This window comes from Pagrus major, chromosome 7, assembly GCF_040436345.1.
Source record: "Pagrus major chromosome 7, Pma_NU_1.0".
Taxonomy (NCBI): domain Eukaryota; kingdom Metazoa; phylum Chordata; class Actinopteri; order Spariformes; family Sparidae; genus Pagrus; species Pagrus major.
The window spans coordinates 25,274,872-25,515,407 of record NC_133221.1 but is presented as its reverse complement, the minus strand read 5'-3'; the positions used below and the strand labels follow the sequence as shown (position 1 = coordinate 25,515,407).

The 240,536-nt window shown below is 40.7% G+C and overlaps 15 protein-coding genes across 26 annotated transcripts; 8 read left to right on the top strand and 7 right to left on the bottom strand.

Annotated features, from left to right (window-relative positions):
- The first annotated feature begins 38,800 nt into the window (after positions 1-38,800).
- LOC140999444 (mitogen-activated protein kinase 13-like) lies at positions 38,801-50,762 on the top strand. The gene is made up of 12 exons (XM_073469821.1): positions 38,801-38,964; positions 41,310-41,439; positions 41,542-41,600; positions 43,324-43,429; positions 43,982-44,011; positions 45,184-45,231; positions 45,519-45,633; positions 46,261-46,332; positions 46,852-46,931; positions 48,218-48,296; positions 48,833-49,006; positions 49,521-50,762. Exons 1-12 carry the CDS (start codon positions 38,852-38,854, stop codon positions 49,604-49,606), a joined length of 1,092 nt encoding a protein of 363 aa, XP_073325922.1. The 5' UTR covers positions 38,801-38,851; the 3' UTR covers positions 49,607-50,762.
- Positions 50,763-51,861: 1,099 nt separating this feature from the next.
- LOC140999441 (bromodomain and PHD finger-containing protein 3-like) lies at positions 51,862-65,294 on the top strand. Of its 3 annotated transcripts, none has more exons than XM_073469814.1 (13): positions 51,862-52,170; positions 53,369-54,912; positions 55,233-55,389; positions 55,521-55,652; positions 56,329-56,457; positions 58,238-58,550; positions 60,081-60,377; positions 61,059-61,655; positions 62,641-62,722; positions 62,810-62,898; positions 63,141-63,235; positions 63,439-63,593; positions 63,944-65,294. In XM_073469814.1, exons 2-13 carry the CDS (start codon positions 53,393-53,395, stop codon positions 64,125-64,127), a joined length of 3,750 nt encoding a protein of 1,249 aa, XP_073325915.1. In that variant the 5' UTR covers positions 51,862-52,170; positions 53,369-53,392; the 3' UTR covers positions 64,128-65,294. The 3 variants fall into 3 exon arrangements, with proteins under 3 accessions (XP_073325915.1, XP_073325916.1, XP_073325914.1); XM_073469815.1 differs by having other exon boundaries at positions 61,056-61,655; positions 62,813-62,898; XM_073469813.1 differs by having other exon boundaries at positions 61,056-61,655.
- Positions 65,295-65,381: 87 nt separating this feature from the next.
- Positions 65,382-79,766, bottom strand: LOC140999442 (bile acid receptor-like). Of its 5 annotated transcripts, none has more exons than XM_073469816.1 (11): positions 79,649-79,766; positions 74,733-74,870; positions 68,983-69,384; positions 68,746-68,886; positions 68,513-68,637; positions 67,419-67,517; positions 67,226-67,322; positions 66,699-66,815; positions 66,521-66,610; positions 66,292-66,405; positions 65,382-65,994 (listed from the first exon to the last, which is right to left on the bottom strand). In XM_073469816.1, exons 1-11 carry the CDS (start codon positions 79,749-79,751, stop codon positions 65,798-65,800), a joined length of 1,623 nt encoding a protein of 540 aa, XP_073325917.1. In that variant the 5' UTR covers positions 79,752-79,766; the 3' UTR covers positions 65,382-65,797. The 5 variants fall into 5 exon arrangements, with proteins under 5 accessions (XP_073325917.1, XP_073325918.1, XP_073325921.1 ...); XM_073469817.1 differs by having other exon boundaries at positions 68,543-68,637; XM_073469820.1 differs by having other exon boundaries at positions 68,543-68,637; positions 74,733-74,874; positions 79,649-79,716.
- A 1,358-nt stretch (positions 79,767-81,124) lies between these two features.
- LOC141000403 (lysosomal amino acid transporter 1 homolog) lies at positions 81,125-87,475 on the bottom strand. The gene is made up of 8 exons (XM_073471131.1): positions 87,286-87,475; positions 86,534-86,727; positions 86,311-86,440; positions 85,815-85,902; positions 85,168-85,322; positions 84,976-85,068; positions 83,939-84,124; positions 81,125-82,110 (listed from the first exon to the last, which is right to left on the bottom strand). The coding sequence occupies exons 1-8, from the start codon at positions 87,301-87,303 to the stop codon at positions 82,024-82,026; spliced, it is 951 nt and encodes a 316-aa protein (XP_073327232.1). The 5' UTR covers positions 87,304-87,475; the 3' UTR covers positions 81,125-82,023.
- Positions 87,476-90,561: 3,086 nt separating this feature from the next.
- On the bottom strand, positions 90,562-114,903 carry trim33 (tripartite motif containing 33). 2 transcript variants are annotated; one of them, XM_073470169.1, is made up of 20 exons: positions 114,301-114,903; positions 107,797-107,915; positions 106,804-106,963; positions 106,329-106,461; positions 104,869-104,985; positions 104,605-104,719; positions 104,003-104,149; positions 103,300-103,417; positions 102,700-102,998; positions 101,222-101,416; positions 99,605-99,805; positions 99,252-99,384; positions 98,535-98,598; positions 97,657-97,807; positions 96,433-96,845; positions 96,181-96,292; positions 96,025-96,099; positions 94,518-94,670; positions 92,452-92,502; positions 90,562-91,343 (listed from the first exon to the last, which is right to left on the bottom strand). In XM_073470169.1, the coding sequence occupies exons 1-20, from the start codon at positions 114,878-114,880 to the stop codon at positions 91,119-91,121; spliced, it is 3,561 nt and encodes a 1,186-aa protein (XP_073326270.1). In that variant the 5' UTR covers positions 114,881-114,903; the 3' UTR covers positions 90,562-91,118. The 2 variants fall into 2 exon arrangements, with proteins under 2 accessions (XP_073326270.1, XP_073326271.1); XM_073470170.1 differs by lacking the exon at positions 92,452-92,502.
- A 1,898-nt stretch (positions 114,904-116,801) lies between these two features.
- bcas2 (BCAS2 pre-mRNA processing factor) lies at positions 116,802-127,204 on the top strand. The gene is made up of 7 exons (XM_073470302.1): positions 116,802-116,974; positions 120,529-120,621; positions 120,715-120,785; positions 125,584-125,745; positions 125,837-125,887; positions 125,972-126,052; positions 126,153-127,204. The coding sequence occupies exons 1-7, from the start codon at positions 116,882-116,884 to the stop codon at positions 126,277-126,279; spliced, it is 678 nt and encodes a 225-aa protein (XP_073326403.1). The 5' UTR covers positions 116,802-116,881; the 3' UTR covers positions 126,280-127,204.
- A 703-nt stretch (positions 127,205-127,907) lies between these two features.
- otud3 (OTU deubiquitinase 3) lies at positions 127,908-133,533 on the bottom strand. Its single transcript, XM_073471016.1, has 8 exons — positions 133,429-133,533; positions 132,136-132,439; positions 131,330-131,478; positions 129,895-130,007; positions 129,655-129,777; positions 129,229-129,361; positions 128,799-128,986; positions 127,908-128,605 (listed from the first exon to the last, which is right to left on the bottom strand). Exons 2-8 carry the CDS (start codon positions 132,339-132,341, stop codon positions 128,441-128,443), a joined length of 1,077 nt encoding a protein of 358 aa, XP_073327117.1. The 5' UTR covers positions 132,342-132,439; positions 133,429-133,533; the 3' UTR covers positions 127,908-128,440.
- A 4,406-nt stretch (positions 133,534-137,939) lies between these two features.
- On the top strand, positions 137,940-156,483 carry tmem240a (transmembrane protein 240a). Its single transcript, XM_073470663.1, has 4 exons — positions 137,940-137,996; positions 138,377-138,483; positions 143,862-144,070; positions 156,329-156,483. Exons 1-4 carry the CDS (start codon positions 137,940-137,942, stop codon positions 156,481-156,483), a joined length of 528 nt encoding a protein of 175 aa, XP_073326764.1.
- Positions 156,484-158,697: 2,214 nt separating this feature from the next.
- On the bottom strand, positions 158,698-169,584 carry LOC141000039 (uncharacterized). The gene is made up of 16 exons (XM_073470661.1): positions 169,384-169,584; positions 168,132-168,208; positions 167,911-168,012; positions 167,747-167,806; positions 167,596-167,665; positions 164,515-164,680; positions 164,271-164,340; positions 163,974-164,129; positions 163,625-163,681; positions 163,397-163,522; positions 162,620-162,744; positions 162,334-162,385; positions 162,178-162,248; positions 161,903-162,070; positions 161,456-161,564; positions 158,698-161,366 (listed from the first exon to the last, which is right to left on the bottom strand). The coding sequence occupies exons 1-16, from the start codon at positions 169,577-169,579 to the stop codon at positions 159,390-159,392; spliced, it is 3,582 nt and encodes a 1,193-aa protein (XP_073326762.1). The 5' UTR covers positions 169,580-169,584; the 3' UTR covers positions 158,698-159,389.
- Positions 169,585-169,607: 23 nt separating this feature from the next.
- On the top strand, positions 169,608-175,565 carry LOC141000040 (succinate dehydrogenase [ubiquinone] iron-sulfur subunit, mitochondrial-like). The gene is made up of 9 exons (XM_073470662.1): positions 169,608-169,683; positions 171,074-171,367; positions 172,598-172,731; positions 172,843-172,928; positions 173,045-173,181; positions 173,333-173,449; positions 173,675-173,776; positions 174,913-175,035; positions 175,120-175,565. Exons 2-9 carry the CDS (start codon positions 171,302-171,304, stop codon positions 175,198-175,200), a joined length of 846 nt encoding a protein of 281 aa, XP_073326763.1. The 5' UTR covers positions 169,608-169,683; positions 171,074-171,301; the 3' UTR covers positions 175,201-175,565.
- A 1,600-nt stretch (positions 175,566-177,165) lies between these two features.
- atp13a2 (ATPase cation transporting 13A2) lies at positions 177,166-191,980 on the top strand. 2 transcript variants are annotated; one of them, XM_073469611.1, is made up of 29 exons: positions 177,166-177,312; positions 180,738-180,814; positions 181,272-181,439; positions 182,267-182,325; positions 182,426-182,492; positions 182,585-182,664; positions 182,832-182,909; positions 182,990-183,059; positions 183,194-183,328; positions 183,433-183,499; positions 184,292-184,423; positions 185,106-185,267; positions 185,647-185,757; positions 185,911-185,957; positions 186,068-186,256; positions 186,341-186,547; positions 186,856-186,966; positions 187,242-187,398; positions 187,543-187,654; positions 187,771-187,895; positions 188,021-188,199; positions 188,568-188,660; positions 188,885-188,964; positions 189,208-189,360; positions 189,490-189,586; positions 189,751-189,974; positions 190,079-190,230; positions 190,343-190,515; positions 191,680-191,980. In XM_073469611.1, exons 1-29 carry the CDS (start codon positions 177,300-177,302, stop codon positions 191,845-191,847), a joined length of 3,486 nt encoding a protein of 1,161 aa, XP_073325712.1. In that variant the 5' UTR covers positions 177,166-177,299; the 3' UTR covers positions 191,848-191,980. The 2 variants fall into 2 exon arrangements, with proteins under 2 accessions (XP_073325712.1, XP_073325713.1); XM_073469612.1 differs by lacking the exon at positions 177,166-177,312 and adding an exon at positions 179,549-179,784.
- A 125-nt stretch (positions 191,981-192,105) lies between these two features.
- On the bottom strand, positions 192,106-197,463 carry szrd1 (SUZ RNA binding domain containing 1). The gene is made up of 4 exons (XM_073469614.1): positions 197,332-197,463; positions 195,938-195,987; positions 195,024-195,293; positions 192,106-194,249 (listed from the first exon to the last, which is right to left on the bottom strand). Exons 1-4 carry the CDS (start codon positions 197,377-197,379, stop codon positions 194,147-194,149), a joined length of 471 nt encoding a protein of 156 aa, XP_073325715.1. The 5' UTR covers positions 197,380-197,463; the 3' UTR covers positions 192,106-194,146.
- Positions 197,464-203,528: 6,065 nt separating this feature from the next.
- On the top strand, positions 203,529-218,445 carry cdk11b (cyclin dependent kinase 11B). Of its 4 annotated transcripts, none has more exons than XM_073469963.1 (20): positions 203,529-203,588; positions 205,378-205,508; positions 205,919-206,058; positions 206,160-206,287; positions 206,381-206,522; positions 207,078-207,250; positions 207,604-207,729; positions 207,854-207,952; positions 208,277-208,408; positions 208,506-208,580; positions 209,345-209,562; positions 209,656-209,746; positions 209,834-209,955; positions 210,051-210,156; positions 210,329-210,450; positions 211,328-211,435; positions 211,807-211,923; positions 213,060-213,208; positions 216,511-216,700; positions 217,829-218,445. In XM_073469963.1, the coding sequence occupies exons 2-20, from the start codon at positions 205,398-205,400 to the stop codon at positions 217,919-217,921; spliced, it is 2,442 nt and encodes an 813-aa protein (XP_073326064.1). In that variant the 5' UTR covers positions 203,529-203,588; positions 205,378-205,397; the 3' UTR covers positions 217,922-218,445. The 4 variants fall into 4 exon arrangements, with proteins under 4 accessions (XP_073326064.1, XP_073326063.1, XP_073326067.1 ...); XM_073469962.1 differs by having other exon boundaries at positions 206,378-206,522; XM_073469966.1 differs by having other exon boundaries at positions 207,114-207,250; positions 217,829-218,019.
- A 1,101-nt stretch (positions 218,446-219,546) lies between these two features.
- On the bottom strand, positions 219,547-230,405 carry mmp23ba (matrix metallopeptidase 23ba). Its single transcript, XM_073470630.1, has 8 exons — positions 230,153-230,405; positions 226,241-226,377; positions 224,554-224,693; positions 223,909-224,076; positions 223,608-223,772; positions 221,925-222,035; positions 219,982-220,108; positions 219,547-219,907 (listed from the first exon to the last, which is right to left on the bottom strand). The coding sequence occupies exons 1-8, from the start codon at positions 230,321-230,323 to the stop codon at positions 219,733-219,735; spliced, it is 1,194 nt and encodes a 397-aa protein (XP_073326731.1). The 5' UTR covers positions 230,324-230,405; the 3' UTR covers positions 219,547-219,732.
- A 2,821-nt stretch (positions 230,406-233,226) lies between these two features.
- ubiad1 (UbiA prenyltransferase domain containing 1) lies at positions 233,227-238,468 on the top strand. Its single transcript, XM_073470338.1, has 3 exons — positions 233,227-233,415; positions 234,577-235,195; positions 237,505-238,468. The coding sequence occupies exons 2-3, from the start codon at positions 234,634-234,636 to the stop codon at positions 237,990-237,992; spliced, it is 1,050 nt and encodes a 349-aa protein (XP_073326439.1). The 5' UTR covers positions 233,227-233,415; positions 234,577-234,633; the 3' UTR covers positions 237,993-238,468.
- The last annotated feature ends 2,068 nt before the right edge of the window (positions 238,469-240,536 follow it).

Genomic DNA, 240,536 nt, shown 5'->3' with positions numbered 1-240,536 from the left:
ACATTAGATTGTCCTCCTAAGGCCTTGTGTCCACAGAACATATTTTCTTTCTGAGTGCCAGCGTCTTCGATCAATTGTTCCAAATGAGAAGAGAGTGTAGAGACAAAGCGCTGCATACAGTGTCTTTTTTCAGGGCACTCCACCTATTTTGTGCCTCAGTTCTCTGAAATTATCAGAGAGGCGCTGGTGTTGTTAATGTCGCTCCTTTTCAAGCAACCAATCATATATTAGACGGGGTGGGACCTGTCACGCTTCACCCTGATACCCAAGACAATGGAGGAGAAGCTTGTTCTGATAGTGTCTGTCTATCCTGAGCTTCGTAAGAGTGCTTAGAGTCGTGCTTTTATCACTCTACCTATTGAAAGCTTGTTTTTAGCTGTGTAGTCAACCACACAGGTGCTTCTGCCAAGTGTTCCCAAGCACGCTACCAGCACTTCTCTGCTAGGAAAAAAAAAAAAACGTTATGTGGTCACAGGACCAAAGACTTCTTGAAGAATCTGTAAAACTATCCAAAGTTTGCCAAAACCTTTGCAACGAGATATAGAGGGTAGAATGGAAAGGAATAAGAAATTGAATGAAAGTAGAAAGGAAGGAATAATGTAATGATGGGGGAAAAAAAGTTTCAGCTCAGCAAGTGTTCACAGTGAAATAGGTTCATCATGTCTTCATGCTTCAGCACCTCATCTTGAGGCTCTGTGTTCCTGATAAAGGTTTTTTTTTAGTTCATTTTAGTCCTTACGGCTCCGCACCGGCGATAGCTGTGGCATTATATTTTCGAGTCATCCATCTGTCCATCCCATTCTTGTGGACACAATATCTCAGAAACACATTCAGGAAAATTTCTTCAAATTTGGCACCAACATTTACAAAGATGAACTGATTTGAATTTGGAGGCCAAAGGTCAAAGGTCAAGGTCATATTGATCTGGGGTCTGTCCCATTCTCATGAATGCGATATATCAGGAACACCTGGAGGTAATTTCTTCAACCTTGGCACAAACATCCACTTGGACTTGAAGATGAGCTGATTCGAATTTGGTGGTCAAAGGTCACAGAGAGCTCAGGTCTGTTTCATTCTCGTGACTGCCTGAGGAACACATGGAAGGAATTTCTTCAAATTTGGGACACAACGCTTTGCTGATACTGAGCTTCAGGTGTTTGTCATTGCACTATATCACAAAGCTCTCTATCAGTCCTCTGTACTCTGTACTTTCTCACTGGAAGTTATTCACTGGACTCATACATGTGATACCTTCGATTTCACTACGGACTACATTTACCTTTTATTAAACTCCTTTAAAGTCTTCACCTCATCATATGAGTCTGAACAAAAAGATGTAAACTGCACGTTAACTGTAGGAGGCACTAATTCTAGTCATGCAATGCAGTTGGATATTGTGTTTAATTAAATTCCCACATGCCAAACCAAGGACCAGGTAATATTTAAGCATTGAAAAATTAGAAACATTGTTTCTCATTTTTGCCCAAGGGGCCGACCATGTCCGTGTAGGTCCTTCGTGAATGAGTGATGGAGACTTCTTCGTTATTGTCCTCGCGGTGTGAATACATGGTGAGAACAACAGACAGACCTGGAGACACACATTAAAAATGCATATGGATATGAAGCTCCGGAGAGAAACACATGGAGAGGCAGAGGGAAAGGAATCTGTACATCCATGTGTTGGAGAGAGAGAGAGAGAGAGAGAGAGAGAGAGAGAGAGAGAGAGAGAGAGAGAGAGAGAGGGAGAGAGAGAGAGAGATAATGAGAGTGATTAAGAGAGAGAGACCAAGCGAGAGACTTCAAGGGACAGAAAGAGAGAGAGTGAGGGATTTTCCCATCTCTTTCTGTCTCTGTGGTGTTTTATTGGCCTCATGTGGTTACGATGTCAGATCAGTCACCACAACTACACACTGACTCACTAACTTGTGTGTGCATGTGCGCGTGTGTATTATACTGGAAATGTGTGTAAGTGACCAAAACTTTCTGTTTTATGTCCATGTGCTTTTGAATTTCCACTCTGACTCTAACCACTGCACATGAAATAATGGTGTGTGCGTGTGTGTGTGAGTGCAGGAGTGTGTGCATTCGTGCATGTGTGTGGTTTAAGTGTGTGCGCATGCATTTCTGCCTTTGTGCATGATCTAATGTGTGTCCATTTGTGTGTATGTATGCTTGCTGCCCACATACTATAAGTGTGTGTGCATGCACTTCTCGTCTTGTGTGTGTGGGGGTTTGTGTGTGGTTGGAGGGCTGAGTGCACGAGGGCCAGGATCTCGTCTGTGAATCACATGTCTCCCATCAGTCTGACAGCATTAAGTCGAGCCCAATCAATATCCCGAGGGCCTCCAATCCCTGCAACTGCACGACACAGAGAGAGACAGACACACCAGAGGGTGACTGAGACAGGGTGAAAGGGGGAGACAAAGAGAGTGTGATGGAGGAATAGCTTGTAAAATGATGTATAAGAGCAGTGAGTCTGACGCTGCGTTCGTATTGCAGGTGAAGCGTCTCTGGTCTCATTTCTGTCCTCACATTGAACTCACACAGTCAGATGGTGTCTGAGTCTTAATTGGCAGATCAAAACTTTCGCACACCTGTGAATCGACAGCCGCATAGGAGAAGATCAAGAGTTGACAAAATCAGGACGAAAAACCTTCTACACACTGATCTCCGAACTTGCAATCAGGAGAATCTAAAAATGTTTCATTTCAGACCTTCATCAGTTTATTTTACAAGGCACGAGGGGAAATCATTTTGAATAGGTTGGTTGACCCACGTGGACCAATCAAGTCACACTATAGACACATCACTCATGATCAAACAATATGAATACATATTAACTGTATGTAATCACTTCATGGCATCATAGGCCTACAATAAAAACATTAAACAATCTCTAACATCAAATATAGAAAAAACATTCTATATGTTGGTCAAAATGTTTATAGTCAAAATAAGGCTACAATAACAAGATAAATATGGCGATACAAATTTGGTTGGAGCTTGACAAGATGTCTTCTAGTGCCTCTCCCTAAACAAGGAACCTTGGAAAAAGAAGAAAGGGTCATTACTTCGCTGAATCTTGATTTGGTGCCAGACTGTGGTGTCAGCTGTATTGAAGTGAATGGGAGATGCATGGAGAAACACACTAAAACCCAACATATCTACGCCGTATGACTTCTGAAGTAAATGCCTCCAGAAAATGAAAGAACACACTTCAGAGAGGAGGTTAAAGACTACTTTTTTAATCAGCACGTTATTCATCCCTCAATTCGTTTGGGAAAAGCTTGTGTTCGCAGTTTAATTGCAGTCTGATCAGTGATATTTGGTCGGACCTGCCTCGTTTAGTCAAGATATTATTAGCCGTGTCAATCATTTGGAAAGAAATCAGTGGTTAACCAACTCTCTGAAGTGTGTTCTTTCATTTTCTGGAGGCATTTCTTGGTAAGATTTCACACGACGAAAAAAGATCTGAAAGTTAAACTTGAAAGACTTTATCTGTAAGAAACTCACCACTTCATGCTAGGTTTCGCTCTGAGCGAGTATTAGAGAAACAAAAGGATTCCTAGAGGCTTATGCATTCAAAAAGTTATTTTCCCCCAAGGAAACTCTTCCTTGGAGTGTGACTTCACTTTCAACTGTGATTCAAGTGGTCTCTTCCACACTGGTCTTCTTTTAGACGCACGCAGAAAGAATAAAAGAGGCCGAGCGGTCATCTCAGAACAAGCCAACCTTGGACACACAACTTCACAAAGACATGTTAATTAACATTTCCTCTGTGGAATTATTATATGACCAGATATCACTCTTCTCCAGGGGTCTGTCATTTGTTCCCACCAGTGGTATAAATGCCTTTGGTTTGAGAGTGGGTTTGTTCAGGTGTTTTAAACAGATAAAGGAAGACATTTCTTCTCTTAAATTATGGACACTGTTAACAGAGCTCCCCTTATCCTTTTCAGACCTAAAAGTCCTTTTTTTAAACCATATTGTTGATTTCCATCCTGATTATACAAATGTGTGGTTTACTTATGATCCTAATCTAAGGAATGCAACCCATGTATAAGTTGTGTTTCATTACAAGACTCTTTTTTTTTTTCATTTCAAAAGTCAACTTTTGGTGTCACATGCCCTAAATTTCTTTTCTTTTTTTGTTTAAAATGAAATAATGGTATTCAGGTATGCAGAAATAAACAGTATAGTCATGGGAAAACTTATATAACAGAAAAATGATATAGGCAGAATATCAGAGAAGCAATACAGCTCACATCTTAACAAACAAGCAACACAAACAGGCACAACAGAAAATGCCTCCCCAAAAAGGCATCCCTGCTCATACCAGCCCTGAATGAAACTCTTTTGCTGGTAGTCGTATTTTTGCGGGGGTGTGCTTTATCATGCCCCGGTGCCAGGCCTTCCCTCTGGCTACGCCGCGAACAGTGCTGTCAGGATTGAGAAGCACCACAGTGACTGTGGCATGTCCTGGTCTTCCCTTGCTGTTCTGACGTAAGTCTCTCTCTCGATACCTGAATGCACCTTCTCATTGTCACTAGCTTCTGGTTCCTCGTGACACGGTTGTTTGAAAATGAAACAATGCATTTCAGTCATTTCAGAAGTGGAGTTCTTCAAGAAAGTCAGATTCATGCAAGTGGGTGTGAGTAGTTGCATATCTGTCACAAATTAGAGTGAACACGCTCCTGCTCAGGTTGAAAAATGTTTCACCTGAAAAATGTTGCTCTCAAGTAGAAATGTTTCTAATTTGAGTGAAAACTGATGTTTTCCTGAGGCTTTATGACTCCAGTTCCTGAACAGATGAAGACAATAAGAAGAAAGGAGGGAGGAAAATAACAAAGAACTGGAGTTAACTTGAGCTGTCACACAGACACACACTTTGTAAATATTTGAATTATATATTTGAATTTGCTCATATCTGTACACTAGGCTGTTTGTTTGTTTGACTGCAAAAGCAGTCCAGTTTTCATTAATAAAGAGAGGTGACTCAGCAGGCGGCTTTGTTTTTTAGCCCATAAGCTCTAAAAAAAAAAATCACTGTGTGTGCTACAGCACCAAACGGCAGACAGACACAGTCAGCGACTAGCTGATGAACAGAACGGATCATTCAGTTACTACAGACACATGTATTTCCCTCAGGAGTTGGTGGAGACCAAAACCAGAGCTAAAAGAGATTGAATATTGGACTGATACTACTCAAAATGAATGCTAAAGTTGCTCCGTATTTGCGAAATGTGCAAATAGGCATCACTTAAAAGAGCAGTTTGAAAGATAAGAATTTAAATTTAAAACATTCAAAACGAATGACATTTTCAAAAGAATGTGAAGAAACTGACAAAGAACTAAGACAAGCTCTATTGCCTTGTTAACTCATCATAAAACACACTTCAGTCAAACTCAACTCTTGGTTTGTCTTTCCATAATTACCTCTCAATTCACCGAGTAAGATGTGAAAATATTCCGGCTCTACATGCGTTCTTACCTGCGACTGATGTCACTGACAGTCACTGACTCAGTTACTCTGGTGATATGCTGCCCCTGATGTTTTTCAATTCTGGCCATGTTTTACAAATTACACCTTTAAAATGTGTTCACTTTCAGTAAACATGGTCTATGAAAACAAACAATATGAGGAGAAACAAAAAGCCAGCTTGAATGGTATTTGGGGATTTTCCTTCTAGAACCAAAAAGTGCTGAAATGATGAAAGTTGGATGGATGGATAGATAGATAGATAGATAGATAGATAGATAGATAGATAGATAGATAGATAGATAGATAGATAGATAGATAGATAGATAGATAGATAGATAGATAGATAGATAGATAGATGGGAGTAGGAAGAGGGAAAGAGGCAGACAGATCAAGCATGTTTTGCTCTTTGTCCCCTGGGGGCCCATGTCCAGATGGCTCATTGGAAAGTGTCCTCCCCCTCATCCACAAGAGTCCTGTCTCTCATGCAACACAGAGGGCTTGTTATTCCTTCCTCGGTGTTCCTCAGTACTAAGGTCTGTGGTCTTTCATCGACAGAACCCGTCATGTATTTGATGCACTTTGCACTGAACTCGGTCCCAACCAGGAAAGCAACTAAGGAACTCTGGTGTATTAAAATTATATGTTGGAGCACAAATCAGCCTGAATAAAAAGTTAATGAAACATATCACTCTTTGCTCGTGTTTGCAGGTCTCTGCAAATGATAAGGTGGAATATTCATCGTTTGGTTCACAAATGGCTGAATAATTTTCTACATTTACATTATCAAGGCAGAGCAAGCTTGGGATGAAAATTTCAATTCCCTTCGTTCTTCGTTCTTCGTTCTTCGTTCTTCGATTATAAAAAAAAAAAGTCAGCAGTGCTGCTTTCCTTTGGGGTCTTAATGTGTTCTTCTTTGGCATGCAAATCAATGAGTTAGCAAAGCGGTGATTGGAATTCCACACATGTGGGCATTTGATCAGAATTTGCACCAAGATCCAATGGGCAAGTCGATCAAGGGTAATTCACTATGAAATATCCAGAGTTACGCTTCAGTGGGCGCATCTGGCCCCCGCCATTCATTTTGTTTAGCCATTCCAATGTGGCAATCAAAATGAATTAGCATGACAATTTTATTTCTGAAAAGGCTTAGGGCGGCCCATTTTTATTGATGAATTTCAATAAGGACTTGACAAAAGGTCCTTTGAAATTGACTGCCCCCCTCCTTCCACTTGACCTTCAGGTATCTGTGTCTCTTCTGTGTATGAATGTGGGCTCCATAAATGTCCATATCAGCCGTAATCATTTTATATCACCATCCAGGGCTGTATTAGTCGGACTTGAGAAGGTAAGCACCCGAGGTGATGAAAAGGTCTGAATAGATGGGGATAATAGTCATAAATCTCCCAATGTGTTTTGTAAGAAAGCTGGACTGCTCATTCTAATCTTTTCCTCAGTTTGTCAGGAGGGTTAATACATTGTAATTTAAGTGATTAATGGTCAGTTTCCAACAGTAATACAGGTGATATAGGTATATAAAATATCACTTCTAGTTCTGGTATGGATAAGGTGCAGCATGTAGCAAGAAGAGCCACAGGTGATTATACAACCTGCTAACTCTCATACTGTAGTCCAAAGGTTCAAAAAGGCTTTCATACACTGGATCCTCAAATACATCCTTTGGATCCTTTGATCCTTTTTTAACGCAAAAAAAGAAACATAAAAACATCCACTTCTGAATGTCATAAACTACTTTTTTTCTGTTGTTGTGTTTGCCTTAAGCCCATTGAAACTTGACACCTTGGAATTTGAAGCACTTTATAATGAGAGTCCCAAACAACTAAAGCAAGAAGATTGTTCAATTCAATTGTGCAACGTTCTACACTGATCAACAGAAAATGTGCCATCAACAATTTTAATAATTGATTCAATGTTTCATTTATCAAGCAAACATTTGCAGATTCCAATTCTAATGTGAGGATCAGCTGGTTCTCTGTTCAGGTCAATTTAGAAAAAGGCTATACAGCCGTGATATCAGCTCTGTGAGGCTGTACTTAGGATGTTTAGCCAGTATAATGTTCAACATCTTGGTTTAGCATGTTAGCACTGAACAATATACATTTGAGTAGTGTGGTCACTATATTGGCATTTCTAACTTCGTTACACTACCTTAAAAAAAAAAATTGATATTCAATACCATGTTCAACAAAACACAGGGAAATGTTGACATACCACTGAGGGTGTAAAATGTTGGATTACTATCAAAAGATAAATATAACTAGGCTTTAATAATTTGATTTCTGGAGCAGGTGGAGCTGTCCGGACACTGCAGCGGCGCATGTGTCAACTCGCTGTTGAAGAGGAGAGCGAAAAAACCAAGCCAGTACTGGTGCATTCATACTGCCAAAAAATGAGTAATGAAACTGTTTCAAATATTGTGAATCAATACGCATCAGTATTTTTTTACATTTCTGAGAACACTACATCTGAGGCTGATGGGAATCATTAGTTTGGCAAGCTGTACATATTTTATAGATCAGTGTGTTGAACAAATTAAAATTCTGCCCTGATGAATTATTAAAATGTATCCTGACCGGAGCATGAATATCTGTACAGATTACATGGCAATCCTTCCAACAGTTGTTGAGACATTTCGCCAAGACATCCTACTGTATCTCAATCCGCTGGTGGTACTGAGGAAATATCAGGGGGCCACTGAGTCATTAGGATGTAGCATCTGGGAATCATGAAAGTCTATCATCTAGTAGAGGTTAAGATATTATATGTGAGAATTTTGGCCTGATGTCGCCACTCCATTAAATATCAGGTGATCACCAAAAAGTCATACTGATTTGTCATTCATCATCATCTAGAGCAGGGGTCAGCAACCTTTACTATCAAAAGAGCCATTTTAGCCATGCCTCGCCAAAAAAATCTGTCTGGAGCCGCAAAACATATTTGTGCCTTATGATGAAGGTAACACAGTCTAGAAAGTCTAAATTAGCCTAAGAAGATTATTAATAGGCCTAAGTGAGCATTCATTCATATTTTCACATCATGTGGCAACTCTGCAGTGGGCTAGTTATGCTCACAGTATAAGGTACTTGAACTTTGCATTTCCATTTCAATGATGCCATGTTTTGGTGCATTTATGAAATAAAAGAACTAGCCTACAATAAATAGAAATAGAGTAGCAATACAGAGCTATATATGCAGACCTACTTAAGTCCTCCCTGTGTTTGTGAAAATGTACAAAATAAAAGGTAGCCTCATTTGATAATAAATAAAACACGTAGCGGCAGCCTAGATTTGAAAACACAGGACAGTTTAAATTTATTTTAGTCCATTTCGGTTAATCCTTCTTTTTTTATCCTCAGCCACATACAGCAATCAACCCTCGGGCTTGAGCATAAAACACAATCATATTAACTCAGGATCATTCAATTAATCACAACTTGATAGAACAGATACAATTCTGTGTGTAGGCTACGCATTTTTACTGTCGGAGAATGTAAGGCCTAAAAATGTGATGATGATAAAAAAAAAAAATAATATTATTCATTTCCATGTAAAATGTCAAAGCCACAGGGAGCCACTGCAGAGGGGCAAAAGAGCTGCATGCGGCTCCAGAGCCACAGGTTGCAGACCCCTGATCTAGAGGGATTATCTGTACAAGATTACATGGCAGTCCATTCAACAGTTGTTGAGATAATTCAGTTTAGTGGATTGACCAAGTAATCGACATTGCTGTTCATAAAGCCAGTTGTATTAGTCGTTGAATTTTCATTTAAAGGGATAGTTCGGTTCTTTTGATGTGGGCTTGTATGAGGTACTTATCCCTAGTCAGTGTATTACCTGCAGTAGAAGGTCGTCAGCTCTCCCCCTGTGTGGAGAGGAAGCAGCGCGTAGTCCCAGCAGGAAACAGAGCATTGTACTGCTGTAAACTCGACCAGCAGCAAGACGTATTTTAGCCACCTAAAATAAGTCGCACCTAAAAAACATATATTCGTTTAAGTGAAAATGTTTTGTGCTTTACGTTGCTGTCAAACAGCCTTGGCACCACATTCCCTCAACCACTGCACCACACACACACAGGAAGTATGTGTAGAAATACCGACGTACGTGTTCCTGCTGGTTCGGTTTACAGCAGTACAATGCTCGGCTTCCTGCTGCCGCTACCCGCTGCTTCTCCACACAGGGGGAGAGCTGAAGATCATCTATGGTGGGTAATACACTGACTAGGGATAAGTACTTCATACAACCCAACATCAAAAGACCCCAACCATCACCTTTAAAACCACCTCATGGTGGTGTGAGAGGACAAAAGTCCTGGGGGTCATCAAAGTCGATAGGATTCATCCTTTGAGGAACATGAATGTCTGTAAGAGATTTCATGGCAATGCATCCAATATTTTTTTAGTTATTTCTGTTTGGACCTTGGCTGACCGACCAACCAACCGAAAGATATTGACATCCATAAAGCAGCACCACTAGTTTGGCTAAAAAGAGGAATGCATGAATCGAAAATGAAAATCATCGTTAGTCGCAGCTATACTCTTCAGAATATCAGGCGAGATCATGTGTACAGAAGTCATTGTTACCTCAGAATACATACAGGACTATTCAGACCTGCTGCATTAGCCAGAACTTTACTCTGAGAGCTTCCGTGGCCCAAACCTTCAGCGCTCATTAGAAAATCATAAACTGCATGACTCCACCACCAACAAAGCAGCGTAGCCCAGCAGAGCAGCTCCTCAAACATGCCTGGAAGTGTAACAGCGAGCAAAATGTACATTCCAATCTTGCATCAACACAGCTAGACGGGCATTATTTATGGTGCCTCCCGCCAGGACCTGTCAACAGCATAACTGCAGGCATGCTGCTACAGGTTGTTAGGGTTTTCCAGTGATAAACCGAGGGGGAGCCGACGCCCTGGGATCCTTTGCACTACCACCATCTCCGCTATCATCAAAGAGCAGCTGGCGTTTGATCTGGCCTGGATCAAAAGGTGAAGGACAGAACTGTCCTGCGGTGCTACAAGAGAGCACCGCAGTGTCATGCAAGGATAGATAGAGACTGTAGAGGGGGAACCAAGTGGAGGCTGGTATAATTGAGACCAAGGGGAGTCCATCTTGGGTCCTTGGGGGATTTCCCAAAAGGCCTCATCTGTGTTCCTTCAAAGGCAAAAGCTACATGTCACTCTTCTCACAGATCTTTATCCTCCACAACCCTTGAATCCAAGCAGAATCACATCATTATCATAGGGAAGTAAAGAGGACTGGAGGGGTGGAAGCTCTAACAAGTAGGCGACTGCCCCTCATTGGTTTTCCACAAGAGGGTTCTTAACCGACATCTGAGTAGAACATTTTTTTCTCCTTTTTTCAATCTCAACTCTGTTTGGGTCCGACTGGCTTTGTTCTATTGATGTTCGATGGCTAAGGAAGTAGCTTTTGGCCCTAATCATTTGAAAGCACATCATCGCCCTCCCAAAGGCGCGTTCTCATTAGCTTCAAAAGTGCATCAAAGAAAACAAAGTCAAGACCATGTGAAAGAAAGGAGGGAAAGAGAGAAAGAACAAGACAGAGGGAGAGAGCTCTGGTTTGCCTCACCATTCATCATCATCCATCTGTCTTAAAGGCTTGGCTCAGATCCCTCGTAGTAGAATATGTTGATGAGGAGAAAAGAAAGAACAGCAGCAAGGGAGATAGAGGGAAGGAGTGATTAGCAGAGTGAAAGGAGGAAAAGAGGAGGGGCACTGCATGAAAGAGAGAGAGAGAAAGGAGGGGAACCAAGAGGAATAGAGAACAGATGGATGAAGAAAGAGGGTAAGTAAGAGACAGACAATGTTCTCCATCAGATCAATGCTGCGTGTTGGAGGCCGCAGCAGCAGCCCTGAATGCAGAGACGCTGTCTATAGTCAATTAGAGGAGCTGCTTCACCTCCTCCTGTCAGACGCTGATTAAAGCCCCCAGCAGTCATGGCAGGTCTTCCTCCAGACTCAGACAAGCTTCCTATTGCTCTGTGTTTGTGTCTACATGAGGTTTCATGGTGTGTGTGTGTGTGTGTGTGTGTGTGTGTGTGTGTGTGTGTGTGTGTGTGTGTGTGTGTGTGTGTGTGTGTGTGTGTGTGTGTGTGTGTGTGTGTGATTCAAGGTGTTTGTTTGTCTGTCAGAGTTGGGAAAGTAACTTGAAAAATGTTATCACTTTATAGTCAATACTATATTATAATGCAATCACATTAGGAAAGCAATTACTTAACAGAATAACTTAACTAGTTACTTTTCTGCTTATCTCAGAGAACCACAGCAGAAGTGGCTGAAGTGAAAAAACTTCATCCATGGGGACTAACTGGTTGACTTTGCAAATGCACTCTCCTAACTTCCCACAAAATGTTAGACAACTTTTGATATACCACAACATAGTGTAGTAATGTGTATTTCAAACTGTAATCCCATAGACTTTATTTAATTACAACCAGTATTGTGAAATCCACTTTTTTTCCAGTACCTGAATTTGACTATCTGCTGATACCGATACTGAAACCACAGTTGTTTTTCTGGATTATTATTATCATTATTATTATTGTTCTGTGTGAGGTTACAAGAGGCTGTAGTAAACCGCACGGGACTTCTTATTAAAAGATAAAAAAATATACATAAATTGATAAAGTTTTAATGTATCCCAAATCAATTTATTTCAAATGTAGGTTAAATAGGCTTCACAGACAAAAAGGTATAGGTATAGGCGAGCAAATTGCTATGGCAACTTCAATCAATTCCCCTTTACACTCAGTCGATCCAACTATAGAATCTGGATCGGTACATGGATCGGTGACGTCAGTCCGATATCAGATAAGTGATAAGTATCGACAGCAGATTCCAATATCAGACTGCATCAGTGCCAACTCTGACTGATGTCTTTGCATGTATAAAAAAATCAATCTTGCATTACAAGCCATTTTTTTCAATACTACCATTATATTCTGATTTATTGTGGTTCCTTTCAAGATAAACACTGAACACAGTCGGCGCACGCTTACCTTTTTGGCATGTTTCACTTGTCCAAAATGCATACTGAGTGTATCTCTGCAGTGTGTGGCTTGTAAACACAGCTTGCAAAGTGACCCATCTCTCTCCAGCTCAACAAGACGCGAAGGTCGCAACCCTGTGAATGCAGCTGCCAGAATTCAGAGGAAGCTGTGCCTCGGAAACCTCAGGGAACTGCTCGGGAAAGGACGTACCTGAGCGAGCCTGAGTGATGAGGTGACGGTTAATATGATTTGCAATGTTTCTATGGGGTTGCCTCGTACTAACCGACTTGCAGTGGATCTCACTGCAGGTTCACACACCCACTGCCAGAGGGTTTACGGATATGTTTCAAAAGCAGGTTCAAGTACAGGCAAAGGGTAAGTCCGACCAGTATGGTCATTTTCCAGTAATTCAAAGAAGCTGGAAGGTTGTACAGGTGTCTGGTATGTGTAATGGTAATGTACTGGTAATTTCTTTTTGTATATAGAGAGAATGAACCTGAGAGTTTGCACAGGCCGTGATTGACATAGACATTATGTCAAAGCTGTTATATTTATTTACCACACTCATTTCAAGTGATCTGAAGAGACTTGTAAAATGAAGGTCATCTTGCATATTGGCATTTGAAGAAAATGCAAATGTACGTTTAAATACAAGACTCAATTGCATATTAAGATGATCATTTCCGCAGCATATTTTCTCTCCAGTGTGCACACGGTCCCGTTTTAGCACAAGTGGTCACAGGGCGAGCTGAGCGAAGTGCGTGTGATTGATTGAGAGAATGAGTGAGTCCGACTGAGTTTGAAGGAGTACGTGCGCACCAGTAGCCTCTAATAAAGTATTAGCAGGACAAGCAATTTGCTTCTTTGCCAGGCTCCTTGGCATGAAAAGAAGGACTTTTACAATAATGAGAGAAGTAGAAGAGGCAGTGGAAATGAACTCTTATCTCAACTAAAAGAGGAAAAGAGGGAGACTTAAATAGCATAATATATCAGCATAGCGCAGAGGGGGGAGAGAGATAAATAGAGACAGAGAGAGAGGAAAAGCTGATTATTCACACGTTAGCCCTTTTTAACCTCTGGTTAGAATGAACCAATTACACTGCAGGGGAACCTATGCTAACACGGCCCTGCAAAAACATGGTCTATTATCACACTGACAATTCAAAGGTGTAAGTTGAAGAAGTCAAATGCATTGTCTCACACATTTTAATCATAATATGAGACCAAACTCTACAAGTCAGAGAACCTGGGGATCAATCTGGAAAGTCATCACAATTAAAAATCAAGAGATGCTCCACTGATGATAATGAGGATGATTTTATTCAAGACACAGAGTATCTTTAAAGCCACCGACTGCCGAATCAAAAAATGTACTGGTCTACCTGGAGGACACCCTTGGGTGCTGTCACCTTTCCCAATTGAATTATTAATGCTTCCAATTTTACGTTTAGTCTAAACCCCTTTAGAAAGAACCACTTTCTTTGGAGATAAAAGTAAAACTAAAAGTCCAAAAAGTAAAGTGTAAGGGTACCCACAACTACGGACAAAGTTGCAGCATGCTCACAATGACAATGCCAACATCCAGTGGTTTAGGTAGGTTTGTGGATGACTTAGGTGTATGTATTTGGCGGCAGATTTAGGGGTCCTCACTGAAGTTAGTTTTGATACTCTCTACATTGATTTTACATTCATTCTGCTCAGGTGGCGCCCAAAACGGCTTGGGTACTGTGCCTAAGCCTGGCCTGTCAGCATTCAAGCATTTGCACTAAATACAAAGTACAGCTGAGGCTGATTGGAATTAGTTTGCAATCATGTGGTGACTTACCAAAGAAGCCTACTGAACAAATTAAAGAGGATCAATAAAAGTTATTACAATTCATACTTTGTGGACATGAATGGGTGTGTCATATTGCATGGCAATCCATACAATAGTTGTTGAGACAATAATCTTAAAAGCAGATCACCAAAGTCAGCAGGCTTCATCCTCTGGGGGCCATGATTGACTGTGTGAACTTTCATGGCAACAAACCCAATGGTTGTTAAGATATCTCAGTCTGAATCACTGACTAACAGACCAACATGGCCATCCATAGAGCTATGCCGTTAGCAAGGCTAAAGATAAGAGCCGATAGTAGTTGAATTTTCATGGGTTGGCCTGCCTCTGACCACATAGGCAGAGTAGAGGAATACAGAAATGAACAGCATGGATTTAATATTTTAGTGATGTTCCCTCTAACTCGTTATTAGATGACTACACAGGATTAAGACACATCTAGATCTTAGACATACACCCATGTTTTTCAGAGCAAAGTTATGACCTGCTGTTAGCTGACACCAAAGAGAGGCTCAACTCTCTGAGGCGAAGCCCTGTATTTTCTTTAACCACATTTTATCAGTCTTGTGCTTTAAAATTTGATGCATTGAGGGTCTGTGGTGGGCGGGTTGGGCCAGAACAAACACTGGATGTGACTCAGACGAGCTGGATGCCAGCCTGCATTCAGTAACAGAGGACCACAGGCCTCCTCCAACACCCATCACACCAGGTACTGAAAGACTCACACTGCAGGGAGCCAAGGAGGAGGGATGAGAGCAGGAAGTTTTGTCCTGGGTGTGAAGCCAACATAACTAAATGTACTGCTGCAGCATTCTGCTACTTATGTCGCTTTGAAAAAGTTGCAGCTGATGGGGGGTGTGGGGATCTGTGTTTATTAAAAAATCTGGGGTGGTATTAATAATTGGAATCTTTATTTACACCCACTGGTACAGCAGAGGGTCACCATATGCTGTTTTCCCATCAGTAAACGTAATTGGATTTTACAAAACAATATTTTGCAAAAGCACATTATTGTCAAGCTTAAACTCAGCTCGTTCAGCCTACAATATAATTAATGCAGATTCTGTCTCGTAGGCTGTCACCAATATTTTGGGATTTGGCTTGGAAAATTATGTCTTGTAAATCCAGAAACCCTCATACAAACTAAAACAGTATTCAGTGGCGTTTCTGCAGAATGTGTAAAAGCTCCTGTCGCAGTAGGTTCAGGGCTTCCCAGGGGCAACAAGTGCTTTATTGATTAATCCTACAATGAATATGTAGTCAAACAAACCTTATCGGATCAGATGCGGACTGCAGTGACGGCTGGATATCTGATGTTTCATCTCTAAAGTTCTTCTGGGAGCCTCAATAACAGCTCCACACTACTACTGTACATCCCTTTGGAACTTTTTTTGCATCAAATACATATTTCCTTTGTCATCAGATGAAAAGAAATCTTTGAAAGTCGCAATAAAAAAAGGGGTTGAGCAGCCTGTGAGACTGTGTACACATGCAATATCTCATCGAAGCTAACTTTATTGTTCATTGTCATGGCAAGGATAAATGAGAATAGAAAGAAAGGTCATTTTTCATGTCACTCTTTATCCTTCCACCCTCTTTTCCTTCTTGCTGTCTCTCTCACTCTTCCCCTCTTCCTTTTCCCAACTTTTTCTAAATGCAATGCTTCACCATCTCCCCTTCTCCCTCCATCATTCCTCCTCTCTCGTCTTCCCCCGCCTCCTCTCCTTTTCCTCCTCCTCTCATCTCTCTATCTCTGTCATCATCTCGCCCCTCCTGCTCCATCCCTCCTCCCTCTCCCTGCCCTCCCCTCCCTCCCTTCTTTCCTTTTCTTTCACGGCGTGAAATGTGTAGCTCATTAGTTTGCTCACCACACCGTCTCACGTCAGTCTGTCCTTCACATCTCGCTGCACTGCTAAGAAGTCATTTACGCTGCCGTGTAGCTTCCCCTCCTGTCCCCCCCACCCCATCTCCCTATTTCCCTCCCTGCAAACCCCGCAACCACCAGCCTCCATATGGTTTCATCATCATTTTGCAGTAGCACAAGAAAAAGACATCCCAACCCACCCTCTGCCCTCCTGCCACCCCCGCCCCACTCTGAACACCCTGTAAAACAGAAAAATTTGAAGGGTGAGGCTCAAGACTTGAAGAGGGAGGGAGTGGCGAGGGGATCAGGATTATCCCAGGCGTACGTAATGATACAGCACTTTGACAGAGAAGAAGGGGGGAAAGGAAAGGGAGGAGAGCAGGGAGGCGGAGGAGAGGGAAGGCTGGAGGAATAAAGCTTAAGCTGCTCCTGAAAATCATGTAAATGCAGAGATAATAAAGGAACTGTTTGGCATTCATGGGAGTGGGTGGTGCATCAGTAGGGAGAAATCTCAGTGAGAATGTTGACTAATGCCAGCTCCCTCTCTCTCCCTCTCTCCCCCCCTCTCTCCCTCTCTACTGCTTCAGAGCCAGCAGGGTGTCTGGGTACTTTCTAAGGAGGCAGTGGGAGGGTTGCAGGAGCGAGGCCTCGAAGACACTTTATGTCTTATGACATGAAAGTCAAATCTGCTCTCTGATGAGTTACAGCTGCGTCAGGTAACTTGTAACTATAAAAAAGTTTACAGCCAGTTTGTTGGGATGCACAGTGGTGGGATGTAACTAAGTACATTTACTCACTTACTGTGTACAGTTTTGATGCCTTTATATTTTAAAGGCAAATATTGAATGTTTTCCTGCACTACATTTAAAGGACAATTATAGTTACTTTGCAGATTAAGACTTCACATCTGAAAACTATGATGAGCTCATAAATGCAACACATTCCTAAATACAGGTTATCAACTATTTAAAATTAGCTAAGTTAAAATGCATCTGTAATAATAATAATAATAATACAAAATTGTATTTATATAGCTCTGCTCAGACGGTAACCTCCATCTCTCACCCAGACAAGAACACAGTCTCCCGTCACCAGGGAAGGGAGTCAGATCACCCCTCACATCCCTGCCTGGCGAGCGTCCGACGTGCCCATGCTGAGTTTAAAAGGGTCTCCGTCTCTGTACCACATGTCTGTAACTAAGCTGTGTTCAGCCTCAGAAGCTTGAAACAAAGTTAGCCAGCTCGCTCTACTGAGGAAGCTAAGCTAAGAAAACACAACACAACACAGCACAGCACACAACACAGCGGCTTGCAGAAAAGGAACACCGCTGCCAACGATGTAACCAAGTCTCTCTTGGAAATTCCAATTATACACATTGAAGTGTGTTTACAGGTCTTGGGTAGTACTGCTGCATATGTGAAAAAAGTAGTATAAAGCCTTTTGCGACTCCAGAGGAAGCTGCATGTAATCTAAATCTAAATTGATATCACTCAGTGGTTAGGTTGCATTGTGGGTGATGTAGGCACCAGGATTTAAAAGGCAGTCCACTGGTCTAGCAGTGCACTTCTGCAATTGATCAAATTTGATACAGCAGAATCACAGATACCACCTTTTTTATTCCACGCATTTTTCTTCCTTTTCAAAACCTGGTGCCTACATTACCCACAATGCAACCTGGATAAAGCCTTAACCCCAGTTTTAAAAAATCTGGACATGCTACCTGGAGTACACTGTTAAGAGCCAGGATACTGTGGCATGTCAACACCTTATCCAGGTTTCCTAACCTTATCATAATGGCTGGAATGGCAAGAAATCAAGACTCACGACTCTGCTGAAGTTTTTAGTTTTGTTGATTTCATCAATTTATGTTCATGTACTGTATGTTTGTTGAGAGGACATAAGCTCTCTAGCAAAATCTTTACTGCTGCTCCGATTCTTTTTAGTGCTCCCTCAAAAAGCAGAGATCCAGCAGTATAACCATTTGCTTTAAACGGTCAATTCCTTGACTTTAGTGTCCCTGACCAAACAGAGAGTACTTGAAGAAATGCAGTTAATTACTTTCTGCCTCTGTATGTCGTAAGTGCTTCAGGAAAAGGGTGACAAAGCATGAAACACAAACAGCAAAAAAGGAAAACGAGAGTACAGATAAAAGCTTGAAAGAAGAAGATCAATAGAACTGAATGAATGACTCATGAATGACACAATGAGTCAGACTCAGTGAAAAGCAAATAACCAATGTTGACTAATGCACTCATTCTGATGCCTCTGGTAGACTAAGCTGGACTGCCAGAAGCACCTAATTAAAGGATACAGAGGACCTAATGTAACGATATATTAAAAGTTCTCAACCCTGCCTGCACGCTTCAAACTTATGCTTTATTCATATGCAACTCACTGTCCGGAGCGGGGCGTTACACTAAATGATGATGTGCACCCAATAAAGGGATACTCAGCATATTGCAAAATGTCAAGGGCAAGTTCTCCTTTATGTGCACACATGGGGAAGTTGACATTTTAGTGGCACAAGGCGACCACTCAACCCCAAAAAGACCCCTTCCACTCTTTTAGCAGAACCAGGGTCCATTCAGATTTATTCATGTTTTTCTCTCTCACTCTTCTTTTAATATTCTTTCATGTTCTTGTACATGTTTCTGTTTTTATTGCTTTCAACCACTAACCATGAAATATTCAGTGGATACAAACAATATACAGTCCATAAGACATGCATCTTCCCTGCAGAACCTTGGATTCTCGAGAAAATGAACCTCTGAATTGCTCAATCCATCGCTGTCTTTCAAGGAGCGCTTTCCTCCCTGGCTTTTGACGACAATAAGTTAATGACAGCAGGTTCTGCACAATAAAACGACGAGGTACATATATATACTGTATACGGTGTTATGTAGGACAGCGTGTACGAGACCACGTTACCTTCACTGTGACAGATGACCGTTATTCTGCTGTCTACCTGCTCAACAAAGAGGAATGTTTATGACTATTTGTGTGTATGTGCGCACTCAATCATGCGTGCATTCTTGCCTCTGTATGTGAGTCAATCAGAGCGGCAGTCTGCATTAGAAATAATAGAGGTGGAGAGCGCAGAGAGAAAAGAAAGCGAGAAAAAAAAACACAATAATGGGAAATCCGTCTCATGTGGAGTGTGTGTAAGCAGATAGCTATATTTTATGTAAATCTTAACCTTTCTACCAGTGCTGGCTATCAGGCTTGTTGACAGCATGGTGCGTATCTGTCCTGTTGACAAGACGAACAGGGAGACAGAGAGGGAGAAAAGAGAGAGAGAAAAGACCTGTCACCGCTGACTAATTACACTGCAAGCAAACAGTTGAGTCCTCTGTTTACATTTGGACAGCCAAGGGAGGCTGAGATGAGCATCATTAATCAGATTTTTCTATTGCATACAACCAACACACACACATGCACTCATAAGATTATAAATAGCCATCAGTCATGTTTTTGATTTGACATGAAGGACGGTCTTTCTAATTACCAAAGAGTTTGCAGTGATGAATCCCAATAAAGAGCGGGACCAGATGTGGTTAATCAAAACTCTCTGGGGTTTCTAGAAGCCAACACTGGCCTGCAACGCTGCAGTCAAAGTCAATGGGGACACGGGCCATTTCCCCCAAAATCATTTGCAAACTGTTCCAATAGATTGCATGAGATAACCGAGGATTTGATTCGGAGACAAAATAAATAGATTTCCCATTGACTCACATGGGTATTAACAGGGATATACCAATCTGTGACCGTCTCTCCAGAACTAGATCAGATGGAGAGAGGTTGTTTTTTTTTTTTTTTGCTGGGTTCAAAAGAATTTATGTTTTCAGATCAGTCAAAAAGGCTTGAAGAAATCCTTGGGACTTACAGAGCAGCACATTTAAAAGGATGGGGAGTATCTGAATGTGAACAAAAAGGCCAATTGCAGATATATTTAGTTAATGTAATGCTTAATAATGTATTACAACCCTACAAAAAGGAAAGAAATCTTCCTTATTTTACTCAACGCTTGGCTAAATAAATCTCAAGTATTTGAAGCTGCAAATGGTAATGACACACTCCTCTAACTGTGATTGTCTATAAAGTAAATCATGTTTATTATTATTAGATTAAGGAACCATAGTCAACCCACTGTGGGTCATGAAAGGCTGGTTTGAAATATCCAATAGACATGAGCAAGAAGAGGAAAGGAAGAAACAACAACATCAAAGGTGATGAGAGGAGAATAAAGGAGGTACGGCAAGGAGAGGAGTCCCCTGCCTTATCGCTTTAGCCGTGGACCACTGGTCATGGGTGGCTCCAGGTCATCTGGCACTAACACACTGGGCCTCAGAGAGAGACACAACTACACACTTAGACAAGGGCCACTGGACAGGAGAGAGAGGGTGGAAGTGGAGGAGGAGGAGAAGGAAGAGGGAGCCTTTTAGAGAGAAAGAGTGAGTGTAGCTGGGCTGATGTGCTGCAGGGCGCAAGGCAGAGGTTTGGAGCAGGGCCATCAGAAGGACAGGGGAGAGGAGGGCTCGGATGGAGAAGGAAGGGGCGTGATAAGATCGGATGAAACTTCAGTGATGTCATGATAAGATTAGATGAAGCCCCAGTGATTTCCATGTGGACATGTGGTTGTTACAGGTAGTTGGATATTGTGAGGCTAAATAGCATTAAAATAACAAGAGGGATAAATAGGGGATGTAAACATAAAGCATCTTACAATTTACATCGTAAAGGAGTACAAGCAAGAAATGCATTGTTATTGCAACATTTAGCAAATTGTAACAGTGCCAAAAAAAAAAAGGTTCTCATTTACACATCTAGCAGACACAGAGCCACATTAGCATTCACTTGGAACTGTTTCTTTTATCAACCTGACCAATGCTAATCCAGTATTCATTTTCCAATCAGCTCTGAGGGAACTCCTGAGGGAAATTTCCGGCTCTTTTTAGGTTAATTGCTCCACTAAGGTCTAACTTTTTCTTTTTGCCATGTGGTGCTTGTTCATACCGAAAGAGTGATCAAAAATGGACCATGGAGCTGAGGGGCAGGAAAGTTGAGTTGGCGATTCTGCAGTATAGTACTTATGTAGAGGCTAACGTTAGCGCAAAGCACACAGCCCCTGAGCCAAGCTAACCCAGTTAGCACAAAGCACACACCTATAGTAGTAAGGAGTAAGTGTTGCGCCGGGTAGCCTTTTCGGACTGAGGAACGTTTGTGATGGCTTTTTTGTTTGTGTTTATATGATTGTGGCATTCAATAGACTTGTACGTTTATGCATCTACTGTACTAGACTTAAAAAGCTAAGAGAGCGTGTTGAACTTAGCTGCAAACACATCTGCCTACTAGCCAGCAAGAGCTACGGGACAGCAGTTAGTTTGGAGAGAATTTAGCGTACGCTTGCTGGTTTCTACAATCATACCAACCCCAGCTTTGAATGGATCATGTCTTTGTCATGGCTTTGCCTATTTTCAAGAAAAATAAATTACCTGGGCTGCAATGTTTCGTTCAGGTCAGATAGAAGACCTTCCTGTTATGTCAGACTTAACCATTAGCTTTTGACTGGTCATTTTAAGAGCAGGACACTGTGTTTACATCTGCTGTCATGCCATGAATTTTTGTAACAAGTGCAGCCGGAGGGAGGCAACGGGCAAAACCAAAATAGAGCAGGTCACTCAAAACTGAGTGAAGGCTGAGACACAGTTGAGCTTCATTTACATTATAACACTGTAACATACATCGTGTCAGGTGACAGGAGGCCCCATGCTAACTCTTGAGAATTTTACTAGCTCATGTTGAGATAGTGTGTCCTGCTGTATTGGTCAGGGAAGGAAAAGGGTGTGTGTGTGTGTGTGTATGCGCATGCGTGTGTGCTGACAGGTGACAGGTCTTCTGGGCCAGTGAACTAGACAGACAAGACGCATCACTGTCACCTCACGGCTGGTCTGACAGGCAGCCAGGGCCGCCATGACAGGCGTAAGTAACACGTTTTAGCCTGGACACTAACACACTGTGACATATGCTCCCAAACACACAGGCTGCCCACTCACCACTTACAGTTTCTGCACTAATTATAGGCACAGCGCAGTGTTTGTTGTGGTGGAATGCCAGTGATTTGGATGAAACTCGTGGTGAATGATGCCTCTGTTATATACGTGTTTCAGTCACGTGAAGCCAGTGTTGTGCTGAAAAATGCTTTTTTTCTGTTCGATAAGATGTCTCTAATTTATTTGTAATACCACTTTCTGAGATGACAAATTAAAGTATTTGGCGTCAAAAGACGTTACAAGTCATTGGTTTCTCTTAATCAAGTTCCAATTTGGGGAAGAAAAATCCTACATGCTTTATTGTCAGTAAACTCAATCAACATGTATAATGAGAGCTAATGGGCTATATCGTCATGCAAATGCAGACTAAGGGGGTGGAAAATGCAACAGTTACTATACCGTCATGTGTATCATCCATCTATGGTGTTTAAAATGTGCTGGGAGTCATTGTGTGTCTCACTGTGGTAGTTTCATATACGCTCACCTCCGCCTGCCTCCCTCGACTTCTCCCACATTTCCCAGAATAACTGTTAACAAACTAACTTAACAATGAATGTAGATCACATACAGGCTTCACACAACTATTTAAATTATACATCCATATAATTATTTTATTAATCATTGAATAACCAGAGGAATAATAAAAAAAACATCACCAATAATAAGATGCAGCAAGGAATGTAATGTCTATTGCTAGTGGCAACCACTATATATATATTCTTTCCCTACACTACAGACAATACAGGCATTATAACCACTGCTGCTCAATGGGGCTTGATTTTTTTAAAACTACATTTTAATCAAATGTTGTATTACATTGTCATCATGTTCAAAACATCTTGTTGACAGTATTCATCAGAAATAATCAATTTTTCAATAAAATGTTGTACAGCCAAGCAGTGTATGTCTGTCATATCTAAGATGGCTGTGACTGACCTGCTGATACCTGAATTTCAATAAAGGTTAATATCAGTTAAGTTTGAGACTCATCTTATGTCTATAAAATCCTGCAATGTCTTGCAAAATTGGTGTGGGAGAAGTTTTTGAGAGCTCCACTAATTATGTTTTTGCTTTCCTTGATAGAATTTGGTCGAGACTGCATGTTTTACTATTTTTGGAATATTCATGACATCAGTGAATGTTGTAAAACACGTGATGTGCAGTAACTGTCAAAATCAGTGAAAACACTGACTCATGCATACACAAGGGAATTCCAGTTGTGTGCAATCTAGTCAGTACAATACATTAACATTAATGCCACAAATGGCATCATTACGAGAGCACATGGGAAATGATGCAAAGTTTGGCCATATACATGTGGATTGAACACACACAGTTTTTTGTTGCCGTGATTCCCAGCTGCTTGTCGAAGCTCCCTACGCTGATTTTGAATGCAGATTCTTCTAAATAATGAGGCTTTTGTTTCTGAGGACACTAAATTACTTTACAGCTGTTGCAGTCTATACTGTAGTTTTGGTGTTGATTTGTTTAATTAGATTGTACATTTGCACCGTCTCTTACGTGGCAGGACAAGGCCTGTGAAACACATTTTTGGATGGTCAAACCCTGCAGACTATTTGTACTGTTCTAAATGAATAAACAACAGTCCCTCTGCTTGATTGTATAAAATGTGCTGTGCTTTTTATACATATACATTATTTCTTAATAATTGGGTACTGTCACTGTTTTGCTGACAATAATGAGAAAATAAACCCAGGAAATACAGATGTAGCAATAAGTCAATGTACCCTTTTTCTGTAAAATATTTTTTATAGATGACGATGGATGAATGTGAAGGTATGGTTATTAGGCCCTGTGCTGCTCCAGTTCTGCTGTCTGGTATTTTCTGACTGTCAAACATTGTAGAAAACAAGAGCATAGCATAACAAGGACAAGACTGTTGACAGCAGCAACACACAACATGGCAGATACTGTCCTGTTCTGTCACTGATGGTGTCTCTTGTGATAAATTCAACGTGACTAGGAAATGCCATCATAAAACTAAGACAAAACAAGCAGCAGGGAATCCTGCTTGTTACCAGTATAGCACATGTTGGACAGGACTGGCAACCTCCATCTATTACATGGGTGTTATTTTTGTAGTTTTGCCCAGAATCTATATTGGTGATAGTAAGATTGTACAAACTAAAGTCAATTTCTGAGACTTGGGAACACAGCAGATGTTTGTTAATGAACCCTGAAGTTAGCAAACGTATTTGGAAGATAAATAACCAGAACTGTTAAATTATCATACAGACTATCTCATATGTGGATGAACTTTGACCTACTGTAATTGTCTTAGCTATACACATACAGTTTCCTGTACAAAGAGGGATTATTACACAAGTTTTGAGTGCTTTCACGTTCAGTTGTTCTCTTTAAAAAACAACCATGTTAAGACCATTTTCTAGTTGTGTTTTCTATAACCTTTCAACACTAGAGATTTTCTTTCTTTGACTCGCTGTTAAAACTGCAACCCTTGCTTATCCTTCATTATGCCTCCTTGGAAAGCTGTTGAACACAGCAGATTACGTCCAGATTACAGTTTGTCCAGAATTCTGCTGCTGCTTTCCTGATGGGAGCTAAGTGGAGAAGACAATCTAATACACCATTTTAACTTCACTTCATTGGCTACCAGGGCAGTTTAGGGTTGATTGTAAAATTTTATCGATCAGTACTAGCTGCACTTTTCTCCTTAGAGTACTTTAATAACACCACATTGTTGCACTGTTGCGGCAATAAAAGTGCCATTTAACCTGCATTGAGTATATAGACCGAGACACATTTTGTAGACATGAACAACTGTCTGATTATATCCCCTCACTCATGCCTCTGTAACCTCTGACACTATTTGGGTCATCATCCTCACAAATGAATATACTAGCCTGGTTAATGCTCATTATTGTCTCCTTTTTCCTCAGTCTCACACTCATGAATGAAAAGTCAATGTCCTGAATACTTTATAAGGACCGTGTGGGTCATTATGTTGAGGGTCACCCCAGTAACAGCTTCCTATAGCCCATTATTGCCCACCGCTCAGGAAATGCAGCAATTACATGCCATGTATACTATCAGAATTGGCTGCTTCTGCTGCAGAGACAGCCAGCAGACAAACAGTGGGAGAGCTGAGGTCTGTCATGTGCTGGCCAGCGAGCATCATTAATGAGTGGGTGAGATGAAACATGGCACAATGACATGCATGCCTCTGAGGCCTCGGGAAAGCGGCACCGCAGGGACTTCCTGTACTGTACGAGGAGCTGTCATCGTCTGGGCAGCGCACCAGCCTCATACGAGATGGTAATCGCTGTTTAGATGAGTGCTAGTGTGTTTGCTATTGCTGGCATCGTTTGTGAGCATGTGCGTGTATTACCCATCTGTTACCAAATGTTAATCTGTGACAAAACAAATGCAACATCTGCAAGGCTCTGAGAGTTATTTTAACTAATGTGTTTTCCTCTTCGTCCTCATTAGGAGATGGTCTGATGCTGGGTCAGGCGGAAGGAGAGCCAGGTGGCCGTCTGAATCAAATGGACGCATTTGGGATTGCAAAATGCATCTGAAGAATGTGATGGCCCTCTGGCTGGGCCCTGGGCTGCTGCTTGTGTTTTGTGTCTCTCTTCAGGTCCTGAAGGGCGAGTTTCATATTAATGCAGCTGGGTACACCTGCCCCAGTCCAGCCAGAATGCATCCTCCTTGCTCTCATTCAATTGCTGGCCCTCCTCCTTGTACCACATGTTCTCTTTTGTTCGGTTTACTTGAACTTATTTTACTCACTAGCTCTACTGATCGACTGATTGTCTATTTCATATATTTAGTCGATGTATCCTGTTGCCATTTCTGTAAATAAATAGTTGTTATTCTCGGTACATTTGGGCAATCTGCTCCTTTTGTCATGGCCTAAGACCTGGGTCGTGGCAGTTAAAAAACTTAAAGGATAAGTTACATTTACATTACATTTAGGGCATTTAGCAGACACTTTTGTCCAAAGCAACTTACAATAAGTACACTTGTCACAAGAAAGAAAACACAACATATCACCGTCGATAAAGTAGAAACGAAAAAATAGAAACAATTTTCAAGCCCTCATCTGCAAAGTAGCTGCTATTTATCAAGGATACCTTAAGTACAAATGTGCTATGATGTAAGTGCTAAGGGTACGAACATACAAGTGCATATAAAATCTCTTAAGTCATTATCTAATCTTCTCCATGCCGATGGAAAGTCAGGTGAAGTTTCGAACTAAAACAATAAACAAAATGGCTCCATACATCTCGTCCGGCATGATTTAAGTCTCATAACACAAGTTAGCACTGACCTGGCAGCATCAAGTTTGCAGCTCACTAGCGATAGCAACAAGTTTATGATGATATGGGTGATATGGGTGTACACAGACACAGTCTCCAATGACACTAACCAACAAGAAAGAAGGTCAACAGCAGGATGTTGTACTTGATGCCACCAACTCTTTAAAGGCAGAAAGTTAAGCGCCGCACAGGAAAGTCATTGAAGATATTGCACACATCAGAACGGATTAAGACACAATCATCAGTGACACAGAGCTTGCAACGACACAGCTCACATCCGAGGTCACTGAATTGGAAAGTAAAGTGAAATTGCTCACTGAGAAGAATGAGACCTAGAGTATCGCTCACGTTGCTCCCACCTACGCCTCATCAGCCTCCCAAAAAAACTCAGAGAGGAGAGATTCTGAAGCTTTCCTGGAGAAATGTCTCCCAGATTAGAGCAGCCATGCATTGGTTCTCAGTACAATTCTACAATACTTGGGCCACAATAGAAAATGCCACTACATCTCCATTACCCCTGTAGCCCCGTCTGTATTCTGCAGGATTGAAAAGCCAGCTAAAAGATATGTCTGATCCAAAGTATAAGCACACAAGTGTCATATATCAGGTTTTACATAAATATGGGGAAACTGTAGATTTTCTCCAGGTAGAGGTGATCCAGCCTTTAGACTTTGGGCAGAGAGAGATGTTCAGCTAGTTACAAACACAGTTCGAACTAAAACAGCTGAAACTGAAGGCCATACCAGAGCTAAAACATTGGATTTAACTCATCAGATGGTCAGAAACACAAAATGAATGCTAATGTGTGCTCTGGACTTGAAATAGGCAATTGCTATGTGAGATGTTGTGTTTAAGCTTGTTTCACTGCCTCCAAACGGCGCAAAAGAAATTCTCAAAGTTTTCAAATGTCTCAAAACTTTCACTATATAACTGAACTTGGGGGATACTCACACATACACAGTTTAAAACTCTGTGTTGTAGCTGGAAAATGGGCAGTTTGTTTCTGAGCTGACTCTGTTGCTCTTCAAGTGGCCAAGTAGGATGTGTGACAGTGAGCCAGCGTGAACAATACCAGGACCCTGAAACTGAAGCAAAAAAGAATTCATCCATCATTCATTTTATTATTTACAGCTGTGCTTTTCCTACTGTGACATGTTTGAATGTCTCTGTGAGAAGGTATTATAATGAAATAGCCAAACAATGTGCCTCGTGAACGAGAGGAGGGGTCCATTTTGTTCAGTCGACAAACACGCAGCAGGTTAACAGTCATTGTTTGTATCTACCCGTGCGGTGGCCACATCAGCTCTAGTTTTACTTGGTCACTTTACACAGCTACTCATCCCGTCTATTTCTGTGTGAGGCTCTCTTAAAACTATCATCTTTGTATCTTTGTACGGCTTAAAAAGAATAGAATAGTATATAAAAAAGCATAAAACATCCAGATATTTTCTCCAAAGTAGCTCCTGCAGTATAAATGAAGGGTCTTGCAGCCAAGAAAAAAAATGCAGTGTGGCAGTATACCTCATTATCTCCTATATTTCTCTGCTTTGTGCCAGAACTCAACCAGAGTATTTCACAACATTTACAGCACCTTTGTGTACATAAATAATATGATACATCCTGTCAAAATGCATTAATATAGACAGAGATTAATATTAAAAACAGTTTATTCTGGTCCACAATATAATAATACATTCAAAATATCCAATATGTCCTTATTCACATCTATAAGTAACAACTACAGTTTTTTAACTGTTGTTTTTTCTTTCACAAATAAATGTAACGCCTGCTTTGTGAACCTTTCCATGTGGAAAACACAGTTCTTCCCCCTTGTCTCCAGTGTGAAGAATGAAAATAGCCTACATGCTTGGCTTGTCCTGTTCTAGTGGGAATGGTACCAATATAAAAATGTTAATGCCATGCTCTACCAACTGAGGCCCATGGGACAAAATATGGAAATTTCTTAGGAGAAGTCTTTGGGCACCCATTAATATCATTATCATCACCACTACTCACATTTGCATGCCAGTGGATGGTGTGCGAAAGCTTTGAGCAATAGTATCAGTTCACTAAACTTAGCAACAACGAGGACATTCTTTGGTCATATGTCACAACCAGCTGGAAATGAGAGCAACTGAGTGTAGCAACATTATCGGACATTCATTTCGGAAGTTTTAGCATCTGCACCACTGCTCGGTCCTTATGGTGAAGGTCGTGTGGGTGCATGTGTGTGTTTTGTTGCATTTGGATGCTGAGTGTATGGGTGTTCCAACCAGCCATCACCCCCGGAGGTCACTTTGAAATGGAATAGATTTTTCTAGATCGCAGCCAAGGCTGTAGGGAAGGTCACTTCATTAATCACAGCTAAATGCCACTGTCTGCCCGTCTCCCTTCTTAACCAAGCAACACCCACAGATAACATCATTGATTGATAATAATAATTAATTCTTCTTCGGCACAGAACGACAGAGAGTATCATTCAGTGGGGAACCGTTAATTACTATGTAAAGACTCATTAGGTTAATGCCATCGTGTGCTCCTGTGGCACAGGGGGCAAATAGATGTCTTCCTCGACCCGTGGCCTTTTGTGAAACAAGCCGCTTTCCCCCTTTCTCCCTTACTTCCTCTGTCTCTCCAGCAGTATCCATCAATGTGCTAGCCTACTTTCTCTGCTGATTCAGTGTTGGAAAATGTCAAGTCAGATTTTGCTTGAGAGGATTTTGGCAGATGGGTTGAAGCACAAATGATGGGGGGAAGAGCAGACACGCAGGCTCAGAGTGTACATCCGCACGGCTGCATGACTGTCAGCGTGTGTGCATATGTGTGTGCACGGGTCTGGCTTTATCTTGAGTCACATATACACCACCAGTCACGCCAGTTTATCTGCATCACAAGCAAGAATAGAGGACATGCCATGTTATTTTATTATCTACCAATCCAAGCTGTGAGACGGAAGCTGATGCAACGTAGTGCTCAGAGGCTTTTACTTTTAAAATAATACTCTGTGACATCTTCACATAAATAAATGTGTCATCTACTACTATCTCATTGAGCCTCTTTGTTCCCATTGCCAATTATTAAAGAAGAGTAATGATTCAACTCATGAAAGCTTTTACATCTGCTGTTCTTTATAGTCGATGTCTGGAAGATCTTCCCTGGGAATAGTCCCTCTGCACACAGGAAGTGATGCGTTTTACATTTCAGATTCATCATGTACAAACAAAAACACTTGGTATTTAGCAGGGACAGGCAGAGTTGCTGAAAGAAAAGAGCACCCCCTCCAGAAACTTCAAAATAAAATTCAAGGAAAAATGGATCACCACTATAAGACTCAGACTTTACAAAATTAAAAGCTCAAATGTGAAGTTTTTTCTGTTTTCTAAGCAGTAACAACATAACAGATTTAAACAGTAAAGACAGCCATGCCTAAATAAAGCTGCACTGGTCACTGATCTGATAAAATGGCCTGAATGCACCAATTCAGCTGCACCACTCAGCTCATCCTGTGGCCCTCTGCTAGGCGTTAGCTCCATCTTGTGGGCTGCATTTAACTCTTTTCCAGGAAATATTAAGCTGCAACCATAAGGCTGCAACCTGGGTGTGACGTCTTTTCGCATTTCCACATTCATAGCTTTTAGTCGCACAGCCAAACAAAGCTTGAATCAGACTGAGAAATGTGTGTAGTAGGATCAAGGAGCAGCTGATGCTATCAATCTGCTGTATCTTGTATAGCTCAGAGCGTATGTGGCAGGCTTAGCAGCGTGTGTTTTTGAAAATGGGAACATTATTTAATTGTTTAAGCATAACATAAATCCAAAGGCTGACATGACTAGTTACTTTTTGCAGCCTTTATAATAGAGACTGTGTCTTTCAATCGCTGTGTGGGTGATATTAAATATGCATTAGCATTTAATGATTTTACTGAATCCATTTTGCTTTACTTGACTCTTAGACATGGCATGAATATCACTGAATTTTAGACTGCACTATTAGGTTCTTATGAACGGCAGCTAATTAGTTTAAAACAATTATTCAGCCTATATGGCAAATTCCTCTAGGGAACTTGAAACTAACACATCTGCCATACATGTTCTGCCAGAAGCTGATGTCAATTCACTCGCTAGAAAGTTAATAAATCCTTTGTGTTTGGCATCTCAAAAATTCTGAATGTCTCTGAAATTTGGCATTTTGCTGACATTTACCCAGATGGAGTGACAGAGGCCCTCTGTCAGAAGCAGTTTATAAAAACTATTTTTGGAAATGTCCCAGGAAGATTGACTCGATGCAAATAAATAGTGAAGAGCAAGTGGATTTATGATCAATATTGGCGACAGCAGACAGACAACAGATGTCTGTCAAATTTAATTTTTCAGTTTTAGATATATTAGCCTGCAGGTAGTATGTAAAGTTATTACAAAGAGCAATACAAAGCATCTGCATCTATGGTAGAGTGAATTCATTAAATGAAATGTATATCCCAAACTCCATAGAAGGACAGCGGAACAGTGTGGCTGCTGGAATATACCTAAAACTTTCTAGCCTTTGGTCAAGGTGAATAACAAGTTTTAGCTCATTTGGTTCATTTTACAGTAAGACTATAAATTGAGCCTGTGCCAGGTACTAAATTGTCCTTCGAAGATCATTAGCTCTCACCATTAATTAATCATTTTTTTAAATCTTACATGACGGAGCCTATCATAAACCACATACACGCAGGTTATATAATTTTTAGAAACTGAAATCAGCTAAGGTTTATCTTTTTTATCACTATAGCTGTACTGTATGCGCTGTGGCTCAGTGGTAACAGAAATAAAGTCTTGGGTTTGGACCTTGTTGTCGTGAGACTTTTCAGTGAGTGCTCCAGTCTTCAGCCCATAGTTCAAATTTCCCTTATGTTGAGTGTCAGCCTGCGACTCTGCATAGACAGTTTAGAAACTGGATGAAAGATGGACGGAGCTACTGTTTACAGCTCTGCTACAGGGGGAATTAACTATACTTGCCGAGAAGCATTAATATTTTTTTCTATGTCAGTTTGGTAATAATCAATACAATGTATTCAGCAAATTTAGAATGCTGCCACATTTTGGCAGGTAGAATTATCAGATAGAGAGTAAGTATCCTGAGTTCAGGTAGGTTTTGTTATATTTGTACTGAACATTGGAGCATTAGTTCTTTAAATGCTGTATTCTGTCTGAAAGTATATGCTACAGTGTGAAGGAGCATTCAATGTACGCCGAATATCATAATATCTCCCCATCAATCAATCTTCAACTTTTAGAGAGCTAAGATTAATTAGCTGGCTAGCGAGCACCAGCACCGTACATCAGTGTGTCTTCAGGTGTTCCCACCTCAAGCTTTGTTCCGTTTCCCAAACTATACCATGGTTTCAGTCCCGCTGGCTAGAATTTACTCACTGAGGAAAGTGATTTCTGTGACAGTTCCATATTATGTGCAAGGCACTTAACAGTGGGCACCTTCAGCAATTATATATGTCAAAGAAGGACTTTGTCCCTCTCTCTCCCTGATGGATACAGTTATCCCAGCAGTGTACAGTGCACTTCACACCCACTTTTCAACATTCAAATCCAATCCCTCAACATTATGTCCCACCTGCCTATCCTGTTTCATTTTGAAAATACATCACAATACGGAAGCTACGCACTTTGACAATGCCATTTCATCTGGACCTTAACCTTTAAAATCACACTGCTGTGGCGTGGCCCTTGCCGTTGAAATGAAAAAAAAACTGATAAGTGCTTTTTCCCAGCTATGCAAGCAGTATAGCAATTATGATGATTGACAATACAGCATTCACAGTACAAAGTAATCTACCAGGAACGTGTGTGTGCATGAACTTGATTTGCCAACACAGACGGCTAAGGTGAGGTCATCTGGCACGGCACCCCGACTGCTTTTCCGGACAAGCCTTATTCAAATGAATGAGTGGGCTGCGTTTTTTTCACACAGAGGCTAAAGTCAGTCTGAACATGGACTCAAAACTCACCTCAAATTCAGATAAAGAAAAAAAAAGAATGAAAACCTCAAGGGAGCAAAAGAGGAAGGATGCCACATGACCTCCTCTCTACCATGGAGACCTGGAAGAGGCATGAGAGAACACATAACCACAACAGGCAAAACTCAAGGACATCATTTACATAGAAGGGAAAGGAAACAGGGAAAGCACTGACACGGAGGGAGAGAGAGGGCATTGTTCACACACGAGAGAGAAGAAGTGAGGCTGAATCTCCTGCAGGACCTCGATGCACTGAGAGCCAGGGGAGAGAGAGAAAGGTCCCAGGACAGCTGATGGTCCAGCGTGGAGAAACCTTGGTACTGAAAAGAGAGGACAAGTGGGGATAAAAGGGGGAGAGGAACAGAGAGATTATCACACAGCTTGGACTCTCATGTGCTCATGGCTGTTGGTCTGCCAACAAACAGAGGGTTAGAGAGATGCAGTGGTTTTCAGAAAGTTTACAGTATTATCGTTGGCCTTGTTGACCAAGGTATTTCAAGTCACAATGTAAAAAGTTACACTTTTAATGCCTTACAGAGCCAGATTCTTGTTAACCTTTACAGAAGAGCAATAGAAAGCATCCTGACTGGAAAAATCACAAGCTGGCATGCACGACCCGGGACAGGAAGGCTCTACAGCGGCTGATTAAAACTGCCCAGAACACCACTGGGACCCATCTACAGAGTGTCAGTGATATCAGTGAAGATAGATGTCTGCACAGAGCCCAAAGGATACTAAAGACAACACCCACCCCAGCAACAGTGTGCTCACCCTGCTGATATCTGGCAGATACAGAAGTATCCGCTGCCGAACCACCAGACTACGGAGCAGCTTCATTCCTCAAGCTGTGAGAATCCTCAATTCATCGTCACGATCCATTATCTATAATAGATGTACTGTAGCACAAAGGACTCAAACATAGTTTCACTTTTTTTTTTTTTAAATGACATCACATTTACCTTGTAACCTTAATACAGAGTAAAGCCAAAATCAAAATAAGTCATCCTCTACCGTCTCACTGGCTCTTCAGACAGTGCTTTGGCTCTGGAAGCGAGTTTGGCTCAGAAAGTTGTTCAGTGTGTTCAGCGAGCAGGAGCTTCCTCGCATGAATGGTTGGTTTGACTATGACTCAAAGGAATACCAAGGAATACCACAAGAAGCGTCCTTCCCTGGAATAAACAAATAACATATCTCAAGTGATACTTCTGCCCGTTACAGCACTCTGCACCTCTGTAAAAAGTAAGTACAACATAAAGGGATGAACAATCACTGAATTACTAATAACTTAATAACTGAACTTGCAAGACTCTTGTGTTAATGTTGTCATAAATAATTTCCATGCCTGTGCTCCCATATAGACCTCAGTAAAAAATGTATTTAAAAAAACAACAGAGGTAGCCAGATAATCTATCTTTGAATTATCAAGTAAGTCATGTTAGATGGATGAACAGGTACTGTATGTGTATGCTAGAAGATATTACTTTCTCTCTCTTTACACAAAGGACTGCTTTTGTTCGATTTCTTTTAAAGTCAAAAGCTTGTTCTTACCTTTTTTGCCAAAATTATGTGAGTGGCAGTAGCTCAAGTGGAAGGAGGCTCTACATTCATTTCAGGGTTGTGGATTCTTCTTTTTATGTGAAGACAAATGACACTTGAGCCAGTTGAGAAATTTCAGTCATCTGAAATACCTTGAATGAAAAAAGGAGCAGCGGTAAAGGTGTGATCGAGCCAGGATTAAGCAGGATTCCCCCTAAAACCTAACTAATAAGCTATTATATAATTATTATGTTAATAGATTTAATGATAATAGATAGGGCCTGAAGCATCACCAGCCCAGCCAGACGAAGAGGCCAACCCAAAAGGTTACAAAGAGAAAATCCAGCCTCCAGATACACATAAGCTCTAGTGCGAGTACAAACAGGGCATTGTCGGCTCTGCCAGATACATAAGGCCAGCCCTCAAGGTTAAAAAGCACAATCTACAGACCAGATATTGATAGACCCCAGTGCAAGGTGCTATCTGCCAGACACAGAGGCACCTTGCATAGTTACAAATAAGAACACAACCACCAGATCCTTCTTTTTCCAGCTGGAGTCACTGTCACACAGAAGTTGAGGTAGTTGGCTCAAGCTTTTCTGCTCTCTGCAGGTTTTCTCACACTCTTCCTATGATTAACAAAAGGTTCTGACTGAGAAGATCTCCATCTTGATGTTCCACATACCGCTCAGGAATTTCCCAATGCTATAGAGGTACGTTGATGCTGAAAAACAAGAGAAACCCAGTGGGATCAGGCCACCAATCAGGTACAGGAAAGCGTTGACTGAGAGGAGAGGGAGATCTGATGTTATCATAATCATCATCACTATCACTGACATCATCAATATCGGTCCAGAAAGGCCAATCAGACCAGTCATCATTACAATCAGTCTCCTCATCAGTCCTCATTATTCTCAACCTCTTGATAATCATCTTCCTCAAGCTCATTCTCATCATCAGAGCAGACTGATTGACTGCCCACACCTTTATTATACCAAAGAGCAACCACAACCTACACAGAATATACTCTCTGAGCTAATGCTGCTCTTCCTGACTACAACACCATATGAATCCACCTTTGCAGTGACTTTCTTGCATGTCGTCTTTGAACCACATTGTTTTGAGGATCAGATGCCCCATAAGCATCACTTCTCCAACATTTAAATGTTTAGTTTTTGTCTGTGACACTTTAAGATCCAATTATTGTTCAATGATGCTGTTAAATTTGGATACTGGGATGGTATAGTCTTGCAGTAACACACAGAAAGATGGCCTTCGTCAATCTGTAAATCTGATGCCTTCCTTGGTGACCAGACGACAAAACAGAGAATGACACTGGGAGAGAATTATAGATGGTGTGACTAATGAGCTAGACATCATATCTGCTCATCATTAATATCTTTCTGACCAAAGAGAATTATACACTGTGCTGTATATTAAATACAAGAATGTTTAAATGAATTAAATGGGCAATCAAAAGATAGTATGAACTGGAACGTGAGCATGAATGAAAACTTGGGTGGTGGATCAGTGGGGTGAATTCTGCTTCCAGTACTGGAGCCCTGAAGTAAAAAATGCAAATAAAACACCATCACAGTTATTATCTGTTTACATGCTGGTGTTGTCATAAATATGCCAACTTGATTGGAACTGAAATAGAAATATTATGCCACACTGATTAAAAAACTATTTATTATATATTTACTAATTATTTATTTACATGTCAACATTGAATACAGTCTATTCACCTTTCACTTAACAAATTTAATGTGAATTAAAAATCAAACTAACCGAGTGCTGTGATGTCTCTGTGGTGGATGTTGCTGCTGCAGCTGGAGACACATTGCTGGAACCCTGAACTGCTGCCCCTCCAATGTTGACAGCTAAATTTCTAGACATGTTGGCAGGCAACAGATGGAGGAGAGCATTCAGAGAAGAGAAGTGACCAATGTCACCACAGTCACACTGACCACCTGAGGAAGACCGTCGAAAGCGCTGGATCTCTTTATTGAGCTTCTAATACAGCACTTACACTGAGCAGCAGTGTGAATCTGGATATTAGCTTAATAATGAGTTTCAGCAAACACCTTTAACATTTAGATTTAACATTGACAATACATTTAACTTTCTTTTTTTTTTACAAGAAAAGTAAATATTACAAGGTTATATATTAAATTAGATATTGCTGGTCAAAGTTTTAGCATTCAAAAAAGTACACTCAGCCGTCCACATGGTGTGCTTACAGCCACACGTTCTGACGTTCTGACGTTCTGACGTCCTGACGTTTACTTCCATGGACACAAGAAACATATATTTAAGGCACTTTATAAAAATTGGCCCGGTCACCATCTTTTTACCAAAACTTTGTACGACTAACTGGGCAAAATTGATGCCCTGAAACCAAAATAACTGTGTTTTCAAATCACTACACAATTGTGAATATATTTTTCCTAGGACATTTGATAAATTGCAGTCATCAAATATTAGTTTTACAAAGATTAAACGTTGTGTGTCTCTTATCTGTGTTTGGCCAAAATAAATTCTGCGACTTGCCCACCTTTACTATCAGGCTACCTAGCTCAGTTAGTTTGTGTTTGTACTGAGAAAGCTTTTAAAGTAGTAAAGGCAAATAAATGAATGTCAAATAACTGATGCTACATTTTCAGCATCCTTCATGTTAGGCCACTTTGTTAATCACTTGACCAAACAGAGACCGGTTTAGATCAGGTTTTGAAACTCTAGTAGGAGAGATGTTTTCTCTTCTAAACAGAGTACAGGAAGCAAAGTGAGTTTTGAAAGCCAGAAGGTTCAGCAGCTGGCCAAGTAATGGCTGAGTCATTGATATTGATCCATAACCCTCCAGCCTCCACAGATATATTATGGGCATTTTCTGCCATCAAGCAGTAAAAATCTTACTTATTGCACAGTTAAAAACAGTCACCTCATCACCCCTATATTATTTTAAAAGCTGCCCCAAAATACATAAGAGTAGACGATGACTCACATCCCAAACAGGATACAAATATGGATGAATACTGAATGTTACACATTTGAGGTTGATTACACTGTGATTTTGGTGTAAACCATTGCGTTTTCTTACATTTGCCTATTGAATAGAATAACTATTTATAACACTTTCACAGACGACATGGGACTGACATGAGACTAACATATGACATACAGAAAAATACATATTCACTGTCATTCTAAATTACATAATCAAGCTTACAATTTAACCCCCTGATCCCCATATGTTCTGACAAAATACTTAATGTTTTCATTTGCTGGTTTGCACTTTGTACTGATATCAATGTTCCAAATACCAGAATTCTGAGTAATAATATAAAGCCAAATGTAGCTGATATTTGGAATTTAATAAATCTAATCTAAATTCAGTGGAAAAGGTAATGAAGTACAATCCTGAGAACCGAGATCTTTCATTATCACTATTACAGGATCCCATTCAGATGAAAAAGAAAAGAAAACAAAGTTAAATACACAAGGTCAGCTTTAATAGACTGCCAACGGAGCAGCTCCAGGTTATGTATCTTGATGAGACTGTAGATATCAGTGTTGATTTTCTGGCTTTTCAGGTTTTCAGGGAGAACTGATCTTTTACACAAATGTTAGCTACAGTCAAGGAATAACATTAGTCTTTTTTTTTTTTTAACGTAGGCCAGTGTTTGTTCATGTTGGAACACTATAAACAGCATAATTCTGCAAGAGGTTATGACCGAAACAGGAGATTTCATAGCTGTGGATCATTTATTAATGTGACAGAGGAACCTGCAGTGTATATAGGGTGCAAAATCAAAATTTCAATCTTATCACATGTTTTTGTTCATGCCTGTAAGTGTGAATGTACCGTTGTAGGCTGAAATGATTCATTAACTTCTGGCAATGTACAGTAATTATTCATGACAAGTAACACCTACCATGTGTGGGTGGGAGCCATTCGAGTCATATTGACATGTTTCAGCAAGCCAGGCGTCTGATTTTCACACTGAGGGTTTGTATGGAGTTTACTTCATTTGGTTGCTTTCCACACGCAGGATGAAGCTTTTTATAGTGAAACTGTTTTCTGTAAAGGGAAGACTACATAAGGCTAACATGTTAACAGGTCCTCCGTGGTACTTAACGTGTTATCTACTGTAATACAGTGACTGTAGCGTAGTGACAGCGTAACACTGTGGTGTCGAGTCAAGAAAAAGTCAGGTTGAGACCGGAAGCAGGGTGATTTGCCTTCAGAATAAAGGTTTTCTTCATAAACACTAAAATTGTGTGACAGGGTACACAAATAGCACCAGCCTATGTTGATTAAAAAAATGCAATTGATTGAAAAAATAAAAAATAAAAAAAAAAACACAGCCAAAAAATTTAAAAATTTAAAAGTGGTAATTCTTTTTTTGACTTCTAAATTTTTAACATTCACTAGCCATTTGGCTGGTAGACAAAAACTTCATTCAGCATCCTCTTGGCCTAAACCTTCTTAAAATGAGTCTCAAATAAAAAGAACATTTTATATATATCATTTTATATCATGCTCAGTCCGTTTTGTGCAGCATGTTAGCTAGCTATTTGTTTTCACTCCCACACGGACATTATTTTGAAAAGCCCTAACGGAAGCCAGGTGTAGAGTACACTACCTGGTACTTGAGCAGTGTTTTGCTTCACCTCCTGAACAAGTGACAGGCGTACAGGGGGGAGAAGTTTTTTTCTAGCTTCGCCTTATCCTCTTCATCATGGAGGCTCAGGCGAATTTCTCCCGTGAGGAAATCAACAGCACGGTGTGGGAAGTCCCGGAGAAATACACACGGCTCAAGCAGATAGGCACCGGGGCGTACGGCTCCGTGTGGTGAGTGACTCGTCCTTTACACTGCATGTAGTGTGTGTCGTAGCTGGGACTGGACCGTGTGTGAACAGGGTTTATTCTCTCAGCACTCATTAATGTTAGCTACCCTGGCTCCATGCTGCCTGTGGCGGGCCTGGCTTATGTGCTGTATGTACAGCAACACACTGTCAACACATGATGACACAGCTACTAACTCTCATGTTAACAAGTTATATATAACGCCTGACACCTTAAAGCACATCCCAACAGCTTATGCCATGTGTAGACTGTCTCATAACATGCAGCTTATATGGGTTTAAGTGCACAGTAATAGAGGAGATGGAGTGCCAGTATTAAAGATGGCCACTTTGCACTTTGATTTCTACGTCCAGTGAGAAGATACAATGATTCATAGTGGAAGCCACAGAAACAGCTTATATGGCATTTGCATATACATGTTTAAATGCAATGTATAACATGGTGTATATATTTTTATTTATTTTATGTATATATGTATATTCACGTGTAGAAACATACACAGTACAGAAAGTAAATTAATTTATGGTTAAACATAAATATATGGAGTCAGTGGAAACATGTTTTTGTTGTTGTGACATTCACATGTTTGTTTCAGCAAATATAGGAAATACATTGGAGGCACCCAGCATCATTCAGCATTATTGATTTACACGTACCATGTTGTTTATCTGCTGACGAGATAAATAAAATCAGTATTGAGGTCAACTGAGGCTGCAAGTTTGGTTTCTAAATTTGCATAACATTTTGTTTGTGATATAATATGATTTATTGGTGATATCCCATCATTAAAGGCCTTTTGAAAAAGCTGTTTATGAAATTCCAAAGATGGTCCATTATAAGATCACGATTAACTATTAATACAAGTCAGATGTGGCTAATTGTGTAAACGCTAGTACAAATACAACTGTCATACATACAAGTTTCATACTAACATTATACAACCTACAATCAGGGCCGTTGCCATGGTTTTTAAAAATACTGGTCACGAATGGAGCTGCAACGATGACTTGATTATTCAATCAGTTGTCAACATTTCAACTTACAGCCAACTATTTTTTGAATTGTTTAATTCGTTTGATGAAAGCAACAAAGTGTAACTTCCTGGAAGGTGTCCAACCCGAGCTGCCAAACCAAAGCATCAATATTTGACAACCTGGGGATGAGACTTAATAATCAACTATTATTAGTGTGTGAAAGTGAATGACCTTGTTGCCCTGCCATCGCAGTGCTTCTACTTCAGTACTGTGGTAAACCACTTGCACTTCACAGTCAAACTTCTCTATATTCTTTGCACCACAATGTTTTGACATTTCAGCATTGGTCAGTACATGTTTGTGAATTGTAGGCCAACAATTTTTATTATTATTTTATTTATTCAAGATTATTTGTAATTCCATTGCACAGCTGCTGGTCGACATCCTCTGAACATTCACTAAGTTTCATTCAGAAAACCAGTCACTGCATTATGGTCAGTTTTGATGTCAAGCCAGTCTCATCTTTATTTTTTAACTCATTGATGGTGTTTATAGATCATTTGTCTGTGTGCTAACCAATGACGCTTAGAATGTGAAAATTCAAAGTGGAGATGGTTCAACATCCATTATAGCAGACTGTGGTGCTTCTGCTGTTAGCGCTGCAGACATTGGCCTGCTACCACGGTTTTAAGCATCATATTGTGGGCGTTGTGATCTGTTAAAGGTTAAAATATCTGGCCTTTTAAAGAGGCACCATCTGAGGAACTGGGATCAAGGCCCAACACCATTAAGTATAATTTTGCCTGATTACACATCTCTCATAAACCGACTTGGGGGAAATGGCAAACATCGGAAAAGAGGGAAATAATATTCAGACACATAATCAACATTTTAACTGATGTATGTGTGAAATGTACTGTATTTATTGTTTATGTTTGTCTTTTTAAAATTGATTTTAATATCCCATATTAGTGCATCAGTGTTGTCCACAGCACTATGCACAAGTGGTGTGTGTAATGTGTGTTGGTGGATGTGGCTCCAAATAGCCTAACAAGCCTTTTCCTCCTACGATTTGGTGCCCTGCAGATCACTGCAGACATGCACATCACGAGTTGCCAAACATTTACATGTTGATACTCAATAAACCACAGACCACCCCCACTCATTTAGAGAATGAGTCTCACCAACAGTTTCTCCATCCATGCAGAACTTCTAAGCGAGAGTGAAACCTCAAAATAGACCGTTGTCATTTTCTCACTGCTCTGACTTCAAAAGAGGGATATCGTAGTGAAAGCAGACAGCACAGATAGACTTAGAGTGCAGAGCTAATGACTTGTTCTTCATTATTCACCACAGCTCAGCAATAAATGAGAAGACTAAAGAGAAAGTGGCCATCAAGAAGCTCCACAGGCCTTTCCAGTCTGAGATCTTTGCTAAGAGGGCCTACCGAGAGCTGCGACTGCTCAAACACATGAAGCATGAAAATGTGAGTGGATATAACACATTTCCTTCTTCCTCTAACAGACTGTAGTTTTAACATTTGATTTTGTTCTAGATATTCCTCACCTTGCTCTTTCATTCCAACTAGGTGATCGGACTTCTTGATGTGTTTACACCTGCCTCGTGCCTCGATGACATGCAGGACTTGTGAGTATTTTTCAGCATATTAGCAAAGCCCTCAGGCAGAGACAGGAAACGCCTACGATGACCTGCAAGTTTAGTGTTCATCTGAAAAATGCTTGCTACAGAACGTTTGAGAACAAGGATTGCTTTGTATTTTGGGGAGGTTTAAACAATAGGTCTGTGCATCATGCTCCATTTAACATTCAAAGACTATCAAGAGTCATTTGCTTTTCAGAACAGGTGTCGGTGTGTGTGGTCATTATTGCCACTGTTGCCTCCCTTAAATCCTGGGTCTTCAACAGGGGTCCACAACCCCTATAGGGTCCACAGAGTTACTGAAATGGGCCCCCCAAATTATTGTTTGGTAATATTAAGTAAACTTACTTAATATATATTAAGTAAGTTTTTATTTTTTCAAACATTTAGAAGTGTCTGAAAATAAAGATTAACACGAATCCAACAAGATAAATTCTTTAAAAAAAAACAACATTGAAGATTATACCCATGATTCCATCTGCCCAGTTTGATTTTTATACAAAATATGTAGTAGGGGATCCCTGCTCTATCTCTTATCAGCTGAGGACTTAGACTGAAAAATGTGAAAGACCCCTGCCTCAAATGGAACCAGTATTTCAATTTTGTATCCAGCACAATAAATAACAGCTCCAGGCAGGGGTGTCCACATACTTTTGGCCAAATCGTCTATGTTATAGTGATTGCTGTTAAGAATAATTGGGAGACTAAAACCCGCAAGTCAAGCAAGAACCGTAGGTCTTGATTAAGGAGCACAGATAAGGCTATCATAAAATTAAAAAGTGTTTCCCTGTGGTATTACTGTTGCCACTGCTGTTGCAAACACACCGCTCGCAAAATGGCTACTGTCCAAAGCAACAAAGCCATTGTAACCCCGATCTCAGTGCTATGAAAAGACAAAGTAAAACACCTGGTCGTATTAATAAGTAGGCAGGTCACGGTTTTGAACCATCTCAAGTCCTGTTGGTAAGGGGAAATACATATCAGCAAGGGAACACAACACCAGTGCTGTCCATTGAGCGAATGGCTGCCTGTTCACTCTTTTTTGACCTCGGTTTCTATCACTCTCCCTCTTCACCTTCTTTGCCTCCTCTATCAGTTGGGGTTTCTTTATCTGTTGCAGTGTAGAATTTCCACAGTTACTCATTTTTCACTGCAAAATCATTATTTACTTCAGAGTGACATGTAGAAGCAAAAAAGTGGTCAAATGCCAGTTTAATATAAAAAACATGAAAATACAACATCACTTAGTTTTATTTTGCCATTTATCATTGAATTGTTACAAAACATAACACTGATAATTAGATAATTGAGTTATTTTTTAAATTCATTTAATTATTTTGTTCTGACTAAGTGGTAAGATTAGTACATTGAACTGCACACAAAGACTTTTGCAGCAGCAAATTAGGTGGATACTGCGGAGAGGATTCATACATTGAAGGTTGTATAAACAGGAGTGTTACATAAACACACACAAGAACCCTAAGCTCCTTAATGAAAGTATGAAAAGACCTGGATTACAGCATTAACAGTGGGTGTGCAGATAGTAAAGGACAGCTGTTTCTTGTGCATTAGTTATGATGTTAACTGAATTGTATAGTGGATATAATAAAGTGTAATTGTATGTTTGAATTGTTCAGTAGATGCAATCAGACTATCCATCACTTTCCATTCATTCTCTTGCTCGCTCTGCCTCCCCCCCTCTTTTCCCCAGTTGCCTGGTGATGCCTTACATGTTTACTGACCTGTCGAAGGTGCGGGGTCACCTCTCTGAAGACAAGGTCCAGTTTCTTGTCTACCAGATGCTCTGTGGACTCAGGGTGAGCTGGGGAGGCATACAGTAGCACACTGTATTTATCAGGAAGCATAACATGAAGTATGATTATAACTTATGAAAAACTCAAGGTTCCAAAGTACTTATGTAACAGTCACGCTAGAAAAATACTGTATATTAAAGAGATTTGTGCACTTTGATTGCATGTATATATACATATATTGAAGGGTGCAGTGGAGAGTCGACCTATTGTGCCTTAAATGAGTCATCGTAACAAACTCATGATGGATAGTTATAGAAAAGAAGGATGCTAAAAGTTATTTGAAGAAAGGAAACAAACTTATAATTAACAACTAATAATAATACCTAATAGATGTGCCATTTGTTTGATCCAACTCCTCTCAAGACTTTATTTGAACAAGGTAACTTTATTTGCCATTACAAGAAGAGTTGACAGATGAGTTGATGAAAGCAAACAGACATACTAATAAAACATCATGTAAACAGGCATATTAAATCACACAAAGCACTATCATTAAATGCCATATATTATCCATAAACCTGAAATGTCTGCTGCTCTGTCTCTCCCTCTCTGCAGTACATTCACAAGGCTGGCATCATCCACAGGGTAAGCACAAGTCAAATGTTATTGTAGAAAGCCAAAAACCATATCTTTAATCTGGCTATGTTAAAGAAACTGTAGTGTTTAAGTGGTTTGTACTCAGCAGACATGCACCTCTTCACGTACTACAGAAGGACATGGGAATGTTAGGTTAATTTGTCATTGTTATTGAGTCAGATCAAACCCTGCCCCAACAGGTAGAATGAGTTCACTCCTTGATGTCTGGTGGCATGTCTGGAGATGTTAGGTCACACCCTTCAGCACTAGTGCCAGCGCTTGTGGGTGTGTGTGTGTTTGTATGTGTGTGGAGTAAGGAAAGTAGGGTTAGAGCCAGCTTCAGTGCATGCTGTCGTGAAGGCAAAAGGGGAACATGCCAAATACTAAGACTTTCTGAAAATCATGAAGATTCAAAGATTCAACTTTTTACTCAAATTGTTAAGCTTATATTATCTTTTGTAATGAAAACAACAAGTGCAAAATAGAAGTATTTTGGCTAGTGGTCTCAGACTTTTGGACCCTACTGTAGGTGGCAGGTATCAGTGAGTGAGTACAACATGATGCAGGTAAAGCCTGCCTTGGCAAAGGTATGCGCTCTACTGAGAGCGATTCTAGTTTTATTCTTTTCATCGTTCAAAGACATATAGTTATACATTTGTGTAGGATTTCAACCTGCAAGATCTATTATAAAATCTACTATTTTCTTCCTTTGTTTACAGGAAAACTGTAGATTTACAAATACTGTGCTCACATTTATGAGCAATAAAGATTTTTTTATGTTTTGATCATAATATCTTTATCAGTCATGCTAATTGTTAACTAAGCTATAAGTGTGTGGTGATAAAGCTCTGGATATTTGTCTATCTGTGTTCAGACTGTATTATCAACACTCACTAACAGTGCCACCCTTATCACACATTATGTCACAGTATTTTATGAATGACCCTACAGAAATGCTGCAGCGAGTCTTACGGCCAGATTACAGTTGAGTCACACCACTGAGTCCTTGTTTAAAATCCTCACAGACGCATTGAAGCAAACAGCTGATCCATGTTTGGCCAAAGGGACTTCAAGCACCAAGTCCCAGTTTTGATACAGCACAGTACAAACAGTAGGCTATCATTTGCTGTTAATCACTATGTGCAATGAGTAATCATCACTCAGCTCATTTTCTTTTACAGGATCTTAAGCCTGGAAACTTGGCTGTAAACCAGGATTGTGAATTGAAGGTTTGTACTTTGAAGGATTGCACTAGGAAAACATTACAAAAGTGAAATGACAGGGCAGCTGCAGCAGCATAATAAACTAGAATTAAGCTAGGACGAAGAATGTGATAAAATACAAGATATATGCTATAAAATTAGCAATATACAGGAAATACCATGTGTTAATGATGTATGAAAATATGAATAAATAAATGAATGACCTTATCAAACAATAAATTAACTGTATAGATATCTGTCATATACAGTGTTCATGTTCCAACCTAAGATTGATTTCTTTGTTTCCGATGCAGATCCTGGACTTTGGGCTGGCTCGCAGTACTGATGCTGAGATGACGGGCTACGTGGTGACTCGTTGGTACCGGGCGCCTGAGGTCATTCTGAACTGGATGCACTACACGCAGACTGGCAAGACAATCATAGCTGTTCGATATTCTTACCTCCATCCTTGCTATTGTCTAAAGACTGTCGGCCTGTCTGTGCTGTAACTGTTTGCTGTTTGAAAACTTATATTCTTTTAGCGATGGTTTGCATGGTACTTTATGGGTCAGCAGTTTTTTTTATATAATCCTGTTGTCGGCGCATGACATTTGAAGTAGCATGGGTGTCGTTCTGACAATAAATCTTTTTTCCCCTTAATCTGTCAGCAGTTGACACAGACGCGTCTGACAGCAGCCTGATAGTGCTGAGACTCAATGACAGAGCTGTCACTGCAGTGAAACCCACTTTCCTCAGGATTTATGCTTCTGTTAGAGATAGTGGTTTTTCATTTTGTAAACAGCATCTCCCGAATGGAATGTAGCACAGAAAGCAACTCTGGCAAGTTTAAACCCTCTATAGGATTGTATTACTCACCCAGCAGAAACAGCACAATGGATCCTTCGCTGTCTCTCTGAAAAGGAACTTTGCTCTGGCATATAAATGCCACCTTCCTCATTTCTGCTGCACTGAGCCAAACTTGAAACGCTCTCAGTATTCTATGTGTATTCTGCTCAGGTTCTTACTGATGTGTTTTGTCTTTGGTGTTTATTCTAGTGGACATCTGGTCTGTGGGCTGCATCATGGCAGAAATGATCAACGGAAAAACCCTCTTCAAAGGAAAGGACTGTATCCTTTCATCTGCTTTGTCCCTTCACTGGACCAGTAACTTTTGAAGCATGTGCAGTGTGAAATAATGATATGGATTTCCATTTATAGAATTGAAAATGTGCTGTATGCTTTCCATCAAATTTTAATATCACTGCTAAATCATTGCAATGATAAAGGTGATTGAAAGCAGCTTGATTACACAGTTTTATTTGACGAAGGGCACTGTAAATCAGGTAAGGATTGGAACACAAAAGGTAATTACAGTATATTACATGCAGCAAAAGAAACACGTTTCCTCAGGCAGCATCCAATTCAGCTTCTACTTCACTCTTTTTCTGCATGTTTTATGGTCGCTTTTTATGTCCTTTCTTTGCACATGATGCACTTACTTTAGTGATTTATAGTTTCTTTTATTATCCTGTTATGGACCTGCTTGGAAACCACTCTTTCCACTGCTTCTGAGTGGACGCTTGCTAACTGAAATCACCAGGACATCCCAAATTTAAGAATCCTTGATTGTTACCCCTTTATGATCAGACATGGACCAGCTGACACAGATTATGAAAGTGACTGGAGTACCCGGACCAGAGTTCATACAGAAACTGGACACGCAAGAGGTAGGACATATTACAGTGTGTCATAAATATACATGTATTGCACAAAACTACAGTTTGACTGAGGTGACTTTTTAATCACTGATCCCAATAGATGATCTTCATCAACTTTAAAGCTGATTAAATAAATGAATAAATGCCAAGGGGTCAGTGATTTCCCAGAGAGTTCAGAGTGAAAATACTTAATCGCTCTTAAATCATTTGGAACACAATAACTAAATCCATCACTGAAGCCCATGAAAATAATATCAACAAGGCTAATGTCTCACTAGCAGCCCTCAGAGGTTGCAGTATACATTGCATCCTTGCATCAACAACAACATATTGAAGATACAGTCGTGGTCAAAAGTTTACATACACGAGCAAAGAACATGTACTGTATATCATGGCAGTCGTCAGTTCCAATGAATTCTACAGATCTCATTTTTCTGTGATGGAGTGAGTGGAACACAAACTACTCATAAAAACCTTCATGAAGAAGATGATTTTGTCACATTTTCAAAAGACCTATAATTAATTAATTATTGAACCAAACTTCATGAATGTTTTTTGTGACAAAGTAGCATGTGTAGTATTCTCTCATTCCATCACAGAAAAATGAGAGCTGTAGAAATCATTAGGACTGAAGACTGCCATGATATACAGTACATGTTCTTTATAGTTGAATGTAAACTTTTGACCACAACTCATACCCGTAGTGGTAGTAAAAATATCATATTTTTGTCCTGAGGGTGGCAGTAGAGGAAAAGTCAGGGCCTCAACAAAACACATGTTGAAGGAAGGGAGACATGGAAACTCAAGTTATTTACAGAAGTGGAAATGAATCATACAAATATAAATTATATCCATGGGGCTCCACAAGTAACAGTTTTTGTCTTTGCCAAACAGTCAATCTCAAACAAGTTAAGTCTTTACCTATTCAGTAATTTCAGATTTCAAAGGATCAACAAATATCTTTTTTATTGATGCTTTTGTTCAAAGAATGTGTTTGAACATTCTCCATTATGAGAGGTTGGATATTGCTTTAAGAGCAAAAAATGCTTATTTGGAGGAAGGAAAGTAATTGCATTGTTAATACAATATATTTTAGTGATAGTGATTTGTATTTAAATTTGTATCTGAATTTAAGCATTTTCAGTATAGCATTTTGCAAAACCAAGAAACAAGGACATGATGATAAATGATTTTATTTATTATTGATAAATAAAATAATACCACAGTAATCTTGCAATCTTCTCAAATGTTGTTTTTGATGCCTAACTTAATTTCCTCTTTTATTTTTAAAACAGGCCAAAAATTATGTCAAAGCCCTTCCTCGCTATCCAAGAAAAGACTTCTCAACGTTGTTCCCCAGAGCCAGTGCAAAGGGTGAGTTCAGCCACGGCATTATACTTTGGCTCGAATGGTCCTTAAATTTTTATTTTTACCTGTTGATTAAAGCACATTCAGAAAGAGTGCAGTCTTTTACAGACAGCACAGCAGCTGTGGATCTATCATATGCTCATCATGTGTTTCATTTGCTTATAAGGTTTATTTGACCACTTTCTGTCTCTGAATGATGTAACACCATTATAGCTCTCCTTGTTCCCTGTTCATGAATGCTTTTCCACTTACTGCTCTAAACAAGCGGTGAAGGACAGGAGAAACTGGCAGCAGCAGGGTTTATTCCTTTTTGTATCTTTAGAATCAGCTGAACTTGTTTCATTAGATAGGTACAAAACGAATGGTACAATGTACAACTTTTGGACTTGTTATATAATCACCTTCTATTGAAAAGCTAGCAACAACCTACCATATGGCTAATGTCAGTCAAAGTGTTGTATATATTGACTGACATGCATAGTTTGGTTGTTTTTATGTTTGATCCAATTGCTGAATTATTCTGTACCTCTGGCCATTTGAAGGTATTGACCTGCTGGAGAAGATGTTGGTTCTGGACGGAGACGAGAGGCCCACAGCTGAACTAGCTCTGGAGCACCCGTATTTCGACATCCTGAGGGACCCAGACGACTTTCCCGAGCCTACGCCATACGATGACAGCCATGACAACGCCACAATGACCCTGGTTGAGTGGAAACGTAAGTGAAAAAGATTAAGCAAACATTATTGAAAGAAATTGCCATAATATAATGATCAGATTTGAGTGGTTCATATATACACATTATAAGTACCTGTCATTTACAGATATAGAATGAATGTGCTATAGTGTCAGTAATTGTCTCATTTGTTTACAGTCATTTTACAAATTTCACAGAAAAGAGGCCTTCCACACAATGTATAAAGACTTTATTTGTATGCTGCTATATAAGAACGATATACTGTAAACATTAATAATGCACTTCTCTTAAAGTGCATAAACAGTTGAAGAGCATTATCAAGCTTTTCAAATGGTGTTTAACTTGAAGGCTATGTTGGATGATTTGCTACACAAACATTCTGTTGCAGGGCTTCTCTTAATGTGGTAATAATTAATAGTTAATGTGTAAAATGCCATGTAATATACCTCTAATGGCTTTCTGTTTAAGTTATTATTGAAGTTGTGAACATGCTGCACATGCAGAAAATAAAGGGTTTCCCCCCTTTTGCCCACAGGGTTATGTTTCAGAGAGGTGAAAAGCTTTGTGCCGTTCCCTCGGCGGGACTCCAAGAGGAAAAACACCCTGACTATGTCTCCGTGACCCGATGAATGTCTTGTAACTACTGATGCCCTCACAGCGTACAGCCACTGGTGCCCTTGTATATTCCAACCATGGATTCACTCTATTTCTTTTACACTCTGGATATGTTTAGATATTGAATCAGTGTTCAGAGAGTGAAAACTGAAACACACCTGTTTTTGTTTTTTTGGTATGTTTTTGGTAACGTGCAATTGTTTCCTGTGTGTAGATTGCTCTTCATGTTACACATTCCCTATAAGTGGATTGTCTTGCAAATTTAGTGTGACCAAATGTCACAGGGTTTACTGTAAGATTTACTGTGATAATGTTTTCCAATTAAACAGTATGACAAGATGTGCATGAAGTTTTGTTTTTGCAGCAAAGTGTAAATGATGCTGCCCAAGACAGACTACACCAAAAGATTATAGTCTAACTAAGTCATTTTGGGATCTTGAGGGTTCTGGAGACTTGAATTACCGCGGACGAGCTGTATGGAGCCATGTTATGTCTTGTTTTGTTTTGGGGGTTTTTTTCTTCTTTTTTTTTTACATTTTAAACAAGTCTCCATCTATTACAGTTGTTTAGGAGAATGCTGTAACGCTGAAATGTCTTGTGGACTACGAAACCTCAAACAATTCGGGATGAACTTATCCTTTAAAATTAGTGCAGAGTTTATGTGAAAATGTCATCTCCATATGTTGTTGGTTAAAATGATTAGCAAGGGACAACGTCTTTGTTTTACCCATGAATGGCCTGAAAAGTACTGACCAACAGGGGCTCCAAAATATTAGAAGTTACTGTGTGCATGTGCAATATGCTATCAGCGTCAGGTGTAACATGTGACCCTGACAGTGTGTATGGTGCTTGTATCATACTTCACTACTGTAATGTCTGCCATGCTGTATATATTGTAACTTTACTCTTGCACACAATTTTAAGCCCAACTCTTGGTACATTTAGGCTGTGTGATGTATAATATTGCACAGAGGTCATTCATTAGGGTTAAGGATATTCTGTTAAATCAATTGTGTCATCTTTTTGATTGGGGATTTTGCACTGGACATATTCCTGCCCATAAGACTCATTTTAACCATGTTATATAAATATGACAAGGGTCTGTTCCTGAGCATGTGAGTGTGTGTGTGCATATGCATAGAATAAACAATTCAATCCACAAGCCTGCATGTGTGTGCACATGCTTTATGTACATGTGGTGACAGGACCAGGTATCAGGTTTCTACTCCAAAGAAAACCATCAGGGTTTAGTTCAGGGCACTGTTTTGAAAGGGCTTGTTTGGATTTAAAACTACACATTTAGAAAGAGTAAAGATGCACCAGGATCAGCACAAACTGTGATCTGTCATTGACCCTGTTAAGTGGCTTGCGCGCGAAAATCATGGCCTGGTGACGTTCAGGGGGCCGGCTAAACTTGTATCAATCTGCTGTTATCAAGGTAGCCCACAGGCTACCATGAAAGCGGAAGTGAGACATTTCAACGTCAAAATAAAAGCATACAATTATTCAAATAACTATGAGTTAAGTGTTCTCTCATTTTGTGCAACTATTTGTCCGATCGAGACTGAGGAAAAAGCATCACATCGTTTTAAAATAATTTGTCTAAAGTTTTCCCATAGAAAGTGACAAGTAACCAAATTGAAGTTGACAAATACACGATTTCAAGTTAGAAGATAGATTTTTGAGTTAGATAACTCAAAACACTCAAAACATTACATGCACTATGGAGGGATGCAAGACGATCAAACATCCCAAGAAAATAGCGTTTTCTAGCAGAAAAATAGTAAGATAACACTAAAATACTACTTAAAAGCAATAAATATAATATGTAAAGTAGTAATATATTGAATTCTGGTGCATCAAGTCAATTACAAAATATAAATCTGTAAATAAAAGGTGTGGGAACTAATATCTGCGCTTTGTAGTCCACCAAATTGCTAGGCCTCCCTCCATAGTGCTGCCAGTGTTTACCTACGTTTTTCAGTGTATCTATAACTAATGTTAAAGCACTCTGCCAATGACTGTACCGTACTGCAATTAAATAATGTGAAAGCGACGTGTTAGCAGGGGAGAAAACTTGATGTAATTTAATTCGGTCTCACGTTAAATGTAATCATTTTTAGCTGTTTAAACATTGACTCCAACAAGGACTTTATTTTGAAAAATGTATCCGGAAGTCTTGTGTTTTCACTTTGGCTCACTTCGATTTAGCACATACTCTAGACCCAAATAGCTAGCCAGCTAGCCGAAGGAGGCTACTATTTCTCCTTCTCACAAAATTGGGTCGACAATAAGCTGTTTCTCAGATTATTAATGCAAGTTTACCACTTGTATTCTCAGTAAACCTTTGGGATTGACTTCTTGCCTCCCAAACGCCGCGTTGTGGAGAAACGGAAGCGTTATAAATTGGCGAAATATACCGGCTGTGCCAGCAAACTGTAGCTGGCTAACGGTAGCTATTAGCTCCAGGACTACAGCAAGTAAGGCGGCTGGCTAGGCAACCATTACTGTAGAAGCGGCTTCAGACCGCCGGCTGTCGAGCTACCTGTGTCACTCAGTTGCCATAATAGGTAAGGTGGAAGTTTGCTACCTACTGTTCCTTTATTATAAAGTGGCTCATAACTTTTAACTCCATTTTAGCTAGAAACAGTTTAACTTGTTTAGCGCCTTGTCAACGTTAAAAAATATCAAGCCTGCTAACGTTGGTACTGCCCATTTGTTAAAGTTAGCAGGTTGGCTAGCTGTTAGCTGGTATCTCCAACTGCCTTACTTGTCTCCGCACCTTTATGTCAGAGAGCCTTTCTCATCCCAACTTGAACATATGAAGCACTGCTTCGATATAACAAACCTGCTTCTAACATTAAGCCGTAGGAGAGCATTTAACATAATTTGAAAACTGTAAATATGGCTGACATTTTACTCCTGGAATAAGGACACCGAGCAGTTGAGACCGCGGTACTCTTAGAGCTGATTGGCTCTGGGGTGGATCAGTCAAACCACCCTGAAAGCTGATTGGATGAGCCCTTCTGTTGTGGGCTGCCCTGATAGTAGTTGCCAACATTTTATGAGATAAAGTCGAGAAGAATCTAATTACAGATTATTTTTCTTTACTGGCCGTGTGTATTTTGACAATAAAATCTAACCTTCAGATTGACAGCTGTCAGTACATTTGTCTTTCCCTGTACTGATTGAGTGAGTAAGAGTTACGCGAGTTGATGTGTGTGAAGGAATGTTTTACACCACAGGTGATGCTGACTATAGTCCTGCCTAAACACTGCAGTAAAATACAACTCACGACAGAGATTTTTTGAATGACTCAATATGTCAAGAATGTCAAATTTCGTTAAGCATCTTTAAGTCTTATTTCCATGCCATTGTTACAGCAATGGTATGAGATTTTGTTTTGTCCTGTAAATATTATATTATGATCTCACTGGGAAATTAAGCTGTGAAAGTCAATCTGGCTGGATATGAATAAGTTAATAACTGGACAATTCCTTAAGATAACACAGCAAAACATTTTAGCTTGGGCATTGTATTTTTTTGAATGTAACATAATAGAGTGCTATCCATCAAAGGTGGAAAAATGGCAAAACATTTTCATATTCTACTGTAGCACCATCAAATGCTTATTTTTAATACTATCCACAATGTTTTTGTATAAAGTACAAGAATATATTGTATATACTATATTTATTAAAGTCTGATAGCACAGTTGTATTATTATTATTATTATTATTATTAATATTATGTTTTTTAAACCCACAGGAGGGAACGTGTGATTGGTGGCCTATGAGGAAGCCACGTCGAAAAGGCCAGGTGGCTGCAGGAGGTGGAGCTGATGTCAAGAAGTCCAATGGGACAGTTGGTGGGCGTGGGGGTGCCCGCCAACGATCCCCATCCCCTTACAGCCTCAAAGCCTCTCCAAGCAGAGAAACCCTGACATACGCACAGGCCCAGAAGGTGGTGGAGGTGGAACTGGATGGCAGGCTTCACCGCATCTCTATTCTGGAGCCCTTGGAGGTCATCACCGATGACGAGATGATGGCTCAGGACATTAGTGAGTGTAACAGCAACAAGGAGAACAGTGAGCAGTCATCATCTCCTACCAGCAGTGCCCAAACAGTCCGCAAACCTGTTACACCTAGAGGTCGCAGGAAAGACTCAAAATGTCCTCCAGTCAAATCGCCACCACCTTCCAAGAACCACTGCCCCAATTCACATCCGCAAACACCTGAAAAGGTGAATGCATCACACAATCACCACATGACCCTCCCTGAACCTAAGTTTCACGTTCTAGAAACCTTTACACCAGTCGAGGCACCTCCTCTGCCTACGGCATATTACCGTTACATTGAACGCTCAGCTGAGGAGCAGGAAGCTGAGGCAGAATATGACATGGACGAAGAGGACACTGCCTGGCTTGAGATGGTAAATGCTGGCCGAACATCAGAGGGATACTCAGCTGTCTCACCAGACACCTTTGAGCTGCTGGTGGACCGGCTAGAGGAGGAGGCGTACCAGGAAGCCCGCAGTCGGGCGCCCTCTCAGAGCACTATTGACGACGATGCCTTCTGCTGCGTGTGCCTGGATGATGAGTGCCTCAACAGCAACGTCATCCTCTTCTGCGACTCCTGCAACCTGGCTGTGCACCAGGAGTGTTACGGAGTGCCCTACATCCCCGAGGGCCAGTGGCTGTGCCGCTGCTGCCTCCAGTCCCCTCAGAAACCTGTTGACTGTGTTCTATGTCCGAACCGGGGCGGCGCCTTCAAGCAGACAAGTGATGGACGCTGGGCACATGTGGTCTGTGCCATCTGGATCCCTGAAGTCTGCTTTGCCAACACAGTGTTTCTAGAACCAGTGGAAGGGGTCAATAACATTCCCCCAGCACGCTGGAAATTGACCTGCTACCTGTGTAAGCAAAAAGGCCGTGGTGCATCAATTCAGTGCCACAAGGCCAACTGTTACACCGCGTTTCATGTCACGTGTGCCCAGCGTGCTGGCTTGTTTATGAAGATCGATCCTGTGCGAGAAACGAACGTGAACGGGACCACGTTCTCTGTTAAGAAAACAGCGTTTTGTGAGGCCCATTCGCCACCAGGACAAGAGACCGGCTCAGATGAGGAGAGTGAAGGAAGGGTGGTGGGTAGCAGAGGGAGGGCGAGTAGAGGACGGAGTGCTTACACAGAGGGTCCTGTAACACCGAAAAAAGGCAGAAAGTCTGAAGATGATGCCAAGACAGATAAAAAGAAAGGGAAGAAGAGCCCAGAGTCACCAGCACAAGTGATAGTGCCTCAGATCCCCACAAGCAGGTTAGATTTTCCTTTATTTTGAATTAACTGAAATGCTGTGCTTTTGTTGTTGTTCAACAAATATTAAAAATAAAAAACTATTTTTATTTATTTATTTTGGCCAGGATGTTTTTCAGCAAATTTATAACACACCTAAAGAAGCACAAAACATCAAGCAAATCCATTTTAAAAGCACTGTTTTGGTGGAGATTTTTGGATTTGATAGCTACTTTAAATAAGCATGAGTGTAAATTTATGAGAAACTGTTCTCTGGCAGAGGTCCTGAGCTGATGTCATTCATGTTGATTGTACCAACTTGCAATTCTTTTTTTGTTGTACAGGCTGAATATCATCTGCAAAGGAATCATTTTCCAGAGGAAAAACCAGTTCATGCAGAGGCTGCACAATTACTGGTTATTGAAGCGTCAGTCGAGGAACGGTGTGCCGCTGGTCCGGCGTTTGCACTGTAACATCCAATCCCAAAGGACTACTGAACAGGTCAGGGCAGGACACATAACTAAACTTTTGATGCTCTGTGAATAAATTTGTACTCCGATAATTACATTGAGATACATGTCTTCTACAATGTTTATTCAATGAACATAAGAACATTTGTTGTAAATTTGTAGCCTGAGGTGGATGAGAAGGTTTCTGCTGCAAGAGAAGCACTGAGATACTGGCAAAAGCTGCGGCATGACCTTGAAAAAGCCAGGCTGTTGGTGGAGCTCATCCGCAAGAGGGAGAAACTCAAACGAGAACAGGTAATATACATGGATTAGTCTCAGAAATGTTGAAGATCTAAAGTGCATAAATAAACAAGCATTTAAAACTTTAAGTGTTGGGTGCCCTAGTACCTCACCTCATAGAGCGTGCGGCCCATGTTTGGAGGCTGAGTCCTCAGCAGCAGCAGCCTGGGTTCTATTCCAACCTGTGGACCTTTTCTGTCATCCTCTCTTTCTCTCGCTCTCCCTCTCCCTCCCTCCCCCCCATCTCCTGTCATCTCTCTAAGCGGTTCAATCCAAACAATGGCTAAAAGCTCCCTTTTCTTTGCCTGTCATAAATTGACTTGTCTTTTTCATGTGGTACTGTCCCCTTAAACCAACTGAGTGCCACAACAAACCAGCAGGTGGCTGCTATGAATGGCTAGAGCTTCTATACTGAGAATAAAACAAAAGCCATCACAATTGACAATTACACATATGATGTAGTGAACAGCCAGTGGAAATCTTTTTAGGAATATTTTGATGTTATCACATTTCATATAGCAAACCATTGTCTTTTGTTGGTTTACAAAACACAGCCTGTCACATGTATGGGCTTCACATTGCTTCTCGTCTTTTTAGCCTTTCACAGTCTGTAAAAACTTGTGTCTGAATTCTTTATGGTTGCAGTTTCCATGTATACTGACATCACATGCATATCCTCTGTTAACTACAGGTCAAAGTTCACCAGGCCGCTCTGGAGATGCAGTTGACTCCGATGTTGGTGCTGCTCCGCTCCACTCTGGAGCAGCTACAGGAAAAGGACACAGCCCAGATTTTTGCACAGCCAGTCAACATTAAGGAGGTGATTTCACTGTTACAACACAGAGACCTGGTGCATTTAAATAGAGAGGAGGAGTGTTTCTCCCCATTCTTTATCCCATTTCAAGGATTCTTTAAATGACATGCCCAATGTTACTGAACAAAGAAACACAGGGCTCTGCCAGATAATGTAAAGACCCTGTAGGTTTATGTTAGGACTGCACGATATATCGTTTGAACATCGCCATCGCAATGTGCGCGTGCGCGATAGTCACATCGCAGGACATGCGATATTAAAAGTCCCCCCTTCAAAGTTCACTCGCGGTAAAACAGTTCAACTTTGGAGCGACGTTTCACCCCTTTCCCAGTAAGCCAGCATGGTGTATTTGGTATCAACAGATTCATTGAAATCTCTAGCTTAAATGCTAAGTCCACTACAGTGTCAAAAGTGTCACTGTTGCATTTTTTTCTCTTCTGTGCATCATCTTATTCCACCTATAATGCACTGCACAACAGGCTGGCTAAAGAGACTTCCATCCCTAATGCTCTATTTTGATCAGATGAACAGGTGATATGCCGCCCATTGATTGGATGCTAGACTCCAGCTTCCTTCACAGATGTTTATTAACACCGTAGAACTAAGGTTCAGCTAAACAAAATAAAAGACAACATCAGCTATTGCAATCATTACAGAAATAGCATAGCTTAACACTGTAGCTAATACCGATAAAGAATACATAGGGTAATACTGACCACTTTAGCCTGCTTCTCAACCAACGGCAGAGTCATCCCCCAGAGGCAATCTTCACAGTCAAAACATATGTTTCTTCAACATAAACTTCTCATAAAACCACGTGCACACAGCTGTAGCAAACACCAAGAAGCATGGAGTGATAAAAAAGAAAACCGAACTAACAAGGTAACATCACCACTACAGGTGCTCTTCAGTGTCTGCGTGAAGCTTACGGAGCTAACAGATACCACTTCCGGTTTGTCTCATTTAAAAATAAATGAGTATGACATTAGATCATTGACCTTAGCTTGGATTAATAGAAGGGTATTATATGAATACAGTGGTATCATGGTGAATCAACCAAATTCTTTCCAAATAGAGCTATTCAAGTCATCTGGTGAAAATTCTTCTATTTTTCAATATCGCAATATATATCGCAAAAAATAAATAAATCGGAATGTCAGTTTTTTCCAATATCGTGCAGCCTTAGTTTATGTTCTTAACACCAATTCAAATTATTTAACTTTGTCCTTGGCCTCTGTTGGTATGGAGAAAAAGGCAGTCAAAAGCATGAATTAACTAAAGATAGAGGCTTCATTGATGCTGAATCCTTAAATTAAATGTGAATGGATTTGAGCTGCAAATTGGAAATCAGTTTGATCAACAGTGTAATCTTTAGATCCTTCCCACTGTTAATAGGGCATGTGGTAGAATGTATGTATTTATTTATGTTGCTGAAATGCACCTTTGGAGCTTAACTCTCCCCTGAAGTGTTTATGCACTCAAACTTGTCCTTTTTGAATTTATTATCCAATAACCCAGTTCTTAATATTCTCTAATGCTCATTTAACTGGGAGCTGTAGAAGTATTTTTGTCAATGGGAAAAACAAATGGTAAATATTTCTGGAATCAGTGCACCCCTCCCACCTCGCAGCTCTCTTGAACGTTAGAAATAAAGTCATTAAAACTGCTCAGCAGTTAACTAACTTTTTCCACCTGTCCACTTCTTTACGCTTCTGCTGAGGTGGATTTTAGTTGCCTACATTGTCCATTCTCCTCATTAACTTCTATCATTCTGTCTCGTCCTCAGGTCCCAGATTACCTGGAGTTCATCAGCCAGCCCATGGACTTTTCCACTATGCTCACTAAGCTGGAGGGTCACGCCTACCGCTCAGTGGCTGACCTGGAGGCCGACTTCAACCTGATGGTGTCTAACTGCCTCCTCTACAATGCCAAGGACACAGTCTTCCACCGGGCAGCACTGCGTCTTCGAGACCTAGGAGGAGCCGTACTGCGCCATGCCCAACGACAAGCCACCAACACCGGCCTGGACCTGGACACTGGCATGCTCCTCCCACAGTCACCACAGAAACGAGACTTCTACAGCTGCACCTGGGAGGATGGTAAGTCACAGTGGTGGTACTCCGCAGGAAAGGAGAAAACACACATCTGCTGTACTTTGGAAAGGGGTCAGTATGTATCCCTCTAGTATGATTAAATACTTTATAGGGATACATGGTCTATGATCAAGTGCAATTAAGAAACATTTACATCAATACAATGCAGCTCAAGGTTGAATCGATGGGATTACAAGTTAGTTCAGATTCAGATGTGCTATTGGGTCATTCCACGCCAACTCACCCAAAATCACCCAGAACTTTTCCCAGTTCATGTCATGGATTTTCTCGAAAAAAGTTCATGTTGAAACTTCCATTTGATTCATGAGACCTTGCAAAATCCTATAGCTGTACTCCAAATACTTTTTAATTATGGATTTTTGAAGTCTGGTCCTCTAAACTATATTTCAGCATTTTTGTGATTCCTTGTTTTGTTTTGTGATTTTTTTCACACTTTTCACTGACTGTAATGTCACATTCGGTGGTTTTATTTCATCTGTAGATATTAAAAAAAAAATTAATCTTAGTAATTAAACTCAACACACATATTATATCACAATTTCAAACTCTCCGAGCTTCAAAAATTCATAACTTAAAAAGTATTTGGAGTACAGCTATAGGATTTTACCATCCCATGAATTTAATAGATGTTGTCAGCATCCATGACGTGAACTGGGAGGCCCTAGGTGAGTTGGCATGGACTGACCCTATTATAAACTGTACATGAATTAAAGTGTGAGTTTGCTTACAGTACCTAAATAGAAATAATACTATTTCCACTTTTTATTTTTATTTCTAGCTGAGAACCAAATGCCCCTGCTCCAAAAATGTGTTGAATGGCTGTTTGTTAATAGGTGATGCATTTCTCAATGAAATACTGCTGAGTGAGCATTGTTTACCTCAGTCCTGGAATCGGTGTATATAAAATACTCAATGGGCACATGTTCTCTATTCAGTTTTGAATGAGAGGAGTTAAAATGAGTCACATTTCTGTTCCTGTGGGTAATTCATGTTAGCACCATTGCCGCCAATATAAGGCACTGATGCATGTCTTATTTTTGTACATGTGTTGTTTTCAGGCTGTTGTGCATTTGTGTAGTCGAGTTAGAGTACAGTCTGACATTTTCATCTGTTGGGCAATAACTGGGTTATTTTGGACAGATTTCTCACAGGGTCTGTTTTTGTGTCAATGAAGTTGTTTCTGTTGTAACTGTGTTAAGTAATGACACTATACAGTGTCTGTAAACGGTTTACCTAGCTATGGCGAACTGCACACAGCAGTGTTGTCCATATCCAGTAATTTTATAATATAAATATATATAGAATTAATAATATTAATACTGGTACAGTTGTCAAGTCAGTGTTGGGAATCTGATTTCTTCTTGTAAGTTTGGTATTGTTGAGTGCTGATGTGACTCACCTTTTGCGAATGTGTCATTGGTTAGCGAATCAGCCTCAATTAAAATACTTGTCGTCACTTCGTGGAACATGCATGCTATCTTCACTCTTCTCCTGACTCCTTCCTGTTGTGTCCAGTTGACAGTGTGCTGGATCCAGACAACCGGCTTCATATGACGGTGGACGAACAGCTGAAGGAGCTGTTAGAAAAGCTCGACTTTGTCACCTCCATGCGATGCAGCGGCGCCCGAACTCGACGCATCCGCCTGCTTCGTCGCGAGATCAACAACATCCGCTACAGGCAGGGCCAGCACCCCCGCAACAGCCTTCACAATGGACATCTGAAAGAAGATGATGAGGACGAGGATGAAGATGACGAGGAAGATGACGACAAAGACGCCAAGGCAGACAACGGGCTTTTGTCTTTGGACAAAGGTGGGTGATGAAAAGCAGTGATGTTTCAACAGTATGAAATTGCCAATGCATGAACCTTTAAAAGCCTCTTTTATTCAATGAGACCAGTTGTGAACATGAGCTAACGGAACATTGTCCTCAGGTAATTGAGCCAGGGTCCCCCCCACGCACCAACCCCAACCACCCCACTGTCTCCAGTCTAGTAAGTAGGGGCCCACAGAGTCTCGTTAGCCATGGCTGCCTCACAACTCCTCTCTCCCAGTGCACTCTATGTCTGCACCTCTTTTATACATCACTCTCATGGACTCACCACTCTCCATTGGCCACGTACAGTCATGCCATATCATCCCACTTCTGACTACAGGCTAGTCCAGTCAAAAAGTCTCTTGGTACCGTAGAGGAGAGCAGCAGAACACTGTGATTTGTGTCAGTTGAGTCATAACTGCCATGTTACCATGTTGCTGGTGTACAGGTGTGAGAGCAAAGTTATATACTCACTCGTCTTGATAAGGTCCTCCATATCTACAGAATACCTCAACTCCCTCTGGGCTGTGGTTAGACTGAATGAAATCATGATGAAGTGACACCATTTTCCAGTGTGAATACTACACCGCCACATCACACTACATACTAAATGGGCATTCATTGCAAAGAAACGCAGAGTGAAATTGAATTAATTTTTCTCCTCTCATCTTCCAGAAGACCTTAAATCCACATCGCCCCCAACACTGGAACCTACAGGGCCAGCTCCTCCTCCACGACAAGGGGACGCACCTCTGGAGCCACCCACCCTCCGGCCAATCACAGGGGAGCCCAAGTCTCCCAGCTGGCCCTGCAAACGCCTAAAGCTCGACGATGACCTCTCAGACAGCGCCACAGGGAACATTAATTGCACTAAAGCACAGGAGCGGCCGGTGTCACCGCCTCCCATTTTGCACAGTGAAGGACAGGTGGTGGCCAACGGCCTGCCAGAGCTCAGCACCCCCCCACGACCAACCACCGGGGGAGTCGGACGACGAACCTCGGTGTTGTTCAAGAAGGCAAAAAACGTAACTAAGCTGTTAAGAGAGAGAGACGGCCCGCTGCTGAATGGAAAGGGGCTGCAGGATGACAGTACAAGCAGCACCCCAACAGCACCCAACTCCGCAGCCAGTACCCCATCCTCTACACCCTTCTCCACTCCATCTAAGACCCCCCAGAAAAGCCCAGGACCCCCCGCACTCAATGAAAAATGCAACCCCATTCGAGACATGTCAGATAATGAGCTGGAGAAGACACCAAATCATACACTGGAAAGTGGTGAGAAGCTTTACTCAGTTACTGACATCTTACACATTTCTCTCTCTCTGAAGACATTCACTAGGATGTGATCACATATGATGCTCATTAAAGTTTGCTGACTGACAATGATGACAATGGCAGACAGCAACAAAATGCAAAGGGATGTATGACATGTTAGAGTGCAGTTATAGATGTTACAGTTAAATTTATCTCCATTCTTGTCTTCAGAACACACTTGTTCAGAGCAATATTTTTCCATTTTTATTATCTTCTTTATCACTTCAGGTTAGCTAGCTAATGCTAGTTACTTATTTTACAATGTCAGACATAAAGGTGCACTAAGTAAAAAAAATCGCCACCTCATCGTCGGAGTAACTGCTAACTGCTGCTAACTGTATTCTGTTAATACATCCATGACTGTAGCTACAGTTAGCTTGTTAGTTCAGTTAATCGTGCAGCTAGCTGGACTACTGGGGGAGGGTTGTGCTGGCATTTATGGCATTTGCACAGGAGCTTTGCACCACTTGGAGAAAGAGGTTTTCAGGGCCAGGGCTAGCTGGTTAGCATGCTAACTTCAGTAGATGTCTCTGCAACGCAATACATAGACATCTTAGTCGTAATGTCAAAACTGTTATTTCTTCACATTCTGTGTATAATTTAAGTGGATTTTCTGAATGTTTTAAACTAAAATTATTACATATTGCAGCTTTAATTTTGTGTAGCAGTCAGATATTCTGAGCCCTCCTTCTGAGGAAACAAGCTAGCATAGGAACTTGTTTTCTGCTACCTCAGATCAACAAAACAAATATTGCCCAATTCCACCCCTGCACCCACTCTTATCACTGATTAATGTGTGCTGTCCTCTTGCCACCGTACTGTTGCGTTGTTTTCATTGAGACTAGAGATATGTGTGCCTAGATATCCTTTCTTTTTGTCCAGTTTTGCTCCTGGTCTTGTTTTTGTCTGCAGCAGCTCCTCTGAGATTTCTCTCATTTGCTTTCAGGACTGACCAATGGCTTCATCAAGCACAAAGACGGCGGGTCCGACTCCGAGTACAGCCCTTGTCCAGTCCTCCACAAAGAAATGTAAGACATAGTGTATCTGTTGTCAGTGGCTGTTTGGTTATTGTAATGATTGACAACACATTGACAATACAATGTGCTGTCTTACAGCAGCTCGCCACCCAAACGAAGCCTTGGGAAACCAGCTCTTTCCAAAGTTCCCTTCCTGGAGATAGTCAATGGAGACTCAGATTACACTGGTATGTTTTGTTTTGTTTTTTTTTCCTTTCTTGTGTTATGGTCATCTGAATTTAAATTATATTTTTTCCTCTGTGTGTCATCCTCTTTTCCCTCTCTCATGCTCAGAAATGTTTCCAAATGGAATTTTGTGTCACAAAGTATAATTCTCCAATCTTAGTGGGTGGGAATATGTATGTATGGATGTCCTGGTCATTTCCTTCTTATTCATTAAATGGTGATGACATCTGCTGCTGTTTTGCAGGCCATGTCAGCCAAGTGTCTGAGGATGAGACAGAGCTGGAACCTCTAGAACTGGTGTGGGCCAAGTGTCGGGGATATCCCTCCTATCCTGCTCTGGTAATGCCTTATTCTAATTAGCATAATCTAGTATGAGCTGTCGACAGGTGGAGAAGCACTTAAATAAGTGATTTTGACGATATTGACCAAATCTAGGAAGGGAAAAAAGCATTATTCAAGAGATCGCTGGACCATAGAATAGTTGTTCGAGTGCTAGAAACAGACTTGAATACCCTGTTAGACTGACTGATCGCTCATTCCAGATCATCGACCCAGAAATGCCCGAAGAGGGCCTGCTGCACAATGGGGTGCCCATCCCTGTCCCACCCAAAGACGTCCTCAGTCTGGGGGAGCAGAGGCAGGAGGAGACCAATGAGAGGCTCTACCTGGTGCTCTTCTTTGACAACAAGCGGACATGGTGAGGGTCAAACAGACATGCTCAAATGTAATTCTACAGACTAACGTGGAGCAGCTGGGTGATTTGTTGATTCAGAGAGGATCATAACTACTTGAAAGTTATTTTTGCCTATAAATTTGAACAAACAAAAAATGCAGGTGTGTGTGTGTGTGTGTTTATGTGTGTTTATACATTTATACAAAAAATGAAGATAGTTTTATATGTAATTTTATGTATAAACACAAATATATACTGTGTATGTATGTATGTGCGTATGTTTTTTAGGTCCAAATCAGGCAACAAGCAGTGAAAGTGGTCATCACCATCGTCAAAGCCTCTAACAGTCTAAATCTGTATCTTTGTTGTTGTAGGCAGTGGCTCCCACGTGATAAGGTGACACCCTTGGGTGTAGATGACACGGGGGACAAGCTGCGCATAATGGAGGGTCGCAAGTCTAGCATCCGCAAGTCTGTCCAGGTGGCGTACGACCGCGCCATGATCCACCAGAGCCGAGTCAGCCACAGTCAAGGCTTTGTGGCTTCCAACTACCTGTAGAGGGCGACAGTGAGCCCTGCGTGCACCCACAGCCAGCCACTATGCATTTCTCTTTGGTCTTAAAGCAGCAGGTGGGCTGAGTCCTGCTGCCATTCGAATCTGTATTCACACTGTGGTCTGGAAAGGTTGCTGTAGCAGCACACAGTCATGGACTAAAGTATGTTACCAAACCACTAGTGTCTGACGCACAGAGCAGTGGCGTTTGCCTTCGTGTCATTGTCATGGACGCGGACCTCCAGATGTGAATGAAGTTCCCTTTAGGTCCCATGTTGCTGCAGTCAGTAAGCGTTGATTCCCTGTTCAGGGCTGTATCGAGGTATCTGCTTACTCCACGTGGATGTGTTGAAGCTGTGTGTGTCTGGATCAAATGTAAGAGAATTCCCCTCTATTTTGTATAATGCTACTGCCAAGGAATCAAATTGTCAGAAAAGAGATTTGACATATTTATATGAGACGCAGAAGACGTATGAATGGATCACTGCCATCTTTTATACAATAGCTTTTTACATTTTAATCTTTTACAAAGACACTTGTATATTATAAAGGCACACTTTGTGTACATATGTATGTGTATTATCAAACCCGATTTAATTTAATGTTGCTGTTTTTAAAATGCGTATTTCAATCAACCCACGAGGGGCAAAGCGAGGCTGTGTATATTTGTGGAGATGAAATAATTCCTGACTTGCTACGTAGCTCGTCTTTGATGTAATTTCATTGTGCTGTACGTGTGTGTACATTCAGAGCATACAACACAATGAGCCATTGTTCTTTATATTTGAATTCTCTTTTTGATACAGAGAGAAATAATTTATTTATGGAAGACAGAATTATAGAAATAAAGCTATATTGGTTAAAGTTGAGAATTAAATCTTATTTAAAACAAATGGAGTGAGGTTTTAAAATCATGCAGCCAACATTTTTAACAGATTAGTTCAAGTTTGGTTTGATGTTGATGAATTTATTCAAGACCAACCGCCATTATTCACTGTCGACCCCCAGAAGATTCTATTTATTGTCCAGAGCCCCATTTTATCAAATGGAAAAATACACCTTTATAAGCTTGTACTACCTGCATATTTTACCTGCTCACCAAATATTTTGTCTGAACCAGTATTTCCTTGTTTTGGGAAATAAATGCTCTATTAAAACTTTTGGGATACTTAACTGCAGTTTTGTGTTTTTTCTTGTCAAAACCAAAGGTGAGATCACTTTTAATATCATTTAATGATAATCACTCATTAACAGGCGTGGTGAAAGTGATGTCCAGCAGACATGCAGTCTGCAGTTTTGTTTTATTGTAACAATACTCGGCATAGTAAAAAGTACTGTAAGTTTACATGTTAGCTGTATACAACAGTTATAAAAAGACCTATAAAATATATTTTGTCCAAACAAACTACAGCAGTCCACAAACATGCTTCAGTCCTATTAGAAGCTGAAACTCAATAATGACTGCAGGACTGAATAAACTGAAGTCAGCTGAGAAAAAAAATCAACAACAGCGAGCCAAAGAATCCATCATAGTCTGATCAGTATCAGGTGAAAACCTTTGCATTTCCAAAATGTTTCTCTACAGTTTCTCAGCTCATATAGGACCATCTAGTCCTTAAAACTCCGAGATGATAGTGGTCATATTTCAGATTTCTGGTACGTCCTCTCCGTCAGAGTCAAGGCTGCTGTCTTGTCAGGAGGAGGTAGTTGTGACGAAGGGTTCGTAGCTCCGTCAGTCGGCCCAGCAGACGACCGAACCGTTGCGGTCCTCCTCGCGCAGCTCCGGCCTGGGCCCCACACGCCCTGGACAGCAGGTCCAGGATCAGTTCCTGCATCTTCTCAACACAGCTGGCCGCCTGCAGGGACGCACGGTCTACAGGAGGGGAAGAGGAACACAGGTTAACAATGTTAAAACATATAACAGATGTATTTTTTTGTTTATATCCAAAGACGGGGTGATGCATTCAAGTTGTCAAACAGCTACTGCATGGAAAATTCCCACAGTTGTTTTACCCTTTTGTGTCAGACTGAGTAAATCAATCATTTTACTATCTTACTTCCTGTTTATAAAGATTATTTACAATTGAACAGAGCATTTGCATGTCTTGACTTGACAGCTGATAGGATTATTTCTGACCAAACATCCACAAACAACAGAGCACAGTCTGACCTGAGCAGAGCAGAGCTGTAGCAGTGAGCAGGGTGTATTCAGCCTCTGTCACCCGCAGCGTCGCCATGCTATGGAAGAAGTTGAGCACCGGCCCGAAGAGATCCTCACTGCCTCCTGTTCTCAGCAGCAAACAGGAAATTGCTCATTTTTATGTGATGTAACTTGAATATTTTGCGGGTTGTAAGATGTAAGATATTTTCTTAATGAACCTGTGTGTGTGTGGTTTCACCTGAGTTCACCAACGTCCTGCTGTGGATGTTTTCCTTTGACTCTACATTTCTCAGCCAGTTGTGTGTTGACATGCTGAAAAGCTGCATGACTGATAACAGAGATAAAGAAATGTATTTTTTAACTAAAGATCAAATTCAAATGCAAGCATGAATCATAAAACTGTGCAGGTTGTTCACCTGGACTGGGGCTTGTTGGGTTGTGGCAGAAGTGCTGAGCGGAGAGCAGGAACATGACCTCCAGTGAGGAGACGGACAAAAGAGAGCTCTGATCTGAATAATCCAGGAGGTCAAATCCTGTGAGGGGAACAAGAAATATTCATTTTTATATACAGATTATGTTTATTCGAAATATCTCTTGAGTCAGACAGATTTTTCTCTCTTCTTAGTGCCCAGAAATACATTTTTGTACCAAATTTCATGGCCATAATTGAGATATTTCAATCTGGACCAAAGAAGTAAACAAAAACAGACCAACATCCTTAGAGCATTGCTAAAAACACCCTGCAGGGCCTGGCTTACATGGGCTTCTGCAGGGGAGTGCCACATAGCAACAGATAGCTCCTCATCTCTCTTTGATCTCCTTAAAAACTTCCTCGCACTTTGAGAATATTTTTCCTCAATTAGACTTTATATTCCTCTCTTAAGTGAACACAGCAGGAAGCAGGTTATAGATCCTGAACGCTGTATATCCCCCTCCATCTTACCTGGCACTGTCCTGGCAAAGTGTAGCAGTCTTTGCAGGTGAGGTGACACAACATCAGACAACACCTCCCCTTCTTCTGCACACGGCCAATCAAACAACTGAGCAGACACGGACAAGAAACCATGAGGGAAACATAATAAAACATGTGAATGTGTTTTTGGAAGCACAGCTAGTGTCTCCATACTGTTACCTACCCTGCAAGGGCTGCTGTCCTGTGCTCTGTACAGGCGATGGGCCTCCACCATCCTGTCCACGATGTACTTCTGTTCTCGGGTTAAAGTGGCAGACAAAGCCTGGCACAGGGGGAAATTAACACAAGTTTAAATCATGATATCACTTCAGCCTGTTACAACTATAAGATAGAAAGTGCATTAAGATGAAAGACAAATGTTATCATGTGAATTTGAACAGCTGGGGGAGGAGAGTTTACGCTTGTCTTTTGCAGTTTTGCTTAATAATCCAACCCGATACAAAACTAATCATTTATTCAAACCACCAAACAACCTTCTCACCAACCAAATCATCTGTGTTCTGAACTGTTCATCAACCAAACCATTTAACAAAAAGAAACAAAAGACACAAACTACCCAAACATATCATAAAAACACCCAGCAAGCCATAAAAGTAATCAAACTTATCATCCAACAGTAGCAATACACAATGATTTTTCCATACCATAAATAATGTGGTATCTATCTCTATAGTAACTCTTCAGTGGATAAGGCCAGTGAGGGCAATGCTGCAAATCATTGAGCAGGACTGATTCATGGAAATATTGGATTTGTCGGATATTTTATCAGCTAGATAAGCCTAAAACAAACATCCCAGTTAAGCTGTTTTATTTTTCCCAAATTAATTATCATCCACAAACAGTACAATATCTCAGAATATATCAGTATGGCGAAATAATACTCCATGCACCCTGAAAGAGCATTATATCAAATCTCACTCCTGACAGCCAATCGCATGATTAACTGACCAACCGAAAGAGTGAGTGGCTCCGTGAAGCTGTAGCTACTTTAGCACAGCAGTGCTTTGAACTAAATGGGTAATCTTAGTAAGGCATTGTTCTAGGCAAGTCTTGCCACTCGGCAGCCATCTTGGCAACGCCCCCATGCAGTTATTTCATGCTAATAAAACCAGGCTCCTGTCTAAATGACTGGGGACAATGCCAGAACTTAACTTTCAGCAGTCAAATTGCCACCAGCATGAGCAAAAAACTTGCATCCACTCAGGCAGCCACCCCGTCAATAACACACTGAGTCAGCCCTGCTTTAGTTTGTGGTACCTGTCCAGGTAGCCTGCTGCTAGAGCTGACCTTCCTGCTGTCTGTGCTCTCCTCTTCCTCCTGTCCTCTGCCTTTACCTCCTTTCCTGAGTCGTTTGGACTGGCACTGCACCTCCGTCAGAAGGCCTGAGGTTAAAAAAACAACAATTTCAGACCAACATCAAACCAGACGAATCAGTCAAACGCATATGGGCCTAACATTTCATTAGTTAAAGTACAGTAGAGGTCGCTCACACTCAGCCAGCATTCCCACAGCCCGGCACTTCCTCAGCCGGCAGTCTTGGCACTTCCTCCTCATGTACATGTCCATCTCACAGCCACCACCACTCTTACAGTGATACACCGCCTTTTTAGTCACACTACGCCTGAAGAAACCTACAGGTAAAGAAGGACCAGGTGAGGGTGAGAACATTCATTTTAGAACACAAATATACAAAGAATAAAAAGTTGGCAGACAAAAGTGAGAAATACCTTTGCATCCCTCACAGGTGAGAGCGTTGTAGTGATACCCTGACGCTTTATCACCACACACCACACACAGCTCGTCCTGACCTCTGATCTTCCCTCCCATGCCCACCCGTGTCCTCCGCCCCAGAGGCAACCCTACGGCCCCGAGGCCCTGGACCAGGCCCCCACAGTGGGGCTCGGGGTTGGGATCACACGGGGCCTCCAGGCAATGAGGGCTGTAGTGGTAGGCAGGATGGCAGGGCTGCGAGGAGGAAGAAGAGGAGGAGGAGGGAGAGGAGGTGGAGGAGGGTGGAGAGCCGTAGAGGGAGAATGGCAGGTTGGCATGGCTGTACTGTTGTTGGCTGTAAGGGAGCAGCTGGAGGTCAGGGTCCTGCAGGGGGTAGCCCAGAGGGTCAGCCAGCAGGTCTGAAAATGAGGACGATGGAAGCGAAAGGGCAAAAAGTTTTAGTAATTGATTACTCCAAATACAACATTTGCAATTTTGTGTTCAGATTTGTGATCTGATGCCATTTTGAAAAAGAATAAAAGAAAGAGTTTGAGGGAAATTAGATGAACTTGTAACTTCTTAGAAAACTGTTACTTCCTGGAAAATGTTGTATCCTCTCTAGTGCAGCCTTCAGTGTTGTAATAAGTACCCAAAAGTAATACTTGAGTAAAAGTATTTATATCTTGTTAAAATATTGCTCAAAAAAGTCTTAAAAACATACTTAAGTATCAAATGTAATTTTCTGGCAACAATTCGAAGTACAATTCAAAGTAAATTATACATACATTTACAGGTATGTATGTACTGTATATACAGAGACAGAATGAGCTAGAGAGCTCAGTTAGCCATGTAGCTAGTGGTCTGGACTGGGAGCTCGGAGCATCAGGGGAATGTTAGTGTTTACACCACCAGTTCTGTAGCTTTGGACTGTGATGTGCCGGGGCTAGCTGCTTAGCATGCTAACATCCATTATTATCAAAACATAGATGGCATAACATCCAAACTTATTTCTTTGCATTCTGTTGATAATTTTAGTTTTTTGTTTTTTTTTGGCTGTTTTCAACTAAAATTCTTACATATTGCACCTTTAAGTAGCATTAATGAGTAAATGTAAATGTACTCAGTTACATTCCAAGTATTGTCTGTGAAACTTAAACCTGGTATATCTTATTCCTCTGTGCCATCGAGCTCCATTGATGTCCAAAACCTGGGTGACATGTTCCTTCATTATGATGAATATGGGCAATGTAGTACGTTTTGATCCAATTCTACGTAATTGCTACGTAAATTTAAATGTTCAGATTTCTGCGAACAGTAGGACCCATCGAGAGCCACAGTGAGGGAAGGGAGGTCAGAAACTACTGAGAGACAGATGAACTACCCGTTGGCATTGGTCTTTTCATTTGGTTTGTTGACAATAAAAAAAAATAAATACAGTAACGCCAGATTTTCCTTTAAGAACAAGTATGTTTACATGTGTACTAGTTTTACCGGTTTTCAGTCTTATCCTGGGTTTGATCTCACTAAGGATATGTTTACATGAAACATGAGAAACCTGGTTCTTCATTTCCCTGTTTACATGACAACAGTATCCAAGTCCATCTGTGTACAGTTGTGACTTCATTTCTCACCATCTCAGTCATTTTCTGTAAAAACAAAGAATGTACAGACACCTGATTAAGGTGTAAACATGCCCCAGTAAGCCGTTTCACATCTGGAACAACAGAGCAACTGCATTACCAAGACCAGAAACATGAATGAGTGTTTCAAGGAAACACTATTACGCCATTACAAAGTCAAAGGAGGTCACAGGAATGTGGTCTTACGTGACTCGTGTGATTTCACTGCTTTAATGGCTCTTCAGGGATACAATAAAAAGCTGAGAGTGAGACCTTGTGAACTCGCTCAGACTGCTGAAACAGGATGCAGCTGAGAGCTCCAAGTGCCATTTAGGATTTTTTGATCCTCGTTTCTGGATGCTTGGTTCGGCCTGTAATGGTCGTTCAGTGTTGTGACGGACCGAGACGTCTTTGAGCGTGGGTCAACAGCTTGTGTTTTCGTAAAGCCTGTCTCCTCTGAGAAAACATGTGTGACCACTGGCAGCCTCTGAAAGTACAGCTGGTCCGGTATGACTGGGACTGCTGTGGGATCTGTTCTGCACTGATTAAACGGAGAGCCCACCCAACTGTCCCGAGTCTCACGACTGCTGGAGATGGACATTTAAAGGGTAAACATGTTGCATGAAGATGAGGACTGACAGTAATATCAGTCTGATTATGTCGAAAAAAAACATGTATTGTTGTCTCCCTTTTAACTTTGTCAGGGAAACAAACCAACCATCATTGTAGCTCTGCGATGTTGTCTGTCTTGTGTTGAAGAGATATCTACTGATGTTAACATGCCAAATTAAAGTAAAGGCTGTGATATCCTTAATTTTAGTCCATAGTTTGGCCTCAGCCATTGGTGACAATTGATGGATTATTGGACAGGGCCTGGAGCAAGAGGTTATTTGAAGTTATGGTTATAAGCTACCGTAATAATTTCTCTTTCAGTCATATATAGGGATATCCTGGTCACAAAATGTGTTTTTATATAACGATCCTTTAATATCAATTATCTGCTGATACTGAGGCCAGTCTGAGAGTTAGACGAGAAGATCAACACTGCTCTTGCGTCTTTGAGCTAAATATGAAGGCAGACCCAGCAGACACTTAGCGTAGCTTAGCATAAAGATTGAAAGAAGTAAAAACAGCTTGGCCTGTCCAAAGATTAAAATATAAAAATACAACCCAGCATCTCTGATGCTCATTTATTGACTGAACCAGTGGCAACGCCAGGAAGTCACTGCACCCGGTCAGGAAATAGTCCACTACATAGCTCCCTGTGAAACCAGAACATGTAGGGATTAAGCAGACAAAATATCGCTGGTTAACTGAGGAGCAGAGGTGTTGTGAGGTGGATTCTGTTACCTTGTGCTGCAGAGCCACGCTAGCTGTTTCCCCTGCTTCCAGTCTTTATGCTAAGCTACGCTGACTGCCTCCTGGCTATAACTTCAGATGTAGTGCATGACATGATCTTCTCATCTAACTCTCAGCAAGAACAAATATTTACTTAAGTCTTGAACTTTTCTTTTAAATTAGTTATTTTTATTAACTTTGGTTTTGTAGGACAACTTTTAGAGGTTTTGATGACAGCAGATGTGGAAAACTGGTGTATCTAGTAGATTGACATCCCGCTGCTGATCAAATAGATGTCAACAGAATCATAATGCTAAAGGTCACTCATCAACCCCTCTTTTCTCCTTCCTTTTGTCTCCTCTGTGTGCTCTCTCCAGATGTTTCCTGTCTTTACCAGACTGTGGCGGCGATGGTTTCGGGGGGGTCCTTGCTTACTCGACATGTGACAGAGCTGTGATTCGCACTGTTTGTAAACCATTTGAGCACTGTCTAAACACTCCTCAGCCTCCCTTCCATCCCACGCACACTGGGGGAGCCAAACAACACCAGCAAACTACCCCCCGTAGCTGCCCCTCCAACCCCTCACCTCCCGCTGCTCCTCGGGGCAGGAGGGGAGACAAGAGAGGGAATTTGTTGATGATACACGTCAGTATAAATAGATCCTCCGACGCACGCTCGGCCTCCCTGCGTGCTGTGAATGCAGCGGGCCGGCTGAACCTCCTCATGAACTTTTTTTTTCACGTCGTCCAGTTCTCAAAGGCGGTAAATAAACTCTCACCATTCATTCATCAACTGTGAGAGTGAATGAGACGAGGCTGTGCTGCACACAGACTGCAGTCACATCCTCGTTGTGTAACAATTTAATGTATAGATGACCCATTTACTTAAAGCGAGCCCTCGTAACTTCGGTGAAACACAAGTAATGATCATATCGACCTAAAGTTTGCTAATGGAAGCTAACATTAGCCACCATAAGCTACAGGTCATATTGGAACAAGTAAAGCAATAGCAGAAAACCCCTGAGTGATGTGAGTTGAGCAATGCTGTATTTCATTGCTCATGACTTTTGATTTTTGTAAGAAGGAGAATGTTTTATTTCTTCTTTCAGAAGTTCAACAGTCTCACTTTGAGTTAACATCCGACTGATGAAATAAGCAGTCAGCTGACACACGTTGAGAAAATGCTAATTGACATGAGTGATCCTGTTAGGACTGAGGTCGCAGCAGCAGTGTAACAGGTCCGTTAGCCGTCCTGTCGATGTTTGTGTCACTTTAAAGGGTCAGTTCACTCAAATCAGAATAACATGAAAAAGAAAAAAATCTCTCAGGTGGTGTCGAACCATGCCGATCGTTTGGTGTTTCATTTGTGCAGGTGAACCAGGTGAAAACTGTAAACTATTCTCATTTTGGGGAAAGTAACTAAGTACACTTTCTCATGTACAATACTTAAGTACAGTTTTGAGGTGCCTAAAGTTTACTTGAGTATTTCAATTTTCTGCTACTTTATAGGTAAATATTGCTGTTTTTACTCGACTCCATTTGTTTTAAAACCTTGCAGATTTGGTTCAATTATACAAAATATAATCAGCAAAAACAGTACGCTGTAATATTATAAATCAATATAAATCTTTATTGAGAGAAGATTCACAAACAACCTAGCTGATAAACTACTGTAGTGCTTAAACTACCTTTGCCAGCTTCAACATTATTGATTAACAAATTCATGCATCAATAATTATAATCCAATTATATAATCACTGATGGAATGTAACTAAGTACATTTATTCAAGTACTGTACTTAAGTACAATTTGGAGTCAAATATTGTACTTTTACTCCACTACATTTATTTAACTTTAGTTCCTAGCCACTCTACAGATCACCTGCATTTTTAAATAAATGTATTTGATCAAAAATATTATTATAATATAAATATAAATATAAATATTATATTATTTGATTAAAATTCACTTTTACCAGAGTAATATTTCAGCACGATATCTTTAGTTTTACTCAAGTTTACCTTTTGGGCACTTTTTACAGCACTGAATAAAATAAACATTATTCTGAAATATGCCTTTCTTCCACTTTTACTTTTGGTACTTTAAGTATAAAGATGCTTACACTTTTTTACCTTTACTTAACTTAAAAATGTAAACACATGACTCGTACATGTCTTGTAACTTGTAACAGAGCATTTCATCACTGTGGTATTGCTACTTTAAGTACAAGATCTGAGTACTTCTTACATTTTCTTGGGAAATACATTCTACTAAAGAAAAAGTCACTATAAAAAAATTCTTAATGTAATTTGTCAAAGCTGGGAGCACCACAAAGGAAATGTATTCCATTCAAACACACACAGCCAAAACTATCTGAAGGAAGTGAGAAAATGATTTCAGTAATTTGGGTGAAACAACCTTTAACAAAAGAAAAACATTGTGTCTCCCTGAGTGCCAGAGAAACCAGCGATGTCACAAAGCATCATTTGAATTCATTTAGCTTTGACTGATAACACTGAAAGTGCTTTGCAAGTAAAAATGTCTCCACATAGTCAAATCTCTTTTTGTCTTCCCTGTTCTTTCTCATAGGCGTGTTTAAATGTACTGGTGTCACATGTCAACGAGACAGAGCATTATGACCTAACATATCAGTCTATTACGCAAAGGATTCATTCATTACATAACTTATTTTAGAGAAGAAAACGAAAAAACAGAAGTAGAAGAAGAAGAAGAGAAATTTAAAGGTGAAGCCATAGTGGGAAAAAAGTGGAGGAGACAGAAGCAGAGACAATTGTGTCACCGTGGACTCACCATAGTACTGGAGCTGCTGCTCTGTGGAGCAGTAACCATCTGAGGCGGAGAGAAACCCCCCTGCCGAAAAGCTCATCTCCAACTCAGTCCACTCTCTCATCTGGACAGAAGATCCTCTCTTTCGCTTGTAATACGGGTCTATCTTCACACACACATGCAAAGATATAAACATACACACACACACAGAGACAATTACTCAGAGGATTCACACAGATATGAAGGATCTGGGAAGTGCGGAGACATTCCTCAATCCCCAGGATGCGTGCAGGTCTCTTAGCTGTCCAGGCTGATATCCCAGCCTATTTTTAAAAGGCAGAGAGCAAGAGTGCAGCTGAGGCTCTTGGTCTGTGGTGGATGATGTGCTAGAGGAGGTCTTAACTGTCCCCGGGGGATAGACGATCGGAAAAGAGGGGACACCCAGGAAGGGCAGGGACGGGGCCGTGGTCCAAACAGCTGGACCTGACCCGGGACTTCACAGATCAAAAGACAGGCAAGGAGGATGGATGGATGGATGGATGGATGGATGGATGGATGGATAGATGGATAGATGGAGACCTCCTCCCTCATTGGTAGAGTGAGGGTCACTCAACACTCATGGTGTTTGTATACATGTTTGTACTGAGGCTTGGCCTGAATGGATGTGTCCCAGAATGCAACAGCTGGGCTGGGCAAAGGAAACATTAATCTGATGAGTCAAATAAAATAATTCCCATCATGAAATCAACTGTTAAAAGTTTATTTTTTCCTGATCAATGACTAAATCCTGCTTATGAAGCTTTTTACAGGTTCAATTCAAATGAAACAAACTCTACTACTTATATTGAGCTGTCAACCTAGTGTGTGTGTGTGTGTGTGTGTGTGTGTGTGTGTGTGTGTGTGTGTGTGTGTGTGTGTGTGTGTGTGTGTGTCTGACTGTATCTGTGCATGTTTGTTCTCTTGGGAGTGTGTTTACTCTGCCCTTTGTTTACCGCTGTTCTGTTTGTGCTGCAGTTAATATTGGACAGCAGTTAGATTTAAGGGGCTCCGGGACCTCCGCCTCCCCCACAGACAGTGAACCAGGCCGGGGCAGAGTGAAAGGAGTCGAGGCCTGAACCGCCCAGAGGAGACCGAGGAGTGACCTCAACACTGGCCCGTAAATCTCTGAGCATGGCCGTTTGACATGCAGCATGCTTACCGAGGATTAATGGCGTCCTCCCACCCGCATATCATTCCTTTCACTGGCTCATTATGGGAACCAGGACTGGCCTGTGGATAGCAGAGGGTTACAGAAGAGCCACTAACGCTGACTGACGCTGTAGCCTTCACTTCACGATCGATCTCAGTGACAAATGACTCAGGAATTCTGTTGTCTTTGCTTTGAAGATTATGTCCAAAGGGTAAATAGGCACACATGTGATCACAGTGCACGATGACAACACCGCTTCAAAATCGATTGTACTTCAGGAAAAAGCACAATCTAAAAGAGAGCAAATACATAAAGACAAAAATGTGTCCTACATATCAGAAACCACCAATAACTTATGTTTCAATATAAAACCACACAAACATGAATTTTGCAACGTGGCTGCATGACTCAGAAAGCCACATTTTAGATTTTTAATTGTCAGGGGATCATCAAAGTCACCAAAGATTAGCCACTGGGGACCATGAACATCTGTACAAAATGTCAAGGCATTCAATCCAAAGAACAAAGTAGAGTTGACACCAATGGAAATTTGATTATTTTTGTAAATATTTGGTCATATACCAAAGTATGTGACATTTCAAAACTGATATATGATGGTGAAAGTCAATGGACCACAAAGTTATTAAATCCTGAGTTGAGACATTTCACTTAAAACCACAAATTTCAATTCATGGTGTGCTTGAGGAATCCATCAGCCCAGAAACGTCAGCCTCATCGTGACATGAAACTTAACGTCAGTATATTCCTAAAGCCAGAGAGATTTATGCCATGACCACTGTAAAACAAATCTCATAATGTAACACTTATTTTATTCTAGTTTCAACAACGTCTTTGATTTTCTTGATATTACTGGAATAAGCTGCCCCTTTTGCCCCGTTTTAAATGTGTTGACACATGTTTTGAGAAAGTTCCTAGACTACTAGATGAGTTATCTTGTATTGTTAGGTAGAAATATTTACTTATTTTCAGCCTGGGCATTAGCCTTAGTTAGACATTCACTGCATTACCTGAATATATTTCAAATCATGGAAAGGGAAACGGCCTAATAATGGACGTCTCTATCAGCAGTTCTTTAATGCTAATACGCAGACTTGAAGGTTCAATATATAAGAATTTACTAATAAACTAAAATTATGCACAGAATATGCACCAAAAGTAGTTTTAATCTCATATCAAAGACGTTTTAGTATTGTGTGGAAGAAATATCTACTGAAGTTAGCATGCTAACCATCTAGCCAAGGCCTGTCCTTTTTCATAACACCACTCCGAGCCTGCAGTCTGGAGCGCTAGCCGCACGGCTAACTGAGATAACTAAGCTAACTGGCAAAAGGCAGCTACAGTTGGCAGGCGTTAACGGTTATTCTGGTGATGTGCTGCCCATATTTGTATGAATTCAATAAGGACCCAATTTTTTACATATTGCACCTTTAAAGGGACAGTTCATCCCATAATCAAAAATACATATTTTTCCTCTTACCAGTAGTCCAATTTATCCATCTAGATTGTTTTGGTGTGAGTAGCTGAATTTTGGTGATATACGATGTCTGCCTTCTTTAGAGTATAACGGAACTAGTGTCAAAAAACACATTTGAAAAAGCAGCAGTTTCATGTACCTGTTTTCTTTCTACCAAACTACACCCGCAAACTGTATCACTGCACAGAGGGAAGTGTGCGTCTCCTCATGGACCGGAGGCTAATTCTCGTGACAGTGTGGGATTTAAACATTTATGGCGTCATTCTCGGCTGAGCTGTAACATTAGCTAGCTTAGTTAGCTCGCAGGAAAAATATGTATGTTTGATTTTGAGGTGAACTGCTCCTTTAATAGAACAGCATCATCTGCCTTCATATGACAGATCGGTGGTAGTTTCTGAAATGCCATGAATGCACTGCTGAAGAAGAGATGGTCTGTTGTTATTTCTCTTGTCATGTCCCAACACATATGGGCCTCCAAAAAAAACAACAACAAATGAGCCATTCCTCCAACTGTTTGTAACCTCTGAGAAATGGACGGAGGGTAGAGAGCAGGCAGCAGCGCTCAGAGCGACACTAAGCGATAGGGACAATATCTGAGAGCGTGCAGAAGTCGCCATGGATCTTCTGGAAGTCTCACACTATCGGACACATTGTTGGACACGGGCCTGACTACGAGGGCTCGCCCCATGGGAGATGTGTGTCACGAGAGAAGAAGGAGAGGAGAGGAGAGGGGAGGGAGGGGAAGACCTTTAGGGCACGTTCACACCAAGCGTGGTTAGTTCGTGGTTAGTTGGACTCGGGAGCGTTTGTGTTATTACTTTGTTTTCTTTGCACCAAGATTCCAGAGAGAAGAGCGACTGAGCAAAGTCTAACATTTCCACGCAACACAAATGTTAATCGACCAAACACTGAAACAACTTTTCCAGAACAAACTGATTGCATGTGCAAACCCCCTACACTCATTAGTCCTGAATCACTCACAGCCCAATGCCTGGAGATATATTCTGCACATCATAAATCCTGTTCTCCATGTGGCGTGATCCTCTCTTTATCAGAGAGCTGCTGGCTGGTAGCTGCAGCTCGATAATGGCCTAGACTGTTTACTGATCCTCGCAGGAAACTGACGCTTACGTTAAAGTGGCCTCAGTATTCGTGAGTAAAGTCCATAGCTTATGTTTGAGCGTATGCGAGTGAGTGAGTGAGTGAGTGTGGTTCCTTCATGAGAAGGAATGTAAATCGTCAAATGATAAAGTATTTATTTGAAAGCGTTTCCTCCAATCTGTAGAGGTTATTGTGAGATTGGACTTTCAAACCATGTTGTTTGCTCATTTCTCCTCTATGTTATGTCTATTTTGGTACAAATGAAATGCACTGAATTCCTTAAACAAACAGTACCCTTGATTAAGTAGTGTGTAAAAACTGGCATCATAGTAGTACCTTTAACTCTAATCAGCTGGTGTGGATCGCACTGGAAACCTTGGACTGAGGTCGACCAGTCTCAGCCAGAAATGTAGCACAACTAGAAGAAGTAGCACAACGTTTTACAGGATTCTTCTCACCATCTTAACCATCATTTATGATTGATTGATAAAACATTATTGTCAGATCGAGTCTGATTTTTTTTTTTTCTTGCATCACAGCAGCTCCATTTGCAAAATCACAGAGAAGACACAAATTAAGACGACAAACAAAGATACATCCGTGGAGATTACAGAGGACAGTATTCAAGGCCCTTCAAAGTAAATATTTATGGTAACAATTTGTATCCACTGTTCATGACATGGTCGGGGTCAGAGGCAATGTTGCTTTAATATGCTGTGACAGAAAACTGATTTGTAAAGTTTCTCAAGAGGTCGGCCTACAATTTAAGAGGAGATTTTCATTTGGTGGAGCAACGTAACGTGGTGGACAAACACTTTGATTTCATTCGTCTTTTAAAGGCCTGGGAAGTAGTTTACTGCTGAATCTGTTGTCTGCTTTTTGCCGTCAGCTCGCTCATGTTGTGTGTTTAGGTTTCTTGTTTTATGTGAGCGAAACAAAACAAACTCCTACTATCAGCTAGGTTGTAATGGCAGTAAAGGGTCGAAAAGAGAATCCACTGAGAGGAACAATTACAAAATGAAATGTTAATTATCCCTAATTTAAACCCCTGTAGATAAGGACAGTAAATGCGGACCTGCAGAGGTCAAAGATCACAAAACAACATGTGTGTCAGCTTATGAACATTTCTGTTAAAGATGCGGTCTGAGGACTCACCGTTGATGGCAGGAGCCTTCCTTCTGCGCCGAGCTTCCAGTCGTCCTCTCGCTTTGTCCAACTGCCTCACTTTTTGTAATGTTGGCTCCGGCCCAGCCTCCATCCTCACACACACACACACACACACACACACACACACACACACACACACAAATACACACACACTCACAGAGTAAACAGGACCTTTCAAATGAGACAGTTTCTGTTGATGTGTGTTTGATCTGCATGAACCTGACCAAAGATCTTCTTCTCCTGTAAATGTTCTCTTGAAAGACAAAGTGGTGAGAAGAAATACTTCACAGGTATTTTCATGAGAAGGATTTAAGCCGGGGAAGGTTTGAAGGTAATGTGTGTCTCTGTGTGTCAACAGAGAAATTGTACAAATTTACCATACATTTCCCAGTCTGTGGCCCCCTGGTTGCACTAGGGAGTCTAAGTGGCAACCACTGAGTCACGTATCCCCCTTCCTGCCCTGCCTGTAGGAACTGGAGTCATCTCATTAAGAAATTCCCAGTATAGAGTGTTTATAAACAGCTTCTTGTTCATCCCTAGTGATGGATGGGTGCTCCCTATCACTGGCTCTTCCTGCTATCTCTCCAACCCGCTGAACAATCCTTCTGCCACTGTTTCACAACCGCACAACCCCAGAAACACACACACACTTACTGGACCCTTGATATATTCTGTACTGACCCTGCTTCCTCTGTGGGTGGGCCCTTACTGTTTTGAGTGTGTATGATTGCATTATGTTTAATCGTGAGGGGAAAGTGTGTGTGTATGTGTGTGTGTGAGGGAGGAGGGTGCAACAGAGAGGCCAGTGTGAATCTGCTAATGAAGAAAAACAACGTGGCTGTCAAGGCCGCCCAGGAGCAGGTCAAACACAGTGGCTGCGGGTTGGGGGTCAGTGGAGGCAGAGGGTCAAAGGTCAACATCAAGGCCAAGAGCAGGCCTTGACCTCTGAAAAATGGGAGGAGTTTTTCCTCTCAAGAAGAGCAGTGAGAATAAAAATCATATATCAGAGTGAGTAAGACTGAAAGTGAAACACCATTTTAAAGGTGCAGTATGAAGTTTTGGGGAAGATATTTAAATCAGAAGAGAAAGATCTGATCTTTGACTGATGGAAATAAATAAACTCTCTTTGTTTTCATGTCTGAGTAAAGTGAATAAACAAACTGACCTTAAAGGACAACACAATATCATACTGTTTTACTTTGTTTATATGTGGCGGACCCTGCCACCTTTCTAACTTCAATCAGACTTCTGGGGACCTTATTTTACTCTGAGAACAGCTTGTTTATTCACTTATGGGAAAAATAAATATTTGAGTTTGTTTTATTACCTCAATAACATTGTAAATATTAAAATTATGGGTTGATTTTTCTCCAAAACTAAACAGTGCCCCCTTAAAGGAAACTGGAAACGATCCTAAATGACTCAATCAACACTTCAGCAAGAATTTAAGAAACAGAGAAAAAGTGTTATGTATTTGTTTAATCTGTACAGCACACTGACCCACAGAACACATTTATTAACTTACTTTATTTAACGAGTACAAAACCAATTCTTGTTGTGCAAACCAGGCAAAAGGAAAAAATGAAAAATGTGTAAATTTAACAAGGTAGTGAAAATCTGTGTGAAGTGATGACTTTAATCACCAGTGCAAACAAAACTGGTCAAGTGTCTGTATTTAAAATTAAAATAAAATCATATGACTACAATTCAAAAGATTTCCAAGATTACAGAACTTGGTGTAAACATTAATTAAAAATAGACTAAATACAATTTACACTTGTTTTACAAAGCACTGCTTCTTTTCCAGTCAGACACGTCTCTGAAGCCCAGAAAAACAAAAGAGTCAAGTTACAGGACTTAATTTTAAAAACACTGTAAACAAGATCGGGCTTCATGCAGTGGTCAGCGTCATGACTGTTAAAGTATTTGGCAACTTACAAACACCAGAACCGTTTAAAAGAAACCTCTGCATGGTCTGGTCACCCCCAGCAACAGGTTTCTGACATCTATAAGAGGTCTGACATCAAACTGAGGCTGTGACCTAAAATCAGGAGATGAGTTCAGGTTGACAGGAGGAGTCTCCATCCGTGTCCGACACCTGAAACCCTCAATCGTCCCTTTAAAACCCCAACATTAAGAGCAGTGTAAATCACACCCCTGCAGCTGAACCCAAGTGAAGGAAGTCATCTGTCACATTATGTTTACCAATAAAAACATGCATTGTAAACATCAAAAAAGAGCATAATAAATAAAAGTATAAAATCAAACTAAAACGTCCTGATTTTGTTGGATATGTGATTGTGAGGGTCCACTGGAAGTGAGTGTCTGCTCGTGTCCCACAAGAACACTCTTGGTTTGTTGCTTTAGCTCCCGATCAGAGGCGTCGTCTCAGCGTGGATGCCGTTCATCTCCACCTTAGCTTTGCGGTAAATCAAGAACTGGACTGAGATCTGAACCGCAGCGTTAAGGAAATCTAAAGAAGTGCTGACAGCCTTATTCATGGTATAAAGAAATGGTATAAAGAAAAATACATTTTACTGAATACCAGACACTAAGTCCTTCTTATCTGCTGCACAGGGTTGGATTACTTACTGTGTAAAGTCGGCCCTGCGGCCCAACTCCTTTAACTCCCAGGTTCACTGTGGGGGCATTTGAATTTACGTTTCTAATTAGCTGCACTCAAGTACAATATTTACTATGGGATATCCTGCATTGCTGCCTGATCACATTACCTCTTGTTGATGGAGTCCTGTATCAAAATCTGGTTTGAATACTGTTGTTATTTTTAGTTTCTGTTGTGTATATTCCTAAATAAGGCTGCAATTAGTCAAATGACCAAAATCAAAACACAGACGACCTGGGCCCTGATAGTATTATTATAGAATAGTACTGGCTGGTCTCTGGCTTTATGATCTTTTAATTAAGCGGCCATGTTTGTTCCCTGTAGCTTGAATGTACAACAAGAAACATTTAACTGGATATGAAACAGTCTGAATTTAACAGAGCCCAAACAATATTCAGATTTTCGGGCAGATGCTGATACCAATATTAGATATTATAATATCAATATATTGCCTGATATACACAAATTATTTTTGCGATGATCCTTCAAATGTGGTAACCAAACACTTGTTCTTAACTAGAAATTTGATAATTATAAATTACCCCAAACATCTTTTTAAGCATTATAATCTCTCAAAAAAAGTTTTAATTTCAGCTCATATTGCACACCATATATGACTGAAATATTGGTCAGGCTTTATAATTGAATACTGATGCCTCTACATAAGCTAAAAGAGACCATCAGTGACTCGACTGGCTATTTCTGCACACTTCTGCACTAAAATAGCTATTCTTACATGAAAAGTATTTTTATGGAAGAGTCCTGAGGATGATTGAAAGGGCTCACAGTCTGAGGAGAAAAGCTACAAAACAAAGTTTACTTTGTTTCACCATCATTATCGTTTGTCCAAAGGGATTGCCAGAAACAACAACAAATTTAAGTTCCTTGTAGTAGCTTTGAGAAAAAACTGTTATTTTTGGTAAAGGCTGTCTTGCTGAGAATCAGATGGTCACTACCACTCTCATGACTGTCAAATATATATGAAGCTACAGCCAGGAGATGTTAGCTTAGCTTAGCATAAAGACTGGAAGCAGGGGAAACCTCTTCAAAGCACTTCTAAAGCTCACTATTTACCATGTTGTATCTTGTTTGTTTAATGCGTACAAAGATTACAGTGGTTTAACATGGAAATGACTTGATAGACTGCCTTTTGTCCCAGCTGTGACCTCTCTGATTGTTGCCAAAGTTAGCTTTGCTTCTGCTAAGTTTATGCTAACTAACCACCTTTTCCCAAATTAAAGAATTCCTTTAAACCTGCAGATGACTGTGACAGCAAAGTAGGGCTTTCAACTGTCCAATCAGAGTTCAGTAAAAACTTTCCCCTGGTACTTCTGCCTCATCTATATGCTAATTGGAAAAACAGCAGGAAGCAACTTGATACTTCAGTCCACCACTTTTGTGGCCTCCAGGGGCCACTAGTGCAGCTCTTTACACTCCTGTTTCTTTGCTGGCAACAAACCAATTTCTCTACGAGTGTTTGGAGCTTTGATACTACATATCGTGTTCCCACACACGCAGTCATGAGACCTAAACCAATTTGATGAAGTGTCCTCTCCACAAGCTCAACGCTGCCTAAAATGTAGCATGTACGTGGGATTAAGGAGAATCCAGAGGCCCGGCCGCAGTGGGCATTTTTTCTTTTCTTTAAAGGATACAAGGAGATCCAACGCCAGGGTGCCAAGGCTGCCAATGAGCCAGGGCAAGTGGTGGATCATGTAGCTTTTCTCGCCCTGGCCCTCATCAGGGTTCTTCAGTAGGACGCTCATGCCGTACATGGTGTTTCCCAGAATGACCAGAGCGAACAGGAAGTAAGAAACTCCTTCTGTGGACTTCCTCTTGTACTGAGAGGAGAAATGAGAGAACGAGAGGAAGTTAGCAAAACAAAAACCTTTTCTTGACTGCAGAGGCAATCATCCATTCTGTCAGTACATTTTATTCACTTTTATTTTCAGCTGCTCAGATTTCAGCTACAATGAATTTGCTTCTTTCACTTTGAAATACAAGGCCTTTCAAAAAAGTTGAGATATCGTGGTTCTTTCACTTTGTGTGTTTCAGTCATCAAATAAATGAGTTTATCAGTTTAAACATTAAATATCCCGTCTTCATACTGTATTCAGTTGAATATAGGTCAAAAACTTTTGCAAATCATTGCATTCTGACCTTATTTTCATTTTACATGGCATCCCAACTTTTTTTGAATCAGGGTTTTACATTTTTCATCTTGAGAGGATTTAAACATACACAGCTTGTAATTGCTATCATTATTTTACACAAGGCACATTCTCACCTGATTTATCTTTAATCATACCTGTCATTTTAAATATGTAAAGTCTTGACTTGTGACACGTTATGCATGTTAATCACTGTGTACACATGGATTCCAGACCTGATATAGGTCTTCATCTTGATACCAAACTAACTGAATTTTATTTTTATTGTATTTAGAACTTGTTGGATTTAGTTTTACCAACAATAGTGTAATGAGATTTATAACAATTATAATTCGAAGGTTTGCACTATATAGTGATGCTGTAGTAATATTATTATTACCATACTTGTTCTAATGACCGTTATCATCCATTTGCTTCTAGCATAAGTATTAGTATCAGTTAATATTTACCATCTATAGTATGCAGGCAGTACTACAAAAGATACTTCACATTTGTAGCAGAACCCACTTTGTCATACTCACATTAGTGTACATCTGCGGAAGTCTGGAGAAGAGATAAAGCACTGATGACACTGACCCAATGGAGAATCCAATAATCTCTTTGGGGGTAAAAGCCTGAAGCAACAGAGAGGCAGACACATTGTTACACCATGATGAAATGCCAAACATAAATAGTTAATTTACCCCAGGTTGCAAATTAAACAACTGACTCACTCTGATAAGGTTAGTGTCAGAGGTTGAGAGCAAGCTGCGACTTCTGAACCCAGAAGGAATTATTTCCTGTTGGGCGCCTAACCCAGGGAGGTTAATGAGGCTCGTGGTGAAGCTCAGGACGCAGGCTACACCCACAACATTCAGAACAGTCCTGCCTGTAGAAGAGACAACACCTGGGTTCATCATCGGTACAGGGAAAGACATCTCAGCACATTCCTCCAGACAAGGGTTACTGTGTCAAAGGTCAACCGTAAAGGAACAAATGGCACAGCAACATGAGGCATATGATGACATCATCACAGGGTACAGGGATTACCCTCTTCCTCTGTCTGGACTAGAGTTGGTTCATTGCTCATCAGCTTGTTCTATAAGCAGCTATGTCAGATAAAACTGAAGTAAGTATTAAGCAACCAAATCATTAAAGAGTATTGCTACAGTTTACAGTTACGGATATATGTTTGGAGTTTTTCTTTTATATATCATGTGTTCACAAAGGCCTATGTGTGGGATTCTAAATGAGGATGCAAATAAGCAAAGTAGGATGCAAAATAATTAAGATGCAAATAAGGCACTGCACAAAACAAAAACTTGGTTCATATTTGGCATTTGGGAAATTGAGCAATAAAACAAACAAAGAAAACACTCACTTTCAGCCATTCTGTTCTTTAACTTGTAGTAAAGGTACATGGCCAGCATCACCAGGTCAGCTATAACGTAATAAACTGCTGTATATGTCTGGATAAAAGGGAGAAAAATCACGTGTTAAAAAGTCATGAACATTTACATTTTCCTCATACAAATTAAGTCATTGTGATGGAATTCACATGAAAAGCCATTTGTATCATAACTTGGCATGATAAGTCAAGTCATTAATTCATCAAATGACAGAACAACGATCAATATACATTTGAATAATCATTCATCTGATTCTAATTCATTTATTTGTCATAACATTATTAAAATCATATGTTTTCTTTGAATGAAAATACAAAATTTGTGGTTTTCATAACTTCTAATGATCATTTCTTGGTGTTTTTTTACATTTACTAAATGATTTATAGCTTTAGTTTTGTTAGTTGCAGCCCTACTCTTTCACGGGAAACACCCCAACACTGAGGCAGTCCTCATATCACTACAAGTCACCTGAAGTGGAAGCTGATCTGCCAAGAAGGAGCCCACCAGATTACAGGTGTCACCTCCCAACCACAGCAGCAGGAACCAAATTGAGAGGGCGCTGTCCATGTTCCCCGTTCTGCACGAGCTATAGTACTGTCTGCAATCAGAAAAAAAAGAAGAAGACAGAGTTATACATGGTGATAAGATGAAAAAGCATTTCCTCTGAGAGACACCAACACAAAAGACTTACGGAAGTGAAGACACCATGAAGCAGAGGATGGACAGGAGGCCTAGGTAGATGCTGGCCATATCCCTGGCATCCTGGGCACATTCTCCAAGCCCATCCCAAACCCACTGGGACCCATTGGGGCACAAGGAAGTAAAGTTTCCATCAGTCATCGATCCAAAGGCGCCCCGAGTGAGGACTCCATCTGCCATCATATTCTGTAGAAAAGAGGAACCACTGTAAATATCCACATTATTAAAACACAAGAAACAAAGAGATTAAAACTGCATTTGATTCTTGTTTCCAAGAGAGACTAATTGAAAATGGCAAAAATGTCTCAACCATATGGCACAAACATGAAGTATCCAGAGCTTCACCCCTGACTCCAATCAGCCATAAAACATCAAAAAGAACATCGCATCTGGACCACAAACCGAAATAACACAGTGTTTCCAGTTAACACGGTCGCAACGGGTTCAAAGGTTGTGGAAAAACATCAAAACAGCCCGTTTGGATCCAAATCCTGCTGTTGGAGACGCTGATTAGATAAAAACAGTGGCTGTTAAGTGGGAACACATAATGTTACTTTTTCATCCAAAATAGGCGAAACAGAAACCAGAGAACAGATACACCAACATATGTTAGCAATTTAGCCAGCTAGCCACGACAAAAACAAAAAACACATAAAAGACAGCTGAATCTCAGTTTGTGGCGTTTGTGTCGAACATGACTACAAAGTATCGTAGTGGAAATGAGAAAAACTAAATGTATCTTGCCTGTGCGGCCGCTGACATGCCGGCAAAGTCGTTAGCAGAACAAAAACCTCCCAGAGACTGTGGCGACAACAGGAAGCAGGCGGTAAACAAGCCAGTTCTGAGCCCGTCAGCTGATTGGTCGTTGGGCTGAAACGTCACTGCAGCAAAATTTGCACGTGACGGGCAACCGGTGAACTTCAAAACAATGTAGTTAATCCTTCAAAATAAAAGTATTACTTGGATGTGATACAGGAATGTACATTTCGCCCATTTAATAACATTAATATCCCTCGCCATGGGTTGGGAACATGTCGCAGACATCCTTCCAACTTGTTTTATAGTACAATGTAACAGATTGTGATTTTAAGGAAGCATAAAGGGAAGGATGCGGTTATTCTGTCACTCAGTTTGTACATCATCACCATAAAATTATACTTACAGAACACAATGACTGTAGCTTATCATAGATCTCTAATATATGTTTTAATTTCCCTTTGAGGATTTATTATGATTTCCAAGGTTGAGGTAGAAATTATAATTCTGCTTCCCAAAGTTCAGGACCAACATCAGTGTCAGGTCGAGACTGTTCAACTGTAAACGATTTATTAAGGCTGTGGGACAAGCTAATGGTATGCTTTCATGTTAATGCGACCCCTCTGCAGAACTGGGACAGCTGATCTGATGTCCCAGGGCTCGCACATTTCACACACTCTCATCACATATCTACAAGCCTTGTTATACTGGAATATTTTGCTGCACGTGGTAATTCAGTCATTAGCCCTGAGCCGTCATTAGTCTCGAGGCCTCCTGCATTCTTCAACAAGCTTTGCATTTTAGTATGCAGCCGTGAAAAACAATAAACCTATAATTACCAGGCCCAAAGGGGCACATCCTATAGGCTTTGAAACGGACCTGTATGCAAATGTGAGGGTGTTGGTTGTCTAAAGAAGTGGCAGTTCTTTTGTTATATGCAGAGATGATTAGATGGCTAATTACCGTTATCACATTAAAACGGGTTTCTTTTCATCATAACATCCTGTCCTGATTATCTTCATTTGAAGACAAAAGAAGCTGATAATTTCAGTTTTAAGTAAATGACAGTTGAGTCGTTCAAGGCGGGAAACATGAGAAAACAGAGAAAAATATTAATTATAACGACAATATTAGGCTTCATGTATTGTAACCGAACATTAATATCAAGGAACGAATCCTACCTGGCAAAGAAGGTGAAATACGACGTGAGACTTTGAATGAAGACAAAAAAGAGGACTCAACAAGTTATTTCCTATATTTAACTGAGTCGACGCTGAACGCATCAGCTGACACACGGGCAGACTGACGATTCAGCACCTCAGCACGCTGATGTCAGCTCGTGCGGCTAAAAAGGCCACTTCCCTCTCTCACGTGCTTCTCCTACACTGCTCGACGTCTGGGGTTAAAATGTAATGGGTCAAGAACATAAAAAGGGAATAAATCTGAGGTGCACAGTTTCTGTACACAATGGTTGTTATTTGCCAGGGACTGTGCAAATCCCTTTGCAAATTATTTGCAAAGAGATTTGGTCTGTTTGATCTTTGAACTCAAGTTAGGCCTGTATACTGATATAGGCTATCACATCATTTGTCTGAAGAATCTAAGAGGATTCAATCTTTCAGAGATAAGGATGCCACCTCTCTTCAACTGCCAAGTTCAATATCTTATAATAGTGATGTAATCACAATGTTGCAACTTTATTAAAAAAAAAGAAAAAAGGCCACCAACATAATTTTGTTGCCCCTTATCGCAAATATTAGACAGAAACTATGACTGCATCACTGGCAAGAGGGTTAGTAGTGGAAACAACTTTAATTAATACTGACTTTTTCTAAATAGTGGATTAATTTAAGTGTGTATTACCCATAAAATCCTTCACTTTGTGTTGTTACTAAGCTGCTGCTATCTGTCTGTTCGGTCAATTTTTGTCCTCCCATCACGAGGACAATGCCCAAGAAGGCCAAACATTCCTTTTACATGTAAAGGAAGCTTAAAGGGTAACTCCAGCGATTTTATACATTAAAATGTGTTTACAGGTCTTGGGCAGTACTACTTCTTATGTGGAAAAAGTAGTATAAAGTGGCTCGAGTAGCTGCATGTAATCTGATAAACTGCCTTCAGTGATGTCACTGAGTGGCTAAGTTGCATTGTGGGTAATGTAGGCACCAGGTTTTGGAAAGCAGTCCACTGGTACAGCATTGTACTCCTATAACATGGTTGGGCAGTTCAAAAAACAAATAACTAGTCTGCACAGCAGAACCAGAGATATCACCTTTACCAATCCACACATTCTTCTTCCTTTTCAAAACCTGGTGCCTAAATTACCCACAATGCAACTCTGCCACCTAGTGACATCATTGGAGGCAATTAATCAGATTCAGTGCAGCTTCCTCTGGAGCCGCAAAATGCTTTATACTACTTTTTCACATATGCAGTAGAACTCCCCAAAGAACTGTAAACACACTTTAATGTGTAGAGTTGGTGGAGTTACCCTTTAATACTTTCCATGTTAGTCATGATATCCCGTGTTGACTCAGTATTTATTGTTAATCTAATTTTCAGATTTTAAGAATGTCACTGTCCAAAACAGTATTTTAAACCATCTATGACAGTTGTTGATAATGAAGTTAAAACAAAACATTATTAATAGTCCTCATTAGTTTTTTAAATAGTAATATTAGTTAAGAGTTTACCAAAGTACTGTCTGCCGGCAATTTAATTTTGCAAGTGTTCATAGCACTCTCCACCAGTAGGCCTTTACAACAAGGACAATTTCTCATGTCACAGTAGGAAAAGCACAGGTGTAGATAATAGAATGAATGATGGCTATATTCCATTTAGCTGCTTTGGTTTCAGGGTCCCAGACTCCCAGTACTCATGCAGACTCACTGTCACAACTTAAACACGCAACTGAATTACAAAAGAGCCATCACAGCAACTAGTTACTGAGGATGTTAGCGTTGCCTCAACTTTAATGTTATTAGTAACACCTGTACTTTTCCCAGCGTGCTGCTGACTATTATACACCATTTCTGTGAAGGGATGTAGTTGTGAATTTGTATGCACCACAAATGTGATTCCATCCACCTCCACTGTGAAGCAGTTTTGAAAACAGGCATCATGACAAATTAAACAAAATGTATTTACATGGCTAAATACCATCAAGGGTATGCCAGAACATGTTTTTGTTGTCGTTTTTGTAATTTTCGTGAACTTCTCCTTAAGCGGCTCTCTAGCCACCCCAGACCTACACCACACCACACATTTTCTTTGATATATTTCAAGAACAGGTTTTATTGATGACGCACCCAAACATCTATACTGTAGGAATACCTTCAATGGGCTAGATTCTCTTATTTACATAACGTTTCCACAAAGTCATACAAATACTTGGTAGGTTTCATGTCAAAGTATAGATATAATACATTGAGAACTGGGAACAGGGAATTTAAATGTTTTGTAAAGCAACTGTCACAACAAATCTACAAATGAAAATGTATGATAGAAAATAAGGGACCAACCGTTAAACTCATCAAACTACTGCAAAACAAGTCCTACTTCAAACTCTGTACAAGCGAGTTCTCGAGTGTCCATGAAATCAGAAGGAAATGCAGCTCTTTTATGTTTCTGTCCTCAAGAGTTCTGATAAAGGCAGATGTCTAATGTAGTTGACAGTAATTCTTTCAAAGGCAAGGATGAGATAAAACAAGCAGTTTGTACAGCGAATCTCGTCCTTTTTGTTTGCTGCCTCAAACAAAAGAGAAGTGTGGGATGTGAGGAAGACAGTTCTTCACTTCTCTTGTCTCTTTTGAGGGTGGTTCTCACTTGATGTGGAGCACTTTGTCCTCTGTTTTTAATCGTTTGCGTCTGGGCTGTACAAAGTCGTCCTCAGAGTCATCTGTGTCATCATCCTCCTTTTCGTTTGTCTCCGCAGTCTCCTCGGGTTCAGGTGTTTCAGGGAAGCTCTGCCCTGGGAACATATTCTGTAACTTCTCCTCAAAGTACATGCTCACTGCCTCACCGGATATCGCCATCTCCGATCCCGCCTGCCGAAAGATGAGGAGGAGGAGGAGAGGGTGGGAAAGGAAGGGAGAGGAAGGGAATGAAGAGTGACATGGAGGAAGCGGGTGTGAGAATACCATTGAGCAGGAGGGATGAATGGGTTGAGGCAGAGAGGAGGAAGAGGAGAATGAGGAGACAAATTAGATCTGGTTAACACTCCTGGTGGCAGGGTGGCCCTGGCTAAACCTTGCTGCAGAGATATCCTGCCTCCCTGTCCCACTGTGGCTCCATGAAGCATTTCCACAACTCACAGATAAGTTTCAACATTTCAAAAAGGCTGGCTTAAAATACTTTTTTTCGGGGTCAATGAATCAACCAGCAGCGCATGTTTTAAACGTTGTTAGAAACCTTTAATGCCAGTTAGACCAAAGTTAACATTCAAAACATTTTTTTTTTTAAATCACTCACACACAAAAAACAACAATTCTGTAGATGTTCTCTTTTCTTAATGAAAAGAAAAGCCTTATTAGCTATCCAACATCCCCTGATCCAGCAACAGGAAACAAGCCCTAACCCAGGGGTTCACTCACATTAAGAGAAAGATTGTGATGTCACAGTCAGTACATCCTTGGTTTTTAGAAAGCCGAGGAAGCCAAAATCCACCTTAGAATGAACCATTCATGTGGTCACACCCTGAAATGAGAAGTTCCAACCCTGCAAACTGTCTCACATCCACATAGCTGACCAATCATGGCATGACGTGGAAGTGAATGTCTTGATTGCTGGTTTCGCAAAGTTACAGAAATGGCTGGAAACAGCACCTCCTAATCCAACAAGCAGTGCTGACAGAATAAACTTCAAGACCTCTGATGTAAATTTAACCAAATATTAATACATTGAGACATCTTTAGACATTATCAGGACCTCCGGACACCCTGCAATCTATCACACTGTTCTCATCACCTTTCATTAAAATTAAATGGGAAGAATGTAATACATTTTTTCAGCCTTTCATGTGTAATCGTTATAGTTTGAAACTCTACGACTGCCCAAGTCTTCTTGTCATGATTCTCTAAGGTGAAGGGCAAAAACATTTCTTGGAGCGTCAGTGGGAGGGGACAGGACATACGTGCTCTACTTGAAACGTCTTACCTGCGTATTAATCTTTTTCTCCTCATCATAAACCTGGATTATTCGAGACATCTAAAGAGGGGCAATGACATTACAACAAACACAGTGAAGCAGCAGGGGGAAGAAAAGAGTTCACAGCAGCACAGGCAGGTTAGATAACAGATCAGAAATCTGTTTACAGCCTACTGTGCTCAGGTCTACAAGGTGCGCAACACTAAGTACTGCAGAAATTAACAGCAAGTCAAGTCTACACTCAGTCTTAGGTCTTCTTAGGTCCATCTAGTCAAACAGACAACAAGAAACTAAAGATAATTTTAAATAATCTCAAATTCAGTTTGGGGGTACATACAATATATATATTTTTACATATACACATTTCACACAACTCTCAAAGGTTCTATATATTGAGAGTATGTGTCAAAAATTTAGTCTTTACAACTGATGTAATCACAGGAACGAATCGATCATAGATTATGTAACTGTAGCTGACTGAATATAGTTTATTCTTGAAGTAGGAATGCTATTAACATTATCAAAGCCCTCAATTAAACAGTGCTTTAAGTACTGCTGCTCTCCACAGCTCTTCATTATAACTTCTGATAGCTTCTGAAAGGCAGTTTTTTTCCTGGCAAGGACAGCATTAAACAGGACAGCCCTTCCTAGCTAACATTTTATATTTTGTTGGTACAAAGTAATCAGAACTTTTTCTAATTCCCACACTTATACAAATGGCTTAGATACATAACAAAAATCCCATTTGTAAATTATTACCTACCCAAGACCGACTAATTGCTCAACAGACAGACCCAAAGCTGTTCCAAATGTCAGAAGAAACATCTAAAGGCAGTTTCTATTATTAAAGTGAAACTGATTCTTTAATCATACAAATTCAATTTTTTTGTAATAAGATTTGTTTGATTGAAAACCTTCAGTTCTGGAAGATTAAACAATAAAAATAGCTTTAATCCATCTTCAGTCTAGCCCTTCATTTTTGTTGCCATGAGTAATTACACTCTAAACAAGGACTTCCTTCTGCTCTCATTACTTTAGCAAAAAGGGACTTGAGTAATCTAATTACATTACATTGATGATGTCTTTCTGCTCTATATTGTTAAGTTGTTTAGACTAAAATGACACAAGGTGTCTCAAACATTAACATCCTTCCCAAGTTAGATCCTGGCTTGCTGTTAATTTTGGTTAGATAAGAACATTATATATATGGTGAGGTTGTCCTGCAAAGCTCAGAGCCTTTAAGATCACCATGAGTCAATGGTAATGTCTCCGGGTAGTCTGTCTCCAGACAGTGTTCACTTCTCGATGAAACAGAAGCTCCCTCATGTGGTTGGAAGGTATAATACATGATGATATACACTGGACTTTATAGTAGACCCATATCAAGCAAGACTGTGTTCCAATATACACAGAAGGTGTATGGTATCATAGGTTATTGAACGGATACCCACACCAGCATCCACATGTAAAGAATCTAATGAAATAAATACATCCAATATACATTCAAAAATATCATCCCCCATAAGAATATACTTAAAGATGAAGTGAAATATGAAATAATTCAGTGAACACTGTCATCCATTAAAACCCAAACTTGTGATTTATCAGTGTGATTCAGACAGTGTTAACAGGATTCAAACAGTGCTCGTGCAGCCAGAATGAAGTTAAAGCAATGACGCCTTTACACTCCATCCTTCAACAGCCAGTGTTAGTAGGTGGATAAAACTGGACACTCTGCAGGCTGTAAGCACGACTTCCTTTACTAATGTCAGGCTGTGTCTTCACACAAGGTTGGACTAATATATTGGTTTGCACTGGCCTTATTGAAGTGATATATGGAATGAAACACTGACATATGGACACTGTTTAATCTGTTTTTTTCATTGTTTACTTACATTTCTGGAAATTACTCATTATTAGTGTTTTAGTATAGCTTGTAAATAGTCGACTGATTGTATCTAAGCTATGTAATTAGCTGGTGGCAATTTAAACTTCAACTCATATCATTCTGTCTGCATGCACACACACAAGCAGATGCCATTTCCCAAAGCAGGCTCAAGACTCATGCTGCTCACCTCATTGTACTTGGCACAGTTTTTAAAGATCAGGCGCATGTCGGACACAAACTCCTGGATGGACTGGTAGTACTGGGAGCTCCGTAACTGCAGCCTCTTCTTCACCCTCTTCAGGTCCATGGGCTGCTTGATAATCTTGTAGTAGTTCGGCACCTGGTTGAAAAAAAGTGGGTCAGACAATTGCAACAATGTGGCTTGCAGTCAGACAGCAACAATATACTCCAAAGGCCAGTGGAACTACGGTTTAGGTTTCGGGAAAAATAACTTTGATGCATGAATATTAGTTCTAGCAGGGAATCTAGTGATTTCACAAACAGGTGGTGACTGGTCAGACCAAAATGCACTGCACCGTCTAAATTTATTATTGGATAGCTTTACAGTAGAGACAGCCAGGAAATGTGGAGATAGTACAGGAAAACATGCAAGAAAGCCCACACCCATAACTAAACTGGGGATGAAGCATGACATTGCGTGTGCCCAAGACGAGAGGTACACACTGCTAAACAGTAGGGTTTCAACTAATGAATAATCTCAATTTCAAAAAATGGGAAAAAATGTCAATCAGTGTTTCCCAAAGCCCAAGATGACATTCTCAATGTTTACTCTTATAGAGGGGTAAAGAGACCACAAAATATTAGGAGTCAAGAGACTGGAACCAGAAAACTTTTGAGTTTTTTAATCACTCAAAATGACCAATTATCAAAATTGTTAGTGATTAATTTAATAGTTGACAGCTAATTGATTAATCATTGGCTGACTAAACGTAAAATAATTTAAAATAAAAATGTGTTGCAATGTTGTAGCAAGGAAGCATGGAAGAAAAACACATGAAAATGGTCAGAAATAAATAAGGCTCATCAACAATATTTTCCACTTGTCACAAGTATGTGGAAAATACAAATCGCCTCTCCTTTCAACCATCTAGAAAACTTGTTAATCAGACGTGATTACGATTGTCAGGCACCTGCTTTGCAAACATGAAGGCTATATGAAATTAGGTTTATTTGTAAAGCTCTTCATCAGAAGAGTGCCTTAGCATATTGTGTGAGTTCATAAAATAATGAGCCTGCCAAGACTAATCAATGAACTAATCAGTTATTGACCACAGGGAAAAAAATGATACAGTTTAGCAAGCAAAACACAGTCCCAGCACACAGGATACAAAACAGCTGCTGCCGTTGGTGTTTGCAGAGCATTTCAAAATTCTCCTGGTTTGCAAAAGACTAAAAGCATTTGGAATTTGAACTAAAGTGCAGTTGATTCCACAGTAAAGTAAACATGTATTTATCTGTGGAAACCATGTGTACTTCAAACATCTTTGTTTCAGAACAGCTACAAAGATGAGAGTAGATGTGGACTGAAAAAAGCAGAGGAGGAAAAATAAAAGCTTGTCACCATATGAGAAATAGAAGTAAAAGAACAGGACAGAAGATACAGGATAGGGGCCAACAGGTAGTGGAACTGGCTGATCTGTGTGTGTTTGTGTGTGTCATGTAGAGCTACTTACAGAGCTAGGAACAGGTTTCCTGAAGCCCACGCTGAGCTCATGACAGAAGACATTCAGCAGGAGCCGTTCACATCTCTGCAGAGAGAGGAGGAGAGAAAATCAACTGCCTCGTTCTTATCAGGAAAAGGCCTTTGAGCGTGCAGTGGCTGTACTGACCCTTTGGTCCTCAGGATTCAAGCTCTGCTCTCCAATGATCTTCCGGCTGTCTTCGCAGTACTCCAACTCAGGGCTGTTGAGACTCCGGCAAAACGTGCAGAGAAAGTCACCCCTGAGATTAAAAAGGAATAAAGTCACACTTTTCATATTCTCATAAATTTGGGAATGCCCAGGCTGTAACAGCGGTTAAACTGTAGTTATAAAAATACATCACCAGAACAGAAAAAGAAATCACTTTTAACGATCACTTACTTTGGTAAGATTTTTATGGTGGGTACATGGCATTTCATGTGGAACACTTTGGGACAGCGGTCACAGCACAGCAGGTCACCACCATTGATACAGACAGCGCACCAATCTTCATTGGGATCGTCTTCTTTCCCACCAGAGTTGTCTGTTCCAGCTGACTGCCCCACTTTGGTTTCTGTCCCCTTGTCTAAGTTTCCATTAGTGAGCGAAGCACCGGCTTTGCTGCTGCTGTTTTCGGCGGATAACGAGGTAGTGGAGGTCATAGTGGTAGTGGAAGGAGAGGAGCCATTTAGTCCAGAACAAAGGGTCTCAGACTGGGGTTCTGTTTTGATGCGCTCCCCTAAAGCCTTGAGAGCATCTTGGCCTGCAGATATGGCTCCCAACACAGGGAGGGGGCTGTTCTCTGGGCTGCTCATCTGGTGGAAAATGCACACAAAAACATTAGACTGTTTTAAGATGGTATGATAATCTTAGAATTATCTGGCCCATTTTTACACACACATATTACAAAACTGTCTGTAAGGATGGAGCACATGTATTATTTTCATCCATTTCCCATTTTGTCCATACTGCATTCTCTTGTGACGCTGTGTTATTTAAAATGAGAGGGGCATATCTGAGTATGTCTAAGACAAACGCAAAAGCATTTTTACCAGTATACGCCAATTAATGTAGTTAGAGGGATCCTCTAGTTCTGGTCCATTAAGCCATTACCAGTTATCAGGCATATATTGTTTATACTCAAAACCTTCTTATTTACATTGTATATTCAGCATATCTTACTGAGGACATTTGTCTGTTGTTTTGGGTAAGATCATAAATAACTAAACAATGTTATCATAGTTCAAGTACTTTTACTGCACGCCAAAACAGCCCTCCTTCACACCTAGGCTGTCTTTCCGTTCACAAGATGTGAGGTTCCAGTGACCTTTGACCTCCAAAATGTAATCATTTCATCCTTGAGTCCAAGTGTGGGTTTGTGCCAAATTTGATGAAAATCTCTCAAGGCGTTCTTGAGATATCACGTTCACAGGAATGGCCCAGACTAACATGAGGCGACAGTGACCTTGACCTTTGACCTATGACGTACTTGCATATGGATACATAATGCCTCAGGCCCTGGCTATCGTGGAGGCATACAAATTCAATATTGTCCATTCCTAGTTAACACATTCACAAACCCTAGAGCTTCTTTTAAAACTAACTCTTGAAGAATAGTATTCATACCATGCATGCACTCCTGGCATCTTTCCCCCGCTCCGTCTTCATAGAAGAGGCTGGGCAGCTGTAGCTGTCTTCTGTACCAGGCTCCTGCTTCACCCTCACCTGCTCCACTGTAGCTCCACCTCCTGCCCCCGCCCTTCCTGCAGAGCTACAGCTTAGACACACAATAACAAACCATAGAGAAGTTATTAATGCAATTGCAAACTTATTAATAACATCAAATAGATAACTACTAATTTCAACTCAAATCATTTGTTCACTGAGACTATACAGGGATCATAACTTCTGTGACTTGATTTTTAATCTACTACATAAGAAGACAAAATAACTGTCTGACCCACCCATCCTCATCTCATGTATCTTTCAACAGATATCCCATCCCTAGTTTCAATTTGAAAGCATCTGGCCAAAGATCTGCATTATGTATTGGTGGGTTGGGTAATAGTGTGAGATGGTAGAAGCAAAAAATACAGGATTTTTGAGCGAACACCCGATCTCTACACCATTTCCAGCCCAGTCTTTGCACAAACCTATGCTGCCCTCTATTGTCTTTCATTCTCATACACATATAGACACACATTTTGCCATAATTGTGGCATTATGCTGAGAGAGACAAAGTGCTCTGTAACATCAAATTAAACCAGTAACCATTGTAGGAGTTTCGAGTTAACCTCAAATGAATACTCACAAAAACTGTAACTTTAACGACCAAGCATTCACAGTCTGCTAATGTGTCTATTACACTAGCAAGTTTAGCCATTTTCCTCTGTCACATGCAGCTACGTTTACCCAACTAGTGACAAATTAAAGGTTTGCTTAGTTAATTTTCTACAAATGTTTACAGGGTGTTTTGCTTTAAAAACAGCTTGGGATCGTCTTACCTGCCTCTGCTGCCTGTGCTGGATGTGCTAGAAGGTCGTGCTGGTGTGTGTGCATTCGACAGACCTGCAGATAGATAAGAGACAGGAAACAGGTGATGAAACAACAGTGATCACTTCTTATTGTGCAAGTACATGACAGTTTCATTTCTCCAGAGTATCTAGGAAGGAGATACAGGATATGATAAAGGGATGGGCAACATTCCAATATTTCACACTATATCATTTTATATCATAGTAATGACAATCATGTAATGGTAATTTTCTGCTTACAGAATTATCACTTTTGTGGCTAATCCCATTTATTACATACAGTCATGGTCAAAAGTTTACATACACTTGTAAAGAAAATGTATGTATGTCCTGGCAGACTCGAGTTCCAATGATTTCTACAACTCATTTCCTTGTGATGGAATGAGAGGAACATATATTATATTTGCTGGGTCAAATATATACATACAGTAATTCTAATATTTGGTTAAAAGTCCCATGGCTATTTCCCCTAAATTAGGTGCTTTTGATAGCCATCCACAAGTTTCTGGTAGTCCTCTTGCTGAATTTTTACCCATTCCTCTTGACAGAATTGGTGAAGTAAACTAAATTTGTTGGCTTCCGGGCACGGACTCGTTTCTTCAGCTCAGTCCACATGTTCTCGATGGGGTTCAAGTCAGGACTTTGGGAAGGCTCAGTTCTCATAGATGTAAATGAACACGTGAGTACCTGAAGATCCAGACGAGTGTGTGGACAGTCCAGGTGAGGGGTTCATGTCCACTGAGCCAAGCTGATGCTGCGTGCTGGCTGTGATGTAACGAGACAGAAGGTGCCCAAGGTTGCTGGAACCTGCGTCCTCCAGCTAATGATGCCAGAAAAGTATGTTACTCAAGAGCTCAATGAATTTCTCCATATGCTGCCTGGTCAAACATGTATATAAATACACTTTTTTTTTTCTAATTTTCATTTTAATTAAAAAAAATATTTCGACTGGCAGAAATCTAAAAGTGGTAGGTGAATAAAAACAATGTTATGGATCCTACCCTGGTTGAATCAAAGAAACATAGTTAGAATATGCGCACCTGAATGGGCGGGATCTCAGGTAGGCAGGGCAGGTTCTCAGGATTGGTGACGGAAGGGATGAGCTCGATGGGACCTATGATGGGGCTAGCAGGGCTGCGGTGAGCGTGGGCACCAGCCATACTGGCACTGGTGGGACTTGTGGGGTTGGCATTATGTAGGGATGCCACTGGAAAAGGGCCTGCATGCCCCGGGTTGGAATGCTGCACAGAAAAGAGAGAGGGAGGGATGGAGGACAAAGGAAGGAGGGGAGGAAGGACAATGACAGGAAAGAAGGGAAAAAAGGAGGGCAAGAAAGGAGGGCAGACAGAAACAATGATCATGGTCATTCACGCAGTTTTATAAAATATTCTTTGTGGTAAAACAACATAGTTCCACGATCATGCACTTGGGTGACAACACATGCTGCACAAGACACACAAATGACAAAGTAGGAAAAAGGTGCCAAACCCCCGATTGTAGTAAGAAACGAAACCTTTGGTGGCTCATCTCAGATTCTATAGACATCTGGACACAAAGAAAAAGGAGCTGGATATAGTGGGGGTTCCTCTTACCTAGTCTTACATGCAGGCAGTGTACATTTTATACTGTACATATTATTTTACTTAAGCAAATAATCAGATTTATATGTATAGATACATTACTAAGGCAGTGTGATGTGAATGAGGAAACAATATATTTGCACCATGCTAAGAAAATAGTGTAAAACAACTTTTTTGATTGAACAACTCCGTTTTATTTTGGCTCAACTGCATCTTGTGTAGGGAGGTTCAGATATTTCACTATTTAATTCAAGTAATTCAATCTAATTTAATTAGCCATTTGTTTGCATAAAATAATGCTAAAAAATACATTTTTATGTTTGAAATTCCGTTTTTACCGCCAAAATCAAACCTGTATTTATTGTTTTCAGTACAAGCTCAAGTACATTGAAACTGAATAAAAAATGGACATAACATTTTAATTTTCAATTTAATTTTGGCAGAAAATATGCAAGTTAAAGGTTCCCTGTGAAGTTTTAGACCTCAAGTAGAGCTACGGATCTGTTTTTCCTCAGAGTGTGTCCCCATTTGGTTAACTTGTACATGTGCATCAGTCATGTCAACAGCGTCATTCTGTTCCAGTGATCCACAGGTGGTGGTAACAAGCTAAGATAAGCTGCAATGTGACGACAAAGACCGGGGGGGGGGGGGGGGGGGGGGGGGGAGGAGGAGGCTGCAAGCTAGTAAACATAGATGTAAACAATGCTGGATTTTAAATATTTTACAAAACCCCACGTCTATGTCCGTTGGTCTTCCCATTTATCGTTTTGCATTAGATGCATTAGATAAAAAAGGATGTAAACAAACAACATACTGCATATACTGTATATTATTTCTGAGGCAGGCTGTTAGGCTCTGTTTGGTGTCATCCTGTGTCTCTATAGTAATTGCTATTACAGTAAGACTGACATTTTGGGTTAAACAATTAGTCACATTTGCACATCAGTTTCAGTTAATCCAACATTAACAGCAACAAAAGTGTTAGACAAAAAACAAAATAAAATGTACGACAAATATCCAAATCCAAATCTGTTTGTTGATTTCCATATGGTGAAACTGGAGTGTGTTTGTACTGACCTGTCTCTGTAGCTGAGGCTGCATCATGGGGGGGTACTGCTGGCCATTATGTCTCGGCTGAGCCGTAGGCATTCTGCCCTGTGGTGGACCTGGGAGACGCATATGGTGGGAAGAAGGGTACATGGGGGGACCTGGCCCACCATTCATGCCCCCAGGCCCTCTTGGTAGCTGCTGCATACTGATGAGCCTGGGAGGCTGTCAAAAAAAAAAAAAAAAATCACACAGACCATATGAAAATCAGATCATTGGATACACATAATCATGGCAATTCATTCAAACAGCAGAGCATTTTCAGGGTCATGCAATTATAGGAGCAACACATATTATTGCTGACATGAAAAGTAGATTTATGGATTCGCCGATCTACAGAAAACAACCAAAGACTTAAATTATCAATTCATCACTTCAAGCATTTATCCTTGAGTAATACCAAATATTAACTGGTTGCAGCTTCTTATATGCTATGATCTGTTGTTTTTCCCTGTTTTAACAACACTAAATCACATAGTTTGTATCTTCTGTCCTAAGTGACCTTAAGAGACCACTATGGGTTCTTGTCTTTTATTACAGCCATTAAAAATTGTAAAGACCAAAATAAAAAAGAAGAGAAAGAGAAGTAATCAATTCATTTGATTTTCATTTATTTTTGTGCAGAATAAAAATCAACTTCTTGAGACTTCAACCCTTGCTTGAGATTGGTCAATTTGTTTTTAAGTTCCAATTAGACCTTTGACACCACCCAGGTTTATTTACTTGTTGCATGCAATGCTATTTTGCTGCTGGTTCTTAAATCTTGAATAGAAAGGTGTTCCTTTAACAAACCACCGATTACTTTTCACTCAATGTACAAAAACTCTAAATAAAAATAAAAGGTAAGAACCTGCTTACTGTATCTCAATCAAGTTCAAACTCTCTGTAAGTTGATTTCCTGATGTATTGAAATTAACTGAAACAGATTCCGAAGGTATGAGCTCAATCCAAAAATGTATGCTTTCGAAAATAATCATCAACAACGTTAAGAAAGTAATTTCTAGTTAATGACCTGAAAAATGCAAAACACTGGTATGGTCTAAGAAGAAAAAACTGAGAAAGAACCCTTTCAAGAAAGACCTTCTAAGATCTTCTATTTCAGCCAATGTCCCACATGTTGTTAGGGGTTTTTTTTGGATTAAGTCTTATGGAAATTTGTCACTAAATCCCTTCAGATGGCTCCATTATGAATAATCCTGATCTCATATAGACAGACTCTGGTAAAGCTCTCAACGGTCTGGACAGAATCTTATCCAAAACTAAATATATTGATAAATTTATTTTTTTTAAAATGGAAAACAAGACATTTGGACATTTTGCTTATCCAACCTGGTGCAGATTTTTTTTTTTTAAATCAGTATATTTGGACAAGTCACGCAAGCAAACAATTGGAGCAAATTTCCACTCTATTCCACAGAGGTACATTGATTGGTGAATGTATTCCGTACCTGCTGCTGAACCAGAGGTGGGCCTGACTGTCTCGGGTGCTGCTGGGACATTTGGGAGGCGATGCGCATCTGTTGCTGGATCTGCTGTTGGTGTTGCTGTTGTTGTTGTTGTTGATGTTGATGCTGCTGCTTCTGCTGTGCGTATGCCGCCTGCTGCATGTGCTGCAGACGGAGCTGCGCTAGGTTGATCTGTCCTTGGTGTTTGCCGGGGTGGCTTTGGCCTGTCGAAATGGGCGGTCCTCCTACCATCATATTGGGCGGTTGTGCAGGAGGAGGTGGCTTCTCAATTACCAAATTACCTACAATAAGAGTAAGAAAGACAACATTAAGAACAATTTAAAGAAGTGCACCTGCATGAAGTATGAAATATTCCTTTACTTAATATATGCAGCAGGGCACATTGATCAATTGCTCACTGCTTCATTTTCATGATGTTTATGGCCATTATACAGCAAAGCAAGACTATCTGAACTTAAGGGCAAATTATGACAGTTCTCAGTTGTAAGCTTGATTAGAATAAATCAATAAGAGACCCAAAGTCAATATTTAAAAAGGGATTAATGACTGCTGAGGGATAATAAGTAAAAAGGCCTCTCTCACCTAGATTTACCACGTTTTTGGCCCAGAACGTGGGATCACAGAAGAAGCGCACAACTCCGTTGGCCTGGGGAGCTGGCTCCAGTCGAGCCTTGAAGAGCTGGCGAAGCTGGAACAGGATCTACATGCACGCACGCACACACACACACACACACACACACACACACACACAGAATAAGCCTGGCTATCTCGGAGCAACAAATAGTTCATTTGTCAACATGCCATTTGGGAGCATTACCCCACAATCCCACATTAAGTTATCTCAATTATCTAATTTGCTGATGGTCTTGTGGTAAGTAGTCAAATCCACGTGGCAAAAACGTCCCATGTTTGAGCCCAAAAGAAAAAAAAATCTCATCAACATAATGTGGGGGAAAAAAAGCTGGTTCTGCAAGTTTAGATAGTAGAAAAGGCTGAGCCATTAGAGTACTCTAAATAAAATGACATGTTCTTAAACTTCTGCTAATAGACTTCCAGGGCAGCAAAATACCAATATACTAAATACAACCCTACATCTGATAGTTTATTGCAGACACATCTTAAATATTCAAATACAGAATTTAACACTATAACTGGTGACACTTCTTAGGTACAGAAAAAATATTGGATCCAACCAAAGTCGAATGCAACACTCTATCATGATCACACACGACGTAGGTTTTAGCCTCTTAAACTACTGAAAATCTGGTGCTCAAGAGAAACATACCAGCCTCTTGCTGTAAAGCAGCGCTGTGCTGCTCCCAGTAGTGATGGCCCAGGAGCAGAAGCTGAGCACATGGTGGATCTGTTGGGCCAGCTGGGTGGTATCTTTGTGCTGAGCCACAAGCCTCATAGTGCGCTCTTTGGTCACACTCTGGACAGAAAGTGAGATTATTCTGGTTAAATGAATGAGCCTTGACCAAGCCATATTGCTTTCCAAGCTACAACAAAGATGTTGGCGTATGCATAGAGATCAATCAGATGATGTGATTAGATTAAAATGTAATGATCCCTATGGGGGGTTTGGGTTATTGCAGCACTCCAGAATAGAACGCAGCGAAGACAAACAATTAAATAAATCACAGCACAGCTAATGGGGAAGTAGTCAAGTATGACAGCGTATAATATACAACAAACTGGATTCAGTGATAGAACCAAGTGAAGAAAAACAAATCACATCACAGTTGTGATAAAGCAGGAGGACGAAATTCAAACTATTTTTAATTCATGGGATGAAATATTTAGTAAACAGAATTAATTTTTTTTAAATTATTTTGCAGCACCTCATGAAGCTCTGAGTCAGACTGCCTTTTATTAATATTATCTTACCTCCAACTGCTGCAGTAGGGATTTGCCCTTCTTGTTGATCTCATTAATTAGAGTAAATACTGCAATTTTAATCTCGTGCTCCACCTTCTTATGTGTCTCATTCAGCTCTTTTAACCTGAATGAAAAACATACAAAAAAAAGAGAAAATGTGAAAGAGAAATGAGCCAGAATTACATATACTGACTGCATATGTCAGGTGTTAACATATAGTGAGTATCTCAACAGACAGCACTGGAGAGGAAGTTGATGAAGAAAAACCCGCACCTGCTTTGCACCTGAGAGACAGAGTAATGGACGTAGTTCTTCTTTTCCTGTAGTTTGGTCACGCCGGTCTCAATGATGCCTTTCTGGTTCTGGAAAGCCTCCTCCAGGAACTGGTACCTGACAGACGAAGAGTCACTAACAGTCATCAACAACTTTCAATGAACTGAATGAACATGATTTTACTAACTGTGTCAAAAAACACATTCGGCCTCTAGGGACGAAATATCATTAGAAGTTCACAAATGGGCCAAAATGAAGAGCCCCTGTCAAATGGGAATGTTCGCAATTTAATCACCAGTGCTAAGGAAACGTGTGTGAATGCAACTACTGTTTTTGCCATCATAGGTAAAAGCATAATTAATTTTCTGTCCTACTAAGCTGGATCTTCCATTCACCTTGCAAGATGTAAATCAATCCCTGATTAGATGACTAAAATGAAAAACCAGCAGGGCTCCAGATTCAAATCACAAGGATTTCAAACTACTGATATCATCCACCAATTGCTTTGTTGGAAACCAACCTAACACTGAAGATTTTATATGGTGTTCTAAATATAGAACAGCAAGCCGGATGGTACACCAGCTGATAACTTAGGTCGGCTCCCTGCGTTCCTGATTTGATTTAACACCTTGAGAGGATTTCGAGATATGATTCCAAATGCACTTGTGGTCAGTGCTAAAAGAAGCACAGAACAGGGGTGTGATCAGAACTCGTTTTGTTGGACTTCGCATTGGCTTTTATAGTAGTGGATATGTTGTAGTCTAGCATAGCCAGACCTTTCCAGAGCTTTTTGTTCATTACAGTAAATGCCACTGAAATATCAAGGGGCATATGGGGGAGAAATTGCCTTTCCTGAGGTTTTTAATCCTTTTTCCAATTATGTAGCTAGGTTTTGCTGGCTGGGTTGACTAAAGCAACGGTGTTATTACATGCAATGTCTGAATAGGCTTGACAAGACAATGAGCTACATAAATATAAGTTAGTTGACAAATGCGGGAAAAAAAGATTTATACAGGACTATATTGCTAGGCCATTTATATCCACTATTTTGACTGCCTTTTTATCACCAACACATCTTGAAACCTTTTGGTCGGACTTGCAGAAAAGCTGTTGTGTGCAGTCACACTCCCAGTTCCACAAACATTAAGGTGACCACATGCTCCACTGTGATGGATTACCTGTCTGAAGCATATTTCAGCTCCCTGCAACTGATTTTCATAATGTACTGAAATGAGCTACGGTAGGATATCAATCACAAATCTTACGCTGTGATTTGGGAAATTGATAGCAGTAATGCTGAGTGTATGACAACAGTAGTTAATGGTCTGAAACACAGTAAACCAGTCTACAACCAATATGCAAATTTGAATTAACATAAACATTATAAAATACCAGTCAGAGAAGGTGACAGGTGACAGAGAAAACTAGAAATAGTATAGATGTGTGTTACGATGAGCTACCTGTGCTCCTTGTGCTCCAGCAGCTGGCAGTCCCTACAGGTCAAAGTGTCACAGGTCTCACAGTAAAGTTTCAGGGGCTCCTGCTTGTGGACGGGACAGAAAACAGGCCTCTGCCCTGACGTACTGACGGACTCTATAGACACACAGGAGAAAAAATGTCACTGATGCTCATCTGTACAGAGAGAAACATCTATGGAGGCAAATTAATCATAGAAACCGGGGACAGAACTAATGAGACAAAAATCATCGGCATGAAAAGAAAGTTGCGTCAAAGTAGTTGTGTCTGGGTAGAGCCTCAGGATGTATGGTCCCCGAGCAAGAGTTACCATATCAGCAACCAGACTCTGCAGCACTGTTACCATGGCAACACCCCATCAGCAGCAGCTTCAACTAGGGTTTGTCTTGTTGAGAATTCTGCAGTTTTAGCTTCAGTAAACATCGGTCTGCCCTTCACCGTGTGGGTCAGCCATCTTACCTGAGGCGGCGTCAGCGTCAGCATCCTCCTTCGTGCGAATCTTGTGATCCTTGGTAATTTTGACCCTCTGGTGGGCCTCCACACAGGTCTTACACAGCCATTCTCCACACTCCACACAAAAGCCTATGGTTCCTGCGTTGTCTTCACAACTTGTGCACACCTTGAGAAGATAACACCAATAAGCATCTGAGAGAACTCTACATAGAATAGTATTGGTGCTGAATGGGAAACTCCTAACAATGTGTCTCAATACTGATGCAACGCATTAACAGTACTTGTTTAAGGACAATGTAAAACACATCCAGGTTGAAGAAAATGTCTGATGTCAAAGTACTAACTTCCTTATATTGGTAGTTCTGTGAATAGTTGCATAACTTGTATAGAAAACCCAGTTTGGTGTATTAAAGCCTAAACTACATGGTGATTGTCATACTACACAAATTCTAATAGCAAAAATTAAACCAAAAAGTAATCCACCAGGTACCACTTACATTTGATATTATTATCACTGTGTCTTTAGTCAACACTGTACTCCATAAATGTATTTTGTGAACAAGCATTACTTGATAAAAGGTGTCAGGTATTGCAATCTTTTGAAAAGTATGGTCTGATGGTGACAATAACTAAATGGGTTCTCTAAAATCAAGTGGTTCATTTGAAATGTGAACATGATTGTACAATGCAAAAATTGTGTCAGAGTAATTGATCAAGAGAGTGGGGTTTATTTGGTGGTGCTAAAGGAAAGCCAGAACAATCAAAACAAAACTAAGCTCCGTCATATATTCGGAAAAAGGGATTATACAATGATTAGTGTATAATCTGATTCTTAGTATTTATATATGCTATGAGCTAAACTGAACTTGTGCATAACTAGATAAACTGGCCTGATTCATGGATTCTTGTATTCATTTTATTATAAAATAAAATATGAGAATATCAGGAGACACTTATGTACAAAACACCATGAGCACAAGGCCAACTGTTCTGACATACCTGTGCAGACTTTTCATCAGACGTGCTGGTGGCTTCTGTGGTATCTTTGACAAAGTAGTTGTCAATAATGTCACTCTGTTTGTAGTCCTGGTGGCACACTGAACAGCGCATAACATTCACTAAAGACAGAGAAGATACAGAAAATAAGGGGGGCCTTGAGTCAAATGAGAATCAAAAGGTCAAACAATGGGTTACAAATTCAATGCTTAGTGACATTTCATTGATGAATGATCTTTGAAGGTAAATTAAAACAAAGCCAAACAAGCAGTAACAATTAAGCTTTTATACAAGTTCTTAGGAAGCCCTACTTTCTCATTTCCTTAACTCTAAGGGAACCTGTTCCCTTAACTCTAAAGGAATGAACATTAATTAAATTTTTTAAGAGGTACTTTGCAAGATCTTCGGAAAACCTTTGTATATATTGTATAAATATTCCGTGAAATGTTTGTGAGATCCTGCAAAACTTTTGTACGAGTGGAAAGGTCGGGTGTCTTCAGGGCGGGCTGCCCCTCCACACACACCAAGCTTGGACGCAGGACTAACATTACTTGAGTTTGGCAAGGCAGGGTTTGTCTACATGCTGCTGGTGAAGGGCAGCCCACCCTTTGGACACCAGGCATGTCCTCTCTCTCTAGCACAGAGACAGTTCAACAGCAAAGAGTGGCTCCAGAGGAGAAGTATGACCCCAGAAGAGAAACAGCAAGACAGTCAAGAGGTACTGCAAGAGCTGAAGATGTTGGTGTGTTTACCAGGGAAACTATAGAGGAAAATACAGGTCACAGTCCCCGGGATTAGCACCAGGCTGGCTGTTTGTTATACAAACCAACCGCAAAAAAAGACTGCACATTATACAGCCTCTCTATGCCTGATTCAAACTGTTAACTAGACATAAGACAACTCATTCCTAAACCTAACCATTCGTAAACCTGATCAAGAGAGGACTTAACAACTAATCACATAAGGGCACTCAGCAGAGTGTCCTTTCTCCCTTCCTTTGGCCTATCCATTCTCGCATCAACCTTTAAAAAAGGTTTCAGGCAGGCAAAGGGCAGACAAAGAAACAAGACAGAAAAGGACGAAAGGGCACAAAGACTTAGATTTAAGAAGGAAAACAGCGTTCCAATGTGTTCAGTGAACAGATACCAACAAGTGGGTCATATGACATAAAAAAAAATAACCAAATGAATAAATAAATGGAAGAACCACTTCAATCTAATAGAGACAGGTGTGTCCTATTTGTCCAGTGTAGTAATAATGTTTGGAATCGCTTTGGAGTCACTGGGTTACATCACATGGAAGCTACTGGGGGCAAAAAGACAATGAAAATATGAAATAAAATTGAAGAACAAATATCCAGTTAAAGATGTGTGTCTTATTTGTCCTGTGGAACACAATTTTGTACTAATTTGGAGACACTGGGTCTCATGACATGGATGCTAATGAAAAAACTGCAATTACTTTCTAATCAAATATTCATGCGATGTAAATAAATCAGTTCAATAGTTGCAATTAAAATAGGTGTTGCTGCATGAAACGAATGATTTTGCTTTCATTACAAACACACATTGGTTTGTCTCACAAATAACAACAATTCATCCTTTACCTTGATCTTGCAGAGATTGTTTTAAGTGTTATTATCTTGATGCCTAAGGTGGTGATCTGCTGATGAATGGCATACAAGTTTTTGGCATTAAAAAAAACTGTCTTTGTCGGAATTATTAACAAAGAAGGTGGCCAATACAGAGGCTGTCTGCATTTGAGTTGGACAGGCAGGGAAAAGCCATACATAAGAGAGATAATAAGAGGCCTACAGTAGACTTTCTGCTTATTTCCATAATTTCCTTAAGGTAAATTCCTGTTATTAAAAAATTCTTGGCACTGTGGGATACCTCCTGCCCATTAATTTGGGGCTAATTGATTTAGTGCTCGTCTCCAAAAGATTAAATCCTGTCATCCTTGGCAGTTTTATTAGAATATTAAATCACTCTGCCAAAAAACAAGGACTGATTCCACTTAATCACTTTAGTTTGCTTTGTTAATGGAATTAGTTGAATTACTGCTATAATCAAACACCCCAACAAATAATTAGTTCAGCACATTAATGTTGGCATTTATTTTCTAAAGTATAATATTATGCACAAGATTAAACTTAAAATCAATTATTTAAATTGAGTTAGAATAATAATATCTCATTCCTGTAGCTGAGGTAAAAACCAGTTTAAGCCGGTTTGAGCCAGACTACACTGGCTTGAGCAGCACACAGCCGGTTTGTGTAAGCTCCAGCTGCATGGGTCCCCCAGTGATTGGCTGTGAGAGCAGCTGGACTGGGATTGCGTTGAGGAATCAACACAACCCCTAAAACCACACACACACAAACAAATGTGCCACACAGCTGTCACTTTGAACTGGAGCAGTCCATGCTCAGCTATATCTCCTGTGTACCCCCTCCTCCTTCAAATCAACATCCACAATTAAAACCTTACTATAAAACAGGATTGGGGTTTGTGTTTCACTACATTCATCAGTACAATCCTCTAGTAAAGAAATTGAGGGGTAAACAAGACTATAAGAATATTTAAGCCCATTAACAGGTTGATTTGACAGAATACAGCTATTGCTTTGCCAAATATTAATTTAGTCATTAAGCATGCACTTGGTACCACTAGTACAACTGATAGACTAGAGCAAGCTGCAACCACATCTTACAGTGGGATCCAAATAATACTAAATTTCCTCAAAACACAGGAAAATAGAGAAATCTCACAGGACATCAAATATCATGCAGATTAAAACATGACTTATCTAGTTATGAAGTAGTATTGTGCAGGTTGATGCAAATCTAACTATGTGCATCAGATAAAGTATTGTCCAGACACCTGACAGGATCCTCTGGATATTTTAAGGTCTATATTAGTGAGACGCAACAACGCATGTCACAGGGTGTCGCATTAACAAGCTGCTACCACCTATTACACCTGACATTACAAGGGGGAAGTAGAAAATGAGGGTGAATTCATGAATGAATTAGTTGATACAGGTAGGTAGCAGGGAAGTTGCTTCTGATATCAGCAGTTTACTCACCTGGCTTTTACATTTCCTCATTTTATGTGTATATTCACATACTATAGCTTCTGATAACTTATTAGCCAGCTTTCCTCCAACCAGGTAAGGAACAGGATTTAATACTATCAATCAGTAGCCTGAATACTGGCTGCTGGGCAGGAATTGCATACTTAGTAATCCTTTATGTAAAGCCAAGTTAATCAATGCTATACATCTGGTTACCAATAAACTTTTGGTGGGATTTAACTGCTAAGGTGGATTAGGTGAATTAATAATTCTCTGAGATGTTTGGACTTTCACAAACTGAGGAAAGTAGTTTGGAAAGACTGTACCAGACGCTGTATGGTTCACTATTATGTTAACTTATAAGAAATGTTGTAAGACTCCTCTTCAGAACTTTCAGCCCAGGAACGACTGAGTCTTGTAGCAACTGTGACCAAAGAACATTCAAAGTGAAAACAGTTTGCCATATCACTTTCAAATTGTAGGGCTGAGTCTTATCATATTAACCACATTGTCTGCTGAAGTGAGATTAAAAGAAACTCTCCCTAAAAACACAATATGTTAATGTTCAGTCAATCCAAACATTATCTAAATCGCAATGTGGTCAAGAATTCAACATCCAGTTTGCAGAAGCTGCAATTTTTTTATAAAAAGGTCAAATGTGCGACACACATTATAATTAAGTGCTGTAGCGTTACAGAGATGGTGTTGCCAACATACCTGTTGTCAGACTTACAATGCTGCTTTGTCCACACTCTTGACAGCACATCCCCACTTTATCTATTTATTATATTTATATGGACATTCATAACTACCTCAGTACCAACTTGCACCTTATGTAAATACTGCCTATATCTCTTTTTATTTTTTTATACCTTTATATTTCTCTATTTTAATCTTCTTTTCTTTTTTTCTTTTAACTAGCTGACTGTTCTGTGTTGTGTTGTCTGTTAAGTGTTGTGTTGTGTTGTGTTGTGTTGTGTATATCTGCTCCACGTGCCTTGCCTTGAATTGCCCCCCGGGGACAAATAAAGTTTTTTGAATTGAATTGAACATTTCTTGTTCTCCACATGTAATAAAACATGTTTGTTTTTTTTGTAGACCACAACAAATGTTACATTGTTATGATCATAGTACTTTTAGCTGAGTGTAAATGAAAACTGTGATGCAAAAAATATCATTCCAACTAATTGTGAATCATATCACAATTGCAGAATCTGTCAAACATATTGTGAAATTTTTTTTTTTTTTTACTACATCATGCAGCCTTACTAAGAAGCAATCCTTTGTGGTGACAGGCAGTGCTGTAAATACAATTCAGACCATGTGATTCTGAAACTCTCCTGAAACCAATACTAATGCAATTCCTGAAAACAGCATTTAGATCATGTGATATCAAAACTCTCCACTGAGACTGAGACTAATACAATTATATCAAGCTTGGTGGCAGGTACTGTACAGAGGTAAAAGTCCACACATGTAGATAAAAACTGGAGAATAAAGAGTAATATGAGCTCTCAACAAGAGTCACTTGTAAGAGTCCCTCCGTTGAACTTGAAATACGACACTTATTTTGTGTACACTGCTAGTGCTCAGGTCAGTTCTACACTGATGTTGTAGCGAATCCAGACATCTGCCAGTATATTATCAGTAGAGTTCCTTTACAAAATGTCACCTGATGACAACAAAGACCCGGGTTTATTTAGCAGAAATCTCCCTTCAAGAGAGGCCATACGAGGATGATAACTGATTGAACAGTTCCCAGTACAAAATGACAGACAACATTTGTCCTTTGGCTGCTGTGACACAGAAATTTCCCCGTTTGCGGGACAAATAAAGGAATTCTGAGTCTGATACTCATCTGTTATATTTGAGGGGAAGTGAAACTCCAAATACCAAAACTATTTTTTTCTGTAGTCTTAGTCTGCTCGCTCTATGAATGAAGCTTTTGGTACACCACTGTTGTTGACTGACTCTTGGGACGCTTCCCAAAAATGTATCAACATCATAGAGGCTACTAGGCAGATGGTGAGATGTGTGCATCTTTTAACCTCAATAAGGTAGCAAACACATGAATAAGACAAGTTTGTGTGTGCATTTAAACAACACAGGAAATTGTATTGAATCCTGCTCAACTAAAGAAAAACAAATAAGAGAACTTATCTCGTAGTTATGACTCAACTTTCTCACAAAATTTTGAGAGAAAAAAATCATAATCAAAGAGTTGTGGACCTCATTATTATATCAAAGGATCTTGTAATTTTGAGTAGGGCTGCACTATTAATTAGAATTTAATGAAAAATTGCAATATAACCAATAAAACATCCTAAACTTGCAGGAACGTGCACTTTTTGATAAAAGTTACATTTGTGACAAAGCAGCATTATAATGAAGTGCTGTAGTGATGCCCTGGCAAACACATTTTGTTTCCCAGATGTAAGATAACATGTTTGTTTGGTACAGACCATAAAAAATTGAGATTTTAGTATTTCAGTTCAAATGAAAATTGAGATGCAAAAATGATTAACCCAGTCACAAACCATGAATCAAATCACAATCGTAAGATCTTTTCAAATACCATATTGTGCAGCCCTAATTCCAGGATGAAGATATAATAATTACAAGAGAGGAGATAACAGTATAGACATATTCCAAAGTTGTATTTTGATACATGTCATTTAGATAACTTGGCATGTATCGATCTATAACATGCTGTTTACATGTACACATGACATCTGGATCCCAAGGAATCCTCTATGGATACTTCTTTACATTTCTACTCCTCCTACTCTACTCTGATTACTTGCTACCGACTATGGAGTGGTGCATTATCAACATTGCTTGATCAGCATCTGTTCATCTTCATGAAATTAATAGTCAAACCAAGAGAGAGAGACTGGCATGACAGAAAGCCACTGGACATCTGTCAAATTAATATTGCTTTACAATTTATTATGGCAAGTATGATAAAGTGAAGTCTGTTGGAAAATTATTTCGGTACCATCATCGATTCGGCACATACATATGGTGCCTTAACAGTTTTTTTCCCAATTAAAACTGAACTGGTGGTTTTGGTTTCAGGTTACTCACTGCCACCTGTTTACTACAGTGGGAGAAGTAATCAACGGTTGGACCAATGATGTCCCTAAGGGAGACAGAAGTGTATTTAACCACAGACACACACGCCACCCTCTTCTGTGCAATGCAATAGTCTGAAATTCAACTCCCTGGCCGGTAAGCATCGGTGTATTTAGGTGTAGTCATCATCCTAGCTGTCTCTTAGCCGATCTCAGTTTTCACCAAAAAATGGGAATTGAAGTTTACCCCTCCAACTATTACAAGCACGATCATCGGACAGACAGCAATTCATCTTATCAAACATCAGATGACAGAGCAGAAGACTGTTCACAGGTAGCTACTTACTCGGGAAAAACTCACCTATGTGTGTGTCAGTTTGCCCGTGTGGTCCAGGCACCTGTACACTTATCTGTCTCTCTGGTTGCGGGATACATTTGAGGCAAAACGAATGCAGACAAGGCAGAAGTTTTGGTTCACAGTCTCGGCTCTGAAGACTTTGTTTACACACTGCGCACGTATCCAATAAATTAATGGGAGCGGATACCGGTGCGGCCGCTGGAGCCGTCGGAGGGGGGGACATTTCAGTGGCGAGTCCGCCACTGGGAGCATCCCCGGCGGTCGTGGTTTCGGCCGCCGTTGGCTCTGCATTGGTACTGCTGGAGCGAACCGGGCTGACGGCGTTGCTAGCGCTACCATTGGCTTCCCCTCCCGCAGCAGCGGCAGCTCCGCCGCTGCTAGCGTCCCCTCCGTCGCTAGTGGGTGTAGGTGCCTCGGTAACGGTATCACTGGACTGTGGTTCTTCGCCAACCTTTGTATTCTCTTCAATGACTATTACCGCATTTTCGACTTTCGTCTCTGGTTGCTCATTTTCTTGCGCTGAAGGCACTGAGTCCGTATCAGCAGACGGTTCCATATCCTCCTCGCCTTTGTTATCCGCCATCTTCCTTCCTCTTTGAACCGCTGCACGTCCTGCGTAACTTCTCGAACCAGGAGTACGTACGTTACGTCATGACGTTAACCAAGACCCGACTTTGTTTATTTGCTTGTTTGCTTGTTCCTATCTATCTATCTATCTATCTATCTATCTATCTATCTATCTATCTATCTATCTATCTATCTATCTATCATAAATACTATAGACCTACATGTTGTGGTGAACAATATAAATTCATCAATTTGTAAAAATAGCATTATATCAGAATCAGAATCAGAAATACTTTATTATCCCCGGGGGGAAATTGTTTATTATAGATAGATATTTGGAAAATTGGAAAACATTTTTTCACTGTATTGATAATGCTTCATCACATTGGTATGAATGTATAAACTTTCATTATACTATATAGTGTAGCAATTTACTGTATAGTGTTACTGTGTACTGTATATTGTATAGTCTATAATTTATGAAATTTATACTTGGTCATGGTCATGCCAATAAAGAAAATGCACAATTCTGTTAAAATATAAAAATACATTGCTTCTACGACTCTTTGTCCCTTCCCGACATCACAAGGACAGAAGGAGAGAGAGGGAGGGAGGGTTGTGTGCGTAGTCAGCACAGCTGGCCTGCATCTGGGCTCATTTTTTTGTCATCAAGTACATCACCTGCTATTAACTTACCCCATTTAAATGTAGTTTGGAAATCAAAACTAGTTTAGTACAAAATTAGAGCATGTATGAATACATCTGCACATCAGCTAAAACAGCTTTGTAGTTTCAATTTTTGGCAGACTTTTCTGTCAGTTGTGTGAGTTGTAATGGAATTAGTGGCAGAAAAAGAGTACAGCTGAGCCCAGTTAAAGAGACTGCTGACAGCGAAAAAAAAACATTGCAGCCAACCAGAGCAACATTAATTAGCATAATGAAAGCTGACTGGTTGAGGAGCTTACAGGCTGGAGTGAATATTGGCCTTGTCCTAAATGGTACCTGGCACTGTGGTTCTTTGCAGACTCTGCTCTTTTATTAGTGATGTCAACAATGGTGTGGTGAGGTGCATGAGTACTCAAGGATGCATGGGTTTAAAAGGAGTCTTGTGATGTCCTTGACAAAATGTCAAGGGGTTGTTTCCTCTCCTCAGATTAATTTGTTATTTTTAGTACATCTCCAATAGTTGCCCTGAAAAGAATGACTGTCAATAGTTATGTGTGCTTCTGCAAGAATACATTATGAAGAGGATGCTTGAGAAGGAAATGGCACTCATGTGGCTCATTCTTGCATGACTAACTGACAACTTGTTTGTATGTAACAGATCTATCTTTCCTTTCAAATTTGCCCTAGGAACACAATTTTAATTTATAAGGGGACATTATCACTGTCTAAAAGTAAGGTGTAAGCCCACTACTATTGAAACTGATGCTGGTACATAGCTAAGCAGCCCAAATCAAAATTCTCAAACGCAACTGAATATATTGAAAATATCCATCCACTAACCAAACAAAGTAGGGCAGATCAGTCTTCTCTTCATGTTTAAATGTCACAGTATTGAGAGTTGTAAGCATAGGTGATGTAATATATCTATGTGTCTAGTGGATCACAGTATCCATTCCTGTAAAGCTGGACCTAACTGAGAAAAACATGTTGCACGTGCGGATCTAAAAAATAAATTATTTGTATTTATTGTACAATAAAATACACTGTTTTTAAAACTTAGATTTGTATAAGTCTATAAGAAAAATGTAAAACAATACAAAGCAAAAACCTTTACCAGTCTAATAACATTCTTATTTGGGTATTTTATGTTAACATCCTTACTCTACTGTTTGGTGTCATTACGCTGCAGTTGCACTCCACTCCACAAGGTGTCGCCAACAAAAACTCACGGCTGTGGTAGGCTTTTATTTTGAAGGTCGACACCGGAAACTACGATTTTAGTTAGCTGGAAGATTTTTTTATCGGAGGGAGACATAATTCAAACTAATTCGACAATATAGACTGGTTAAAAATGGCTGGAACGGCTTCAGTAGCTGGTGAAGTGTTTGTCGACGCCTTGCCATATTTTGACCAAGGTTACGATGCAGCGGGTGTCAGAGAAGCGGTGAGTAAACTTTATGAGAGAATATGCTAACCGCAGCGTGTTAGCTAACAGCTAAGCATGCTTTACCTAATGTTTGATGATGAAGACACCGTGAAGATTTAGTTATTGTGATGAGACGCTTGGAAATTAAGAACTTAACATTTATTTTGCCAACAATTAGTTATACTAACATTTAGCAGGCTCATTTGTTCAGGGAATTATTTAGCCGACGCTTGGTAATGCACTTCAGCTCATAACTTCCTGCGAACAGACACAGGAAATTTAATATAATAAGTTTTTCAATGCCTTTTAATAGCAGGAATGGCTTGTGGTCCAAAAAACGATAATTTTGACTGGAAAATGCTGTCTTAATGTCCTCTGTGCTTCTCTCAATGTACACCAGCGTTATATTACCACAGTACAACAATGAGACAACACAGTACAATACAAAGTAATATTAATGATGGCTCTGTTGAATTCAAATGCAAGTACATTGCATTCACCAAAGAGAGGAAGAAGTTTAGCTCTTATCTCTTAATTGTGACTTTTGCATTGTATGATGAGCTCTGCATCTTGCTCCCGTGCAGCTTGAATAAACTTACTCCAGGTTGCTTTGGACTAAAGTGGCTGCCAAATGAATGTAATGTGTCTTCAAAATAAGACAGTTGGGGCCCAAGTTAAAGCAACATTATGTAGAAATTGGCATTTTGTGAAATTCGGAGCCGCCTACAGTTTCTGAGTGTAACACCAATGTCATAAATACAAATCCCAGGTCTGTAATAATTAAAACTACAAACAAAACTCATGACGCTAAAAGTGTTGTGTTGAAAACTTGTATCTTGAAGTAAACATGTATGTAACGCTGTGATCCTACCATATTACAAGACACTGTACCGTCAAAATGACAGCTGTTATTTTAAGGTCAAAAAGTGACATAATGTTGCTTTAACTTGCTGCCAACCCTTGTCAGAAACATTCAAACACCATGAACTGTTCATAAAATAAATACTCCTGTCCTCCATAAAGGTGGAAATACAGGTTAATAGTGAAACAGACCATTATTAGTGTCACAATGGTTCAGACTGAAATTGAAATGGGAACCATTTTTACCACATCTCATAATTCTGAGATCCGTGTTTCATCATGGTGATAAAACTATTTAATTATTACAAAATTAGGATCTCATGATTATAAGATATGGAGCTCTCATTGCAAGATTGAAAGTAATGCGCTTTTTGTTCAATAGACCCTTTTCACAGACATTTTGACTTGTCAAAGCAGGAAAAACACAAGTGGAATTTATAACTGTAATGATGGCTGCATTTCGCTTAAGTTAGATAGTTCCAGGGTCCTGGTATTGTGCATGCTCACTCAGTGAACGTTATTGGTCAAACTTGTGCTTTTCCTGCTTTGACAACCCAAAATGTCTGCCAGGAAAAGGGTCTATAAAAGTTCCTAGTAACCTGTGTCACAGACAGCTTGACAGCCCAGAGCCTTGGGAACACCTAAATAAAGTGCAGCCATCATTAATGTTGTTAATTCCACCCAATGTCCTGCTATGTCATGTCAAAACGTCTTCTCGTCCATTGTGGCACCTTAGTCGAAACTTCAGACCACATGAAAATCCATTAAAGTTAAAGAACAAGACCTTTTACTAAGTGCTCAGTTGTCCATCATCACACTTAAAGTCGACTAGTTTAACTCCTCTTAATGATGTGTGCTTTATACAAACATTTTCTTAGAGCAAATATTTTGACATTTCATGGTAGAAATGGCACAGGTGTGACTAGTGAACACTAGTAATGACTTTGTTCCATTGAGATACATGTTAGCCACACTTGGTCTGTCAGCATTTACAAAACTCAATGGCTGACACCTTTTGTCAGTGTTTCAAGCTACACCTGTGTTTGACAACAGCAGGCAGGTGAGGCTGATGTGGTGGGTAAAATGAATGTGGTTAATATTAATATGTCACTATTACCCCTTTGAATGATTTGCAGTTGTGCTGGTACACATAGTTATGCTATTGTATACATTATTTCAGTCACATTGACACAATTCAAATTCACTTCCATTAGCTCCCTACAGACTGGATACCTCCAACAGACTTCACAACCAGAATGAGTCAAAGAAAAGTTATCTCTACAGTGCTGATATGAACACAGAAATGTAGAGTACGGGTCAGATGTTATTGCATCACACATTCCAAAAAACATTTTTTCAGAACTGACCATTGATTTGATGAACCACAATATGCTGCTATTTGACTACCAATTAAAAACAAGTTCACTGTGACGCACATGAAGCTCCCTCTTTGTGCAGTTCAGCTTGTCACCACTGTCTTTGCCTCCGATGAACAATTGTTCATTTAGAGGTTAATGACTTGGCTCACACCTGACTCCTCCAATAGATGTCTCAAGGCAGCAGCAGCATTAAAGATCTTCAGTGAAGGCAGCTTACAGTTGTCAAGAGAATTACAAAAAAGAAACATGATTAACTGTTTATTACAGCATTATGCCTTAGCTGGTAGGCCTGAAAACTTAAATCTTTGTCTGAGGTACAACAAAAATGCAAAAAAAAAAAATGTGTTTGGACCACTTATGTCCTTGTAGATCAATTTGGAAAAACAATGAGAGTGAAAACATTTCTTTTTTATACTCTTTTGTTACATTTCTCTATTTTTGCTTCAGGGAAATATAAACTAATATCATTACTTGTCTTAGTCAGGTATAAGAATTTTTGTGTACTAAACGAAACGTTCATTTCCGTTTAAAGAAGACATGAAACTACTGATCATGTTGGGTCTGAATTCAACTTGATACTTGCTGTAATAGCCAGTCCAAAAATCACCACTACCAATGGATTTTAAAACCATTACAGAGGCTGAGAGTGGCTATGCTTGCTATTGTTTTTTTGATCTAGTTATCCTGAGATAACAAACCTCATTTTCTCACAATAACAGGTTCATATATCTTCTCTACCCGAGAACACAAAAGGCTTATTTGTCGAGATGAGTTGTGACAGTCAGCATTTTCATGTGTCAATATTAGGAAGCTGAATGAAAAAGCGCAAACAAGGTGTGATCAAACATTGATCTTGATAGGCTGACTAGACCCAACGTCATGTTGGGTTAGTATCTTGGGAGAGCTGTGGTTATATTAAACGGTATGTGCTGTATTGATTTGTCCTGCATGGGCAATTTCTGCCTGTGATTACTGCGTCCTTGATTATTGTGTTGATCAATAATGAATCCTCCTTGATCGAGCTTTTAACTTAAATCAGTTACTACAGTTGTCAAGAGGCCATCTATGTGTGCTGGCATGGCACCACTGATCGCTGATTAACACAAATGGGAGGAATTGACCTGTTTTCTCATTAGAATGGGGTGATTAACTCGTGATCTAGAGATCACAAAGCTTGTTTTCTTGAGATAACTAAATACTTTACTTTTATAATTTACTTGTGATCAAGATAACTGTGTTAAAAAAATAACTGCAAGTACGGCCGTTCTCAGCTAATTTCTTGGTTGCAGCATTGTTTTTTGTGTAAAAACTGAATTATCTTTTGGCCTCCAGGCTGCAGCGTTGGTGGAGGAGGAGACCAGAAGATACCGACCCACCAAGAACTACCTGAGCTACCTGCCCACACCGGACTTCGCTACCTTTGAGGTGACTTAATCCCTCACACCTCTGAAACCTTCTTCACAGTTTCACCCAGTGTGACAGAGATAACAGCATTTCTTATTTCTTATCACCCTTTAGACGGAAATTATGAGGAACGAATTTGAGCGGTTGGCAGCCCGGCAGCCCATGGACCTCCTGAGCATGAAGAGGTAAACTTACAAACTGCACCAGCCTGTGTTTATATGTAGAGCAGCAGAACACCTCACTGACCTGCAGGCCTCTGTGGGCACCTAAATACATACACAGCTACAGAGAGTCATGCATATTGTAGTTTAGCTAAAAGTTGTGGTTTGTCCTCATTTGACAAAACTCATTACGTCATAACAATGTTATGTGTTGTATGTTGAAGTGAACATGTTTGTAACGTTGTGATCTGAAATGGTGTCGCATTAAAATAATCCCCTGATTAGATTAATGAAATGGCCGGTAAAACGTTTCTTAACCACAGCTAAAACCTCCCTAAACAATCTACACGCAAGTTGATCCACTACTTGCTTATTCGGGAACTTTCAGCCTGGCTCTCTAATCACCAAATTGTCATTGTAAGACTTATTTCATGATATATTTATGTTACTATGTGAAACTATCCGGTTAATATCGAAATATGTGTGCAATAGGTGCTGCGAGACTTATCGTACCTCAGAGTGACCTTATGCAAGATCAACTCTGAGGCATTTTTCTTTTCTAGAAGTTCCTTTTATTGCTTGAAAGCAAGAGTCTCACACATCAGCAGCGCATAGATGTTTACTGGAGAGAGGCAGTCTCTCTCAGTCGTTTGTAGTTGTAAAAATCACAAGGTTACATCTGGACCACTTAGAATAACACTCCCATGATCTCCACTTTCTCCACAGGTTAACATAAATTTAATATGTACGTACATCCCATAGTTTATGTTTCATATATCAACCATTCTCAGAACACACATTTCCAGGAGGGGTTACACAGAAAGGTCACAAAAAACCTCTTCAGGATGAACTCCTTGGACAAGAGTCTGTTTTATCTATGTTAGGTTTTTCAAACCTCTATCACATACGCTCTGAAACCATATACTCTGCAATCATAAAACTGTCACATGACATAAACCATGGGAGGCCCATAGACACAATGTTTTCACTCTTAACACAAGAATAACATCAAAATAACAAAGGGACATTTTGGAATTTCCCTTACAAAAACCAAATGAGTGTCAGTCATGAACTCAAGTTCTCAACCACAACAATACATCACATTGCTTCGTCAGTGCCAAATCACGACATTCATATCACAGTTTTAGCTTTCAGACACTTCAATTCTTAATCAACTTTAAATCATCATACAGGATTTAGCTTTAACAAATTTCAAATCTTTTGATTTAACAAAAAATGTAGTAATCTACAGTCAGCCTTTCACAGGGAGTAAGAGCTCTTACCTAGACGCTCTGGTCAGTCGGCCTTTGAGAGAGGAGCCAAGAAAGGAATTTAAGTTAGAATGTGCAAAATACAACCCAGTTTTATTAAAACTTTTTTGGTCTTTAATTCAGGAAAATAAAAGGGTACAAAAGGAACAAAGTCAAAAATGAATAAAATCGATCAGAAGAGCCTCACAAGAGCCAAGTCAGAGCCAGAGGCAAAGACCCACGACGAAGCATTCCTCCCCTCCAGGGAGAGTCAGACAGTGTCCGCCGTTTACTGATGCCGATTATGTAATTATGCCATTTAGAGCGAAAAACGTAACTTTGTCACTTTCCGACGATGTATGGTGGGTCAGGATCTCAATCATAACACATTAAAACAGCATCCATATGATTATAAACAGTCGGCAGTTACATGTTTGGATTAACAGGTGGACACCAGGGAAACACCTTGAAAAAACCACACAGATCTCAACATCATGACGTGTACCGTCACACCTCTTTTGGATCTGCAGTGCCGGCGTCCTGTATGAATTGACACACAGGTGCGGCTCTACGCCGGCGCTGCTTGGTTCAGTGTGAACAAACAAAGGCGGAGAAATGGCGAGCCTTTGCTGTGCCGATAATGCGGAGTCTCTGTGTGAAAAGGGCTAGAGATTTTGAAAACTGTTAAAAGGTTTTAAAAAAGTTACATAATGTTGCTTTAGAATACATTATTCAGTGAGGTTCTACAGTATTTTCAGTGTAGATATATTTGAAGGTATTCAAGGTTATGACCTGCGAATAGCTCAGAGTCAGTAAGTCAAAATTACTGTTTTGAAAAGAAAACCTGAACAGTATTGACCCAATTAGGGAAGTTACGAAATCCAACTAGAAATTTGTGCTGCAGCTAAGGAAACCGCAGTGTGTTGCAAGTGTCAAGACTGAGACACCCAGCAATCCTGTAATGTCACATGAATAAGCTGAATTAAAACAGCAGTAATGATTATTTTCTCAATCGAATAATCTACAGATCACTTTCTCAATTTATCATTTGGTTTATATAAGTGCCCGTGGGGACGTCTTCAAATGTCTTGTTATCCAAACAATTTTTCCAAAACCCAAAGGTATTCAGTTTACTTTAATAGCAGAGTTAAAACCAGAAAATATTCATATATTAACAGAAGGTGGAGACAGTGAATTTTGGTAATTGTTCCTAAAAAACACACTTTGATTCACACCTGATTAATCAACTTATTATTTCACCTCTAAGCTAAGTGTCTACGTGTGCGTAGAGGTGATCGAAATGTTGAAACGTCAACTCACAAAGTGCTTCCTGCTATTAAAAGGAAGTGTGTGTGTTACTCATCACTTTCAGTGTTTGCAGGTGATTTCCTGCCATGGCTTTTCATTTTTTAATGCCTCCACGGTGCCATTATGTTTTCGGGTTGTCCGTCCAGGAAATTCTTAAGAACGCAATATCTCAAGAGCGCTTTGAGGAAATTTCTTCAAACTTTGCACAAATGTCCACTCAGAGATGAACTGATTAGGTTTTGAAGGTCAAAAGTCAAAGGTCACAGCGACCTCCTGCCTCATGAACTGATATCTCAAGAACGCCTAGAGGGATTTTCGTCAAATTTGGCACAAACCCACACATGGACTCAAGGATGAACTGATTAGATTTTGGAGGTCAAAGGTCACTGCAACCTCACGATTCGTGAACGCGACATCTCAAGAATGCCTTGTGGGAATTTCTTCAAATTTGGTACATAGGTCCACTTGGACTCTTGGAGGAATAAACTGATTAGAGTTTGCAGGTTGGAAAAGCAAAGGTTGAATCTTTTATGATAGAGAAGTTGCAGTGGGTGAAGGGTGTGACCTGGCTGTTACCACATTACTTCACTTGCATCTCTAACTTCATCCTCAAAATAATGGATCACTGCAGCAAAATACAAGACTGAATTTCCAACTTTAACTTTTGACACCACCTCATCCATCAATTAATCAATCAATCAATCAATCGAAGCTTTATTGTCATTCAGCTGTACCTACAAAAGTAGTGCAGCAAAAATGAGATTGTGTTTCTCCAGGATCCCATAACACGAACGCAATAAATACACACAATATATTACTATAATAATTTAAAACTAAAACTATGACTAACATTTATCACACATCTAACAATAAATTAGTACATTTACCTTACGCATATAGAAACACTCAATTTAATTACAGTTTTGGTTTATATTTACTTATATTTCAAACAGACGTTTGCTTCCTAAATAACTACCAGTACGATAAAACTGACTCAATATATGCATTTGGTGTTCAAACAATAAAGCAATTACCGATTTGCATGAATTACAACACAAATAACTTCAATCATATGTCAATAATTGTTCATATATCATGTTTATAATTTATTCTGACTTTAATCTTCTGCTGTATTCCAACAAACACCCTGTCTACACAATCAAGACTACAAAACAAAGCTCAGTGATACACTGATGGAAAATCAGGAATTCGACTTAGAAACAACAGCCTGGCCTCTCCATCCCCAAACAGGGCTCTTGTGTTATAAATTCAGTCAAATGTTTTGCTGATATGCACCCAACTACTTACATATATATAACTCAGAACTCTTTACTTCCTCTCCCAAAATACCAAAGAAAACAAGAAGAATTCCTATTCCTATAAAAAGCCTTTCCTAGCAACCTAATTGTTTTTTGCCAATATTCATCTTCACCTAACGATACCATCAATCACCTTTTTTAACTAAGTTTTGCCCAACTAAAAACCCAGTTATGCAGGATTCACATGACTGACATGCTATTTTGCTCTTTGCTATATTTATTTGACCATTTGTCTTATTTAATTTTATTACCAACACTAACATGTTTCACTGTTTCCTATATTCCTATTTATTTGATACCTATTTAATGCATCAATTTGACCCCTATACACTTAACTAGCTCTGTAATTCAAAGTTTATTACAAAACATGCATCTAAACCGCTAAAAAAATAAGCTTTCTACCAATCACACTACCACAAAAACCACACCAGCCCTTCCTCTTTTTTTCTACTTTGTATTTATACCCCAAAATTCATACCTTCCATAGTTTGGAGGTTAAACATCTCTACATTCTTTTATATAGCACTACATGTGAAATTCATGTGTTATAGATATATGAAGACAAACCAAACACCCTGGGGAAAAAAGACATCAACAACAAAATGGCAAAACCAAACAGAATGGGGAGAAAAACCTAAACAAATACATTTTTTAAAAAGGCAGATGAACATGGTGGTTTTCTATATTTTTAGCTCTTTATGTCTTTATATTTTACATGGCTGATATCCATGGTGACCATATATTTCAAACACATTTTGGAAAGTGCTCATAAAACTGAAACACTGACATTGTACAGAATTTATGATGAATACAAAGTTAGTCGCAGCTGCAGTTGTAACCCGTTTCTCTTGTAAAATGATTGCTGGGGTCTATTTCTGACTATTTTTTATTTTTATTCTGTTGAAAATATTGATCATATCATCTTGAACCTTTTTCCCTGTGGAGATATGAGCTGCCAGCGCCCTCGTCGGGACAGAAGAATGACATCACAGCGTGGCAGGAGTGCGTGAACAACTCGATGGCCCAGCTCGAGCACCAGGCAGTCCGCATTGAGAACCTGGAGCTCATGTCGCAGTATGGAACCAACGCATGGAAAGTCTACAACGAGTATGTGACCATCAGCAGCCACCTCTCTCTTCTGCTCACTGCATTATAAGTGTAAAGACTGCTAAAATGTTGTCTTGTCTTCCTCCTTCAGTAACCTGGCCTTCATGATTGAGATGGCTCAAAAAGAACTTCAGAAATTCAGGTGAGCGATGGTACATTCGTGCTGTATGAAAGAGTTGTCAAACCAGTTTTCAGATGTTTACCACTCATTTATTTTGTTACCTAGGAAGCAAATTCAAGATTTAAACTGGCAGCGCAAGAACGATCAGCTGGCAGGAGGAGCCAAACTGCGAGAGCTGGAGTCAAAGTATGTTGTTTGAAGATTTTACGTGTTTATATCACTGCGCACTGGGAATATGTAGGTTAGATCTTCCTGTGTTGTAACATCTGTATCCGTCTCTGAACAGCTGGGTGTCTCTGGTCAGTAAGAACTATGAGATCGAGCGGGCCATCGTCCAGCTGGAGAATGAAATAACTCAGCTCAGACAACAGCAGGGGGACGAGAACAAGGAGAACATCCGGCAGGACTTCTAGAGCGCAGCAGCTGTCACCCTCATATCACTGATCTACAAACTGAGATGTCATCTTGTTTGACTGAGCTAACAAGCAACATGAGGAAGGAAAGATGCCTGTGTGGAGGAGATTTAATGTGCAACTGCGTATGCTCTGCATCATCAAATTACTTTGACATTCAGAATGAGTTGCCCTGAAACCTCAGTAAGAACACACATTTCTACAGATTTCACGCCTCTTATTCTGCTGTAAAAACTGGAGGAATAACATATAAAGCAGGTTTTTTTTACTGTACAGATGTTTAAAGCGAGATTATGTACAGTTTACAATAAAACAGTTTCATCTTCTTACAAATGGATAGTTGAATTCATAAGCGATAGGACATCTTTGCTTAGTTCAATACACTGATAGGTTTCGTTGATACAGCCTCACTTGGTCTGGTGTGACCAGTAGCCAATGCTAGCTAATGTTAGCCAAATTAAGATTTCGGTAGGTACTGTTTACCTGACATTACTGAATCAGTGTGCTGGCTTAAAGATTATTTTCTTCTTGTGCTTTTGTTAAAGGTGCTTTTTTAAGAAAAGTTGATTTTTGAGTCTCATTCCTAACTCGTCAAAAACTGATGCTTTGGGATGGTTGCAGACCCGTCCTACAATCCCGAAGCATCAGTTGTTCAACTTTTCATACAAGTGGCACCTTTTTAAGTATTTAACATTATTCCATTAATGCTGCAAGAACCAGCAAAAGTGACACAATCTCGCTTTAAAATGTAATTCATACCAGCATGTAGGTTTCACATTTTGAGTCTGCCTACCAACAAAGGGTGTGTTTATAATTAAGTGTACATAGTTTGTCAAGGACAAAGTTATCTCTGTGAGTCCTGCCTTGACTTCTGTTCATGTCATTTTTTTATGCTGTTTGAATAAAATGAACATTTCTGATATAACCTTGTGTTAATTGGATTTTTTCCATATCAGACATGTTTATTCTAAACACTTTAGTCAGTTCTGCTTATGCAAATCTCTTGAATTGCATATGTTGCATATTTATAAGGACTTCTGTTTGATATTTGAAATCTGTGTAGCTTTATTCTGTTCAGTTCTTATATTTTATATATTTATTTGGAGCTCAGTATACTCTACCTTCCCAATATGACGAATAGGCAGCCTCAGAGTCAAACGCGCTCGACTCATTTCTCTTTCCTAGTTCTCATTTTCTGCTGCAGGCACATTCAACTAAGTTTGTCAGAAATCACAGCTGTATTCTCAGGTGGACATGCTGTAACCCCATTTGACAAATTACCAACAAGCCATTAACTGAAATCCCAATAACCTGTTAGTTATGTTTAAAGGTTAACTGCTGGAGCTTCACCTGAGTGGCTTTGACATAAAGGGGAAGAATATTCCAAGAAATAATTTTGACAAAGGGATAACCATATTTGTTTTGTATGGTCTTGTGCTAAAATGTGTCTGTTTTATTGTCCAATTTGTGGCATTAGATCATTTTTATTTACACCAAAGGAAATAAATGGCTTAATATCTTTTAACACTATCAGTGATGAAAATGTCTAACACATCTCTAATTTGAAAATGTGTCACAAACACATGTCCCCCTGGATAATATGTCATATATCATCTGATGCACACAAAAACAGAAAATTATCATTTATTATTATTTATTGCCACATTCCTTACACAGTGTGCATAACAATCATTCATCCACCACTCTTCATTTCCCCCGTCGGTCAGATCGAACAAACAGAATGCTCTGAACAGCCGAATCCATACAAACTCAATCTGTGGCGTTTTAAAAAGCCCAGCTGCATGAGATTATCTGCATGGTTGTCATGAAAAGCCAGATGTCCAGCATAGAAAGGGGCTAAGGTAGCGTGGTAGGTAGACCAGATTGGAGGAGTTTCTATATACACCTACCAGGGATTGAACTAAAATGAAACCCAGCTAAAACACTGAAAGTCATGCTCTTTCACTCTCTCATCTTTTACAACTTTCACACATCTCACACACTCGAGTTTGCAGGCACCGTTATACCGTTCGAAGAGTTCTCTTGAGGAAAAGTCATCCGCTGTGACTGAATCAAATCTGACTATGTGCAAAACTTTTGTGAACAGCATCAGCCACCGGTAGCTAGAGAAGCAGAGGGTTATTTTGGCTCATGCTCCAGTCTATATACTGAGAGTGTTGAGAGCTGGTACTAGAGTAACAGCCTCTGGCAGGTTCTGGTTCTGGTCCTGACTCCCTTTACTCTGGAGAAACTTCTGCCGATGCCTCTCCTCCTGACGCTTCTTCTTCTCTTGCCGCTGCTGCTCTTTCCTCTGCTTGGTAGATACCTGGGAATAACGGAAACAAAAAGCAAGGTCCTTAATCTCAATTTGACTGAAGTCTGTTTTGACCTCAAATATTTTTTTCCCTACATAAAGAGTAAAAATGCTGCAGTCAGTCTACAAATAATAGTATAAAGACTGGCCATGTTATGAGGGAGGAAAAGGTTCAAAAGAAACAGACTGTAGAAAGTGACTCTACCTTTGGTTTTTGTACATTGCTGCCCTCCACTGGCTGTTTCTGCTCACTGCAGTCAGTGGCTGCAGCTCTGCAGGTTGAGCAGGATCCTGAGGAACACTGGCCCTGGCAGGACTGGCCCAGCATGGAGCCGACAAGCCATTCAGCATTGATGGTTGCCGCGCTCAGCTGGAGCAGGTTCTCCTCATCACCTGAGGAAGTAAACACACACATAAACACATGAAATGACCAGTCAGTGTGACGTGATCATTACTGTTTATGTCGAACAGTCTACTTAATTACAGGCTGACGTGTTCATGAGATTTTTGGAAATTTTAGCTGAATAGACAAGCTTGAATGCCTGATGGTTGTGAAGTCTGTAATAAAGTTGATTCTCTTTTGCCCTGACGGACTAATTCTTCCAGCAGCTAATGAGTCAAGTGTGACTTCTGACCCTGGATTCCTCGGTTCTTGATGGAGCTCAGGATCACGTTGTCCTCCTCTGAGGCTGTGGGAGAAGGGTTTTTCTGTCTGTCTCGCTGACCGTCACCAAACTCACGCTGCTGGCCTCGTGAGTTCTGTAGATTCTGGGAACAGTAATAGAGAGAAAATATCAGTAAAGGGGTTACCATATTTGTTTTGTATGTGAAACCTCAGCCTCTTGCTAAAATGTGTCTGTGTTCAGTAAAGGGTACTTTGAAATCAGAATCGGTCATCAATGTAATCGCACAAGAACAGATACATGGATAAGAACATGGCGACAAAAGCTGGTATTTAAAGAGGTAGGCTGAAATTAACTAAATCATCCCAGCTACTTTAAGCATTTGAGGGATAACTGTTCCTAAATGCTGGTCCATTATATACTATAAAGTCAACGTACCTCTATGCGGAGCTGGGCAGGACTCTCAGAGTTGTCTCCAGTCCGCCTCACACTGTCATAATGATCCCCGTAGCGGTAGGCGATGTGCAGCTCTCTGCACACCTGCTTCTCGGCACCATTTATCTGCAATGAGAACAGACCATATAAACTGAGTGGTGTGCCACAAGGAGGGATAAATTCCACATAATAATAGCATCTTAGATGACATGATGTCATTTGAAAATCTTCCTCTGTCCTTACCTCCCACAGTGGCGTGTTGAGCTGATGGATGACCACTCTCACCTGTTGGCTACGAGCAAAAGCCACGATAGCGTCATTGCCAGCGAACGTACCGGGTTGAGAGAGGTTGGACACTGGGTGGAAAGACGCAAAAACAATAACTCACGAGATAATGTGATGACATGATTTCTCCTTGAGCTTTCTATAGTGTCATCACAAGTATATACATTTTTTCAAGTTTTTAAAGTGATTCTATAAATTGTTAACAAATGTCATTCTAACAAATATATCATTTCAACTAGCTGTTATGAATAAAGTCAAGATAGATGCAACTAGCAGTGATTTCCAATCTTGTCACCTTGTGGCATCTTAAAACAAAGTAAAGTCTGTGTACAACCATTCATCAACAGTTGCATACGTCTACCTGTTGATAATTGTTGAACCAATAAATGACTTTTCTTTTCTTCTTCATTTTCAGAGGCCTGAAAAGGGCAAATTATCCATTAAAGATACAAAAAGTCTGGCAAAAATCCCCACATTATTGCGCCCAAGAGAATTGTTTTTATTGTTTTGGGTTTTTTTTCCAGAAAAGTAAGTAACAGCCCCTCAGATTTTGTCATTCAACTGCATATACGGGGTGCCAATCCAAGACAGGGAAACTTTGGCCCTTTTCACACCCAGACAGTCTGAACCAAGGGTCACATTTTAGTTTCACTGTCTATATTTAGGCTGGTTAGTTTTGGTTTCACACTGCAACAATGCAAGCGCACTAAAGAAGTATACATGACATACATACTATACCCTGTCAGCAACTATATGAGCGGTGTCTCCCTATACTTCCAAGTGATTTGTTTATACACAGGTGTGCGCCTGACGCCCTCAAACAATCATTTTTAGAACAATTGGAATGTGTTTGAATTTTTATAATGACTAATTTTATAGTCATTAGACCAGATGTCAATTAAACATATAGCCTCCTCCTCAACCCATATACTACCTCAGTTCATTTAGCTTTGTTGTTTTTCTGTTTTGAGCGTTCTGGTGACAGTCCTGTTACGAAAGTCAGAACCAAAACATGTTCACACTAAAAACAAACCAAATCATGTTTCAATATAAATGGGCCGAGACCACCTCTTTTCATCAAACCAAGGGTTTGCTGTTTTGTCAAGTGGACGTTTCACACCTGTCATTTTTGGTTTAGATCAAATTGAATAGTCTGACAGCTCAGCTAACGTACAACATCTTTCCCTCCTTTGCAAGCAAAGCTGATGGCCACCAGGGGTCAGTGCATAGTTGCTGGTCAAATTTGTCTCCCATTGAAATCAATGCACTTCCTATGTACACTAGATGACAGAATAGTCAATTGTGAATGAGACATGAATGAGTCTTATCTGATCAGAGTATTTAATTTCATCTGTTGATTTACTCAGTGTCACACACTGGGTCATTTTCTTACAATGCTGTGTGAAAGGCACGTCGTCCTCAACAAACGGCTCAAAGTCTTGTCGATGGGACGTCATATACTGGACCGTCTCCTGCCGAAGCCGGAGGTGACCCCGGGAGTGACCCTCTAACTGGTCTCCCAGAGCTCTGAACAGGCAGTTCCTGCAAGAAGAGAAGACAGTGACTAGTATGTCTACACATGGCTGCCTATGGTTAAACGCCTCGGTTTCAAGGTTCTTGCCACACTGAAGGTTATGTTATGTTCAAATTAGATTAATTAGAATAAGCATTAGCATTAGTTTTCTGGGTGCTGGCCAATAACAATGACTTAAGTCCTGCAAATCAAGCGACTCCCTGACCTTCTGTACAGTAGTTACCATGACTGATAGATGCAAGACTGTATAGTCCATTAATTAAGGTCCCATCTGGATTTTTCATGAAGCTTGAGTGTCGTAAAGACTTTTCCCTTGTTGTTTTCTTATCTTAAATGGCACAGTATTGCTGGTGTTGTCAGCTGAAGAAAGTCAAATTTTGTTTCAACAAAGATGAGGCCTGTCAAATTATAGCTCTCGTGACATTTACCGATAATAAGCAGCAGACATGCAGCTACAAATACCTTGCAGTTTAGTTAACTGTACACTGTCATTGACTGTGAGCTGGGGAGAAGGCATCCTCATGGTAAGAAAGCTGTCTCCAGCTTGAAAATAAGCTTTATGTATATAATAAAATTTACAAGACATGTGTTGCAGTATCAGTGACGGCAGAGGACAACACAGAGTAAGACAAAGCTTGACGCAACAATATTTTTCTGGCTCTTACCCATCTCCGGGGACTTCTCTCAGCCTGAGTCCCAGAGCCTGGAGCTGATTGGAGAAACTGACAAACTCTGCTCCCTCATCGCAATCCTGAGGCCTGTTCTTGCGGTCCTTTACGATGGCCCTGCGTGCTGCCCGCTCATCTCTCTTGCGTTCCAGTTCACTCTTTTTGTTGCTCCGCACAGGTTTGGGCGTCTGTTTTCTTGACATGTTGGCTACAGCCGTTTCTGCGGGCCAACAACACCAAAATATGTCTTCTTATAGTAATGAGCTGGTGCTTGCATCAACCACTGCCACACATCTGGAACCTATTGAAAAAGACGCAGAAACAGAGGTGGGGGGTGGCAAGTTTTCAGATCAGATATGTTACAGGGTATATTGTTTTCTTAGTATCACAACATACAAAGGTTGTCATTTCATTCAGTTAGTCTTCTCTGAAGCAGTAATTTGCAAGAGATATATTGTACATACTACCATAGTCTGTTCTTGATGTAGAAGACATTATGCCAAACTCCATCAGGAAATTTGACACCTTATATGCTGACATCCTTAGACTATTTTACACATATGGAGTGTAGCTAGTAAGCTATGAGCCAGATATTTTGTCTGATTTTCTAGTGCAAATTCCAAGTATAAATAACATAATAAGCAACCATTAGTTCCAGTGTAACCCAAGGCTTGGTTCACATTGCTAACTACCACTCTCTGTTTTGATGAATGCATATTATCTGAGTGACTGGTTAGCCAAGTTAAATATTACAGCTAGCTGATCCCTATTCAGTGAAGTGGTGTTTGGTGCAAATGTTTATCAAATTGAAGACTGCTTCCAACAGTCATGACATGAAATTAATAGTCTTTCGTCGGATTCTTTCACATTTTTGGGATTATGCCCTGTTAGATAAAATGTGACATGGCCGATGTTGAGATAAACTGTTATACTGATTTAATATTCTTCACAACGTTTTACTGAAGCTAGCATTAAATAGCAATTCGTCAAGTTTAATTAAATAGCTAATTCTAGCTAACTACTTGGAAGTACTGATGTAAACTAGTCATTTTGTACTTACCAGTACTATTACTGAGTAACGTTACTATTTAGCTGACACAAACGGAGTATTATCGGCGTCAGGTCAATTAGCTGCTAGCTAACATGAAGTTCGACAGCTAGCTAGCTAGCTAGCATCCAGCGGCTGGGTATTAACCCTCATTACATAACAAATCATATCTTCCCGTTTGTAGCACTCACTACACAATAAACTATTAAAGAACTTGACGCAGATGATATATTGATTCTTACCTTTAACACGTTCCGTTCCAGAAGATATGATTATGTTTCGTTTTATTTTTATTTTTTGGCTCAAAAGAGAAAAGTAGTGATTGTCCGTTTTTGTTTACAACTGAGTTTCCGCATACGTATGTGCGTGTACGTCAAAACGTACGGAAGGAGGGATGGGTCAAACTGCAGAGGCGATTAAAAAAGAGATTCTATTGGGCTGATGGTAGCAGCAGTTTTATTCAATGAAAACAAGGCGTATGTATCCAGCTATCTATCTATCTATCTATCTATCTATCTATCTATCTATCTATCCGTCTGTCCGTCTGTCTGTCTATCTGTCTGCCTGTCTGTCTATCTATCTATCTATCTATCTATCTATCTATCTATCTATCTATCTATCTATCTATCTATCTATCTATCTATCTATCTGTCTATCTATCAATCTATCTATCTATGTATCTGATAATTATGACAAGCTAAAAGGCTCTGAGTCATTTCATATAGCAGACTGTGACTCAGGACAAAGTAGGAGGCTGAGTTACGATCTTGAAAGAAATTTTGCTTCTGAAAATCCCTCCACCTCCTGCTCTCCTCGACTCTTAGAAAATCTACTCACCACCACCAACTCCTTCTGATGACTCCACACAGTTGGTGAAAATAATGTGGGGGAGGAGTGGGCTGAGAAGCAATAAACAGGATGTTTGCAATGTAAAAAGACCAGCAGACACACTGAGACAAAAAAACACAGCCTCGAGACAGAAAACTGCATCAGAGAACAGAAGGAAGCAGTAATACAATTTAATAACCTAAAAGTAGAAACATTATACAGAATCGTACCACAGCAGCTGGCATAAAAGAAACAGGGCATACATCTGCAGATGTTAGTTGGTATGTGGTTAACTATAGACCTCAGTGAGTGATGACACCGTGTGTGCACAGATGTAATGGCCTGAAGGCTATCTGAGCATTTGTTCATGTGAAGCAATCAGCGTCAGTAACCTGAGTGGGAAAGAAGAGCAGTCAGCCAGGCATGGACAACAAATCATTTATACTATATCTGAGTACATGTGCAGTATGCTTGTGCGTGTTGGTATGTGAGTAAGTCCAACATCAAATCATTACGCTATAGGAAAATAGTACATGATGTCAAAGAAAGTCCGTTTTAGCTCATTTCACAATGTTTTATTTAAGGAACGTTAGGCCGCTGCTTTTCCCGTGCTAGTATCCAATATAAGGAAATGTCATGGTACAGTAAGAGATCCTTTTAATTATGAAAACCAGATTTTGCACAACCAACAAACCGCTGAACTGTGCTGCATATTTGATAACAGCTGATACATTAAGGTTTACAGCTGTGATCAGGTGGAATAAGTTCCCTCCCAGTTTTACAATTATTTACCAAATATCACAGTTTTCAGTAAATGTTGGGATGTTAACACAGGAGATAGACAAAATTAGTGTAGGTACACATGAAAGGAGACTTTAATTGGGCAGTTCGCCTAATTTTCTGGCCCATTGGTATCAAGCCATGTAGATAGTGTTGAATCCATGTATTTAATTTTTCCAGATATTTGCACCTGAAACATCAGCTGCCAACTACATAGACTGGAGGTGAATGAAATGTGTTAAAAATGTGAACAACAGCAATGTATATTTCCAGAAACAGGGTCATTTGATTCCTGAGGCCCTTGGCTCTGAGGCTTGTTAATAATAATTTTACTGTTTTTAAAGGAGACATATTATGCTCATTTTCAGGATCATCTTCTTATTTTAGGTTACTACTAGAATAGGTTAACATGCTTTAAAACAAAACAAAAAAAAAACACTTCAGTTTTCTCATACTGTCCAGTGCTGCAGCTCTGTATTCCCCCTCCGTCTGAAACACTCTGCTTTAGCTCCTGTCTCTTTAAGGGCCCCCGTCATGAATACCCAGTCTGCTCTGATTGGTCAGCACACACATGCTTGAACCAGCACCACTGACACCAACAGAGCAGCTGTGCTAAATCAATTTGTACATGCCAAACTAGCCGCTAGGCATTAATTATGCAAATGTGTGACTCTGTGACCTTTTTAACTTTCAAGATATTTTACATGCACAAGAACCTATAACACACTGCAGCAAAGTAACACTCTGTCCTTTACTGTCGGTTGCTTTGTTAGTCTTTGTTAGAAGTGTATGGCTGAACACTTTTAGAGATGATAAATGCTCTTAACACTCGTTCATCTTTGAGTTTGTAGCTGCACTCATGATTGTGATGCACAGGTTTCAAGTTCTTTTACCATTAAATGTTTACATTACCCCCACTCTACCCCCTGTAGCTTTTAATTAGAGCCTTCTACACTGGTGCCCAGCTTGGGTGCAGCCTTCACTGGGGGAGGTCGAAAATTAAGTAACACTAGCAGCGTGCCTGTGGGTGACGACAGCAGATGTTTTCAAGTCAGTGCCAGCAAACACCACCTTATGTAGAATAACATGAGACTGGTTATTGATAGTTTTTACACCATGTTTCTATTTTAGTTGTTTGTATAACATGCATGTAAAATGTTGTGGCTTTTACAATAATTCAGAAAATGTACTCCAGCTGGTAAATGCAGGCATGTAGTTGCTCTCCATGGTGCTGAAACAGTGTTTGCTGTTCATTCTATGGATTACCACATTAAAAAAGATTTCTCTTTCAGCTCACTGTTACAGTGCCTACTGAGAGTGATTGGTTGGGTTACTGGATACGTTTGATCTTGACATTTCTACCCAGGTTTGACTGGTTTTACCAGATGGCTAGGTCTGAATAAATAATGGTTTTGTGAAGCTACATGTTTGTAGTGTCCAGATGTTTTACCTGACACGTTCACATCAGATCAGTTGCAGGGGGGCTGCCCATGTTTGAAAAAAATGCTGCGAAAGAGCCATCTTGGATGCCCCTATGGTAACATTACATTATAAATTGCCCTTTAGGTTCCAGTGGACTCTTCACTATAAACATATCACGACCTCCTGCGCACTGGTGCTCATTGTTTAAATTTTTTGTGGAAGTACCAATAGTCATCCCTACAGTATTGTTGCAGTATTAAAATTAAGGTATTTGGTCAACCAGTATCGTGATATTTGATTTTGTCGTCCAGTCCTAGCATTTATGAAAACGGCTACGTTTGATTTGATTTCAAAATATTGAGACATACATCGTGTATCGCGATATAACCTACAAATACTGCGATATTTTTTGAAAGCCATATCGCCCAGCCCTAGAAAGAACCCACCAGAGTTTTATTCCAAAGAAAAGGCTTTGGATGAAGAATTTGTATGTTTTTTTTCATTTATTTATCTATTTTTTATATTTTTTCTCAGACACTCACTTTGAACATTAAACATGCCGGATTGTTGGAGTAGAAACAGAAAGAATGGCGCAGAAGGAGGAACCGAGGAGCTGCAATGTATGTGTGTGTGTGTGTCCAAGTGGCGGTATAGAGGGTTAAAAAGGGGTTAAGCCTCTAGAGGAAAAAGGAGGTTAAACCATCATCATGAAGAGTGCCATTCTTGAAGCCGCTCAGTGCATCTGCAGGTATCCACTATAAATAATGAGCCTATAGGCTGATGCCATAAAGGCAGTTTGCAGATCTCCCCTCTCATACCGCCCACTATACTCTCTCTCTCTCTCTCTCTCTCTCTCTCTCTCTCTCTCTCTCTCGCTCACACACGCGCGCGCACAGACGCATGCGCGCGCACACGCACAAGAGGTGGGAGTGGATGCTCGTGTAGCTGCTGGAAGCCAGGATGGGATAATCATGCGTGTCTGGCTCCGGGCGTTGATGCAGCTGCCGTTGCGGGATCCGGACTGGACTCGGGGCGCAGGGTGGGTCTAGTTCCCGACTGGAGCTATCTGGACCTCATGTCGATGTTATCAAGCATTCCGAGAAAGACGAGGGCGATGGCCGTGAGAGGAGCTGTCGGTGCAGCTCTCTGAGACGTCCCGGCCGACTGAAATCGAGCGTTTTCGCCGATGGAGGAGAGAATTCGCCGGTGTTGAAGCGCAGCCGCGGTTTGGAATAACTTGGAAAAGAGGAGGAGGAGAGGATACCCATTAGAGGATACCAAGGGAGCCCTTCACCTGCTTTTCTTTATGATTTTTTTCCAAACTGGGATAGAGATAGAAACCTCACCTGGGAGAACGGATCACTTTTGCATCGGTAATTAGGAGAGGACTGCCTCCTTGGAGCGAGCGGCAGCCGCATCCGACCGACCGGGGAGGGGGGGGGGGATACTTGGATGGAGAGAGGGCGCAGTGAGGGCTGAGAGAGCGGGCTTTGCCGTGTGTGTGCGTGTGTGTGTGTGTGTGTGTGTGTGAGTGTGTGAGTGTGTGTGTGTAGGAGGGGACGGAGGGAGACCGGGCAGTTTGAAGGGACGGGGAGCCAGGAGCGGCGCGGCGGCTCCATGAGCGGCTCCTGCCGGGACAGAGCGCCCAGAGCCCAGCCGGAGCGTCTCCACCGCCGCGGGTAGAAGCCCGGGCTACAGGACGGCGGCCAGTTTGGAAGTTTTGATGCATATGATCACAACCACCATGATTTTTATGATTCTTGGTGCTTCAGTTGTAATGGTAAGACATCTTCACCTCCCTCAGCCACAATAAGCTGCATTAGGCTAATATTTGATCAGATTGTCACAAATGTCCCTGAATGTAGCACATTTTTGCGAGGGACTGCCTCACACAGCAGGGCCTATCAATGACATGTGGAAGTAGGTTAGCCTACCTATAATTACCTGCTGTCATAAATAAATAATCCAAGTCCGTTTCGAGGCAAGAGTCCCCCCTCTTAGAATCGGGAGGATCTGCCAAGGCTGTTTCCTCTGCTCCTTAATGAGCCATGTTGTTGTTATTTATCCTGACATGATGATGAGAACAATCCCCCGCTGTCTGCAGGAATAGCCTAGCCTATTGCTTGACATGTCCCAGCTGACTTGCATGGTTCTTTGCAGGCGATAGCCTGTTTAATGGACATGAACGCACTACTGGATCGCTTTCACAACTACATCTTACCGCATCTACGAGGGGAGGACCGCGTCTGTCACTGCAACTGTGGAAGGTAAATGCCATCACCCTCGCACAATATCTGGGATAAACATGGTGCTGTGTGTTTTTTCTCCCTCCTCTAGCCCCGTCAATTCTTAATTGCTGAAGAGGCCTCGAAGATTTTGTGGCGGTGAAGCCCCCGCAGAGCCGCGCTGCTACCAGCTGCTGTCTGCTGGTTTCATACACGCGTTTATATCGTCGGCTCGGACACAAAACACGATGACACGTTCGGTCGCGGTGTGTTTTTTTTTTTTCTTTCTCTTTTCTCCACACATCCGCCGCCAGGGTTTCGTCTTTTGCTGCATGTACGAAGGTGTGCGTCGGAGCCATAAATAGGTAATGAACTATGAGCGATATGAGGCCGTTTGAAAACAATCTGAGCATCAAGTGCGCTGCGCGATCCACGCAGGCCTGCACGGCCGAGGCGAGCATCTAACACACCGCCGGGCCAATTATGAACATATGAGTGTTGAAGTGAAGTGGTTATGGCTTGAGGAGGGCTGTGGAGCTGGCTCATCTCAGCCTACCTGCTGTGTGCTGTCACGGTGAGAGGAAGCTTGAAGTGGGGGGTGGGGGGTGGGGGGCTGGAGGACAGCAGCAAGACACTCATTAATAAATTAATTCGGATATAATCAGCTTTATTATGCGTTTTCCACCAGCAGTAAGCATGTAATACAGCAGGATGTGGGCTGTGTGAATGAGCAGAGACACAAGTGGGCCTCTGTGTGTGTGTGTGTGTGTGTGTGTGTGTTTTCATGGTCTGAAGTGCCTGAGGGTATGGCAACAGTGTTGGAGCAAGATTTAAAGTAAGAGTCCTGTTATCCAATAGATGCACACCTATATATTGTCCTCATATTAGATCCTGGTTGACTCATGTCCTGCAGGCAACCCACAGCTACTGTACAGCCACCAGGACACATAAGTGTTACAGGAATGCTTGTTGCTGCAAGCCGAACAGATGCACATTGAAAGCAAACAGCAGTGTGTACTGTGCATACTGCAGTGAGGGGGTTGATACAAGCAGTTCATTAGCAGCATTAAGAGGCCAGTTCCACTGTGTGTGTGTTTTAAATCCAGAAATGGGTCATCATCAGGTGCTGTGAGATCGTGCTTGTCAGTGAGGGATATAATCCTGAGACAAAGTTTTGGAGAGGCTCCCCCCCATCCCCCCCCCCCCCCCCCCCACACACACACACACACACACACACACACACACACGCCAACGGACGTGAGGTGATATGGACTAATTGAGACAAAACATATGTTCAGAGACAGGATTGGTGATGAAGCGATGTACCACTTGTGTCATTTTTGTTACTGCGAAAAAGGGGTTTGGTTGTGAATACCAGCAGGATTTTTTAGAAAACAGACTTATATCAGCAACAATAAAGGAGAAGTCCACCCAAAAATTGAAATTTAGTTATAATCTACTCCCCCCCATGTGGATGGAAAGTCCAGTGAAGTTGCATACATTCACAAACATCACAAAACATGTCTGGAGCTTCACAGCAAAACAGTGTTGCAGCTTTCTCCTAAACAAGTGAAGTAGATGGGGACTTGTATTAAAACGTAAAAAAACGACTCGTCCAGGGTGATCCAAGTCTCAAGAAGCCTGGAAATCTCAAACTGATTTGAGAAGTCGTTGTTTACAGCCTTTATAAAACTGAAATCTTCATTGTAGCTGCTAAGCTAAAAGCATCAGCACGCACCGAATCTGAAGTGGGTGCAGGAGATCGACTGGCGTTGAGGGTGTTAATTATATCCTTTTCAAATCAATTTGGGATTTCAGGGCTTCCGAAGACTTAGATTATGCCGGACGAGCTGTATGGAGCCATTTTGCGTAGTTTTTCAGCTGTTTTGTTACATTTTAAAGCAAGTCCTCATCTGCTTCAGTTGTTGAGGAGAATGCTGCAACCTTGTTTTGCTGTGAAGATCCAGAAATATTTTGTGGACTACAAAACATCCCCAGACTTTCCATTGGCATTGGGGTGTGTAGATGATGACTACATTTTCATTTTTGGGTAAGCTTGTCCTTTAAAGGTCCATTTCTTAAGATAGTTGTTGGTTAAGTCTCATCGCTAACCTTCAAATAATGATGCTTTGGTTTAGTGGCCGGCCCGACCTGCCAACCCAAAGCACCTGTATCACGACTTGGGAAACCCAAAGTGTTGGTATTTGCCAAGTTGGGAATGAGACTCAACCGACAACTATCTTACAAAGTAGACGTTTAAGCAGTGATTTCTATATTTATAATGCCAAAATGATATTTTTCCCTCCATTGTAAGTATTTGTCAATGCATAGGCACTGATGAAACAGTGAAACTTCAAACCACAGTCAGACCTCACGTTACAGGACCCACAATGCCTTTCACTGACCTGGAAACACCCCCTGAATGAGAGTCAGTGTCTGTTTTCGCATAAACAGAAGAAACACAGGAAACATGGATAAACAGAGCAAAACCTGAGCTCCACTCGCCCGTCCTTCCATCCGTGAGGCATGGAGGTGTCGTGACGCCCACAGCGCTCACCTTATCAGCCTCGAGGACACAGCCAGTGTCATTTTATTTGGCAGCCTCTGTGCTCTGATTTTGGATGTAGTTGTAGCTTCTCTGACGGGCCGAAGCCTGGCCTACAATAACTGCCTCCATGGCAGAGGAGGAGATCGGAGGAAGTGGAGCTGTGTGTGCTGCTGGGCGCACCCTGCTTATCGGTGTCATGTTGTTGTGGGAGGCTGGAGGGTAGCTGGCCTAAGATGATCTAAATTTGCAAATTGTGGCGTTTTTAAACTACAATCTTACAGAAATACTCAATTGTTTTTCATTTTCATACCAGAAGAGAAGACACATACAGTATGATGTACAGGGGGCAGCTGAACAGGACTCACTGAGTTTACAGGAATAGAGACAGTATTAAATAAATCTTTATTTTATTTACAGGCATATGGCCAAAAGCCTCCTTCAGGGAAGTGAAAGAAACCTGGAGGAAGATTTTGGCTTGTCATATAGCTTTGTTTTTTTAAAGAAAATATTTTGGTGTTAATGGATCTCAGAGGCTGAATGGCTCGAGTCAGTGAGGTCCAACAGGGGGTTTGATCCCCCATGTGGCGCCACTACTTCCTCAGTAAGATACTTAAGCAGCTAATCTGCACGATCTGTTTTTTTCCCCCTACATATTCAGGACTAAGTGCTGTGGTGTTTCCGCACTGCACCTCCCAGAGATCACCTGTCAATCGGTCGGCATGGGTGGATTTTCTGTTGATGAAGTTCTGTAGGTGGGGAGTCTTTCTTTGTCCAGAACTGCTCAGCGTACTCACTTCTCCCTCAATTTACACCACACAAGTACAACTTCCAGTTCACTTCCAGTGCATTGTAGTGGTAAACACCCAGTACACACTGGGTATTAAAGGGATGGTTCACCCCAGAATTAAAAACACATTTTCCCCCTTTACCAGAAGATATTTTTATCCATCGAGTGTTTTGGTGTGATTTGCCGAGTTTTGGAGATTTCAGCCATAGATATGTCTGCCTTCTCTTCAATATAATGGAACTAGATGGCACTCAGCTTGTGGTGCTCAAAGTGCCAAAATAATACATTTAAAAAACTCAACAGCAATGTCTCTTTCCAGAAATGTAAAGAGATGTAAACATTCATGGTGTCCTTCTCGGCTTAACTGTAACTTTAGCTATCTTAGTCAGCTTAGCTTGCCTCACGACCATGAGTAGATACACACTTCCCTCCGCGCTGTGATACATTTGGCGGGTGTAGTTCGGTAGAAAGAAAATAGTTCCTTCATCAAACTGCTTACAACAAGGTCTGTGTGCCTATCTTGAATAACCAGGTCATCGTTTCTGGAAAGAGACTTGCTGTCGAGTTTTTTCAATGCATTTTTTGGTGCTTCAACCACCACAAGCCGAATGCCATCTAATTTAATTATATTCATGAGAAGGCAGACATCTCTCTGGCCAATATCCCTAAAGCTTGGCAACTCACACCAGAGCAATCTAGATGGATAAGTAGGACAGGAAAGAGGAGGAATTTGTATTTTTGATTTTTGGGTGAACTGTCCCTTTCACTAATGAAATGTAATGTCAATAAGAGATAGAGATGAGCAATGCAGACATTTATTTTAACATGTAGGCAGCCTGTGTTGCAAACTGGGGGTGTGTAGTTTCAAAGATACTATCACTCGTTTTTTGGAGCTTGAGCCATACTAGAGACTGAAAGTCGTGATATCGCCGTCTCTGCTGCCTCAATTGTGACTATTCCTTCTTTTAAATCAGCCTCCTGCACATCTTTCAAACATATAGAAGTGCAGCAATAAATTGCCAGAGTATTCTTCGTAAGAGTCTTAATGGCCTTTAAAACCTGCATCAGTCCAAACGTGTTATCAGTATTAAGTCCCAGAGTGTGCGAGCAGAGGTGTGTGTCTCTACTCACTTCCAGCAGTTAAATCTCTCAGCTCCCACTGTGTTCCCGTACAGTGTTTGTCAGACAGCTGCCTGTGTTGTTAGATTGGAATAAGTCTTTGTTCACTTTCAGGAGGGCCAGTAATACCAGTATGAACAATGTGGAAATGTGGATGTATGGGACTGGATGATTGTTGATCAGTAGCGTCAAGAGCTGATGTACTGAGCTACACTATGTGGTGTTACCATGCAGAGTGATGTATTCACTGATCTACTACAACTAATTAGTTGTCTTTAAATTGGCTGTCTCTCAGCGTAACATTTCAATATGTTTTCACCACAGCTCTTCTTTCTACTCCTGTGAGGTGTGAGCACCTGGTTAGCAGCAATCACACACCCTGTGGATTTGTGGGAAAACAATTAAAATTGGATTTATATTGAGTCCTTTCATGTCTCCAACACTTGGAAGAAATTTAAAGAGACTTTCTACTCAGAACCTGTTTGGATCGAGAATAACTTTCCAAAAGACGTGGAGAAGTCCATTTTGACAAAATGAATGCTAGTTATATGATAACTCAAGACCTTGCACACTCGGTGAAATATAATCTAGCCAGAAAGGTTTTTACCAAGCAGGTATGACCATTACCTGTTAGTATATTGTATTATGCCTTGCTAAAGGGCACCTTAACAGTCATCAGTGAAAGAGGTAGTGGAGTGTTGCTTATTATACAAGTCTGTCTTCTTAAACTTGCCTAAAGTGCAGCCTGGGGACACCCAAGAGTCCTTGAGAGGGATTCAGGGGGTGTCCAGCAAAGTGCGGATTAGTGCAATTTGATTAAAATTTAGACAGAAATCTCTGGACATCATCCGAGGTAGAATATCCACATATAGGATAGACAGGTTTATATATAGGACTCTGGGATTATTTGTTGGTTTCTGTGTATCTAACACTTCCATCATCTTCCCCTGTCTGTCCTCGCCCCAGGCATCATGTCCACTATGTAATCCCATACGATGGGGACCATTCCTTGGTGGACTCATCAGAGAACTACTTTGTGAGTGACAGTGTGACCAAGCAGGAGATGGACTTGATGCTGGGGTTGCTGCTTGGCTTCTGCATCAGCTGGCTGCTGCTGTGGCTGGACGGAGTGCTACACTGTGCCGTCAGGGCCTGGAGGGCGAGCCGGTACTACGGTAAGATTGACACTATCCGCTGGTCTGCTGCTGAGCAATCCCTAAAATATCATAAAAGTCTATTTCTGGTCGCTTCCATTGTGTGTGGTGACGTGTGGATGCAGGAAATAACAGGTCACAGCGTGGAACAGGAACAAACACTTAAATAATCTTAATTTTGACAGGTGAAATAATAAAAATATCTGTAATTTAAAGCGGGATCTCGGCAGCAAATGCTATGAGCAAAATTCTCTAAATATATGTATCTGTATCTAACCACCATGTGTCTGCATGTGCAAGAGCTTGCCAGGTTAACACAGCAGTTGGTGGAGCTCTGGTTAATGACCTTCCCCCCATTGCTTGGCCCATTTTTGGCTCCAGTCATCGTTTTTTTTTCTCGGTTTACTGCGACCTCTTGGAAAATCACAGCTAAACCTTCCAACTGTGTGATGAGTCAGATGTCGCCTATCAGTTGATATAAAACTATATTTAAAATCGCTGACTTCTTTTTTGGACAGCGAGGATGCCTTGAACCTTTTTGCACTAATAATCCTCTTAATTTGTTTTCAGGAAACAGCAGCAGTCTAATGCTAATGTAATAGCACCATCATTAAGTGTCATTACTATGTCCTGCATATATTAAAACTCATTATATATGACAAATTCATTTAATCAGTCAACAAAAAATCAAGCCTTAATGAGAACTGCGATACTATAGACTGTCAGTAAGAGAAGTGTGATAACACAGACGTGATTGTAACTATCATTTTATACAAATTCAGGATAGAGATAAAGGTTAACATATTCAAAAATCAAAGGGGCTCTATGTAAAGATTTGTAGCAATTTACATGTATAAATCAATGTTTTATTGGCCATATGTGAGCAGATTGTAACCTGGCGGGAAAAATTAGACCTTTCCCGTCTCTCTCGGTTGCCTATAAAAGCCTGTGGACGATCTGTTTCAGTTGTTTAAAGCTGCTGGACTGTGGATTTCTTTGTGAAGGACTGATCTGATTTTCCATGACAGTCCAAAGGATGTAACTTTATGTACGTTCTCAAGTAGCTCGCCTCAGTGAAATCACTGAAATGGAGTCCTCTAACATAAACTAACGACCTTCCAGTACAACACAGAAGTTCCACAGAGCCCCTTTTACCAAAATTATAAACAGAATGTGAAGAAATAAAAGGTTTGACGTCATGTCAAAGACGTCCAGTGCTGTGTTGGAGAGATGTCTGCTAAAGTTAGCATGCTAACCAGCTAGCCCCAGCCTATCCTTTCTTGTAATACCACTCCGAGCTCCCACTCTGGATCGCTAGCTGCACAGCTAGCTGAGCTGACTAGCTAACTGCAGCTACATTTAGTAGCAGCAGGTATTTCCTATATGTTTGGAGTAAGAATCTAAGAGGCGGCCAATTCTTACATATTGCACCTTTAAAAGAACACTTTTATAGATTGGTCTCTGTTGTTTCTTCCACAAACAGCTCATTCACAGTTAAGATACTTTTGATGATACACAGCAGTGTAATCACTACATGCGATGCTCTAGCAGGTCTTTCAGTGTTAGCCTGTTAGCTAAAATGTTGTGTTATCACTGATCCACACAGAAAGGTTTATGTCCTTGCAACAGCTGATGTCAGACAACATTGCTTCTCAGCATGTTTGGTTAAATCCCTTTTCAGCAACGGTTTGAATTAAATATCAAACGTTTAGTGTTTCAAGCCAAAGCCTGACAGAGCACCCTCTGCTTACTGTAGCTTCTGTGCACCATTGTGCGAAGTTAAACCTTTAATGGTCTCATTGGGGACACTGCAAGAGCAAAATAGCAAAGCAATGCAGTGAAGTGAAGTGAAATAGAATATTAATAGGAATAGAAATAATGCAGATGATGCGGACCCAGATTAACACTTGCGTGAGTCAACCTCAAGGGGAAGACTACAAAAACAGCTTTGCAGGGTACAAGTTGGCTTACGGGCAAAATAGCAATCCCCTCAGTTTAAATACGTGATCATAGCATCCATGGCTTCATAACTTACTTTTTTTGTTGGCTATAGGCTACAAATGTTTGAAATTTTGACTTTTAGCTAAGCATGACTGAACGTTAGTGTGAAAACAGACAACATTTAGCATTTCTGAGGTGGTATTACTGTCACAAAAACAAAACTATCGCCTTACATTTTCCTCAGAAAAACTACTACTAACAACACAGGACAAAAAATGAGCTTATTCATTCATTAAGTCTTGAATGGAGATGTGAAAGCAGATAGAAATGGTGCCAGGCTGCCAGCCTGACTACATTGCCAGTCAGCCTTCATTTTCCCAGGAGATTTCATGGTGGAGGACAAATTGGCAATGAATAGTTAAAGCAAATATCTTTATCTCTTTTGTCTATTCCCTGTTTAATAAAGAATTTTTCTATTGCGCTTTTCAAAAAAACAAACAAAAAACACATTACAATGTAATTTACAGGGAAAGATAACACTGTATTATTAAAATAGTGAAATTGTGAAACAGAATTGATAAAATTAAATATAAATGAAATTTAAAAAGGGGACTACTGAAGATAAAATAAGTTTGAGTAAGGATTTAACATAGAACACTAATTTTGCAAGCCTGAGATCCTCTGGCATGGATCTGTACTGCTGAGGGGCCAGAACAGTAAACACCGGTCTCCCATGGTGATGAGGAGAGACGCGGGACTCACTTGAAGGTCCTGAAAGAGGATCTCAAGCAGCAATCAGGCTCTCTTGGGGTTAACAAATCACACAAATAAGCTGACTTAAAACCTTAAAAATCAATTCTACAATTGACAGGCAGTCTCTGAAGGGAAACAAGGATTTGTGGTCACTTGTCTTGGCGAGAATGATTAGCACTGGGAGCACTGTTCTGAATTAACTGTAGTTAGTTGATATTTCTCCTGCTAAGAACACAAGTGCGTCACAACAATCAAGCCTGGAGGAGATACAAGCATGAATGACCTTCTCAAAGGCTGCAAAGAAAAGAAAAAAAATCTTGTCTTAGTAACGTGGCCCAGTTAAATGAAACACATCACTTGAACTAATGACTAGACCTGTGATTATGGGCTTCTGCCTTCATGTTTGTTGACAAGCTAACCAGACAACACATGTGATCATTCATAACACTAGTACAGGGATTAGGAGAGATTAGTGTTAGGATCTCTGACTCCATAAAATGTTTAGACAATCATATCTTATTATAAGAGACATGACACAATCAGGGTTACATCTATAACACTAAAAATGTTAAGCCCTAACGGAGCCCAGTTGGGCTATTTTTCAAGCACCTAACATATAAGTGAAATATATAGTTTGGTACTTGAGAAATTTTAAATGGCACAGGTGCCAAAATGTGCCAGAATGTGCCAAAATGGCACATTTGGAGATTCTGCCTGAGTACTTTGTTCTCAAAGCTCTCTCATTTTGTTCTGATTCACTTAATTAGCATAACAGTTGGCAGAGGTATTGTTCAGATGTTTCGTGAGAGATTTGGAGCTGCAGCTGCATCATTCCTCAAGGATATTCATTCTAAAATTGTAATTTAAAAAAGAAATCTTTCATTTATGCTGTGTGCCAACCTAATTTACTCAGACCCGGTGACATATAATTATACTTACACATCTGAACAAATATTTCAAGTGTTCCCTTTATTATGATACCTTGATTATTCAAATAGACCTTGTTGTTGCAGAGATAAATTCTGTTAATTATCGAGCAGAATCACAAAATAGAGGCTAGTTCTTAAAAACACTTGGGTCAGCTATGATATACCCCAAGAAGGTCATTTAATGAGAGTAATCAGGGACCCAGGATAGACCCTTGGGGGACTCCTCAAAAGGCCCATCAACCTCAATAGAAGAAAAATAACTTTTGACTTAGGTCTTAATAATAACTTTAAAAATGGCTCTGTTCTATTCAAGGGTACCAGTGAGCCAAGATAGTGTGACAGTAATCCATCAGGTACAATACCACGACAATGAAGCCTAGTCCATGTTTTTTTAAAACATAGCTTTTTCTGTGTTTTGGCCTTTCGTCCACACACAAGCTGTGTGTTAAGTCAACGGAAATGGAAACTTTGGAAAACCTACGCTATACCTACCCACTATATTGATGAACAGAGGCGTCAGAATGCAATACAGAGGTCATTGCTTAATAATCCAACATTCCCATGAAATTCAACCATCAGACCTCTTTACATGCTGTATGTACCCCTTCAGTAATTGTTTTTTTTTTTTTACTTTTGATGTGGATCCGAATAAAGGGAAATTCTTCTCACTTTCTTTAACACTTCAAGATCGGGTGTTTTTTCAGATTTTTGTTAATTTCTCAGGGAATAATGGATCTTGATAATTAGGTGGCTGGTATCTATGAGTGAGTCCAATTTGATGTTGATCTGGTGATCTTAAATGATGGTTAAGCAGTTATGGGTGGTTTAGAATTTAGAGTGGTACAGGACTATCGAGTTTGACATTGGATTAGGCTTGATTGAATTAAAGGAGACTCTTGGTGCGCTCTACTTATTATATTTTAGTTTGAACTGAGATTTGATTGGACAGGATTTTTTTTTAAGAACCAAGGATGAAAACTGGGCCAGAAACCAGTTCACCTATTCAGCCATCAGTCATTTTATTATTTACACCTGTGCTTTTCCTACTGTGACATGTCAAAATGTCTTTCATGAAATTTTAGGGCCTTTCACACCCACACAGGTGTTTCCAATGAGTATTGCTGATTAGACATCCCCTCTGGTTGAAGGTGGGCACAGCTATACCACATTTAATATGATGTCACCAGACTTTATAAATTAAAAATAATAGCCTCTCTCCATTTGCCTGTGCTACTTGCTATGTAGAGGCAGTGGTGGCAGTAATCTTTTCACAGCTTTTAAGTGTTGGCAGAGCCGGCACAGTACTGTTTCTACTTGAATTCATCCAAACAAGCCACCTGAAATATGTATGTATTCATCTGTATTATTTACGAAGCTGTTGGTATCGTTGCTGCTTTGTTTTCCTGCTGCACAGAGCTGTTGATACAAATATGTACCATTTGCAAGCCTAATTGAGACGGAGTAGAAGCCACACCTTACCAGCACAAACTGTGCTGATCAAGATTTCTAAAACTGTTGTTAAATTCATACTTGAACTCATCATTTACAGCTCTGACGGTGTACTTAAGTTTGAGTCATATGCAGGTTTTAAGAATCCCATCTGTAACTTTCACACCTCAAATCAGCTTAAAATTGATGCCACCTTCCTTGCGATTAGCCCTTATATAATGCCAGCAAAAATGAGGATTTAGTCAGGAATAGCCATGGACCAAAAGACAAGATGAGACGTACGGCGTTAGGAGAGGAGATTGAAGCCAGGGAACATGTATTATCAGGTGGGATGAGCCAAACATGTAGCTTGGGAGTGTGTCACCGCTGCATGCTGCTCGTGCAAAGTTCATCACAGGCTTGGGCGCAAACCCAAACTGCAATGCCCCTACATAACAAGACGGAAAATCACTTACAAGTCTAGACCTTGAGTAGACATAAGATCAATTCCACATCAAGGTAAGGTTTTATAAACAACTACTTACACATCCTGCATTTCTGCTGAAGTCATACTTAGCATCAGACTTGACTGTAAGTCTGTTTTATAAATGAGGCCCCTGGTTTTGCAGCACACCCAGTGATAACGGTCTATGTGTCCCATCCAACAAAGCTAACAGGAATCAGGAGGATATTATTCAAGCTCACACAGTCTTGGATCATCCAAAACAATTAAAATCACATGTGCAGGGTTACCAAGGCCTTTTTAACTACTAACGATATTACTTCTGTCTCAGGAGAAGCCGTGTGCCCCAGAAATGTCCAGTCATTGAGAACAGTTTAACTTCTCACTGGTTGAGTGGTTAGCGCTGTCACATCACTGGAAGAGGGTCCTGGTGTGAACTCCAGCCCTGTAGCTCTGTCTGCATGGATATTCTGCTTTGGTCCAAAGACAGTTGAGGTGAAATGAAACTCAATATTACATTCATAGAAGACAAAAATTAGGAAGATGTGGGAATATATTAAGAAATTATAAATTTACAGCGACTAAACATGATGTGTAAAATGTGGATTATATATCTAAGTGCAGAGTCACAGTCTACACTGAAGATAAGACATTAATTAACTCCAAGCTTAAAGGTTCAATATATAAGAATTAATGTTCAAAACATTCAAAAATGTACTAAAACTTTCAACAGAGTGTAGGAAGAGAAGAGAAATAACGATGTTGATGTGAAATCGAAGACGTCTATTTACCATGCTAACCAGTTAGCCCTGGGCCTGTGCAGCCAGCGGTCCAAAGCACCAACACTCCCCTGGTAGTCGGGCTAGCTGCACAGCTAAGTGAGCTATCAAGCTAACAGTAGCCACAGTCATACATGTTTAAAGAGAATACAGTCAGCAGCAGTTGGCAGGTACTAGTATGAAGGCCAATTCTTACGTGTTGCACCTTTTTAAAAATTGCTGTCTAACGAGAAAATTGAGCCAAGTTGCCAAACTTGTTTCAAACAAGCATTGGTTTCGTGTGGCACCAATACGATATGAATACACATACTGCAGTAAGACTGGTTCAAACCAGGCTCGAGGACCAGAGATTGAGAAATGACTTCACTCCCACCATCTGCTGTGCTTTGGTGAAAGCTGCATTCCCACATACCATGTGTTTAAATCCAACTGAGTGTGATAGTTTCTCCTCAATTTCCTGCGTCCTGTCAATGCTCTCTCTGAAATATTTGTGAAATTTCTCTTACCATCTCCTCCTGACAGATGAAGGATGCATGTTACTTTAGCGAGAGTAGAGCAATGCGGCAGACGTAATGAGGCAGAACATGTGGCGTACAGTTCACCAACAATGTTTGCCATGCCTGGTTGTGCAGACACGAGCAAAGGAAAAATAAAAGGCTTTCAGTGACGCTCAAGCTAAGCAGCTATTAGAAACACGTGTGAAATCATGACATGGCAGCATGAAATCCCCCATAGTCTGGCGCTTTGCTGAAGACAGCACAGACGATTCATCTCCGCGCGCTGGCAAGATGCTTCGCTGATGAGCCGAGCATTAGCATCCGGGATTACAGTGTTTTAGTTTCTCACGATCATGGCGCTTTTGCAGGCTTTTCCACCCGAGCCAGGATCAAACTCCACGGGGAGACACTAACGAAGTTTTTTTACATCCATTTGGCACAAATTAGCTAAATTTAGATATACTGAATATTGCAGCGGAAGGATTTGGAGGTTGAATATTCTCTCTGCTCTCTACAACGCTCAGTGTCGGGGCAGGCCTGTGTTTGTGGAGATGGCCTGGATCCTCACTTTTAAGGATAAAGTAGGTGATGTGTGACCTGGATACTTGGACCGGCACGGAAAAGCTCCTCAGGCAGGATGGGGAAGATTCAAGAAACAATAAAAGGATGATGGTTGATATGAAAAGTTTAAATCAGACTAATGACGGCTTTTAGGAGAGAAAGTATCATGTGGATTTAAATTTTTTGTGTGTTTTAGGAGCTGCTACATTAAACAAAGGGCTTGAATTGTTCGAGCCTTGCTTAGCTGAGAGGTGTGGATGATTCTGCAGCAGCAAGTACAACAACGCTGTGTTCTCCAGTGCATTAGTACAACAGTGTAAAATACATCATCATAGGAAAAAAACACCCAGAGAGCAGGGAGCATCCATATTCATTAGCAGCAGTTATAGAGTGGGGGATATAGGCTTCTTCTTTTGTACTGGGAGGGAATGCCCCTCGCTTCACAGTGTGTGTGTGTGTGTGTGTGTGTGTCGACTGTGACGTTGATGCTAGGTCAGACTCGTTTAGCCTCCCCGATATGAGGAGTGAAGGTGAGGCTGACAGAGCGGGGATGGGTGTGTGTGTGTGTGTGTGTGTGTGTGTGTGTGTGTGTGTGTGTGTGTGTTATGGGTGCAGGATGGAGATGCTGTCACATCCCCCACCCCCACTTACACACACACACACACACACACACACATACACACACTCTCTCCTCCAGAGCTATAAATAGAATGAGAGAGAGCAGCTGGAATGGCAAGTGAGAAACACACACACACACACACACACACACACACACACACACACACATACGCACGAACAGTGCATTGAGATGCACATTGATTCCCATTGCTTTTTTCCCCTCCTCCTAATTCTATCTCTAGCTCCTCCTCCTCCCCTCCCTCTTCACTTATTGAATCTACTCCTGGCCATTTCCTTTACAATGCTTCCTGCTGCAACTACTTTTTTTTTTTCTTATCGTTGATGTGCTGTGAATATCTGATACCAGAGTCTTTTTTTTTTTTTTTGCAAGAGAAACACAAAAAAATGAAGAAAATTGTGCCATGGTGTTCAGCATTAACCCTTCTCTCCTCTAAAAGATATAACTTAACAATTGTGCCTTCACCTGCCATTTCCTGCATTGTATTATATTGTCTCCACCTCCACCTCCACCTCCATCCCCATCTCCATCTACATCCTTTTATTCAAATAAGAGAAACCTGTCTTCGTTGCCCCTTTTCCTTTGGATACCCTTCAGAGCAGTCCTTGTGGACAGCATACCCATTCACAGCTATAAATAACTCACTCTCTCTCCCTCCTCACCTCCCCTCCATCCAACACCTCACCCCACCCCCAACTACACCACCACCACCGCCACAACCGCCACCCCTCCTCCTCTCCTCGCTCATCCTCTAGCAGGGCCATTTGCTTCTGGGTTTTGCTGTCTGGGGCTCTCCCCTCCTTCTTCCTCTCTCGGCTGTCTCTGTGGACCTCGCTCCGCCTCGCCGGCTCCAGTTTATAACCTGACAAGCACAAATGTCTGCTCCACCATTCCCCTCCTCACGTTTTACATCTCGCATTCATGAAACCCCACTTTGTATCCAGACGGTCACTGATTTCTCGACGGGTCAGCCAAGTGTTCTGTATGTGCCTCGTGGTGGCTCCTAATTGGTCAGAAACAGAAAAATGATGGTTCAACCTTCATCTCACCTGTAAAATATTTTTTGACTGTAGATAAATGAGGCAAGGATACATGTCACATGTGTACCAGCCGAACACAAATGTAAAGAATCAAGGGCAACGCCACGGTGCACTTGAAGAGATTGATGCCGTTCACCATCCTCATCCAATATTTTCCATGTCCCAATCTTTTATCTCGTCTCTGTCACTCTGCCCTCACAGTAAAAAGCTCACCCCTACTTCCCAGAATTAAACGTTGTTGCAGCCATGATGAAGCCGGTGGCTAAAAGACATATTAAACGCCACAGCTGCCGATGCTGGAGCTAATAACTCACTTTTATGCTGCACACCGTAGAGACACAAAAACCTTACAGCATGGGATTCTGGCCCATTTCTTTTAGTTTAACTCTCCCATCTTTCCAAAATACTAAATGTTGCATGAGAGATTTGATTTTGAGATGCATTTCACTCAAAATTGTATTTATGTTGGAGTAGATAGGAAGAATTTAGACCATCAACTGTGCTCTGAAAACTAGCATGACAATAAAAGGGATCATATCAGAGAGAGACAAAATGTCAAGTCAAACTCAGTCCTGCTAAATCCATACATACAATATTAGAGGAGAAAATGAGAGTCAAAGTGGACTCATTGACATTAACAGGGAAAAGGACAGTTGACAGCACAGGGATCAGTCCTCTGTGTCGCTGGTTGTTATGTCTTGTCTGCCTCTAACTGGATTTAGAGGCAGAAAGCCAGGCTAAGAGGGATTTTACACCATTGTGTGTCTTGATCTCATGAGTGTGCCGTCGAGCTGTGTCATCTCTGAAAGCCTGCATTCAGTTGTCTTCGCTCATGTCTGCACGGCTACAAAAGCAACACTGTTGGTTACCAAAAAGCCACATATACAGTTATTGTTACACTTTATAATGTATGCTTTCGAATGGAAGTAAAGTAGGGGAGCAGAGAATGAAATAATTTTGCGACATGTTTGTATTATGTACTGTCTGTTGCATTACTGATGTAGAGGTGTTTTCTTATTTTCCTTTTTCGTGTGTTTAAAATGATCACACTCATGACCAAGTTATCTAAGGCACATAAAGTAAGATGTAGTCTTAACTTCCCCAGTTAAATTCTGGGTGGGACCTTTACTGCATGCCATCGTTACCATCTCAACATGACTGTCATTTCCCTTCAACTCCACGTTTCCTGTCTCTCCCTTCTGTCAACTGTCAACAAAGGCAAAATGCCCAAAAAATTAGCTTAAAGTTGCAATATGTAAGAATTGGCCACCTGTTGAATTCATACTCCAAACAAATATGGGGCAGTAGATCACTACAGTGATGCTGCTAACTGTAGCTGCTGTTAGCTCGTTAGCTCAGTTAGCCATGTAGCTAGTGGTCCTATTAGCTGACCTGAGTATGACCAGACTGAGAACTCGGAGCAGTGGAGGACTGTTGGTGTCTGGCGTCTTTGACACAACGCCAAAACTGATATTTCTTCACATTCTCTTGATAATTTTTGATTTTTTTTTTAATGTTTTAACGTACAATTCTAACACATTACACCTTTAAAAACTGCTTAGACTCACTTTGGTGCCCGTTATTCAGGGCGGTAGCTAACCAGTATGCTACAGCCTTAGACAGTATATCACCCATCGCTTTGTGTGTGTGTGTGTGTGAGTGTGATGTGATTTAAAGATGACCTCAGATGTCATATTTGATTAATAAAATAAAATAAATATTGTATATTATATATCGCCAGCAATTTGTTTACAGGTACCTGCTTTCTAGGTGCCAGTGCTTGCATTGTTTGTCATTTCTATGAGCAGATATCTGCATATAAATACAGAATCTGTAGGCAAAGGACAAGACTGTTATCATAATCATTCTGGTGTCTGTAGTGCATTTGTAGTCTAAAAAGTATCAATTAGTATCAAGTATCAATCACGCTTGAGCAGGATTTGGTTGCATGCGGTTGTAATCATACCATGTGGAGAGCCAAAGAGGTGGAAGCCATCGACCATAGTCACATGGCAGCCATTGTCCTTTGACATCACACTCAAGGTGGAAAGCTCGGATGCTGGGATTATGTTGTGCTGCTGTTTTCTAGGTTGCAAGTCATATAAACATGGGGAATCTGACACATTTATATCACTTCACCGCATCCCGATCAATCAGTAACTGAAAAGATGATGGATAGTGAAAATCTGAGGGGGACTTAGTGCCTTCAAGGTAAAACAAAATATTTTTTAACCCATTAGCTAACATTAGCAGTCAACCACTTCAAAGCTATTATTAATGTTTAATTAAATCCAGTATGTTTCACTTCCTTAATAGGCTTAAATGAATATGTCCAAGATGTGCGTTGCTGTGCTTTGATATTTTTTAAATCATTTAAAGATTTTGTTTCGTGAAGTCTAAAACTATCAAAAAATAATGCGAGCTAGGAAGTGGTTAAAGGTTAACGATAACTGTTGTTTAATAAAAGAAATTGGGTTATCAATTATGTCGTTTTATTTTGAAATATGGCCGATATCCCTCTCGATTATTTAGCTGCTTATCAATCAGGAAGTGGTGAAATCATAAAAGTCTGTCAGATTCCCTTCATTTATTGGACTTAGAACCTGGAACACTGCAGTACAACATTCGAGCTTCCCACATGATGTCAAAGGAAAATGGCCGCCCTGTGAATATGGTCTATTGGCCGAAATGCAATCTCAGAACCCAAAGGCTATTTACTGTGAAATAATCCGATTATAAATGTCAGCGCCCCAAGCTGCCAATCGCACTATAAACAATGACCAACACACAGAAGAGGAAGTCTTGGCCTGGATATATGTTATCCCCATATCCACTGGCTATGACAGAACTCCCGAAACACTGGCCATTGCCTTGAGAGGCTAAATCATTGTCAGCTGATGGCATATGGGTTCCAAGTTGCTTTGTTTGTAACATTTATATAAAGAGTCACTTTTAAATACATGAAAGAGATAAAATAGTATTATAAAAGGCTACTGTTTGTTATTTTTAAACAAAACTTTGCAAAAAAGAGAATTACTCTCAAAAGCTGAGAACAGGACAGTTTGCAGTATATTTTTCACTCTAGGCTCATAATTTGCATTAGAACAAATTCAAGTTCGTGTCCATTAAGGTGTTATTGCATCCATCAGAGGTGGATACAGACCAGCAAGTAGTATTTAAGAAAAGGCCAATATAAGCTGTTGGTCACACACTAACACCTGCCCCTGTTGCTTCTCGTCTCCTTCCTCCAGATACCCCGTCCTGGTCATGGCTGCCGCAGTTCTGCAACCTTCGAGACCTCCGTCGCCGAGCCCAGCTCAGACAGCTGGAAGACTCCAGCGGCAACATGGTCCACATCAAGCAGAAGCTCTACCACAACGGCCACCCCAGTCCCCGTCACCTCTGACTCTAAAAAACAAAAAAACAACAAAAAAATACCCTAGACCCCCTCCCCTAAAACCCCTTCCCCTCTCCTCTCCAAAACCCCTTGATCCCCCTTCCCAAAACTGCCCCTTGGCCAACTGTTGCCTCAGAGACCCTGGAAAACTGCCCTCCCACTGTTCATAACATGGCCCCCTAAAACCCCCACGACAGGACTTTCTTATGACTAAACCCGGCCCCTGTCAGCACTAAAAAAATCCCAAAATGGAGCAAGATGACGATTATTTGTTGCCACTGAAATCTTGTCTTATGTCCATGTCCACCATTGTGGGAGGAGGAAGAAAAAAAAAAAAAAAAAAACATTTTTAAGGGTGTTTTTTCTGTATAGAGACATTTTCTGTGTTCATTGTTAAACTTGGCATGCTCTTTTAGAACAGGGTAAGATGTGGGCAGCGTATGGAACGGGGCGGCAAAGACAGGTGTCAGGTTAATTTTTTTCCGTATCGGGTGGGAGTGGGACTTTGTTGGCGCGGGGTGGGGCGAATGAGACTGGTGGGTGGGTGGGTTTTTGTGATGGTTAGATTGCTGCTTCTGTAAATAGTTATAAATACGGGCAAGTGGGATTTAACAGTCTTTAAAAGGGGGTGCGTGGGGGGATTTTTGTGTGAGTCGTTTATCAATAGAAAACCTAATGATGGACTGTGTGCGTAAAGAGTATAGGAATGGAACAGAAAGACGAGTCTGTTTGAAAACTGGATGTGAAACCATGTGATTTCTGCTAAAAACACAGATTAATTAGCTTTGTTACTTAGTGAATTAACTGAATGTATTAATTTTTCCTGTAAATACGTGAGGGGGAGGGGAGCGTGTACGGTTGTGGTCGGGGTTCTCTTTGCTATATTATCATTCTTTAGTAGACACGGGAGGAGAAACAAATGCCAGCCAAGATGAGTCAGTTCAATACGCACACACCCCTCCATCTTCCCCACACTGTGCTCGACAGCACAGTTCAATTTTCTTTATCCAATTCCCTCTCACTTATCAGGAGCAACCAGCCTATCAGCAGAGGGAACCCTCACCCAGCCCCCCCCCTCGTCCTCTCTGTCCAGACATTGCTGTTGTGAGGATGAAATGTCTGTTTTATTAAAAGTGCCATTGAAGCACAACAGTGACCTCTGATGTTTGATTGTGTCATTCCAATCATATGAGCGCAGATGAGAAACACATTCTCATAGCGAGAGGTTATTCGAGAGCAGCGACAACAGAAGGATTATACAGAGGTCCTGCTGACAACTTCAGCTCCGTTTATTATAATTCAAACAGAAATTTCACAAGCGCTGACTAACAACACTTCTGAAGTGACTAACAATGCCAATGACATCCTGATGGAACTGAGAACAGCCCTTCACTACTATACACTGGCACAATATGACACGTTCCAGTGACAGCGAGGGCATTTAAGAGTATTTTCACCTTGGCTGGGTTATTCTTTAGAAAATACATGTAAAGCTCTTCAGCCTGCATCGACAGTCCAAAATATTACCTGACACATGTAATTATGATGTGAAGTATTCTTTGAAAAATATAAACTACAGCTGAAACCAACGATTATTTTCATCAAATTTTCAAGTCATAGTGTAATCTAAAATATTTGCATATAATTTTAGCCTAGCTGACAACTTCAAATTGTTGTACTGTCAGACCAGCAGTCTGAAAGCCAAAGATATTAAAATTACAGCGATATAAAACTCAGAAAAAGCCAAGAAATATCTCATGTCAAACAGCCACCTGGCACTTTGTTTTTGTTTAACACCTGAATGGCTAGCAGCAACAGATAAAACAAATCTCAAACACCTGATGTGAACAGTGTTTTTTTTAAATGTTTTTTATGGCAGATACTGTGGATCTAGTGTCAGATTGTCAGACCTAAAGTATTTCCAAACTACAGCTAAATAAGGGTCTGGCAGAGCATGCAGCCATTCTCTGAAAGATGAATATTTGTCAAGGGCAGGTCTCAACTGCACCAGCACTCTTGCTAACAAGTGCAAGGGTAGAAATGTTCTGAACATTTTGCAGACGTGTAATTGAACTCTTGCCAGAACTGGTCAGCAAACATGGGAGAAAATTCCTTTTAGAGGGCAAATTTTCAAAATGTCAGACAGACACAGCTTTGGAAAATGGTACCGACAACAAGAAGAGAGAAAGGAAAAAAGTGGAATGAAACAGTCGGACAAAGATGATGATTTACACATTCTTTTACTCAGACTTCTACAAACATACAGAGCATAATCAATCTATTACCTTAATCATTGCATTCCAGTCTAAGAAGAGACTAATGAGCCGAAAGACAACTTCTGAGTGCAGGGGAGCTCTGGAGGAGAGAGCCAGGCAGAGCCGGAGCTTCTGGAGGAATAAACACCTGCACTCACACCAGATTCTCCTCTGATTTGGAGCTGTTTACCAGCAGGAGTAGAGCTCAGAGTTTATTTTTTACTGGGGTTAAAAAGTAGATTCATCTTCACACGCATTTCTCAACCTGTCTGCAGCAGCAAGCCACAGAGGGGCCGACCTCCACTGCCAGGTGTTATGTACTGTACATTAATTAGTCTCTTTGGCCATGTTGACTGCTGACTGGAGGGGACATTTACTCTATAAACGTACAGAGACAAGATGGGATAAAGAAGAGAGACTGATGGGACATAACAGAAGGAGTCTCTGGTGAGTGCTAAATCCAGACAGAGGCTGAATACAAACACAAAGACACACACCCTCTGCCCACAATATTACAGTTTATGTACAGTATTCCATTTGTTTTTATCTGAGATGCTCTTGCTCTAGTGCGACATGTAGTTGCAGTGTGTGTTGTATATAGAACCTTTAAGAATTACACCAGCCCTTTATTAATACCATTTCATCACAGATTCCAAGTGATCATTTCGTTGGACTAGACTTGGCTGGTGGTTTGCCGTCATCATCTCCACTCTGTTTGTTTGAAAGAGGTTTCTCAGATTGACTGGGTTCAGCTTCTTCAGTGCTGGGAGTTTGAGAGGCAGCGGACTTCTCTGCGGTTGGACTCTCAGGTTTCTCAGACTGTTCTGGCACAACAGTCTCTGTATCAACCTTGGTTTCGATTTTGGGAACTGCTGCTGAGTTTGTCTCATCTGTTACTTCAGTTGCTACAGTCCCTAACTCCTCTGTAGCCTTTGTTGTTTTCGCCTCAGCTTCCTTTGCAGCAACATCAGTAGTCTCAGGCACTTTCACATCTTCTGTAGCCTCAACATCAGCCTCTTTGGTTGTTAGGACTTCTGCTTCCTTGGGAACTTCTGCCGGGGTGACTTCGGCTTCCTTAGCAACCTCGGCTTCCTTAGCAACCTCTGCCGGGGTGACTTCGGCTTCCTTAGCAACCTCTGCCGGGGTGACTTCGGCTTCCTTAGCAACCTCTGCCGGGGTGACTTCGGCTTCCTTAGCAACCTCTGCCGGGGTGACTTCGGCTTCCTTAGCAACCTCTGCCGGGGTGACTTCGGCTTCCTTAGCAACCTCTGCCGGGGTGACTTCGGCTTCCTTAGCAACCTCTGCCGGGGTGACTTCGGCTTCCTTAGCAACCTCTGCCGGGGTGACTTCGGCTTCCTTAGCAACCTCTGCCGGAGTGACTTCGGCTTCCTTAGCAACCTCTGCCGGGGTGACTTCGGCTTCCTTAGCAACCTCTGCCGGGGTGACTTCGGCTTCCTTAGCAACCTCTGCCAGGGTGACTTCGGCTTCCTTAGCAACCTCTGCTGGGGTGACCTCTGCCAGGTTCACTTCGGCTTCCTTGGCAGCAGTCCCAGTCGTCACAGGTTCGACCTCCCTAACAACCTCTGTAGCAATACTCTCAGACTCCTTGGCCACATCTGTCACTAACACTTCAACCTCTTTAGAAACCTCCAATGTCTGAGACTCCTTGGTAACTGCTACCTCTATCTCTTCAGCGACGGCTGCTACAGCATCAGACACCTTGGCTACATCAGTTGCTATTGCCTCAGCCTGTGTTACGATGTTTGCCATGGAGCCAGTCACTTGAGCTACATTGTTTGCAATTTCCTCTGCAACTTTTGCAGCATCAGTTGCCACTTCCTCTGCCTCAGCAGCCTTAGTGGCTTCAACTTCTACACCATCAACAGAGGTGGCAGCTGACTCTGCCTCCTGGACAACATTAGAGACAACAGCATCTGATTCCTTCTCCTGAGCAACAGCAGAGACTGTTGTTTCCAAGTGTGCAACAGCATCCTTTTCCTCCTTGACTAGTTCTGTGGCCTCAGTCTCTTGCGCAGCTACATCAGTAGTTAGCTCTTCTTTGGTCACAGCAGCAGTTTCTTGGACAGCAGAATCTGGTACACCCTCAGCCTCTTTAACCTCAACGACCATATCCTTCACTTCAGGAACAACGGTGTCAGTAGCTACAGCTGTGCCTGTAACCTCCTCAGTCAGGTCCTTGATAGCTTCAACCTCCTGCACCAATGGGGCAGCAGTAGCTGTCTCAACAATGGTTTCAACTGTTCCTTCAGTTGCCTCTGCAACAACTTCACTTTCCTTAACCAAAGTGGCTGCCTCTTTGAGAATAACCTCTGCCTCCACTTCAGAAGGTAGAGTGGCTGCTTCTGCCTGGGCAGCGCTGCTCACAACCTCAATGAGTGGGAGGACTTGTTGTATGGTCGGGGTTGCCTCTTCAGTTTGTCCAAGTGAATCAGCTTCCTGGGCTGTGATCCCTGCAGCCATTTCCTTAGGGAGGATCACACCGACCTTGCCAACCCCCACACCTGCTTCCATCAGCAGCCAGTCCATTTTCTGAGCATGCTGCTTGATGGCATCATCAACTCTTGAGTCAATCATCACTTCGGTCAAAACTCCATCTTCAGAAGAGTATGCGGCAGCCTACCAGGAAACCAGTTTCAGTATAAGTTTGGCTTTGGATTTGTTTTGAAGCAGATTCATATTTTGTGTCAACAGATTTTTCTACTCACCTGCCAGGCAACACCAAGTTTGGAGATTTCACGACCAGACATGCCTTCTGCTCGCTTTGCAATGTCAGAACACTTCAGGCCATAGTCGAACTGAGCCAACTTTAATCTCCTGTTGAGTTAAAGCACAAGGGATCTGTACAGGATGTGAGCTTTAGCTTGTTTCTTATCATTGATCAGTCACACATTTAATGGTTTCAATTGACCAATACACTCCACAACGGCTTCTGTACTACATCTCTCGAGGACTTAAACACCATTTCATGAAAGCTCTGAGTGAAGAATCAGAGACCACTTTGGTTTCAGTACTGAATACATTATATACGCCATTAAGCAACTTGAGCTAGCAAGGCGACCTCTAGGGACCAATGCTTTCCTTTGCGGTGGTAAATTACCTCTGCAACAGAGCAGCAACAGTAGCTGTTATTGAAATACAATAAGTGTACTCACTGTCTCCCTGTAGTGGCAGGACCCAGCACAAATTTATCGAAATACAGGCGCACCAATCTTTCCCTCTCCTCCAGACCCGGTAACGCAAAGTTTACAATCTCATCAATGCGGTCATTAATGGCCCAGTCGAACTGTTCTGGCTGGTTACTAGCAAGCACCAGCATGAACCTGAGGAGAGAAAATGAGACCACTTAGACTCGGCCAGTGACCTTTTCAGTCATGGCAATGACCTTTTCATACCCAGCCATGCACACTGAATAACATAAGATACCAACTTGTTGCTCTGCTCCCCAGTGCGGTAAAGGAATGCATTGAGGGCGGCTCTGAGGTCCTCACTGATTTTCTCCTGCAATACAAAAATCATGACTCATGAATAAATGATCAAAACACAGGGCACCATCACTGTGCACATGGACTGCAGCTGAACTCACAGTGGATCGCTTACGCAGGAACGCGTCAGCTTCATCTACAAACAGCAGGACGCTGCAGAGAATCAGAGAACATCAAAGAGAATGAGCTTAAAAGCTGCCATTTTCTGAAAGACCTTTAATGTAATTAGCCAGTAGAATGACAGCAGCTCTGTTTATAACACAACATACAGTCAACACTAATGAACTTCAGTCAATAGTCAATATCAATATCTGACAGCTGATACATGTTTACTAAGGACTAATTACTAATTTATCAAGTGTTTATGGAGAAATTAAAGTGCCCTACCCTCTGCCGCTGGTGCTGGCCCAGTCAAACACCTTGTGCATGGCAGTGACTCCATCTCGCCCCATGGGTGCCACGTCTCCACCTGTCATGATGGCATAGTCCATCCCTGAATGGAGAGCCAGTTTCTGAAAGGTAATGGAAAGAGCTTTGCTCAAAAAGGCACAGAGAGGCAAAAAAATCAAAATAGAAATGCAATCTTAAAAATATAAACAAGCTACATAAATAGAAAATACACCAATATACGGAATTTCATCTTTAAGAATTAAATCTTTTTATAAAATATAATATATATATATATATATATATATATATATATATACATACATACATATACATACATACATACATACACACATGAAAATAAAATGTTTAAAGATTATATATTTAAACATTTAAACATATATTAAGATCTGTAGTGAAAGGTTTCATAATCAGTCATTGCTGTGGTACTTTCACATGTGTGGTATGAGTATGACTACTCATGCTAAGAAGCCAGTTATTTTTCTATTGATTCAAAACCAGAAAAATATAATACATTACATGCCATGGCCAGAGATTTTGCCAGAAAAAAAGGACCTGACTCCTAGTGTTAAATCCATAAATACAGGGACTTTTATGAATTGGTCATAATAGGTTTGGTCAATGCTGTAATATGTAAATCAGCAGTTGGAGGAAAATATGCTTTTATTTATATAGAAAGTCACTGCACTCATCTTTAAACATCGACTAGAGCCACAAAATGTCAAAAAAAGCATGAAAGAAAAAGACCGGCCATACCTTGGCAAAGAGTGTTTTTCCAGTTCCTGGGGGTCCATACATCAGGATGTTTCTGTGCAAGCCTTTGTTCTGCCTGGTGTTACGAGTGGCGATGGCAATGTCCCTCACACGTCCCTCCAAAGCTGCCTGTGGGATCCACAGCAAAGTGACAGCATTCAGCATTTTTCACAAAGTCATAAAATGTGAATACATCAATACGGCAAGAACCATGAAACGCAAATGACTCACGCTGAGCACCACACCCTCTAAGGCATCCTGCGGTCTGCTTCTCAGACGCCTGGTTGTCTAAAACAGAGGAAAACAAAGGAAATTTAATTCTACCCTGTTTTAGCTCAAATCGGTTAACAGCTATTCACAGGAATTACATCTGAAATCTGACTGCCTATACAAAGACTTGTATCTCATCATAGTAATAAAATAATAACAATAAAAGAAAAACTTCATTAATTTTAACACTTTATCACCAATGAATGACCCTCCTGTTCTTCTAAAGATGAATACAAATGTTCAGTTTCTTTTGAGGTAAAAATATGAACAATAATCAAGATCATCTGGCAGGATTAGCTGGATGTGTGACCTTGATTGGATGTTTGATGGCCTCTGCAACAGTTATCCTGGAGGTCTCTCGGACCAGTGAGGGTTTGCCCAGACGAGACTCTATGTAGCGCCCTGCCACCCCTGTGGCGTTCCTGGCAGAATACACTCCAGCTGCCAGCAGGGTCAACCCGGCAACCTGTGGCAAAAAAAGCAAACACACACATCTTCAAATAACTGTGCGGCATGTCAAATAGGAAGACACCTGCCTCCAATAATCCTCTGCAGTCCTCCTGTGACCAAAGTGTGACAAAGCGTGACAGGTAGGACATGGATTTACCGTGGCTGTGAGTTTGTCCCAGTCCGAGACGAAGGCCCTGAATCCCTCCCCAAACACTGTTCCTGCCGTCCTGCCAGGAACAAAACACAATTATCACACTGACTGCCTCCACTGTGGCAGCCACACTTGCTGCTGCCCTATGGGACTTTAGTTCAACACCTCCTTCCAGCTGAGAGAGATACTAGAAGATAACATGCCAGTTACTCCAAGGATTAAGGAAAGTGGAAAGTCATTCTGCCCTCACTTTATAGATTCAAGGACAGTTTGTCTGTGTTCAGCAGCTTTCAGGCGAATCTGTTCCCTGATCAGGTCTGCGTTCTCCCGCTCCACCTGGGCCCGGGCTTTTGCCTCCGCTTCAATGCGAAGCAGATCGTTCTTGTGTCTCAGATCCATCTCACGTTCAATGGTAGCTGGGAGGAGAGGAGGCAGATATTAATAAAAAGAGTTATGTTTATGACCACTTTTGAAGATATGTCAGAGAATTTGACCTACTTAAATCAACGTGGTTTAACATTTTATTACACCATGTATAAACTAGATTAAAACTGATTGAACGATACAGTTCCTTTCGACTTACAGGCTCTTCTAATATATTACTTTTCATCAGCGTTTCAGTAATGGCATTTTCTTCCTTGCGATAAAATATTAAAATAATACATCATATCATTATTCCGTTCTATTAATATCTCTGTCTGCTCCTTTATTTCACTCCTGAGCACAACTCTTAACAGGATGTCACAGAGTTTGTATGATCAGTCAACCTACTGTGTAAAATAAAAGTTAAAGCAGCATAGCCCTATTAATGGCCACTTGGGGGCAGCAGAACACAGTGTAAATGCTAACAAACTGTATTTTTTGACACAGTTTTTGAGCAAATGTGTTTGCAAACCATTGCCATTTGCACAGCTAGCAGACACAACGCAACATTGATACTCTTTTGGAGTCGTGTGTCTGGTGATCTGACGAAAGTAAGTCCAATACCCCTTTTCCACTGGTCAAAAATCCCACTTAAACCGGCTACGATCGGGCTTTTGTGTGCAATGGGAATGTGTAAACTCGGTATTTACACCTGGGTCAGTTGAAGACCCAGGTGAACACGCTAAATTCTGCCGCGCGAAGTGATGCACGTTATCAACATCCAGTGGTTTCACGCAAATAAGGAAGGAATTTGGGATGTGGTCCACTAAGGATGTCTTATTACTGGACACAGTGTTGGAAGAGGAGGACTCGTCCATTTCTATGAAAGCTGCTCAGTGGTGTTTTGAAGCCAAAAAAGCTCAACTTCCCAGCTCTGATAAAACCTGGATCGCAGACCGAGCCGGCTAACTTACGATTTAGTGCACAGCTAACTTGAAGGGGGATAAAATAATTTAATCGTGCAGCTCTTCCAGACTTTCCAAATGTTATTAGACCCAATGACTCAAATTATGATAGTGAAACGAGTCATTTCGTGGGGGTTGTGACGCTCAAAAGCATTTATCCACCGTTTTACGGACGCTTCTTTCACAATGGGTCTAATGTTGCTTTCTCTTCTGTTACAACTGTTTACTGCACATTGGTGATGTGAAACATGACGTCAGTGACGCACAACATAATAACACTTCAGATAAAAAGCATTATCTTTGCCTGCGGGAAGTGGGAATGGCGTCAATAGGTGAGTTTTAGCAGGTGCACCTGCGTTTATAAAACCTGTGTAGACCCGCTAATTTTGGTGGAAAAGCAGTACAATATTCACTCCCTTGGTTTTGATCCCCACCTTCTCCTGAGAAACATCTGGCTCTTTAGCTGCTAAGTTCTTCACTATGTTCACCAGCTAGTTGCTGACTTCATATATCTGCTATTTAGAGCTGTCTTGACAAATTTCCAGTTATGGGTGGTATTTCTGGTGTATAATAACTGATGCATTGGTCGCACTTTAACCTTTAGCAGTGTTTGCTAAGTGGGCAAAGCATAATCGTGTTAGTAGTATTCACACAAAGCTGCTGCAGCTCTTTATGAATGAATGATACGCCATACCAATCACTCTAAGAACAAGATTCAGCTTCATGTTACCACTGAAAACGCCGGTTCAGGTTAAGCATGCACCAATAATTCACGCAAGGTATGATGGGGGCTAGGAATAATGTGGATACAGTTGGTTTATCAGAGCTTTGCTGCTGAAAAAAAAGCTGCCTGCTGTGGCTGGTAACCCGCACTAAGTGTAAACTTGGTGTCACCCACTGGTTTGAGGAATACTGTTTTGAAGCCTTGAGTTTGGCATTACAGCCGTCGCCATCTTGGTTTTTAGAAGCCAGAAGTGACCATGTTTGGATGAGAGGGTGGATCCATGCTTTATCATCTAAATGGGACTAGAACTTAAAAACACTTATCAGGAAACTGTTTACAGTGGCAATATATACAATAAAAAGTAGGGTCGTTTTCTCATAAGCTTAAATACAATCTGAATCCTTGCTGCAACCAGTGGAGCTGGCCAATAGAAAAAATGCAGGTTTAAGACACTTCTGTATTGTCTTCACTTTTCAGGCCTGGAGGCTCCGTCCATATTTTATACTGTCAATAGAGTAAACCATAACGGTATAGTTATGGGCTGAAAAACCAAAACAGTGAGCTAAAAGGGGCTAAAAGCTCTGTAGAGTTGAAGGACACTGCAGAGTCTATGTTTCACTGGGAGTGACACTTTCCAAACTGTACATAGTCATTTGATCCATTTTTAATACAGAAACACTGATTAGTGTAGCTTTGAACAAATTGTGTCTTTCATACCCAAAAAATCCTCAAAGTAGCACTGCAACTTTTAACTCAAATATAATCTATGAGATCCATCAAAAACAAAAGCAGCACGTTGTCTCTGTATGTGCCTCTACCCTATTTGCTTATTTTTGGTTTATGTACTTGTACTGTACACCACTAAATAAGGTCTATTTGTGTCTTTGTCCTTCGTTGTTTAATTAAAGGAAATAAAAAGAGTGGCTAAACTGGAGCAGAGACCCAATGCAAATGTCTAGTGCTAATTCATCAACCTGACAAATATTAGTATAATGCTAATATTGTGTGGGTGTCTTGAAACTCCACTGGGTTGGGTAGCTTTCTTCTAACGCAGAGTACGGGCCCCAGAGAGCCACAAATCTCACAGTGAGCCACGTAATCGCTGAGTCATCTGTACTGATCAACAACCTGCAGATATATCAGGGTCACTCTTTGCTTTGGAGCAGCACAAATCCTACTTACTGCAGCTTAAAGTAGGATAATAAAGGAGCTTTTACATGACATTATGAGTGGGTGAATAAGGTGTAAATTCGAGGGTGCGTTTGGTTTTATCTTCCACCTTTTCTCATGGCCTCTTGCTTCATGACCGATTCCTCTTGTTTGCGAAGGCTCTCCTCGTTCATGAATTGCTGTGGAAGAAAAAAAATTATGATGAACGCTCCATTCAGGAATTAAAGCACTCATTTCAAGTGGCCAGTTAAAAGGTTTACCTGTTGCCTGAGCTGATCATCATACCTCTGCCTGGCAAGTTTGTCCTGATATTGTGCCCTCTAGGGGTGATAGAGAAAATAATTCATTATATTTACATGTAAAATACATATTACATTTGTTTTACTGTCAGAATAGTACAGTGTGTCGAGTGTTAATCCCATACCGCTTGGTTTTGCTTTGTCTCCTCTGTGAGAGTTTTCCGTCTCTCCTCGCCTTGCAGGTGGATCTGTTCGCCCTTCAGCTGCTCCACGGCCGCCTCATATTCCTGTTGGGGTGGGGGGTTTGGTTTGTGTTAAGTTCACTGACATCAGGTTTTAGCAGGTACACAGTATCAGCTGATCACAAGATCACATCAGAGGCACTTCCAACTCTTCCAACACCTACTTTCACTTTACTCTGATGCTCCAGCTGTACGGTCTGCTCCTGCATACGAGCCAGTGCCAGCGCGTCTTTGGCATGTCCTGTTGAAATCAATCAGAGGAAAAACTGAGTGATGGTTACACTTCTGCCTACAACATACTGTACATTAAAAAGGTGCAATATGTAAGAATTGGCCACCTGTTACATTCACTTTCAAAACAAATACTGGGAAGCAGATCATCGTTAGCTTGTTAACTTAGTGAGCCGTGCTAAGAGTGTTGGTGTTTATATCGCTAGCACAGAATGGGATGTTTGGACTGAGATGGGAGCTAGCTGATTAGCATGCTAACTTGAGTAGATGTCTCTGCAACACAATACACAGACGTCAAAACTGTTACTTTTTTCACATTATATTGACAATTTTAGTTCATTTCTGAATGTTTTCAACTAAAATTCTTACGTAATGCCCCTTTAAAGAGCTTTTAAAAGGTAATGCAGAACAGAACTTATTCATCAGTGTGCTTGCAGAGAGCAGAGCTGATGCTGGAAGGATGAATGAAGTGATTGTTAACAACATGAACAACTATGACTGACACACACTGGGTTAAAAATACACACAGTGAACAGCAGAGAGCATGTTCATGTGCCCATGCTGACATGGAGGGACGGATGTGTGGGACAGGTGATGGGCTGAGCTTGCAGCTGGGACACTTTGTTCCCTCTTTGCTCAGTGACACGCCCACCAAAACTCTTCAACTTTACTGCAGACTGTGGAGGTCAAACAAGCGAGCACATGTGCAGCAAGCAGTCTGCAGCATTGCAAGTAATTCAGCAGCCCGAGATAAAGAACTGCAAGCCAAGTCAATTACACAACTTCAGACTTTCAGGATTAAGTCTGAATACACACCATTAAGGCAAAACTTTTTGTAACAGTCGGGTCAAATTGTTTCATTGTTTGGTGGATGCAAACCACTTTTAAAAAAGTTTAAATGTGATCTATTATGCGCCGAATTAAAGAATGATACCAGGCAGTTTGGCAGTGCTCAAACAACATGATGTCCAAAGTGTGCACATTTGACTGTGAGACAATTAATTCAGCTTAATTTACTGAGTGGAATTCGGCCTGAGGGAAGAAAAGAACACAACGTGCCAACATGGGACAGCTCGTCACGTGCAGCAAATAAATACTAGACTTAAAAAATAAAAACATTACAGCACAGGGATAATGAAAGAAAGTGATTCACACTGTAAATGGTGGTAAAGAATGATTACACACGTGATTTGTCGAGATCCCTTGCAGCTTTTGCAGCTCTCTCCAGCCCAGTCGGATCAAAGTTGCTCCACTTGTCCCCGGGTTTGCCTCCCCCCTGACCTCCCGGTGCTCCTCCGGCTCCTTCACCGGGAGCAGCCGGTGTCTGCTCCTCCGCCGGCGGAGACCCGGAGCCCTTCCCCCAGCCGAAGAGCCACGACATGCTGCTTCAAAAGTGTCCCAGCAACAGGCAAGACTTGGAGTTTAGGTGCCTCCACAATGGTATCTAGTCCATGCTGGCTGGACCAGAGTCAAGTTCACCACAAGGTGAAGAACTTCCTGTCAGACTTTCAAAATAAAATAATTATTAACGACCATTACTATCCCTTTGCAACAAGATACTGTATGTAACGGGAAACTAAAGGAAAGAGGAATAATGTATGATTGATCATATTATAAATTGTTGTACAAACATCTTCGTATTGTTGTTTATATGGCCTATTATTTTGACTTCATCCATGGCAAAAAATGTTTAGAGCATCAGAGTAAACATATATAAATCATAAAATGTAAAGTCAGACAGATGTTTTCTATACGGAAATATCAGTTTCATCCTATCTTGTGGATGTTCAGTGAGTGCTATGCATCTAAGAATTATTCCATCCTCTGACAAATTTGATTCTTTTATTCTGAAATATGAAAACATTACTGTAGGCGAGGCTGCATCTGATGTGGTCCAATACATCCATTTATTAGCCATACATTATCACTGTAAGGTCCAGGGGTCTTCACTTTATTTGTGTGTTAATAGATGTATACAGTTTTACATATGAGAGTGAAATGAATAACATCAGACAACATTTAGGGTGAAATGAGGTGTAACATATTTGAGATTCTGAGCCAGGAAAATATTTTGGCAGCCCTTATAGGCTGTGTACACTAAAGTCACATATGAAGGGCATATCTTATTTCCAATCTGCAGAGTGAATGTTAAATTTGATTGACCATATGGACGAAGATCATTCAAAAATGTTTAATCTATATTCGTTTTCAATTTGACCTTCAAATTCATTACCATCAGAATAGCGTATTGTGTACATCACTGTCCCAGAGATGTCATGCATATTAAGTGAGAAGACTGGATGCCAATACATCATTGTTATACATACATGTAAAATTGAGATAGTATAACCACACAGTGACACCTGTCTTCTATTTAATTGGCTTTATTAAGGTATCATACTGTAAGGAGTCTATCAAAATGGGTTATTTAAGACTAAACTTAAGTGATTTCTTTGCCTTTACTTGAATATTGCAGCAACAATGAGAAAGCATATAGCATATATGTTTAATATAAGAAATGGATGGGTCAAGGACAAATTAAGCAACAGTGTGTAAGTATAGCATAAAATTTGAGGTACTTTATTAAGATAGCCTGAAAAATTACGTATTCAGACAAAGAGGACATTAATAAGACAAAAGAACATAATGGAAATATACCAACACCATATACAGTAAACAGTATGTAACTGACCCTGGTTTACAGCAATGAGAGTTGTGAAAGAGGCTCTTACGTATGGTGCCTTCACGTGCTATCGGATATATATATTATTCGATGGTCATGTGTACACTTACGACTCAATTTAGTGAAGCATGTGTTTCATATGGAAACATGACCGAAGCGATATTCACACTTAATGCTTATTTTAATCTCCAGCTGCAGCAAAAAGTACCTGCGTGTCAGTTTACCGGATGGACGAGTTGCCGGAGGACCCTGAAGGCAACAACCATGACGCAGCCCGACGTGCCTTACGTCACGAGAATGCACATTGAGGGCGGGGCTTGAGCTTACATACAGGGTGTCGGTGTCGGCGTGCTGGACAGAAAGGAGCCATCTGTGGTGTAGTGTAGTGTTTATTATCAATTAACTCACTCAGTCAGGAAGATGTCGGCGGTTTGTGTTGCCTTGAGTCGAAATGTTTTGGCTATCAGGAACTCTGGCATGATGGTGGTGAGTACAAAACATTTAATTCAGTGTGAGAACAGACGTGTGTCTTGGGCGGCTACTTTTAGACAGTGTTATCTTCACATTTCGGTGTTTGTATTGATTTATGGTACAATATACAGGCTTAAAGTATGCATTAGCTTGTGTATACTGTAGTGTGTGGTACGACCTTTATCATTTTTCGACCTGTTATAACACACCCTGCTTCAAGGCCAGGTGTTGTAAATGTGGCAGAATATTGAAGAGGCTTGTGCTAGCACCAACTGCTGCACTGAGAAGTGTGGGAGACAATAGTAGAAATATATATAATGTAAAAACAGTCGATGTGTCATTGCTTTTATCAATATACTCAACTAAATGCCTAGTAAGCCTAAGTAAATGAGCTGAGCTGTTGTGCAACTCCTCCCTCCAATTTTAGACTCACATAACAATTTTTGAAAGTCTTTAAGCAGTTAGGCTACACAAATAAGTGTTTACTTGTCATAAGTGTTTAGAAATAGTTGAGTTATTTTGCTGAAGTACACTTTTCATTGTCCTCAAAGAGTCAGTTAGGTAACCAGCGACTGCACAGTGATGTAACACACTGATGCCAGTTCCTCCAGTCTACCACTAGGGGGAGACTCCATAACCTCTTATGCAAAAGAGGTAAACTATTAGGCTGTTTAACAGGCCAAAACAGCATAAAATATAATAACATTAATGTATAATAATGTATTTATATAATGTATAAGTTTGTCTCAAAGATTCATGTTGTTTTTTTTATATATAAACATGTATATGGTTTACATGTGGATACTAAAGGCTTTATTGCAATGGTCTTAATATTTTGGTTGTTTTGACCACATGGTACTTTTATGTTTTATGTAAATATGCCATTTCATTGTACTGTAAAGAATTTATTGTTATTTCATGCAATATATATATATAATATCATAGGACTGGTCGTGTCCTCTGGTGTTACCTGATAGAGTTACCGAGTGCTTCCTATTTTAGCCTTGGTTGGTCCCACCAGCCACTAGGTCACATAATGATGTGTCCCTTTGCACATAAATCTTGCCTTTTTTGTTCTCTATCCTGTCCTACCCGAAAGAAACTGCTTTGGTGGAAGTGACAAAAGAAGTGTATACCTGGAAGAAATTAAAATATGTTGTGAATCATATGAATTGAAGAATCCCCATGTGATACTTCTATTTGATTCATATATGCCGCCTCTATTATTTATTGTCTGTGATGCAGATGGTGCGGTACGCTCAGACTGCCGCTGCCCCGGCTCCTGAGCCCAGGATCAAGAAGTTCCAAATTTACCGCTGGGACCCCGACACCGCCGGAGACAAACCACGAATGCAGACTTACGAAATTGATCTCAACACGTAAGTCATGATTGGGTCCTTGAACTAAAGATTGTTGATCTGTATTTTATTTTATTCTTTACATTTACATAATCAGTGTTATAATCTATTGACATGCTCTTGTTAATATAGCTGTGGTCCTATGGTTCTGGATGCCCTCATTAAGATCAAGAATGAGATGGACCCCACACTCACATTCAGACGCTCCTGCCGTGAAGGTAAGGAACAAACGTGCACATATTAATGTAAATAATTTACACTCAGATGAAAAATGAAATAAAAGAAACACGTTAACAGGTCTGTTTAGTCACCCAATGATTGTGTATCTCTTCAGGTATCTGCGGCTCGTGTGCCATGAACATAAACGGAGGCAACACACTGGCATGTCTTAACAAAATTGACGCCAACATAAGCAAACCGACCAAAATCTACCCACTCCCACACATGTATGTGGTCAAAGATCTGGTGCCTGTAAGTACTACAAGTGTAGTTTCCATTGCTACAGCAGATATTCATGAACACTGGAGCATGGTGACAACTGAAAATTACATGAATTGTTATGGTGCATTTATTAGTTGTTTAAGTGCCTGTTTGAAGTTCTCACTCTTATCATTTCCACCAGGATATGAGCAACTTCTATGCACAGTACAAATCTATCGAGCCCTACCTGAAGAAGAAGGATGGAGCTCAAGAAGGAAAGGAGCAGTATTTCCAGTCAGTGGAGGACCGGCAGAAACTGGTAAATAAACCAACTTCTTACTGTAAGAGTTACCGGCCTACCACAAATGATCTAACACACCTTCTGGCAGCCATGTTGGAGGTCTTCATATCTTGACCACAGAGATCATTTCATATCTGGGATTTTACAGTTGCTAGCTTACCACAGTCCTCTATATAATTTGCTTGTGGAGTTGTAGAGGAGCAAAGAGACCATCTGAATAAGCTGTTCTTCTTCACCCAACAGGACGGCCTGTATGAGTGCATCCTCTGTGCTTGCTGCAGCACCAGCTGTCCCAGCTACTGGTGGAATGGAGACAAATACCTGGGCCCTGCTGTCCTAATGCAGGTGGGTAAAAACACTTGATTTTAGTCCAGAGCCACACTACAGACGGGTTAATGAGCATTTTTACAACCAAAATCGTCAGATGGAGGAAAAATGGAAATAAAACTTTGATAGCTCCCTACCACTAGTGAGGCAAATAATATGCACTCTAGCCAGAGGGTGGTGCCAGAGCAAAGGCCATGTTGTTAATATTTAACCAGATTATCCTCTGGTCACATTGAGGTACACTGAGGTACTTTATCAGCTGTTCTTAATCTCACCTGTGCTTTAGGCTCAATGCTGACGTCAGAATTGGAACGTATGGAACGACTGGATGTTACCATGTCACGTGCATATACATTTAGCATTTTTCCAGTTAAAACATGAAGTGTCAGATCACTTAAAAAGTTTTAAAATGTCTTGAATTCAGTTTTATAAATAAAAGACCTTAAATTCATCAAATATTCTTAAATTTTAATTTGTAAGGTCTTGATTGCCACAAATATTTTATCTTATTTCATATACCCCTCCTTTAATTTTGTTAGTCAAAATGCATCAGGCTCTTCAGAATAAATGTCCACATTTCTGATGTTATAAATCTTATACCCTACCACTAAACCTGATACTGTTTTTCACTTTATACTTACACTTTTCTGTTGGTAAAATGTAGATTACCCTTACTCACACTAATAACCATATTCCTACATAAAACCTACCTCTGCGCTGGACTACATTACATAAATTCGACATACCCTTATACTTACCTACAGTGCTTGAATAAGAAAAAGCTGATCCGTCCAAAAATCTGTCTGAAATTTGTTTTAAAATAATCTCGAAAATGTCGTAAAAAAAAATTCAAATTCAAGTGTCTGATATCTGTAGACACCCTGAATCAGTTCATAACATGATACCCCTAAAACTCATAGTGCAGAATCAGTCACAGATGAAGAGGAATCACGTCATGCACTGAAGTGGGAAATCTGACCCCGCTGTGGTGCTCGATCCTCTGAAGGGAATGCGTGTCTGTCAAATTTCATGGCTTTCCATTCAATAGTTGCCTAGATATTTCACTCTGGATACAAGTTTTTAATTGATTTACCACCATAGATATAAAATGGAGCAAGTAAACAAGAGATGACAACTGTGATATTGTTCTGCAGGCATATCGGTGGATGATTGATTCCCGTGATGAATTCACTGAGGAACGTCTATCTAAACTTCAGGATCCCTTCTCTCTCTATCGCTGCCACACCATCATGAACTGCACCAAGACTTGCCCCAAGGTACTTCAAAAACATTCACACACACTCTCACAGAGTTAATAGAGTTTTAGTTTCTCACTGTCTGTTTGACCCATGTCTCCACAGGGACTGAACCCAGGAAAGGCCATTGCAGAGATCAAGAAAATGATGGCGACTTATAAAGAGAAGAAAGCAGCAGCTTCATGATCCAAAAACAATACCTTCAACTAAGTTAAAAGGAAGAGAAGAGCCAACCACAAACTTTTTTTTCACTGCATCAGCACCTTTTATGATTTCCATGAGTGTGTGAGATGTGAGAGTGTGGATGTGTGTGAGTATGATTGAATCAGGGAGCAGGAGAAGAAGAAGGGAGGCATGAGAACAGGGTGCTGGAAAGAACTGATAAGGAATATATTTGGAGTGCTGCAACATGTTGGACCACATTTCTGCTTTTTGTCTGCACAGTGAAAAAACAAGGCTCTGCTGTACTTACTCTTTGGGTTAAGCTCATGATATTGTATTCAGGCTGTAAATATTTAAATATGTGTTCATTAAAGATGTGCTCAGCTCATTATTGAAGTCAGATAAATGTTAGTGGATAAGAAGAGAAATAAACTGTTGTCGATTGACTATTGCAATATACAATATTGAAGGATATATCGAGACATTTTTGATTGCCAAAAAGGCACACAAAAAACTGTCTCATGTCTCAAAACTGTGTCATTATAACAAGATACTTTCCTATTATATCAAGATATAACCTTATTTCATCAGATTATCTGATGAGTCTTTGTATCACTTAACATCACAAAACCATATCTCAAATCTTTTTGTCGATGCATAATGCACCTTTTGTAAAGCAGACATTTTGACTTGTCATGGCAGGAAAAGGTGTTACCACCAGCATACACAATGGCTCTGTTGTATCCAAGTGTCCCAGTAGGCCATGGAAGTATGACAGTGAGTCAGAATGCACCTCGTGACCCTGAAATTGAAGCGCCTAAGTGGATCACTGACATGGCTTACTGGGACACTTAATGGAATAAAGCCATTGCTGAAAGTTCAGTCTGAAGAATTGGACAAATTAAATTCATACCTCCAACAAATAGGGACAGCATATTGCCAGAGTGCCTGCCAACTGCTGCTAACTGCATTCTGTTTATATATCCATGACTGTAGCTACAGTTAGCTTGTTAGCTCAGTTAGCTGTGCAGCTAGCCTCAATACTGGGAGAGTGATGGCATTAACACCACTAGCACAGGAGCTTTGAACCCCTGGGAGAAAGGTTACAGGCCTAAAAAATGTCTGCTGTCAAAAAAATGGGTGCATCAGGATGTCGTCACTGTTTGTATTTATTCAATAATACTGTGTTTTCATTTGTTCATGGGATTTAATATTAATTTAATTTAATAAAAGCCTAGGTGGGAAGTATATGACCATGCACTGAATTATTACTCTTCCCAGCTTAAGCATGATGTGAAGAAGAAAGCTGGTTTCATCAATTAGCTTAAAAGAATAAGAGAAACCTTAGTATCAAAACTAATTCTGATCAAGGAATACAATTTCTTGCCCCTGAATATGTTTATCAGGTTAACGACTAAAAACAATGGTTATGGTTTGGGGAGAACATACTGTCCAGATGTTTATAAGCAGGAGCTCTACAGTAACCACAGTAATATTACAGTCCAGGTGAATCATTTTTGTCTTTCAATAAAGTATGTGGAATGCTGGAGGGGGATAACCACCAGCCGAAGGTATTCACAACCTAGCAACTCATGTTTTTTCTTATAAATGAATAATGAAGCTATGGAGCATTAGTAAATTAGTTTAGTTGGTTTAAAGCCATAAATTGAATCCTATCAGAACTGCAAAGGATGCCCTACACATATCAATATTTGTAGATTGTGAGTCCTGATGGAAATTTGTAGGATTGGCAAATGCATTAAAGGGACAGACACAGATCAATCGATTTGTGATTTAAATTTTCAATTAAACTAGTATAGGGATTTTTAAATATTTTGTCGGGACATTGAATATCTTCTCATATTGATAAAATGATGAGCTATATGGAGAAACAGAAGAGTACCACACTACCAATGTAGCAGTCTGACATCGCGCTTTCTACATATGGGCACGCTTTCGACTATTTTGGACCACGTGAGTTGCCGTAGCAGAGTATGATTTGTAGCTGAGATAGCTGGATGTTTTGAAAGAGCCTGTCCTGTCTGTCTGCCTGAAGACAGTCTGTCATTACGGCTATGACTTGTGAAAGAAGGTAATGTGAAGGCTGTCATCTTGACCAGAGGATGGACAGGCGTGGTAAGTGTGTTTGAATGCTATTAAATGACGTTAACCCTTCACTCCCTACAGCTACACAGATGTGTTTGCTAACCGTTAGCTCACTAAGGGCGGTAGCTTGTGCTGAAGCTGCTCTGTGCTGACAAATGAAAGCAGACAGAGACCTGCTGTCTGTCTGCGATTTCTCTTACCTCTGTTGGGTTGAACAAACGCTACGATCACCAGGAGCTATTCAGTATTTATGTTGAAAGGTTAATTAACATAACTTTAGCTCAGACCTTAATTTAACTACTATCATTTGCCAACTAATGAGGACAATAACTTAATCTGATCAAAGCTATTAGTAAGCATTTTAATTCCCTTCAAGACTATCCTTCCAGTGTGTAATTAACATCAGAACTGTTCTGCAAATACAAACGAGGTGTAATATAAAGGGTAGTTTCACCTCATTGCTAAAGAAAAGAAAAACATACCTTTTCACCCCCAGTGGTTTCAAGCCATGCAGATGTTTTATTTGCACAGTTGACAGTGGATGATCCATCTCAAATCACTTTTAAAGTCAACAAAGGCATCTCCTTTTATAAACAGACGTCACTGCTGCCCTGCTACTGCTAACACAGGTCCTAATACAAGCACTACTGCAGTAACTACTGCTGCTATAACTGCTACTACCAATACCAATAGTACTAAATCTACTCTACTGTCATGTGGGCTGTTGGTAAGAGAAGTGGTTTGTTTGAAGTAGGAAATCTGTGTGTGAGGTCTCTAGGGAGGACTGATAGTTTACTTTTTTTTTACCAGTAAAGTGTCCTGTTCATGTCTTTGTCCCAATTCTTAAAAAAAAATATGGTATATATGAAATGTTTAAATTTGCAGTAATTGATTGAAATGCTCCCTGATGTTCACTGGCTAGTCACTGTATCGGTCAGGTAGCGTACAGTGGGATCAGATGACCTTCTTGTGCCTGTCTAGTCATTTGTAGGCCTACATATTCATTTCCCTTTTTCGACACACCAGAAAGTTGCCCTGTGTCATGCTCAGGGGCTGACAGTAACACTGAAAGCCTGGACTTTCTTAGAGCAGCAGGATTAATACCCTTGGTGGCCTTGTTGACAGTCCTCTTCTCTTCCAAATGTAGGTAGTCCTTTGAACAGAGTTATTGATTAGAGCCTGGGACAAGGGTAAATTAAAAGGAGGATAATGAATGACTTTCAGATGCCTGGAATTCCTGTGTGTGTGTTCAGACAGTCTATTTAAGTGGGCTGTGTGTAAAACCAGCTGGACTTCAATAAAACATCAAGGAAACATGTAGCTTTATTGTCAAATAGACATGTCTTAGATAGGTAATTCCAAATAATCCGACACACAGCAAACTGTGATCTGTGACTTTAAACAAAAAAAACAGTTTGGTTTGATTACAGACCTGATCATTTTTGGGCTACTTTTGGTAGAGTTTGGCCTAGTTAGAACAAAGCAGGCATGTGATCTGGCCAAATATCTCAGTTTCCCACGTCCTGAGAAGCTTTCACATGATTATACTGCAATCATGTGCATACTGATAAAAACAGATGACTCAGTTTTTTGGTTCCTAGTGCAGTGTGTGTATCGTGCTGTGTATGAAGATTAACGGTGCACTATGTAGTTTTTTGGAACAATTTCTTAAGAGGATTTATTGATTTGAAACTAAACAAACAAACTGACCTTGAAGGACAACACAAAGTCATACTGTTTTACTTTGTTTATATGTGGCGGACCCTGCCACCTTTCTAGCTTCAAACAGTGTTCTGGGGACCTTATTTTCCTCTGAGAACAGCTTGTTTACTCAGTTATGGAAAAAATAATAATGATTGTATTATTGCCTCATTAATATTGTAAATATCTCTAAAAATAAACTACATAGTGCTCCTTTAATGTCCATACAGCAGGTCACCAGCCACAGGACACAAATGATGCACATTTTTACAACCTTAATCGTTAACTTAATAACTACTCGTTTAGATTTGAATGGTTAAATGATAAAAAAAAAAAAAAAAAAAAAAAAAAAAAAAATCACGGGAAAGTATTACTAAATATTTATTGACAACTGTAACTTTTTTAATGTTGAGATGGCTACTTTATCGGTTCTTTGGCGTCGTCGTATGAAGAAATCACGAGTCGATAGTGTGTCTTTTCGCGTCCATTTCTCAGGGAGTGGCAGTCCCGTGAACAGTGTAATAAACAGTGTGTAGTAACCGCATTAAATGTCCCTTTCTTCGCATTTGTTCCTGATCCTGGGTTAATCTGATGCCACACACGGCCGCGGGGCTCGTGTTCAGCTCTGCCTCAGCAGCCGGTCCAACAGGTACCTCAGACAGGTAGCCGCACTTCGAGGCACTGCGCAGGTTAAACACAGCGGGGCTGTGGCAGCGACAGCTCTCTCTTTTACTCACTCTTCATAGCGACTTTATCACTTTCGGGAATATATTTATGTAAGACTTCCGGTCTCGACTGGCGGTAAGTTCTGTCTCTTCCTCAAATGTCTTTTCAAACGAAGGAATGTGGTTTCGTTTCGACGTTTTCCAGGTCTTTTGGAGGCGGAAGCGAGCATCAGGTTAAACAAACAACTAGCTTTACTGCACTTGTTTTTAACTCCTCTGCTGTTGTATACTGTGTATATATGTACTTTACTGTGAGTTTAAAGATAATTTATATCGCTTTATGAGGCATTTTACTCTCGTCCGTAGCCCTTTAAAAGTTAATGTTTCTTGAGGAGCTCACAGTGTTTCCGTCGGGTTTACTGACCTTATTACAGTTGGTGGTAGCTCTTGAATCTCCCACCAGCTCACATATCTGACTAAAGTTTGGTTGCAGAGGGGTTAAATGAATTGAACACCCAAAAGCACTGTTAAAACCACCTTGACCCAAACTATAAATGTAGTGCTGTAAGGTCTGAGGGGTGTCTGATCACTCAGCCGTGAAGTTTATATTAGATTTTTTTTATTATTGTACACACAAAACCTGCCACGTTTTTATCTTCCACCACTGACTTCATACAGAAGTGAAAAGGTAAACCATGTCACCACAAAGCTTTTTTAAAGAAACCTTAAGATATATATTTTTAATCTGTTTCTTCTGAGGGGGCCTTGTCCTTTTTTGCCTCAGTTTTTAAGTCTTCATCATTGATTTTCACACTTTCGTCCATTGATTACATTTTTTCTTTACTGATTTTTATGTGATATTAACATTTGTAAACCTCGCAGTTTCTCTTTACTGTTCTCTATTGTTGTTTTGACTTGTATTGTTTTAGCCTTGCTGCAGGCATGATGTTTGTATGAAAGGTGCTGTATAAAGAAGCCTGACTTGAGTGTTAATATTGACTGAGGGTGTGATTGTGCAGGTCAGTTCACGTGGTGTATGTTGTAGCAGAGGTATTGTTGTGTTAATGGTGTGAAACCTGTAACCTGTAGGTAGTGTGGTGGAGCCGCTGAGCGGACTCCCCTCACCCAGTCCACGAGACCCCCTGCTCAGCCCTGAGTCACACATGGTAAGAACCTCCACAGTGTTTCTGCTCAATCGACCACAAGTGTGGCAAATGAAATTTACTACAGAGAGTTAGATATAGACGAGAAAAGAGGAAAAAATGGGGAAAATTTTATGTGACGGTCGAGAGTCTTTGTGAACAGGCTGAAGTGCTTGTGGTTGTCTGCTTCGCTTGCTTGAATTGAAACCTAGAATGACACATGCCAGCTTTACATGTAATGTTAGAAGTTAGAGATGTGCATGGTTCCCTATAACCCTGATATATTTACAGATTCAGAGGAACCAGTGGTTTTGAATATCTCTGCCGCATTTGGTTCAAGTATCACTGTTGAAAGCCGAACAAGCCGCTGTAACAATCTGGCTTTTCTTTTATCTTCATGTGACTGCTGATAAACTAAGCTGTATAGAAATGAACCTGTATTTGAATCTGACTGGACTGTGTGACTCCTTTGCCTCACCAGGATGCTCAGGGGTATAAGTGGGTGCGCTGGCGGGTGTGGTTGTGTCGCCTGGCTGCCCTGCTGTCCTTTGGTCTCCTCCTGATTGTGTTTCACTGGCGCCCAAGGCTTGGTGTCCTCGCCCGCTGCTGCTCTTGCCCTCTGGCTTTGGCAGATATTCTGCTAATAAGAGTGAGAAAATAATTAATTCCTACTCAGATTTGAAACTCTGGCTGCATTGCTGAAAATGGATTTCTCTCGGCAATGCAAGAATTACAGCTGACCTGTGTGCCACGTTGTCCTACATTAATTTTTATGTTCTTTAAGACACATACAGGACGGGGTTCAAGCTCATAATGGCAGTAACTGACCGGTTCATAAAATATTAGATTGAGCAGTCATAGCTATTATAAAAGCTGCACTGAAATGTTAATTTCTCAGTCCAGTCTATATATTCACTTAATGTTCAATTATGTGTAAACGATTTCCTGATTTTAAAAGTACTGCTTTAACCTTGAAAGACGCACTTGAGTTTTAATGTATATTGATGGCTGAACTGGTGTACATACATCAGCACAAATTATTAGGAATTAGCAGCTCCAATTTAAAATATCTACCTCCAAAAATCCATTTCAGTCAGGTTAGAGGAAATGCTTCGTCTTTCTTCAGCAGTTTCTGACTGGTATTACTACCATCAGTGTGATTCACACTTACCTACTGGAGTATAATGGTGGATTAAACTTTCCATTTTGCACATTTACCATACATACAAACATTCACCCTCAATGCTGCTGAAGATGAACTAAGAATATTTGTACCTTGACTTCATTCTTTACTTTATATGTGGTGATTGTGTCATTGTCTGAATGCAAGTGCAAGATGTAAAAGAGGACCATGTCTACAGCAGTATTCTGTCTTTTTTATGTCTCTGATTTACTGCATTAGATGCTTTCTTTATTGGTGGGTCAGGTGCCTCATTTCCAACAATCACAGATGTATTTTGTGTTATGTTTCCTCAGGACTGTTTTGGCCAGCAGCATGTGGTGGAGGTCCTCACAGAGGAGATAGAGGAGGGCAGGTAAGCTACATGTCTCATAACCTTTAGCCTTTCAACACCATGCACACATCTTATAAGACTGTTAAAAAGTTTACAAGCTTACTTGGTTTGTCCCTTTCAGTTTGGATTTGTTGGGAGAGCTGGAGGACACTGAATGGAGAGATACAGTTCAGCTGTGCCAGGAGAGGGTAAGGGAGCTGCAAACTGTTGTTTTTTTTGCAGATTAATGTGCTCAGGGATCTTCTTTCACAGACTGAAAGTGACCTTAAATGTGTTACAGAAAACTCTGCTGCGTTACTACCTGTTTGAAGGACTGCGCTACATCTGGCTGGACAGAAAAGGAACATTTTGTCGTGTTAGGTACTGAAACAGGAAACCCTGAAACTCACTTCACTGAATGCTGAACAGCTGGATTCATGCTGTATATTTAAATAAAAAGTGTTTTTTATGTATAGAAAGTCAACTATTTCTTACCTTTAACCTTTTCTATTAACCAAAATGTTGAAACCTTCTGTCTTTGTCTGTAGTGTCCTCAATGAGGGCTGGACCTGCAAGGAACTGTATGGCTTCCAAAAGGGCCTGAGTCACCTGGAGCAAAGCTTCAGGTAGGAAAGGATGCAAGAATGGAGAAACTAACTTACTCTTGAACATCAGACTGAGTAATTCATGACATGAATTATTTCAGGAGACGCATGTATGGGCCCAATCTTATTGATGTGCCTGTGAAGCCTTACATGAAACTACTGTTTGAAGAGGTGAGATGGAAAAAATCTGTCTTTTATATACTGCCTCTGAATTTGTTGTGATGGCTTGTTGTGATGGTTGTGATTTTATCAGAATTAAACCTGCTCCTTCCTTTTTGTCCCTCTCTCTTTATCTGCGTCTTCAGGTCATCAACCCTTTCTATGTGTTCCAGTTATTCAGCATCACCCTGTGGATGATTGATAATTATTATATTTACGCCATATGTATATTCATTATCTCCATTCTGTCCATCTGTATCTCACTTTATCAGATCCGCAAGGTGAGCCTACAGTTGGATACTTGATCTGATAATAATGTATTTGTTTAGACCTCAAAATAGATGGAAAAGTTATTAAATAAACCTTATTTGATGTTACTCCACAGCAAAGCGTCACTCTCCGCAGCATGGCACGGTTAGTCACAAATGTCACAATACGGAGAAACTCAGAAGGTGAGTTTATGCAAATGTTTTCTTCTACTTCCAATATGAATTATTTTTATCGTTCTTTTCTTCTCGATCTTTGTGGATGTGTTTTTTGATTGGCATATTGTTCAATTAGCATTGCAGTAATGTGCTTCCTCTGAAGGTGGAGCAGTGGCAGATCTATTAAAAACAAAATGAATAGCTAAAGACTTTTGGCACAGAAAGAGTTTTATCCTGCTAAAGGATCAAGGCAGAAGGCAGAGAGAGAGCAGAGTGTCTTGATGTTAAAGAAACACTTTGGACCACCTTAGTTTCCTGATGAGTTGTGGGCTTGGTGAAGAGGTTTATAGTTTTGATTTGTAGCCATGGTTTTATGTAGTGATGAATAACCATCATTCAAAGGGGGTCAGAAACAGTAAAAGATGGTTTTGAGTTGCCAACTGATACCATACCCAGGTGCTGTCTGAGACAATAATAGCTGCCATGTGTTCTCCATAAATAGGTGCATTACTGGAACCACCATTGTTTCAGTTTCCCAAGTAGTGGTTTAACTCTTTAGTAGAACTTAACGCAATCAATCGTACCTCGTCGGGCATTGTAGTTGTCAGTTCTACATCTTTACAATTCAAATGTGCTGAACAATGGATGAAAAAAGTTACCATGGATCAGTTGCACTCAGGATAATAGATAAGGAGGTAAATCAGGAAGTAATTGTGTTTTATTAGGCCAAGAAAAGCCAGACTGCTTCTGTCTAGTCATTCTGTATTAAACCCATAACTCTTTAAAAGGATACTCATTTCTAGTTGTGTGTTTTCTCAGCGGAGGAGTGTGTGAGTTCGGAGGACCTGGTCCCCGGTGACTGTATAATCATCCCTCAGGAAGGTCTGCTGCTGCCCTGTGATGCTGCCCTGCTGGCTGGGGAGTGTCTGGTGAATGAGAGCATGCTCACAGGTGATCATCAAAACAACACCACCAGGCAGAGGGCAGCTGCAAAGATATGTCATATTTGCAACATTGCACATTTGCACAGGCACATTTATTATATAATGCACAAGTATGTGTGTACATACAAGGACAGTTACTGTATATAGTATGTTTATCTTTATTCAAATAGTTTTTATTATATTTTCTATTCAAATTGTTATTTTCTTCTTCAAATATCTCTTTATTATTGTCTCTATTTTTTGAGACTTCTCTGTGCTGCTACTTATTTCCCTCTGTACTGCTGTGTTACCTGTGAATTTCTCCAAAGGGGATCAATAAAGGAACATCTTGTCTTGTCTTATCTTATTTTATAACTTAAACTTTATGATAATTGCCATGATCACTCGGCCCATGACACACCTTCAGAGTAACTTCAGTGTTGCGTTGCAGCAGTTTTCACTTTAAATGTAGGATTTAATAAAAAAAACACTTTAAACTGGGTCAGGTCAAGAAAAGGGGAAAATCCAGTAAATGTGGCAACAAAAGCCTGATTCCAGAGCTCTGAATAGCATCTCTGATATGTGAAACTGAGGTGAAATCCAGTCCAGCATCAGAACAAAAGCATTTGCAAATCATTGAATACAGTCTCCAGATTGTTTTTCATTGAGGAGTACATGTATTCATCTGTGTGCATTATTCCTGTGTCCAGGTGAAAGTGTCCCAGTGCTGAAAACCCCACTGCCTGCTGGTGAGGGGACGTACAGCTCAGAGACTGAGCGAAGACACACCCTCTTCTGTGGCACCCAGCTCATTCAGGCAAAAGGAGGTGGGCCGGGAGGCAGCGGTGCTGTTGCTGTGGTCACAAGCACCGGTGAGTCTAGAAAATGATGAGCTGAATTGTTAACTTCTTAGGGAGATGTCAGTTAAAGGAAACCTGTGGAAATTTTGACATATAGTAGCGAAATGGAACAGCTTTGTTATGAGCAGGTCCATTTTGTTTCTTTTGTTTGTGCATGGATCTAAACACTGCAGGTTTCCAAATTTCCTATAAAAAAACAGTTTTGCAAAGAGTTTATAAGGAAGGAACTGTTTGTAAGAAGTCAAGGACACACACGATGTGTTTTGGTGAATCACAATGAATATAAACATAACTTTTGTTCGTTTACAGGGAAGCTCCACAGGGCGCCTTTAAAAGCTTACCGTTTGCCCTCCAATTCAAGCCAGTTCTCCTTTTCATATCTGCTCCACAGGGTTTTTCACAGCCAAAGGTAACCTGGTCAGCTCCATTTTGTATCCTCAGCCGACCAACTTCCGCTTCTACCAAGATTCTGTCAAGTTCCTGCTCATCCTGGGTTGTGTTGGTAAGAGCTTTAGCAGAGACCTGCCTTATTTTGTTTAAAGACTCTATGAAGAAACGAATGTTGTCTGTATCTACTGCTGAGTTACTTAAGACTTTTAGGCAAATAATTTGTCAGCAATTCCAACATTTTCCAATCTCGTCCTTCTTTCTTCAGCTCTGAGTGGCACCATTTACAGCTTCGTGGTGCTTTTCAGATCCAATGTAAGTCCACACTACAATGCAAAGACCACATAATTTCTGGCCTGTCTATATTTGACATGGCAACAATAAATGAAGAGATATCACTCACTTGTGTCTGAATGTGTGTCCAGGTGACCTGGATGGAGCTGATGATTAGGAGCCTGGATATCGTGACCATCGCAGTGCCTCCTGCCCTGCCAGCTGCCATCACCACGGGCACTATCTACGCTCAGAGCAGGCTGAAGCGGCAGGGCGTCTTCTGCATCAGTCCACCACGCATCAACATCTGCGGCAAGGTGTCAGTCTTCTGCTTTGACAAGGTGAGAATGAGGACGTGTGGGGGACAGTCATGACCACTTGACATGTTGAAGTCGCCTTTCATCAGAGTACTCTTGTTTCTCCAGACAGGTACTCTTACAGAGGACGGTCTGGATGTGTGGGGAGTGATGGAGGGGGGACCTGCTGGTTTCTCTGAGCTGGTCCCAGAGCCCAGCCTCCTGCCCCCAGGGAACATGCTCACAGGCCTGGCCTGCTGTCACACTGTGACACTGTTGCGAGATCAGCCCCTCGGAGACCCTCTGGAGCTCAAGATGGTCGAGTCCACTGGATGGGTATGACACTATAAAGCTTATTTTATTTACTTCAAGAGGTGCTTGACTAGAACTTAGTACTGTTCAAAAATGTTCACTATTTGTACAAAAACAATACTTTTTGATACTTTAAAACCTATATCTCAAATATTGTTTTGTTTTTCAATGCCCTCTGCAATCTATTGTCATAATATGTCATCTTCATGTGAACTTAATTCAAACCATTATCTTAAGACTTGTATTAGATCTTGAACTTGCAGTTATATGGCACTTTTACGACAACTGAAAGCACTTTTGAACACATCTTTACATTGTATCTAATTTTCCAGACGCTCGAGGAGCCAGAGGGAGATGGAAAGGCGCTGGATGCAGAGTTTGGAGGCCACAGAGTTTTGGCTGTTATGAGACCTCCAACTCAACGGCTCTCAGCTCAAGGACCTGTGAGTAACCCGAACATCCCTCTCATGTAGACCTATCAATGGGGCAAATTTTTTATAAATGCCTTGTACAATTATTTATCTGTCCTTTTTTACCATAGTGCTATATTTTGATCATGTGGTAAGTGTATTAAATTACAAACTGAATTAAATGTAGATGTAGAAGTGGGTAAACATCAGTTACCTGCTTTGCTCACTGATGTCCCTAATATGTCAACTTCTGTCTGGAGTTTCCACTTAAACATCACTGTTATTCTTCTCTTCCATTCTGCTGTTAGTCCACGAGAGAGGCAGTGGCCATTGTGCAGAGGTTTGCCTTTTCCTCGACCCTGCAGCGGATGAGTGTGGTGACGGTGGCCCGCGGGGGACACTCAGCTCTCGCTTTCATCAAAGGATCCCCAGAGATGGTGGCTAGCCTCTGTCGGGCAGAAAGTGGTCAGTATTTTAGTATCAGTAATGAAAATAATAATATTTATTTAACATGTAAATATACAGTTCAGCATTTTAAATGGAAATTATTTTATCACCAATTCCTGTCAATTATTGTCAGTGTCAAATAGGGATGCTTTGTGCTTACAGTGCCGGCACAGTTCTCAGGAAAGCTGCAAAGCTTCTCCAGTGAAGGCCTCAGGGTTCTTGCACTCGCCTATAAACCATTAGACAGCAACACTGACTTTAGGACCATCGAACGGTGAGAACCCAGTCTGTAATTCTGGCTTCTTTGCAGCTCTGTGGCAGAGCCATTTTTGTTTCCTAGAAATGATGCTGTAAACACAATAGATTAATGCAGCTGTATGTCTTTCACAGAGGGGAGGTAGAGAAAGACATGCACTTCCTGGGCTTGCTGATGATGAAAAACCTGGTAAAACCGGAGAGTGCCAAGGTCATTAACATCCTGAGACTTGCACAACTTCGCAGCATCATGGTCACAGGTGGGAGTTGTTTTGTATTTGTATAAAAAAACATAGTTAAAAAAGACCCTTGACTTTGTTGTTATTGAGGCATTAAGATGCCAGCATCAACATCATGTTAAATCTAGTTTTGTCCTTCTCCACAGGAGACAACATTTTAACAGCAGTCAATGTAGCAAAAAGCTGTGGGATGGTGGGATCTGATGAGAAGGTGATATTCGTCAACGCAACCCCCCACACTGCCCAGTCCATGCCCACCCTGAGGTTCAACCTGGAAGACGGCGGGGCAACGTCCACCCAAAGCTCCGTAGAGGTCATCACTCAGGTTGGTCCTGCTGACACACAACACTCCTGAACACTCACTGCTTCTCACTCTGTTTATGGGTGCCAAAGGTATATTTTAGACACCTGTAAGGAGAAGGGTTGTTGTGTGACAGTTATGACATTCTGAGGCTGTTTGGATTACAGCCATGATTTTGCTACTTAAGAATAAATATTTAAGGGAATGACATTCAACATGTGTCATGACTGAGTGGGATTTTTTCCCACGCAGCCATGCTGTAGGACCCGAAGGACAACAGTGATAAAGTTTGATTGGAAATGGAACCTTAATATTCGTCCTTATCTGCACTCTGTGTGTTTAATAATTAAGTAGATATCGCTGTTATTGATGCTTTTCTTCTCTCCTCTCAGGGCCTGTACCAGGGTGGTTTTGGCTATCACTTGGCTATAAGTGGCAAGTCCTTTGCTGCCCTCTGTGACCATTTCCCTGAGTATCTGCCAAAGGTACTGTGTGTTATATATTCCCAGCGGGAACAGTCTGACAGTGGATATGATAACTAGGAGAGTAGCGATAAGGAAAATAATTAACTTATAGTTTGGTTCAAATAGATTCATTAGACTGACACTGTATTTCAAGCACCATTTTCTCTTGAAGAAGAAAGATGATGAATGTATGAAGTCAGTCAAGTCAAGATGTGATCATTTGCCATCATTTTTTGTCATTGCAGGTTTTGTTGCGAACCACTGTATTTGCACGCATGACTCCTGACCAGAAAACCCAGCTGGTGAAGGAGCTGCAGAAGCTGAAGTGAGTCCAGACACAAAGAGGAAGAGTGGGAAACTCAGAGGAAGAACAGAAAGAAAAAATAAACCCAGCAGAGTAGAAATATACTGAGGGCAGCAGAGAATTGAGAATTAGGAAAAATCGAACCCTCATTATCTGTTGTGCAGTATTTGTGATTATTTTAATTTAAATTGTGAAGTACTGCTGGTTAATACCTGACTTTAAATAAGACACTAACTATTATTCAAACCTGTCTCTTTAATACAGCTACCGGGTGGGCATGTGTGGCGACGGGGCCAATGACTGTGGGGCTCTGAGATCTGCTGATGTTGGAGTTTCCCTGTCTGAAGCCGAGGCTTCAGTCGCTTCACCTTTCACCTCCAAGACTAACAACATCAGCTGTGTGCCGCTTCTTATCAGGTGAGGAAATAGGAGGTGTTTAAAGTGTTGAAATAAGAAAATAATTAAATCCAACCAAACCAGGATTGTTTATGGAACAGTTTGTGCAGTAGAGATACAATAACACATTTTTCCCTCTTTTCTGTGCAGAGAGGGCCGATGTTCTCTGGTCACCTCCTTCAGTCTCTTTAGATACATGGCCCTCTACAGCCTCATTCAGCTGTGCTCCGTCCTCACCCTCTACACGGTGAGTAGCAGTGGAACTCGTCTCAATTTTTAGATCAGATGTTATGGAAAACCAAAAAATGTTCAACTTAAAATAAAAGATATTGTGAAATAAATATACATAAACCTTTTTATTGCTTAAAGAACTCTCATTGAACCATGTGACTTGTTGATGTGTGTGTCCAGATTAAGACGACCATGGCCGACCTGCAGTTCCTGGCCTGTGACATTTTTGTGGTGTCCGTGCTGGCCATCGTGATGGGAAGGGGAGGCCCCAGTGAGGAACTGCACCCCCGCAGACCCCCAGCCAGTCTGATAACTGTGCCTGTCCTGGGCAGCATCTTCATCCACACCTGCATGGTCATCGTGGGCCAGCTGTCTGCGCTCTTCATCACCACCTCACAGGACTGGTCAGTAAAAATACAATATCTCAGATTTTAAAGGAGGACCAGAACCACAGCTACACATGACACACTTGAATCTACTGTAAAACTTCCCTCCCTGTGTTTTTTAGGTATATTCCACTCAATTCAACAGTTTATGGAACAGAAAATCTGCCCAACATGGAGAACACCAGTGTGTTTGCCGTGGCAGGTTTCCAGTACATCATCATGGCTGTGGTGGTCACCAAGGGCTACCCTCACAAGAAACCTCTCTATCACAACTGTGAGTCATTCCAAGGATGATGCTGTTCATTGTTGTCAGCTTGATTAAATATAATATTACAAGTGAAACGTATCAAAGTTTCTGAACTCAGATGTTCTTCTTATGTTTGCAGTGATTTTCCTCAGCCTACTGTTTGTCCTCCTTGGCCTGATGACTTGGCTGGTGGTATATCCTGGGCCTTTAGTTTGTAAACAACTTCCAATGTACAACTTCACTGATATGGGTTTCAAAATGCTGCTCGTCGCCGTGGCTGCTCTCAACTTCCTTATTTGTTTTATTGTGGAGGTGAGTGATGATGGACAATTATTTGTATTTGTCTACTTACATGAATAGCCGGCTCAGTTATTAGCTCCAACACAAAGCAGATGAGACACGTGACTTTTGTCTGTGGATATGGTATAAAATGTTTGAAATATTCTCCTTCATAAACAAACAAGTGAATGTGGTCATCTGAAGTTCATGTCACTTGCTATAAAATTGACATGTTTTCGATGCAGAAAAACTCCATATATGTCCATAGTAACTTCTCTTACCACTCCTGGATTCTCAGTATTTTCAAAACCATCATAATTCATCATAATATTCTTACTCCTGCTCGCTTGTACCTCATTTATATACGAGGGTGGTCGGTCAATGTTTGCTCTCTGCCTCCATAAACCAAATTTACAAAAGTCATGAAAAAATGCATCCATAAAGTGTGAAACCTCAGCTTTAAATGCAAAGCACAGCTTTGTTATCATGAAAAATTCAAATATCATTAAAATTTACTAAAGCGTTGCTTCTGGTACAGTGGAGCAGCACAGATTCCTCAACATTTCATTTGATAAGCTGTTTTTTTTCTCTATTTTTGGCTGTTTAAAGCTGCCGTTTCCTATTTTCTTTGGATTCTAGAGGTTTTGTCTACGGTGGCCCTGTGGGTCAATACACATTTCAGAAAACACGACAATTCACGAATGTTGTCGTGTTTTCCAGAATGTTGTGTTTTGGCTCTCAGGGCCACCGTATTCCTCCTCTCTACACAAAAACGTTATTATTAAGTATATGTTGCAATATAATTACACTAGATAACGCTCACCACAGTGTATCCAATGTCTAACGCATTGAAACAGATACAATCTGCTCTCTGTAGTACAAGGAGAACATGGGTGATTTCACATTTTGGCCTGCCACATTCTGAGAAGAGCAGGTGTAAATAAATGTAATAAAACAAATGGCTGTATTCCATTTATTGTGCTTATATTGTGGCTAAATGTCAGCGCTTACAGGGACACTTGAACGGAACAAAGCCATCATCAGTGTTATTAGTAACTCAAGTGCTTTTCTTACTAAGACAAGTCAAAATGTCTGCTTGCTGACTGTTTCCATCATTGACAGACATTCCAAGCTGACGATCCCATTGTATGTTCATAAAAGCTCTTTGTAACTGTTCAGTTGCTGTTTTTCTCCCAGGGGCTGATAGATGCAGGTATCCTGAACTGTCTTCGGTCGCTGTGGGGGAAGCGTCAGTCAAAGAAACTGTACAAACGTCTGGACGTCCTTCTATACAACTCCCCATTATGGCCGCCTCTTAATCAACCCCTGTACCCCATAGATCACACAGTCATCAACCTCAGCTAGCATCTACTTGCCCCTCTGTGGTACACTTTCAGTCACCTGAGCCAAACAATGCTGTGGATCCACAAAATCCACAGCTTGACCAACAATGCAAAGTCATGTTTACCTGTGTTAATAAAAACTATTTTTATGTAAACTGGAGTAAAGACGTTTATATTTTCTATCAAGTGATTTAATGCTGTGGTCCTGGGGGGTTATTGTGAGCTGCTTAGGACAAAAGCACCAGCCAATTAAATGAATGAAAACACATCACAAAACAAGTGACATTTTTTGCAAATCATTTTATTAAATCAGTATTTACAGGCAGTTTGTGTTCTCACCCAGAGCTCAGCTAACCCCGTCCGTCTCCTGCTCTGCTGCTAGATTTCCTGAACTAAAATCTCTTACCAGTATTGTGAATTCTCCCTCGGATCAGTTTCTTGAACTACAGTAATAAAAATCAACAACCAGGAAGTTAAGATGTGATACAGGAGGCACAAGCTGAATTCAGCCATTACAATAACTTTTCTATTGATGGTGTGCACCACTGAATATGGCTTTATTGAGATCTCTTCTCCGTTTGAACAAATAAAAAGGTGAAAAACTTAAGAACATCTACTGGGCACAATGGTCCTGGTCACTCAGCCAGGTAGTCAGCTCACATACAGCTGTGTCTCCATGATCCATTTCAGCAGAGGACCATCAGTTACTGAACAATCACACCAGGGGTGATGTTACGGTTTCTGTTCTGTTACATGACCCAGATGCCAACAGACAAAAAAAAATAAAACTGGCATTCATTCATCCTGGGACATCATTTCAGATACATTTCATCGCACACTCTACAGCACTGTTTCTATCAAAGTGCCAGCCCAAGCTTTAATACGGACATTTGCTGTTTGAGCAATCAAACCCGCTGGAAAAATACAATCTTAGTTCATTTCATTCATTCAGTCTCGTTCACTTGCACCTGAGTTCCTACGTACTGTACGTCATTGAAGGACATGAAGAAACGAGCACACCGCTGACGAGCTGGAGATATGACAGAGAGGCTTGTCGAGTACAGCAGTAAATTCATTCCCCCACCTCCCTCGAGCCGCTGCCAACAGCACCTTCACATCATGACATCTGAATTAACTGATATATGTACAAGTCGATTTTAAAATGGGATTTTGGTTCATTTCGATTAAAATACTGCTCTGACATTGCTGCTATCTCATACAAAAAGGCAGAAAAGCTACTTAAAAATGGACTTAAATCCATAATCTTCTTTTCATTTTGTCTTTTTTTTCTGCTTTTACTTTTAAATAGAAATAATGATGTTACAGTCCAAGGAAGACAGCTGAAAAGCTTAAAAAAAAACAAAAAAACATAGCTTTAACAGAACTCGTCGGATAAACAACTTGACACACATGACCCTTAACCTCAGTTTTTAAAAACAAATGGCAGTCTACATAATAGGTGTGGTGATGATGCTAACAGCACAGTTACAGGGCAGGTACCAGTTAAGACACCACGAGCTGCAACACTGGGTGTCTGAGTTTTGACTGTAAGGAGAAACCGAAACGTAGCATTTAAGACCGTTTTAACACCAAACAAAGGTTGAGAAGTGTAATGTTTCCCATTTCATAAAAACTGCAGATATGTTTATTTAAAAAAATCTCAATTCTAAATACTCTTAATGAACGTGTTATTTGTGGTGTACGTATAATGTGAAGTTCTTGTATCTGTACTGTAGATATCAGAGCATCCCTAGCATAGATAATAAAGACAAGCAAGAAAACAAAAAGATAAAAACTTTGTCAGCAAACATCTGAAAAATTAAAAATGTGTGTAAAAGTTTGAGAAGTGATGTCTGGTATTATTGCTAGGGAGAAGCTGCTGCCCAAGTACCAGCTCATCTCATTTTGCTATGGCCCGTCACTTCTCCTCTCTCTGCCGCCCTCCGTGTAAGTCTTTGCTTCCGCCTTGCAGGCGTCCTGAGGCGGAGTGGCTGGGGACTGGAGGAGGAGGAAGATGGAGGTGAGGGGCCTTTCTTAAAGGGATCATCACAGTGAGTCCAGAAGATGTCCATAATCACAGTGTCAAACAGACTGGAGTGGGGGGGAGAAGAGAGCACATTTCCATCTGACTTCCTCCCGGAGTTCCTTGCTCCCTGTCAGTTCCACACGACTGATAGTGGGAGGCAGCAGCGTGGCTGTACTCGCAGCCCGTCTGATAGATTGGAACCAAAGGAAGGAAGTTTTAAGATACTTTGCTGTCTTTGCTCTCAGGGTGCCCTCGATCTCTCTCCCCTCAATGGCTGGGTGGCCCCGGGGCCCACTTATCTGTGCTGTCGGAACCCTTGGGTGCCGTCTGGCTGCCCCACAGTGTGATTGTTAGATCGGGTGTCCTCTGAAGGCAATGTAGAGTTATTGCGCCCTGGCCTGGCAGAAAGACAGGAGACAGGAATAAATTAGAGACGGCAGTCTTTAACACGTGCCAACTGCTGGGCAGAAACTTTTTCCAGGACTGTCCTAATTTCCAAATCCCTGTAGTCTACCAACAGACAGGTATCCACACATGATTTTAGTTATAGGATTGCCTCTTGGCTTTGAGTTTCTCGGTTGCTTTTCTATTCGTTTTGGCACATTTCACAGTAAACCAAATCCAAACTCAACACAAATGAAAAGAACCATTCAATGAAATTCTGCAAAGCTGCATCAGAAAGCTTCTTGTGATTATCTTTAGGCTCCACTTCCTGTAAATCAAAACCCTGCCAAGCCAAACGCAGAACTAAAGCAGCGTGCCTCTGCCAGTTGTAGTCGAGAAAATGAAAGCAAAAGTTACACACCAGGAGGAGAGGTCAGCTAGGGTCTTCACATCCTTTCTGATGAATTCTGACAATTCATCAGGGATTCAGCTGGAAGTAGTCCCATTTTTAGTGGCTACTGCTTTAGTTCTTATTCTGATTTTTAGTTTGTATTGGTAGGAGAGGCTGATTTATAGTTTCAACTACAGGTTTGTTCATTTATTTGTTTTTGAGCCTTAAAATAACACCTATTCATTAGCCGGCCTTCTCTCAGTTGGAAACTTGGCACACAAAACGTTAAACAGTCTTAAATACAACTATGGGAATACACAATAGCTACAGCCCTCAAGCAAGGCCTCATTAAGCTGTGAGTAAAACCTCTACACTGTCAATATTTGTGGATGATTACCGGTCAGTGTTGGGCTTGTCCTGAGGCGTCTCCTCTGGGCAGGCGCTGCCCAGTATTCTCTTCCTGGCCTCTGCGTACTCTGCCTCACGCTGGGCCAGAGACTTGACCTGTGGTGTAGGCCTGTTCTGATTCAAGGGTGATCCCAATGACCCGTTACTTGCGGGCCGCTTCAAAATGCGTATCTGAGGTGGAGGTGCTGCTGGTAGAGAGTCGTCCTGTATCACCATGGTTGTCCTCAATGGAGATCGTTGAGAATTATTACTGGACTCCCTAGAAGCAGACCGACAGGAAGCAGACCACGCAAAATTAGTAATATGACAGACAGGAAGAGGCTAATACTTTTAAGTGGGGGCGGTGGTGCTGATAACAGCTTAGATGATACATGCATGGCCAAAAGACTATTACTGTTTCAGTTTGTTCATACTCATCAGCAAAGTTACATACTTAAAAGACAATTTCTGAAATGTGCAGATCTGCTATTCAATTCAGCTCAATTCAAAAATATGAATACATGAATTCATAGATTAAAGGTGCACTATGTAGTTTTGGGAAGAAATTTCAATCAGAGGAGAAAGATCTTCATTGACTGATTTTAATGCCTAAACAAACTTACTAAACAAATTCTCAGGATAAACAATCAATAAACATTAAAAGGACAACACAATTTCATACTGTTTTAAAGTACTTTGTTTATATGTGGCGGACCCTGCCACCTTTCTAGCTTCAAACAGTGTTCTGGGACCTTATTTTCCTCTGAGAACAGCTTGTTTATTCAGTTATGTAAAAAATATCATTATTACCTCATTAATATTGTAAATATTAAAATTCAGAGTTTGAATTTCTTCTCCAAAAGTGCACAGTGCCCCTCTAATAAAATACATTTATATACTTCTTTTCCCTCCATAAAGCCTTACTTTTCTCTCTGGCTGATCCTTAGCTTCTCTTCTAACCGTTTTTCCATTTCCTGTGGGGGGGAAACAGTCCAAACATACATTAATGTAAACAAACAACATGGTCAGATTAATATGGTGTAGGAGGAAGAGGTGGTTAGCGAGTCACAGAGTGGCTGGAAAACAGGATTCAGTTACAAGCTATTTATACATGTGTAGGACAGCTGCCAAGTCATAACAGAGAGTGCTCAGCTAGCAAACATTAATCTGCTGATGTTGCCAGCGAGAATTGCCAAGGTAGATTGAAGGATCATTTTTAAATTACGTTTTACACTGACTAACACCAGAAGGTTAAGACGATAATGATCTGTAACTTCAGCCTGACAAACTTGACCAACTTCTTCTCAGCGCCACGTTCTTGACGTCACGAGCTAGCAATAGTCTGCCAAAGTACCGTGACGACGGCTAATGTTAGCGTTAGCTAAATGTACTAACTTGCCAGTTTGGCAACAAAACTAGCTCGAGAGCAGGGTTTTACCAAACAACATGGCCGAAAATGTTGTCCAACAACAATTTGGACTGGTGAACTAGCGACATGAAATCACAAAGTTAACTCAGGAGTATGCATAGTGAAAGCCAGGCTCCATAGAAAATGTGCGAACTTAAATGAACTGAATGTAATGGCTGCTGTACCCAATATAACAATCGGCGTGACGATTGTTCTTGCAAAGTTGGGGTAACTACTTATGTTTACTTTATTACGGGGACATTTCGACGTTACGAATGTAGCTAAATCGCTGCTAAGCTAACGTTAGTCGTCTATAGGATGGTTCCGTTAATGCTAGCTAATCGTTATTGCGGTGATCAGTGTTTAAGATATGAGTTGTTAGTGTCACAAAACACATGCCGAGTGACTTTAAGGCGAGTGTGTGTCGTGTATGGGGTTCTTGTTGTCTTGTGCGAGGGATGTAAATTTCACCAATAAGTAAACCAACATTGATTAGACACATTTTCCATGTTAGCCATAGTTAGCTTAGCATTTGCTCACGTCAAGCATTTCAGCAGGAACATTAATTTCGTGGGTTTAGCTCGCGTCATGTACATTCGTAAGCTGGCCAGCGTTAGCTAATAAACAGATATATTGGGGTTATATCATTCGAGATTAGTTAGAAATAGTCAACGTCACTTGGCTGGTCTGCGTTAAGCCTGTCTCGCTCGCTAACGTTAGCTAAGCTAGTTAGCTACTTGACGTTGGCTCGCCAAGTTTCTTAAAGCTAACGTTAGCTTTAGCTACATTGTTGGCCCGTGTGAGGAACATCGTTGCGAGAACTTCTAAAAACAACCATGTAAATACAGAGAAGCTACCAAACGGGAATCCCCTCTTTAACTGAAGGTATATTGAACCTTTCATTATTTACCCCACTATCAGCAGCTTCCTCCCAACTTTCGACGACCTCCTCATCCATGTTTCATTTTGCTCACACACGCTGTCCTGGGCTCCTTCAGACCCGCCTCTCGGCTGTCCGCAGCCTTTGACATCACACTGACGGGTTTCCCCACCGCATGATGCTCCTCTACACAGCTGAGTAGAAATGACCTGAAGAGGCTCATCTCGGTAAAGTGTCAGTAAACAAAGAACAAACTTCATGTATTTTGTAAGAAGAAGTAGGACGTCTTTTACTGTTTGCTCTAAACATGCCACAGGTGTGAGGAAATCTGCCACCACTTCCGTATTTGCTGCAGCTTTCCCTCCGTATTTTAAAAAAAGGGGGTACCACAAGATTATTATTATTATTATTATTATTATTATTATTATTATTATTATATAGTCAGTTTAAAACACAGAAATAAAACAATAATTCTTGCAGCTTTTATTGTGAAAAGCATAACAAATGTGACATTCAAGAGAGATTTGGCAACATAACACAGTATTAAAGTCTCTATTTTAAGCAAAGTATTTATTTCTTGAAACAGTCTGAATAAGAAGAGGCAAAGCCACTATAGTGTAAATGCATATCTGATGAATTTCTTTATTTATCTATTCAGTTTCTATGATAGCGCCTCTTTAAAATGCAGAGATTCAGGCTGGCATTGGCAGATCATTGAATGGCAAGCACTGTGTGCACACATATTCCTGCTGTGGCCCTTCCTCCTGTGTAGACACCACTTCAGCTCTACTTATGGTGCTGAACTTTGTGTTACAGCAAACGTATCATGAGTCAAAGGTCTTCAGCCGCACAGTCAAGAACATGAATCCTTTCCGAGATGGATTATTTGTCTGGTATCACTTCTTTTGTTGTTTACTGAAAGCTGTCAGACACCTTTGATCACATAAGAATGTTAAATACACTACAGTGCTACTATTATGATTTTTTTTTTTTTTAATGTACTGATACTGAGATTGTTTTATCCATACTTCTGATTCTGATTCAAAGTCAAAGATTACTATAAATCTCCATTTTATTTTAGGTTTAGGTTGTCTTCAGTGTCTCTGAGGTATAAATGTCATTATTTCCAAGTACAGGTTGATATTCTTGGCCATGTGTTGAATATTTTGGGTTGGATTGTTTGCACAAAGAAAACATTTTCTCAGCTTTTCCTTCCTGTTGCGATAAGGCTGTTTCTGTTTGGACACATGAGGGCAGTGTGGATCTGTCACACCACAGCTGATGTTTTACAGTTTGAAACACAGAACTGAAGTTTGTCTGGACTTTATGTTTAAGCTTTATGGCCTTTATTGTTAACACATATGCATAAAGTACTGGACAAGATGAGTTATAGTGTGAGCACAGGTTGTTTTCATCTGAGCATAAAAACTAATTTACAACATTTTTTTAACATATTTGACCAAATATTTTACTTATTACATGTTAAACTGTTAATTATGGTGATTGACATGACTGATGTATATGTGCTTGTGTGTGTTTTATCCTAATCCAGTGAAGTAAAGCAGACCTCTTGTAAAGTCAGACAAATATGTTAAACTCATCAGTCGTCCACATTGTGTTGTAGGGGTGTATTGAAAATCAAAACGAGACTGGTTCATCACAACAAAGTGTGTATTTGGTTTTAATTGAACTTTGTAGCCTACATTAGACCTGGTAGCGCTGCATGTTGTTTTATTGTTACCAGAGTTTTATAATGTACGCTTCCTTGTTATCATATTTATGATCTCAGATAGGAGAGACTTCCAGATTTAATGCTGCCGTAGTGTTTTGGTCCGGATGTTATGAAGCTGATATTGACAAAAATAGAAATGAACTCAGTGTCCTGACTGATGTGCACGTCAGCTTTTCTTATGAGCCACACTGTCTTGTTGTAGCTCGAGATTTTTATGTTCTGTCACATAAATTTGGTGGATTCATATTCAGTCTACTTGAGTGAAAGTCTTAAAGTAACTGATATTTAATGTATGCATATTTATAAATAACAATAAATCAATAAAATAATGCTCTTCTCTGCTGCAGCATGCACTCTGCGAAGTAACTAGTAGCTCAAGCTATCAAATAAATGTAGTTCACCTGATGTGAACCTACCTGAGTACACATGAACTGTACTCGAGACCACCTTTTCAAGCAGGCTCGGGTACAGTTCGCAGTCTGTGCCCAGGTACACTTGAAAAAGAGGTATGGTACACTTGTGTTCACACAGATCAAATGACCTGGCTGTGGTGTCAAGTGAACTCAGATCCGGGCCAAAGTCCGTCATGTGAAAGCACCTTCAGTTTATGAGATATCTGGTGTGCATAGCTGACATTCTGTCCTGATGGTTGGGCTGACCAAGTCACCAGAAACACTTGGATCCATCAGGACTTCAAAAGTTTTTTAGGAACAACAGTGAAATAATTGTATTAATGCAACATTATGTAACTTTTCTTTTTTTTTACCTTAGAAGTGCACTATGTAGTTTTGGGGAAGAGAAAGATCTTCATTGACTGATTTTTTTTAAAATGCCCAAACAAACTAAATAAACAAACGGTATTCATGACTGAAGAAAGGGGACAAACAAATAATTAACATTTAAGGACAACACAATTTATACTGTCTTATATGTGGCGGACCCTGCCACCTTTCTAGCTTCAAACAGTGTTCTGGGGACCTTATTTTCCTCTGAGAACAGCTTGTTTATTCAGTTTATTCAATTTCTGAGTTTGTATTATTCATTAATAATGTAAATATTGAAATTCTGAGTTTGAATTTCAGCCCCAAAACATCATAATGTCCCTTTAAAATAACAGCTTCAGAATCATGTTGATGGTACAGTGTCTTGTAACAGGGTGAATGGTGTCTCTATCACTTGTTTCTGCACTGTGTAACTTCAGTGAGAGGGTAGGATCACAGCGTTACATACATGTTTACTTCAACATACAAGTTTTCAACACAAAACATTGTGATGACATGATGAGTTTTGTTTGTAGTTCGCACCTATATTACATCTGACACATTGTTACAGAGCTGGGATTTGTATTTATGACAGTGTTGCACCAATCATACAAAATGCATATTCCACATGATATTGCTTTAAATGTTCTTTGTAATATGTTGTATGATGACGCTGATGAAGGCCACAAGCCAAACAACAAGCTGTTAAAGGTGACTTGAAATTACAACCCCAGAGGTTTCCTGTTTGCACCAGTCATTTCCTGCACTGAACATCCAGACATACGTGTCCACAATGTGAGTGGCAGATTACATTTCCTCAGTGGTGAATATTTCAGAGCTGTAATAAACACAAACGTCTCTGTGGTCAACATCTGGACCAGGTCTGCCACATGAAAAGGGGATGAAATTCATCAAAGAAAACACAGTGTGAGGAATGAAGTGGTTCATTTGAAATGCAGAAGTGAGTTTTCATTGCAGAGCAGTGTGAAGCTCTTAGCTCAGGCTTAGATCTCATGTTAATAAAGTCTGGGTTAGTGTTTAAAGTGGTTTTGTCTTGCTGTGGTTACATGAGTGGATTTGATATGGTTATTATAGTGTTTTCACCCAGTTGCTTAAAAAGAGCTGTAAAAACACATATTCTCCAGATCACGTCATCATCCATCATCTTGTCACTGCCAAATCAGCCCACCCTGCAAACATCCTGATGTGGTCAAAACCTCTCATGGGTTTGTTTAAACCAAGACAAACTGACAGCCTACAGAAACATCCCTCTGTCACCTGTCAGTGAGTCATCATGAGGCATCTCTGCCAGCGTGAAACACGCTGCTGCTGTTTCTTTTTCACAGGAAGCAGTCAGTCCTGACCAAAATGTAAAACATCCAATCACCAAGTAACGGATGTGTTTCATGTGTCTATTACACAATGTGGAGAACCAAGGTCTGAAAGCAGTACAGGAGCATTCATCATACTCTGATACCAGATGCACAGTAAATGTACCATATTGATGCATGGTTGCAACACTGCAGCTTTATTAAGACATCAGAATAACATCAGGATGTACAAACTTTTACATAACCTTCATTTCCCATGTAGAAATGTGTACATACATGTATATCTGAATGCATGATGTGGAGACACACTATCAAATCCCAAAAGGTAGACTTTACATGTGGTCATTGCAATGTTATATACGTATAAGAAATTCATGTCATACAGAATGACATAGCTTCTGAATCACAGTTGATTTGATTTCACTTCAATATAGAAAACACCAGATTATCAGGATGCTGGAAACATTTCAAGCTTGTAGTTTATTCAGAATCTCAGATTGCTCATCTCTCTCAGCAGGGCTCCATCATCAGCACTTATGGACGTAGTATCCTGTCACGTATCCTATGATGTAAATGATCACCAGTGCAGCCAAAGCTCCAACGGACTTCACTGCTATCCCAGTGGTGCCGACGCACAGTCTGTTGTAGATCCTGAGTAGAACAGAAACAGAGGCGGGGTTCGGTCAGACAACATTTGGTTGATCATTACAGCACTATTTTATGACCTGGTTTCACCACATTTCATTTTGACTATAAAAGCTTACTGGTGCTTTAACTTCCTACAACTCTGTATTTTCCCCTCAGTACCTTCTGAAAATGTTCAATAATATGAAAACTTTATATTTGACCTTTGCATCTTTTTTTGTCAGCCGTCAGTTCGTCTCACCTCGTCATCGTAGACTGTGATCCCTCTACGTTCATGTTGATGTTGTTCTCGTTCCAGCGATCATATTGCACGCTGCCGGCACCGTTTGATTCCATTTGGGAAGTCATTCTTCTCTTCAGAGGTCTATCTTCTGACTGGAGGCCTTAATAATCTGTATGGATTGCACTTTAAGCATTACTAAATGTGTTTTACATAATAATAATAATAATAATAATAATAATAATAATCAAGTATTCACAGTGTTTAATCAGCCCAGACCACTTGACTAAAATAATCAGATTCCTAAGCATTGATTTGACACATTCAGATAATTCAAGCTGTGCTCACCTGTATGTGTGTCAAACAGTCAACAGCCTTCTTAGAAAGCTCTGCTCTCCAGCTCTTTTAAAGGCACGACTGAGACTGAGAAAGTCATGCCTCCTTCTTGATATGTGACCTGGGCCATAGTTCATGTGTTTAGTGAAGTCATCCTGTCATAAATCCACTGGCTGGACTCCTGCATTTGTGTTTTTATGAGTCTTTTTCAGTGATAAAGGGCAATTTACATCACATCCTGTAATAATAACTGTAATGAATAACTGACTGCAAAGCAAAGAGCTGAGTGTTGTAGATTTTCACAATACTTCCTCCCGTGCATGAAAGTGTGACATGGTTTAATAGCAATAATATAAGATAATTTTTATGATTTTGAAGAGACTTGATAAACTTATCAAGAAGGCCAGCTCCATCCTGGGATGCCCTCTTGACCCAGTGCAGGTGGTGGGAGAGAGCAGGATGATGGACAGGCTGTCATCGCTGCTGGTGAAGGAGTCCCACCCCCTGCAGGTCACTATCACCGCACTGGTCAGCTCCTTCAGCGATAGACTGATACACCTCAAGTGTGTGAAGGAGAGGTATCGCAGGTCCTTCCTTCCTGCTGCTGTTAGACTGTACAACCAGCACTGCTCCCAGTAGACCTCACATGTGCACTGTGCAATAAAAAACTCTACACATATCCATATACATTTTGGTTTGCACTAACTGGACAATTGTTAATACCCATATTTATTATTTATTATTTGTAAATAAAGATACCACACTGTTTATAATTGCACTGTTCATATTGTAAATACTATGTATATATGAGTCAATTCTATTTCTTATCTTCTTATTATATTGCTTATTTTTTACTTTTTATTATTGTTTATTGTTGTAATAATTTGAAATCTGAACTTCAGAAATGGGATTGTCTTCAGACCCTTAGGTTTTTAGAGGGGACGTGGAAGTTACCTATGAACATACTTATCTCATCTGTGCTGCCCTGTGCTCACTCTGCAGGGCCCACATATATTATATTATATTATCCGATATTACCTGATATTCTATCCTATTCTATTCTTTTTTAAATACAATATAATATAATAATAGAATAGAATAGAATAGAATAAAATATGTTTAAAGTGTATAATTGATAATAATTATAATACTTTATGTTATATTATATTATAGGAAGTTATTGTTTCACACCGGAAGTTTTACAAACGTTACTCACGCGTCGACACTTCCGGTGTGCCAAAATACCGCTGCGCATATTTCAGGTTTGTGTGACCATTTCACCTGCACCTTGGTTATTATCATTATTTACTATATCTACGCCTTAAAATACAAACACGGACATGTTTATATGTGCTGTGGTCCATAGCTCTACCAGCTGTGCTATCGATTCGTTTGTAAATCATGTAGTTCACTGCAGAAGTTGTTTAGCAACATTTGACCATGCTAGTTTTACCTAGCTAGCGTTAGCCAGCTAATGTGTTAGCATCAGTCGCTTAACACACAACACTGCGCGTTTGACGTTGAAAGTAACGAAACTCATCTATAATTATGCTCAATATGCTGCTCTTGTATGCTGCTTACTTACAATGGCATCGTTTGTTTATTCAGAAACAAATATAACCTGAGCTGGCTATCTGCGGGCTAATGGCTAATGTTACAACCTGTTAACGGTACCATATGATGAACATACGACATTATATGAACAGTTCAACTTTAATATGGCAGATGATGGGCTGCTTCACTCATAAGAACTCGAGTAGAGTCTACCTCTGAATTATTATGTGCTGGTACATATCAACAGCAGCTGAACACGTTTTTAGTGATATTTGTTTGGAGAGCTACCTGCTGGATTGTGTATATGTCATCCTAGGGCTGCTCGATTATGGGAAAAATCATAATCACGATTATTTTGATTGATATTGTAATCACGATTATTAAAGACGATTATTCATTGATTTGAGAACAAGCATTTATTGAACTTTTAACTCTGGTATTTCTTTTAACACGATAAGTTTGAACTGAAAAACAAGAAAAATGCAAATAAATAAGACAAGTATATTAATAAAATGAATTAAATAATATGTAAAAATAAAAAATCATAGGTCCGTTGTGGTGGCAAAATATAATGCTGTTGACACTTCTCTTGCAACTTTTCTGCGACATTCATCATAAAGAGCAGGCAGCGCAATTCTGCTGAAATGGTGACGTGATGGTAACACTTACTACCGCTTGTCCAATGTGTTAATCAGTTTATTGAACCCCGGCTCGCTAACGGTGTTGATAGGGCACATGTCCTTGGCAATCATGTATGTGACGGCATCCGTTATTGCCAATTGTTATTGTCCTTAATTGAGGACTGTGTGGCGGTGGCAGGAGTCGAGGAGCTTTTCATTTTGTTCCTTCACTGCTTGGTCATGTATTACTCTGTGTGTGGACTTTAAATAGTTAAATAAATTGGTCGTGTTCCCTTGAGGTGCAGACACGGTTGCGTGACATATCTTGCACAATATCTTCGTTTGCTCCGAGTCAGACTCCTCGAAACCGAAGTGTTTCCACACCACAGAATTCGCTTTATCTTTCTTCCCGACCAAAGGCTGCCTTTCTGCCATCTTCTTCCGTCTTCTTCTACACGTTTTTTCCAAACACCCACTGGCAATACGCACGGCGTGGCTGAAAGCGCAACTTTTCAGGCGGGGGCGGAGCGGAGCGCACAGGCGGAGATGGAAGGGTTCGCTGCATTTTCCACACAAGACAGAGCAGAATGATCGTTTTATTACGATTATCTTGCTTTCATGATCGAGGGAATCCGAAATCGAAAACAAAATTCAATTAATCGCCCAGCCCTATTAAGATGTTAGGCCTGTTGCAGATATTATATACCAACTTGAAACTGATTTACAGGAAGGCCATAAAACCTTGAAACAGCTATATTGCAAACAGCTATATTTCTTCATTTTGTTCTGTATAAGCAAAGCATACATCTTGATTATCAAATGAATCTGAACTAATATGACATGTAATGAACTCTTGTTGTATGTGTTTGTGGAGCAGGCGGTGGAGACTGGACGCTGATGGGGGACGAAAAGGAGACCTGGAAAGTAAAAACTCTTGACGAAATCCTGCTGGAGAAAAAACGTAGAAGAGAATTAGAGGAGAGAACAGACCCCAAGCGCCAGAAAAATGTAAGGATGACATACTTATTAGAAGACTTGTATGACTCACTCTCATCATCTGTCAGTGTTATATGTTGTCTAATTTTTATATTCAAACTCGTCTTGGTATGTTTAAAAATAAAGTATTAGAAATGGAATATTCTATAATTAATATATGCTTAATATAAAAACATTAGTGTGCCATTTTCTTGCAGAAGCTTTTGCACCAAAACAAGCACAAAGCAAGAGTTCTAGCAGGAACAATATATATATATATTTATTTTTTGCAAAAATGTCTGCAGATTTAGACATTGAACAGTAGGAGCAACATTTAAAATGTTATGGTATTTGTATTAACTCTTTTATTCCCCATTGAGGACATTTTAATGTTTTTTCTCTCTTGATTTAACCTTGTTTTCTGCCCTTCTTGTCTTTCACAGTTCACACAGGGCCTTGTTCCACAGGCGGATGATCGGGAAGCCAAACGAGACACTCCGGAGGAAGGCGAACTACGGGATCAAAGGATGGAAATAACAATTCGTAATTCCCCATACACAAGGGAGGACTCAACAGAGGACAGGTAGGTGAAACTGTAGGAAGCAAACATGAGTAAAAATGTTTAAGTTGACTGAAATCTTTTGCAGCACGGTGTCTCAAAATGTTTTCTTTGCATTTATTCAGGGGGGAGGAAGATGAATCACTAGCAATCAAGCCTCCACAGCAAATAGCAAGAAAAGACAAATCTCACCATAGAAAGGAGGAGAAGAGAAAAGATAAACGACGTCATCGCAGTCACTCTGCTGAAGGAGGTGTGTTTTACAGCTGAATACAACATATTTGGATCGTTTATTTATTTATTTTTTAAAATCTGCTTTCACTCATGATTTTCACTTCTTCAGCAGGGAAACATGTTCGACCCAAAGACAAAGAAAAAGAGCGAGAAAGCGATCGCAGGAAGCGACAGTGGGAAGAAGACAAAGCCAGGCGAGACTGGGAGAGACAGAAACGAAGGGAACAGGCTAGAGCTCATTCACGCAGAGAGAGGTGAGCATCAACTCTGGAAAAGCATCATCTATTAGATTATCATGCATTAAGTCAGGCACAGAAATAGTCATTCTTTTGATTACCACTTAAATGAATTGGTACCAATGTTTTTGAATGCCAACATCTGTTTTGATGAACTAGGTATTCATAGTTTCATTTAAATTATTTTCTTGCCAGGATGTTAAAGTCTTTGAGCAACAAGAAACTGATCTAGAGTTCTTTCTTTTCTTTTTCACTCAAAACTATAGCTAAGCTATTAAAGCATCTGTTAGTTACACAAAAAATGTTAAAAATGACCTTAGTTGATTGTGACATTAAGATTGTAGTTGTGTGTTTTAAATTAAATTAAGCCATGTAAACAATGTAGACTCAAGTGGACACTTTAGAGCAAACCCATGTGGGTCAGATTGATAATGTGTTATCATTGAGTACATCTGTGAAGTTAGCAGAGAAATCCTGTGATTCATAAACTAACCTGTCTGTTTGAATAAGCTTTAACAACCCAAACAAAACATAACCAAAATGACAAGATTGGCCTTTTGGTTGTCTGGACAGACCTCGATTGGATGATCCTGGGTTTTTTGACCACAGGGACCGGCTGGAACAACTTGAGCGCCAGCGCGAAAGGGACCGTAAGTTGCGTGAACAGCAGAAAGAGCAACGAGAGTTGAAGGATCGAGAGAGGCGCGCTGATGAGCGACGCAAAGAGCGAGATGCTCGGCGAGATGGTCAGTGAACTCAAACACCTGCTGGCCACAGGCATATTTTTAGATAGATATTTTTAGAGCCAGGCTAGCTTTTTCCCTCTGCCTTCAGTCTTTATGCTAAGCTAGGCTGAACATATATTGAGTCCACCTCAGTGGTAGTCATACAGCTGTAAAATTGATTCCAGTTACTTTCATTGCACTCTCAGAAATAAAGTAAACAATATATTTTTAAATTTCAAAAATTTCCTGAAGCCCAAATACCAAAGCATTCAGAGTCTCTGTCCTATCACCAATTATAAGTGTTGTGTTTTTAAAGCCTGTGAAGTGTGATGCTAAACCTGCAGCAGAGGTTAACAAGGATTTCCTGTCAACAGTGCCGTCTCACCACCGGATGCTACCTGAAGAGTATGACGACAAACCAAAACAAAGTCACCGCAGCCGAAGTCCCACCCATGTTTCCCGAGACAGATCTGAACACAGTGAACCACGGAAAAGTGCAAGTGAGTCTACCATTATTTTACAGCCTTTAATAAAATCTCTTATCTACTTATGTTATGCTTAACTGTATCTTGTGTGATAACTCAGTTTCCCCAAGATCATAATGTATCATCATTTTGTTTGCAGCTTCAAAGGAGGAGAAGCCAGAGGGCAAAGACCTGCTCGCAGACCTCCAGGACATCAGTGACAGCGAAAGGAAGACCAGCACAGCAGAATCCTCCATAGGTAATGGATGATATAAACTGTGATTATGACCAGTAAACAACAATGGTGTAGTACTCGGGTTATCCATTTACTTTATCACTGTTAATGGCTAAACATGCTTTTAATTAGTAGGACGTCACTCCAGAATCACTTGTATATGTTAAGTCATTATAGCTTTGAACTTTATAAGAAGGGATAAGTGGATCAGAAGCACTGCACGAGTGAAATGGTGCAAACACAAAACCAGCAGAGCCAGCAAATGCAAAATTAAGTGACAGTTTCAGTATTGCAGTAGACTTGCTTCAGAATAAAAAATTGCTCTTGTATCTTATTCACCCTGTCTAGTGTCAGGATCGGGCTCCGACGAAGAGGAGGATGATGACGATGACGAAGAGGATTCCAGTAGCCAGAGTGAGGGTGAAGAAGAGGGGGAGGAAGAGTCTGGCTCAGGCTCAGGAAGGTCTGAGCAGAGTGCAGGTAATACTGTGAAAGACTGCTCCACTACTGTGAGTCATTTCATTGCGTCAAGTTACACAACCTGACAGGTTTAACACCTCGGCTTCCTCCATTTCAGAGGACGTGAGTGAGGACGAGCAGTCAGACGATGACTTTGAAGACGAGAGGGAAAATGGAAATCACATACCTGCAGGTGGGTGGACAGGCATGATGTTTGTGGAAGTATTTGTGTTTCTAATTCTAATCTGAGAAGAAAGATATTCTCATAACTTAAATGTCCTCTAGTTGGACTAAATTGTAGTTATTTGAGTTGAGTCTTAAACATTTTATATGTAAACAGTTTCTGATCTGGAAATCATTTAAGATGGAAGAGGTACGTGGCCAGTAGAGAGAGTGCATAAATCACATCTGGGTCAGTAAAAGCTTTGTCTGCTGAACATTTGGGAGTTTTATTTCCTTACTCTTCTCTTGAAGGTTAATAAAATGCATTGCCAGGACTCATCTCTGCAGGATTCTTAAAGGCACAGTCTGTGAACCAAATGCAAACAAAGAGGTGGCCGGCCACCAAGAGATAAAAACACAGAACTGGAACCTGATGTCAGTAATACAGGGACTAACACCAGGCAAGAACTAACAATTGAGCATTAAACAGGTACTCCCCTGATGTTGTATTTCACCTCCATACAGTTGGGGGGACTCACAAGAGGCTCTAAGTTAGCCAGTATTATGAGTTGACTGAATCACTGTCAGTTAACACAGTAAATATCTAATCAAACAAATGGCATCATAAACACAATAACACTGAACTGTGTGGTTATACAAGCATGTTCCTAAGGAAGGCCACAAAAGAAAATGTCAGTCTCACATTAAAGTTCACCTCTTTACCACATGTGTAGCATTTCTAGCAGCTCAAATGCACTCACCAACACTAAACTGACTTCACCTGTTGCCTCACAGTGCCCGAGTCCCGTTTCGATCACGACTCTGAGGAGAGCGGTGAGGACATGGAGGAAGAGGAGGAGGAGGATGAAGAAGCAGGAGAGGGTGACCCCACGCCTCAATCTCAAACTCATTCCCGCTCACCAACCCCCGAAGAGAACTACATCCCAGACTCCCCCCCGATTTCACCGGTTGAGCTAAAGAAAGAGCTGCCCAAATATCTGCCTGCTTTACAGGTCGGTGCCAACACGTGTTCATCCAGCTAAGCCCCACATTATTTATGTATTTGTACTCATCTAATCCATGTTTGATTGTGTGTTGTTTTTCAGGGTTGTCGGAGTGTTGAGGAATTTCAGTGTTTGAACCGAATAGAGGAGGGAACCTACGGTGTGGTGTACAGAGCCAAGGACAAAAAGACAGGTATAAAAATAAACACATAGGTCCATTTGCTCTTGTTTTCACTTTGAGTTCATTGGTGAAATAATAATAATGGTCTCCTGTTTGCAGATGAAATTGTGGCCTTGAAAAGGTTGAAGATGGAGAAGGAGAAAGAGGGTTTCCCCATCACGTCTTTAAGAGAAATCAACACCATCCTGAAAGCTCAGCACCCAAACATCGTCACAGTCAGGGTGAGAGAACTTTTCTTTTTTAACACTTTTATTGGCACGTGTGTATCCTTAAGTGTTCCTTCTAAATGTAACCCTACCTTTTTCTCCTGTTTTAGGAAATAGTTGTTGGAAGTAATATGGACAAGATCTATATTGTGATGAACTATGTAGAACATGACCTGAAGAGTCTGATGGAGACCATGAAGCAGCCTTTCTTGCCAGGTAACATAAGAAACTGTTAGGCTCTGGTCCTTTTCTGTGAAAAGTTGATGGGATAAAATGGTGTTGTGTCTTTAGTAAAATGTGATTTATCATATAGATTTATTTTTTTTATATCGGTATTGCATCAAATGTCTGTCCTTCACCTCACAACAGCATGACGTTTCTCCTTCAGGCGAAGTAAAGACTCTGATGATTCAGCTGCTTCGAGGTGTCCGACACCTCCACGATAACTGGATCCTGCATCGTGATCTGAAGACGTCCAATCTGCTGCTGAGCCACAAGGGTATCCTCAAGGTACGGTTGAACTCTGGATCTCACTCAGGCCCTTCAAACTGACGGGGCTACGGTACTTAGTTGTTACCTCAGGGTCCTCAGCACATAAAAAGTTGTCTTCCAACATAATTTAAATCAATTGAATAATGTCTGTTTAGAGAATGAGGTAGGTTTAGCATTCACTTTCATTTGAATTTACTTCAACATGTGGCTGACATCTGTATGGTTCTTTGGGACTAGTTGCCCTGCTTGATATAATCATACTCGCATGTTCAGCTTTTGATTGAAATTCCACAATAGCGTGGGCAACATGTTGTTACTGTGTTGGATTTCTTTAATTTAATTTAATTTAATTTTATGAGAAGTTAATACAAGAACATGAAAGGTCAGTCAAATCGATATAGGGAGTTATAATACTCGATTAAATATTACCTCCAAAAAAGTATAGTGAAAAGAGAAAAACCCTGAAATGATTAAAATTATATTTTCTTTTCAACAATCTGCTGATAGTTTGGTAGGGTTCAGAAACTGGAAAAAGTGTTTCCTTTAATCTGTCTTTTGATGATGCACAATTTTCTCCAAGACTAGCAGCAGAACAGCACAGTTGAACAAACAACACATGATTACTAAAAGTCAATTAGAGCATGAACTTCTGGCTAAATGAACGTCCCAGAGAGTCCATGTGTCAATAAACCACTCACTGACATTTGTCTGTTGACCTTTATGTAAGCTGACTATAGAAAATATGAATCACACTGCATCTTGTTACTCAGAGTGTAAGGTCATTTGATTTCTTATAAAAGGTCAGAGGATCATGAAATAACTACCTGTAGAGGAATCGTATCAATGCTGAGACATTGTTCTTTTCTGTATGTGTGCCAACTGTCTGTCTCTGTAGATTGGCGACTTTGGTTTGGCCCGAGAGTACGGTTCCCCCCTGAAGCCCTATACCCCTGTAGTTGTGACCCTGTGGTACCGATCACCGGAGCTGCTGCTTGGAGCCAAGGTGAGAATTAAAGTTCACACTGCTGCCACACTTCACAGGAACCAGATGAAAAACACCTAAACAATAGCTAAAACTACAGATAATGAGGTGATGCACTTTTCATAGATTTGGTTACATCATTGTGATTGATTGGTTTACCTAAAAGACATTTTTCCAACATCTGTGAAGGATTTGGTTTATAAGATACCAAATACCACTGAAACACTTTTTGAGTTTTACAGTGTATGATTTACACAGCCAGACGGCAGAGGGCCAGCAGCCCATCAGAGCACATCCACTTTCACACACAACTTCAGTGTAGAAGCGTGCCAGGCAGACTGTCTACTTTCTGTTTTTGCGGACTGCCACGGTGTTTGTTCTTCTCTCTGCAGGAGTACTCCACAGCTGTGGACATGTGGTCGGTGGGCTGCATATTTGGCGAGCTCCTCACCCAGAAACCTCTCTTCCCTGGAAAATCAGAAATTGACCAAATTAACAAGATTTTCAAGGTAAATACCCTCATTTATAACATGATGTAAATTCTCACCGTAAAGGGTAAAACTCTTCTGTTTACAGCCTGTAAATCTACTGAGTGTCGACTGTCAGAGTAGGTCAGCATGGAGTTCTGCAGTACACCACAGGGAGGAGCTGTTGGTAGATGTTACCCCAGCTGATGAAGTTATTATGAAAGTTGGAAGCTCACCATATCTGGTTTTTCCAGAATATGTTGGGGAAGCAGTGATGAGCCATGCTGTGATCAGCCACAGCAAGGGAGAGTTGTTTACGTTGATGACATGTTGCAGATGTACAGTACGAGTGCGAGCCTCTGTCCTCCAGCCCTTTTCAGCTCACTGTGGCTGTTAATGCTACTTGCAACATTTAAAAACGATCAGCTGACCAAATATGTTTATGTTTAGTTGATTAGACCTGGGTTCTTTTAGATTTTTTTAAAGAAGAAATACACAGCTAAGCTCTGCTAACTTGCTTATAAACAAAAATAATCTGAGCAGTATAAGGCTAATATCAATATATCTGTACAAACAGGAACTCAGAAGTGAATTAACTCCAATCCTCAGATATTCAGGTACAACCCCAATTCCAAAAACAAATGATCGCATTCAGTTTTTAGTAATGTTTTACACAGCGTCCCAACTTTTTGGGAATTGCATTTTAAGAAGCCACAAGACTTGGGAAAGAGAGACTTTTAAAAACAGCTTTCTCACTAGACACTAGAAGTTCAGCTGTTGAGTTGGCTAAGGGGAGGAAACCATCATGGGTTGGCCATGGTCGGCCATGCCGCTAAGTAGGACCACCGCAACTATCCCTTGCATGTCATCATCACGGCTTGACAGACCGTGGCTAAAGCAAACCGACCCAGACCCGTGGAAAAACTCTTAATAGTAGGCTGAACGCTTTTCAGTAGATGATCTCCATAAAGCATGACAGCCTTGTGGACTGATGTCATTCGGGCCTCCCAAGTCACCCCAAGTCTTTACCAGTGATATATTAAAGTATTGAAATGTACTTAGGTCTGGTTTATGTCTGTGTTTGATGAATACTTTGTCCAAAGTGGGAATATCACATATCCATTTCTCCTTGCACTAACAGTATGCTTTCTGCTGACTTGTGCGTGTGTTGTCTGTAGGATCTGGGGTCACCCAGCGAGAAGATCTGGCCTGGCTACAGCGAGCTGCCCGCTGTGAAGAAGATGACTTTCACAGAGTATCCCTACAACAACCTGCGAAAGCGCTTTGGAGCACTTCTCTCAGACCAAGGCTTTGACCTCATGAACAAGTAGGATTCTTCTTTTTCACACAACATTACACCTCATGCACGCTGCATTGCATCTTTACTGCGCTACAGCCAGACTGACTGTGGTATTGAACTGTTTTCTGTCTGTGTGTGCATGTGACTGTAGCTGTATGTGGAGAACTGCGTGTTCTTGACAAAACCACTGTAGCTATGAGGTATGATGAGGACACGGTTACTTCTAGGAAATTACGAAAAAAAAAAACATCAGCTTGAAATAATCTCTTTCAATGGTGTTACTGTTTTTCAACATAGTTTTGGGGCAATTTGTGGATTTCTTAAAGGTTGGAAATATTGAATATTAGTCTTCCACAAAATCAGTATAGACATGGTCTTATTTTCCATTCAGTATTGATGAAACACAGATGAATATCAATGAAAGACAAATATTGAACACTAATAGCAGTTACAATCAGCATGACTCCTGCAGTGGAAATTGCCTTACTTGGATGAACGCATTGCTACCCTGTCAAAGTCTGCTCCTCTTTCCAGCTTTTTTTATTCACTCAGTGCATTTCTGGCAAGCTGACTTAAAACATGACAACGGTAGCGGACTGGTAATTCATCAACATGCCTCTGCAGCAGCCTCGTTCCATCTCCTTGTTCCGTTTCTCACAGACACACACGCTCACCATGGTGATGCTCCAAACTACAGGAAAATGTTTTAGAAAACACACATTTAGTACGGAAAACTATTTTCACACACAGCGTAATGGGTTCATAAGTCTTTCTTGAACATTCCGATGATCAGCATTGTTTAGCAGCTGCAAAGAACAGAGAGGAGCTTTTCCTCACGGATCTGCACCCACCCACAGAGCCCTTATGCCTACACCTGTAAACGACAAAACCATACGGCTGGGTTACCTCACAGCTGCAGAGGATGGTAACAGCAGGTCCACTGTGATGCCGCTGGGATCACGGTTCAGTGGAAGCTTGGCGCCTGTCCAGCGCAGCTGAAACCTTCCAGCTGTCAAAAGACTCACAAGGCGTTTTACCCAGGGACCGATTCAGACAGCAGGAGGTCAACACATCGAGAAGTGCTGTTTGCAAAGCTTCAGACAGAGCGAGAGCAGCTTAGTAGAAGTTCAGAGGTAGAGTTTGGCAGGTAGACATCACAGAGCTGTTTGGAATATCACACCCCCCTGTGTAGGAAAGAGTTTAAAGATCAGGGCCTTTGGTGTCCAACCTGAGGAGGGGCTTCAAGGGGCTTTGATTTCTGATGCTACAATGGGGTCAGTCACACACACTGCTGGTTTTCTATCCTTCTAAATAATCAGTTTCCTTCAACTTGTGTCCCAGGAGTGATGGGGTCGTTTCTCAAAAAATAGTGACGTATTGCACATTACTCCTTACTTTTAACTTATTTACTCCCCATAGGCAATATTTTGCCACACAACTTGTTAAATTACTTTGCATTACTCTGCAACGTCACCCTAGATGCATTGTCATGTTATTGCCGGTTAAGAATATAAAGTTAAATCTAACATATGCCAACTAGTGTTTTCAAAAATATCGATAAGTATCAATGCTGAATATTTGAAACTGTTTCAATACTCATTTTCCACAGTATCGATATGGATACCAGCTGTGCTTTCTTGCTCTCGCTTGTTTCTGACAGTGAGTCGACACACACACATAGGCCCGTCTCCTCCCACTCTTCTGACTATGGTCAGAAGTTATTTATAAATGAAGTTGTGCTTAACACACAGTACACAAGCCTCCCTATATTTATCTTTAATTAGAAATCTTGTCCCGATTTTACCTCGTTGTATCAAACTTGATATTGAATATCAATATGTTTCAAGGTATCGTATTGAAGTCAGAAATTCCAGTGTCGGCTACAGACGATCTTGCATTTACACTCTTTACATTAACTTTAACATATTAACTGCATTGAACAGGCCAAACTCACTTGAGTCGCTCAAAAAACATTGTGTAATAGTAGACTAGTCAAGCATTTAGGACGTGTTTATCATGAAAGAAAAAAATTGTTGGATTAGTAACTTTAATTTGATTACGCTATCCAAGGTATAGATAGATCCGTATGGATGGAGTGAAAACCAGCAGGGCTGTGGGGTCCTGAGGAGGAAGAGGAAGAGGAGGAGGAGGTTCACAGGTGTAGGGAAGAGCGCACATTCTTGGAATTTCAAAACAAAAACGATGATCTGGACACGAGGAGGATTGTCCCTTTCAATGTGTCATAAAGCTGGTGTCAGTCTAATCCCAGTCAGTAAACCTTCTCAGGGGTTCCTTCCACGTAGAAGCTTGGAGGATTTGTTTAATAAAGTTTTGTCAGGCGGGTGTTAATCATTTACCACACTGACCCCGCTCATGCGTGTAGGATTCCCATCAGACACGGTTAGAAAGCCAATTATCACAATTGAGCAGCTCCCCATTATGCTGTGTTGATCCTGTCATATACAATTAGGACTCGTTGCACAAACCCACTGGCCCCTCATGTGTCCAGATTGTCTGTCTCGTAGAGCTGCAACGACAAGTCGATTGAAAGAAATCTGCCAACTATTTTGATAATCGGTTAGTTGCTTCAGTATATTTTCTACTACTTACTTACTTACATTTGCTACTTACATCTACCTAAATGTATAGATTTGCTGCTTTTCTTTGTATTTTATGATCGTAAAGGAAGATTCTTTGGGTTTAGGACTGATGGATGGACAAAAGAAGCAGTTTGAAGATGTCTCCACGAGGCCATGGGGATACCTACACTTCCAACAGCTTCAGCTACTATTTACATTCTAAATAATCAAATCAAAACTCGGCTGGTTCATTCGCAAGCCATCAAATGTGCATCACACAGAACCATCTCAGTCAACACAGAAGCAGTCCACGCAATATTTTAACTTGCAACACCTTGTATAGCTGCGTCAATCTCATCCGGTTTGCGTCATTTTTGGGCCGTTTTCTTGTCACTTTTTTCTGGCTCTGGCAGTGAAAGATGATGCCTCAATAGTAAATCCCTCCCACAAAGCTCTGACTGGTTTTCCAACTGGAGAAACGGCCGTCAATGAGCAAAACACCAGACCTATTTCAATAGTTGAAAAAATTGTAGAAGGGAGCGCCCTCAGGGGTCTGGAACCAGGTTACCTCTTACTTCTCTCAAAGAGAAATTGTAAATTTTTTAAGCAGTACAAACACACACACACACACACACACACACAGAGGTTTTCATATAAATGATCAATGTCCACACAACAATCCTGTGCTTCTTTATTCAAACGTTGTGTATTTATGTCTCCATATGAACTCAATCATTGACTGTTTTCCAGATTCCTCACCTACTGCCCGAGTAAGAGGATCTTATCAGACGAGGGGCTCAAGCATGAGTACTTCCGCGAGACACCGCTGCCCATCGACCCGTCCATGTTCCCCACCTGGCCAGCCAAGAGCGAGCAGCAGAGGGTGAAGAGAGGCACCAGTCCTCGTCCACCCGAGGGAGGCCTGGGCTACAGTCACCTGGTAAGGACATTAGGCTCCACTTTCTCCATTACATACAGCTACCAGGCTTTCTGAATGCTGTCTGTGTTAAATAGATTACAGACCTACAGGCTTCTGCTTTGTGTCCGGGTATTTCCTCCTTGTGTTTTCCATGATGAGCGCCCTTTAGTCCCTAATGTTTTCAGCAGTGGTCCTAACCCACCCAGAAGCTTAAGGCAGACATTGAAATATTTCAGTGAAAGTTAGTGTTGATATTTGCTGTCCTACAAACAAATTAGACCATTTTATCCCAAATGTATAGGTTGTTTATGTCAGTTTTACTTAGAAACAGATCTTGGAACAGTAAAACCCAGGAAAATAATAACTCATAAATGTATATATTTAATCGACATGTTGATGTATACTTGTGAGGAATACAGTCAAGTGTCTCATTTAGAATCTATTCCTGTGAAGGGTTTTCCCAAAGGTAACCATTAGGGTCACGATTTCGATTTTAAATGATAAATAAATCATAATTAGCTTCAGTTTTGATCATAGAAATCAAAAGCAGGATCTGCGATTCCCCCTGTATTTTCTTCACCCCTGCCTACTTATGTGTCTGTGGGGAAAAAGCCCCTTGAAACAATGTTGGGTTTATTTATTTTCTTGTTTCAGAAGAGAGAAGAGGGTTTACTTGGGACATATTTGTAGCAAACTGAATTTCTATCTTTTGCTGTGTATTGTTGTATTTTTAGTCGCTTACTTTTGGGAAATATTATTTGAGCTTGCCTAACTCTAACCTGCAAAAAAGCCACTAGTATAAAGTCAAGCTGTTGTTGTAAAATACCCCTAACTCTTTAAAGAAGAATTTGAAAATGCACAGGACAGTAGTCGGGGCATAAAACCATTGTTCAGTTGATCTTTACAAATCCAGATGTGAGAGAACAAAACTAAGCTGTCAATGCTGAAAAAAATTTTTTAAATTGAAATTTGAATCGCATTGCGTCCTTAAAATCGAAAGTCAAATGAAATTGATGATTTGGAGAATCGTGAAACTCCTAATAACCAGTGTAGTATTGATCAGTTCTATAAAAAAGAATGATATCAATAAAGGGATGAAACTGACTCTGGACATTAACAATGGGTTACCTGTTTCCATAATCTCTGCAGGGCGATGACGACCTAAAAGACACGGGCTTCCACCTGACGACCAGCAACCAGGGAGCATCTGCAGTCGGTCCAGGATTCAGTCTCAAATTCTGAGTCCAAAACCTGCAGGACACCTGGCTGTCTCGTCAAGAAAGAAAGAAAGAAAGAGAGAGCCAAAGTTCTGGGACCGGTTGTTCTTTTGGAACTGGACAGTGTCACTGGTTTACAACTGTAAACCCGATCAATATGTGATCATTACAACTGTTACCAAATAGTCAGGACTGTCTCACAGCAAGACTGGTGGCTCAAACATGTTGAACTTCCAGAATTTCTTCTTCTCTTTATTTTCAAGCCATTTCACCATTTAAATGTGGCCATTTTAGAGGAGACACAACCATACATCTGTTAAGAGTTTAGCTCTCATGTTTGACTTTTTGTTTTATTTTCCCTTTTATATTTCATGAGAGAGGACCAGATTTTATAAATGGCTGGTATTTCCTGGCTGCCTGAGCTACTGTATAATGATGCAGCATTGGCTGCGTTTCCATCCAACAATATGTTAGAGATCGACTTAGGACTGTCAGGCCACTCGATGACAGGGGGACGATGTTTTGCTAGAAATAAAGTTTGAAACTTTGTTTTGTCTGCTGTTTTCCCTATATTTATAAACTCTGTCCAAGCTATGCAAACACAACTGCACACTGCCAGCAGAGAAAAAAATGAAGGGAAGTCGAGCCTTTAAAAAAAAAAATCCAGCCTTGAACCCAGCTCGGTAGTCGCTGTCCAAAAGTGATGTCATTCTTTGCACTGCACACTTTGTCTCAGTACTTTGTTCTTTCAGGGAAAAGAGGCCCAGACTTCACTCTGCCTTTGTTTTTTAAATGGCTCTGCGACTTCTGAATTAAACCAATAAATTCTTTGATTTTGAGCCGAAGAAAAATAAACAGTACAGTTTCATTCCCTGCAAGACCACTTGCTGCTTCAACTGGAACGGGTGCAGAAAAAAATCCTCTCGTCTTGGGACATCCAGAGCCAGCAGCAAATGGAAATGTTCATTAATCAGTTTTATCTATCCCCTGCCCCCACTGGAGCCCTTCTGCAGATTATTACACCTGATGTGTTGAATAAGCTTGGAAGGAGAGCAGCGAGTGGAACTGCCTGCTCCGTCTCTGGAGGCAGACTGTTGGCTTCAGTGCGAGCCTAGTAAAGTCAGCTAGACGTCTGAGGTGTTCCATATGCGGTTTAAGGTCCAAATAGTTCCAAAGGCTGTAGACAACATTGCTTATTCTGGCTTTCGTCGCTTAGTTTGGTCAGTGCGTAAATTATTCAAATGGCATGCATCTAAGCAAAGGCTTCTGTAACTTTTCAGGCCCATAAAAAGACACACATCAGGGACATGGATATTTTTTGGAGGACACTTCTCCTCAGGGACCTATAGTGGAAGATTCTGTGAATATACTGCTATACATTCTCTAATTGAATTGAATGACAGTGATCTCCACCATTTTGCTGGAGACACTCCAGATTCCTGGGTGGCCTTGGACCCCACTATTTTTTTTTTTAGCAGCAGCTGCTTTGAAGAAATCCAGGTTGGATGAATCCAGAGTCGACATTATTGTCCCAAGCAGCTGACGAGAGCCGCAAGAATCTTTCATCGCCAAATAAAAAATGCAAACTGCAACATCTGTCATGAGCAGCTTTTCACAGTCAGGTAATATTTTCACTGAGATTCTCCTTGTCACAGAACATTTATTTGCACATATTAAAACACCTTAACACACACGACAATCAACGATAGACAGTTATATGTGGAAGATACAGGAAAAACAGTATTAAAAAAACATATGTGCCCTTGTGAATGAGGTCTCTTTGTGACCACGTGTGTGAATGTGTCCTGTTCAGTGTGCAGAGGAGCAGCCGGGCCTTCAGAACCGCACACGTACTCTCCACGAGTAGTTTGTGAGAACTTTCTCTTTTTTCTTCACGATGCAGGTGTATGTGCCCTCGTTGATGGCGTTGGCCACTATGGTTATGTGGTCGTCTTTCAGGGAGATGTAGTTGGGGTGAGAGTACTCCAGCAGCTCCCCGTCCTTGTACCAGCTGAAACAGAAGTTGGACGTTGAGACAGTGAAATCACACTGTAGCTTCGCTGATGTTAGGAGGGAGATACTCACTATACTTTGCCTTTCTTCGATGCTATCTTCTTCCCGCAACGAAAAGTGAGCTTCTTGCCCTCGACGACCAGCTTGTGTTTGGTCCTCAGGGGTGTCGGGGTGGGAGCCACAGTGGGGAACGGGAACTCTGAAGTAGAATTGAGTAGAAACACTTCAAAATAAGACACGCAAGCAACAGTGCCTTAAGGGAAACGTTCACCTAAAAGTGATAATTCACTCATCATCTTCTCACCCCCACGCCGATGGAAAGTTGGGTGAAGTTTCGTAGCACAAAACATTTCTGGAGCTTCACAGCTAAATAGTGTTCCTCCTCAACAACTGAGGTAGATGGGAATTTGTTTTAAAACGTAAAAAACAACTGAAAACTGGCTCCATACAGCTCATTTGGTGTAATCCAAATCTTCATAAGCCCCGAGATTCCTAATTTAATTGAAAAGACATTATTTACACTTTTTCCTAAAGCCCCAATTTTCATTGTAGCTGATAAGCTAAAAGCGATAGGCCGCATCAAGGGTGTAAATATCATCTTCTCAAGTCAATTTGGGACCGTGGGGCTTCTGGAGACTGGATTAAACTGGACAACCATTTTATGTTTTTGTATCTTTTTTAATTAATTTGAAAATACATTATTTACACCCTCAACTTGTGGTCAAGCTCGAGCTCCCACTTTAGATGGAGTTTTAGCTAACACTTTTAGCTTAGCAGCTACAGTGAAGATTTGGGCTTTAATAAGAGCGTAAAAATTGTATTTTCAAATAAATTTGGGATCTCGAAGCTTCCGGTGACTCCGGAGCATGTTGCAGTGCTTTTTTGCTGTGAAGCTCCAGAAATGTTTAGTCGACTACAACGCTTCACTTCACTTTCCATCGGCATGATGGCGAGTAGATAATGACTACATTTTCATTTTTGACTGAACTTATCCTTTAAGCTTATGCTCTTAAAATAAGACATGCAAAGATTAGTTACAATGATCCTGACCATACAAAAATCATCTGAGAGGAATCTGCTAGAAAAAAAGAGATAATCCACAGCCTCAGAGTATTACATCATTTGGAGATGTAACAGCTCCCCCTCACAAACACCTCGCAGAAACACTGATTACTGTCAGAAGTTTTGATGCAGACGTCAGACACTTAATACGCTTCGCTTTTCACAACCTCTGACCTGCTGGCGCTGAGGCTGTCTTATCAATATAATATCTCCCATCTGGTCTCTGACAAACACAACAGACCGCCTTGTGATCAACTCCAAAGTCTGCTTAAAAAACAGTCGCTCTCGTTAATGCCGCAAAAATCCAAATTGACCTTGTGTGTCTCTAACCCTCAAGCCACAGTCTGAAATTCCAGCGGTTTGGAGTCACTCAGGAATTTTCCACAGCCGTACAACGTCTCCCAATCAACAATGAGGAACAGATTACTGCGAGCCAGGAATCGTATCCTCCTGCCTCTCTCCGCACTGTCCCTTGTTGCTGACAAAAAAATCGCAGAAAGCCACAACAATCTATGGGCTGTGATGGTTAAGAGGAGCCATTTCCTGTTGTGCAACAGGAGACCACAGTGCTAGTGAGTCCCACAATAAACTTAGAGAGGCCTAAGCTGTCAGATTGTTGATGTACTATCAATACTTAGTGTTGAGACAGCCAACAATCAGCAGGTACCTGGTCTGCTCGGTCTGAATTCAGAGCCAAAACACACACTGCCTCCCAGGGGATGCTGGTATCCTCCAGATCTACACACAAACTCCTCCAGTGGCAAGTGTAATCTCCCCTCAAATCAGATTGCTGAAAACCCCCATCGCAGCTCAGCCTGGCTGGACCTGTTGGCTCCCGTTGCTCCATTGGCAAACGGTTCACAGCGGCTCCTTGCGCTGCTCAATTGAGAGAAAACCTTTCTTTTTTTTCTCCCTCTGGACCACTGCTGCTGCTTTCTGCCGCTGCGTCTTACCGTAACAGAAATCACAGCTGGAGGGGCAGTGCTTCTGCATCAGCTTGCGCTTGCTGTCGCAATAGCCTTTCCGAGCCCAGGCCGGGCAGATAAATAACCGGTCCAAACATCCTGGAGGAGAGAGAGGGGGAGATGGAGTGAGTGAGTAGGAGGAGGAGAGGGATCAGACAACAGCTCTCAGTCAGCAGAATTTGGATCCTTGATTAGCTTTTCATTCCAATGACAATGACTCACCATAATACACACTAATGATGACTCATGAGTAGTTTATACAAAATTCATTAATGCCACGTTGGCCTGCAGTGTCAGACGAACACTGTGGTCTACATTCTGGCCAACTGTGACCAAAAATGGGGTCATAGGTTTTCTACTACTGGTTCTTCACAAGTGTAGCTAGATTGAAATCTTCTAATGCTGGAATCAGACTGCACAGTCATTTTGCCTTTTGAGATAGTCACTGTGTCAGATTAAGCCATCACTTAAAGGAGAAGTTCACCAAAAAATGAAAATTCAGTCATTACCAGCTCACGCCCATGCGGATGGTAAGTCAGGTGAAGTTTCGTAGTCCACAAAACATTTCTGGAGCGTCACAGCAGAACAGTGTTGCAGCGTTCTCCTACACAGCTGAAGTAGATGGGGACTTGTTTTAAAATGTGAAAAGACAAGACAAAAACGCCTCCATACAGCTCGTCCAGAGTAATCCAAGACTTCGTAAACCCTGAGATTGGAGAGGCCTAAATTGATTTGAAAAGACGTTATTTTCACCTTTTTTTAACGCTGAAATATTCACTGTAGCTGCTACGCTAAAAGCGGCGGAAGTAGCAGCACAAGCGTGATCGCCTGAGAGTGTAAATGTCGTCTTTACAAATCAGTTTAGGATCTCAGGGCTTTCCGGAGACCTGGATTGCGCTGGATGAGCTGTATGGAGCCTTTTTATGCTTTTTGTTTTGGTTGTTTTTTAATGTTTTGAGTCCCCATCTGCTTCAGTTGTTTAGGAGAATGCTGCAACAGTGTTTGCAGAAGCTCCAGAAATGTTTGTGGAGAACACAGAAGACTTCACCTGACTTTTCCATCGGCATTGGGGGGGAAGATAGTGACTGAATTTTCAATTTTGGGTGAACTTATCCTTTAAATTCTTGAATGCTTGCCCTGACTTGGCTGACAGACTATACATTGGACCCCGACCAATCATAGCTTGCTGTCTTTCATGACATGCAGGTGATCGGGAAGGTGGTGCCAGGGACCAGCTTCACTGAACCAACATCATCCCTCTTTCCATTTGGCACGTTGGCCCAGTTGTCCGACTGGGTGAAAAAAGGCAACAGAGTTCTGGATGTTGTGAGGCTTCTCGGATGCTGTGTCAGTTGTTTTCCACTATGACAGACATCTTAGGATAAAATGAGCAATGCATTTTTGTTATTGAAAACCCAAGTCTGATCCCAGCATTAGAACTGGATTTGCAGTGTAGGTCCTTTGTACATTTTCCATTCTATCTAGAAGCTAATCTAGTGCTTCGACTTTTGGATGGATTGCAAAATGTCTTCAAGACCAAACAAGTCAATTTATTTACTACCTCCAGAAGTTCCTGGGTGACTGACAACGATGTCAGCTGTATTTACAGACGTCAAAGCCCAAAAAGAAGAACTTTTCTATTTGTGTTCTGGGAGAAGAGTAAGGGCGTACCGTAGAGACGGTGCATACCCCACACCTCATCCTGTGTGATTAGCTTCCGCCCCGTCAGAGTTGCATTCAGGTGCATTATAGCTTTAGGGTCCATGGAGTGCATGAGTCCCAGGACGTGGCCGATTTCATGAGTCGCCACATGGACGAGATCCGTCAGCCAAACCCCTGCAACACAGACACTTTTGATTATTTTCGCTTTCAGTTGCCGCACTGACCTGGACAGCTCATAGGGGAGCTGTCCAGGTCAGTTTCTGGTGCATCCATCACCTCATGGGTTAAATATCGCGATAAAGACACGTGCCTTTCTTCCAGCTGAACCGCATGTTTCCCAGAATCCAGTACTCGTGGTCGTCGAAGTGGATCTCACCAGTTGGCGGGAAGAATGCATGAGCCAGTTCTCCCGTGATGCCGTCGAAACAATGGTGCAAGTACGACTGCAGACAGTCTGTGTGGTTGACGGGGTAGAAGCCTGCCAAGACAGAGAGAGAGACACATACCTCAGAGCCGAGGAGGGAAACCCTCACTCCATTATTTCTGCTCTGCGTTGACTACAGCGGGGGGATGATGGATTGCTAAAGACAGAGCTTTTTCTTCAGCCTTCACCCCGCAGGATGACAACCATCCCTCTCACTGTCACTGAGAATTTATGCAGGACCCTGGAGTTTGCATCCAAAGGGACCAATAAAGCATAATTTAGACTGCTCCACCATGGGCTGACATGTATGGAAGTTGTTAAGCATTTACTTTTTTCATTTAGAATTATGAATCATGCCGAATATAAGCTTGGTAATATAGCCGCGGTAGTGTGATTTAATGAGATTGGAGGGGAAGACATTTCTGCGATGACAGCACGGAGAGAAATACAGTAACGACAGAGGAGAAGTCTGGAGCCCGGGGCCAAGGAACATCTGTCGGGGACTGATACAGCCACATGCAGAGTACCCACCGATCTTAATGTCTGCTTCTTGGTCAGCTGGCACCTCTCTGAAGCTGAACGGCGAGACGTCGCTCCACATGCCAAAGGCCTTGGCAAAGCCTCGACGCGTGTCGCTGGCATTTATCAAGTTAGTAGGGAAGGAGAGCAACCTGTTCAGAAACAACAGCATTATGTAGTTAATACTGGTCTCTACACACATTCCACTACAGACGAGCAATCTGCCAAAACACAATGGCTACTGTTCAGACAGACCACAATTCCCACAAGCACTTCAAGTACAGCTCCATTACTGAGACCTGATATTCTCTTATATCTCAGTGAGGGTTAGACTGATATTAGTGCTTTTAATAAGAACCAGATATTGATCCGCTGGTAACACCCTATGTCAATATGAAAGAGATGAAGATTTAATTTTACTAATGCAGGAATGACTGAAATTTGGATCTTTTTCTGTTTTTTGTCTCCAGTACACTTAAAGGATAGGTTCGTCCAAAAAAGAAAATTCAGTCATTATTAATCACCGTCATGCTGATGGACAGCCGGGTGAAGTTTTGTAGTCCACCGCAAAAAACGCGTTGCAGCAAACATGGGGATTGTTTTGAAACGTTAAAAAACAGCCAAAATGTTTGTTTGTTTATGTTTGTTTTTTTACGTTTCAACAAAAATCCCCACAAAAACGACCAAAACACCCATTAAATGGTTCCATACAGCCCGTCCAGTGTAATCGAAGTATCCAGAAGCCCCCAGATCCCAAACTGATTTGAAAAGATGTTATTTACACCCTCAATGTGCGGTCGAGCTTGTGCACCCACTTCAGATGCGGTGCGTGCTAAGGCTTTTACGGTGAGGATTTTGGCTTAAAAAGGGTATAAATAACATCTTCTCAATTCAATTTTGAATCTCAGGGCTTCTGGAGACTTGGCTTAGGCCAAACAAGCTCTGTGGAGCCATTTTATGTTTTCTTTTATGCTGTTTTTTTTATGTTTTAAAACAGGTCACCATCTACTACAGTTGTTTGGGCCAATGCTGCAAAGCTGTGTTGTTTTGAAGCTCAAGAAATGTTCTGTGGACTACAAAACTTCACCTGACTTTCCATCAGCATGAGCAGGACTAGATAATGACAGAATTTTTATTTTTGGGGGAACTTTTCCTTTAAGATGATGGAACCACTTTGGTTCAACCCAATCTCCTTAAACTTTATGGGCTCTTTTGTCATACAGCTCCAGAAAGAACAAAGTCTCACTGGATCTTCTCCAAACAGTTAACACAACACAATCCAAATGTGCTGCGGCCAAGCGACTGCAGTGTGGGTGCGAAATTCCACCATATGCTTCTTTATTTTCCCTTTTCACAAATGCAAGCAGAGAGTTCTGCAAGGTGATCACTGTCAGATGATGCATGTTGGTCCTCAATGGACGTCTTGACTGACGTGAGAGGAGAAGATATTGAATAGTTCTTCCATTTGAGTTAAATGATTCCACTAAGGTACAACTAACCCACACCGACAGCAGTCTGATTTCAGGAACTTCAACTTGGCCCGCTTCAACTGAAAAATATCTGTCCTTGTGTTTTTCTGCCAAAACCAACATTAGTCTAACTCTCTGGAGTTTTCTCCAAGGATGTGTTTTCCTTTTCCCATTTTCTACAACTGTACTGTGCTGTTGTGTTGACCAGAGGAAGAATTGCAGATGAATACTTGTATGTCAGCTTGAACTTGTCCCATTTGAGCTGCTCCGGGGTGAGGGTGTAGCGCTTGTTCCTGGAGAGGTGCAGCACTTGCGAGCGGGCCTCTTTGCGGATCCCGATGAGCAACACAGTGGTGTAAGCTTCTTCCTTGGACAAAGAAAAACCTTTAATTAATCACCTCGCATTGAATGAAAGTTAGGGACCGAACATTGAGGATTAGATTTGATTGCAAGGTCATTGTGGTCAGCAGTAAAAGTGCTTTCCAAACATACAGTATGATCCTTTTCACAGACAGGTTGTGTCTGATGTCTGTTGACTCCAAGTGATCACACCTGGATGCTAGTCTATTTTCACAGCTCTCTGTGTCTATGGGTGCTTTGCATTTCAGTGCTTTCATAAATATCCTGTGACTGAAGTTAAATTGTGGTTTGCCTCAGCTGCGATGTTACGTAACAGTGATCGGACCACTTGATAAAATCTATAACTCTTTATGGAGATGATTTTAAGTCATAAATCCAATTTCCAATACTTGAAGGTACTTGGGCCATAATTCTGATCCAGGGAGCCCATTTTGTGCCTGAGAGCAGGAAGGCATCGTGTCTTAACTGATACATTTAAGGAGGAATTAAGGAGGCGTACACTGAAGGGGAAAAACTGCTGAAGACACATACAGCTGTCCATGAACCCTTGATTTCTTTACAATGTGCCACAATACTTCCTTTACCCTTAACTATGTGAGGGGGGACTGACAAGTAAGGCATAATGCCTGACGACGGGTCCATTATCAGGAATCAAAGGACGCCGTGGAGGCCTGCAGAGGACGGTGGCCTCCATGCTTACGCCATGATCACTTGTCAAAGAAAAAAAGATCATTAAAGTATATTTTGCGATCAAAGTGCAAAGTTTTTCACAAGCAGTAACTCTGTCTCCCTGGCAACAGCTGAGAGTTTAACTAATTGCTGAAACAATCATCACAATCCCAAGGTAAACTAAAAATGGCTCTTATGTGGTGTCTAACAATTTTATGGTTTTAATGTTTTCTACTTATTTTATTTGTTGTTTAACAAAACATTTAATCAACATTTACGTGCAATATTCTATTTTATCTTTATCCTTGTTTTCATTGCTTGTTTTGATATTTTATTCTTTATATTTTATTATTATTATTATTCATTTTATTGCAATTGTTGTGCAGATAAACGGGAGGTAAACTGGTCCGCTCAGCTCATCGAACCCTTCTGCTCAGCTGTTGGCCAGGCAGCTGAGGGTGAATAGAGGGTTCTGCAACAACAGTGAGAGAACAATATTGTTTTGAACATTGAAGCATGTCAACATTTTCAAGAAGACACCCAAAATCAAAGTGTGAAGCTGAAAACAAGCATGATATGGGACCTTTAAGTTCTTCCAAAGAAGAGGATCTAACAAACACGCTCACTCTCACGCAGAGATCGACCAGGTGTGTGGAGGTGAGACAGTGTCTGACATCAAAGTTCAAACTTCTCTCTCAAGTTCTCTTTTTAAAATTGCTCTCACAACTTTGTCCAACCATCCTGAATACCGTCTAGGAGAGACTGTCCAAACATGTGCGTGCTCTCCATTTGTGGGATTCATTGTGTCGAGACTACAAAGACACACAAAGGACAGAGTCCTCAGAGAGAGATAGAGGAAGCAGCAGGATGCAGCCAAGAGAAGGCTAAAGTGCCTGTCTGGTCATCCAACAGCATCTGAGACTTCCTCCACCTTTTTCTTGAACAGCGGAACTGTGGGGGCTGCGTCTGTTAAGCTTTGTAACTTTCCGAAACAGACAATCGGACAAGCACTGCCAGTTTACGCAGCTATCAAACCTCCACAGCCAGGTGTGTGGGGATGGCGGAAAAGGCAGAATGTCTTTTTTCAAGCTTTTGCTTTCAACTCTTTTTGACTTAACAAGTGAATTTAACAGCCTGAGTTCCTTCAAGGAGAGAATCACAGAATGAGTGCACTGTTATGCCAGTTTGAGCTACTTTTTTCTTGTGAATTTGATCATCAGAAAACAAAAAAATCATTCAAAAACAGCCTTTCCAAGAAAAATCTGGCTTCACTGTAGCCGTTGGACCTATGGATCTGAACTGTAACTTCTGGAACTGAAGATGGAGAGCACATATCAAAGCCACACCCTTCACTTTGTATTCTACACCCTATCCTCTGGTTCCTGTTTCTGCTTCGCCCAGTCAAGACAAATAGATCCGGTACTTCCTTCATTTCCGTACCAAAATAGTGAGACTGGGGCAGGCAGTCTGGCAGACTGTCTCACACTGAATGAACTTGATGACATCTCTTCCTCTGATGTTAAATATAAAGCTTCTGCATCACACTATGTGCACTGGTCATTGTTTTATACAACAGTTGCTTGCTTGACCTCAGCAGCAAACACACTGGAGTCTTGTGCTCAGTGATTTATGAGGTGTTTAACGTAGTACGGCCAGCACAGTTCTTTCCGTGTCGTCTCTTGTTATATTCACTGCAAATCCAATCTCACACTTTGGCACGGATAAAAGATGAACCGTAAACCACGAGGGCTGAAACAAGCCTGCTAGACTAAACCTTGAAGCCAGTGGTGAGCGCTGACTCGGCGGGCAAAACATTTGAAGACAAGTCTCCGAAGACCCTGCATGGGAGAGTCTGGAAGAGTTTATGCTCAGTCTCAGAGACAGTTTAAACAGGGATTATGATTTTTACCGTGAGCCTCAGAAAGATTCAACAATTTTCTATAATTTAAAACATACACACTGTGAATTGAACTTCTACTCACCCATTATTATCAGTAAATACTAAAAAGCACATTGACAATGATCTTTGACTGCATTTTGACCTCACTCCATTAACTTACTGATACATTTACTCTCTAATATGTCTTTCACTGATGCTGTAATGTATTGTGGTATAGCCTACAAGGAGCTTATCTAAGGCAGTTATGTAATCCCAGGCAGCGGTCTTCTTGATGGACACATAATGAAAGCGTGTGGCAGAGGAAATTACATAAAGTTATCCCTCAGGCTCTGTATCACAGTGGGTGGGTGGCAATGATGGAGTAACATATTTATCCAATTCAGGCAAGATATTACTGTACAGGGATCCAGTCCAAAGCCTGACCTAATTATGGTACTCCTCTAACTTCATCACCTTGACCGAACATTGATTGAGTCTGATGCATATTGCCATGGGTGAGCTATAACTGAGTGATTTCAGAAGCTGATGTCCAACTAATGATACGTTCTAAGAAATGATTTAAATTGCATGGACAGTGGCTCACTTATTAAAAGTCTTTAAAAGCTGGCAACTTCTGTATAATAACAGTGAAAGAAAATTATGTGAATGATAGACTCCTGTAAAAAAAAAAAATACTGACTAAGTTTACTCTTGTTCTTACCTGTGATTGTCCTGAAGACCATACTTCATTAAAAAAACATCATAACTACATTTTATTTTAATGATTGTGAAATGTACATAGCTTTAATAACACAAGGTGAGGCAGGTTTTTAATCTTTATGTTCTTGTGGTGAATTCGGGGTACAAAAGACCCACCAAGTATCACTTTATTTCAATATAATTTAAACTTGGAGGACGGTAGTTTATGAATTGAGCCATTTACCTACAAAAATGAGTTACTGTTTGAAATGAGTGCTGCCGCGTGTAATACAATACTGTACATGCCGAATTGAAAAGTGGCTTTGAATGATTAAAAGAAATGTCAAGCCATACCAATCCTAGTATGCAGCTTCACAGACACGTAGGTTAAACTTTAAGTCACAGAATTTTAAATGGAGTTTGGTGTGATGTTTTTTTTTTCACGATAAAGGAAACTATAAATAACTTCTAAAACTTAATAATGACTCGAGCTGCAAAGACAGCTGCTACATGTCATAAAGTGGTCACAGCATACCTCTAACCTCCAGGAGGGAAACGCTGTGGTTTGTTGCATCCCTGCGAACAGCAGACTGAGCAGAGCAGCAGCCAGCAGAGGAGCGAAGCCGCAGTCGCCTCTGCGTAAACTTCTGGGAGTCTGATAGCACATCATGGCTGCGATATCACACCTCCAGGACAAAAAAAACATAGATAATCCCTCAGAGAAGACTACATAGATTCACCGTCTGTGCTCGTGTCAACACAACTTCTTGGCCATTGCACGTTTCGGTGATGTGTTACAGTAGCTTCTGGTGCTGTGTGCGGCAGCAGCGCAGTCCAGCCTGCGGACCGGGTAGTGGAAGCAGTGCAGACTGCATCAGCTCCGCTCGGCTCTCTTCCGCACAGTGCGCCTGCCAGAGGGCTGGTTTCATATTACTGTAGATGGGGCAGGGGGTCAGTGTCGAGACAATCTAATGAAAACCAAACGCGCTCTGTCCGTCAAACCACTTGTTGCAGCCGCCAGGGCTCACTTAAAGCGGAATCAGATGGCTTATTTTGAACATGACTTTCTGAGGTTTATGTAATACTGCTGGGGAGAAAAGTAGTTTAGTCTTCACTTTATCCCGCTTGTGGCATGCACAGACAAAACAGGCCATCATCCTGGAGGTGACATATTGCTCTGAGGCCCATCTTGTAAAACACTGCAGGTCTTCCGTTAAAGGAGACATATTATGCTGTTACTGCTAGATTAGGTTTACATGCTTTAACTATCAAAAAAGCATCAGTGTTCTCATAATTACCTGCTCTGTATTCCCCCTCTGCCTGAGATGCTCTGTTTTAGCTCCTGTCTCTTTAAGCCCCCCCACAAATACAGTCTGCTCTGATTGGTCAGCTCACACACACCTGACCCAGCACCCTGTCTCAGATGGCTTTGCCGTTTTTTTTTTTTAAGCTTACAGTTAGGTTGAATTCCAACGTGAATATATCCATAAATTCTGCAAATATGTGACATGGTGACATAGTATGATCTCACAAAGTCACGGAATTAAAGGCGGGACCACTGACGAGGCGTTTCAGGTACTTCAGGAGCAGTGTGGGAGAGAGGAACTCCTGTTGGTGTGGACTTTGGGCTTTTTAACTATCAAGATATTTTACATGCACAAGAACATATATAACACAAGGGGAAAATAACAAAAAAGCATAATAGGTTTCCTTTAATAGTTTTTTTCTGTGAAAATGAAGATTGTGATGCAAGAATGATAATTCCCAGTATTCATGATTAAATTTGGCATCGCATGATCTGTCAAAGATAATCACAATGTGATTTTACCATATCGTGAGGCCCTATTTTGCCTCCAAGACACCTCACGCCCTTTGCATGCCACTGTCTTCTGCAGGAATAGTCATGGCCCATATGGTAAAGTGTATTTGGTTGCAACTGACATTCTTGGCAATTAAAAGTAGGAAAAGCACAGGTGTAATAGTTCAGTGTAATTGTAACTTCCACGATCCTGGTATCGTGTATGCTGAGTGATTGGCTTGATTTATGGGGAACGTTAATGGAACAGTCATGTTTAATCATGAATTTATTAACACCTGTGCTTTTCCTACCTGTGACATGTCAAAATGTTTGCTGTGAAAGGGACCTGTTTGCCTTATCGGAAAGAATTAACAGGTGTTTTGCACGCAGGAATGTTGCAGTTGCACGTCCATCTGTTCATCAGCAGCTTTTGCCACTTTCCATTTATTAAAGACAAGAAAGAAACTGCAGGTCTACTTTTCATCCCACTCACAGCCAGGGAATGGGCCGATCTATCAGCTCTGAATAGAATCTAGATCTTTTTTTCCTTTGGCAGTCAATTTCTTTTTTCTTGTCCTAATAGAGAGTTTTGGTGGTTGGAAACAATTGCTGGGAAGCAGTACACCCCATTCAGACATTCATGTCAGATTAGCCCATAAAATCACTTAATGGCAAAACACAAGGTTGTTTCCAGAGATTGGATAGAACTCGTCTTTTCAAAGTAACAATATGTACGAATTTTAATTTTTTAAAATAACTAAAATTCTCAAGAGAATCTGAAGAAATAACAGCTTTGATGTTGTGCCTAATACATCTAGTATTGTGTTGCAGAGATATTTAATAAAAGTTAGCAGGCTAACCAGCTAGCTCAAGTATTGTCCTGTCTCGTAATACCACTTTGTACCTCAAGAGGCAATAGTGAGTCACTGTAGCCTCCAGTCTGCCCTCAGTCCACCAACACTGAGGTGGCTTTTTTCTGCAGAGTTTGGCTCCTTTTTCCTTTAAGTTGAGCGCTGTATGTAAGCATATCCCTGAAAATAATTAACCATAAAAATTCTCTAAAAATCTTTATTTTGAGGCAGCAGTGATGTGCAGCATAGTGCCATTATGGGACATGTTGTCATTGGAAAATGTGCAAATATTAGTGGCCATCATACATCCTTTTTCCTAAATTTCTTTTTTGGGGGTCACAATCATTTGCCTGGTTTGCCTCTCCTGATGGTGGGCCTCTGTGTGAATGTCATGGCATGGTTCACTCTGATGGTTAAAGCTGATATCTCAGCCACCTGTTATCTCAGTAAATTAACTAAATAATTAACTGCAGTTATGGCGGTTCTTGGCTTCCGTACAAATGGCCCTTTATGGACCTATTTAACTATAAAAATATGAACTGTGATCTGTTGTGACTAAAAACCATTTTTATCATTGCCAGAATTAATTATTTAAAAAGAATAATGTAATTCTAACCCCTAACCTTGACCATAACCGTATTAAAAATATAATGCACGAATTACAGAAAGCCATTGTTATCTGTAATCTGCCAAGAAACTATTCTAATTAATTTCGGTTCAGTGTAAATTGTGTAATTTTTTTGTTAGTCCATTTTTCATATTGTGCCTGAAATAATAATACATAATAACAACAATAATTATACTAATTATACTACTACTACTAATAATAATAATAATAATCATAATCATAATAATAATAGCAAAACATTTTATTTATATAGCACTCTTCATATTTGTAGGACTAAATCGGTAGTCGGAACCATTGTACCACATGCGGTTTCTTCGACTTTTGAGCGCTGTTGCACTTCGGAGGAGGAAATGGCGCCAGTCAGGTGCAGCAGGGTTTACAGTAGCCAACCAGTCAAGTACCCTCGAAGTTGACACGTAAGCTACCCAACAGCCTCTCACCGTAAAAGGCTCAGCGGGCGCAGAACTATGTTTTTAAGCGGAGAGAAGCCCAGTTTGTGTCGGATGGTGAAGACGTAACAGGTAAGAGCTCCCCTCTGTCCCTGTTAGCTCGGTGGCTAGCCAGTTAGCTTTAATCCCATAATCTCAGTAGTTAGCTTGAAGCTGTCTGCCCCTCCCGGTTGAGGTGCCCTTAACCGGGTGGCGAGTGTGTTGCTCTCCCCCGAAAGTAGTTTCTCCAGTATTTGAGTGTTTTTTTTATCTTACGAAATGCCACGTGTATTGACAAACTAAAGTGCTGTCCAGTGTTGGTTCAGTTTCGAAACCGCCCACTTAACTTTTATCCAAAGTGGCTGCCGGCACCGTTACTGTGACGATAAGGCTCTGCCGCTGCTTGACCGTTACCTGTGTGACAGAGGTCCTGCTTTCATCTGCTGCAGCAACAACAGGCAGCATGCAGTTAATAATCACACTTAGTTTACTTTGTGAAAGAACTTAGAGTCTGCAAATCTGGGAATAGTCTTAAACTGTCTGGATTAAATAAAGAAGAGAAGAATCAAGTGGACTATATGAAAATGTAAGACTGAACTGTGGATATCTATAAGGAAGGCAATTATTAATTCCCAAGTAGGGCAGAGTATCTTTAAAAATCGTAAAGGTGTAAAATGTAAGAGTTTTAGTTTGAAACATTAAACAGCGTGTTAAGTTTTGACGTTATGTCAAAGATTTCTATGTATTGTGTCGAAGAGATATTGTTTGAAGTTGGCATGCTGCAGGCCTAACTGAGCTAGCAAGCAAACAGCAGCTACAGTCATGGATGTATACACAGAATACAGTCAGCAGCAGTAAGCAGTTACGCTGGTGATATGCTGCCCCACTTTACCTGGAGCATGAATTCAAGTTGGCCAGTACTTATGTATTCCACCTTTTAACATAATGTTATCACCTGTGATAACTGAGCCTTTGTATGCCAACACTATACTTTCCTCAATACCTTTAGTATTATGTAAACATGACGTAACCCTGTTTTATGTAACAAAATATGCCAAACTCCTGAAAGTATCTGTGTTGATCAAATACTGTTACCTATAAATGCAACAGGCACATTTCTATCAGTCCTCAAAGTATTGGAGTTTGCACCTCAGCCTTATTTTATATAGGATTTTCTAGCATGTATCAAGGCTGTGCTGTGTTTTGCACTGTCAACTGTCTTGTAATTTTGCTGACCTGCTTTTCCTGCTGCAGGAACACCAGGCTCTGAAATTGGGAACATTGCTGGTACTGTAGACCCCTCGCAGAGGAATGGCCAAAGAGCAGAGACAAAGCAGGGCAGAGACATTTGTGCTGGCTGGATCAAATGGTCACAACGGCCAACAATGGCAGACTGGTTTGAATAACTTGGTTAGTCACTCTCCTGGCACTAACCACACGTCAAGGATGGCCCGCGTTGCTTCAGATGTGAGACACAAGTGCGCGGCCTACGTGCTGGCGCTGAGACCGTGGAGCTTCAGCGCCTCGCTCACGCCGGTGGCCCTCGGCAGCGCACTGGCATACAAACTGGATGGCTCTGTGGACTTGGTCATCCTGATGGTGTGCGCGGTGGCTGTCCTTGTAGTCCACGGGGCAGGCAACCTTGTAAACACCTACTATGACTTCTCCAAAGGGATTGACCACAAGAAGAGTGATGATAGGACTCTTGTGGATGAAATCTTGGCACCGCAGGATGTTGTTATGTTCGGAGCATTGTTGTACTCTTTAGGGTGCTTGTGTGCCACTCTGCTCTACTTCCTGTCCACACTTAGACTGGAGCACCTAGCTCTTATTTACTTCGGGGGACTCTCCAGCTCGTTTTTATACACTGGAGGTGAGTGAAATATCAACTTCGCCATACACACACGCGCACACACACACACACACACACACACACACACACACACTCGTTAGGTTTATGATGCACTCTGCAACACTGCATGCTAGTGGCTCCAGGTGCCAGAAAAGTTGGTGTTGTAAAAATAGGTACAGCACATTCATGTTTACCATTGTGGTCACTCTGTCATGTGTTTATACCAAAGGACAAAAAACAAACACTGGTAAGGACATCTTTCATTGGTCAGTTTATACAAAAGAGAAAGTGTCTCACTTACCACGTGTGGTATCCAGCAAGGCAAATGTGATTTGAATAAGGATTTACGTGTCATGGTTTTGAGATAATGAAGCGTTTCGTCCACTGCTAGAAAAAAGCGGAGATGATTTTCACTTTTGCTGCTCAAAGCACTGAAATGTTACATGTGAAACACTCTGCAGCAGCGAGTCTTTGTGGCAAATGTTTCTGAAAACCTGCACACATAAAACTCAAACTATCTGCATGGCTAGATAGTAAGTAAGAAAGAGTTAATACTTTTACATTTGACACATGCTGTCAGCAGCAACAGCTCCTGACCCTACCAACTGAGCTACAGTGTGTTGGGATTTTGGTGAACTGGCCCTTTTAAGGCAGTATGACATTGATGTGTTACATTCCTAAATGAGGTGAGGTGCGTTTCTGAAAGCGTCTCAAGTGTTGATTCATCACTCCCTACGGATGGAGAAGTATATAGAATTTAGTATGAAAAAACAGAGAGAATCCTGCAGCTTGTTTTAATGATTTCTATTGCAGCATTACTGTGTGATTCAGACTAAAATTGTGTTGGTGTGTTTTTACCTAATTAATGTTATCCCGATAAAGATTAATGAAAAGGTAGGGCTAGGCGATATTGCCAGAATATATTATCAGATTAATTCGGGGCTTGGTGACAAAATACATTTTTGGTAAATCATCAGTAAGGAATGACTGAGAAGTTAAAGGCAAGTATTGGAACGATAGGATAATAACAGAATATTTCACAGTTGAACAAGAAACAAATTTGTCTAAAATAATATCAGAACACTGAAACAGGAAACTTGAATTATCCAAGGCATCTTTTTCTTCATCATAATCTCTAAAAAGTAGTTTTAATATGAATGCATATTGAACAACATATAAGCCGATACTGATAGCTTTGATAGGCCAGTATCAGCTAATAATATTGGTCGGGCCGCCCCATGAGCTTAGTTGGTAGAGCGTGCATCCCACTGACAGAGGCTGTGTCCTTGCTGCAGCGGCACAGGGCTCGAGTCCGATCTGTGGCCCTTTGTCATTTCCCCTCTCTCTCATTCCTGTTTCCTGTCACACTTGAAGCTCCCCTATCCAATAAAGTCATTAAAAAGGAAATGATGATAATAATAATGATAAAAAGAAAATAATACAGTAGGTGGCACTTTTTACAGTTTGTTTGCAACAAGCACAGCATGTTATACACGTTCTACAAGGGTTGTGAAAGTATGAGTTTTAATGCAATAGGTAGAAATAACCTAACTGCTCACTAAATCTGAACCTTTCTTACCCTCAGGTGTGCATAAACTCCAGGTTAGGATTTCTTTTTAAAATAAAAAAATGTAAAGAAGATATATCGTCTCATATCATGATAGCGGTATAACATGGATATATTGCCCAGCCCTAGTAAAAAAAAATCATTATAGCAGACCTCCACCATCACTGCTAGTTCACTATGTTCACGTCATGGTTAGTTCTACTCATCCCGTGAAAACAGCGCTTCAGTTATCTTCTGTGGTTCTGGAGAAACTTCTGTGAAAATAACCCTGATGATGTAATCAGGCTTGTCTGAGCAAAACCTTGTGTTCACCAGGCAGAATGAAAAGATATTTGTTGCATTATGGGAAATGTAGGATCCAGTGTTTTTTTAGTTTGACCCATACTGAAGACTGCATGTCAGGATGTCAAAGTGGCTTCAGCATTGATTGGGTCCATTGTTTTTTTAGAACTCTATTGTCCCAAAACTTGAATGCAATACTTTCTTGCTGGGATACTCCTTTTAATTATTAGCACACTCAGTCAGAAACCTATTAATGTTAATTAATATTAATAGTAATCAGTATAGCTCTCACTCATATTTGTACTTGTATTAGTGATTGTTCAGAGTTTGCCTTTGAGATTCAGTACATCACTCATTTGGAACCATCGAATGAAACAGTGAAAACAGGCTATACTTACTGTACTTTCAGGATTGAATTGCACTGCGTAAACAACCACTAATGAAAAAGTTAAATGTATCTTCTGTTTACTCTTTCCTTCAGGCATCGGCCTCAAGTACGTGGCCCTGGGAGACGTGGTAATCCTCATCACCTTCGGCCCACTGGCAGTCATGTTCGCCCACGCGGTGCAGGTCGGCTACCTGTCGGTGCTCCCGCTGGTGTACGCCGTCCCGCTGGCCCTCAACACAGAAGCCATCCTCCACAGCAACAACACTAGAGACATGGACTCTGACAAGCAGGCGGGCATCGTCACCCTGGCCATCCTCGTAGGCCCCACTCTGTCTTACGTCCTCTACAACCTCCTGCTATTCGTCCCCTATGTGCTCTTCTGCATCCTCGCCACCCGTTACACCATCAGCATGGCGCTGCCTCTGCTCACACTGCCCATGGCCTTCCCCCTGGAGAAGCAGTTCCGTAGCAGGTGCTACGCCAAGATCCCCCAGAAGACGGCCAAGCTCAACCTTCTAATGGGACTTTTCTACGTGTTCGGGATTATTCTGGCACCTCCTGGCAGCTTGCCGTTACTGTGAATAATTAGCTTTGATATTTGACATTTCGTTGTTTTAATACAGACTAGTTTATGTACCTCTTTGAATTTGTATGACGCGATCTGAGGGCTTTCACCAGCTTTAATTTATTGTCTAATTTATACGTTTAACAGAGATTTAGTTAAGGTCCTCCTCTGTGACACTGAAGGCATAATCAGATGTTTTTTCAGTATTAAGCCTGCTGTAATGTGTTGGTAAAAGTAAGAGTTGTTGGTGTCATTTGTAGAGGTAGGTGACATTTTTATCATACAAGGACAGACAATAAACCTACAGTGGCCATATTTGTTGTTCTTTTCAAGGCACAACACTGACACCTAAAATCGTCAATAAACCATTTTGTTCATATTCTCAACATTGTATTCTATGTATGGTACATACTGTTAATTTGTTCATTGTGATTTCTTTTTGGAGAGCCAAATAGTATTTCATTGGATTGTAATAAAACTCACAAATGCTGATGGCTGATGTACCATGTCTTAATTTTGAATCAAAGCTGAAGTGGTTTCCTACCAGCCTAAACAAATACGACAGTACAATATAACATGCAAAGTGAGCAGTTTGATGTTAAATATTGGTTTCAAGACAAATGAATGAACAGTGTTGATTTACATGGTTAATAGATGTCAAAATATGTAAAAACACTGAGGTTTCATTTAAGGTTATATTCAAAATGTGGCAGCTAAATGGCTGTCAGACAGGTGAGATGGATGAGACATTTTAAAGAGGATCCTTTGAATAAGAAAATATTCTTATTGTTGAACCAAAATTGTAGGACCTAATTTCAGTCATGTTATCTATAACCTGTAACGTGATGGCTAACGTGCCACCCTGTTTCTGTAAAACTCATACTGTAAAATAATGATGATGAATGATTATGAAAGGTCAGTCACTGCATCTGTAAGGGTTTAATTTAAGGAACACTTAAGTTTGTGTAGCAAAGTATTCATCAGCAGGGGGCGGTATTGGACAACCATTAAGCCAACATGCACAGAAACCTTCACAAGCTTTGTGTAATACCTGTAAAATGCAGTGTTGACAGGGTCTGAAATGTTAGTGCAACTGGTCTAATTACTTGCACATACAGTGTCTTCAAAATGTACAATAATACATTTAATGTACATCTACAACACTTTGATATGGCTGTATACCACAGCTGCAGCACAACATTTTTTTATTAGACCTTTATTATTTGTTCTTGATCTTTGGGTTGTTGTCTTTTTTAATGTACTGTCACATACAGCATATGGTTGTTTATGCCATCTTGTGTTATCTTTCAGAAACTATTTAAAGAGGGTTATATAGAAAAAGAGCGCAGGAAGCACAGACAAATTAACAGCTTTTACAGTATGTACTTGTGTAATCGTTTAATCTGATTTAATATTCTTATTATAGTTACATTGTTTGAGTACATTAACTCCCAAACACTTTAGTAGGGTTTTAGTGAGAAGCTTAATTTTAATAATGACCTGACTTCTCACTGTATCTTTGGAAGTGCTTCTGTTTCCACCCACAGCCTTAAGACATGCTAGGGGGATTAATTAGAAATTGCCACTCCCATGTTGTAAATATTGTTAATGGTTAATTAAAATCCTAATACACAAGTTCCCATCAGCTTTTGACTGTGTTTCAGAATATAGTACATTATATTATCATGATCATATTGTGAAATACAGTCATGCAATTGTTTAATCATCTTTGCAGGCATGAAATGAATGGAGCACTTTGTTAATTCAACATGATGAGAAATGAGAATGAGGACACACATCACGCCTGAGGCATGAGCCAGCTAAATGGCTGACTGTTGAAGGCCCCCCCGAGACTTTGGGACTTGTGACATCTTTCTGTGCTGTTGTTTTTGTATTGCGCTGAAAATGCATACGCAGCAAAAATCTACCTCCGCTACTTTTGTAACACTGGTTAAGCAAGTTAATTTAACAATAATGAAAAGCATAAGCACGTCTATCTGACTATATGTTTCCTTTTTTCTTCGACTGGGTTACTTGAAACCAAACGTCGTTGAATTCAGGACCGGTTTATTACGAGGAGCACGTGAAGGCAGCATTCATAGTGACGTAACACATGGGCGTGTTGTCATGGCTGTGTGCTGCAAAACCTTTCAATATAGTAAATACTTATTTGCCCTAAAACAGGCCATGTCAGCGTTGGTGGTGGACAGCGACATGGAATATTATTTAACAGCAAAGTAAACATTCTTGACAGAGGTCCGGTAAGTAGCTACACCACGAAAGACGTTGTTTTTTGTACCAATAAAGGATAACCAAACATGAGTTAGCTAGCTAGCGTCAACGTTGTACAAGCTAGTAGTACGCACAATCCCACCACCCTATCTTATTATAAATCCACGCAGAATTCAGTTCATAGTTTAGCCAATTTAATGTGACACTGATTGTTGTTATGTGTTATAGCATACTGCTGGCTAATGGTGCATTTGCATGGAGCGCTTCACTTCCATAGAGGTCCATCACAGCCAGTTAATTCGCCTGTCAGAAAATATTCCTCAATCAA

Bases quoted from the DNA above. Each gene is read 5' to 3' on its own strand.
- LOC140999444 (XM_073469821.1), top strand. From the start codon at position 38,852: ATGGAGGCTCAGGCGAATTTCTCCCGTGAGGAAATCAACAGCACGGTG. The intron at 46,932-48,217 runs GTAGGACATATT...TTTTTAAAACAG, and splicing joins AGAAACTGGACACGCAAGAG to GCCAAAAATTATGTCAAAGC. The intron at 49,007-49,520 runs GTAAGTGAAAAA...TTTTGCCCACAG, and splicing joins GACCCTGGTTGAGTGGAAAC to GGTTATGTTTCAGAGAGGTG.
- LOC140999441 (XM_073469813.1), top strand. From the start codon at position 53,393: ATGAGGAAGCCACGTCGAAAAGGCCAGGTGGCTGCAGGAGGTGGAGCT. The intron at 55,390-55,520 runs GTCAGGGCAGGA...GTAAATTTGTAG, and splicing joins CCCAAAGGACTACTGAACAG to CCTGAGGTGGATGAGAAGGT. The intron at 62,723-62,809 runs GTAAGACATAGT...GCTGTCTTACAG, and splicing joins CCAGTCCTCCACAAAGAAAT to CAGCTCGCCACCCAAACGAA.
- LOC140999442 (XM_073469816.1), bottom strand. From the start codon at position 79,751: ATGGAGGCTGGGCCGGAGCCAACATTACAAAAAGTGAGGCAGTTGGAC. The intron at 74,871-79,648 runs GTGAGTCCTCAG...GTGTGAAGATAG, and splicing joins GAAGGCTCCTGCCATCAACG to ACCCGTATTACAAGCGAAAG. The intron at 68,887-68,982 runs GTATTTCTCACT...CTTTACCTGTAG, and splicing joins CACCTGTGAGGGATGCAAAG to GTTTCTTCAGGCGTAGTGTG.
- LOC141000403 (XM_073471131.1), bottom strand. The intron at 85,903-86,310 runs GTGACTTGTAGT...CCTTTTATCCAG, and splicing joins CAGATCAGCTTCCACTTCAG to ACATATACAGCAGTTTATTA. The intron at 82,111-83,938 runs GTATCCTTTAAA...GCTGCGGTTCAG, and splicing joins CCCTGGCGTTGGATCTCCTT to ATCTCAGTCCAGTTCTTGAT.
- trim33 (XM_073470169.1), bottom strand. From the start codon at position 114,880: ATGGCGGATAACAAAGGCGAGGAGGATATGGAACCGTCTGCTGATACG. The intron at 104,986-106,328 runs GTAGCTCATCGT...TTCGTCTGTCAG, and splicing joins CTGGAGCACAAGGAGCACAG to GTACCAGTTCCTGGAGGAGG. The intron at 103,418-104,002 runs GTATGTTTCTCT...GCGTGCATGTAG, and splicing joins TGCTTTACAGCAAGAGGCTG to ATCCTGTTCCAGCTTCGCCA.
- bcas2 (XM_073470302.1), top strand. From the start codon at position 116,882: ATGGCTGGAACGGCTTCAGTAGCTGGTGAAGTGTTTGTCGACGCCTTG. The intron at 120,786-125,583 runs GTAAACTTACAA...TTCCCTGTGGAG, and splicing joins GACCTCCTGAGCATGAAGAG to ATATGAGCTGCCAGCGCCCT. The intron at 125,888-125,971 runs GTGAGCGATGGT...TTTGTTACCTAG, and splicing joins AAAGAACTTCAGAAATTCAG to GAAGCAAATTCAAGATTTAA.
- otud3 (XM_073471016.1), bottom strand. From the start codon at position 132,341: ATGTCAAGAAAACAGACGCCCAAACCTGTGCGGAGCAACAAAAAGAGT. The intron at 131,479-132,135 runs GTAAGAGCCAGA...CTCTTCTTGCAG, and splicing joins AGAGAAGTCCCCGGAGATGG to GAACTGCCTGTTCAGAGCTC. The intron at 128,987-129,228 runs GTCAGAAGTCAC...TTACTTCCTCAG, and splicing joins CAAGAACCGAGGAATCCAGG to GTGATGAGGAGAACCTGCTC.
- tmem240a (XM_073470663.1), top strand. From the start codon at position 137,940: ATGCATATGATCACAACCACCATGATTTTTATGATTCTTGGTGCTTCA. The intron at 137,997-138,376 runs GTAAGACATCTT...GGTTCTTTGCAG, and splicing joins TTGGTGCTTCAGTTGTAATG to GCGATAGCCTGTTTAATGGA. The intron at 144,071-156,328 runs GTAAGATTGACA...TCCTTCCTCCAG, and splicing joins GAGGGCGAGCCGGTACTACG to ATACCCCGTCCTGGTCATGG.
- LOC141000039 (XM_073470661.1), bottom strand. From the start codon at position 169,579: ATGTCGTGGCTCTTCGGCTGGGGGAAGGGCTCCGGGTCTCCGCCGGCG. The intron at 162,745-163,396 runs GTATGGCCGGTC...ATTACCTTTCAG, and splicing joins GAAAAACACTCTTTGCCAAG to AAACTGGCTCTCCATTCAGG. The intron at 162,386-162,619 runs GTAGGGCACTTT...GATTCTCTGCAG, and splicing joins GCCAGCACCAGCGGCAGAGG to CGTCCTGCTGTTTGTAGATG.
- LOC141000040 (XM_073470662.1), top strand. From the start codon at position 171,302: ATGTCGGCGGTTTGTGTTGCCTTGAGTCGAAATGTTTTGGCTATCAGG. The intron at 171,368-172,597 runs GTGAGTACAAAA...TCTGTGATGCAG, and splicing joins GGAACTCTGGCATGATGGTG to ATGGTGCGGTACGCTCAGAC. The intron at 173,777-174,912 runs GTGGGTAAAAAC...ATTGTTCTGCAG, and splicing joins GCCCTGCTGTCCTAATGCAG to GCATATCGGTGGATGATTGA.
- atp13a2 (XM_073469611.1), top strand. The intron at 182,326-182,425 runs GTAAGCTACATG...TGTCCCTTTCAG, and splicing joins GAGGAGATAGAGGAGGGCAG to TTTGGATTTGTTGGGAGAGC. The intron at 187,896-188,020 runs GTGGGAGTTGTT...CCTTCTCCACAG, and splicing joins TCGCAGCATCATGGTCACAG to GAGACAACATTTTAACAGCA.
- szrd1 (XM_073469614.1), bottom strand. From the start codon at position 197,379: ATGGATGAGGAGGTCGTCGAAAGTTGGGAGGAAGCTGCTGATAGTGGG. The intron at 195,294-195,937 runs GTAAGGCTTTAT...GTCTGCTTCTAG, and splicing joins AGGATCAGCCAGAGAGAAAA to GGAGTCCAGTAATAATTCTC. The intron at 194,250-195,023 runs GTAATCATCCAC...TCTTTCTGCCAG, and splicing joins GACAAGCCCAACACTGACCG to GCCAGGGCGCAATAACTCTA.
- cdk11b (XM_073469962.1), top strand. From the start codon at position 205,398: ATGGGGGACGAAAAGGAGACCTGGAAAGTAAAAACTCTTGACGAAATC. The intron at 206,288-206,377 runs GTGTGTTTTACA...TCACTTCTTCAG, and splicing joins CAGTCACTCTGCTGAAGGAG to CAGGGAAACATGTTCGACCC. The intron at 209,747-209,833 runs GTATAAAAATAA...TCCTGTTTGCAG, and splicing joins AGCCAAGGACAAAAAGACAG to ATGAAATTGTGGCCTTGAAA.
- mmp23ba (XM_073470630.1), bottom strand. From the start codon at position 230,323: ATGTTTTTTTTGTCCTGGAGGTGTGATATCGCAGCCATGATGTGCTAT. The intron at 223,773-223,908 runs GCACGTGTCTTT...TCTGTGTTGCAG, and splicing joins GCGGTTCAGCTGGAAGAAAG to GGGTTTGGCTGACGGATCTC. The intron at 220,109-221,924 runs GTAAGACGCAGC...ATTCTACTTCAG, and splicing joins CAGCTGTGATTTCTGTTACG to AGTTCCCGTTCCCCACTGTG.
- ubiad1 (XM_073470338.1), top strand. From the start codon at position 234,634: ATGGCCAAAGAGCAGAGACAAAGCAGGGCAGAGACATTTGTGCTGGCT. The intron at 235,196-237,504 runs GTGAGTGAAATA...TCTTTCCTTCAG, and splicing joins CTCGTTTTTATACACTGGAG to GCATCGGCCTCAAGTACGTG.